Source organism: Athene noctua, chromosome 1 (genome assembly GCF_965140245.1).
Source record: "Athene noctua chromosome 1, bAthNoc1.hap1.1, whole genome shotgun sequence".
NCBI classification, from domain to species: domain Eukaryota; kingdom Metazoa; phylum Chordata; class Aves; order Strigiformes; family Strigidae; genus Athene; species Athene noctua.
This window is the reverse complement of record NC_134037.1, coordinates 60,680,099-60,968,456: the sequence shown is the minus strand read 5'-3', so window position 1 is coordinate 60,968,456 and position 288,358 is coordinate 60,680,099. Positions and strand designations below refer to the sequence as shown.

At 41.7% G+C, this 288,358-nt stretch overlaps 4 protein-coding genes, 1 long non-coding RNA gene and 1 other non-coding gene across 18 annotated transcripts; 2 read left to right on the top strand and 4 right to left on the bottom strand.

Annotated features, from left to right (window-relative positions):
• Positions 1-61,547: 61,547 nt before the first annotated feature.
• On the bottom strand, positions 61,548-91,924 carry TRMT11 (tRNA methyltransferase 11). Of its 5 annotated transcripts, XM_074896264.1 has the most exons (14): positions 91,799-91,924; positions 88,239-88,304; positions 87,431-87,504; positions 83,768-83,849; positions 83,581-83,673; positions 82,241-82,375; positions 81,741-81,743; positions 80,429-80,585; positions 76,262-76,342; positions 75,422-75,586; positions 73,954-74,026; positions 73,109-73,240; positions 69,629-69,749; positions 61,548-62,134 (listed from the first exon to the last, which is right to left on the bottom strand). In XM_074896264.1, exons 1-14 carry the CDS (start codon positions 91,871-91,873, stop codon positions 62,003-62,005), a joined length of 1,389 nt encoding a protein of 462 aa, XP_074752365.1. In that variant the 5' UTR covers positions 91,874-91,924; the 3' UTR covers positions 61,548-62,002. The 5 variants fall into 5 exon arrangements, with proteins under 5 accessions (XP_074752365.1, XP_074752364.1, XP_074752367.1 ...); XM_074896263.1 differs by lacking the exon at positions 81,741-81,743; XM_074896266.1 differs by lacking the exons at positions 81,741-81,743; positions 91,799-91,924 and adding an exon at positions 86,824-86,952 and having other exon boundaries at positions 88,239-88,296.
• Positions 91,925-92,026: 102 nt separating this feature from the next.
• On the top strand, positions 92,027-97,253 carry LOC141956155 (uncharacterized). Of its 2 annotated transcripts, none has more exons than XR_012632845.1 (3): positions 92,027-92,506; positions 94,587-94,996; positions 95,199-97,253. It is a non-coding gene; the product is annotated as an uncharacterized LOC141956155 (long non-coding RNA). The 2 variants fall into 2 exon arrangements; XR_012632846.1 differs by lacking the exon at positions 92,027-92,506 and adding an exon at positions 94,385-94,493.
• A 3,358-nt stretch (positions 97,254-100,611) lies between these two features.
• Positions 100,612-107,797, bottom strand: HINT3 (histidine triad nucleotide binding protein 3). Its single transcript, XM_074896268.1, has 5 exons — positions 107,607-107,797; positions 106,728-106,845; positions 105,345-105,414; positions 104,341-104,467; positions 100,612-102,400 (listed from the first exon to the last, which is right to left on the bottom strand). Exons 1-5 carry the CDS (start codon positions 107,748-107,750, stop codon positions 102,353-102,355), a joined length of 507 nt encoding a protein of 168 aa, XP_074752369.1. The 5' UTR covers positions 107,751-107,797; the 3' UTR covers positions 100,612-102,352.
• A 2,000-nt stretch (positions 107,798-109,797) lies between these two features.
• Positions 109,798-215,367, bottom strand: NCOA7 (nuclear receptor coactivator 7). 7 transcript variants are annotated; one of them, XM_074896254.1, is made up of 17 exons: positions 215,293-215,367; positions 212,487-212,677; positions 186,466-186,596; positions 164,374-164,627; positions 139,000-139,079; positions 138,033-138,140; positions 136,549-136,650; positions 135,390-135,515; positions 132,876-133,060; positions 130,393-131,459; positions 128,788-128,956; positions 119,897-120,044; positions 114,890-115,015; positions 114,270-114,422; positions 113,638-113,733; positions 112,905-112,978; positions 109,798-112,047 (listed from the first exon to the last, which is right to left on the bottom strand). In XM_074896254.1, exons 3-17 carry the CDS (start codon positions 186,513-186,515, stop codon positions 111,912-111,914), a joined length of 2,874 nt encoding a protein of 957 aa, XP_074752355.1. In that variant the 5' UTR covers positions 186,516-186,596; positions 212,487-212,677; positions 215,293-215,367; the 3' UTR covers positions 109,798-111,911. The 7 variants fall into 7 exon arrangements, with proteins under 7 accessions (XP_074752355.1, XP_074752357.1, XP_074752354.1 ...); XM_074896256.1 differs by lacking the exon at positions 215,293-215,367 and adding an exon at positions 215,190-215,271 and having other exon boundaries at positions 212,464-212,677; XM_074896253.1 differs by lacking the exon at positions 215,293-215,367 and adding an exon at positions 215,190-215,271.
• A 119-nt stretch (positions 215,368-215,486) lies between these two features.
• Positions 215,487-215,558, top strand: TRNAE-CUC (transfer RNA glutamic acid (anticodon CUC)). The gene has a single exon. It is a non-coding gene; the product is annotated as a tRNA-Glu (tRNA).
• Positions 215,559-228,379: 12,821 nt separating this feature from the next.
• HEY2 (hes related family bHLH transcription factor with YRPW motif 2) lies at positions 228,380-239,779 on the bottom strand. 2 transcript variants are annotated; one of them, XM_074896260.1, is made up of 5 exons: positions 239,620-239,779; positions 238,393-238,471; positions 238,199-238,282; positions 235,437-235,518; positions 228,380-230,607 (listed from the first exon to the last, which is right to left on the bottom strand). In XM_074896260.1, the coding sequence occupies exons 1-5, from the start codon at positions 239,700-239,702 to the stop codon at positions 229,925-229,927; spliced, it is 1,011 nt and encodes a 336-aa protein (XP_074752361.1). In that variant the 5' UTR covers positions 239,703-239,779; the 3' UTR covers positions 228,380-229,924. The 2 variants fall into 2 exon arrangements, with proteins under 2 accessions (XP_074752361.1, XP_074752363.1); XM_074896262.1 differs by lacking the exon at positions 238,199-238,282.
• Positions 239,780-288,358: the final 48,579 nt, after the last annotated feature.

Genomic DNA, 288,358 nt, shown 5'->3' with positions numbered 1-288,358 from the left:
CCAATGAAGCTTCAGGCTAGACTTATACCCAAACATCATCTCGCTAAACGTTTTTGGCAGGAGGGCATACCAAATGAGATCAGACTGCTAGCTTAAAGGTATCGGATATTGCTCACGTACTAAAGAGAATTGTTCTGCATGTTACAACTGTCCTCACTCACTTTCTAATGTAGAAGTGGATCCATCTTTCACAGGAGTTTCTGAAGTGAAACCTTCTTAAAAGGCTTATTTCATAGGAATATTCAATAAAAATAATTAAATACCTTACACCACATACCAGATATTGCTTCAATGGGACTTAATTGTTGTACATATGACACTGTGACTGGGGTGTCGCACAGAGCTGATGACTCCCCACTCCAGGGAAACTGAAGACTGAAAAATAATACACGATACTTCTGGTGAATCACATGCCAACAAACTGTCTCATCCGTGGCTCATTTAATATCCAGTTTCAAAGCAGATATATTTTTCTTAATGCTATTTACAGATCTCTGAAACTGCAAATACAGTTCCTTTTGTTGCTCAGACTTTTTCCCAGATGAAATATAACACTGATACAAGTCTGAGTGTTATTTTAGGATGTCTCTAATATTTTTATTTTTATCTTCCACTGCTTGTTAAAGTTTCTTTGGCTCCCTTTTAAACATCTGTGGAAAATACAAGTGGATTTACATTTCAATAAGAAACTTTCATTGATTGTTTTTTCTTCTGAATGAAATCTCTCCTCCTATTTTCATGTTTTTATGGGAGGAAATCCAGTTTTGTTCTGCAATTCCTTATTTTTGTTTGGTTCTTTCTGAAACCTTTAAATTACCTCTTATTCTTTAACTGGTTGGGAGAAAGGAATAATGATTGCTTTGCTCACCTCAAGTTTTGGCCACTCATTCTTAGCAGGACCTCAAAATTATATTGATTATTTTCTCAAGTAATATATTGTGATATTTTTTTACTCAGGTAGCAATTACTGAGACAACTCTGGATTTTTAAAACTCCATCTGTTGCTCGAGCATAAAATTCAGAGGTACTGATTGCATTGATCTATGTGAAATGCCGTGTACTCTAACCAAAGGCAACAGGAAAACAACATTTGAGATCCATGGTACATTTCAGCTGGGGTTCAGGGTCTTGATCTGAAGCTGAACCAAAGCCAAGAATAATGCTCCATTTATTTCCACGGCTTTAATTCTCATTTAGATTAAAAAGAAAAGGAAAAAAAAAAACAAACACAGAAGCGCTTTAAATCTCACAGATCAAATGTAGTCAAAACTGTAGAGTATAATCCTGCAGGTTCAAATTCAGGAACTAGAGCTTTAATTTTCAAATGCATGGGGCTTACATTTGACCATACACTTAGGATGGTCCCATCTAACACTTTACTGGATTATTTTATTTTTTACCATAAGTTAATATAAACTATGGGTCATATGCTTTTGCCTAAAACGGTGTGGTCACACAATGTTAAAATCAGAGTAAGTATTTTCAGGAGCAAGGCATTTTGGCAATTTCTGTTAGATGACATATAGAGTACAAGGAAACTGGTGAAGGGTCTGGAGCACAGGTTGTAAGGGGAGCGACTGAGGGAACTGGGGTTGTTTAGTCTGGAGAAGAGGAGGCTGAGGGGAGACCTCATCGCCCTCTACAGCTCCCTGAAAGGAGGGTGCAGAGAGCTGGGGATGAGTCTCTTTAATGAAGTAACAAGCGATAGGACAAGAGGGAATGATCTCAAGTTGCACCAGGGAAAGTTTAGACTGGATATTAGGAAGCATTTCTTTCCAGAAGGGGTTGTTAGGCAATGGGAATTGGGAATGGGCTGCCCAGGGAGGTGGTGGAGTCCCCATCCCTGGAGGTGTTTAAGAGTCGGGCTGACATAGCGCTGAGGGATAAGGTGGAGTTGGTAACTGTCAGTGTTATGTTAATGGTTGGACTGGATGACCTTCAACATCTTTTCCAACCTAGACGATTCTGTGATCTGCTACATATAGTATTGTTTTAATTCATAGCACTAACAACAGACTACTCTTTGACAGTTCTAATTTCAATTCAGTTTTGATGAATTCTCAAACCTAGACTGACCCAAAGCTACAAATTTCACAACATGAGATTAGAAATATTTTGGAAGTGGACTTTACCACCTGTTTTCTAGGACTTCACGAAGTCTGGGATTTTTAATAGCATCTCAGGACCTGTGCTTTCATTGCTGAACACAACCAGAAGAGCAAAGAAATTTTAGAAGTGCTTCATCATCATATGGCTTTATTCAGCTTCAGTTCTGGAAGTAACTTCTATTTTGCAGACAGAAGCACAGGGGAATTGGTTACACCAGACTAGTTAATCTGTCTGTGGTCTATATCACCTGACTCCAGTGCTTAATAAAAACAAGTATCTTATGTGTACTGTTAAAGTGACTTAATGCAAAATCTTATCACTTTCTGTCTGCTTGGGCTCCTGTCATCCCTCCTCTGCAAGATGAAGGCAAAGATTGCTCATCCTCCTGCTTTCTGTGTTCACCTGAAACTTTGAAAAGCATCTGTAGGACAGCACCCATTTGAATAGAGAGAATTTTGACTATCCTGATAATACAAGGCTGTAAAAATAATTCTAGCCCTAGGGAGGAGGTAAGAGAAAAACTAGATTTTTTCTTATTCTTTTTCTCCATTACTTTTCTGCCAAAGGCTAACTGCACACAGAGAAGCACACACAACCAAACTAAACCTGCAGACCCAAAAAGAAAACAAAGTTCTGGGGAATCCTGTTTGAGACAGGACTAAATGAGGACCTCTCATGTGCTTCTCATGACAGCACACTCTTTGCTTCTTCAGATTTCTTTATTTACTGTGATCTGAAACCAGAGACAAGATTTCAAGGTTTTTGCTTCATGAGTATAATATGGAAAATTTAAAAACATGGTAGATCCTTCTTGCTGTTCTGCTACTTTAAAGACTTTCACCCAATTTATTCTGTTTGTTTGACCCTTATAAATTAAGGACCAGATCTACAACACCTAGTAAATTAGTGCAGCACTGCTCACCAAGTCAACTTCATTTACAGGAGTCCAAACCTGAATCATCTGTTGCCTTGGGTTATGTCTTCTCTTTGGGTATGTCTTGCGCAGTAAGCTGCTTAATCACTTTGGAGTGTTAGGAAAAATTTGCACTCTATTAATGAGATTAACTTCATTAGATTTGTCTTAAGTTTCAAATGATGATGTAATTTTAAATTGTTAAAGCAATAAAATTGAGTTTTTTGTTTGGTTTTTTTTTTTTTTTTAAATATCCTAATAAGTTTGCCAGAAATGTAAAGTGGAAAACAGTCAGAACTGGCAAAAAAAATCGATATGGATGAGGCAGGTTATGACTGGGAAATATGGAAAATTATTTGTCCAACTGCATAATGACTTAATAAAAATATGTACTTTACACAGTGCAGGCTACTATATCACCATTTATACTTGTAAAAACAATCTCCTTTTATCTCTCCAGGCTGTGGAACATCTGGTAAGCAGCTTCCACTCTGCATTCTTCATTGCCCACTAAAACTTTAAGATTTGAGGAAAACCCATTACCCAGCTTACCCCTAAAATGTAAATATTTTAAGAGATCCACCAAAATGTCTGAGGATAATTCACTTATTTATGGTCATGCTATTAACTTTATAGTTCAAGCCAGTTCTGCCTCAAAGATTCTGCATGTGATGGTGGGAAACCTGATTTTCATGGCAGATGGATGGGAGGAAGGATAGCCCTTCTCAGAAAGAATGCTTTTAACAACTTTTGAGAACTGAGCCATACAGTGCAATTCAATCAAATGTAGTAAGCATATCTGAAGACTGGGCTTCTCAAAAATATTTCCACCATGATTGTCTTTGGAGGGGAATTTTATCACAAGTACCTTCTTTCTAGGTCTTTTTTTCTCTCTCTCATTCAAAAACCCAAACTATAAAACTTTTCCTCTCTGACCTGCCACATCAGTGTCCCTCAGGACAGTCATGCCCTTCCTCACTTCCCTCAGCTGGTGGTGCTTCCTTCAGCTTCTCTCTGGTCATACCTACAGGTGACTCAAGGAAAGCTGAGTCAACAATGGAACTGAGCTTGCAGGTCAGATTCAGAGGGTCTACTTTGGAGCTGAGCTTGAACTTGCTAAAAAGTGGAGGACACAGGAGTGGAAAAATATTATCCAGCCTGTTCTAAACCAAACTACAGATTTACTGCAGCTACAAAAACCCCCAATATTTTTACATTCCTTTTGCTTCAGAGCAGCAAGTTTTGAATCACACATATTTTTATGTGGTTTGACATTTGCCCAACTTACTTTCAACTCATGAAAGGTAGCTGGATGCCATGAGATAGTAGGAGGCAGAAAGAGCTCTGCAGTGCCTTTGCCCTCCAGGCATGCTGTCAAGGCTGTCAGTGGGGCTCAGCACCATGCCCAACAGGATCTGAGCCCAGGGACCTGTCAGGGGCTTAAGCAGCACACTACTCAGACTTATCTTTGCCCAGCCCTTCCAGAGGAACCTTATCAAGGCCATATGAGGAATCTCAATGGCTTTGGACTCTTTCCCCTTCATAAACTCCTAGGCCTGGGCCTGGCTTGACACCAGAGCAAATTTCTAGCAATAGCCTGATGAAAAGCTGTATGGGGGCAGTTGCTTTGACAGGAAAATATCAGAGCTGCTAATGATGCTGTTTTGTGTTAGGAGGCTCTGCAGGATAGTCCAAGTAATGACATGGTCCCAAGGGTGAAAGGCATGGGAGTTACATCATTTCTGGACATTGCAAAAGGACACTGAAACATGAATATGAAAAGGATTGCTTCAGATTAGCATTGAGAACATATGCACAGGTCCTAAATGAGCTCTTATGGCTCATACGATTTGTTATACTGGCACTTCCCACCCCTAGCTTTGCTTAATCTTGCCCAGATGTGCACTACTGCACTACTGCAGAGACCCAGACATAAGGCATGCACATTTACTGCTCCACCCTAGTCCTGCAAACTGTCCAACAGGTGGGATAGCTAAAGAGCAATCCTAGTGGTACCAAATGAAGACTAGGAGGGAAATGCTCTGGGTCAACAGGAAGATACAGGGCAGCGGAAAGAAGTTTTGCTTGTTTTAAAAAATAAGCAGCAGGATTCTCTGGAGGGAGCCCGTGATGCCGAAGAGAAGGCACAATCCTCTTCCATGACCTCCCTCCATTCCCCTACACCATCTCGACTGCCTCCTCCTTCCTGGTTTTGAAGAGGAGAAAGGAAGAAGATCCTTCTCTTGTTCTTATGAAACAAAACTCTCCCTCTTCCTCCTGCCCTGCACTGAGCATGAAAAGAGAGGATGAACCCACAACATCCTCTCCTCTGGGGCTCCCAGGCAGGGTAAGGAGGCACTGCTGACATGGGTTTCCTTGTTTAACTTTAGGCACACAGGATTGCATTTTTGTCCTTAGCTTTTAGCCTGTTTCTTTTTAAGAGAACATACTGGATAAAAGTCATTGCTTAGGGCAAAAAAAGACACTGGGCTTTGAGTTTCACTCAATTTATTAGTCCAAGCTGACTTGTGGTATAATTGTAATGGTGCCAGCTATCTGGTTAAATGTCCAGCTTGCTCTGGTTCTGTTTCTTCTCAGAGTAGCATGTAGCCGTACAGAAAGGGTACGAGTCTCAGCACTTGGATCAGACAAGGAAAACTATTACTGTTAAATTCACAGGTTTCAGTATTTAAAGGCTGGGGAGTTTTCACTCTGCCTATGCTGCTCTTAAAAAGTTCTCCTTTGCCATTATTCCTTCTAAATGACCTACTGGAATCCAAATATGAAAAAAAAAAAAAAAAAACCAACCCAAAACAAACCCAAAACAAAACAAAACAAAAAAACCAGCAGAGAATGGCAGCAACATCAAAACACTAACAGAGGAGTAACAATTTACCTGTAAGAAACAATCAAAACATCAGAAAATAGGATCCAGCTAAATAAATAAAGTGAAGCATTATCTTAATTTTAGCCTGCAACAGTCCTACAGACCTAGGAAAAGGACTCTTGGTCTGTTAGCGTGTCTGATGAGAAAGCGGCTGGTCCTGGGCAGCGGGAGCTGGGACATTCTGCTTCCTTTGGGAGCCAGGGTAGACCTGGCTTCTCAGCAGCACTCATCTCCCTTCCCAGATCTCCAGGAGATCTCTCTGTGAACATCAATGGTGGTGTTCAGGCATCTTTTTATTTGCAGACCCCCTAAAATATTATGCTGGAGAGGCAGAGTACATGATGCTGCTTTAAATCCTATTGATACTAGGCTTGTTTTTCTTAATTACCATTCACTTCACTGCCCTTTTCAAAGCAGTCCATGAACTGTCCAGAGGTGGAAATCACTGCCCTGGGACCCTCTCTTGTGGCAGCAAGGGAAGGCAGAGACAGTGCCAAAGCTGAGAAGGCATACATCCATCAAAAGAAAAGATCCAGGATAGGCAAAGGTTCACAGAAAGTCCTTTGAGAACTTGCTATGCCCCTGTCCAGGAAGGTTTTAGGACTGTCCTAGCAGCTGCATCAGCTGTTTTTATGCTAGGAGACACTCTCTTAAGAAGATCAAGAAGATGTTAGAGTCTATCAGAACTGCCAGAAGATGCCATACAGGGAGCCCTGTTTCTTCTGGTACTGGACTTATATGAGGTCAGAGGCTGAAAAAAACTTGTTCAGGAAATAAACCTGCTCTCTTCTGATGGTAGGGACATGGCCAATTCTGCTGTACTTCAGCCCTTCTTGAAACAGAAGAGATTTCATTACCTGCATGTACATGGGATTAAAAAGTACCCAGAAAATACAAGTGAGAAAGGGTACATTGCTCCTGAATTCAATGAAAGTTAATTCACTATTGTCAAAGAAAGCAGCATCAGCGCTCTTCAAAGCAGAACTATCCCTCCAAGTGCCCCCAAGGATGGTCTGGTGAGGTAAAAGAGGACTTTGTGATTTCAGGATGAGGCCCTTTGGGGATGAATAAAATAGAAGGTTGTGTTATGCTGATAATATTCTTCTGTATATTTCATTCTCCATAATGCTCTGGACACAAAGCATTTAATTTAATTAGGGATAGAACAAGAAGGCCATGTTATGGTTTTGGTTTTGAAGAACTACATTAGTCAGGTTGTGATTTGCACAACCCAAATAAGGAATGGTTTAAATCCAGGTTCCATTTTTAGCCAAACCACCAAAGTCCAGAGGGGATGGAGGGCCCAGATAAAAGGTTTTGAGTTCAGTCTCATGTCTATAATGGACAAACTGGAGTGGTTTGGGTTTGAATTTTGCAAAACCTCATCACTCAGGTTTTGGTTTTGCAAAAACAAAAACAACTTGGGATTGGTTTGGATGTCATTCCATTTTATCTGAATCCTTAAATCTGGGGGAGGGGATAGGGTGGTTAAAGGCTTCATTTATGCCCCATCTCCAGCTTTAACAGCATTGTTGTGATTTTTTCCTGTGATTTTTCAGGAGACAAAGAAAACCAGACAAAAAAAAAAAAAAGAAAAAAAAAAAGAAGTAGATTATGAAGTTAGTGTAGGACTCAGTTTTTTGAGATGTTAAGCAATTCAGCAAAATATCAAGCTAACACAGCTGCCAACATCTTTATAAGATGTTCAGGTCACATGGTATTTTGTAGGGGACTAAGCCGCTGGCACTTTATAGGTCAAGCCCTTCTCTAGTAGAGCTGTCACCATGCCTCTGAAGCTTAATAGTCAAGGATGTGCTCCACCGAACCAAATTTTGCTTGTAATCAAGAATGTAAGTCCCATTCATTAAGTCAGTCAACTTGGATGGAAGTAATTGGAACTCTAAAAGGTTAGAGATTTAGGAATTCAGATGACATTTGAAACTGAGAATTCTTACTCTCTGAGCTGAAAGGTTAACACTGTCCAGCACAGGACATGTGTTGGGAATTATTAGACAAAGAACATCTGATTCACAGTTATGAAACAGCTCATCTGAACAATGCTATTCATAGTGGAATTCAGTAATATTTTATTATTCTTTCTTCTTCTTCTTCTGGCTCTGTGTTGATTTTTCTCAAATGCAAATTCATATACAAAGCAAGTTGCTGAGATTTTCAGAAATCAATCCTAGTTGTGTCCTCTAGAACAATTTTCACTCCCCCTTTTCAATTGCTCTATTTTCAGCAAATGAAAAAATAACATCTATATGAAAATGTATATTTATATAAATATAGACATTGTCAGTGTTGTTAAGAATCAGAGCCAAATTGTTAAATTTAAGTACTCTTAATTTGGAATAGAACAAATGTTAATGCAAGTTTCATTACTCAAATCAACGTTGGATCAGTTCTGTAGTCAACAATCACATATCTGTAGAGTGCTATTAGATAAATCAGTGAGAAGATGTCAATGAAAAGTAAAATATTTGCCACCTTCTTATTAGCATTTGATTACTAGATCCCTCTTCCTACACTACTACATCCAAACCCTTCTTTCACACTCAAGCCCTGCCTCTTAATTTTCCCAAAACAACTGCTGCTTCTCCCGATTCCAAAACTTGATTAATGCACAGACTATGTGGTAGACCTGGGCCAGTGGAGACATCTGCTCTCCACAGTTTCCTGTCCAACATTCTCCATACATCCAAGTTTACGAAATGCCAGGATCTGTAAAGGAGCACTCTGGAAGACAGAACAGATTGGAGACACCTGTACCAATTGTCTTATTATTCATTCTTAGTCACTGTTAATGACTATGTAATGCATTAACCAATCTTATTATAAGTTGTCTTATACTTTTATGACTGCTCTGGGTCTCTGTTGTTTATACATTCTTTTCTTCTTTGTCTGATTGTCTTTTCTTTCCCCTCTTTCATTTTTTCTTTTTCACTTTCTCAACTAACTTCAGACAACGTCCTTCTCCCTTCATCTCTTACTACTGCACCCCCATAACCTTTCTCTCTCTTCCCATCCATATATCTATATCCTTAATAGCAAGTGCCCATCTCACCCCCTTCACACGGACTCATGACCATTACACTGTTGTACTATAATGACACCAAATTACCCTAAGGAGAGGCATGCCCCCTCACAGACAAATGAAGAATTGTAGCTTCCAAGATTTCTGTAATTGTTTCACACACTGCATTCATCCCTACAGTCCTCAGCTGTGTACTGGCAAAGTTTTTCACTTGAAACTGTCCTGAATGCAGTTTTCAGACTGGAAAGCCGTAGCATGATTTCACAATTTGTACATACATCTAGATATGTGTCTGAGACAGATGCATAACCTTATGTCTTTCCTGAGTGCAAATAGCATTTTATGTTGCAGTTGTAAGCTCTACAAATACCCTGGCTTTGCTACGAATACACTCCTATCGGATATGTACCCAGCCTGTAAACCACAGTTTTGAGAGTAACAGGTAATATTAGCCACCCTGCACACTTTAGACTGAGAGGCTACAATTCCTGTTGATGTTGCCTTCAAATACACAAGGAGCCTCCTAGTGCCCTTCTGAATGGAGCCTCACCTGCTGTTAAATCCTTCATTGTTATCTGTGCTGTGAAGTGAGGTCCAAGGGAGAAGCAGATTAATTTGAAAGAGCTACTCTGTCTGTCCTGTGGCCAGCTTCTGCTCCAGCAACTGTTCTCTTATCAGGAAAAAAATGACCTGTTTTCCTGGCAGTATGTGGTTGCGTGTTGTATTCAGGCCCTAGACATTATTCCTTTCCTGCTAAAAGGAGGTTAAGAGCTAATTTTAATTGGGGGGGTGAGGGAAAGTGTCAGACACTTTCCAAAAATCATTCTTAAAGAGAGAATTTCTCAGATAAACTAAACCAACATTGGGTTGTGATAACAGTAAAATCCTCTCCCATTTAATGTTCTGAGAATTGAAGAAACTCTCATAAGATACTGTTCAATCTCAGTGCATAGATAAGAGCATGAAACCTTTTAGTCATGTGCATGTTGGGGATATAATAATGGACTGTCTCACTGAACTAGAATTGGATACTGATGAATGCCAGGTGATGCGCGATAGTGGGAATGGAGAAGTGGGAGATCATGTGGAGGCAACCGGTGCTGTAAAACAGAAAATTGTGATACCTACTGGGGGTAAAATTCTCCTTTGTAATTCCCAAAACAGACCCAATGTTTACATGTGCTGGCATAACTAACTGACACAGCATGAATACTAACCTGGATTTTTCCAATTCCCTACCTCAACCTCATTCAGACTTCCAATAGCACTCTAGACTCACTGTTGAGTAGATCCAGACAAAAAAAACCCAAAAGAGTGGATAAGCTGCAGAGCTTTTTTTTACAGACAGGGAAAAAAAAAAAAAAAAAAAAGTCAGGGGAGATGCCAAAGATTGCACAAGACCAGAAATAAATCCCAGCTTTCAGGGCTCTCACTCTGTATCCTGAACAAAAATTCACCTTTCCAGAAGTCATGTTGAACAAATATAATTGAGGAAATGATAGTGGCAGGAAGGGCATTACATTTTCTCAGACCTATTCAAAAAACATTTTGTTGTCATCGTAGCAGTGAGGGATACATGAGAGATTTGTTGAAAAATAAGTCAAACACAGCTTTTAAGATGGAGGGGTGTTAGTTTGGCAAATTTTGTCACAAAGGATTGTGAGAATTATTTTTTCTGCCTTTAACTAAGGAAATGAAATGCAAACAAGTCTCCTTTATAACTCATTTGAGATTTTTAAGCACTGAGAACTCAAGAATTTCATTACTAATGTTCCCATGGCAACTGTAACTTGTACATACTGTACATGTATATGGCACCATAAAAACTAACACTCCAGACAGTAATAGAAAATTTCTGAACAATACTTTTGTACTGTGACAGTTATTGCAGAAATTAAAATGCTGATTTCCATCATACGTGTTGTATCAAAATGTCAGCCAGAAGGCTGAAGTAACACTGGATAGGTTTCACTTAACCATTAAGGCACTCTCTCAACCTCCTGGGAGAAGTTCCTTTAATATCTGCATCATCCTTGAACCTTCTCCACCTTCACCTATGAATCTTCTCCTATGTTCACACTGTCCTTGGCTATATCCACTATCATAAAGCCAGGAGATGAGAACAGCTGAAGGTTTGTTTTATGCATGGGAGGATGCAAAAGGCTGGTAGCACACCTGCTGTGATTCCATTTCACAGGAATACAAGAACAGGCCAAAACAGAAGTGACATCAGTCACATTGGCCAACTCTTTGGTTCTACCTGCAGATTTGAGGTGTTTGATCTTTCTACTACTTGAAAAATGAAGCTTCCCAACAGTCTATGGGGTGAACTTCTCTGTTATGCACAAATCCAGCATTCAAGGCAGTCAATAACAATGGAAACAGAGATTTGATGTTTTTTTCACATGGCCTCAAGGTTATGCTTGACCATCAGGCAGGAAGTCTTGCTCAGTGCATCTGCATTAAAAAAATACTAATAAACCTTCTGTGAAATGTGTAGTCTATAATGACCAAACTGTTGTCATAATGTCTTTCACCTCTGCAATAGCAGTGAGCTTGTGAAAGCCAAGCTGAGACAGGAAAAAGTTGGCTTTATCTTTGTGTCTGTCCAGGAAGCACCATCTGGCATCCCAGGCTGGAGAATTGCTGCAAAGCTTGTAGGTATCACCGTCTGCCATCTGGAGGCAGAACAACCATGTAACATGTTCAGGTGACCAACTTCCTTGAGCCGAGCAGGGATACTTGCAGGAATAAAGAATGCGAACAGCATATAGGGCTCATCCATTGACGACGGAAGGCTTGGTGTTGGAGCACAGCACTAGCAGCTGTCAGAAAGCCTGCTTTTCCTGCACTCATGTTCCCACTTCTTTTGCTCATCCTTTTTGAAACATGTCTGTTGCCTTTTCTTCTGTTCCCTCCAGCACTATTCCCAAGATGGGTTTTGCTGAGCATCTAGCTCACTCCTCTCCTCCAAAAACAGTTCTCACCAGCTAAAACGGGCAGACTGTTGGCAATCAGGACCACATGCAAAGCGAACTGAAGAGGTCTCTCCTATTTACAGCGCACCTCCTCATTCTGGCCTTCCACTGGGAAAGGAGCTGTGGAACGGGAGGAGATTGCTGCATGAGCCGAGCAGGTTATGGGGATGAGGGAGCTGGTAGTTTGAAGGGAAGCTGAAGATATTGACCAGGGAGCAAGTAGAAATATGAAAATATGGGAGACTCCTGCTTCAGCTGTGTTTTTGGCAGTTGTGGGACTGTCATTGGCTTGGAGCACAGTACATGACTGGCACAAATAGCTGTTTGGAGGAACAAGGGAAAGGGAACACTGTATATTTCACATACAATTTGACCCATCATAATCAAATTTGTTAATAATAGCCAACAAATAGCTGAGCAGTAATGAAATGATACAGAACATGTTCTGTGGAAATTTCTAGACAGCACCAAAACTCTCATGCTGAGTTCTGTAAAACACCGCCATTTCAAGGAGGAAAGAAGCCATTTGAAAAACAGCCTTCCCATCCTCCCATCAGTCAGATGCAGCAGATGGATTCAGTTATGGCAAAAACAATAGAAAGAAAAAAAGGCATTAAAAAGTAATCAGGTACTTGAGCACTAATACATCCAAACAGTAGAGTCAAGGCAGCAGAGGACATGTTGCCAGTGATTGGGAGCTGAACAGGGAAAATGTCTAAGGGAGAGGGAGAAGAGGGAGAGGAATTTGTGGGAAAGAAACAGCAAAGCAGAGCTAGAGAACTGCCAGTCCTGGAGTTTCCCCAGGCAGCTCTGTTCAACGGCACTGCACAGGCACAGTATAGTTGCTCATACTGGGGAGCAAGCTTAGTTGGTCTCAGCCACGAAACATGGTTAGGCAGATTCCCCTGTGTGTTGGGTTTGTGTGTGGTGGTTTCTGATAGCAGGGGAGGTGGCCTTAAAGCAATAACCCTTGTTAAGGAAAAATCTGAGAAAGACAAGTCCACTGAAGCCAAACAAAGATTGTAAGTAGTGAGGTAGCATGCTAGCCTGATTTTTGAATCAGATAAAACGAAGTTAAGCTCCGTGTACTGACACTCTGATTCTTATATATAAATATATATATATATATATGGTAATCCAATGACCCACATGATGGAAAAGATCAGAAAAAAAATATCATTAAGGTCTCTGCTGACCTTATGCTTTAGGAATCTCTGAAATTCTGAATTTCTTTTTGAAAATACAGTCCTCTCCCATGCCCAGCAAGATACACTGCAGCTCCAGCAGCACTTCTGTGGCGAACCAAGTGGGAATGACAAAAGGAGAGTAGTCACGAACAACCAGGCACAGGCAGTAGGGGCTACTGCAATCACTTTTTATTTAGGAAAACTCTTAAAGAATTCCCAGTATCTCTTCTGTACGTGAAAAAAATAGATGCAAGATCCAGGTCTCAGCATGGGGACGAGTATCCAGGCCTGCCTGGGAAGGTTCTGCTCTGCAGCTGGTCGTTTTGCAGTTCTTATCTCACAGCCGCCACACAGTTATGTCAGCACAGTGCTGCTTCCTGACTAGCACACTCCATGAATCTTATCTACTGTCAGAGCATCATGCAGAGAGGATTTTGTTTATATATACACATGCACATGTGACACAGAGCTCCCTGGAGCTGCACACATTATAACTTGTGCTCTGACCTTTTCCCTTTGCTGGCTTTGATCAGACTGCAAGATTTTTGTTGAGGACTTGCTAAATAGGCAAAGTAGATTTTAGGCAGTGTGATAAGGATAAAGCAGTGGGACGCTAGCTGAACAAACAAACAAACAAGCAAACAAACCCCAAACCACTTCTAAAAACTGAATTTTGCTGTCACATGATTCTACTTTGGCTTCTGTTTGCAACATTTAATAATAACCACACTGGTGTCTGACCTTCAAGAGCCCGACTGCAAGTCTTCTTCTTTAACTTTGTTGTGTTCCTCCAGGTCATCCAAAAACCCTCTTTTCTCTCCTCCATATTTTCACACATAGATCATTGCATTTGCAGTCATAATGTTTTAATTCATAGACATGGAATTGTTTGCCTGCCTGCCTGGAAACACGGCAGCCACGCCACCCGTGTGCATGTTCATCTACTGTCCTTCCATTCCACTCAAGACACTTCTGCAGCTGCGTACCGGTTGTCCTTGAGGCTGTTTAGGGAGATTGTGCCCTGCCGGAGGGGAGACTGCCCTTAGCACAGCTTGGCAAGCACGCACGTGAGCAGGGCCCCAGGGGTGCCCCAGTCCCAGGAGGCATTTCGGTCAGGGCTGGTGCCTGCTCAGCCATGGGACACAAACCATAGCTAATTAGGCTCATTCATTCCAGCCCGCGGGGAGCCAGTTGTTTTTAAAGGGAGTTACATAGATCCCAGTCCCACATGGAGCGGCTGTGGCCCTGGCTGGGGTCATTTGGGGTGTCAGCAGGGACACGGCTGTAGTTCACAAATGTGTCCCAGAATGACCCAAACGGAGAAAAGGGCTGCGGAATACCCCAGCCCTCCTCCCCGGGCACCCCCGTCCCACCAGAAAAAGCCCTGGCAAGACAGAGAAAGCTGAGATCCCTCCCTCTGTTATTGTTGTTGGCTTGTATATTGTTGTATTTGAGAGTCCTGGTCAGAAATTAGTTAAGCTCATTACATGAGATAATGTGAAAATAAAAGTGAAAGTTCTGTCCAACATTTCTGCCTTTTTGTCACTTCTCTCTGAGGTGTGTAGGTTTTCTGATGTTCTGTCTTCCTTTCCGTTGTTTTTTTGTACGATAACATGCTCAAAAGTCTTCAAAGCTCCATTTAAATATAAACAGCAACTTAAATCTACCCAGACACAACTGTCCTTATGCCTTCAAATAAATTTGCAGTTAGAAACTGAACTTGGAGATACAGTTACCTTTAAGTTTTACATTGTACATCTGAAAAAGCAGCAACCGCTCAGCTTCTATTAAATATTAAATATAATATTATTTGTCTTGTATTTAATATCAAGTTATCATACACTGAAAGCGAGGAATGAAGTTGAAAGAGTGCAAGGGAAAACCTGACTGACACTTCACTATGTGCTCTGTAGTGATCATTCCATCAGCCAAGAGGGCTGGCTTCCAGTTAGGGAATCTGACCTGTAAGGGGTTATATAATTGACAGGGATATTTCCTCTGAACTAAAATGTTGGCATAAGAGGTCTTACAGCTCACACTTAAAAGCAGTAGCTCTGAGAAGGGCAGGTACCAGAGAGTGTGTTTTTTAAAATCTCTGTTATGTTCCTAACACTTGCACAATGACTGTATCCTGAAAGGGGTGGATTTTCTGTCTTTCTCAGGCCTGATTGATTTAGATCAGAATAGTTATTTGGTTTTCAAGAAAGAGTTATTGTTCCCATGTGCAGCGATTTTTATATGGCCAACAAAGCTTTGTGATGTTTCTAGCATATGGTGTGAGTGCATTTAACGGTTGGACTTGATGATCTGAAAGGTCTTTTCCAACCTAAATGATTCTATGATTCTATGATTTACTTGACAGCTCACTTTATATTTAGTCCAGAAGCTTGGGTTAGAAGTGGGAAAACATAAGCAGTGATTAGAAACTCCTTTAGCTCTCACCTGGCTCTTCTCATTCTCACTGACTCCCTGTGTGGCTTGAGATGATGGGCTAGAGCAATTTTTAAAACCAGCATCTGAGCAGGACTGCTGAGATTCTGCTAGTGAGAGACACTGTAGGCCTTCTCCTTACATTGCTGTGAAAAAACAAATGTTTTTTTTTCTCTTGAAGTGTTCACCTAACAACTTAACCACCTAAAAGTTACTCGACATAAATGTCTATATCAGTTTCCCCATTTCTAAATGTGGTATGCTAATATTAATCTGCTGCATCAACATGGACCATGAATCAGTTATTTAAAATCTATACAAACCTTTGATGTTCACTATAAATCAGTTCATACTCAGTCTCTTTTATTTCAGTACAGAATTAAAGTCAGATTGAATCAGAATGTACAAGTGCATAAGGAGACCTTCTTTTACCAGTAATCCAGAATGGTCTGATTTCAGCCCAGTTCTAATGGCAGTTGATTGAAGCATTTACTGCAAGTCCAACAAGTCCCAGATGCAAGACTCAGGCATAAGCTGTCTCTAAATAAAGCTACATTCTGGTGATTGCTTTAGATGACCTTACTCGCACAAATCACAGGCATCAACTTTTTTTCAACCATTGTTGCTCTGCTGTGTCTGGAGAATATGGAAGAATTATGAAGGGGCTGCCCAGCTTCCTTACAGCAAAGCACTGTGGCCAGAATGACAGTATCTCAGAAAAATGTGTCATCAAAACAATCCACAACTCACAGGTGACCAGCCACATAGAAAAGTTGGTTGCTCTCAAGTATCTCAGGCACTCCCCAAGGCCTTCTTCTCTGGGTCTTTGCCTGTCAGTGCTGAGGTAAGGAACGTTTTACTGTTACCAGCATTCTCATCCTGTGCCTCAAATGGGAGGCATATGAGGAGGTCTCTGGGGCTGAGATCTCCTTACAACCTATTGTTCTGGGCTCTGCTCGTTGATTGGGTTTTTTGGTGGGCCTGTGATAAATGAAAGTCATCCCCCTCATCTGTGTCAGCATATAAAGCATACACTTTCCACAGAGAAGATACTAAAGCAAATTTAAGCAGTGCCTCTCTATATGAGATCAATCATATAATGTGGCATAAGGACCAATGCCAGATTGATCATCTGATGACAATCAACTTACTTTAGTAAGTATTGTCTTCTTACAAGCTGCCTACTATTATATTCCAAAAACTGCTAGGATCTCCTTAAATCAAACAGACATGAGTGCTTCACAAGCAATTGCCAGTTTTTCAGTAAGATTTTCAGAAGTACCTTTGTTACTAAGACCTGTTGACTTTAAGTGGTACTTAGAGATCAAACACACGGTCAGGTTACACAGAATTGTCCGGCCAGGAGTTACCAGAGGTTGCGCACAAGCTGAATGGCAATAAATGTCTGTGTGCATACAAATGCAATGTAATTTGACCTAATTTAAACTTTTCATGTTATGAGGCAAGTTCAGAGCTGCCACAGACTGAAAGCAGACACATAGTGAGGTATTGCAGCTTAGCAGACACGTGATAACCTGTAACGCTGCAGGACTTGGGTGGCTGATCTGGGATCTTAGGTTCTTAACCCCTTTCAAAAATGGAACTTAGGCACTTCAAAAAATTGTACAAAACTTGCTTGTATGTTGACAGCCTAAACTCAGCTTTGTGAGCGTCACGTAGCTTTGGAGACACTTTTAGAGATGGCTGCTACCAATAATCATAGCACTTGAGGGAAAAAGAAAACAAAGCTTTCAAAAATAAAAAGTAACTTTGACAGAGTTTCTCCTTCCCCCAAGTGAAGGGACTATGGGACCTCACAATGTCCAATGATTTCTGACTTCCATTGCAGAACACAATTCCCTCAAGTAGTCACAGTGAGGAGATAACTTGGCAGTGGAAAACTGAACTACCATGTACTTAGCTTTATTTTCAGAGAGGTTTCTAATGAACTTATCATGTAATTTCCATAACAAAGTGTGTAATTATTCCTGTTTTTTTATTGTGGAGATTTAATATTGAGTAGTAGCCTCCGGTCTATTGCTAAACCACATGCTACAATAAAGATGTTGTTTTGTTTGATTTTAATTCTTAGACCTAACAAAAGGACACCCTGGCAGAGCTTGTTTAAAGTGGAAAATTGGCTAAATCCCTTGAAGCTGAAAGAAAATATAATTTATTATACAGTCTTCTCAATGTCTTCATAAGCATTGTCCATTTTCTGGAAAACCATGTCAATATATCAGCCACTAATTGTTGTTTGAAGGTCAAGCTAAAGGTTTTGTTTTTCTTGCAGTTGACTTCTGTAGGTGAAGAAACATTTGGCTTCGTGGCTAGACATTTTTTGAATTAATTTTCCACCAGTTCTTATGCTACTGAATGTCAAATATTTCTGCCTTTGAAACTGTCACATCATTCTGAGGAGCTAAATCTAATTGTCACCTCTTTTAAATATTTCTTTGAGCATTTCTGTGGCTTTTTAATTTTTGTCTGTATTCTTTCCTCTGCCTTTGGCACTTCTTTTTTTTTTTTTTTTTTTTTTTTTTTTGTTTGGCTCCAAAGACCCTTCTGAATCTAAGTGCTTTGTTAAGAGACAGGCTAAAACCAAAAATTGCAAGTGAAAGTTCACCACTGTGTGCTGATTTCCTTAATACTTTAGGTCTCACCTGCTCCATTGGGCTGAGAAGGGGAATGTGGGTGGCTGGGTGGAGAGGCAGCCATGAGAGTTTTCTTCACAGATGCAATAGTCTGCATGGGACTAGATGTAGCAGACAACTGGAAAGACACAAGTATTGACAGGGGCTGACAAGAGGGATACAAAGGAGAGAGAAACCCTGGAAAGCTGACTGGCTGAGGGCTTCCAGGCTCTAGCTGTGGACCCTGGAAGTGCTGTGGTAAGGCCTGTCCAAGAAAGGCAAAAGGCCATGATGAGAGTCTAGCAGATGAGATGCCCTGGAGTCTGGATGCCTTGAAAAAGAGGCAAAGGTAATTACAGGGTTGCAACTCTTCCCTGATTCTATCTCATATAAGGAGCTGCTGGAGGGAACCGCTGTATGTAGGACACCATCACAATTTCTTTCCCATTATGTATGTTGACTTATCATATATCACTTGGCACCAGCCTCAGGGGACTGGCTGCACCGATGTTCATGAAGCTCTGGCTATGCAGCCCATTTCTTAGCTCCCCATGGTAAGTCACAGTGGAAGGCTGCCACACAGCTCCCTGCACAATGTGCATTGCAGCATCCTGTCTGCTACAGCCACCAAGGCTCATCTCACCTACTCTTAGATGCCAGTAGACATCTACACCTGGACTAATTGTCTAAACTCACTCTATGGTTAATGGAAAGAAACAGGCACATCTAAAATGCAGTTCACCTCTTCCTAAGGCAGACATCTTAAACAGGGCAGATTAATTGCTCTCCCAACATACCTATTTCTTTTCTTTGACTATAAAGGAAGAAGGCACTGTAAGCCTCTAAATCTAGTTTAGATGAATGCGCTCTGTGTATCTGTAAGAACTAATTCTCTTTTCACCATATTGACATAGGCAACATTTGCTGGACTTTTGCTTCTTTCTACTATTTGTTCTTTTCCAGACCACTAACTCTTTCTCATATTTTAATTTCTTTGCCTTTATTATATGTATGATGCACAATGTCTGTTGCTTCTCTGTCACCTTGTTCATTTACTAGATAGCAGCAAAGTGATTGCATGTCAGTTCCATCTCAAAATATTGACTCTGAATTCACTGACTGAGCAAAAGTAGATCTTCCAGTGTAGATGTTGGCATTTGGCCCAGTGAATCCCACCTTAGGTGAGACTTAGGTGCACAGCCTGGCAGTTGCACAATGTTTTAGAAGCAGAGAGAAATTCTACATCTTTGCCTGAAGAACTAGTCTTCCAGCTGAGAAAGGCAATCAAAATAGCAAGGACCATGCAGCAGATTGGGAACAGATTATTTCAGAGCAGAACTGAATTTTGGACAGGAGTGTTTGAATGTGTTGGATGGAAAAGAAACTCTGGGTCCATTCTTTTAAGGAAAGAAATTAAATCTTTGCACATAGACAGAAGAAAAGACTAAAATGAGAGGAAAAAAAAAGAGGATTATGAATATAAGAAATGAGTGAGGACAATTTGGGGAGGGTGTCTATAAATCTCTCTCATCTCCTCCTCTGCTACAATCAAAACCAATTTTAGAAATGCCTGACAGTGCCCTCCTTCCTCGTGCTGCCTCTTCCCGTAGGCAGCTCATGGTGTCACAGCGCTGCCCCTGCCCACGACCCTAAGGAGAGACCCTAGCCTCCAACAGCATCTGAGGTAAAGAGTGGGATGGAAGGTCTGCACAGAGAGATGTGAAGAAACTGTTCAGTTCTGTTCAGATGGGAGGGGTTTGTACCCTACTGAGATCTAGAAAAACAAGTGGAAATTGTAGTCATAAGTTTTGAATAAATAAAATAAATATTAAAAAAAAACCAGTTCTGCAGTTCTAAGGAGAAAATAATATTTGATTAAAAGACAAAACATGTATGGGGTAACTTTTTCATTTCCTGTTCATGATGAAGGTATTACTGACATTATTTAAGCTGTGTTGAAGACATATAACGAGAGTCTAAGCAGATATAAAAGTTCTTTTGGAATGTTATTTATAGTTCCTTGGTACCCAGTGCCAAACGTTAATAAGGTTTATGAGAAACCAGTGGAGACTGTAAATTGTTAGACTTCTAATTTAAATCATGTTGCTGACTCCATTTGTTTCCTACACATTGATCTGACATTCAGATAAATCTGATAAAATTCTCCAAGTTGGAGAGAGATTTGTTTTCTGTCAGTGGGAATCTAACTATTAGAAAGACAAGGAGTGAGGTTATTGGGAACAAAGCCACAGGCAGTAACATACCATACTTGAATACTTCTTTTTTATTTATTTAAATGTTACAGTATTTGATAAATTGCTTATGCAGCCATTTAACTGACTCTTCTGGAAAGTGTTTATTTGCAGTCACCTCAATGTCAGCAGTGAAATGAGCTGGGACTGAAATTTCATTAAGAAAGTCATATTTCATTATTATGGCCCCAGCGATCATCACTCTGTATACATTAAGTACAAAACGTATAGAATGTTTAAATAATAATACAGCTATGGCAAAAAATGGGCATGAGCCAGACAGGATATTCACTGTTAACGCACAGGCCATACCAACAGCTTGGGCTCTTGTGGAACAAATAGCTGAAAGAGTATGTGGGTCTTAAACTTTGAATTTCCTTTGATTTTCCCATTTCAAATTGCCGCCTTAATTTCCTTTAGTGCAAAGAAAACCTCAGGGTACCTTCTCTGTGCCAAATTGAGCCCTCCTGCTGTAAAACCTGAAGGAGAAAGCCAAAAAGGGAGGGAAAAGTTACGACGATCCTCCTTTGGATGTCTCCTTCAAATGCTTCCCTCGGAACAGAAGGTGATTTCTCTCCTGTGGAGACTGAGGTTATAGAGGTGGGTCAGTGCCACAGGAGACACTCACAGGATCTGGGCCAGGGGCTGGTACCCTCCTGCTTTTGAAACTCCCACCACCTTATTTCCAGTTTAGAGCAGCTAAATTCAGCCTGTTTCCAAAGTCCTCTGTGATGTGTGTCTAGAAACTAGCTTGCCCCAATTCAGCTAAATCAGCTTAAGCATTTTTCCTCCCAGACTACAAATCTATTTTGTATGGATTTAGCATTCCTATGGAAGGACAAGATTCAGAGCCTACGAAGCCAACAGAGGGAGGGATGGACAGACAAACAGGCAGGCAGGGCTGCAGCAACCGTGCTGGCCTGAAGCAGGTGAGAATGCATGGCACAAAGCTCAAGTCAGGGTAAGGCCCTGCTAGGAGGGAAATTTTACCCAGGTGTAGTCTTGCACCTTAATTTTTCTTCTCATCACATACCCTGTCACCTAATTTGTCTGGTGCATCCCAAGTGTCACACACTGACTCGGAAGCAAACTGCACTATTTGCATCTGACTGTGTTATGAAGGTAACTATGGGTTTAGAAGTCTGATTTTGAAAAAACAATATTTGGAATAACAGCCTCTTAAGAATAAGGACATGGAGCACTTTTATGGCTCTTTATGCCTTAGAGAGATTAATGATACGTGGAGTTTTATTCCTATTTTCTGTCAGTCAGCAAAGTCTTCAAGGGAAATAGTCTTACAGAAATGAACACAATTTAGAGTAAATAAAATAAATCATAGAAGGTAGGGTTATATTGGGATTTTTGTTTGTGCCTTTGAATAACCAGGAAGAACCAAATGAATATCAGAATATCACAGGAAAATGGGACCAAAGGGGACCTTGAAAGACAAGCAGCTCTTAGCTTATCTGCACATTCCCTCCCAACAGTATGATTCAAGCCCTGCAGAAGTCCATGTGTGTCATACGCTTTGGTGGCTTTAGATCAGCTCCTCAGGGTTTTACAGTACCTCTGGAGCAAGAGAAATCTAACTCACCTCCTCCCATACACCAAATAAAGTTTCCAAAATGGCACCTCTGCCTTGCTGACTACACTCTTTTCTTTTTTAATTGTACACGTGTATCCCTGAGAAACCTCAATCCAAGTTCAGAATAAACTCATGTTTCCTCTGCTTGCCAGAAGAAAATGAAAAGTAAAGCCCCATCCATTTTATTGCTCATAATTGTGGATAAAATGCAATATATTTGGCTCATATAAATTTGCTAGCAAATTATATTCAATAAAACCCTGGTGAGCAATTTAAAAGCATAAATCCCCCCATGCTGAAAAAAAGCTCATAAATTATACAAGAAAAAGGAGTGATTTCATCAAAGAGCCAAGCTCTGCCCATGGAATGTTTCAATAGTACTGGATTTATAGTTTTCTGGGAGACGATTTATGATCCCTAATTTTCTGCAATAAAAAGCTCAGCAGGGATTCTCTGAATGAAATATCTTTTAACAAAGAAATAAATAAAAAAAAATCCATCTGAGAGTGAACGCAAACAATGCCATTCTTGGAGAGCTGCCCCTTTCGTGTTCCTGTTCCAAAATTAATCATGGAAGACCCTAACAAAGGGTCATAGTGAAAAAGGAAAGAAAGACCATTAGACTTTGAAATAAATTCATTGCACAGTTGGAAAATGGCATTTTTAGTAATAAATTCACCTGTGATACTTCATAGCCATTGTCTTTAAGTAAGAATAAAATGATCAGACTGTTTTAAAGGAAAGGTTAAACATTTCCAAAACACACACGGATGATTACATTATATAAATAACCTAGAGGGGTTGTGTGTGAAGCCTATACACGGCATGATGTGTAATCACAACTCGATGCACAGAGAGATTCACTCACTTCCTCTAATTTTGGAGCTCTGATTCAGAGAGTCCTTGCCAAATTTAGTGGCACTGGCTGAAGAGGTTACTGTTCCCATGGGCCATCAGTCACCAGGCAGCAGGGATCATGAATCAGAGCATGCATCTGTCACAGGTCACAGACCAGGGCGCTAAGGTGAAGTAAGAACGACAAGATTTAAGTTAATATGCCAGGCTGTGAATTATGACAGCTGAGGAGGAAACTTAATGTCTCTTTGACTGCTAAAGGGATGGGATAGAAAAAATCTTCAATCGTCGTTTAAAAACTCCCATATAAATCACCAAGTTTGTGATCAAGAAATCCTGCTTCAGTAATCTGCTAGTGGGTGGTAAGAGAGAGCAGGCAATGGGCTGGATGGACATTTACTGTAGTACACCTTGATTCTTTCTCAAGATGTTATTATTTCCATTTTATTGATAAGAAGCTGAGGCATATAAAGATCTAAAGACCTGTGTGAATGACAACAAGCAGACTGACAACAATGGGATCTGAGCACATGATCCTACACGTCAGATTGAAGACTGTCCTCCCTCTCTACCTTACTTAGTCATCCATACACGGTCTGATCCTAGTGCACAGGAATAGGGATAGCCTCCAGGATAAGTGGGAGCAGTGAAGGTACCTACTGCTGAGTACCTACACCACTGGGGACAGCAGCAGACACTCCAGATCTCACCGTCCCTCCAGGTTTCCAGACTTTGAGAAACAGAGAAGGGATGAAGGTACAGTTCCCATTTCTATCCACTGTATTTTCCCTCTTTATTTCTCCTGTGTGAGGGCTTCAATCTAGGCCTCCAAACCTTCAACTTCCATGCAAAAATACAGACACAGGCAGGTAAGGGCTGATTGAATGCCCATGCAAAACTGTAAATGAAAGGAATCTATTGCCTTTGCTAAGTATTGGATTGAACCCTTGCCTAAACCCATGTAATACAAATGAGAAGAAAATGCTCGAAAACATTTTGTTTTGACAGAAAAAAATGGGCAGAGAAGGTTGGTGAAAGTATTTGACTGACCAGTCTTTTTCTTATCAAATTTTATTATGAAATAGAACAAGAATTGCTGAAAATAACCTTGGTTCAACTAACTCTTTCTTACATGGCACAGCAGACTCAATTGACAGAGCTTCAGGAAAGAGGGGTAAGAAAACTGCAGCAAGAAGGAAAATTTTTCAATAAATTAATTTAAACTCACACTGCATCTCTGAAAGACTACCAGCTAAGAGTACTGAGGCAGAATAGCTGACTGAAAGGAAGGTAGTGTGTCTTTGGAAAGGTAACTTGTAAGTCCTAAGCATGCAAGATTTGCTGTCTACCATCTATCCCTGCTCCAAAACACTTTGCGAGCACGAGGCATTTTGTTCATGTCTGTCCAGCAGGACCTGGAAATACTTCCTAGCTCCTCTACCTAGGTATTTATGCCAGCTACATCCAACACTATGTTGGGAGCAGACCCAGCTACAGAAATGGAGTGGAAACCCTGACTTATGGCCTAGGACGTAACAGCAAAGTGCCCCCTGATATGGACAAAGATTATGTGCCTGGAGCCAATTTACCCTGTACTCTTACAACATTGTGGCTGTTTTGCTGATTAAGGATATCAATTAAACTCGGACACCAGAGTGAAAAGAATAGGCATATTTTACTGAGGATAACTAAATAATGTAACAGAGTAATACAGAAAACATACAGTAAGAAAAGACAGAATGGTACCCTTAAGGAAATAAGAACATACAGAGTAATGCATCAGATCATTACTACCTGAGAGAGAATAGTGATTAAGAAAGATCCATCACCACTTGCATACGTTACCATCAGCCAGACCCGCAGTGGCTGGGGAGCCCCGGTTACAGCGAGGGTTTGCAGAGCCTATCCCAGCAAGTGGGAAATCCTACACGGTGTGTCCACCCATAGGCGAGGCTTCCAAAGTCACTGCAAGTGTGTCCAGCCTTATATACCAAAAATCAGCAAGCCAGAATAGCTGGCACCTTTGTTTTCAGCAGAAATATCTGGTTTCAATCTCACATTAGGTTCCCCCCAGAGCCTGGCCAGGGCTCAAGGGAGAAGCTAAGGGAGTTTTCCTCCTTATCTAATTGGATTATGAGCAAGGTCACACATCAGGTCACAGGGCCAGACAACTGTGTCCATGACCCTGTTATCTTATCCACACACAAAGAAACATAAAGCAACATTCAAGACAGCTACATCTTCCATGCATATTTCACTAATGATTACATAGTGAGTTAGCAGCTTCAGCTCAGGGCCTGTTGTTGAGGCTTCGATACTTCCAATGTAACAGATTAAGTGGTTTGTTATAACCTAGTATAATACCTATTAGCACAATGGTTATCAGTTATAAAATATACAGGATCTATCTATAGGTCAACTCTGACTTGGGCTGGTTGTCCAAGCCTTAGCAGTTCAGTGGCTGAAGGAGACCAGGAGAAGGCATTCATCAACACCTCATCCATTGTTAACCCTCGAAAAAAAAAATAAAACAGACTGCAGATTTTTTTTTTTTCTTTCCCTAAGGATCTGGACTGTATTTCTGATTGATAAAGAATGTGAAATAAGACCTTTTTTTTTCAGGCATAAGTGTTCTAGTTATCTGCAGATATTCCAGTAAATATATCTATATTCTTTTAATCCACTATTGACACCAGAAGTGACTTTAGAGAATGTATACCAGTAGCCATATATTAACAAGTCTACTTGGCATCCCAGTGTACCAAAAAAGTAGCATTTTCTTATGCAGACAGTGGTATCTGGCTTCCATACCAAATAGCAATAGCATTTACTCAACATAAGTAGAAACATACCTACAAAACAACAGCTCCCCACAAAATAAAGGCATTCAAAACTAGAGCTCTGCAATCCATTCAGTAGCTGACTAGATTAAATTTCAGAGACAAAATGAAATTTCTTTTTTCTAACATTTCAGTAAATGAGACTTAGTACTGATGCTGCCATGTCCTGTGTGTCCCCTGAAGTACATGAACTGGCTGACCTAGGCAGGAGCTGTTTCTGCTTAGGAATCGCTGTTCCTTAAAGGGCCTTTAAAATATTCCTCCTGTGGATCTGTCCAGGACCTTGACAGCCAGGGGAAAAAAAAAAAAGGGGGGGGGGGAAGCTATCTCTTAGCTATTTATCTTGATCCACAGAATAGATCCCAACCAACCCTCCAAACTTTTACTTTGATATCATATGGAAATGGGCCAATAAACATGGTAAATATTCATTGTGAAGCCTTTCTGCATGAGTATAGGCTCCCAATTACATGCATGAAACATTAAAAATAGTATTTTTGAACAACCTACCCATTATTAGTGCCTAAATTAGAAGAGCTAGATCCCCAAAATAGGTTATGTTCAGAGAAGTGAAGGAATCCTGCCTGAAAGCTTTCCCTTTTTCTTGTTCAGCATGATCTAACTGATCTAGAAGAGATCTTGAAGCTACTAAAAAAAGGAACAAAGCAAATAAGAAGTTGATATCTCAAATTGAAATGCATAAGAGGACATCCAAAAGGAGACAAAACAACTAAAAGACAAGTGTACAGAAGGCGTAAAAGAAGCAACCTGAGTTGGGGAACAGTATGCATGTATAGACTGGAAAGATCCAGAGACACACTGCCTGGGGAGAGGTCCATCTTGAACAATCAACCTCTCAGGCAGCATATGCAAAATGCAGGGTAACTTTTTTGCATAGTGTGTTCTAGTAAGGTGAGAGTCATAAACATCCCAGAAACAAGGCTGGAAAGGATCTCAAGAAGTCATTCACTCCATGATTTTAATGTGAGGCAGGCTAAATATAGCTGAGACTATATCTTCAATCTGTTCTTAAAAATCTCTAATAAAGGTCCAGCCACGAATATACATGGAGAGTTAGGAAAGGAACGGAATTCAAAACACACTACCTGCCTTGAAAATGGTTGGGTTCCCCAAGCTAACCCATGCTGACCAACAGTGTTATCTGCAAAGTTGCTTTACTAAAAAAATAGTTGAGTCTTTATTGTCGACACAACTAGAATTACTGAGTGTTGGGATCAGATTGCCAGTGCTCATGCTGGGTGCCCTTATTTTCTTCAGAAGAGTCAGAATAGGATAGGGAAGAAGTGGGAAATGGCCCCTTTGAAAAAGAAATCTACTGTTGTTGACACAAGACCAAGAGAAATGTCTCAGTATGACAGTGAGTTTTCAGCTGGATCCTGATGGTTCTTCAATCTATCCTGGAACTTCCCAGAGTCACAGGCAACAGCACTGACCAGCCACAAGTCATGAGTTATGATCCTGAAGTCAGCCTCATCAAGGTCAAGATGTCCCCACATCATTCAGATTTAACACAAAGGTTATTTTTGTTTACGATTTTTTCTGAGAGCTGAAGGTATAGGAAGCTTTTCCCAAACTTTGTGAAGATATGATCCGAGACCCCATACAATCAATATTCGGCAGCACCCAACCACTAAGGCTTATGAGTGGAAAATATGAAAAGGAAAAGAAAGGAATGAAATGCTCAATAGTAAAAGCATGTGCTTACTAAATAAGCCATAAATGAGCCAGGGACTTTATTCCTTTCTCCACTTAATTTCAGACATAAGAAGTCTGAAAAGGAAGACAGAGCAAGAGGGGACTGTGTGCTTCACCAGAGGTCAATTCTGGGATGTCCCTGGGAGTGAATCCATAGAAAACAAGAGAAAAAAAATACCTAGAAGGGGTGCACTAACCTGCCTATGTGCCTGCTGAGGCATTGAGATATCTCACGGTGATTCTGGGCTACAGTGAGACAAATCAGTGCTGATGTTCATGCCAAGCCACAGATACCACACTCAATTTGTTAGGGAATAACCCCAGGTCTTTCCAGCAAAATATTCACTCCTTCCATATCCTGTCAGTGAGCAATATGGAAAAATTTCCCTCTAATGATTGAGTGCTGTGTCCTAAAACAAGACTGGGAAATCATAGCTTGTACTTCGTGCATGAAAGTACTGGACAATCAGAAACTCAGATGAACCATGCAGATTGTCTGCTGATGAGGGCAGATGCTTATTAAAAAAGTGTGGAGGAATCTATTCTTTGAAGTTTACAGCTGTTGCCATTTCAGCCACAAGGCCAAGTTTTATATCCATGGCAGCCGAAAAACACATCACAGAAAAAAAGAGATCCAGCTTGCTAATTATATGACCATTTTCCACCTTTCTGAGGGAGGCTTTTATTTCTTTCTCTTTCAGTGGCTTTTTCAGGGCAAAAGATGATTTGTTTGGTACCCCAGGAAGATGAAGGCTCTTGCTTTTTCCCAAGATGGGGTAGCTGGGACAGGAGGAGTGTCTTGAAGCAGTTTCTGTCCCCTCTGGGTGGGAAGCCAGGCTGTTTCCAAGATCAGTGGGATTGCTAGTCTCTCTTCTCCATAATGCCTTCCACCCTCCACACTCTTCATAAAGCTACCTCTACCAAAACCATACTTCCCTCCCAGAGGGAAGCTGGGATGGGACTCAAATAGAGATAAAAAAGCACATTAGTATCCATGCTCATTTTCTTTTTGGGCTACCTGTTAAGATCCAACAAAGACTCTGGAGATGTGTTTTTCTTGTTACCTGGATAAAAAGCTTAAGCTCTCTAGCCACTGCAATGACATTCTGACATCATGCATGTAATGCACTCTGTCAGGCAAATGATAAAAACCTTCCACTACCTTGATGTTATATCCTTGATTAAACTGAGCTGCTGCTTATTTGTACTTCACCTCAGAGCTGGGTAATCTCTGCACTGTTGTTCCAAAATCAGTGAAACAAGATTAAGACTATCCAAGACCAAACCTTAACATTGCCACATGGCCCTAGTTCAAATCTTCATAATAAAACCTTTTCGGAAACATCCCTGAATCTGTAGGTTTCTTAGTCTCCTCAGAAGAGCACAGGTGTTGGGGCAGGCATCTCTCTGCATTCATCATGCTGTGTGACTCTAAAGGTGATGTCCTAGGAACATCTGTATATGTGATGGACAAGGAGAAGCCTATTACATATTTGGCTGGGTAGCACATGGTGTGATGGACACAGAGCTACTCTGCAATAATTTTAACAGTGTGCGTTGGCCTAATAACTGTTTATTACACAGATATTTTGGTTAAGTTTAATAGCAGACTGTAAAGGAAAACAATCAGAAAGGAAGAAAAATGGCTTGAACTCAGCCAGCCCTGCAGTTAACACAGGACAATGGGAAAGTCATGGGCTCACAGGAGTCTGGTTCAGCTTCCTGCAGGGCCTACTGAACTGGTTGGGAAAATCAGAGCCAAAAGTCTGACAACCGAGAAGCACAAATGAACTCTGGCTGCATCAGCAGGACTTTCTTTTCAGAGCCAGAGAGATCTTGGGGAGCTGTTCAGGGGCACCAGACCAAGACTCAGGCACTCACTGTAGTGTCTGCAGAAGCAAGACCTGCCTCAGTTGCCAAAGGGGCAGAGCTTTGGATAACTTGGAGGATAAGGAATAATTGCTTGTTTTATAAATGCTTTTTGGAAAAGGAAACAATACTATAGTTTTGAGAAAGTGGTTTTGACATTTTGTGGGCATCATTTGTCACACTATCCTTGAAGGAAAGTCCACAGACATCCAAACATGGCTGAACATTTTGGTGAAACCTTTCTTCCCTGTACTGCAGCCCCTGGCAACTCAAGGAGTGATGAGACCCAAGCTCTTCAAAGCATCCTCCAGCTGGCCAAGGCTCAATGCCTAAGGTGAGGTCAAGAACCAGGTGTCAGTAACAAACTCTGGTGAGACTATGGATATAGAGCCCGCCCGGTGAGCCCCACTGTCCAGACAGTTCTGGATCACCCTATTCAGACACTGGCAATTGGGCTCCTCCACGTCTGTCCTGCCAAGAAGAGCATCAGACATTGCCTGATGTCTGAGCCAAACAATTTTCTTCTCCTCTTGTGGGCTTTGCAGCCCATCAGAGTCCCAACACCAGAGGGGCAGAAGTGTTGCTAGTCCTGCAGCCAGCCTGAATGGGACAGATTGTGCTTGAATCGACGTCCAGGGCAGGCTTACACCATCGGGAGAAAGCATTGTCTGTTGGTGCTGAAGAAGGTAACACCTCTTGCTAGGACCTAGTATCCTTTTCTCCACTGCAAATAAGGAAGCTAGGCTAGTTTAAGTCACCCGAAATCATGTTTAATCTACTAGCATATTAATGATTTTGCATTACATTTGCAATGGGGTATGTACCAGGCCTGCTCAGTTCCTGCCTTCCAGCTCCAGGGCAGTAACAAGAAGTACTAATGCATGTCCTCCTTGTCATCATTTGAGCATATCCTCACAGCATTGCTTTTCCATGCTGCATTTCAGGACTAGAAGTTCTCCTCTTCCAAAACTAAACTGCTTATTTAGATGAAATTTCATTGAGACTTCTGTGGGCATTATAGATGTGCATCAGTGGAAAGGACACAGCCCTTGCTGGACAACAGCAAATGCTCACTGGCTTATGTATATGAGGACAAGTGACTGCTAGGTCATATTTAATTTGTCCTTACCACACTGACCATAATTCTGTCTAACCAAAAGAAAACATTGCATGATAGGGAAAACAGGCAGACCACAAACTAAGTATACACCACAAAATCCAGTACAGCATGTTGAGTAAGCAGATGCCACTGGAAGGAAAGTACAATACTGTAGGTACTGAAAACCTTCAACTGCCATCTGTATTTCTTTATTTCTATCTAAAGGTCTTCTTTAACAGCTAGCTTCATAATCTCATTTTTATTCTTTCAGATGTAAAATGGTGATAGCTTATATCTGCAGTTCTCTGAAAGACATTTTACTCCTGATCAGAAAATCTTCTTGTTAGAGGTGAACTAGTGTTCATCTGATAGACAATTTATGACCAACGCTGGTGGGTTACTTTATATACATGATCATAAAGAAAATGACATTTAGCTGAAGAAAAAATCGGAAGCAAAACCAAAACGTTTGTCAGTCTTAGATAACCTAAGCAGCACCTTGTCCCTTAGCAAATAGCTAGTCTTGAAAAGCAATACTAACAGGGAAGAATTGGCCCATAAGAGCAGCAATCTTTTATTTTCTGTCCACAATTGCTCATAGAAACTACAGCTCAAAATCTCAGCAGGAAGCTGGATGCTGAGTACCTCATGCTTTGGATGCACAACTTGAGAAATATTACGGAGGCCCAATTTTAAGGAGTCCTCTCAAAAATCAGGCTTTGTTTTGGATGTCATAAGCTATTCAGTATCACCAGTTAGATGCTAAGATCTTGGCCAAAAAGTATATCTTCCCATAAGCAGTATGCACATCTTCACAACAGGAACCTAGTCTGCTGTTTGTAATGCTTGGCATTCTAACCTCAAGTAAATATACCAAGTAATCTGCAGGATATGTCTCCGAGCATGCTTACATGGTAATAATGATGTTAAAGTAGAACGGCCATATGATTTATTATGCCTTGTGAAATAAAGCAAAGCCAATCTCTTCCCACCACGGGAAGTACCATCACAGTAGAAAATGGAAACAAGAAAAAATGAAATACCACCCAGGCCTGGTTCAAACATGCAAACTTTCTAATAAAATATCAGAACCAGATGCTGCTAAAGATGAGTGATAATTAAAGAAGATAAATTAAAGAAATGTTTTTCCAGGGAATGACTCTACTGCACACAAATTGTTTCAGCATGGGGAAAAAAATAAAATTACTGCTGCTGCCTGTTTTCAAAAGTTTCCATTAATGAGTCAAGGCAGGTTCCCTGCTAAATTCCCTCATATCCAGGCTCCCTCTTTGCCTCTGTTGGTTTAATCTCTGTGTGGTTTAGCAGAGTGAGCAGAGGACCGAGTGCCAGGAACTCAGTTCCAGCACTGACTCACTGTGTGGGCTCCCTTATGTCATGCTCAGGGCAGATCAGCCCTGGAAAGCACATCTCTAAAAACTGTCTTGAGGGGTCCAGAGCCTGACAGTCTCCCCACTCTCTGTGTCAGTCGTGCATAGTTCACCAGAGGTTTTCCTCTGACTGCTAGCCCAGCAAACTGATCTCAGGCTAAGCTGCTGTAATGTGATTTTTTTTCAGTTTGGTGTCTCATCACAAGAAATAAGTATACTGGAAGCCAAATTATGCAGACACCTGTGCAAACTCACAGCAGGAAACATGGCTGGAGCACTGCAGATGAAGGGCAGATTCAGCAGACCCACTAAGACCACCCTGGAGCTTTATGTGCCTGTGTCTAAATCCATCTTAGTCCAGGTTGTTGTTAAGCTTCATCTTAGCTAAACACAAGATGATGTTTAAGCCCCTCAAAGACTTTTAATTTCTTTAGATTTCTTGCACACAGAAAAGTGCCTACCCAATTGCCGTAGGCATTTTTGTAGAAAATAAAATAAGGTGCTGCACCAGGAAAGGAAAAGAATAAAATGAAACCATGTAAATACATGGCCTAGTTCCCTTTTAACCACATGTTCCCCAGGCTCATAACCTCTGCAAATGCCTATGAGGAATAATGTGGTCTGCAGTGTGCATTTAAGGTCAACAAATCTAGCCTGTTTCAGGCTGAACAAGGGCTCAGACACAAGATCGGGTTCCCCTGGCTTAATGAGCTGCCGTGCGGCAAACATCTGCGTGAACACTCTTTGCACAAGGCGAGCGCAAGGTGAACCAGCGCAGCTTCAGACAACCTCACCGAGGTTCGCACCCCTGGGCTTCTGCCTCCATTGCCCGAGAGGCTGAGAGGATGTGTACACAGAGGGTCACTGCAGTTCGGCGGCCACGTCCCCTCTCACTAAGCAGGGGTAATGCCGCTGTGTGTCTCTCACGCAAATGTCAGGAAACGTTTCCTAAGCGGCCTTCATGAAGGACACTGGACTCACAGCTCTTTCTCCTGGATAGCAAAGTCAAATCAAATGGGCAAACACAGACACAGAGTCAAGAACAGGGACAGGCCTCTTGAGCATCCAAGCTCCTAGCCATTTGCAGATGTTTTATCTGAACCAGAGAATTTGTACTCGATTCAAGAATCCATGTAAGCTAAATCTGCCCACAAGCTGTCATCTGCCCACCAATCATCTGCACCCATGTGGCACTCTGCACAGGCACGAGGGGACGAGGCATAGATGACAGTAGGTAGGGTTGCTTCCAAAACAGACACAGTCGTGGTCTGCTGGCCAGCCTTGGAGAGAGAAGAGCAGTGCCAACTACAGCTCTCATCTGATCCTCTAAAAAGTGCATTTATTAAGACCCTCTACTCCCTGCAGACCTTTGAACTTGAAATAAGAAGTATTGGTTACACATCTCACAGGGAGCCTGGTGATGTCTCCTCCATCTCTGCTTCAGGACTCAGGCTAGCAATGTCACAGGGCATCTGCCCATCTCCAACCCTTGCCTGCTGGAGAGACTTCCCTGGAGACATCCAATGTAGGACTCAGTGGGGGGGGAAGGGAGAAGGAGGGGAGGGGAGGGGAGGGGAGGGGAGGGGAGGGGAGGGGAGGGGAGGGGAGGGGAGGGGAGGGGAGGGGAGGAGAGGAGAGGAGAGGAGAGGAGAGGAGAGGAGAGGAGAGGAGAGGAGAGGAGAGGAGAGGAGAGGAGAGGAGAGGAGAGGAGAGGAGAGGAGAGGAGAGGAGAGGAGAGGAGAGGAGAGGAGAGGAGAGGAGAGGAGAGGAGAGGAGAGGAGAGGAGAGGAGGAAAAAATAAAAAAGAAAAGGGAAAAGGAGACATGAATCTGGGTGTGTAATTTATATATGAGGGAAAGTTTAAACCAGTGTGATTGGCAAGAATACAATGTTACTAAAAGCCACAGACATGCTAATGAGTGAGTCATTTAAGTAAACCCTATTGATCTTGTAAGTTTGCCAGTTTTCAATTTTCACTTCTGCTTGAAAACAGCTCAGAAAATAAGACTTAACCAGAAACTCATGATCGGTGACTTTTAAATACAAATCTTTAGCAAATGTATCTATCTTGAGGGGTGCTTTTTTTGACTAAGTGTGTTACAAAGAACTTCCCTTTACTCACCGAAGCCTCTCCCAGTGGGGCAGGCCAGGTCCTATATGCTTTTGTCCTGCAGCTGCAAACCCAGATATTCTTTCTGATGGTGATGGTTGCTACCAGCAACCAGTTTTAGGTGTATGAGGAATAACCACCAGAGACCTGTGACTCCTCACCCATGCCACTGCAGAGGTGGGGAAATCCAAAATGGTCAAGCTTGGCTCAGCAAGATTTTCTGCAGTTCTTGCAGCTGTGCCCAGCACAGGACCTCTGAGCTGCTCAGAAATTTGATTGACATCATCATCTTGCTGACAGTAAATGAAGGTGAGTGATGTCTAACAGTTCAAAGATGAGTTTAGTATGGCAATTCACATAAAAGAATAACAAAAAAAAAGCTTTTATCCCAGTATCCCATTCTTCCTTTATTATTTGGGCTGTACCTAAGCTGGGGAAGGCCTCGTCCTCCCTGAAAGAAGTCAGAGAGTGTGTCATTAAGCAGGCACAGGCTTTCCACATTCTTAAGCAAAATATTTTTATTTTGACAATTAGCATTAAAGTTGAAAGTGAAAATAAACATGCAGGGCATTATCCAGTAATCACAGGAACATAAAAGAACTGGAAAATACCCTCCTCTACTGCCATTAGGAAAGTTAGTCTGGACTAAATTACAGGCAAAATGTATAATTAAGCAAGCTATTATTATCCAGTGTCTTAGCAGATGCTGACCTCGTTTATGGTGATTTGGATAAGAATTCAACCGAGGTTTGATTTCACAGCTGTGTCCATGATGCCTTGGACCTGTCGTACTGCCCCAGAAATTCCCAGCATGCCATTAGGAAAGTTAGTCTGGACTAAATTACAGGCAAAATGTATAATTAAGCAAGCTATTATTATCCAGTGTCTTAGCAGATGCTGACCTCGTTTATGGTGATTTGGATAAGAATTCAACCGAGGTTTGATTTCACAGCTGTGTCCATGATGCCTTGGACCTGTCGTACTGCCCCAGAAATTCCCAGCATGTTAGTACTGGTGTCTAAGTGCAGCGCTTACAGTTTCCTATCCTCCTCGGCTGCTGACTGGGGAACTCTTCTTTAGCTTCTTGGGAAACAGAAAACGGTTTTACTGATCTGTCAGCCAGGCTTTATACTTGAAATCTGTGTTTAATTACTTTGAAGAAGCTTTAATATTCCACCAGTACAAGGAGGGGGGACCTTCCATTGCTGTGTTATTCTCTTATTTTTATTTTTTGCAGGTGTAGGCTTGTGGCTTAGTTACTGAAATAATAATTCTGTTGGAAATATCATTGGCATGAGAGATGAGCTGCCAAAGTGTTATGGGCTCAGTAATTTGTACATGGAAATGAGGATCCAGGGAACAACATGAGTATCAGTGGCCCAAGGAGTTTATGATTAAAACATGATGCTGAGCTTTTATGATTTCTACAGCTAATTAGCAAGATTTATAAGCTTCTAACAAAAACCAAAGCTGAATACAGTAATGATCTTTATTTTCCATTTGGAGCAGAAAACTACTGGGTTCAAAAATAGCAGGGAAAGAAAGAGAGGAACAAACACTCTTGTATCTTCATTTTCTGATGATTTAGCCTAATTGCTTCTCTCTTTTTCATAGGATGAGTGGATGTCTCTCAGGTGGCAAGCATGAAGTCTGACATATTCACATTGATGGCAATACCTCGTTGATTTAATAGAGTAAAGGTTTCCTGCTGTTTCTTTATGGCTTCAGACTAGCACTGGTTTTGTTTTCCAGCGGTGTGTCAGGGGAATGCTAAGAGGTCTGAAAGAGCCTCTTTCACCAACAGTCGATTCTGTTACCCAGAGGTGCAAAAGGAAAAGTGAGGGGGACGGAAGAAGAAATACCAAGCTTGTCCATAGAGGAATTAAGTCCTTAGTCTGCAGCTGTAGACCTGCAAGGGCCGCTGCTGTTCCCAGGAGGGCTTCTGGCCTGCAGCACCTGTGTGACCTGCCTGGGAAGTTCCCGGTGTGTGACCCCAGCCATTTCCCTATGGCTTCTGCATTTCCAGAAGCCCAAACATCCTCACATAGTCACAGACTGGAAAACTCCTGGCCAGTGTGTAAAAATCCTCTATTCTGCCTGGACAAAAGTTTCAGCCAGAAGAGGAGACATCCTCCAGAAAACTTGATTGCATAGGCATCTCATTGCATAGGATGATTGTTACTGAAGTCATTGGCAAAGGAATTGCTCCAACACAGACCCACAGCAACTGAAGTCAGATGCGATGACTGGTTTTGTGGTGACTGCAGCTAGCCCCTGTGTGCAGCACAGGTGAGATTTCACCCAGAACGCAGCTAGCTGTTTTAGTCAGGGTGCCCCTCACTCAGGTTTGCCTTTGGGAAGAGGTTTTTTTAGCCACTGTAGGCATTGCCCTTGTTCAGCATCTGCACCCGCCACCTCTCCCATTTCTAGCCAGGTCTGCAAGGACCCACAGGTGGATCTGTGCTCCTGTGGCTGGGAATTGTGCCCCATGATGGGAGACTGAGAGCCCCGCTGGGCTCTCAGCTGCCTGGGCAGCAGTGCCCACCTTGACACAGAGCTACATGGAGGGAGTTGCACTGTGTGTACAGCTATTCCAGGCAAACCTGACCTTCAGAGGGCTGTACTTCATTTTCTGTCAGTTGTAAACTTCTAGGGGCTGGCACAACATCTTCCCATGTCTATGGAAGGTTCTTTACCCATTCTGTATGTCTCCACAATGTAACAATTAAAAATACAATGTCTTATTACACAGTTAGTGTGACCACAAAAGTCCATTTATAAAGCTCCATCTATTTATACTGGAGCTGTGTTTCCTCACTTTAGAGATATACAAATACTGGTGTGCCACATTTAATAGTATCTTAGCATTTTATTATTTTTTTAATGAACCACTGTCATTACCTCCTCCAGTATTTTTTTTTCTTGTTCCTGTATTCCTAGACAGTTGGCCTAAATGGGTATAATGGGATAATTTCCACTCCAGCAATGGTTTGGCACTTATGTTAAACAGTGCCTGGTAGCTGGCGCATCCTTAAGCCACAGACTTTGCCAAAGTTTATGGTGAGACCCACACTGGAGTGATGCCATACTCTTCATTTTCACCTCCAAAACCAGTTCATTTTTTTGATGACATGGAGAGGGAAAAATTACACAGAAACATTTTTGGAGAGTTTCTGGTCTAACGTTAGACAGGGAGGTTTAGACAGCAAATTACCCCTGAAGTGGCACCTAGTATCTTGCTTTCTTGGCCAAAGGTGCTTTAGACCACAAGAATGTCACGCTGGCATCTCCAACTGTGAGAAGAACTTCAGCAGAGCTTGACCTCATCGTATAAACCCAGAGTTGTGTATGGACACAAAGCTCTCAAAACAATCCTTGTGGGTGACAGGACCTCGCCATGCTGGAAAGAGGAAAGTGGAACGAAGGCCTGGGCTTGGCCAGCATCGCCAGGATGCTGGCAGAGCTCAGGCTAGTACTAGCAGCAATGGGAGGGGAGCGGAGTGAGGGGGCATCCCACCACAGGACAGCACCCCTCACCCTTCAGCGCAGGGAGCAGGGTCCACCCAGCCTCTTTTACAGGTGTGCAGGGAAACGGGGGAGCAACGGGCTGCCGGGGTTCTCCTCCCAAGCATGTGCGCTCCAGATGTGTCAGGAGGGAAAGCTAGCCAATACAGAATATTATTTATAATAACAATAATAACAATATTAATAACATAAGAACATCTGGTAGCGGTTTTTTTCCATCTACCATTTGGCTGAAGGCAGAGCATCCGGGTGACATGACAATCAGTATTTCTGTTTCCAATTTAGCCCCAGCTCAGCTGCTGCAGTGACTCAGAGACAGGCACTCCCAGGGACATGTCCCCAGCATTTTGGCTCAGCTGGCACTGCAAGTGTCACTCCTGCAACCACCAATGACAGAAGCACCTAAAATCATCTGGGTTTGGGTTTCCTTTATCAGCTGTTTCACAGGAGATCACAAGGGGGTTTTACACTTCCATGGCTCCTTCCCATCCTATCCTGTAAGAAAGCTACCCAAGTGCAACAGTGTGTGGTTTCAGACAGAAAACAAAAGCTAACTGTTTTGAAATCAAAACAGAAGTGGCTCTATTACACGTTTCACTCTATTGAAAGTATATTTGACTAAATACATATTTAAACCATTTTGGTATTGTTTTGAATTCCAAGGCTTTCAAACGTGTCCAGTAAATATATCGCTTCCACATACGAAAATTTCTGTTTTGACATGCAACTAACATCTAGCCTAAAAAATTAATGTTGTGATTAAGTAACAGTCCTCTAGCTTTTCTTTCCTCATTATACTGACAGAAAGATAAAAGCAAAATCACCATGGAAGTCGCAGCTGCTGCTCCTAAATAGTATATAGATAGTTTTAGTAGAAATCCTTTTACGCATTCTGATCATCATTAATTTCTCCCAGCAAGTTGTAGGCTGGGGAGTTGATTTCTTCTGGATTTAGTGTACAAAAGGTGGATTCCTTAGTCATGGAACAGGCTTTCACTTCAAAGCAGAAAATGCATTGCACAGACTCTCATCTGCTATAAATTTATGCAGGTTGATTACAAATTTAAAATATGCACTATTAAAATAATGTTCATTTAAGCATTCAAATGTTCTCCCTCAAGTCATTAAAGACTGAGATTTATGTTGAGCAGATGAAGAGGCCCTCTTACACCTTTGGAAGAATGCATCCTGCTCCTGTCCTTGTGGTCAGCCAGCTCTGAACATACGCTCAAGGACAAACTAGGACCCAACACTCATTATATTTTAAATTTGCGTATGAAGCCGCTAAAGCTGCTGATAAACAGAAAATCTAGGCCTTTGGCTCAGCATTTGTCCAATTATTAAAATCAATTGCTTTAGATGGCATCTTAAGTAAATCCATTTCTCCTAATGCACTTTACACACCACTCTGTGAATAATAGGCTAGACTAAATCTAATTAAGCAGCTAGACCTCTTGGTTTATGCAGCTGAATTTATAGGGCAGTGGAAGACTGCTTCCATCACCTTTGGCTATAGTGCTGTGATTCTTAAAATACGTAAGGTGAAAATGTCAGTAGTGCAGCACTATTTGTAACTGGCAAAAGCCAGGAATTTGGGATAATTCTACCCTCAAGCCTTATTTTAATCCCCACACAGGTTTCCTGTTGTCACAAATATTATTAGCATATGAAATCTGTTAACTGCTAAGGTTTGGGGAATTCCACTAATGAAGGACTTTCCATACCCTTAAATCTGACACATTTTCTGAAGCAGATGCTCAGCTGATGTATATTACAAAGCTCCCCTGGTTGTTTCAATGTTAACTTACAGTAGCTTAGAGCCTGGAGCTCTGGCATATGAACACGGGGCCAGACTCTCATCTCTTGGCCTGGAGAGCCAGCGTCTCTCCTTCCTCTTGGGAATGCTCATGATGCCACCCAAGTGGAGACGCAACGCTCTCCTTTCTTTGGGATGTTGTGGCTGGCCCTGGGTGCAGTGATTAGGGGGCAGTACACAAACAGACTAGAAATTTGACAGCTGAGCAGCCAGAAAAGATGGAGAAGAAGCAGAGTGGGAATGAGCAGACCTGGGAAAAAGAAACTGGGAAGGAACAAAGAGAGAGCTATAATCAGAAATCATCTGAAGTAATGCTGTTAATATATTATGCATAACAACGTCCTTGATGACACTCCAGGAGTCTCATCTTGGGCCATGGAACTGTCAGCTAGAAAGGAGTAAAACATTACATAAGTTCATACTATTAATAGTGACAGCGCTCAGTAATCTTGCCTTGTGCACTGTAAACAAGTTTTTATTCCTGTGGCTCAGGACAAGTCCTTCCAAATACGGAATTTATCTGTCTCCCACACAGATCAGCAGTCCAGCTTCACAGGCAGAACTTAAACACAGCAACACTGAGCACTGCATAAGTTACATAGATTTTTTAGTATAAATAGGGATGATTAACCTTCCTCTTGCAAGATGTTGAGCCTCTCAGTTCAATTTCTCCTTCCTTTCCCACATACTACCTCTCTGAAATATGGTCTGCCCTCCATTCTACAGGGCATTCGCTAGCATACAAGTGCTTTTGCTTTACATGACCTAAAGTATCTGTGACAGCCACCTGGGAGGGTGAGAAGTGGGTTCCTGCATCAGAAAGATTTGCTGCAGTGGGAGAGTGGGATCCAGATCTCCACAGGCTCCAGAGAGGTCTTGTGGAATGGCAATACAGCCTTGCCTCTTCCAGTGCTTCCTCTGAATGCGATGATTAAATACTTGAACCCAAAGATGACAGCTTCAGTGGGAAGACTGAAGTCCCCCACCACAAAACTTTCTAAGCCTTATGTCTTAGAAGGTGGATTAACAGCCCTGTCCCCCCTGACCAAGGGAGGGTTTCAAACTGGGTGTCCCACAAACTGAGTAAACAGGTAGAGCTGGAAGAGCCTAAATCCCTTATCAGTCCTACAGGGTCTGCCTTACTTTCAGTCCTACAGGGTCTGCCTTACTTTACCATCAGAGTAAGCAGTGAGCCAGCCAGTCTTTGAATACCAAGCCTCTGTGCAACAGATGACTTGAACACCTTCAGGCAGAGGTGCTCTGCTCCCCACTCCAGGGTTTCAGTAGTCTATTACCAAGAAATCCTGAATATCAACATTGATTTTCTGGTATTATTTTTATCGTTTTTTAAAATGCAGGTGTAGAAGGCTGATGAAAGGTCCCCAGAGCAACGCGTGTTATTGTGTCAACATCAGAAAACTAGAGAAAATATAAGTGATTCACTCTCGTATTTCTGCAGGGATGTCATCTGAAAGAAAAGCTTGTTTCGTGCTGAGCATCATCCTATTACAGAAGGACAGAGAAATAAAGTAATAGGAGAGGGCACACACACTTCTGGCCACACTAAAAAACATCCTTAGGAATAAATACTGCAATGTATTTTTGTTGGTTTATGCCTTTTTCCAAAGTTTAACTTCAAGTGTCACTCACAGGCAAGACACCTTCCTCTCCTTCTGGTCATAAAAAGAAAAACATCTCACTCAAAAAAGGCCTGAAGGGGAGCAGACACAGTCTACCTGGCAACTAAATCTGGGAGTCTAGAGGAGCTTCAGGATCTTCCAAGCCTCAATGCCGACAAATTCGCTTGAACATTCAGACTTGTTCCTCAGCGGAGAAAAAATGTTGACTAGATTTACCCTTGATTTCCAAAAATAATTTATGGGCTCCCTGAGCACCCATGCATGCACTGGAATACTTGACACTTCCACCTACGTACTTCTGTTTCAGCCACGGGACCACAGATTACTCTGTCTTCTCAAAGGGTACGCTGCTAGCGGCAAAGCTCCCTCCTGACACCAGGTTAGCGTTGCTGTCAGTGAGCTGTGGACTCATGCTGTGGGGGAAGGAAGAGAAAATACTTCTTGGATTCATGAAGAGAGGACCCTGGAGCGGTCAGTAAATGGGAGAAGTGAAGATGACTAATGTCGTAGCAATTGCTGACAGCAAGAGACTCAGAGCACAGCCCCTTACAACCTCTTAATAAGGAAGGACAAAAGGCTAGTGCTGGGGAAGAGAAGAAGCCATCCAGCCCAGTGAATCAGGATGGACGGTCCATCTCTGCAATGGGTAAATGAGCTGATCCAGCTCCTACCACAAAATAGCAGAAGCTGGAGGGCTAAGACCACTTAACTTTAACCAACTTTTGCTAATGTGGGACCTTAAACCACACATTTTGGGGGATCAAGAAACAAGAGTGCTACTGGCTGCATTACAATGAACAAAATGAGCAGCAAAGTGACTGCATGTGGGTAATAAAAATAATAGCCGGTGGGAAACATGAGGAATCATTTAAATGATGCAAGAGAAATGATACACATCTGAGTATATTTTTCACAGGCAAACAGATGAAAACTGGTCCTCCAGCAATGCTGGGGACCAGCCAGGGACTTAGATGTTGCAATGTTTTAATTTGCAGATTTCCTGTTGCCTAGCAGACTCCTCAGTTAGGAATTAGACAGTCAGGATACGATTCCCAGGGAGAATTAGGTGCCTTAGAATAGTATTCCTAGAAACCAGCACAGGGAGCATGAGGTTATTTACACTGGCCTGGAGAAACCACAGAAGAACAGAACAGGACCACAGTCAGAGACAGCAAAAATATCTCTCTCTCTGCTCAGTCTTGAATCTCCCTCTGAAGGTAGGTGTTCAAGCCCAGTTAACCCTTTGTTCCAAAAAGGTATTTTGCTCTTTTCTTTGACTCCCATTTCACTCAGTATCTCAGTACTTAGATCACTCTCCACAAAGAAGGGAAATCTGCTTCAAACCTCCACGCTGCCTGATCTGTGGCAAGGATTTGGGCCTGGCTGCTGCACATCACATGCGAGAACCCACATCAAATCAGGTTCAGCTGCACCATCACCCTCCCTCAGCGACTATGCAAAGTGAAACGGCTTCAATAGGAGAAACTAAGGCTCACCTTGAAACACCAGGTGGAGTAATAAGCTGAATGCTGACAGAGGATGTCAGAGTATGCCATTCAAATTTTTGTTCCAAATCAGCTAGAGAGTGCAAGTTCACACTTCCCAGGTCTGCCTTCTGTCTACTGGGTAACGTCTCCAGGGAGACCATATAGCAGCCTTCCCGTACTCAAAGGGGGCTACAGGAAAGATGGGCAGGGACTCTTCATCAGGGAGTGTAGGGATAGGATGAGGACTAATGGTTTGAAACTGAAAGAGGGTAGCCTTAGATTAGATGTAGGGAAGAAGTTCTTCCCTGTGAGGGTGGTGAGGCACTGGCACAGGTTGCCCAGAGAAGCTGCCCCCTCCCTGGCAGTGTTCAAGGCCAGGTTGTTTGGGGCTTTGAGCAGCCTGGGGCTAGTGGAAGGTGTCCCTGCCCATGGCAGGGGAGGGGGGCAGAACTAGATGATCTTTAAGGTCCCTTCCAACCCAAACCATTCTATCATTCTATGATCTGTCCAATACATCCTGAAAAGCATAATTTATGGCTGCTTGCAAAAGGAAGACCCAGTCTGAGGATAAGTGTGAAGGCTGACCTACAGCTGTGATGGGGGACACGCTCCGTTTGAGAAGTTGCTCTGCAAGAATTTAAGAGGTAAGAGGGGCTCTGAAAAGACCAGTCATACCAAGACTGAAGCTGCGATAAGAGGTTTAAGTGGACAGCACGTCCTTTCAACTGTGCCTAGAAATCAGGATTTAGGTGCCTTGAGAAATCCACCCATCTGATACTAACACAACAATCCCATAGCTACCTGTGTTACTCACAGTGACATGATGAACTTTGTAAAATCTTAATGTGGAAGACTTTCACACAAACTGATAGACAGACTCTTGTTATCTTCCCTCATGCTTGCTACCTTGTGAAAGAAGGTTCTGCTTTCCCTGAGGAAGAGAAGTGAAGCTGTGTTTTTCTTTTATATTTGATGCAATATCTGTTGAACTCTGCCAGAAATTTACTTCTCCTTATACTCCCTTAAGTGTACAAGAGTTATATGTGAAATCAACTGAGAACTACATCCAAAAAGCAACTATCCCAAAGAACATTTATGTGATTTTATCCAGCTAACAGTAAAATGCTTCTGTGTGAGCAGAATCTATGTATGTAATATTATAATATGGACAGCTGTATACAGTTTGTGAGCAACCTCTCCACTGATTTTGGGTGGTATGCAGACCTTAAGGCACTGAAGAATCCTGCTTTAAAATAATTGAAAGTATGCTTCTCACTGTCAAATTTAGAATAATCTTGAAAGTCTAACCTTAGAAAATTGGCATTAATTATATATGCTGTAAACTTGTATGGATTTTTTGAAATTTAAGATAAATGTACACTAATTCATTTTGTAACGATGTTCGCAAAGCAGCATCAATTCCAGTCCCAGATTCAGTGGATTTCTGTCTCTGTGGCTGCCAGTGAAACTCTATTTCCTTCTGTAGGCAAGTAATTTTCTGTTGTGTCTTACCTAGCTCCTTAATACAGGCTTCTCTACTAGGTAAAACACTGCAATTTGAAACCAAAGGCAAGAAAAGTGTAAACCTCTTTGCCCAGAATGACTGTAAACATAGAAGCAAACACACTCTCAATAAACAAAAGAAACTTTGAGTTAATGACAACGCATGCCAATTTCTGCTAAGAGAATATTCTAGACTGAAAGGATTGAGATAAGCAGGACTTAAACAGTGCTGTCGATGTAGATGTTTGATTTGACCAGTTAATGAAATGCACTTCAGAAAAACATACTGAATCTGATCTAAGAGTCAAAAATCACATAATTTTTCTGACCATACGAGACCATCACCCACCTCCCGGCAATACCCCAGACTACTCCCTTCTTATAATTAAGGTTATGTGGGGGTATTATTGGTGGCAAAACTTTGTTGAATAAACAGGACCTAGTTAGCAATTGACAGGATGGAACAATAGCAAATAGACCATGAAAGCAATAACCCCATGCTGGCAGAGATGGACACTGGATGATCTAACTGACCTTCTGCATTTGAACCTTGTCATCAATCACTGGCTACAGGCTGCAGAAGAATGAAAAATGTGTAAGACTAAAAACAGGTTTAACAACAGAAAAAGAAAACACAAATGCAAATGCAGAACGCAATATGATTGCTCAAGATGCAAATTATAACCCGACTCAGGGACAGATTAAGAAATGATGAGTATACTCAGAGTGCCAGACTCTAAATAGTAGGTTACTGTAATGCCTCCTTTTTAACCCCACTCCCTCACTTAGCCAGCTGTAGACTTCCTTTGCAGGACTTGGATCTTCTCATGTTTGGGATGTAGGTAGAAATGCATATTCAAAGCTCTAATTTTACCTCTAGGTCTACAGCACATTAGAGACAACAACCTAGACTTCATTTTACACCTGGAAGAATCACAGAAAGTAGCTCATCTCATCCGAGGCAGCTGCAGGTTGGATAAAACCTGTGTCTGTGGAAGATGGTATAACTGACACATCACCTCTGAATAAAGCTCTATAAATTCTGATTTCCCAAAGTTTATACTATAGGTTATGCCAATGGTAGTGCTGCAATCAGCTGAAAAAATGCCTTGGATTTCTAGCTGCAATCAGCCTAAAAATCTTTGGTTTGTAGAACATGTTAATCTGCATCACTTCCATTACTGCTGATTTATTACCACATCGTGCACATCCTGCAGCCAGCCCCATTAGGCTAGCCATGGCCTAAGAACAACAGCATGCTAAGTGCTTCTCAACACTCTCACTCCCTCAAGATGTAACCACAGAAGGATTTTCCATCATTTTCCTCAAGCTCAGGCTCATCACCCCACTAGGCAAAATACAGGAAAAGAGACTGTTCTGCTCTAGAACTGCTCTCCCTCCTTCCTTTGGGAAACACTACATTTGCTTCCCAATTCCCGGTAAAGAAGAAACTCTAATGCATCCTCATTTTGTCCAGCTGAAGCTTAAAACCAGAATTTTTATAAAATAGGGAAAAGAAGGAAAAGTGCTTGTGAGGATCCACAGCTCTGTTCTCTCCCATCTCTGCTACTCAGCTCGAAGTCCACAGAGCACCGGGGTTTCTACAACACCAGGAGGTGGCTCATAAAATAACTATTACACCCTGCTTCAAACATATCCACAGCTTCCAAGAGGGTTTGCTGGAAAGTGTCACTGCCTGCTGGAGAAAACAGTGGGAGCCAGTCACTCAGCCATCAGTTTTTATGGGTTGGCAGGACCTACTGGCAAGACATATTTGTTATCAACACTTCTAATCAAATTTTTTGATTACAAGACTAAGCTAGGATTTTGCAAAGTGATTAGCTCAGTTGCCAAAGGTTTTCTTGCTTATTACTGACCCTTTTATCAAAAAAAAAAAAAGAGTAGGATACAGAAAGGTTCATAGACTTTTATAAGACTACATCAATCTTCAGTTAAGAAACATTCAGAAATACTACCCTTATTCAAAATATTAAAAGGCATTACAAATCCCCCTGCTCTCTGTCATATGACTTTCAAACCTAGATTAAGGAAGGAAAAATATAACCTTAAAGCAGACAGATCAACCTCTCCCAAGATCTTAGCTGAAATAGAAATGGAGCTGGAAGCATATGAGTTACCCTTGATTTTGCAGTTTTCCAATTTCTTCTCTTGTAAGTTGAATGAATAATAAGTTTAAGTTCATTCTATTCCTTAGATTCTTTAGCAAAAGTAATGTCTGTCCTTGGTCTCTAACAAAAGGTCCCCAATCTCAGCATTACCCCAACAGCTCCTAATAAAGTTATGGGTCCCCACTGAACAATTTTATTTCTAAATCAGATTGACACAGAACAATTTCCTTGGCCAGAAAAAACAAGAATTCAGCCAAAAAAGAAAAAAAAAAATCTTTCCCCTCAATTTTCAGGCAAACACACAACTGTAATAATATTTGAGTAAATTTTATCATCAAAATCAACTACTTCACTCTTAAACAACTTACACTAGCCAATCATCCAACCAAACTGCTGGTCTGTCCAAACAATTAGTCATGTTTTAAACCATTGATAACAGGAAAGATCATGGTTTCCATAGTAAATAAAGTGATCATTTCTAGCAGAAACCATACTTTGTATCTCCTTCAATATGTAAGTTATTGTATGCATATTGATGTAGCTAATATTCAGATGACAACCAATGGAGAATAGAAAAAAACCCCAAGGCTGGCGTAGATCCTACCTTATCCTGAGTTTCTGCTTCTGGAACAGGAGTCAGGAAAATGAAAGGTCTTGGAAAACTTCATTCTGTCATAAGTAATGAGTAGGAAAGAGGAAGGTGAACCCATAAAGAAACAAGAACAAGATGAGACCTTGGGGTTTCAAACTCTCTTCCAATTCACATAAACAGAGCCTATTTCCTTTGGGTTTAAATCCCTACCCCACCTTACTTATCTTTTGCACATTGTAAGTAGAGGTCCCAGCCATTTACCTGACTGAATTATCACAGTATGTTCCCTTAAGAACTGATGTCACCAGGATAACTCAGGTCGTCAGCACCCAGCCCAAGATATTGGCTGCTCTACCACCTGCAAAGGGGTGGGTGGCTTTACTAGCATGAAGAAGGCATGTTTGGAGCCAAGCACTTCACACATTTTAGTCCTTCCAAGCCCTGCACCTCAGGGCACAATGTCCTGCTTTAACAGAAAAGATATCGACAGCACAAAAATAAAGCAGCTCAACACAACAATGCTGCCTTCCCACCATCGTGGGGAGAAGGAGAGAATGGGTGTCTTTCTTGGCCTGTGACACCTGGGCACAGGTCCCTTTCCCCTCTAACAACCCATCTAGCCAGGTGCTAAGACAGGACCCGTCACTGGCTGCTGGCATGTCACCTCGAAGCTAGCCGCAGCAGGTCCCCCTTTCTCACAAGGACCAGCTGAAATAAAGACTTGGGATCGTCAGAAAACAAACCCAGTCTTGGGGGGAAGGGGGGAGGAGGCCTGGGTTTTATTGTTTGTTTGGTTGTTTTTTTCCAGGCAGAAATTTATGTAACAGGGAGCACCTGAACTAACTGAAATCTAAGTAAGAAATAGGGAAGGGAGAGGGGGAGGAACGGGGAAAGGAGTGGAAAAGCTTGGCCATCAGTAATTCCTTACCTATAATAATTTCTAAAGCTGGCTAAGCACCTAAGCATGTGCAAAACTGCATAGACTGAAGTCTTCCTCTGGATCACCTCCAAGACATTAATTAGAGCATTCAGAATTTAAAAAATAGGCATATACAGCTATAATTAATGAGATTACAGATTTCATGAGGTCCCATTTCCAGCTCAATGTAAGAACAATAATTTTGAAGGGGTTAGTTGCCCTTTCTTATCCAAAGGACTTGTGTCAATGTAAAATTACAAAGTAGAAGGAGAACTAAAGCATGTCACTCGAAATTACAATTCACGTCTCTGGAGATAGATATCTGGTTTTCCAGTTCATTCGTTGATATTCTTATCTAAAAGCCTGAAAAAGTACAAGCAATTGAATATCAGTTAAACCGTTACAGTGTCTGTAGGGCTCTTTTTCCATTAGGCTCAATAACCTAAATGAGGTGTTTCAGTTACTTCTACAGAGTTCAGATTTACAAAAACATCTCCTGTGTCGTCCCGTCCCAGTCCCCACCCCACCCACCCCCCAAGACTTTGAATGCTGCAAACCCTGGTTTATAAAATCCAATATTGAGATCAGTTCTGAGGAAACTCAGAAGAAACAGCGTAGTTGTGTATCTGATAGGACAGCCAGCAGATAAGGATAATTTTGAAGAAAGGCACTGCTTTTGTCACACTCAGAACAGCTGTTTTTTGATAGTGAGACAAAGTGAAGTATATTCAGTCATTGTAGCCACAAAGGCATCCTACAGCTGTGGCAGGAACTACAGCAAAGTTACAGCACTTGTGCTTTGAGTTATAAGTAAACCAACCTGTGGGACTGGGTGCTAAATGTCTGCAATTCAACAGATATTCTTTACTCTCTTTTTTAGAACTTACATATTAACACAACAGATTAGTTGGACACTTTAAAAACTGCCCTATCCAACTTTCCAGATGCTCAAAATCTACAAAGTAAAAGGCAGCTGGTACCAAAATAGAGTCTTTGGGTACCAAGCTTACAGACTGGCAAAACCTTAGGCCAAGAAGTGATTAGATTTCCTGCTCTCTGCTCAGACTATAAAGAGAATGTAATATTACATGGTAAAAGATTGACATGGAAGGAATTTACCTACACTTTTATTAATAAAGTCTATTTGGCAGCTATAGGGGAATGGACCATTAGGTATTTTTCCATCTCTAGCATCTATTATTCTAATTTCATCTAGGAATAGCAGTCCAGTACCCATCTGTAGCAGTGAAGGCTAGAAAGGTAGAGTTAAGCACAGACATAAAAACACAGGCTGCTGGAACAGCCAACATGATCAGTTGTCCATATCTGGTAGCCAGTAATCTGATAGTCTAGCCTCTTACATTTAAGACTGAAAATATCTATCATCATGAAGTGGGAATTAATTTCTAGAAGAACAAACAGAAAACTTTGAAAATAATCTTCTAGGCATGTGCTGGAGGTACCTCAGCACCCTGTCCTCTCTCTTTGTGCTGATGTGTTGCATCCTGTGAAGAAGGTTAAGACAGACTCTCTGAAATGTTGTGATGTTTTTCTCTTCACCTTGTCATGGCTCTGATGAATGATGGAGGAGGATCTGAATGGTCCATTCTCTCTGGAGTGAGAGAATAGTGTCAACACTGCTCTAGATTTCAGATCTGGCAAAACGTGCCTGAAGGTGACATGGAAGAACAGTAAGTCTTAAATGACATCTCCGTTCTCATATGACTCCTGTGAAGGTCTGTAAATAATAAGATAAAGCTTTCTTAAAAATTAGACGTTATTCTTGTGTCTCTCATACTGAATATCTCAGCACAACACTGAGTTAAATAAGGCAGGCACTTATTTTAGATGTGAAGTGATAAGCACCAACTACTTTATAGTTTTAATGAAATTATATGAGTACCTTTTAGTGCCAGCACTAAGGTGCTCCCAGACTAGCAATGCACCATAGATGAATCAGTCTATCTTGACATTAGCAATCACAAACATTCAGTTTTTTTCTCTGGAAACCCTAACACAGTTGTGTCTCTTGTGGAAAAAAATCTTTCAGACAAGCTTTGAAGATAACCCCTACAATAAAGGATTAATTCTCTTAGTTTCCTAGGTCTTGATCTGTTTGCTGTAGTTCAGTATAAAATAAAGAGTACCTTCCTTACAAGTCACAAGTCAGAGTAAATGAAAATGATTGAGCAGATTAGAACCTTTGAAGTTTTACTTGAAGATCATACCAACTGTCCAGAAAAAAATTATCATTGACAAATCCACTTGCATTTTTACTCATGGTACCAAGCACTTTACATAACCTGTATTTCGTTCAAGAGAATGTGCAATATATTTTGGACAAATACTTCATAGCTCACCATGAATTTACCCACTAATTTTAAAATCAGTCTTTCTTTTATGTATTTTCAGTACACTTCTATGGATCATTGGTTCTTTCCAGTTAGAAAGCACACAAATGTAAGCTCACAAGTACTAAAATATTAAATGCTACAAGAGAACCCTACAAAATACATAGGTCCAGATAACTCTACACAGATAGATCCAGATTCAGATTTACAGATCCAGAATATTTTGCTTCCCTGATCTCCTAGCACAGAAAATAGTCCCAGTGAACATACAGGGTATTGTGAGCTGGTTGTGATCAACCCTAGAAGAAAAGATGGTGGAGTAATTTAGGAGCTAGCCTGAGACTTGGGAGATGTTAATTTTCCTACTCCACTACAATGTCATGTATGACCTTGGGCAAGTAACATTTCTAAGATGGGAATAATACCTATTTCATAAGGACAAATGCATTCAAAAATGCAAGACACTCAAATCATAGAATCGTAGAGTGGTTTGTGTTGGAAGGAACCTTAAAAATCATCTATTTCCAACCCCCCTGCCAGGGGCAGGGACACCTTCCACTAGCCCAGGCTGCTCAAAGCCCCAAACAACCTGGCCTTGAACACTGCCAGGGAGGGGGCAGCTTCTCTGGGCAACCTGTTCCAGTGTCCCACCACCCTCACAGGAAAGAATTTCTTCCTTATATCTAAACTAAATCTACCCTCTTTCAGTTTAAAACTGTTACCCCTCATCCTATCCCTACACTCCCTGATAAAGAGTCCTGCCCCACCTTCCCTGTAGCCCCCTTTAGGTACTGGAAGGCCATTCTCCAGGCTGAACAACCCCAACTCTCTCAGCCTGTCCTCATAAGGGAGGTGCTCCAGCCCCCTGATCATCTTTGTGGCCTCCTCTGGACGCACTTGAGCAGGCCCATGTCTTTCTTATGCTGGGGGCCCCACAGCTGATGTTTTATATAAATACATAAAATAATTATGCAGGCTCTGTGGCTGGAAGCTTTGCAGGATAAAGAGTCTTAGGTTCCCACATATAATAATTTGTAGAACATGGCCACAGCACTAAGTAAGTCTTCACCCTGCATTCCTGAAGGCAGATGTTCCACATGAGAAGATGTTCTCAGCCTCAGAGATTAATGCCTACTTGCATTTCACATGCAGAAAACCCCTTCAGGCTTCAGGCATGATATAAAATCTGGGATACCCATTGCAGTCACAACTGCTGCTCTATCACTCTTGTACCACTTCATCATCTCAGCATATAGGGTACAAATACCCCCATGAGTACACACATAGCATCCCCTTCCAAGCACCTCCCAAAATTCCTCTGCGTGTTGCTGTTTGCTGGGTAACTGACTTAACCTGCTGCACAACACTGCTGCTCCCCTGTGCTATTCAGGGTGGGATTAACTACTCAGTGATTTCACACACTGAGTCTGGTTTATGTCCTGCTACTCAGACCTTACATCCACAGACAAGGACTGTGTCACCAAACCACACTCGGAGGGAAAAAAAACAACGCAGCACATCCTCACACCAGCTACCCAGGCATGCTCTTTAATATGCCTGAGACAAAAACTTGCAGCATCCAAGTAAAAGGAATCCCAGTCCATCTGTCAGTTGACAGACTGAGAGGAAAGAACAGATTTCTCAGTAAATATCAGTAGCCACTGAGATGCAAATCCAAATAGGACAAACACCAAATCAGAAACACATTACATTCCAAAAGAGCCAGTTTCACAGGGCTGGAAACTATTATGAGCCAAATCAGCTTGGAGAAAGAATTTTTAAAATTAAAACAGAAGTAATAATTAAGAAGATTTTAAAAAAGAGAGCACTGAACATGTAAAGATCCACAGTCACACACAAGAAAAAGAAAATTTTGCTGCTGTGACACACACTCTGGATGGACTTTTCTGCACCTTAAAACCCTCCAGAACCTAAAGAGAGGCTGCAAGTTTCCCAGGGCTGCAAATCTCTTCACACCCCTCTGAGGTGCTAAATCCCATGGACCAAAAGGCCATTTGTGGCTCCACCAATGATCTTCATGGTTCCTCTGGGTTGACTTTGGCATGCCCTGTCCCTGGATCACAACAACAAAAGAAAGATTTCAGCAGCCATAATATAGCTCTTCATTTAAAAGAAAAACCCAATAAAGCATAAGTCACAAGCGAGTAAATAACCCCCAAAGGCAATCTTCTGACTTTATCTTTTCTTTTCTCAAAGGCATGGTCAGCCTGTGTTGACAAAGGCAGCTAATGACTATTCTTCTTCAGCCTTCCACAACTGTCCGTTTAACAAAGCCCACCATTACATGAAAGACCATCAGCTGCTTTCCTTCTCCTGGAGGAGGCTCTTGGGCAATTCATCAAGGAGCTGCACAGTCTCCACAGTCAGCCTGAGGTCTAGGAGCAATGTGACAGAGACCACAGTTTCATGACCACAGCAAGCTGATCCAACAACTCACCTCCGACGGAAGAGAATTCACTCCTTTGCAGTAATATTTTTCAGCAAATATAATAGTTTTCTGATGTCAAGTCGAACTGGCACAAGAATGGCTCCAATAAGAACCAGAGCCAGTACAAGAGTGGGCAACTCTGCTGAGAACAGCGTGAGAAAAGCCAGGACTAGGGAATAGGGAAAGGCCACAAACCCCCTCTCCTTTCAGCAGCACTGAACCGTCACATTAGTTTCCCTGCTTGTGAAACCGCAGGCTGAGGACTTGCTGCGGAGCAATAACTCATCTGCAGAACCTTTCATGAAGTGTAATCTGGTACTCCCAAGCCACATTCATATCTCACCCATGAGCTCCCCAAAGCATCATACGTATAAAGTAACGATCTAGTGGAAGGGGAAGCAAAATTAGCCATACAAATATTTAGATAACTCATGAAAAAAGGAAAAGTAGGCAGCAACTCATAGAAATCATAAGCCAGAAAACCGATAAGGTGGCAAAAAAGACAAAGGGAAATCAATTCTTTGATCACCAAAGGACATTAAGAAAGGAGAGATTTTGATGTTTGGGTGTTTACTCTTCTGTGTGTTTGTTGAATTCTTGCTTTCTTTCTTTTCTTAAATTTTTTTTTTTCTGGATGCCAAAAGCAGATTGGTTCATTTTTGGATGGACAAAGTAGATGAAAATGAAGCAGCAGAACTATTTCATAAATACTCTTATCCAGCATTAGAGAAGCAGTAGCTGATATGCATATATGAAATGAAGGTGAATTAACTGGCCTCACTGTAAACAAAGAGTTTCAGTAAAAAAACAGACATTACCAATTAGAGTAATTCTTAAATGAAAAGTCTGAGTCATGCACATCCAAGAGCTATAGAAGAGCAGACTGACAAGTGCTCTGGACTTATTCCTCTCTTGACTAGAAGTAGACTAACATGACTGCTTTCGATATAGAAGCTGACATGAAAACTAGGCAAGACAAACCTCTGCCTAAATATTGATTTTCAGTGTGCTGCAAAAACTTAAGATAACTGGAATAAAGCAAAATGTTGTGACAGTTTAGTAAAAGACAAAGTACTGGCCTGCCAGTGTGACCAGCGGTACCAATCTTGCTATGAGACCCAGTTGATGAAAAAAATTAAAGGAGATGAAAACAACCAATACCACTCAAAAAGGATAGCTGGAAGGCAGGCTTTCTCAAACTTGAAGCAATTCCTGAAAGCCTGCTATTTTAAATTCTAAAAATTCAGAGTATTGTATGGTTTAAGCAGCCCAAATTTTGGAAGTGTTATTCCAAACCATGCCTAATTTCCATAAATCAAGAGAGAATGAAGTATCATGGGAAACAATAAACTATGTTGTCCCATTCATTGATAGTGAGGTAAATGGATAGCTCCTGTTAAATAGGTATATGTTTCTAAAGTACAAATCATTCTTAGTGAGATGAAAAATCAGAAGAAACATTAAAAAATCTTCCCTATCTTGCTGTTCATGTAGAGTTGAACAAATTGAAAACTTTCATCACATTAAACAAAAATTGTATAACAGTCCTCATTTGCTAGGTTACTTTGTTAAAAGCTTTAGCTTTTTTGGGGAGTTCATTTCAATCCATTATCACTGTAAGGATCACATAGGCCTTACTGTCAACAAAGAACTTACATATAATCTTTTACCTAAATTTTGTTCTTCAAATGGCAAACATTACTAGCACTGAATACAGTGGGAATTGCTCATGCAAAAACGAATGCTCCTTGTGGCTTATGTTACAAACATCTAGATTCTAACATTCCAGTTTGAGGTACCAGTTGATAGAAAATCAAAGCAGCCCATTAAAATATTCCTTTATTATTTCAAAAGTGGGATTGAAGACCTGCTGATTGTTCATAATAAGATGATTAAACAATGTTATCTTTAAAAAGAAGCGTGTCCAAATTCATGCCTTGTTTTTGTACTAATACTATAAACACGTGGATTGTGGCAGATGTTTTCAAGGGCATAATCTGAAGGCAATAGCTTTATAAATGAGAATACATTATCCTGAATAACCCTTTCTGCTCATAATAGGATGAGTAAAAAAAAAAACCCACTTGCTGTTACAGAACTCAAAATGCATTTGTAAAGGTGGCAGGCAGGAAAGAAGTATGCCTTGCACATGGGCTGTGCACATTTGGTATGGAAATATGCAAGATGATGGCTGAAAATACACTCCAGTGCTGCTTCTCCTGACTGAAAGACAGGCTGGACTTCAGCTGAAACATTTTACTTTCCTCCTTCCGCATCCTTGAGTCTACACTCGTCCCTACCTCAAGACATCCTGAGAAGGAAAGAAGAGTTTGGTCACTGTGCATTTCTCCTGTTCTTTCAAGGCAGATGGGAAGCTGAAGCAGCCTGTCAAGCATCTGCTCACACCTGCTGAACAGCTGATGGAGAAAACCAGCAGCTAATGGTGACAAGGAGCACTGCCTTTAAAAACAAAGCCCTCAGCCCACTGGAATAAGTGGAAGGGGTAAGTCTCCCACAGATCAGAGGGGCTGTGTGGCTTTTCATGTCAGCAGGCACAGCCTGAAGACAGGAGATGCTGCTGCTTACACTGTCCCCTGTAACGCTTTAGCAGTGGTCACCTCCTTCACAATCTTCAGATTTGCCAGAAATTGTAAGATGTTGATCCAGGAAAACTGCTGTTGCTCTTGTTCATAACGATTAATAGAATATGCCATAAATATAATTGGTAGTATTCATGCTCCTTCTCTGTGCAGGTGTTCCAGGCAGGTCAGCAAGGTGCGCAGAGCATTTGCAGTGAGGAGTTCCTGCCATCCCCTCCAGCAGGTGCTGGCATCTAAGCTAACATGCTCCCAAGCAGCTTTTGGATGCCCTCGTGAGCTGCAGCCTCACACCTGGTGGAGAGGGCACCCTCTGGCAAGGCCACGGGAAGAGGCTGTCAGTGTCCAAAGTCACTGCCCACGTACAGAGCACTGCCTTTTGTCTGTCTCAGCATGAAGAGAGAAACACACCAAGCAAGGTCTTAGTAAGCTGGCAAGCTTCCAGAAGAGTCTCCTGGAGAGAGGGAGGAGGGGAAGGAACACAGGGCCACCTGCCAGAGATTGATCTGTCCAATTTAAAGAAATTAATTGTTTGTGGCAGGAGCAGAGCTTGCAGCTGCTGGCTCCAGGATGCCTGGACAGTAAGAAAACATGGCGCCAACACTGCTAAAATTAAGCAAGCGAGGTGAGCACCCAGCAGCCAAGACTCGTCAGGCTCAGTGGCTTCATGTCCCTGCAGTAACAGGCTTGCACACCCACCTTTGCCATTTTGAACAGTTACTTCCCAGCATGGCAAGTCTCTCTAAAATCCACACTGGCTGTTAACAAGCAGAGTGGTTGGTATGAGATAGTGCTTTAAAAAACCCATCACCCTGCAATCGAAACCTCACCCTCCGAAAGCCAGAGGTCTGTCCTGCAAAGGGGAGCCCCAGCAGGCTGCTTGGGCGGGTGGGAGCTGCTGGCTGCATGCTCCATGCCCTGCACACAGACACCCGCTGTCCCAGCCCAGCGGGGGGAAAGGCAGGGAGAGCCCTAACAACTCTGTAGTTACAAAATTGTTTGGTGGGGGGTTATTGTTTGTTTGTTGGGTGTTTTTTTGCCTCGGAAGATAAGAACAGTTGGAGAAGTATATGCTGTGGGGCCTCAGCAAATCTACTGCCAGGATTTGCTGGCTGAGGCTTTCATCCATCAGTTTTAATCCAAATTAGTAGGAGCTTCAGAAAGGGATTCTGGCAAAGTCACAGCTGGAAAGATTTCCATCATTAATTCTGCCGAGCATATAAAAATACAACTTAAAAAAAAAAAAAAGAGCGAAAAGGGGGTGGATGCAACAGTTCTTGGCACAAACATGTTTTGGTTTGCTTTCAGAGTAAAAACAAAAAACAGAAGAAAATCTATATTTAATTAAGAAATAATCCTTATCTTTGTTGTCTTTGACATCTTTACATAAGGCTAAAAATGCTATTCTACGGTTATTATAAAATTAATCTCCTACTGAGGTAGAAATTTTCTTTGTTTTATGAAGAGGCAAGGCAGCTGGGGGTGAGAGAGGAGGTCCCGCTTCCCTGGCCCCAGCAGCACAGGCCCTGTGCAGTTTTTTGGCAGATCATTCGTGCAGCAAACAGCAGCAATTTATGGAGTTCAGCCTGCAGCTTGTCACGTCACTCCGGGGAACACCAGAATGGGGAAGCAGAACAAACGCAGGCGGTGCTTGGGCACTCGTGCATATTTGCCCAGTACACACAAGCACATTCACCACCATCCATACCAGCTGCTTTGCAACTACAGGACTGAGCAGAGGCATCCCGCTACTGAAGAAGTTGCTTTCCAGTAACCGCTATTGAAGAATCACCCATAGGGACACATGCACCTCTGTGACAGCTCCTATTACAGGCCATGGAGACTAAAACGTGACATTTTGCTAAAGTCAACTTTGACAAATATTTACTAATTTGCGAACCAGCCCCTTTTCTCATGTAATTTCATTACCTTTTTCCAGGAAATGTTGTGTTAAGGAATGAGGTTCAAGCAAAGACATGCAATTATTCTCTGCTACATCCCAGTACATAGAGCAACATAACCTGTTAATTTGAACTTTATTAGAAAAAAACTTATTAGAATGAATCTGTGAAGAACAAGTTTTAAATCAGAATTTTATACAGCAAGTGATATTTTCTTTGGAAAAAAAAAAGTAATTTCTAAATAAAATTTAGTTTTGGAGAGAATTAAAACAGTGATAATACTATGGTGTTTTGACATCTTTAGAAGGTAAGATTTTCTTTTTTCTTCACCATTTTTATGGAAAGTAACAGAAATTTTGGATTAGAATCTCAGATAATAATCGGCAGTCATCATATCTTTGTACAAAATAGTCTCTTTCTAGCATCCTAAAATTGAATTTAAAAAAAAATAACTTTGGGAAAATTTTAAATGAAGCAAAATGTCCCATTCCTACCCAGTTGCACTCAAAATACTCCTTGTCAACCCTGACATGCAGGGTCAAAGCCTCCTGTGCCCAGGTCTGCCGTGGGTTGTCAGCAATCTGTAATGCATCTCCTGGGCACCTCACTGAATGTACGGATACCTAAGATCGCAACAGTGGCAGTAAAGACAGTAGGATCTCCCTCCCATCGATGGATTTTACCTTTTAGCTGCCCATCTCATTTTAAGCAGCCTACAAGAATTAAAAAAGATCTTACTTGACAAACCTGTCTTGAGGTCCGATACCCTTAGTGTAGCCAGATAGATTGTTCTTTCTCTGTGACCCTGTGTCTGATGAGGCCTTTTAGCTAACAGAGAGATGACATCTCTTTTGAGTGGTGTTCTCCCCATCCATAGGCTCAGGAAAGCTGTAACTGACTAGAGGCACCGTAAAAACTAACAGGAGCCATGATAGAAAACTATAATGAAAACTGTTGTGAGGAGACACACACAAAGAGATTTTTACAGTCCAATAAGCCAATAAGAGAACATCAGAGAAATATATTAAAAAAGAGTAGCATGGAGGCAGGCAAGATATATTTTGCTGTTTCAAATTATGTGATCACCAAAATCAGTGACCTAAACCCCCACATTTTTTCCAAATAGCAAACAGAAGAGAAAAGCAGAGAGGGATACTGGCCTCATCATTCTCCTGGGTACCCACAACTCTCATTTTTTGAGGAGCAGGGAAGAAGTTTCCAGACTGAAAAGACAGCCTTGTTCAACTCTGGACCTCAGTTTAAAATGCAAACCAGGCTAAACAGCAAAGAAAAAATGCCTTAAATTTTTCTTCTCAGCTTCTGTGAAGGGGCAGAGAGTCAGAAAAGAGAAATGTGGTGGTAATGGGAGCTGAGCCAGCAGAGAACAACCTTTGCCTTTTGGAGACTTCTTCAGCCACCTGTCAGCTAACCTTAGAGCTGCCTGTTGTCTGACAGGCAAACACATAACCGCTGTCTATCATCTGCTCCTGTCTTGCTCAGTCCAACTGGACATTTTTGTCTCTGGAAAACCTGTGGCCAGACACTGCGAAGTCACAGGGTCACCTCTGTGACATCCTTCTCTGGCTGGTGGCCCTGAGGCTGTGGAGTTGTCCTGGGGACAGTGGAAATAACCATTAAGAAGAAATCTTAAAAGCAGTAATAGAAGAAAGATTCAGAATTATTAAGGTGCTTCCTCCCTACAACCGTCTCTACAGTTAACTAATATCAAAACAGCCTGAGAGACAGCCCATACTTTATCTTCTTAGCAGCGTTTTTCAATACTGAGAACTCACAAAAATTTGACTGCTTTCTGCCAACTGCCATGTTTATGGATAGCTATGAGCCTCTTTTAAGTCACAACTCTGAGCTAACATACTAGTCTAATGGAAAAAGAAGAGACACTGGTTAAGAACTTCTACCACAATCTTCCAGCTCCATTGAACAGGTAGAGAGGAAGGAAGGATCCACCAAAATCAAATTTCAAGAATTGCTGTTGAAGTGCCCATATGCTGTGAGTGGACATTGCTGCAGTGCATGGTACCAGCACAAAGTGCAGCAACACGTGTTGTGGAAACAAAAAGCCTACTCTACTAGAGGAGACCCAGAGTTAGATGTTGTCCCAATAACAGACACCAGTTTCTTAGGCTGGTTTAAAGGAAGGACCGCACTCTCCTTGAGATGTTCAACAAGCTGACTCCTCTCATCAGAGTGATAAGGAGAAACTACTAAGCATGAGTTTTTGTGATTTAGTCTCATACCTTGAGTAGAAGTGGAAAGTTCAGCTCAGACCTTTATGTTCCTTCTAAAAAAGCTCTTTTTATGCTTTTATTTGGGTCTTTTTGTTTTAAAGAGATGATCAAGCAGCAGCAAGACCAGCACTTGTCACAGCAACAAAAAACATTGGTTAGAGTTTGTCTCTCCAGGTCTTGCTTCCACATGAATTCCCTGATGTTTAATGAGAGTTGAATTCATATTACAACCTCTTCATTGGAACAGAATAACTAGGTCTTTTTCTTCAACACCTCTCCCTATTTCAACAAAGTTTGTAGCTCCCTGTTATCTGCGAGACCTCATCAAACCTTGACCTTCTGTCAAAATTGTTCAAATTGGCCACTAATTAAAAATATTAGATTGAGATAGCAAGTAGGGCACACAATGCAGAGAAAATCTATTTCCACTACTTTTACACTTCCTCTTCCCATAGATACATGGGAGGCTTGGCAGCTAGGGCCACCACCACCAGGTAAAGGCATTCTGTGAAAAGGGGGGGCTCTTTCCCTCTGTCGCCTCAACAAATTGCTCCCTACAGCAAGACACAGCCTCTGCCCGTATGACCTCGCAGCTGTTTTCAGCTCCTCCCTCCGTGCAATTTGCTGCAGTGCAACAAAGCACTCCAAAAATAACGTTTATTTTTCAAAACTGGAAAATGGCACAATCCACCCCAAAGGAGAGAATGACAACGGCATGAGTTCAGCGCAGGCTCGTGAACTGACCCTCCCTGCCAGGGACGGGAAACTGGAACCTCACAAAAAGAGCCTGAATGGAACCAGATCGAACGAAAGCGCCAGAAACCGCATCCATCGATGGCCAAATCCTGCCGGAAGGATAACTCACCCTCCTGTCAGTCCTTTGCTAGAGCAAGCACAAGGACTGTGTCACGGCTCTACAGCTATAAACGCCTCTGCTTTGCAAGTCTGCACGTATAATAGGCTGGAACATGCACATGAAGTAAGGTAAAATCTGAAGATCAGAAATATTTCCAAGTGATAGCTTTAGAGTTGGGGATCAGCACAGCTTGAACATCTGATTTCAATTTTAAACTATTTTTGATTAGTGGATGTTGATGCAGTACCCCAAATACACTTAAGAGTTTCTGTTCAAAATGGTATTCTTCAGTAACAATAAAGCTGTTATGCATGAACTGCTACACAGAGGCCATACCACTGCTGCTAAATGGACTAAAAGTTGGACCAGGAAGAGGAGAAATAACTAAATCACTCTCTTTGAATAGACAGAGCCAGATTTGCCACTACCTTACATCTTGTATAACCATTTAGATCATGTCTATGTAGAATAACTTTCATGAAAATGAAGTTATAAATGCATAATAAATCCATCTAGAATACCTTGCCTATGAACAGAAAGTAATTTTAATTTGTAAAGTAGTAAAAGCTGAATGCCAAATTGTAATGCTAAAATTGAAGTCAGAAAAATTATATGAAGACAGGTTTTCAGAAGCAGTAATTTTTTGATGTAATATTTGAAAACGATCAATTCAAATTCCATTTTTGAAAAATTTTCTGAGCTTTGATCTTGCTCCAAGTTTAGTCCAGAACAACTATTATATGGCTGACATTAAAAGTCCCAAAACAAAGTGATTTATAATAGACACACAGAAAATAAATCACTATTTCAGAACTTCCTAACACACCACAGATTAGATCCAGAAGGTCAAAGTTGTCATTCAGTATGTGAGATCTCCCTGCTGCAGCTGAGGACCACAACACACAGAAGAGCAAATTCAGTTAATGAACTTCATCAGATACACACAATGACTCGTGCCTTCCCAGGTATCACTGATTTTTTTGGAGAGGCACTTAAAGATTATAATCTACGAAGATTGTAACATGACCACAGTCAGTGACTTGCAGCAAGTTGAGAAGCTCAGCTTCCTCCCTCTGGCTGGAGCATGTACATACATTCACCAACGCCCTGCGGAGAAGTACTTGAACATACCTGATCACCTAAATGAGAAGGGCCATTAACATCCTGAATTAATGGGCTTAGTGGTTTTCAAATGAGATATTTTCATGATGGACATGGTGTGGATTCAGCAAAGTTTGCCCTTTAACAAATACAGCTTCAATTTCAAAGATTCGATCAGGCTTAATACCATTGGGGAACCATTACTGATTTGATGCTGTTGTTACTGCTTTAACTATCAGTTTCTGAACAAAAAATTTCAGACAGTTGGCTTGACCAAGAGTCAAGGTTTAGGAATGCAAAAGCAAATCCAAGGTACAGATGAGCTTCAGATGTGCACAGGTTTCACAGGGTTTAATAAGCTCTCCAGAGTTTCAGAGTTTCTCGTGTCACAGAGGCTTTTTGGGGGGAAGGGGGGCGGGGAGGGGTGCAGGGTGTGCACGCGTGCCATTGTTGCTTTGTGTTTTTTGTTTGTTTTAAACACTTCTGGTCTCAGGCAGATCAACTGGAATTCAAACAAGCAGTTATTGCATGCAACAATTAAAAAGAACTCACAACAATCTTTTGTTTTATTGTATACCATTTACAAAAAACAAAACAAATGAAAATGATCTTCTTAATAAGCAATCCTTGATCACCACCACGTGTTTCTAAAACAGCCAGATGTTCACAGTTTAAGAAGCCAAATAATACTACTACTTTTTTTGTAAACATTAATGGTGAAAGAACAATAATAATAGTTTTAGTCAATCATCATTAGTACTTGAAAGTACAAATATAAATTAAATAAGACTCAAAAAACTTGTACAATAAAATCTGCTATAAACAAAGCTAATTAAAAAGAACTGCTCTCAACCTGTGTTGTGGGTTTCATCTTGTTTTAAAATTAAAAGCAGTATTTATTTTTCTGAAGCATCCAAATGAATGTTCATATCCAGATGTCCTTACAAAGAAACACAATCTTCATTCTTTCCTCATTTTTTAATCTGTTTATATTATATCTTACTTCTGATTGTCTTTTTCTTCCTTCGCAATCCTCTTTGTCACACCACTGAAATACTTCTCACGAAAAGAATTGTGTCCCCTGTATGGCATGTATTGACCATCCAACAAGTGAGAATTCTGATCTTGATCCTGCATGGTATCAAAATGCAAGCATTAGATTGTACAGTGGTATGTTCAGCATGTATTGCCATTGGTTTTCCACCAGACTTTTTCAAACAATTACAAGCAAGAGTAAAGTTGTTGGGTTTTTTTACAATTTAATTGTAAACAGTTAAGTCACTAGATTAAAGAATTTCAAAATTAGAATGCTAAGGTTTCCATTAGAATTAACAAGAACATATACATCCTACTGCAAAGTCTTAACATTTAACAGAAATGAAAATCCATATGCAATGGATTTGACATTGATCAAATACAAGATGTATGCAGACAAGGATTTTTTGTTGGTGGTTTTGTTGTTTGGGTTGTTGGGTTTCTTATGTACTCATTCAAATTTTCATTATTCTACTCTGTACAGCAAAATGATGCAAGTTGTCAGTACCAGACATCTGAAGTTTTTAACAGCGTTGCATCACTGGAATATCACAGCTAACATCACCAGAATCCAACCCTTGCATGAATGAATGAGAGCACAGGTACTACACCACACAGACTTTATTTATAAAGGAAAATATAAAGCTTAGTTTCCAGAAAAAATACCATCTGGAGAATTCAATTACTCGGACGTTTGTGGAACGCAGATACAAATAGAAGGGGAACACAAATGACTAAAATGAGTTCCTACAGTTACTGAAGCACAGAGGATTTTTCTCATGCAGTATTCACATACTTCTGAAAGTTAAAGTTGACACAGTAAATCCCTACACTTAGTACCTATTTGACATCAGCGAAGAACATAGTTTAGAAAGTTGGTCCATTATCTATACAAAGGTTTAGTTCCTTGTGTACGCTGTGGCTTTATACAATTAAGATACTTGTCAACTAGTGTTATCAATACTGTAAGATAAACAACAACACATCAAACTAATCTGAGTGCTGAAGAAAACTGATGGCAACTTTTAAAAAAACCAGTTTTACACTGATGGTTGATGTCAGTTTATTATGCTCAGTAGCAAGACGGAACTGAGATAAGCAGACTCAAGTAGAACAACTGAACTGTGCAAAGAGAAAATAAGAACAAGCATATGACAGAACTCAACCTCTGTTCCACTAAATGTTTCTCCTCAAATCCTCATTGTTATAATTTCTTTTAAGCAATGTGGCAACATACAGATTGGTTCATTACTTAAGTTTACAGTTCAGAGTTATTTGTTCATATTTGAAATTAAGGTTACTGTGGAATGCTTTAGCATAAGTAGGATAGTAGGAACATGGAAATAGATTTAAATCAATATTTTCACACTACAAAAGTATTAAAATGCAAGGATGAACTGAATCCTAGTGAACAATCTCCCCCTTCAGCTATTTTGTAGCCTTTCCAGGCTTTCACCTAGCAAGATCAACACCTCGTCTTGTTCTGGAAATTCTAATATGAATTCTAATGGAGTGAGACAAAAGGTTTTTCAACACAGCAAGATGTTTGCGGGCATATACAAGTGCCCTCTTCTGGACACAATGAGATACTCCTATGAAGTAGTTCTCATCTGCTATCCTAGCAGTTACCAGTAGCATGCCACTGGCTTAAATTAACTTGTTAAATGTTAAGTGCCATGTGGATATCTAACATGTAAAGCATGTACACCAGTAGCAGCAGATTAGTTCTATTTAAATACTGCACTGTTAGAAAATGGCAGGAGAAAATGACCTCAGTTAATCCACTGTAGATGCATTACTATTTATTGTCTTTTGGTCACCTGTGACACACTGCCATCTCTTAAGACCATTCTCAGGCTAACGGGTTTTTAACATGTCCATGGAAAAAAAATACCATAGGCAGACAGGAAACAAGAAAGAATTAAGAGATGCTGCTCTCACAGCCAGCCTATACCTATTTCTCCAGGTCTCATACAGACTACTATTCTGAGGAAAAGTATTTATTCTGAATTTGCAGGTCAGAAATACTTCTTTGACCTACCCATATCATACATTTTTATACCTTTGGGATGTGTTTTAATGATAATTCTACATAATTTGCTTATTTTGATAAATGAGTGGGCTATTCGACCCGTAAGGATAATGATACATGGGTCAACACTATTTTAACATAAAAAATTAATCCCCACAACCTCGAAGCGGTCACACATCCGTACACCATTCATCTTGACTCCTTAAGTAACAAAATGCTAATTCAGAGTGAAGTGAGGAAGGAAGAAAGGAACTACCTCCTTCTACTCCCAAGATGGTTAGGGCAAAGAGAGGATATGATACGTAAGAACAAACTTCAAGTTAAACTCATGAAAAAGGTTTGGTGTGTCACTCCACAGCAGAATGTTTTTTGTAAATCCAGGCCTCATCAGAAGCTATGCAAATCACTGCTTACTAGATGAGAGGAGATCTGCAGTCTGGGAGAGCCTATAAAGGAAACTCCTGACCCACATCACAATAATTCCAGTTTAAGAGCTTCCATTCCGTACCTCTCCCCTGAACAGACATGACTGCCCAATAAAGATGGCAACTGCTTTAAAGAAAAATAACAGATTGGTAATTGCTTCTTAAAAAAGGGAAGAGAAAATAAGAAATCCTGTACTACCTGGAGATGCCACTCACTGTTGACATTTACTAGTCAAAACAGTTCTGTGGGCAGCATGAGAACTGAACAAAGTAAAAGGAATTCTCACATGTCAAAGACTAATAATTTCTGAACAAATTCTAACTTATGGTATTTTATATTTACACAGGGAGCTGAATGGGTACAAACTGAACACTAGAGAGAGGCTGCATTTAACTCTACTGAGATAAAAACCTGTCACAAATAATCTTCATGAAACAATTTGCTGTGACTATTTAGAATTTGCCTGGGCATCAGGCACCAGCTCATTTCAGTAAGGAAGCCAGTCAAGCATCCTCAGTTAAGCACTATCTTGAGTAGCATAAATTGGTAGAATATGTACTCTAAATATCTGATAGAAATGTTTTGAAGTAAGAGAAGGTTTCTTATGGAAGCAGGCAGTGTCAACTCTCCCTGAAGTGCATTAACTGTCCGGTGCAGTTAATATGGATGGTTTTGCCTTTCTCTTGTTTTTTAAAGCAAAAGGTTTAAATTCAGGGAATGGAGCTGAAGCACAGTGTCTTAAGGGAGAGACTCTCTTTCCTTCTCTTAACATGACACACTGGAAGAGGAATAAGGAGTACTGCTTGCAATATACATCTGCATCTAGGAATGACTAGCTTTTTTCACTTACTTCCTTTGAAACAACTGTACATAGTTTTCAAGGCATAAAGTTTGCAATTGGTTATTCAACACAGAACAGTGAGACTTCCCAAGTAAGAATTTCCAAGACTGATCAGCATGGATCAGCCTACTTGGCACTCAGTCAGCTGTTTCCCCAGTCTGCCAGCACTACCGAGACAAAGACTTCCTCCTTTATTTGTAAAAGTCAGAACTGAAGATGTTCATTAGTCTCTGGTCATTCTTTATCATCATCCTTGGTTCTCTCACTGAATAATATAAGTTCTCAAAACAGCAGACTAGCTGCGAACAACAGTCATCACATAAAACTTTTACTCTGAAACATTCTAAAATGACTTCCCATGGCAACTGAAAACCAGCAAAGCTCTTGTCAAAGTGCATGCTACCAAACTGCTTTTAGCTAATTTGAGTTTTCAACTCAATACTTATTTGTTCTAAAGACAACACTAAAAAAGGTGTTACAGATCTCCAATAAATAAAGAGGTAGAAGAAAGAGGAGGAAAGTTAAAGATAACAAGAAAGCTCTGTTTTTCTTTAAAACTTGGTGAATATTAGGTGATATTCTAAAAGTTTTTATGAATCTAGCATGCCTCAGTTCAGCCCCAGGGTAATTACCCACATCCAGTTTTTTGTTTTAAAAAATCTTCCTAGCCTTATCACAGCTTCCTACCACTCTACATCTGGTGCTGGACAGTAGCTATAGAAACCACTTGTACTAATGTTATACAGCTATAAACAACACAGAGCAGTTTCCAAATCAGGGACAACAGGGTCATATCCAGTAACAGACACCGTGAAATTCAGTAAGAAAAAATCTACACCAGTAATCACTCTGGAGGAGCTGTGACACATGGAAATGCTAGACCCATTCAGTGTGGTGGATTTGTATGCCCAATGCTACGGAGTCTTCTCATGGACAGCCATATGTTCAGAGTTCATCCTTCAGTTTTCTGTTTCATCTTGCTACATAATTTCTAGGTGTCTCTCTTAACCCTTGTCAAATACAGATCTCCCCTCCAATATTGTTTTTAAGAAGTCCTGATTAAAAACTTCAAAACTAGGTAGCATTGACCAGCCAAGTAGATACCATATATTTCTGTAAGATGGCCAGCAGAGGAATGAAACAGGTAATTCAGCAATAGCTGAAATAATTCGGACTGGGGAAATCAACAAGTCTCAGAAAACAGAAAGCTAGAGGTACTGTTGTAAAGAAAGGGAACACCAAACGACCCTACAGTTAAACACTGTTATTAAGTCCACCCCTCTGAAAACAGTTGATCACCAGATAGACATTCCCAAGAACCCTTGTGGTAATAATGCTGTAAGTTTTTATACTCCAATTTTCCTACTGATTTATTTCTTACTGAACCACTTACCAGTTATTTGACATTTAAATAAGAAATAATGACGACAATTCAGATCTAGGCGGCACAGATTGAGACCTTTCAGCCTTACATAACTATATTTTTAAAGGCTTTTGAAAAATAAACTGGCACAATGGAAGGTACATTTTCAGTTCACTTGATTCAGACTGGAAGAATTAGTTCAAACCTCCTCTGACCTAAAGCAGAAGACTGGGCTCCTACTAGATCACAGTCGACAGACATTACAACATGAATCTACTCGGCCAACAGCTTCTCATTCTTCCACTACCATTGTATTTCAGTTCTTTCATATGAATGCCTACATTCTTTGGAGAAGCTGAACTCGTGTTTTTACTGCTTAAAAAAATCCTCTTCCTTCACAGTTCAATGAGGTTAGACTCACACACAGTCCTACTCACTATAATATCAATTAGAAAGTTTATTTTGGTTTAGGGAGATACTGGGGAGATCCATATCCATTTAATAACAGAAAGAACACTAATGTCCATAGAAAAAAGTAACACATCAGGCTAGTAAGCTCTCACCTCGTATCACTTCTGTTTTGTTCCTCTCCTGTTCCACACTCCGGTTCTTCACCTCTCTAATTCTTCTGCATTGACAGTTTCAGAAGACTAGAAGTCGCTAGCTGGCTACTGCTATCTGCTCTCTGCAGCAACTGCCTTCATTCACTTATTATTACCATTATAAATTAAGACTGGGGAGGAGGGGAGTTACTAATGGCCACCATGGCTGTCCTAAAAAAGCCTTAAATGTTAAAAACCCAACAACTCTTCTACTTGTATTGTGAACATGCTGGAACAGTCTATTCATACCAACACTGTGTTCAGTAAGAAATCTTTTCCAGTTGGCATGATTTAATCATAAACTTAAATAGTACAGAATGAATGCTTACAAGACAGTGAGTTATATACCACCTTTTGTGTGTTTTTTAATCCAACATTTATGATCTTCATGCTTATGATTAATTATAGTAGATCAATATTTCAACTAGACCTATTCACTTTTTACATTCACTTTGGTCTCCTTTATATTACAAGCACAATCAAACTGCCCCACCAGTTTCACATTCAGCAACTGATTGAATTCATCTCCAGTTACGTGTTTAGAGTATTAATAGTGAAATCGAATTTGCTGTGAAATCTGCAATTCATTACTGGTGGCAAACACTGGGGAAACTGAAGGACTGCATAAAGATGCTACCTGATTTGTAAAACTTCTTAGCCACTCGCAAGTACTACACTGAGCTGAATTAAAAGGCATTTGTGAGTGCCTGCTACAAACCAGTTTAGTAAAGAAGACAGGAACTGTCTGGAAACACAAATGCTTGTATATTCATAAAAATTCACTCTTTCATTTGGGAAAAGAAAAACGGCCAAAGCTCCAACTATTGAATCTTATGATCATATCTGGTGAGTCAGATATATCCAATTCAAAGGTTTTTCAGGGTATTAAGACAGGAAAAAACATGTCCCAGGGAAGCAACACTGGGGTGGAGAAATCTTCAATAGTTAGAGACAAAACAAGAAGACCCTAAACCAAGCAGGCATTAGCTAAAGGAGTCAATATGTATTTTGTTATTTGGACAAGTTTTGCATGATCAGAAATATTACATGGGTTCTGGTATCTTTAAATTATCTAAAAGACATCTGGAGTCCTGAGTGTAAGCACCCGCACAGTTTTATCTAAGCAGTAAGCCTGCCAACTAGACTCAGGTGCTCAGAGCTAAGCATTTCCAGACATGAACCTGTCAAAGCATGTGCTAAAGAACAGGTGATGCACAAAACAAGAATAACAAATGATGAAAGTCTATTTGCAGAAGGGTAGATATATTGTTTAAATTAGATCATGTTATCCTACACCACTGGCAGTAATAAAACTCCTGCAGAAAATCTCCGTGAACACCCCGAGACATGCACGTCAAAAACTTTCATAATTTACCCTCCTCGCTTGCTGCTGGTGAAGCTGGCAGCTCTGGCTCTGAACACCACATACAGTGTTTTAAAAAAATTCCAGTGTTGCCTGAGAATCTCAGTCATCATTAGCAGTACTGAAACCCTGCTGTGTTATTGGTGCAAGTACCATGCAGACACTGAAGTCTGACTGTACCTCCTATCATTTAAAATAGCTCTTCCAACTGATAAGGAATATACTAAAAACACTTGCTCACCCTTTGCGTGTGTTATCATTAAGAATTTGTTTCACCTTCGTTTAGCATCTAACAGTATTAGCAGAATACTAGTTAATATTAACACCGTTAACAGAAGCAGCAAGAAGAGAAAGGAGACCTCAATGCATTATTCTCTGGTCTAAATGCCTCAGGAGAGGCACTTAGCATGTCCCAAACCAAAAAAACAGCCAATGTACTTCACTGTACTTAGGTCACAGCTACAATATTATTTCAAAAGCTATAAAGTACCACTCTAAAAATGAAGTAGCAGACCTGACTACAGTTTACGTGTAGTGCAAGACCGACAAAGACATTCAGTATTTACTTGGGCATCAAATTACACTTTGGAATCAATTGGAAGTTAGGCATCTAGGCAACTCTGCAGATGGGATTCACACAGTTCGGTTTTCCAAGAAATGCATAATGAAACTTTCACAAGTAACCTTAAGTTCAAAGACCTCTTTCAGACTATTAAGGGGCTTGCTCAGCATGAAAAGTTTATAAAAAACTGAGACAAAAGGGAAAAGACCAAAACCAGAGTGATCCCTTAAATCACTACCCAATGTATTTTAAAGAAACGTAGCAATTTTACAAAAGCTCTAACTCTCATCATAAAAAAACTCAAGTGTGATAGAAATAAGGATCAAATGCTGAATAGCACAAACTTTTCATGAATGCAATGGCTACTATTTTACACAATATAATCAAGAATTCAAGCTTACCTTGAATTCTTTCACCTTTTCCATGGTTATCAGGCGCCTTGATGTGTGGCTGGAAAGCATCTGTTCACAGTTGCTAATAAGTTCCAGGCACGGGTGGCGGGGAATGATCTCCTCTGTATATCTGGAAGGAATAAACATTCATAGAGCTGTAAGCTCATGAATTGGAAGACGTGCATCTGAAACAAAATTCACACAGATTCTTCACAAAATGGCTTACACTAGAAAGTTGATATGCACTTTCATTCAATTAAAGAAATTTAGGTGTTGGTGCTCCAGAGATTTTACATCATATATTCCAATCATCTTGTGACATAAAATGTGTAGAATAAATTAAAACATCACAGTAAAGAGACCCACACACAGACTTTTTCTACACATATTTAAATGATGTTAATGTATGTATAATAAGCCTGCCTATATAATTTCAAGTACAAAATATCTCAGCCAATCAGGAGTAAAAGTTTATCCAATCAGAGCTGTGATTTTAAAAATGTATTCCATACTCACCATATATAAAAGTTGTAGGAACAAGAGACTTAAGCCCAGCTCCCTAAAAGGAGACCACTACACTCAAATTTCATATTGTATCATATTAAACCAGCTCTTATTAGACAGTGACATTCCTGGACTTCAGAATTTTGTGTTGCAAATTTATCACACTGTAATTACTTTTTCTAAAGGGAAGAAAAAAAATCCATTATCTTTTAACATCAGATGGTAGCAACAGTGACTTGCAATTAAATTCTGTCTACAGAAGCAAGCAATTAGTGTTTTAAATGCCCCCATCTCATAAGCATGACATTTTCTATAGACTCAGTTTTCTCTAGATTGCTTTCAATCCTTCTATTTCTCCAAATGCTGAAAGAAGGATCTAAGGATTTAAGAGCTTTGCATGGGACTAAAGGAGCAAGAAGTACTGACCTAGCTAAAAAGACAAATATGAGATCAGACATTCTTCCTGTCTACTGAAATATAGCTCAGTCATTTAGTCTTAGTTTTTCTAATAAGCTTTCCTGTAATAGTTACTACAACATAATACAGAAGATGGTATACAGTATTGTCAGATTTCACATTAAATGCTTGCTCTTATGATTCCCCAATGCTTGGGGGTCAAAAGAAGTCAGACATTAAAAACAGAATTAAACAACTTTCACACTTATCACTTGAACTTAAAAGATACAAAGGAGAAGCTTTGCATTTTTCCTGTAAAAAGTGAAATTTCTGAATGCACTTTACAAAATAAATGTATTGTTCTGGGAGAATGAGAAGTCAAATGTACACAACTCAGTATAGGATCCATCTAGGTGCTGATAGAAATCTTGACATTTCTTAAAGATAATAGTGAACTGTTAAACAAGTAAGACAACATCAAATACGGACTTCTAAATTGGAAAAAAAACCCCAAACAGTACTGCCTCTTTGCATTGTTCCAAGACTTCCAGATCGCAAAACCACCTTTCAGTCACTTCTCATCTGTGGAATCAAGCCACTACTTCTGCCAGGTGAAGTCAGAACATGCTTTTGATAAAGGATAATCAAATTAATTCTCAATTTTTTTTTCTATTACACAAGACTTCTGATGCATCTAGTATCACCAAACTGCCTCTTTCTCTTACAAAGGTAGGCACTTTGCCACAACATCTTAAAAGTTTCTCTTCATAACCATATAAAAGGCTGACTGCAAAGGAATTAAAAGAATTCAGACTCAACAATGATTTCAATGTCAGATTGAAAGAGTAAACTTTGGAGTGAGATGCTATCTTGCAGAGGGAGAGATCATTATCACTTTGTTAAAAAGCCTTGTCTGTTAGCATTAATGCATATATTTCCACATTCTTTCAGGTAAAACTCAGAACATTATCTAGTAAGAAATATAGTAGCAGTGGTTATAACAGACATTCATTTTAATCCAGTTAGTTTTAATTTAAGGTAATACACAGGGATCTCAAATAACACATGACCCTGATGGCAGGTGTTGCTAAGGGATATTTGGTAACACAATGTATTAGTAGACAGTCTCTTATCTGCTTTACACATACTTGCTTTAATGTTTGTTCCTGTGTTCATCAGTAAGTTGAAAATAAAGTGACTATCAGAATATTCTGTGCTAATATAGTGACTCTATTACAATTCATAGTAGTATGTACAAATTCACTTTTTAAGAGGCAACCCAACTAGAGTGCTGGAGAGTGCTGACCTTCCCAAAAAGCAACTGAAGTAGAACCAGACTGCAGCTCAGTTATCTAAAGTCAAACACTTTATACTGCTGTACTGATGAAGTGTGCTCTTACCAATGTTCAATGAGCAGACAAAAAGCTCTGGTGCCTTGACAAGCAGAATAAACTCAGTAATTCCAAACAGAGTTTATTGACATGGAAATCTAAGAATTCACAACTACATACGGTCTGTCAGGGTTCTGTATGTACAGACAGACGTTTTGAACAATTAGCTATAATACTGTTAATGGCATTCATTGTTTTGTTTGTGAACAGTCTTACAAGAAAAAAAGCCTAAGAAAAAAAAAACACACTAGCATTAACAAGAAAAGCAAGCTACTAATGCACTCTTCTGTTACAGAAGCATGTAACAGAAATGGCTCCTTTTGACTATCAAAACAGCACTTAGTAAATATATGTAGGACTGCCACAAACCATTTTCATGGTGAAACCAGGGACAATAACCACTTATGTATCAGTATACTTTGCCTGTACATAGAAACATGTGACATTGTAGAAGCTACCTTCAGAGCACATCTACATCTGGAAGATACTTAGAAACAGCTACTGTACATCAACTCCCCACTGGACTGGGAAACAGTTTTGAAAAAGAAACAGACAAACAAAAATCCTTCAAAACCTTATGTAAGAGATGCTGATTTGCTAAGGTGCTGATCTGTTTGCTGAGGTAAGCAAACAGATGTCTTTCCTTTTAAACACAGTTCTAACCCCAGGTAGCACTACTGAGCAGACAGCATCCTGCAGTCTCTGCTGGCCTCTCTCGTCCTCAGGGCTGCTTCCCTACACTTTCTGCCTCTCACTGCCATCTCTTGGTCATTTGACTTTTGATTTCTCAGAAGAAAGCTAAATTAATAGTGCCAAATCCCAAAGAGCCAAGAATGTTCTCTTACAGGACCCTGTCATGCACCTCTATCAACTACTCCAGAAACACATATTAATAAGAGCCTTGCTCCCACTATCTTAGAACTCTATCTGCGCCTTTAATCTTCTAAGACTAAACCTCAACCTACTGGACATATGAAGGCTTTTTTCTTTTTGGTAATAGTCAGGAATTACCTCCATCCAAAAACCTTATTTCAAAATCTGCCTTCCCTCATATGAAGTTTCAAAATATGAAGTCTGAGCATTACTCTTAAGTGCTAGTACTATGGAAGTTCCAGCTGTACTATGCTCCAAAAGAAAGCACAGTGAGAACGTAGCACCCATTCTGACACACTACATACCAGAAATCAACAATACATACTCAGGCCTGTATATCGGCAGCCAGTAAACTAATCTTCCTCCCATCACCAGATACTCTGCTGCGAACTTCAACAGGTCAAAAAAGATGTCACTGAGATGATAACTGGATGAAACGAAGATGTGATTTTCTGTGCTAAACAAAAAATGTGCAAGTGTAAACATAAAAGCATAGGTTAAACCTGCATTTTTAATTTAAAAAAAAAAAAAAAGAACAATTAACACACCCACACCCCTAAACCACAAAATAGCACTATCTTAGATTTGCAAAACTGCCTAGGACAATCCAAGAATATGACTTCCCAAATTCTCCCACTGGCTCTTCAGACTATCATCTTCAGTACTTGTGAAAGTCAAAGAATCACAAGTATGTTGAGAATAGTTATTTTGCACAGCATCTTTCTTAAGGGCAACTTAGAGTGAAAGGCAGGAGACGAGGAAGGCTGGGCAGTGGAAAAGCCATGTGTTATCTCTGAAGAGAAAGGTGCAGTGGAAATCCAAGAGAGGTGGCTAAGGTAAAATAGAGGTGTTCCATTCTAGACTGATTTTGAAGCTTGCAGGAACTCAAGAGAACTTTCTGAGAACAGGAAACACAAGGTAATGGTTCACAGAGACAGATAGGATTTGAAATCTGAACACATGCAAATGATAAGCAGGGAGAACAAAACCAAGAGGATTTCAGGAAGTGTTTTGCAAACAGAACAAAAAGGGCTTTTCTTCTTTAATTATTATTACTATCATTTTTTTAAACTGCTGATAGCCAACCAAGAAATAATAAAGATTCTAAAACTGTGACTGGGATTCCATTGAGACATTTATATTCTACAACAGACGAGACAGCTTACCTACCTTCTTTCAGCTGACTTAACCGTTTCCTTTTGTGAACCTGTTCTGCGAGTAGCTTCTCTGATACCATATGGTGCTATACAAAGCAAATGCATAATGTAGAGATGAGAACCTCATCCTTTGGCCAAATAACATACAATTATATTATGCATACACAACAGTGCACAAACAGTGGCTTATACAAAGGTTAAAAAAAAATTTTACAGAGTAAAAGTTGTTAAGGGTAATTTCTTTAGGATCTGTTAAAAACTTCTTGCTCCAAAAGGTTACTTTAAAACTGTTTCAAAGAAAGCCCTTCAGCTGTAAGAGGCTTCTAGTGGTCTAGATGTTTGCTACACTACAAAGGACAATGCTTTTCTGGTTTGTTCATTAAAAGATACTCCTTACACTTCCAACATGTGACAAATAATCCCACCCTCTTTTGTTTGACAGACAAACATCTCCCCTATAGCACTTAGCAAACCTTTTTCAAAACTGAATTGTATATATCGGAATTTCTTGCCAACACATTACACAAATGTTAATTCTCACATAGACAGATAGGAAGAGCCAGAGATGGCTTTTCCTCATACATTCTTGCACGTTTCTAACAGCATAATTACTTATTTCACATTCAATACATTTGTTTTTGGAGACTTGTTTCAGCCTTATGGAAGCACCGATATCACCATTTTGAAAACGTGTAAGTCAGAACAGAGTTTGGAAATTGTCACAAGTCATATTATTAGTATATGCTGTCTTACTGACAAACAGGACAAATAAAAATTAGCAGGCAACCCACAAACGAAAGTCACACTCCCTGTTCCTAATTAATATGAATGTGTCATCGTAAGAGCCAGCACTACAGATCAAAAATTGCTGTATCAAGGTCTTTTTATTTATTCCCTTAGCCTCTACTCCCTCTCGGGCACGACAAATGGTGTTAAACACATAGGTTTCTAAAAAAAAGCAGAAGATCCTTTTAAACCACTAGTACTTCTAGTAGTTAAGTGTATCAGAAACGCATTTAAAATTTCTCTTTGGAAGCATTCCAGTAAGCACTTAACAGAAGTCCCCAGAAGTCCATCAGAGCTGCATGGCAGACTCCAGTGTGCTGCAGATGAAGTCCTAACAGCAGCACGAACCATTCTGATGAGAAGTCTCTGTGCATCAATAAAGTCATGCCTTTACTGAATGAGACTTCTTCAAAGGATGATTTTCAGCTATATTGATTTCTACTGGCAAACATAATAGTCTCTCCATGGAAGAAAGGATTATCATCATCTTTTTTACACATTTATAACTATCCTTAAAAGAAATGCAGAGATGTCAAATACAGATCCAATTTCCACAGTGCTGCTCTCAATGGTCATCTTTTGTAATATGTAAACGGCTGATCTGAGAACTCAAGACATTAAATCAATGTACATAGACACAAGCAATAATCTTTTAGTCATTGTTATTAGGCAACAAAAAGCATTAACAAACTTACGATCTGTAATGATTGCATCAAACAGCATCCCTTTTCGCCATATTGGTCTTGAAGAATCAGAAACTAGTGCATCAAGGTAGTATTTCTCTAAACCATACTGTCGGAGATTAGCTCTGATGTTTTCATCTGGCCCTCTCCATTTCTGGTTTTTTCTGCTTGCCTTGCCTGGGTTGGGAGTCGGGGGCATGGGACGGAAAAAAAAAAAGCACACTCAACAACAAACTGTTTTATAGGAAAAGCTTTCATATACTCTATCACTTATTTTAAAGGAAAATAATTAAATGTCATATACAAAACTAGAGTTTATATCCTGCCTTATTCTACTCACTTCACAAGTATTTGCAATAAACTTCACAAGTAGCATGAAATATGAAAATACATGAGAAAAGTTCTGCTGCACCACCTGCATAGGGTGTCACAGAACACATTTATAAAAACGTTCATTTGTAAGATGTTCTCACTATCCCTCAGTCATAATCCTGTCCAGTAAATCAGATATAATTTGCACTGCAGTTTTTCAGAGAAGAAAGAATGGGATTAGGTTTCCTGGGTTAGGTTACAAGAAGCTTCAACATCACAGGCTAAGAAAGCATACAGCTGTTATAATTATTATTTTGAACTTTCTTTTGGTTTTCATTATTCCTTTAATAAATATTTCCTACTTAAAAAATAAGATAACAGCTTAGCTAGGATATGTGTAAATTGGTCAATAAAACCAAGCATGACCAAATCCTGTGAAGATTAATATTGCTTTAAAATCCTCCAAGTATCCCCCATTACCATGGGTAGTCTTAAATTCCAGAGAGTTAGATTTCAGTGGCTTAGAAAAACATAACATACCTAATCCATGGATTGTGTTGTAATCTATATCAGTACCACACACATATGCTCCAAAGTGTGCCGAGGAGATTAGAAGGCCACCTATAAAGGGAAGAAAAGGAAAAAAGCATAAATTGCTGTCATAAATGTTATCTGTGTTAGGATTTTTTGCTCAGGAACTTCAGGAGTTTACACCAGTAGCACACTAGACTCAAAGCTAGACCCAAGAAGAAAAAAAGAAAGAAAGAAAAAAAAAATTAAAACTACCAACCAGTTAGAATCACTACACAACTATAATCAGAGATAACAACATTAAATCCCTTGCTGCTATACCTGATCTTCCCTATCTTGCTATGCCCTAAGTCACTCCTTGTTTCTGGAGACTGTTCTTAGGAGTTTGTTTATGGTTTTCTGTATTTCAAGATAATAAGATCCTTTAATCATTTTATGAACCAAAACTTTTAATTCTACTTTGCAAGCAGCAGAATTTCAAATTGTTGGCAAACAATTTGAAAACATCACCACCAAACAAATAACAATTCTACCATGTCTGTTCTCAGTCTCCTTAACCGTGTCTAAAATCAATCTTGTTGTATAATGTGGCCATTCTCTGAGTAAGAAGTAATGGTCAAGAACCTTGTAATTATAAGTATCTTCAGTGTAAACAGCAATATAAAAAAGTTTCTGTAATTGTTTTGTAGTGTGAAACCTATATACAGATGCATTTTTTTCTGTATGCTGCCTGTTTTGTCAGTACATTTATTAGCATGCTAATCCTGCAATAAAACGAATTTTTTTTAATCACTACTGTTGTGATCTGCTTTCCTAATTAAAAAAAAAAAAACAACCACAACTCTACCAAAAAGGCATGTGTGATTTCCCTTTGAAAGTGGGCAATGGTCAAATACCCCACAGAAGAGAGCAAATGACATTATCTCTTTAACATCTTTCAAATGAAAAAGAGGACCGACGGCAGAAGATTACCAAAGGCTGTGTTACTGAGTTGTTAGTAAGGAGGTATGTAGCTAAGAGAATGGTTTAAAACAGAACAGCGACTGAGAACAAGGCTGTGAACCCCACACTACTGATGTCAACTGCTTACGGATACAAACAGTCCTGCTAAAATAAAGGGGACAATTGCTGCAGGATGAAGAGTTGACCAGCACAGGGAACAATACGCAAGTTGGCTGTGTGGGTGACACCAGCTCTCCATTCACTGGCAGCACAGAGAGGAGCATCTCAGGAGGCTGCACTGCCCTGTGCCACCCACTCAGCACCAACAAATCCCTAACATGCCCTGCGTGCACAGGTTAAAGATCTCATCTCAGGGCACTAGAAAACTCCTGCATCATATGCTAATGAACTCTACCAAAACTGAAGGTGAGGGAGAAAGAAAAGGAAAAAAAAAAATTCCTCTGCTTTTTCTTGTGAAATGGATCAGGGAAAAACAAGGTTACTCACCCCAGAGGAGTCACCCATTTCCCTTCTTGGCTGCAATCCCTCAGAACAGATGGGCAGTACCTCCAGAGGGTCAACACAAATTTAGCTAGCCCTGACCCCAAGTATGGCATACCACCCAGTCCTATAAAAAAAGTAAGAAGAAAGTACTTTGCCCATCTAAGAAAGTTTTTAATCACAGAGAAAAAGAAGTTAGGAAAACATGAACTTACAGCTTTTAATAAATCTCAGCTGGTACTAGCTCAATTGTGTTCACACAGAAGGTGCATGAATACTTAAATATTCTAATATGGCCAGCCCTTTGACCTACTGTATCAAACAGATGCACACAAAGAGTTAATCAGAGAATTACTGTGTCCCCTGATGGCTATTAGCAGAATGATGATGGCACAGAACTTCATGCTTTCCTATCGTATACTATTTCCCCCATCTCTTCAGCACAGATGAGGGTCTGCATACAACTATCTTCCAGTATGTCAAAGAAAAAATTCATTTGCAGTTATGCAGTATCACAAATTGGTAAAGGGAAAGTGGGGACAAACATCTTCCAAAGGTACACACAATAAGCTTACTGAGATAACCAGAACAGATGGTCTATGAGGAAGTATTCAGGTAAAAGACTTATTTTTTCAGAAACCTCCAGGCTTCCTTTTGCCCAACACTGAGGAAAGAATATCTAAATAGTTTATGGAAGTTACATCTTACAACTCAAAACCAATCCTGGCCATTCCAATTCTGCTTTACAGAAAAGGGGGATCAAGTCTCCTAAACCAGCCTGGTCTAAAGCACTTTTCATTCCAAGGACAAATTCCAATTGTCGACTCTTGCAGTCGTGTGGAAGACTTATGATTTGGCTAATCCAGCAAAACCAATTTGTTTCCAAGAAGGAAGCACCATTTTGCAAGGCCGTTCTAATGTGGTACTAGTCACCTTTTCAGGAAAAAAAACAAGCCAGGTATTAAAATTGCACCAATAAAGGAATCTGAACCGCAGTTTCTTCCAAGTGCTCCTCAAATCCTGAACGTAAATTCTTTTCCAGACTCATCAGCTCAAACCCAGTGCATCACTCTCAATTCTGAGCTACGTCCCCAAAATTCCAGTGGCAGGGCACTGTTACACTGACAATCTTGAAAATCCTCTAACAGACCTCAAGAGACTATTGAAATTCCTGGGCTTTACTCACCAAAAGTAGGTGCAAAAGCCACTGTTTAGTTGTTTAGTCATAAATACACTTTACTGACAAACAGTGTGCCACCCAGCATTTCCAGTGTCCTTATGTACCTTTAATCTCCAGCCTGTATATTACAGCTGTCTAGTGAAATAAAACCACAAAAATTGCAATTCAAATTATTAGGTGATTTGGGGAAAATTTTGTATATGTTACACTTCTGAACTGAAATAAGACTTAACATTTATCTTGAATTTCCATAGCTTCACCACTTCTATGTGATTTTTCTTCCTCTACCCTTCCTTTTTTTCTTTTCTCCAACTTTCACTACCAAGAGAATGAATGCTCTGAGAGATTTTTTTGTGATTTAGGTTTAGTAGATTTTTGTAAAAAGACACAAAACCATAAACACCAAAATGAAACAAACTGCTTAGAGATGATGTAGAGGAATTTCCTCAGCCTTTCAAAGAGTACTATCCGTCTGCAAGGAACACAAGCACAAGGAGGAGGAGGAAATATCATAAGACATTATTATGCACACAAAAAATCAGGTCATACATGAAAAAAAAAATAAGACAAAAACATACAGTTCATTGAAGCCTTGTTTCTGAAAATATTATTTCCCTGGTCTGTTTTCTATTGTACAGAGAAGCCACATGCTGATAAGAATCTGTCTGACTAGCAACCCTTTAGCGTTGTCTTCTCTCACCCTAACCTCTCTGCAGTGAAAACTCTTCATCCTCCCATAATGTAATTATTTTTAATTATATCCATCTCATGCATGGTCTTCTTGATCAAAGTCTACCAAAATCCAGGTCAGAAACAGCCTTTGTTATGCTTTTGAAGAAACTAGTATAGGTAGCTTAACACAATATACTCTTGTATGATTAAATGGTACAAGCTGACACAGTAGCTCTTCTATTTCACCTACAAAACAGCTGAGTTTCCCTTAGGTAAGAAGTACTTCCATGCCACACACAGTAATATGTGGAACAAAAGCTCCCCCTCCTGGCTTAACTAAGAAAAGTTCAACTGGGGGTGAACACGTGATGTGAACAGTATTACTCTAAAGACAAGACATGACGGTACAAGGAACTGATCACTATTGGATGCTATGACTTAAAGTCTTGCTATGTCATGTTATATAGCCATAAGTGCCCTTAGCATGCCTCTAAATAGCCACCTCCAAAAATGCTGCTTCTTGTATCATTCTGAAAGCAGCTGCAGGGAGTGCTCTAGCCAAATTTCAGTTCTTAGTCACTTTGGATCTTAAGCAGTCCATGACAAACATGAACTGATGTTTAAGTCACATTACATAAAATAATACAGTGAAGGTAAGATTTATAAACAGTTTATATTACACTTCTGACATCTTCTGAAGTTGGTCTCCTTCCCTCAAAATCCCTTTCAAGTTAACAAGACATTTTATAATCACCATTTTGCTTTTCATATCATCTCAAATGTAAGTCAAGCACCAGAAGCCATTGTGCAAGGCAAAAGTGTGGTGCAAGCAGTAACACAATCTCTCAGTTTTTCCTGCCAGTAGAAAAAAAGAAAAATACCTGTTCCAACAAATGGATCGTATACAACATCATTGGGTTTTACTCTCCCATGGTTTGCCATAATGAAAGACAGGCAGGCATCCATGCTTGTATTTCCAATAAAGTGCCTCTTTTTTACACTGTAGGACTCTATCAGTTCTCTTTGGCCATCTGCAATCTGTTGAAACATTTAAAATCACTGTCAGGTCTTAGATACAAGATATAAGCAGACAGGCTAACATACTTGTACAAACAGGTAACTCTTCATTTCATAACACATCACCTTGCTTTCTGCCATCTGAAAATATGACTGACTTCTTTGCAAGCAACAGATAACTTGGCTCAACACCTAAATAAATTCTTCAACACAGAGGTCAAAACTACACAAACTATTTAGAGGGAAAATTCTTGTGAAGAAATAACAATTAGAGCGACTTTGCTATTATTCTAGTTATCAGAAAAACACTTCCTGGCAATTCAGAGTTAAAAGTATTTCAAAATTATGAATAGCAGAAATACATGTTAACATGTGCGTGCACATACACACACACATGCTTAAGGTCACACAGAACTTCTACCTTCACTGGCATTTCTGTCACACTCAAAATATAAATTTAGGATAGCAATGACCGATCAGAATTTACTGGAAAAACAAACAAAACCCAAATGCTACCACGTTTACATCAGACTTCCAAAACATGATGAAGAGGACCAAAGCAGTCTGGAAGAAAACATGCTCAAAAGCTCTTCCAACACTATCCCCCAGCTCCAGTCAACATCAGTCTTACTGGGTAAACAAAATACACCTGCCTAAATTTTAGGTTGGTTTACTCATTTTTAAACATTTCAGGAATCCAGCACAGATGGGACAACAGCTGCAGTGTTTTGCAGTATTGCCACAACCCAGGTTGCTTTCACATTAATCGCAGGCATGGAGAATATTCAGAGGTGCTAACGGAACACTTGGATCTCCAACCTCTCTGTACACAAGTTCTTGACCATAGCTGTACAACCTCAGCAGGGATTCTCCCTCCTTCCAGCTGCCCTTGACCCAGGACACTGCAAGCACATATTCCCATCAGAGGCTGGTGTCATTCTGGAAAAATGTCCTTTGGGGAGTCACTTTTTCCTCACAAAAAATAAAAGACCAGATCAGATTTCCTCAGGATATCCTACAACACAGCAGGTTTGGAGTGCATATACCCAACAAGAAAGAAAGTTTGTAGTAAAGACCTCAGATGAGAAGCTCCACATAGTTTTTGAACATGGTTCATATTGCGTAGCACTGCACTGTCATTGTCCCCTTGGGAGGGCATCTGCCGGTGGGCTGGACCTGCTGATGTCCAATACCTCAGGGATCAGTCTGGCCCTTTCTGTGGAGGTGCCCGTCATGATCACTTGAAGCACTTACACAATGCTCCAGTGGGGCTGGTGCAACTCAGCAGGGCCACAAACCATCTATACCTCCTGTAAATCTTTCTTCGTGTTTGAAACAAGCTGCTGGTGCTTCTAGCTCCATCTGGGCCCACAGTAATAATACACCACCATAGCTGTGCAGTCTTACTGCTCTCTTGTTCCCTTAACAGAGAGCAAGGTAAGGTGTGATCCCAGATACAACTTTGGTATTTTCCACCTCTAAATTACTCAATTAATCTGCTTTTTCCTAGTCACAACAAGGATGTTAAGACTTGCATCAGTGTACTATGCACTGACAGATTCAGCCATAATTATATTGTCTGCTTCCATTAAAACTCAACACAATTTTTTACACTTAAATTGACACTTTCCTGAAAATACAAGCTCATAGCAACTGAAGTAAGCGTACTTACGCACCCATCTACCAAAATACAGATGAAGGGGGTCTTCTGGAACATTATTAGGATCCATTCCATAATCTTCCAAAATCCAGAATATGTGTTCTGGATTCTTTAAATTTACTTTCCCTTTGAATGGCAGAAATTCAAGGGCCTATACAATAAACAGAGCAAAAAATAATAGGGTCAAATTTTTAAAACGCACACCCCACAACAAAATAAAAAGAAAACAATAAACTATAATTCCACTTGTGAGAAATGATAGATTACCACTAAAAGTACATTCTCAATTTTTGCTGGATTTTTGAAATGCCTTTCCTGTGAATAAAGATAGCTCAAATGATTTAGGATTAGAAATCAGAAACCATAACATTTTTTATTAACTGAACAGAACCCACAGAATCACAGAATGGTTTGGGTTGGAAGGGACCTTAAAGATCACCTAGTTCCAACCCCCCTGCCATGGGCAGGGATACCTTCCACTAGACCAGGTTGCTCAAAGCCCCATCCAACCTGGCCTTGAACACTTCCAAGTAGAGAAATCCACAACTTGTCTGGGAAGACTTTAGAGGAAATGAACTGTGCACATTAATTATGCAATTTTCAAGTTATAAAAACAACACTTATGATGAACAATGGGATTTAAAATTTCAGTGATGCACAGCTACACCAATTTACATATTCAGCATTACTTCATGTACACAAAAACTTAAAAAAGAGGAAAGGATAGCTGCTATTAATACAGATAATTTCAGTCTCTGTAAATGAAGTAAACAGGATAAATAGCTGCTAAAAACAGAATGTGGAAAAGCAAAAATTAACAGTAAGATAGCAAAATTTCCTAATTAAAATACTGATACAGTTAGGAGGAGAGCACAAGTGCAGACAAGAGCATAAGGACAGAACAGGAAATCAGCACACAATCCACAACTTGCAGCTGAAGTCACTGGGCTGGCTTGTTCCACAGTCTGCAACAATAAATGCCTAATACGGAAATCGAATAACAGATTTCCTAAAAATCTAACACTTAACTCTAGCCATCTGAATCTTATAGTTTTGAGCAATAAGCTTAAGTTTCCCCAGCACACTGGTACAAAATTGGCACTGATATTTGGTTTGTCTTTGTATATGCCTTACATGGTCTGTTTAGAAAAAAAAAAAAAAAAGTCACAAATTCTGAGGAGAATGTTAATTCAGACACAAAGATCTCATTTAGAGATAAGACATGAGCTGTAGACTGCTTTAGGATCTTCAGGAAACCCAAACTTAAATAGACTCTAGACAACACTGATAGCATGGAATAAGAACAAGGTGAATAGATTAAATTAAATGTCAAAGTTTTCTTAAACAGATACTTACATCTATCTTTTTTATTTTCTGTGCTTGGGTCAGTGTTTTATTAAATGTATGAATATGTACTTTGTAAGTAGAGTCTGACTGTAGATATGGAAGCTGAAAAAAAGGTAAAGACACTTTCATTAGTACATCTGCAGTGCTGTTCATTGGGATTAAGAAACCATATTATCCAGATTCTTTATATGCATACCATCTTGTCCATTGGATAGTCATTCAAAGATGTATAGAGTTCCCCTGCAGACCTTCCATGACCCCACAGTTCAAATACAGACCTGAAAGTATAAAGTTTTTAGAGTGCAGTCATACAGGGGAAAAAAAACAAAAACCTTGCAGATACTCCTTTTAAACTTCTTGACCAATGCGTTTAGGCTTAGTTTTATGAAGTACTTAAGTGCATTATTTAACTCTTAGCACATGCTTAAGTTTTGTTGTAAAGGGACACCAGTTTAGGAATTAAAAAAACGTGTATTTCAGTGATGCTTTTTTGTTTGGTAACATATACTAAAAGGTAAATTTCAGTCTTAGTACCCCTGAATATCACCAGACCTTTTTCTGGCACACAGTGATACTAGCGAATGGGACAAAATTTACTTGCACCTATCTATTTGATGGGGTAGACAAAGGCTAGAAAAGGTCAAGAACAGACTTTTGAAGTGTTATGCTACCTTGGAGTAAAACAAATCATGAAACCGTAACATCTTATATATGATGACATCATAAGATGTGGTTATGATATCTGTTATTTTCAGATGTTTAAAGACTATGCTGTCTTACACTTTTTTTGTTTTGTTTCCATATTGCTGGCTGTAAGAAAAGCATTGCCTTGGAAGATAACTGATGCTGCTGTAATGAAGGCACACCACCACATCAGAGACCTTTCCCCCAACATTCAAATATCCAAAGAGTAGACTTTCTGTACAAAAGAAAGAAATCTTTTTAGTACAGGAGTCCTAGTATCACTGCATATAGTGTCTGTCACTGCATGTAATGAATTCACAACACACCATAAACACAGCCTTTAGGGATTAGTAGTGCCATGTAGTACCTCTTCAAAGATGATTCCTGAAAGAAAATCTTCAAAATGTTCAAAGGTTTAGCTCACTAAAGCAATAATAAAAGGGAACTACATTTTATTAAGTGACAATAGCAGATACCAAGGCCCAGTGGTAAGCCATTTTGTTGAAGTAGTCCTTTCTTGAATAAATGATTTAAGGCTACATTTCTAACCTGCAAAAAAAAAGGCATTTTTCACAGTGTCTAATTTTTTCCTAAAGCAGCTGTTTCTATACACTGTGTCAGTCTGACCTCAGTGCCAGGGAAGGTCATGGAGTAGGTCATCTCGGGTGCCATTAAAGTCATATAATGGACAACCAGACGATCAAGCCCAGTCAGCATGGGTTTATGAAAGGCAGGTCCTGCTTGACAAACCTGATCTTCTATGACAGGGAGACCTGCTCATTGGATGAGGGAAAGCCTGTGGACGTTGTCTACCTTGAATTTAGTAAGGCCTTTGACACCGTTTCCCACATCATTCTACTGGTGAAACTGGCTGCGCGTGGCTTGGATGGTCACACACTTCACTGGGTAAAAAAATGTCTGGATGGCCGGGCCCAACGAGTTGTGGTGAATGGAGTTAAATCTGGTTGGTGGCTGGTTATGAGCGGTGTCCCCCAGAGCTCGGTTCTGGGGCCACTCTTGTTTAACATCTTTATTGATGATCTAGACAAGGGGATCGAGTGCACCCTCAGTCAGTTTGCAGATGACACCCACTTGGGTGGGAGTGTTGATCTGCTCGAGGGCAGGGAGGCTCTGCAGGGAGACCTGGACAGGCTGGAGCCATGGGCTGAGGCCAACTGGAGGAGTTACCATAAGGCCAAATGTCAGGGGCTGCCCTTGGGCCACAACAACCCCCAGCAGCGCTACAGGCTTGGGGAGGAGTGGCTGGAGAGCTGCCAGTCAGAGAGGGACCTGGGGGTGCTGATTGACAGCCGGCTGAACAGGAGCCAGCAGTGTGCCCAGGGGGCCAAGAAGGCCAATGGCATCCTGGCTTGTGTCAGCAATAGCGTGGCCAGCAGGGACAGGGAAGGGATCTCACCCCTGTACTCGGCACTGGTGAGGCTGCACCTCGATTCCTGTGTTCAGTTTTGGGCCCCTCACTCCAAAAAGGACATTGAATGACTCGAGCGTGTCCAGAGAAGGGCAACGGAGCTGGTGCAGGGTCTGGAGCACAGGTCGTACGGGGAGCGGCTGAGGGAACTGGGGGTGTTTAGTCTGGAGAAGAGGAGGCTGAGGGGAGACCTCATCGCCCTCTACAGCTACCTGAAAGGAGGGTGCAGAGAGCTGGGCATGAGTCTAATGAAGTAACAAGCGATAGGACAAGAGGGAACGGACTCAAGTTGCGCCAGGGAAGTTTTAGACTAGATATTAGGAAGCATTTCTTTACAGAAGGGGTTGTTGGGCATTGGAATAGGCTGCCCAGGGAGGTGGTAGAGTCCCCAGCCCTGGAGGTGTTTAAGAGTAGGGCTGACAGAGCACTGAGGGATATGATGTAGTTGGGAACTGTCAGTGTTAGGTTAATGGTTGGACTGGATGATCTTCAAGGTATTTTTCAACCTAGACAATTCTGTGTTTCTGTGTGAATTTAAACTGTATTTCTAGATGGAGCAATGGAAATGCTGACAGCATAGGCTGTACTAGAGAGAACCAAATATTCACATTTGAATTTTATTCAATTGTTGAAGCTCCAGAAATAATACCTTCAGGCCCACTTCTTACTTTCACACTTACATAGGTATTAAAAAAAAAAACCAAAACACTGGGGAGACTTTATTTAGATAAATTATGCTTCAGAGTTTTTAATATTCATTATCATTGCAATGGAGATGCTCCAGCAATCTTACTCTAAAACTAACATATCTCCCCACAACCAGTAGCAGACCAGGAAAAACAGTGGGCCAGTTATGCTTTCTACATAAAATAAGCATACATTAGTTGAAAGAATATGGCATATGGAACATCTGCAAGCTGTTTTGTCATGTTTTATCTCCTTAGTTGTCTACAGCTGCTTGAAGCACAGTACAGTTTATCCCCATTGGAAACATACTTATCATAAGGACAATTCTGTATACATGGGGTTTCTTTAGGCAAGAGCACACAGCCCAAGTTACTGTAGGTAAAACTGAATACCTGACACAAGAAGCACTCAAGAGGAACCATGCAACACTCTGCAGAGGTGTCCAAACTAACCTTGAACAGGACAGCACAGACAAGAGCCATTGTCAGAGAGCCATACCACAGCTAAGCTGCTTCTCATCCTGAATCGTATCTCTGGGGTATCTCTCAAGCATCACTGGAAAGTATGTTATTCAGGCACATCTAAATAGGACCAAAAAACCATTGGAATAATCACTCTGGTATATTCCTGTGCTCCTGAATTTTGTAGGACCTCTGCTGCATTGGTCTGAGGGTGACACAAAAAATCACTACTCTTCCCTTCCAAACTTGATTTTCAGCTTTTATGTATTATCTTTTTATCTTTTAATTCCATACACATTTTAAAACAAGTGACCAAATAAACATTATGCAAGATGACTAAAAAAAAAAATCAGTGACACTCCAAGACAAGCACTGGCTCTGCAGTGAAGAATGCAGTCTCAAGACCCTGTGTTGATTGCACACTAAGTAAAGAGGATGAGCACGCTACATAATCAGTCCTACAGGCTCCAGTAACACCTCCCCAAGTCTAAGGTAATCAGAGACTGTTTATTTTAAGACTCCACACAAAATTAGTATTTGCCACAATATAGCAGAACAATTTTCCACCATGTTATTATTTACATTTTTCACCTCTTACTTTGCACATACTGTCCGTTTCATTAGTCCTCTTGCCATCTCTTCTGAAGGAATATTGAGAATCCAAAATGGAGACTGAAATAAAGAGAAGATAAGTGATGCAAATACCTAGCTGGAGGAAGTCACATGAATTATATAAATACACAATTCTGTTCTATAAAAACAGAACAGGCATATTAAAGATTAAAAAAAAAATAATCTGTTAACTGTACAGAGAATATGAGGATAAAACATTCAATCTGAGGTAAATCTGTATACTCAGCTTGAATGTCTGAGAAATTTTATTAGGTATTTCGTTTTCCCACCATATCTTTGACCTGGTAAATTATTATTACTTGTTTATGCTTCTCTAGATTAATCACTCTCTAAAGACTCAAAACATCTCATTACAACACAAGTAGTAACTAAAACCCAGTAACATTCCCTGACTAAGCATTGGGACCAGAACTGTACAGCTTCCTAGTTTCACTCTTCCAGATACGCCGTCTTACCGATTTAGAAGCAAACACCAAATTTAAACTCCTGCTGAATGCTTTCACGTTTAGCTATTCTGAATAGAAAGGAGAGCCTCCCAGCAGGTGGCACTGCTCCTTTTTGCACTCTTAAACGAAGACTTCCCAGGGTGCATTTTGTGCATTACACAGTTCTGAATCTTTACTGAAATTGAGAATTGCTCATTTTTAGAAGATTCCTTATTTTCCTAAGAAACTTCAAAGTGTACTCAGCTACCCACATAAAATAAAAATACGATAAAGAACATATTTGTATACCATACGTGGACTCAAGTGAAATATTCGGTCTCCACTTACATTTACACGGATTTCCTGCTCACTGCTGAATTGTCCACCGCAAAGCGAGAGCAAAGACGTTATCTCCTAAAGTGAAAATACAAAGGTTAGGCTTTAGGAGCATTAACTAATGTTCAAAAGAAAGAAAAAAAAAAAAAAGCCAAAAAATGTGCCGTACACCATAAATTCTAATGCAGATGGTGACCTCCATAGGGATTACGACTGAAATGTTAGATATCGCGACAGAAGAAAGAATGATGTTTGTTACCAACCTACTGTGGGAACCAACAGTGAAACACTTAAGAGTTATGTGGATAGGGCAGAAGTTCACAATCAAATTCAGCCTGTACATACTATTCATGAACTGAAAAAAATTAAGACTCTCCTGCTGTAAAAGCAGCCAATTTCCTTTCTCAGAGTTCAGTTGCAAAGGAACAAGCTATGGTTAGGTTATGAAAAGCTGTACAGTATACAACATAGTAAGATCAAGTTAGGCAAATTTCAGTAATCAAATCCTATTGTTTTGCACTTTCTTCTTCATCAAAATCTTTACTGTTCTTTACTACACTCTCACAATAATATTCCTCTTACAATATTATTCTATGTATTCTTAAAATATTTTTCTGACTAATTCACATAAAAGAGATGCCTCACTGGTAACACTCTGACCCAGGGCTGGTCCCAGCACTGAGCATCAATTCCTTTTCTGTTACCTCTCTGCTTTACAGGCATCTCAACGGTTTTGTTCCATAGGTGTCTTTTCCAGAGTAAATTAAATCAAAGACCGTATGTAAATTGAAGATGCAAACTGGTAAATCTCCAAGAAACAAGCTAGTGAGTAATAATTAGAAAAACGCACCCACTGAAAAGGTTTTTGAACTGAAATGAGAGGTGAACATTGGGGATATTTCTCATGCAGCCCCTTTGCTAGAAATGACATGCTGCAGCCTCTGAAACATTACTGGCAAAACATGGAAGCAAATTTTGATGTTGGCTTAGATTTGAGCCAAGTGGGTAAATAAAAAGATTACCATGAAGTATCCCAAAAAACAGAGGAAAGAAAACCCCTACATAACACTAAGACGTGGTTTTAGTGGGACATTATCCCATTTATTTCCAGCTTTCCATTTGCATAGAAAGGACATAAGAAATGCTGGAAAAAAACAGGGATTTTGCTCCGGAATAAAAGTTTATGTGTAACGGTTTCACTGTATGGTCCTGGGACAGCAAAAGCACCTGAGATTTTACACATGAATTAGCAGCATTTCCACACGCTACCTGTAATATTATCTACAGGAAAGTGACAAAAATGAGAAGCGCAGAAAACATGGCCTATGAGGAAAGGCTTGGAAAGAAATGCAACCATGACCTCTACACATGCTAAAGGCTGCTGTGATAAAGGAAGGTGATAATCAGTTTTCAAAGTTTACTACAGGGGAGATGACAGCTCCAGGTTCAGACCACAGCAGTGTTCTGGATGAGAGGTCGGAAAGATCCTTCCAAAAGTAAAGGCCAAAGCTCTGGAATGAATCTGCATGAAGAGGCTGGCATGCATCTATCTGCCATTAGAGACACCCTGTGCTGGAAAACACAGGATGCCTGGCATTACCTCTCAGTATCTGACCTAAACAAAGAGAGATCCCTGACTACAGAGCACGCTTTTTATTGACTCAGCAATATGAAATACAGAATATTATGCTACAGACCCTTGAGAACAAATGTGGACTTCAAGAAACACCTTCAGCTATTGTGCTCTACCACCACCAGAAGAAAAGTAGTGCTCGCCCTATGTGAAGGCATGGTAGAGATGGAGATCAGGAACCTGATCTGGCTGAAAATTCTGTGCGTGTTTTGTTAAGTTTTCAGACAAATCATGTCCCTAAAGCAGCTCATCACAAAGCCAAACAGATGGCTGAGCAGACACCAGGGTACAAGAAAAGGCAAATGGAACTGCTTTCTTCAGCAGCTTTACCAAGAGTAATGTTTTGGGGGGAAATAAAAAGGAAAGCCTTCTACGTTACATATAGATAATCTTTTTATTTAATTAATCCAATGGCCTTGCCTGAAGAAAAATTGCGTTGATTATAAATATAGAATAAATTCATGTTCCAGTCCCACAAAGCAGACAGTAAACAATAAGGTATAAGAGAAAGCCTTAAAGAAAACTAGGAAAATAAATAAGATGATGCGATACTCATGAAATATTTTACAACATGTATTGATGACCTACCAATTCTAGGAAATAACTCTGCATTTCAGCACGATTTTTAAACGCTAACATACTACCCTGGGTATCATGTTACCAGCTCTTCAAGATCGTGCCCACAAGAGCAGGTCAGAATTTATTACAGTGTTATCAAAAGTTGTTACTTTGTTACTATACGCAGTAACTCTGTAAATCATCACTGGGGAAAAAATAATCACAAATAAAATTTACAAACAAAAAAGTTTTCTTAGAAATGATGAAATTGAGCGTATGCTAAGCTAGGCATTCACCAAAGACCCATAAGAAATACCAGGGAGCTTAAGGTAAGTTACAATTATATATTTTGTTATTTTGTTAACAAATTCTGTGAATACGATTCCATAAAACCAATTTAGTGACAGCGAACAAACACTGCACCCCAAATTTTGCAACCAACTAGCATAAATGTGTCGATGACAGGCAGACTGCAGTACTGGGCAGGACGTGCTGGCTCCCACACCCGACACCCCGCCATCCCACTGCTGAAGTGGGTCTACTCTCTCTGATCCGGCAGCCTGACCAGCACGGCAAAAACCCCTTCTGACCGCATGGAAACAAACGCTCAGAGCCAACAGCCGAAGGCGAGCAGTCCTCAGAGCCACCGGTGTGACACAGAGGAGGGAAGCTCACGACCAGAACACCAGCCAAGGCCTTGGAGACCCCTGTTCCATCATGGCCCCCGGCTGTAGGACTTCGGAGGGGCCTCGCCCTTGCTGCTCCCCAAGCCTTCCTCCAGAAAATGAAGAAATCCGCACCCTCCTGCCTCATGCAGCTCCATAAACCCCTGGGACAGAGAGGACCTCGCGTGTCACTGGGGCAGCACCAACCCCTTATGTACCCACACCATGATGGCGGGAGCAGCTACGTAGTTTAAACTAAAGTCTTGACTAAAAGTTATCAAAACAAGACTTCAGAAACATTTTCGTAAACCCATTTTTTCCTCCCGGTTTCGACTTCTTATCTGGAACCCCAGGTACTTTGCTGGCCATCTCTCCTAGCTCCACGGGCGGCAAGGGAAGCCTTAAAGCCACCACGAAGAGGGTCTCCACGGAGGCGGTGGAAGGAGGAGGAAGCCCACGCCCGCTGCGAGGCTGAGGGGGAACGCGGCAGCGCCCCGCCAGGAGGTCGCGGAGAGCGGTGAGTGAAGGGGTGCCGGGCGCCCCCCGGCCCCGAAAGCCGCGGGCCCTCCCCGAGCGCGCAACGGGCGAGGCCCCGCGGGGCCAAACCGCCTCCCGGGCACACCCGGGGCCGCGCCGCCCGGCGGCGCTCCCCGAGGGCAGCGCCTCGCCCCCCCCACCCCGCCGGGACCCAGGCCGCGGCCCCGCGGGGCGCTCACCGGCAGGCGGAACTCGAGGTGCTCCTGCGCCAGCAGCAGCAGGTACCGCCGGGGCGCCCGGGCCGCTAGCGCCATGTCCGGCCATGCCCCGCCTCCCCGGCCGCATGCGCCGCCGGGCGGGCCCAGCGCCGCGGCGGGAGGAGCCCGCCCGCTTCCCCCCCGCCCTCCCCGGCCTCGGCGGGGAGGCGCCGTTACCGCCCCGAGCGCGGCCACCGGTAAGGGGTGTGTGGCAGACCCCGAGCGCGGTGCCCCCCTCTCCCTGGGGCCCAGCTGGCTGAGGGGGGCGCGGCGCGGCGGCAAAGTGCTGCTCGCACCCGTCATTAATTAGCGTTTATTTCATCTCATCCTTCTTCTACTTTATCCGCGTTATTGTGCGTGCCATGTGTCAGCATAGTAGTACCTGTATATAATGTATCAATGAGTAAATATGCGTGTAGTGGGCACACGCGCCCAACAGCGTTTTGCTGGTCGGGGTGCGCCAGGGAAAGTTGAGGGGGACGCTGGGCGGGGGCAGGCGGCTGGTCTGGGCCTTGGCCTTCTGGCTGCGCAGCTGTGAGCTCTCTTTCCCCAGCAATAACCTGCCCTCCTGGCATCGGTGAAGCAGGTCCTCAAATAACATTAAGAATTAACAGACGCCAAAGGAGTCATGTTTGTTTTTCCGCGGGAAGGAGGTCAGCGCTGGCGACACGGGTGTGGGAGCAGGCAGAGGTGAGAAACATTCTCAGGAAAGGGGAGAATTGTGACTATCCGACAGGGGAAAAAAAGGCTGGTTTTGTATTGCAGCTTATATTCTGTCTTAATTTTAACATCTAGATAACTGTAATTCCGTTCTGACTGGTCTCCCTGTTATGTTGAGCTGAAAGGTTCGGCTTATCCAGATTTCGGTAAGCCTTTTGGTAGGACCAGACCAGCTCAGCACTGAACTCATGTTTTGTATTTTCTGTGCTGATTTTGGGGCAGCTTTTTTTCTAGATGATTTAAGATTTTGCTCGTGACCTGTGAGCACTGCACAGGCCACGTTCTTTACACATCTCCATAATCTCATCCTGCAGCTTCTCTAGTTATCTCTTCTTGTGTTAATCAAAACTGAGGTTTGCTATGGAGCTTTAGCCCTGTCAAGAAAAAAATCTAAATGTAACTAGCAGCTAAACGTGAACTTTCCTAGAAGTCAAAGAATAGAGGTGGATGTGGATCAGGCTTGTTCACCTCAACAGTTGAGTGCTGAGACCTAGCAAATAAACACACTGCTGAACTGCTGACAAACTCCACGAGCCTGAGATTGCTTACAAAATCTTGGAACTGCTGAAAGAGATTTAGTGGAAGAAGTCTGCTTTTATTTTTCCAATCTGTCTCACTTTAAATTTCTTAGCTGTGTAGCTTCCATTTTAGAAACACCTTGGGAGGGGTTATTGGTATTATTGTTTAAGCTTAATCTCTTTGAGACTGGCTTTTGCTTACTTTATCTGCACTACTTTATCTGCAGAGCATTGCTGTCTGTTCTCAGAAGGTGAATACCTCAATTTCCCAGTGATACCATTTTCTGCATAAAATTCTAAAGCCCTGTTTTTTCCTGCTTTTGATTTGAGGATCCATGCAAAATCACTGGCAGTCTCTATATGCTGCTCAGTATAGTTTGAAAGTGTATGTATATTAATAAGTAAGACTTACAGAGTATTTGATCCTGACATCAAAACAAAGTGCTTCTCAGATGCTGTGTTTGTAAATATGTTCCTGTACTGCCACTGAGGAGAATCAAGCAGTTTGTTAACATGAATTTGGGGAGTCATCCTACACTGACAACATTACATAACTATTTTAGGGAGGGAAAGGAAGAACAATTATCCTTTTTAGCCTTCAGGGGAATTTTAAGTACACAAAATGTAATTTATCTAGGAAGCCACAATTAAACACTCTCCTCTCACAAAAAATACAACAGGATCATATGACAATCATGAGTTCCGATTTAAAAGTGAGAGACTATGACTGAGAAGCCATTATTTAGTGTGTGCTGCTGCTTACCTCTCTCAGTTCTCTTTCACAGGCATTGTGTTGCCATATTCTGCTCACCCCGTACACTCTTCTAGACCAAAGGCAACACAAGTGGCTTTTGACTGTGACTTGCACGTTCTGCTGGGGTATCGAGGGAGCTCTGTCACTGCTCATGGGGTTCACATGCAACAATATCAATGTGTGTATATGGGCAAACACTCATGAAATCTTACTTTAAAAAATAACCAACTGTTTTTAAAATACAGAAATACCTAATCTATAATTCAGGCATTAAATTGTTCAGAATTTGCATTTCTGCCCGTTTTCCCATAGAAAAGGCAGCACTAATCCTCTGTTTCATCTCCAAACATCTGTAAGAAAAGTATCAGCTCTACTAATGTGCTATATGGGAACTCTAGTTCATGTATTTCAACAGGTGAAGGATACGATCCAGCAAAGACATGGTTATAACACAGCCAGATCTCTATAGGTATATAAAAGTCTGTCCCTAATTCATCAAAATAATTACACACCACACAGAGAGTCAATACGTAATCTCAGTACATGTCATTTCATAGCTGGCAGGCAGCCTTCGTGCTTAGAGAGGCTGGGCAGTTTCACGTCTGGAGTGCAAGCTCCCTTGCCTGCAGCCTGCCTGTAGGTTTTAGCAGGCAGACATGGCTCTGTGCAGCACAGCCTTTTAAGGGTGAACTATCTACTCTGGTTTTGTCTTCGTCACTGAATAGGGCATTGCAGACAGTGCCACGCTTGCTAACTGGATTTCTACTTCTCTTTTCAGTGCCTGATGAGGAAGATCCCCCTGCTCCCACCACATATCGGCGTTTCAGCTCCAGATAGATTTCTGTGCATAGTAACTTCCACAGTCGGTGGGAACCTGGTCGGCACAGCGTGGGTTTGTCCACCTTTAATCAGAGTGCAGGCAGGAGAAAGGCTGCCCACCCCTGTGTATGGGTTGTCGCATCCTGGGGGAATGGTTTGCTCTCTGGTCTGTCAGTAAGCCTGTGCTGAACAGGTCAGCCAGCGCTGCATCAGATTTTTGGGGAAGTCTGCAGGGCTGCTGGCTGTAAGGATAAAGTTGTTTAAAAGGCATCACTGCATGAAGAGTAAGTACTGCACTACGGGTGTGTTTCACGGAGGCTGCAGGCTATGTACAGTAACTGCGGGACCAGTGGTTCACCATGTAACCTGGTAAGCATAATTTACTGCCCTGTCTTACAAAATTACTTCCAAATTTCAGCTGAATCACCTTTACTTTACTCATTGCTGTAGAATTATGGGCGGACTTAAAAATCTTCAGATATACAATGGCTTTTTCAGCAGCCTTGCCTCTCACTCAGGCAAAATTCTTCCAAAAATTATATCAGGCTGATTTATTGTTTTTCCTTCACAGCTGACAGTGCACCCAGGAACCACAGTTACAACCAGTCATTGATTTGTTTCCTGCTCAAATGCTGTAAAACATTTTCAAGAAATGGAAGAAGATAAAGGGCAGAGTGCTAAAGCTACCAGTGCAGTGGGTGACTTGAGGAAAAGTTGGCAGACCTGGGCAGAGGATCACATTGAGTATCAGAGAAAGAACCCATTCAGCAACAATGACAGGCTTGCATCTAAACCTGTGCATACTCACAGAAGAGATCCCACCTATGGGAGACCCCCTCAAGGGTCTCAGACAGAGCAGAGAGGGAAGGATGCTCACTCACACGTGGGTAAGGAAGTAGAAGAGCTGTGCTTGATCATTAGAAGCACTGGAGAGGTGGGAGAAGATGGACATGTGAGTGTGACATTCGGGCAGCTGTTTGAAACATACGTGACTATTTCCAATAAAGTAGTGGGAATCTTGTTAAGAGCCAGAAAACATGGTCTAGTTCATTTTGAAGGTGAAATGCTTTGGCAAGGAAAGGATGATGATGTGATCATCACTTTACTAGAATAAGGCTTTGTCATCTAGTGAATTATGTTGCATGGCTCCATTTGGAAAAATGTATCTAGATACCATCTTGAAAGAGGTTTTTATTACAGAATTGCAACTCGGTTACTTACTGGGACATGAACAGGAGAGAAAATGGGTGGGAAGGATAAAAGATATTTTTGTAAAAATGGTAGACGTTTGGACAGAAATCGCAAATAATGAACTAATTCATTGTGCTGTCATTGGATTGTCCTTTCATTGTTATCATCCACTACCAAGTATACCACAGTTCTTAAAATATCTCTGCTGGCTTACTGCTTTAGGTTACTGAAAATATAAATTACTAAATTGCTACTGTACAACTGATTCTTGCAGGTTGTGAAATACTCACTGTGTGTGTGGTTTTGATTTGTAAAACATGAAATTGAAAACTGTTAGCGGAATTCATATACTTGTTCAAAGAAAGAGCCTGATATATAACAAAATATTCCATATTTTGACATATGGAATTTACTTTCATGAAGTATATGAAAATTCCCAAATTTATAGAAATACCACATCAAGGATATTTGATGGTTCCTAAATTAGTTGCATCTTGCATGTATTTTAGAGAGCTGCACTAGTGCTGGTATTTAATAGTCTGTTCTGACCATCATACCTTCTCCAGACCTTGTGTGTCTCTTTGCCTCACACTATTTTTACCTGTTCTGTTCTTCTAATGCTGTGTCATACCCTAGAAGATCACAATGCTCTGCAGCCTTCTTGGTGAATTCAGATAATATAGAAAGTAGGGTGCCACAACGTAAAAATGTGAAAGACAACTGGAACTGTATATTGAGGCACTGTGTATTTGTGAGGAAGCAAAAAAACAAGGCTTGCTCTCTTCTTTCACCAAAATGCAGCAATGTTGTTTACAACAGGAGGAGAATAGAGATCCTGTAGTGCCAAATGCATAAATAAAAGTGTAGCAGTGCAGTCCCTTAACTTGTTTATCTGAGGCAGAGCTGTGCTTTCAGAGCACACTTGTGAGTTCTCCAAAGTAGGAGAAAGAATGATCAGCTAGTTAAAATTGAGACTGAAAAGTGACTGATAACAATTTCCTTCATGGTTCTTCTGGGGGAACATTTTCTATGTAAAAAAAAAAAAAAAGGATAGTTTATATACAATAGTTGTAATAATGCTATTAAAAATAATCAGGAGCTGTATTTAAAATAGTCCCCACCAGGAAAATCATATAATTAGAAATATAAAATTCTATTTTTTACCAGTGTAAATAAAAGCTTTTCTGTGCTGCTAACTACACTACTTGATGAGTCTTTAAAGTAAGATATTCTCTTTCCTCAAAACGATATTGAAATTTAATATAGATTATGAACTTGATAAAAGTGGTATTTTATTCTATTTATAGGAAAGCATGTTTTTTTGCAAAAAGCCTAAAATAATGTGGGTTTTTTCTGTTTTGACATTTTCATCCAATAGGGATTTGCATCAAAATAAGCCTTTTGACTGAGCAAATAAAAATATGGATTTAATTACCCCTCTGCCTACTTTTCCTAGTGAAAAGACAGTAAAAATAATAGAAAGAAAAGGGAAGAAATTAATGTGCTGAAATAAGTGTATCTGGGGGACAGGGGAGTCAGATGTGGGTAGAGAATGGACAGGGAAATAAAGGGTTAGTTTTATTCACCACATAATTTCACCACGTTGGAAACTGAGGAGTATGTGCTGTACCAGGCACTGCTTCTGTGTGTTCTCTTAGCTTTCAGATCCACTTCTCCTTCCTAAACAAATCTGTCTTGCAGCTGGAAAAAGATATATAATTTGTGATCTTAACACATTTAAAATGCTTTGTTTTTTGGAAAAGCATTTCTTGCCAAAATGGTATGAACACAGGCACCTCAGTGGATTTCAGCTCCCATTGGATAAAGCCTGTACATATATTTTGATTTTGAAGAGAATCAAGCTTTTTATAATACAGCTATGGAATGCAGTTTGTTTAATTCCAGTAATTTTGAAATCGAGTCAGTTCTGCTGTAGCATTAGTTCATAGCTTGCAGGAAGCAGTATCAGGCTGTTCAAGTGTTGCCAGCTGGTTAACAGGATGGTAGTATCAAGAAAAATACTACATTACTTTTGTACAATATACATTGTACAAATAATAAAGACACACAGTTGGGGCAGTGTGTAGCCTGAGCATGCCGAGATCCAAGTCCAGCTCATGTAAACTAACTAGTTCTTAATTAAGGCTGGCTCAAATAATTAAATGTCAGGGATCCAGGCTTCCACTGCCACGTAAGTAGTTAGTGTTAGATGTTACATGGCCTCTGCTGCACTCTCTCCTGCTGCTGCTTGGTTTAAATATCACTTGAGCACTCCTACAAGAGCTTTATGCACACCTCTGATCAAAACAGACAGAAGCAGAGTAAGCCCTAATGAAACAGTCTTACCATTAGGTAAGCAACTAAAAAAAGCTTGCCCTACCATGATGTTTTGAATAAAACCAAGGATTATTATTAAAAATATTATTTAGAGATAATTTTTTAAACAATTATAGGGTCAAGTTTCCCACCTGCCAGCTTTAGATGAGCATCCTCCTAAAGAGTGACTGAAATCTATGGGCCCATGCAGTGATTATAAACACCAAGCTTGCCAAACTGGATCAGCACGCAGATTGACAAATCCAATCTCCTGCTTGCAGCAATAGCCAGTATTTCAAAACAGGTTTAAAAGATAGATAATACAATTGGTCAGCTTGTCCACTGGTACACTCCAGAATAAAAAAATTACTTCTGAAGGCTGTATAGTCACGAATGTGTCATATCTAACACACGTGATTCAGTTTAGCTACTAGTTTTCAAGTTTTACAAAATTCTTCTTCCTCATTTGTGACGTGGAGAATAGATTAGCTTCTACAGATGAAACAGGAATTTAAACTTTCCAACAGGCAACTTTTTTTCAGCAGGCTCCCATTAGAGTGAATGGAATAGAATTTATTAAATTACTTTTACAAAAGTTGTGTAGCATGTGAGGTTTTTTAGTATTAGAGTAGTGGAATAGTATTGGAGTAGTAAGTAAACTGACCTTCTAAAAGGTGTTATTGCCTGGCTAAGTTACTTTCAGCTCTTCAGATCGTTCATAAACTTTACTTCTTTGAGGCAAGCCCCCTCGGTGGTCTTTCCTCTTCTTCCACTTGAAGCCTGTGAATTCTGCATCTCTTTTGGACTGTACGCTGTACAGGGATTATCTGTGTTTTGTCTCATCAAACACTGAAAGCACTTTCAGCACTTCAATAAATGTTGCACGTCAGTTTAAAAAACAAGCAAGATTTAACACAGCATTTTATTGTTTCCAAGTTTTTCAAATTTCAAATAGAGTTTTCACTGGTTTTCTCCCATTTTTGTGCTTTTATTTGCAACTCACAGTTAAGAAGACTTCAAAATAGCTTGGGGCGCTATTACCAGTTTAATCACATTGAAAATGCTGTCCTTAGTCAAAAGACTAAACTTTTTCTCATTGTCCATTTAACACCATTGTATGTATATGTGTTCCGTCCCTCCAGAGGGGGCAGTTAGTACTTCAGCATAAAAGCATTATGCTCTGGGTTCACATTAGGTTGGGAGTTTGTGTAAAACAATTGAACAAAAGCGTACAAATAAAGCTTTGTCATTCCTAAACATGTAGTCAAAAAAGCAGCTTTTCTCAGGACTGCTAATACTGGATCAAAGAACCACAGAGCCAGGGGCAGTGGCTAAGCAACTTTCCTTTGCTTCTCCAGGCTCTTGGAGAGAAAGAGCTCCTGAGTTCACCCTCCAAGAGTATTTTATTGATCTTTGCTCAGTGGAAGGCTCTACAAGTGATTTTGGAAATTCTGAAATGATGCTGTAATGCTACTGTAGAAGAGGGTGACATAGTTAATGGGGTCTGCCGACTGCCTCTTCCAGGGGCTTGCCAGTAATTCTGAAATGTATTCAAAGCATTAGGATAGGCTTTTCAGAAAATATTTCTTAGCCTAATTAAAAAAATTATCTGAAGAGTCCAAGAATGCTTGTAAATATAAAAGGAAAATGGAACACGGTTCTATGCTGAAAAACACTAATGAGGTACTGAGCATTCATCTCAGTAATTATACGGTTCTGTTTAATGCTTTGTGGTTTGAGATGGTTTGAGGCCTGTCTGCTGCTGTCAAGTTGAATTCCCCATTGTGCTCATCAGCAAAAGCTTGGGAGTTAGTTATACCCTGATTTTTACCTTTCCAGTTTCACTGTCATTCATGTGACCCTTCTGAAATGTAAGATACAAAGCTGACCTTTGTGCTTCCGTGTACATTTGACAACTTCCTGAGTCTGGCTCGGACAGAGATAAAATTCCTTCAGAGCAGCCCCTATGGTGCCACATTTTGCATTTGTGACTGAAACAGCATTGATAACACACCAGTGTTCTGGCCACTGCTGAGCAGTGAGTGCTTGCACGGTGTCAAGGCCACCTCTTTTTCCTGCTCTGCCCCTCCAGTGAGCAAAAAGCTGGGAGGGGGCACAACCTGCACAACTGGCACCAAGTGACTAGGGGGGATATTCCACGCCACAGAATGTCACGATCTGCAATAAAAGCTGAGGAGAGGGCTTTGTTTGGTTTGGGGAAGGGGGGGCAGCCATTGCTACTGGCCTGCTGGGGAGAAGCCATGAGTGATAAACTTTGCACCTTGGGTTTTTTTTTTTTTCCTCTTTCCTTCATTTATTAAACTGTCTTTATCGCGACCCATGAGATTTCTCATTTCTCCTACTCCTATTTGCTCTCCCATCCCTCTGACGTCGGGGGTGAAGAGCAAGCAAAGGGCTATCCAGGGTTACACCACCCCACACCACCCCCCCAAGAACTATTCCATTGTGCTGGAAGATCATTCCAAAATTAGCATTTATTCTGTTTATTAATCCTTTTTAGCAACAGTTCATGTTGGTACTTTAAAATTACATGTCACAGTTAAGTACAGTTACATAAATTAACTACAAATCAGAACACATACACAGTATTAACTCTGGAAAGATCTTAATGTTCAGGTATTTCACAAAGTTAGGAGACAGATCTATTGCACAGAAGTAAAGTTCGGTGGCTTTAATTCACACTCCTCCTACCTACTGCTACAAATTAAAACCCTAAAGGGCTGCAAATGACATGTGAGTGCCCACTAATAAGAATAACAAGATACTAGAAACAAGGTGTTAAAGAAAAGAGAGGTGTAAACTCTTCTGGGCAGAAAATGTTCTTCTGAAGGGTGTGAACCTTCTGAAGTATTACATATAGTTTACTGTAAGAATATTAGAATACACTGTACCACTAAGACAACAGGCACTGGATCAGTGGGAAACACCGAAAAGATTACATTTAGGGAAGCTTGCAGGTGCAACAGACCATCATCACCTCAGCTGCATCTAAATGCATCAGCCAAGGACACTTGTTTAGTTAGGCACCAGGAGATAGACTCTGAGAACAAAGCAAATCCACTCCATGTTTTCTGAAGTTTTAAATTTTCAACCAGTCTGCCTTAATATGGTATTGAGAAAGAGAGCGTTACCATTACTGGTTAAGGTCGTACAGCAAAGGCAAACGTTCAGCAGATTCCTTAAGCAACACGACATTCCAATTTTGGGCCAAGTCCCTGCTATCCCAAATTCAAATCAGATTGGTATTACGCAAGCCTGCCACATACTCACTGCACCAAAGACCTGTTTCGCTTATGACTTCACTTAGAAATCAAATTCAGCCAAGGCATTAATGATCTTCAATCTTGCAGTGAGAACAATATTAGAACCAACTAAAAATTTAGATTTTTTTTTTCTACCATCATGCAGAAGCACAGTATATTAAATCAATTCCTCAGAACTCTTCGTATTTTTTTTAAACATACAATAATTTAAAATATTGGGCACATAAGAGGGAAACAATCTTTAAGTCCAACATACAGACACACATTTAAACTACATTCTGTGTTATACAGCATTATCACATCTTGGGCACCTATTGTATTAACATTTACTATGTCACAGTCATGAAAATAAGACAGGCAGTATATTAAAGCAGCTTAACACCAGACAGCTAGTAGTGTACTTTCAGCAATGTACCTAATAATAACTAGGCTTAAGTAACATGTCATACAAATACAGATGGAAATTTAAATATTTTAAATGTTACTTGCAATGCCAGAACAATACATCTTTGAAATAAAAGCTTGATTCTGCAGCAAATACTCCCTTTGGTACCACATCGTGTTGTTAGTATTAACTTGTTGCCTTAGCTGCAATACATTCTGCTGCTATACCCTGCCTTTTACTAGGAAAAGTTCTCTGCATGTGTACATATGCGTGCGTATATGTTATGTGTATATATATATATATATACACACACAAATACTAAATTAACTAAATTATAATTAAAACACCTCACCTTATTGTCAGAGAAACATACAGACTTAAGTATCCAAATGGGAGAATTAGGTTGGCAGCCACAGATTCTGTGTGTATTTCCTCATAAGGAACTAAAGCTTTTTTTATCCTGGTATATTACTGGCAACATTGAACTGTACAACCTTAAATCAGAGTTCAAAGAACAAACCAGCTAGTGACACAAGGCTAAGAGTGCTTTCAGCTGGCAGCATTTTCAGTTTGCAGTCGCTCAATCAGTTGTTCAGCCTATGAAAGAGAAAAAGCAATGCACTAACTTCACTGTGGACCTTCGGTTTACTGAAAATTCCATTTTAAAAATAGTGACACTGACAGAGCATTTGCTTTTCATTTTTACAGACAAAGCACAGAACAGAAGCAGAATACAATGATTGCTTCAAACAGCAGACTCCTTTTCACCATTTCCATCAAATTCCCATTAGGTGATCAGAAAAGGAAACAGAACCTACAAAAGTCAGAGGATGTCTGAGCAAATAAATAGCAGATAAAGCAGTGTGGTTTTACAGACCTCAGAATGCAGCAGTGCTCAGAACAACAAAGCTGTTGAGACCTGGAACTCTTTGGGAGTTGCTCCAGAATGGAGCCTCTCCTCACCCAACCAGCTGCACAGCAGCCATTTGGGGAGCGCATTCACACGTCTGGTTCTCGTCACGAGATATAACATCCCTTCTTCAGCTACGTCACTATGCTCACACATACTTTTCTCATCATACGGCTACTTATCTAGCTACATCTAGGACGTAACTGGGACAGCTGTACTTTGTACGTGTAACAGCACCAGCTCACAGAGCCCTCAGAGGGGCTCACTGGGGGCAGAAGGCAGCCTGCCAGTGCTGTTCTAGCAGGCCTAACTGGGCACATGGAGACTAACATGGGCACTTCTGAAACAAATTGGTTTACTCTCAGCTTTTTTTTCCCCAGTCCCACAACAATCTTTTGGTTTGAACTGGTGCTTGAGGTTTTATTAAGATCTCCAAAAGAACCATGTTAAATGGTGAAAAGCTTAAGTTTGGCAGGTTTTACATACACATGGTAAAAATGCATCAGCTACTCAGGGTCAGAACAACTTAACAGGAGTTAAGTATCTCTTGCAGTTTATTTGCAAATAAAGAAGGCATGGAGCAGCTGAAAACAAAATTACCTGAACCTTGGTTTACATTCTTAAACAAGTTTTAAATAATTTAAAACCCAAACAAACCCATTGTTCTTGAGTTCAAGAACAATGTCCAACTTGACAACAGGGCAAAATATCTTTTTGAAGTGCATTCCTATTGGATAACAAACTTGGTACAGATCTCCCTGAGCTAATCCAAGATAGCAAGCAGTAAAACTACACAGCTATACTTATATGAAGGCCAAGTATCTGTGTGAAGCTCTGCAATACAGCAGAGACACATCTGCTTTTTTCAAGCTGTGTGAGATCTCCAGCAAGGCAGCACTGTGAAGGAGCTGAGTTTTTTCTGTTTGAGTAAGAGGCTATCTATATTCTTTAGATGAGACAGACCTTTTTCAGCATCTTTGTTTGGGGGCTGCACAAGGACACCAGGATGCTGTGGCTACATTGCAAGGTTAAGCTCTTTGCTACATCAAAGCAGTGAGAGTAAGCTTTAGTCCTCGAGGGATTTTCAGTGAGTGATTTAGTCAGTGCCAGGTCAGTCTGATTGCTTATCTCTACTGACATAAATCAGTACAAACAACGTTTTTGTAAAGCAGATGTTTGTTTTAGTCTAAAGATGACACAATGGGAAAGAACATGTAAAATGATACAATCATCAGGTGGACATGTCTTCCACTCAAATTGGACAAACCAGGGTATGTACAATACAGTCCATCACATTTGAATATATCCTTTTAAATTAAAGGACAAATCCTTACAAAGTGTCCTCAAAAACACATCACGTTAACCTAAGCTACACGTTAGATCCAGAACTACTGTATTGTTTGCTGCTTATGTTAATGGCACTCCAATCCCTTTAATAAGCATAAAAATTTAGGCTTTTACCGTTATATTTTCTCGGTTAACGCAAAATATACATAATTAATAATTCCAGTAATGACAAAAATAATTGTTCAAAGAATTTTTGGACATAGTTAAAACATTAGAAAGACAGCACACTTTCAGCTTGCAATTGAAAACCTACCAAAAAACTCATCTGCATTACACTTACCGTGATAAACCAGTAGGAATTGATTCTGTAAACAAGTCTGGATAAGAATCCTAGCTGACTGGCTGGGGCCAGGACGTGAAGATGCAAGTGTGATATCGAGCAGAACGGAGGCCAGTGAAAACCCATTCTTCAGAAAAGGAGAACAAGTGAAAATTACTGGTGACGTTAATTCAGGAGGAAGTGGAACATCACAAGATACTTAACATGATCAACTGAATTAACAACTCATTGCATTTTCCTTGTACATAAAGGCAGGAACAAATATACGCCCTTTCCTTTCATTATGCTCTCAGGGAACCTTTTCAACATCAGAGGTTCAGGGAACCTCCTTCACATCTCTGTATTTAAGACACATTTTGTTAAAAAGGAGGGTTTAAAAAATAAAATGTATCTTACATGTAGTATATCTAGTTTTCAGCTGGAAAGCCAACTGTCACTAGATGAATGTAGTTTCTATGTATTTTAATCATGAAGGCCCAGCTCCCTGTTCTCTACACTATTTAAATGGTGTTACAATTTACTTCAGCTATCAATGGCACTGGCTTAAACTAAAGGGTGCAGCACTTAAATCAGCTGAATGCAGCTATGACTGAAACACAATGCAGTGCCCTGCTTAAATAGGACAAAGTTTATCTCTCTTCTGGAATCTAGGATTTAGAGCATATTTTCATCACATAATTAAAGGAAAGTCTTTTAGAGAAGTTGTTTGAAGTGCCCTCCCTACCCCAATATGTGGCCAAGAAAGCAACTCAAGAGCTGGAACACAATCTGCATTGGAAATTAATCAGAAAAAAAGAATTTATATTCAATGCCAGCACATTCTACTTCAAAAGTTATGGGATAAGCAAATGCAGACCCATTTTCTTCAATAAATCATGCTGCAGTTGTTGCCATCATCTCTAAAATAGCATTCTGAAAAGTAAAAATCATATTCTGTAATGCTGTAAAAATCATGTTCTGTAATGTAATCATAATTCTGTAAACAGAAGGTTTCTGTTACATACCTTACATTATTCAAGTCACTAAAATTATTCTTCTGGAGAACAGCTTTTCCAACTTCCATCATTCTCTTCACTATTAAAACCAAATAGATTTCATTTAACATTTAAGGAATATTCTACACATCATATATCATCAAGTAATATAAAAGATATTCTTCAGAATATTAACTCCAATTAAGTAATTACACTGAGATCACAAACGTGGGTTTTTCAAAATATAAATACAGTTAACTACTCAAAATCAAAGATTGTCAAGAAAGTGTTGTGCAATGATCGACATGGAAATTACCACTGCTACCAACTTCCACACTAATGATGCTTTGAAGTGTGGTATTATTCCAAGAACTCTGGCCAAAGCTGTGATATCACCACATCCTTAAAAAACCCCAACATATACTGACTGGTCAGAATGATGACATTTACACTAATTTCAATGTTGTATCTCTACACAGCTACAGGGCTTTCATCTCCAGGTCCTGTGCAGCCTGGCATAAGTTAGGAAGCTTCAGAGATGGTACACAAATTTAAATCAAAATAAACTAAAACTGTGAGTCCTACTTATTACCAGGACAAGTTTCATTACTGTATGACTGAGAAAAGAAGCAACCCTAATACAAAAACTCAAAGCTAAGGAATTGTCTTGAAACCAAACGCATATATAATTGTTTCTGGAAAAAACTACCCTATGTTTAGAAGAAAAACACAGTGATGCAAGACATATAACACATGACTGAACTCTTTTCTTGCATCACCTGTAAATTTCCCAAAGGTGGAATCTATTAATGTATGCATGGCTGTAGCTTCTTCTGTTACTCAACACACTTAGCTAGGCATTTCTTCTGAAACAAATTCCAGGACAATGGTTTCTTGAGGAAAAAAAAAAAATCCTATCAACAACAAATTCAATATTTTTGATTTTTTTTCAAGAATCATTGAAATTTATTGGAACACCATTTCCCTCTTTCTTCTCACTCCCTTTTTTCCTGAAAAACAATGTAGCACTTGTATTTTAAAATACACATTTAATAAAATTCTTCTATAACTTTTCATATAATGTAAAATTGCATATTCATCTAAGAAAACACAATGAAGCAGCACATAAACTCTTTAAAAATAAAGCTGCACTTCAAACAAAGTGCAAAGGCAGCTATTGTCCACGCAAACAAAACAGATTTCATGCACTGGTGCAATGCTTTTCTAGAACTGCACAAAAAAAAAAGTGCTATCCTAGAACAGGATGTGGAAGTTCCCAGGACGGGTAAGTCCCTGCCTGCACTCACTCATACCACCTATTTACATGTTTACATTCTCAACCAAATGGTGCTCAAAGGTGTAATTTACTTTACATTGTTTTCCTTTAGGTTAAACACACACTTACAGCCTTACCTACAGGTATGTGTTCTGTCTTCAGTGTTTTGCAGTTTCCCATGTGCTCCACCGGCACCACCAGATAGTGGTGGGGAGCGTTAGGTCTGATATCTCTAAAGCAAACCAGGTCTTCATACTAAAAAAGGATGCAGACGTATTAAATTGATTAGGACGAGGATACTGGCAAAGAGTAGGAGACAAAGCTCACCTTCCCCACACCGATGTGATAACTTTATGTCCTATTTGAATTAACTAGCAAAAATCTTAAGATTTTTGGAGCCAGCCCACAGAAAGACTTCTAAGCATGATTTGTGTCCTCAGCTGACCTTCGGCAGTCAGGATTCCTCGGCGTCACCTTTAAAGTTTCTAGCCGTTGTGTCAACGTTTAAGGCCGGCAAGGTATTTCCCTTCTGATCGATGTTTCGCTCGTACCTCCGTGAAAGAGCTGAAGGCCCTCAAGGCTATCCCAAGCCGGCCAAGCCTCTCAAATCGACATCCCCGGCGATCCGGCTGCCCAGGCACCGCCTTAACGGGAGGGAGAGCTGGCACCAGGCGGCCGACACACGCCTGGCTCCAGGGTTTGACCTTTCATCCTCAGATTAACTCCCCCCGCCGCTCTCCCCTGCTCCCCCGAGCCCTGCCCTCTCTGCAGCCCGCGAGGCCGAGCCGCTCGGGCACCGGCGCCCGCCCGGCAGCTCCCACGCCGGCACGGCCACAGACACAATTCGCCTCTTCCTTAAACACCGGCAGCGAACAACCACCACCGCCCGGGCCGAGAGAAGCCCCTCCGTTACAGCGTGGAGGTGGCCGGGCCCGCACCTGCGGGGGAGACGGCGGCGAAGGGCGGGAGCTCCGCCGGCGGGACACCGGGGGCGGCCACCGCCGCCCCTCACCCACCTCACAGGGGAGCAGCGCCGTGCCCGGCTCCTCCCGGCGGGCGATCCTGCAGAACACGCACTTGCCGTCGTAAGCGCCGCCGTTCCCGGCTTCTCTCCCCTCAGCAGCGGCGGCCGCGGCAGCCGCCGCCTCCTCCCCCGCCATGGCCGCCGCTGCCCCACGGCCGCCGCCCGACCCGCGCGCGCACCCTGCCGGCGCCTGGCAGCGGGGGCGGGGCAGCGCCCTCACGCGCCCGCCGCCATCAACCAATGGGCAGGGAGGGGCCGGGCCGCGCGCCGCCGCGTCACGCCCCGCCCCCTGTGCCGCCAGGGGGCGCGCGCGGGCCGCCGGAGTGCCTCCGCCCCCCCCCTACACACACCGGCCGGGCGGGGCGCGTAAAGCAGCGCGGCCGCGGGTCCGCCGGGTAAGGGACCAGCTCCGACACAAACCCCCTCTTGATAGTGAAGAGTGACACGGCTCCTGCCGGAACGTCAGTAGCCCGAGATCCGCCCCTGACAGGGCCCGGCTCTTCTCAGCAGGTGAAATTTCCTCGGTGTGTTCAAGCAAAGGTGTAGCCGCACCCCGAGCTACACCCCGGAAACATCCATTAAAAAAAAAGGTACAAACTGGGAATAAAATTATATGACTGCATTCTGAGGTCATTCAAATCACGGAATCACCGAACAGTTTGGGTCCGAAGGGACCTTTACAGGTCAGCCGGTCCCACCCCCCTGCAGCGAGCCGGACATCTTCAGCTAGATCAGGTCGCTCAGAGTTGGCCTTGAATGTTTCCAGGGACAAGGCAGCTACCACCTCTCTGGGCAACCCGTTTCACCACCTTTCTTGTATTGTATTGACTACTTCCAAAGCTAACATAAGGTATGTCCAAGTCGTAGCTAACCTTCCATTTCCAAAGATGTTTTCTTAGTAATTTGTATTTTAAAATCGCTTGCACCATTCATTAGACTGGAGTTGCAGAGCTGCAGCGTCCCTGGCCGCAGAATCGCAATGTTTATGTTCTTCCTGCGGCCCAAATGGCACCAAGTACTAGTCCCACAGATGACAGGCCACAGCTCTTAAAGAGGTAATGAGTCACAAAAATTTAGAATGAGATTTTTCAAAAAAGTATGTCTTTCAGAGCAAGCTGTGCTTGTACAAATAGGACACAGCCATTCTGCCTGAAGCAGCTCATTTGCCAGCATCTGCTGGCTTGCAGAGCACGAGGCAATCCCTTTGCAATGAGCTAACCTGCTCCTTTTCTCTGCTACAAACAGGCAAGTGAAATCTTGAAATGTTTACACATGAGGATTATTCTGAAAGTAACTGGGTTTTACTTTGCCCTAAAGCCAACTTTGTACAAAACATCCAGTGCAAAACTGCACTGAAACCATGACCAAATCAAACATCTGCACTAGTTGGGTACTTACAAGCCTTACTGTGAATAAGCATTTCAACACTGTCTTGAATCAAAAATCTTTATCCAAGCACCACTAAAGTACCTATGCTTCATGTTGCAACAACAAACTTTTGTTCTCCAAGAGAAAAATTACTAGCGACTGTAATTTTTCCTCTTACTTTACATTAAGAAAATCCTTACCGCCATTTCACTCAAAGCAAGGTTCATCAACAGCATACTTGTTCCATTTCACATGTAGTTGGGTTTTTTTCTTAATGCCACCTCTGTATACCATAAACTCAACAGAAGCCAAGAACCACACACTTTTAAGGCATTGCATGCCTTTGTCTTGCTTGAACAGAAAGAAAAACACATGAACACTAGCAATATATAAAGGGTGTATACAAAAATGATGTACATGGACTTTTGACTTCTGAGAACAGGTTGGTCAAAAAAGATGAGGGAATACATGTCATTCACTACAGCTGAGAGAAGCAAAGAGAACTACTAGGTCAACTGTTTAACTGTTTACTGTTATTTCTTAGCCCTTTGTCACAGCCTGTCTTTGAGTAAACTCAAAATACAGCTCTGTTTTAGGAGATAGAATACCACACACAAAAAAAAAAACAAAACCCCACCAACCCCCAGAACTGCCATCTCCTTAGCCATGTTTCTAAAATACAATATTGCTAGAATTATCATTTTGAGGGGAGACGTAGGTATTTGTCAGCATAACATATAATTTAAGATGCATCTTTTAATCTTTAAAATGTACTAAAGTTTGTGAATAGAACACATCTGTAACAAGTTTCTGAATGCATAAATTCCTTTATTGAAAATATTGTGATAGCACTGCATTACATATATTCAATATTCATAGTTTCAAGGGTCACAGAATTTTGATTGAACAACACTGTTTTGAATATAGACCACAGCGTTTAGATATGCTCTGACAAGGATAATATAATGGAGTAAGTTGAAGGCAGCAATAGTGAAATGTACGTAAAATGTTGAACTTGGCTGGTTTGGTTTGGGGTTTTTTTTAAACTATTAAGTGGTCTGCCACCATTTAAAAGAGCAAACAGTATTAGATATTCCTGGTATCTTCAAAGCATTATGCTGTTAGCGACTTCTAAAATATTTTACAGCATTACCAATAAGAACATTATTTATGGCTGTAGTAGACCACATAGAAGGGAAGTGTGAAAAGCTCACGTGCAGCGTGTTACAGGCTTACTGTATATAGCACTGGTTTTAGACTGTGAAATTTCTGTGCAGGATTAAGATTTAGTAATACTTTTGAAAGAAAAACATTTGGCTTTTTCAAGAGCTTAAAACAAAAGGGAAGAGTGGTAACTAAATTGAGTTGTGTTACTCAGTTTCTCATGTTCCAAAACTAGACTGTACTGTTTTAGTGCATGGAAGAACACTACCGTTTCTAAAACCTGCCTTTCTCAGGACAATGACACGTTCAAGTCTAAGGGCAGGACAGCATCCTAATATTGGGTCAGGCCTGGATTGTGTAAACAAAACCACAGCTTAATGGGAAAGCAGAATTTCAGCAAAGAGTGAAGATTTCCAGTTCTGTGTCACACTCTCCTTATTTACTGAAACTTCCATTTTGTAACATGCACTCTTTTCTTTTCATCATTGTGGGGGAAGGAGGGGAAGTATCTGATTATTTCACGAAAAACAAAGAAGAATATTTAGTTGCCTGTCAAGTCCAAAACCAGCCTGTTGCTTCAAGTCTTTTTTGGGAAGGAAATCATATATATAATTACTAAGAAGCAAGTATTACACTAACATGACCTGGCCTGTTAGGGAAATAGCATTCTTCTCTAAATCTCAATTGCATTTTCTCCTTAACAAATTCTTCAATTTGTAGAGAAATGCTCATAAAAGCACAGTGGGTGGCTTATTTTGAATCAGTTGGTGGTGATACAGAAAAACAATCCTCTCTTAGAAATGTCCTTCGTAAACAGTCAAATAATACTAGGGCAGATACTCAGAGCATGCTGTCCCAATTCTGTTGACTGCAACAGAGCTGATAAAAGTCTATACCAGGTGGCAGTTTGCCCAGTGTCTCCATGCACTGCCAAAATAATAATCTATTCACAGGAATGTGGCAGCAGAGTTAGTAAGAAGCCCTATCCACCTTCTCCCTCATCTCAGAGAAAACCAAACCAGAATTATGCACTCAAGTGTTTCTGGCAGAAAACAAACCCTCTAATTAGGGTAAAATGAAAACCAAATCTCATTTACAAAATAAAAATATAAAAATTAACTTCAGAAATCAAATAAATTGATCCAGAATAAACACCAATGCATAAGAAACCTACCTGAACAGTTATTATTTATCAAACTGAGATTTGAAACATTAAAAAGAAAAAACTCATAGCTAATACATTTACAAAAAAAATCTGCTATACAATAACAATAAATAAAAAGATTTTAAAAACATGTTCCCTTAAGTGCTGTGTACACCTATTTCCGATTCTTTTCCATGGCAAACAGTATGCTGTAGATTTTGGTAAAGTAACCTTTTATTTTTGGTTCGTATTTGTACGTTGAACATAAATACACATGGAATGTACTAGATAGTTATAGTTTTCCCACAGGATCTTTTTCACAGTTACAGAAAAAATTTTCAATTTATACACCATGAATGTTTTCATAAGCATTGTATCTTCAGTGGAGAAATGTTGGAGGAGCAAGTAAAAAACACTTCAGACTGATTTCTTACTGTTCTGTCTCTTGCTGCCTCTCAAAACCAGCTCTGTTTTTTCTTGGGTTGGTTGGTTGGGATTTTTTTGCGTAGTCATGCTCCGGTACAAACTTGAGGAAAAAGCGTGTAACGTTGTGAGGCAGCCTGCACCTTCTAGTTAGCTTTTAAGTGCCTAATGGATCCAGTCCTTAAGGCAGTCAGTATTTCATTCAAATGTCCATACTTCTACATCTTGTATTATGAAATCTTCTTTCTTAGATAAGATGTCATTATTGAAGGTGCTGCAGGAGTTGCTTCGCCCATGATACAAATCTGCATCTAACCATAAACCAAACCGGCCACTAAAAAAAAAGGAAATACACCACATATTTCAGGTTAATAGTAAAAATACTGGAAGCTGTAGAATCAGCCAGGAGCAGTGATATAGAGGAATCTAGGTAATTCTGAGGCCCTTTTTCTTAGATGAAATGTGAAGGGCTCAATCCTGGCAAAGCACTTGCCAGGAAGTTCTTGGAGCAGTCCCTTCGCTTTTGTTTGCGCCAGCGAGTGGGGCAGAGCGCAGGACCGAGCGTGCATCCACGGCCCCCCACGCCACTTGGCTGGTTCACACCACCAGCTGTGGCTGGCACCAACACCAGGGCACAGACAGCAGGCGGAGGAGGGGTGTTTATACACCCATGATGCAAACCATGCCCAGGTGTCCTGCAGTGTGGCCTGCAGTTAGCTTTGGTTAGTTGTACAGCCTTAGCCCTTGATTTGATAACCACTGACCTTTGAAACTTAGGACCTGATTAAGCATTGTCTGTATCCTTGCTCTGTGTACCAACAGAGCAATGACAATTTAATAAGGACCGTCTAAGAACCCTTAGAAGCTCATGGCAAAACTGCCATTAGGGATTATCTTCCAGTGGCAAACTTCTTCAGCAATGAGACATGTATCTACCCAAAACATCTGGGTTTTTCCTAGTTAAAAAACCCAACAAACCTGACTTGCCTAACATCAGTCACTCTCTTTAAGTGATAGAACTTGCTCTGGGTCTGTAACAGAAATCAAATTGCTGAGGTATCTGCCCTAAACAGTTTACTAAAAGTAAGTTCAGCCATTTTACTGATTAGTTATGCTTGCAACTACCATTGTTCATATTCTCATTTTTAAAAAAAGTTAACTACATGATTTGAAAACCAGACACTCACTCACCCTCCACCTCCGAGCTCAAGAGAGCTGGTGTCTCCATTGATGAAGTAAGTGTTCTCTCCGCTCCATTTGAATACCTGAGGAGTGGAAAAAAAACCCAAATATATTTGGACTGTGAGGATTCTTCTACTCTAAAACTGCTGGGGACTGACTCTCAACAGGTATTTTTGGTGTAGTCATATTTTATTTTTTCTTGAAGGGGGAAGAGTTAACAGGTAGAAAGTAAAGAAACAATGCGTATTTAAAACTATGAACAAGGCACCCTAATAATTTTTAAAATCCTGCTTGGATCTCTATATCAACAGACATTCTGTTAAAAAGGAACAATGTGTTCAATATTGAAAAATGCATAAGCCATGAACAATAAGGGGTATTTCAACAGAACCCATCTCTGGTTTGTCGTCACTGTGATCCTAAGCATGTGTGAAATTATACCCTATTCTTGATATCACTGCCTTCCAAGGTGAGTCTTTGACAGTCTACTCCTTATTCCTTCTTGTTTCCCCCTTCAATCCACTTGAAACCCTCTTCTCACCCTTACAGACTGTCCCCTTGGCACTTCAGATAATTACAGCTAATTTTGCTTGAAGTATTGCATTGAAGCAATGAGTGAACTGCACTCATCAACAGCCAGCACATCTTCTAAACTCAAATATTGCTGTCTTCATAAAAATCTCATAAATGTTTCAGAAGTGGAACCCAAAAATCTTATTTGAGAAAGTGAACACCCACTTACCTTGAAATTTGGACTGAATGTGTAGAGGAATGTTTCACCAGTGCCATAGTAATGGTCACTAAACCTGAAGGGATGTGTAGCATATGCTCCAAATATCTGTCAGAATAAAATGATTAAACTTTTGATGACAGTGCAAAATTCAAGAGAAAAAACCCCAAACATTTCAAAACACTTTCTAAAGAACAACTGAGCTGGTGTTTCATGTTAGGAGAACCAACTAGTGAAGTACATCAGATGAGCAAGTACTCCCTCAAATCTTGTGTGTCCTGCAAGTTAAAAGCCAGATGACAACAATGGCAACAGGAATGCCGACTCTAGGAGCTACTGAAGTACCAGACCTCCACAGAGGCCTGATCTGTGACAGCTCCTTAACTGAGAAACTTAAGGAAGATAATTGCTATAGTGCCCATGGAAGTATGAAGTGGGGGGGGGGGGGAAGTATTTCTACTAGTGCTGATGTACTTGTACTTTCCTGCCTGTAAGTTTAGCTTAAGCAGTAGAAAATACGAAAGAAAACACCCGTGTCTTATTTTGGTATGATGTCACTTCACAGTAGGACTAGCACTTCATAACGATCACTTTTTATAATGTTGCCCTTTCAGTCCAACCCCTGCAGAACAAGGACTCCTTACCTGGTTGTCCATATCCTTGATGACAAGGAGAACAGGACTGTCGAGAGATGCCGATTTACGGTACAGAGTCTTCAGGCTAGTCCCGTGCTCCAGTGTACTGTATGCAAGCCGCCAGGGATATCCCTGCACTCGTGCGGGCAAGCGCCGGGCAAGCTGGGTAAAGAACAGGGGGAAACAGTTACATATTCAACAGGTTGGGTCAGAGATGGTGCTCCAGACTGTTCCCTTTCTGCAGGGAATTCTGAGCCAAAAAATGGCTGTCAAGGGAGCAGCTGATGCCAGCAGCTTAAGATCTCCACCACGTACATGTATCCTTGTACTCAGAACCCAACTGTCTGCATTCACATCACCTGTGAAAGGATTTCAAAACTGGCACCTCCCCTCTGAGCACTGAAAGACTTGCCAGTCATCAATATCACAACTCAAACACCATAGTTGCAAAACATAAAAATAAGCTTTCCAGGTGAGCTGCAGCAAACAGGACCTTGCACAAGGACATTCCAACATACTGACTCCAAACTCTTAAAAAGCATTGGCATTGCCTCCAGAAGGCAGAATGTCCCACACTCGGCAGAGACAGCACCACAGCTGACAAGGAAACGAGGTTTTTCTAACCATACCTGCTCTATGTGCATATTCTCCAGGAGAGCGCTGTGATGCTTTAAGACAGGCAAAGTATCATCATCTTCTTCTTCATAGTAACTGCAAACGCTCTTTCGTCGTTTTGCTTCTTCTACAGTAATGATCTGAGGCAAGAGAACAAGTGTCCAACCTAAAGCACAGCTCTTATACAGTCAATCATGTGCTGAAGCAAATTAATTTAAAGCTACTCCCCTTGGCTGTCGCACTGCATAGAGAAAAAACACTGTATGGGATGGTTATAGCACAGGCAGCCTTATTCAAATGGGGACAATCTGAACTGGCAAAGTGTCTTTGAGACAGCACAGCCAGATTTTCTTCATGCCCTGGTGACCTCCCACGGCTGTAGAGTTCTTTGTGATTAATAAACATTGAGGTAACCAGGTGAAATCATGTGCTCAGTCTGAGACATACCTGGTCCCAAGTCAGAAGGCTAAAGTGCACCTAATTCTGAGGCACACTACATGCCTCTGAACTAGATGTCTTGTGGGAATCTAAATTTAGAGGAGGACTTAGAAGCTTCTTTGTTTTCTCTCATGCAGCTAGTTGAGTACATTAATTGTTTTCTCAAGTGCTAATGCATGAGAATATGAAAAAATTTTAAATTTCACTTTTTATTAAAACAGCAGCTTTTTCCTGGTTTTCTTTACTGACTCAGACATGGTTTTCTGTATACAAACTGAAACAGAATTAATATAGCAAGGAAGTAAAAATGTTAGTCAACTTGAACAGGTATTTTGAAGTTGTCTTGTAGGAAATGCACTAAGTAAGATTTTGAGCATCCAGATTTGTCCTGGTTCAGTTAGAATAGGGTGAAGTTTCCCCAGCAGAGAAGGCGGAAGGGATCTCCAGCTGAGTTATTCATACCATGGTGACATCAGATCTGGGCGCTGGAGCGCGGGAAATTTTTCCTTTGTGGCTTTGGTGAGGGGGAGCACCGGGCTGTCTGTAACCATTGCGGTATTTCTCTGTATATCTTTTGTCTTGTTTACTGTTATTACTGATTATTGCTGTTATCATTGCTACTGTTGTTGTTCAGATTGCTTATTACACTGTTGTATTACATCTCTTCTTATTTTAACCCAGGGTTTGTGCCTCACTGCCAGCCTGACCGGTTGAGGGTTGGGGAGGGGCAACGGCAACGTGGTCTCCGGTCCCGGCAGGGCTTAAACCACCACAAGATTACATAAGTTCTTCAAAAATACTCATTCTGAGAGTCAAGGTCTTCATAAAATATATTCTTTGATCATTCTTGAAAATGATCAAACAGCTCTTAGGAGACCTATTTATTCCTTTGCTTAAGACTTTATAAAGAGCACACTGTAGTATTTTAAAAGGTGAGTCCATATTTCTGACATCCATTTTGAATTATAAAATGAAACACAGACCTCTCTCCAGCAACTACAGGTAAGTTATACTAACTTTTCCCAAAAAGCTGGAAACAAAACGAGAATGAGAGTCCATACACTTAATGCTTGTCCATAAAAGGACTCAACAGCCTACAAGGTGCTGGGAGAGACAGGGGACAAACTCTGAACCCCACAGGGCACATGCAGCAAACAGGAGCCCAAATGTGACACAGGGCAGGAGGTCCCAAGGCTGGCAACACCCATGGTGCCTGGAGCTCACCACAGAGGGGAGGACACTGCCTCACCCCTCGGCAGCAGCAGTCCGGGTGTCCTGGCTCCTGACAAGCTGCTGCTGGGGTTCTCAACCTCCTGGCTGGCAGAGAGCATCATCTGGCATAGCTGGAAAGCTGCTAACCCTTCAATGCCACTCTGGGTGCTCAGCAAGTGACAAGAGCCTCAGCTCCACACAGCAGTGGGAGGTGAGATGAGGCACACTCTGTCTGCAGCAGGGCTTTAGCTGGGGTTTGGTGCCACCATGGCAAACAGGATGCATCAGCTAGAGCTCAGAGATGGGCTGCTGAGAAAGAAAAAGGAAGCAAGGGGGCCTAACTACAAAATAAATGGGAAACCTTAAACCGCCATCCTTCCATAAGCATATCACCACAGAGGTCTTATCTTGGATCAGGAACCTCCAGATGTGGCTGCAGACCACACTGTGCTGCTGCCACACACCTCCCTGCAAATACAGCTTGCAAACAATTTTCATGTTACACATGGATAAAGTTTTGCGTAACTCCTCCGTGCCTTCATGATCACTGCTTGAACTTGCAGAAGCTGTCAACAGTCGACACAATTGCCAAGAAGTGCCTGGAGGTCCTACACACACCTGGCCCACAGGTGAGAAAGCAAATGGACTGGACTGACTCCAAGTGCAGATTTAACCACCCCAGAAAGCACAGGAGACTCTTTTCATGAAGACCAGGAGTTCACTGTGGGCAGGACAAAGCCCTAATACCGTCAGTCACACCTAACATCTCCAGTGGGATGCAAGCAACATGTCCGCTGCCCATGCTCATGTCCAGCTCGCGTTGACCTGCAGCTGCCTGGAGCTGAGCCCAGGGCAGCCGCCCCGAGCAGGGCACCCAGGCGCTGGCACTCCAACACATACAACAAGGTTAGGAAAAGAGGGCAGGACCACAGGGCAAAACAAAGCCTGCAGAACTGACGTTGTTACATGCCCCTGCACACCCAGGCAGTACAGGCATTCCTGTCGGTGATACTGGAAAAGCTGTACAGCTGCATCCTGCCCCTCCAGCCAAGGACCAGCGGGATCTAGTCCTGGGTCTTCTGAGACTGGAGAGAATCCTGTGCTGGAAAAATTTTTCATATGGCCAATTTCAGGGAAGGTTTGCACTGCAAATTAAGATCAATTTTTTAAAAACTAACAAACTGTTAAAGGAAAATGTTCTTTCTGCTTTTATCCTTGTTCTTTTTCCACCTCCTGAATGGTTTTCCTTCTCTCCTCATCTCCCAGGCCATTATTTTACACTTTTTTTTTTTTAAAATGAACACCTTTTTCATCCTAAATCAGAAATACCCAACTCCTCTTTTGAAGACTGTTTTCTAGGAATAGTCACCCCCCAGGATGGGGGCTAAAGTATCACAGTAAATCAATCAGCAACAGATAGTCGTAGCAAAATGCAACCAAAAATCACAGACATAGGCAACCACAGAAAATGTTAATGCAGCTGTACATTGCAAACCGACTCCAAAGACAGACAGGCCTCCCTCTTCACTGCATAGATACCTCTTCAGTCTGTAACTGAAGCGCACATCTGAATGAAGTTCAGAGCCAACAACTGCAAGAAAAGGGATCTGCAGGATCAGATATTTACAGACTGTGCAAAAGCAGAAACAGATGAAAAGTATCAGCCACTACAGAAACCAGATCTACAAAATCTTTTAAAGATTTTATGAGACTGAGAAAGCAAGCTACCTAGGGTGGAAATACCCAGTTAAAATTCATCTCAGTAGGGAGCACATTTTTTCACTAGGACAGAAGTGCTGTATCAGATCCATGCTGTTCAAACAGGGACACAGTACAACATACCTCCACAAAAGGTTCCTCCTGGTCCGGTCTGGCACAGTACAGAATTCGAATATTCAAAGGCATTTGTTTCCCTTTCATCATTTACCAGTTTATTTTACAGTATCCACTACACTTCCCTGCTCTAGTGGCAAGAGCTCCTGCCCACAAGCATGACATACAGCTACTCCCTGTGGCAAGATGTGATAAAACTCTTTATATGCTTCTCTACAATCACTTTCTGTTTCCCCACAAGGGAGAGTAAAAGTTTCACAGTAATCATGCCCAAATTTGGACTTTAAATAGAGACTTCCTGGCAGACCTACTTTAAATTTGTAGAATATATTACAAATAAATATGAGACACACCTTTAGAAGCAGTTTCCAGCTAATTCTTCTCTCAATACATATTTAAATAAAACAGTGAGACACAAGGTCCCTCCCAGTGTGGTCAGATTTCTCCCACCTCTGTTCTTCCGATCAGTGGCCCTCCTCCTTCATTTTCATTTCATGAAAATGACATGCAAATAACAACTGAACAGTGAAATCTAGTGCAATATATGACTGCACTCAGCTCTGAGCAAAACAAGGAATGAATACTCCTTTTTCTATCTTGCAGCTCACAAAGCACCAACATTAAGAAACTACAAAACTTTAAAAATAAAAGCTGTTTGGGATTAGAGGTGATGCTACATTTCAAATGACAAGCTCCCAAGCTTCACTTTTGAACAGGACAATGCACTTTGAAGATGGAAATGCTTAAAAAAAAGCAAAAAAAAAAAGAGGGCAGTAGAATTTTAAAAACAAAATTATGCTCAAGACAAATAATCAGATCACTTTTTGAATCACCATCAAGATATTTCCCATTTAGGGATTTATCTGCTTTTAAATTTATCCCGTATATCCTTAGCACAGCAAATGCTTCAGCGTTCAGAAATATCATTAAAAATGAGCTTATTTCCCTTAGAAACTAGGCTTTGTATGCACAAGAGGCAGACAGGTAACAAACACAGCCATGTCAGGTAGTTAATATAGATTGCAAAAGTCCCCATATAAAAAAGACAAAGCCCAAGGATACAACTCATCCACCTTACAAGCAATATTTGAACAGTATTGCTGCATACACCTGAGAAGCAAGGGTCTGGCACATCACCACATACCAATCCATTTCAACCAGCACACAGGAGCCTGTGTTGGAGCTTACATGTACATACACATTTTGGAGATTTTTATCTGTAGCATATAAATACAATACAAATTTAGTAATGCTGATGACACGCACCTATATAGTTTTGCAAAACGCTAACATCACGTAATCAAAATATTTATGTAGCTTCTGCTGGTTGCACATCAGATTGCTCCCAGTTGTTTGTCTACTCTTTCTAGGGAGAGAAGAAGGGAGGCTGATACCAGCCTTGAGGAAACTTCTGTATGAAGCAGCAGGCGTTATAAAGAAACACCATAAAAATAATTAAAAGAACAAGTGTTGAAACTCTTAACAGAGGATGCACATTTGATACATACATGCTTCATGTAAAGGCAGAAAGCACTCACCTCCCAGCTTTTAGTAGTGGGCTCACTGAAGAAGTTGTCTATCATGTCAAGCTCCTCCTTTTCTACCACAACAAAACCTTGCTCTTTGGCATCTTTCCCATATATTTCTGGTGACCACTGAACAAAAAATGTGTACAAGTGATCCACCCTGTAAACAGAAGATGAGGAGACAACTGTTCAGTGCTCTATGAACTCAGCATTGTCATGTAATACAGAGGTTTTGTCCAGTGACAAAGAAGGGACAACCACACAAATAGGATACCTGTGTACTTCCACCCTCACATACCATACAAGGCAATAGCTCCCTCCACCTGGCATCCTGAAGCACTGCAAGGTTTCCCTGCTTTCACTCCCTACAATGTATTTTTCTCCTCCCTTTGCTATACACATAGCTAAAGCATCATAATAAAATTAAATGGCTTGTCCAGTTGCACACAATTCATATTAAGAAGTCAAACTGACTGGTCATACTCACGAAAGTTAAGTCCATAAAAAATTCACTTTAGTTTGACCTTCTGCCTAAAACAAAAGCCATAAGAGATCACCACATTTCTAGCTGCCCTCAAAAAGTTACAGACAACCACAGAACAACTCTTCATTCTGTTAGCATAATGAAAATAAGCAGTTGTTGACAGCTTTGCTAATGATATATACAGTACTAGCAGAGTATACGCAGCATTAACATACTCCGTTCTCAATCACTGTCTTTAAAGAGATGTTCTTTAACAACATCCATAACCAATTTCTGAAGAAGGAATTTATGTAGTATATTAAAATTAAAATGAACACATAACATTTCAAACAGGAAGCTATAGTGGATCCACTATACAAGGAGCTGAATTGCCAGGGGGAAAAAAAAAAATAATAAAAATCAAACCCTAATAAAAGAGGAGAGATAGAAAGATAGTAAGTACTTATGACACTGGATCTTTCTCCAGTTATTCGCGAGAAAGTTTTGTCCAGCAATTCCTTGATTAATGTAACCAAGAAAAATACTAGAGAAATTCAGATAGTTCCTCCTCTATATTTCAAATTACTTGGACTTGTATGTATATACAAATAATCTTAAAACACCATTTCAGCACTGTTAATTCTGTTCAGGTTGACTAGTATAATTCCAGAGAGTTTTCCAATCGACTCTACTTTTTTTTCTTCTACACTCCTACCAGTGAGGGCTAGAGTCTGATGTCAGTTCTAACTGCTTAAACTGACAGCCCTTAAATTGTTGCCCATTCATGACAGCTACACTAGTTCAAAGTGAGATATTTGGAGGGGCTTGACTCACTTTAGCCTCAAGAAATTTGGATCCAGTTTCCACTATCCCCAGAAAGAATAATGGATAGACTTTGCTTCATCATGGAAATGTCCTCTTAATCATGAAAAAGGAACAAATTAGCATTGCCATCGGTTCTTCCTCTTTTCCTTTGCATATTCACAAATATTGCTTCTGTGGTGAATGACTAACAGATGTTCTAGTAGTTTAAATTTTTGTTATCAAATAAGACCTATATCTGTGAAACATTTTCAATATATACCACCAAATACAGTTCTAGTACAATTGTCCTAAATTTGTGAACATCCAGTGCTAGCTCCTGAGGCACCAGCAGCCTCCCTTCATCAAGAACAAGTAAGGTAGCTAATGTTGGTATCAAAGTAAAAATTTTAGCTGCTGTTCATTCCTCTGCAGCAACACACACACACGAGATCAAGGTATTGCTGGGCAAACAATCAGTCTTTGGGATAGTTCTCACCAATAATTGCCTGGTAAAGGCTAAAAGGGGGTCATACTCCCATTGCCAAGGGTTCCCCCCTTCTCTGTGAGAAGCCATGTGACTGCTTACAAATCTGCACAGATCTAAAACCAGCAAACGACGGAAGGCACTTTAAAAGCTGTATCATCTCATTTTAGTCAAGACCTTTCTTCTAACTGCAGAAGTTTTCCCACATCAATAGGTACCATTCAGCATGCCCCGTTCCTCTTCACTTGCTCACAGAGGCTTCGGAAAGAGCAGTATGATCATCTCTTTTCTAACTAATGTGAGTTTTAACTGAAAGAAACATTTGAGTACTGTGTATTTTATGTGCAGCAGTCCTAGTCTGGAAAGTTAACTACTTAATTACTACAAATCCCCATGGAAGAACAATAAAGCCAGTGGTTGCTCATCATACTCTCATCTCAGGATTACAGAACATATTTAGATTGTAAGGCACCTCTGGAGATATTTAGGCCAACTTCTGTTTATAGCACAGCTAAATTCCACATTAGAGAGGTTGCACAGTCTTGTCCATTTGCACCTGTGAAAATCTCTAACACAGACTCCATCATCTATCTCTCCATACAACCTGTTCCATGCATAACCAGACTCACATTTATTTTCCTCTTCCATCTAATCACACTTTCCTCTGATGCATGCAGCATATGATCAGAGAGAGGTCTGGCACCATCCTACTTCCTCCTCCTCCTCCTTCCCCCTGCCTTTTATTAACCTAGTATCCAAAAGGAAGAGGGGAATAGCCACTTTCTGCAAACTGTTGGCTATGTTCTTCCTTACCTGGGCCAGCAAGAAGTGAGGCTTTCAGTACTGTAAAGACACACCACTGACTTCTGTTCAGTTTGCTCTCAACTTCCCCAGCTCCTTTTCTGCAAAGCTGCTTTACAGGTCACCTGTCCCCAGAGCACAGAACTGCAGGGGCTGCTCCACCCCAGGTGCACAACTTTGCATTTGCCTTTTCTGAACTTCCTGACATTTCTGTCAGCCATTCCTCTGTGTTGAGGTCCCTCTGAATGCAGCCCTGCCCTCCAGTGTATGAAAACTCCCCCAATTTAGTGTCATTCCTCAAGATTACAAAAGTACATTCTGTCCCATTGTCCACATCCTTGATAAAGACACTCAACAGTATCAGTCCCCAAGGAATACCACTTGCACCTGGCTGCCACTCGGACCCTTTGAGCCTGATGGTCCAGTCAGTTCTTCACCCACCTTGTAGTCTACCTGTCCATCTCTTCAATTTAGCTCAAAGGATACTGTGGGAGATTCTGCTGAAAGCCTTACTAAGGTCATGGTAAAACAACATCCCTTGCTCTCTCCTTGTTGACAGAGCTATCCATCTCAAACAGAAAAGTTATCTGGTTGGTAGAAAAACAATTTGCCCTTGGTAAAACTACAATTGCTGTTACAGATCACTTCTTGCCCTCCGTATGCCTGAAAACAGCATCCACAAGAACTTGCTTCATAATCTTCCCAGGGACTGTGGTGAAGCTGACTACCCTGTGTGCCCACAGATCCTCCTCAGTTTTTCTGAAGATAGTCATAGCGTTTTTCTTTCCAATTATTAAGGACCTCTCCCAATGACTATAACCTTTCAAAGGATGATAGAAAGCAGCCTTGCAATAGCGTCGACCAGCTTCCTTTGTACACTCAGAGTATTTCCTGTCAGGCCCCATGGACCTGCGCATGCTCAGTTTATCTAAGTAGTCCATAACTAAGTTTTCCTGTACTGTGGACAGATGCTAAATAAATGCAGATGGTCCAGATTTAAGCAGCAGCAGCATAAAATGAGAAATAGGTGACTGTAGAAGTCATTCTGACAGGAGATGCAGAGCAGCCCTTCTCTGTTAATAAAATTATAACATCATGTTATAGTGGTATTTCCAAGCTACCAAATTGAAAAGAAATTGAGACAATTTTAAAATTGAAAAACCACTGCTTGAGGAACTCTCTTACAGCCAACTTGACAGCTGCAAGGAAATTTATCCAAGAACTCAATAGCTGTTTTGGTGATCACATGCTTATGAATGTGTCATGAACTAACAGAGAAACATCAATAAAACATAAAGTACTTGGAAAGGAACAACTTCAGAAACCTGAAGTTAATCACTCAAGAAAGAAATTATTCAAAAGGAAAAGATGATAACAGGAAACTTTTTTTAAAAAAACAACAAACCCCCCAAAACCTAACCTAGGAATCACAAATCAAAAATGAAAGATGGAACACTGATTAAAGAGGGAACTGCCCCCAGCTGTAGCCAGATTAAAAGCAAAGTGAATATGCTTACAAATGCATCCATAGTAACACACACACAGAGGGCACATAACAAATGTAAAAAGAAAAGTTTATAGTGAAGGATATAAATTAAATAGAAAACTAATTTTGGAAAGTAACATGACTTAAAGATCATGACAGCAAAGCAATAAAATTAGGTAAGGCAAAAGCTTAGTGGAGTATTATGCCACTGCATTGCTTAGTAAACTGGGCACAATCAGCTGTGTGTGTGAATGCATCTGAACAGAGGAGCACAGTGAGCAGAGGGGGAGCAGAGGCTGTGCTTCTGGCATGGTATTTTACCCTTGGCAGAAGGGCCTTAGAGACCTGGCATAATGGCTTTGAATTTTGGAGCAAGAGCTCCGCACCAGCACTCTGATGACAATACTTGGTGCAATCCTTAAACGGACTAAGAAAGTAACACTCAGCGGAAGGAATGAGATTGTGTTTAGTTTGGTGTTTGACACTGTGGTGACCACTGCTGGAATACTCTGCCCGCCTCTGGTGCACCATTCCCAAGTCATGCTCCAGTGTGGCAGCTCAGACATGCAAAAGCAACTGCCATACACCAAGAGGCAAAAAGAGTTATTTAGCTTCCAGGGGCGATACTCTGTGATAGCCTACATTAAGAGGAACGGAATCCTGCTAATACAGATACAACTTCAACCAGGGACTGTAAGCCAGAAAAAATGAAGTAGGTATATAATGAATGCACTGAAAAAGAGCAAAGGCTATTAGCAATAACACATACCAGACAGCTTGTCAAGTTCCAGTTGATTCTCAAGGGGGAACTGTAAATTATTTTTGTTCTAAAGGATATACTTTAATTTAGGAGATCTCAAACTGACATCATCACCACCACCATTTCTGTTGATATGGCAACAAGATCTGACTTCTTTGAGGGCAGAAGCAAACCAGTTTTCCATAAATGCATGTCTTCAGGTCAGTCACAGGTGGAAGGGGGGGGGCTAATTCCAAATTTGTGTGTTTGAGTGGTGGGGGAGAATTTATGCATCCTGTAATACATGTACAAAGGCTCTAAGTCCAACCACAGCTCCTGGCCTAGAAACAGGAATTAATTCAGAGGAGTCCTATGACTTTGTTATAAACATACCTGACTAGATGATGATCCTTCATGAATCTTATGAGGGCTAAGGTATTGTAAACCCTCATATGCTTATATGAGCTTATGTAATCTTATACGAGCCCTCATTACAAGATATTAAGCTATAGATACAAACAAGATCGCATAGGTTTCATCTGTATAGCTTGAGATCTTAATTTATCAGGAGTCTAGGAGTACTCTATTTATAGAAGGCTAATTCAAAAGGAGCCTAAATCTAAGCTTTACCCTGCCTATTCCACTCCATTAACAGGAACATGGAATAGTAAACCTCAGCATCAGGACCATCTTAATCATTGTCCCTTTATGCAAAGCCCTGTCTAAGTGCACAAGAAGCATCATGTAAGTATTGACTCCAGCTAGTTGTGCTGCAGGTTCTTCCAGATCTCACCTTCAACCATATTAACTACAGGGTGTTATGCACTAGATACTAACAGGATAAGAAACATCATGCTCTACAAAAGGAAACCCCACAGAAACAGTAACTAAACTCAAACCAAACCTCATCCAACTCTCCAGACTAAACCAAAAAGACCAATGGGGCAGGAAGCTAAGACTGAAAAAAAGAAGCAAGGCTCAACTCCTGTTACTTCTTGAAAATCTGCCTGCTCTCAAAAAAGAAACCTTGAAAAAAGCAGATGCCCTCTCAGCAACATGATCTCAGTCCTATGTCTCTTACATCCACAACAATGCAAACTATACATTCATAAACCCAACCTGTCTGCCAAATTTATATTATAGATAATCAATGAGATTTACTTCTGGACTGAGGAACTGACTAGACAATGTTAAAATCAGTAAATTATTTGTTAGGACACATGTTTATAAACAAAGAAATTTTGCGTTACTCTATCTGTCCCAGTGCACAGCATTTTCCTCTGCAAGACCTTGATGAAATCTGTGACATAATCACTGACCTACTGCTACTCAAAATCCACTAGGGTGGAAAACCTACATACTGTTTAAACATAAATCCATGTAGTAAGAGCACGCACAGACTTACCCTCTAATACTGTAAGCTATGCCCATTGCAAGACTTCTCAGCAAAAGAATCAATCTATTTGTGTCCAAAAGTATGCATGCGCCCTCTGCTCAGCTGAACCCCGCAAGAAGCTGCCCTAGACTGAGTAATCTGTATATAAGGCAACTCAAGAAGCCCACCTCCCCTGTTACGTGCTAAGGCAACAGCTGCTGTGATCAAACAGGCAGCGCAAACCAGCTCTATAGTCACTGATTAACACAGCCATGCTGTGCAGGTCATAGGGTGATGCACGCCAGGACACTCTCAGCACTCAGGAAGCCACGTAGGAAAAAAGAAAACTTAAAACAGCCACAAAAAGCAAATGATACTTAAGACATATTGACAGCCTTTATAAAAAATATCAGCCTAACAGTCTTCTCTGTGTATTAATAATATTTCCAGAGGGTTCCAATTAAAAAAAAAAAAAAAAAAAAAAAAAGGAAAAAAATGAAGAATCTTAAAAGGTAAGTACACTTCTCCTTCAGTGTAGCTTTCCCACAACCTGCCAAAACTAGGAAAGCAGCAGCAGCCTGCAGATGGAGGAGCAGCTCTGCAGGGAGCAGCAGGCTACAGGGCCCTGGCTGAAAATAGAGCCATTTTCACAACTGATGACAGAAGCTATTTTAACAGCAAACACTCAGAGACCATGGAAAAATGTAATTAAATGCAAATCAGAGGAAGATTTAGCTTACACAGTGATTATAGACACGCACATGAATTTCTTCACAGTCTCAATCCAGGTTTGGGTTGTGTTTTGTTTGTTTTTTTTTTTTTTAATTACTATGAAACATTAAGATACTGCACAAGCCACTGTGACTGCACTGGACACAGTGTTTTATTTATGCTGGTTTATGGCCAAGGAGATGAGAGTGGTATTCTTGGTATTTTCATACATTAATATAAATTGCATTCTAAATGTTTTTGAACTTGGTAAATTATTCTGATACACTGTATCAAAAATACACTGCAAAACTATCCTAAATGACCCATTGTTCATGGCACTCTCAAGATACAACACAGATAACTACATACTAGGTAATACTGGTTCAAGAATATCACCAGCCATTAGGAAACGTTGTGTTTTGCTTTGGAAAGGCATCCGAGAGTTTAGAGAAAACACTGACTTGTTAGGCAAAGACACGTCTTGCATTAATATGACAGAGTGGGTTGTGTTTAATTTTTTCCCTGAGTTCTACATGATCCTTTATGCACCTCTGTGGTGTTAAAACAGGCATGCATGAATAGCACCAAAATGACCCAATCTTACACTACATCACCACTAATTTTGATCAAGATCTGAACAGCAGCCCTGACAGTAAAGATCTGTCAGCCGGAACAGCTGAGTGCTCCTGCAACAGCACACACTGCAGAAATTACTTTTTCCTCATTCTAAAAACTGAAATATAAACCAGCTGTCAATACTTTGGTTTATATATGGGTTAGTTTCCCTCGCTATTCAGGAAATTTCTGCTCGTAAAGACACAAGCAGAGAAGCTGTTTTCCAAGTTTGTGGCAAGAAGCTTAATAGACTTATCTGTTGCACAGAGGAACAATTAGAGACAACCTCAGTTCAGCTCAGCAGCTTTATTCAACATTAAGATACACTATCCCCAAAGCAATAACTGACCTTGTGTTATATTACAGCATCATTCCAACTCCTTGAAGTATTTACTCACACTTTAACCTAGAATTTTCTGAACCCTCCCTTTTGCAATCCTTGTGGAGCCAAGGACTGGTTCAGCTGATAGCAAGCAAATCAAAAGCTATCTTCAGCTACACTCCCGATGGCCACATTCCAGCTGGATTAAACCTCTCCCCCTCCTCCCCTGCGTCAGTAACTTCCACACTCTGGTCTGCTCGAAACACTCATTTCTAAACTACAAGAAATAAATACTTAGATCTACATGTTACAAATTTGAAAGTTAAATATTCTGAAAGATTATTTTAAAAAAGGAAAAAAATTGACTGTATCTTAAAGAGACACCTCTGAGATGGACCACAAGTTCAGATTCTTCCTTCCTAATTCACCAGATGTGTGATCACCAATTTCTCTATTTTGGTTCATCAACAGACCAGAGAATTGGTCTAGCTGCCTTCTATCAAGAGAAAGACCAGGGATTTGATTCCTCTCAGCCAGTAAAAATTCCTGTGTGATTTACGTGGCAAATCACAGGCCCTCACTCTTTTGGGTTTTTTTGCTATAGTACTGTTTATGCATACATACACACCTACAGGCACTAAAAATTTAAAGGGACGAAGGGATAAAGAAAGGGACTTTTTTTGTGGGCCTGAAGGCAGAAATAGTTGCACCCATAGAGGTAGGAGTAGTCTCCCTTTTCCACATGTTGCCCTTTGCTCATGTGAAATACCTATTTTTTTAGCACTACAGTCAAAACCCAGATCATCCCCCAGTGCTTTTATCATGTTAGCTGCATGTAGATCCCTCTTTATTTTTCAAGGGGCACCTGATCTCTTCTTCTTTCCCACTGGGAGCCATATTAGATGAGCAAACAAACACCGCTTTATCTCCCTGGCATGCAATGAAACGAGGGCACCCCTCTGCTCATCTCAGCATCCTCGCTGCATTTCACACCTTGGACAACATAGGAAAAGTCAGATCGAAATCTAGAAAGCACTACACATTTTTTTTTTAAAAAAAAAAAAAAAGACAAACATGTTTTTGTGCTGTGCACTGCAGCTTACCTTTCCCTAGGAACAGCAAACCAGTACTCTGGTTGCTTTATCTTTTTACTGTACTGTTGAGACATGGTGGTGCTCTGAGACGCAAAGGACTTTCTCATGGGCTTGCCTACTTTAATGCACAGAAACATTGGAGGAGTCTTGCTCTTCTCCTCTTTTGAAGGAAGCATATCTGAATGAGAGACAAAAGAAATGGGCTGCTTACAGGAAAGTACAAATACTGCAGCTGATCAAACACTGTCAAAGATTAATAATCTTGTGCAAAGGAATACTCAGAGGTGCTGTACACAATTACACCTGATATGTCATTTAATAGCAAAAGTGGTTTAATAAATCTTCATGCATCCTAAACTGTGGCCATTCATTCCCATTTCATCACAGCCTGTATTCCCCTCAGCTGTATAGCTAGGCAAAGAACAGCCCTGTAAAGCAAATCAGTAAGATGATCAGGCAGGGTGCAAACTGCAACACAAAGCAGGCAAGTAAAGGCGACACCGATTGAGGGTCCAGAAAACCCATCCAGTCAAAGGGTAACCCTGCACACACACACACAAAGCCTGATCAGTTCCTCAACTCTGATGGTCAGACAGCCATACAAAACACCTTTTGTCTGTCAAGACAGGGTCACACATGCAAGCAATTTGATTTCCTTAAATTGCTAGTGTGGCAATAATAGTCTAAATCAAGCTGAAGTTGCCTCATTCATTTCAGGAGTACACATACAGCCTTTTTTTTTTGCTTTCCCAATGAGAACAAACACCAAATACAACTGGTAAGATGCCAACCCTTCCAAAAGAAAGAAAGGAAACATTTTAAGAACAACATTTTTTACAATAAAGACTTGCACTCTAATCATCCCCCCGCCCGGATATGAATCGAGGGTTTAATGTTCATTAAACTATCACAAGAGGAGCATCAGCGCTCCAGGATGGACTAGCGCTTAGAGGCACTGGGCTGTAGTAGAAATAGTAATATGTGTACATGCTACCTAAACTAAGATTTCATTTTGTTATATGCTTTCCAGTAAAAGCCTGAATTTCATTTATGATAACTCAGTGAGCAATCAGGACAAAATGATCAGTCAGTAAGACTATATATATTCCTATGTATCACTTCTTTAAGGGCTTCCATAGCATGAAAGACACAAGACAGATGCAAATAGCATCAAGAATACTTTTGTACCCTGCCCTTTCACAGCAATGCACTACTGCTTTGGACACTGCACTGGTAGACTTCACTGAAGCAACAGAAGTTACCAATAAGGAGTGACAATTCCTAGGCCATGCAATGTCCCTGTCAATACTGCACCTGGAAGACATTTCACTGTCCTCAAGCCAAACAGAGGTGAAGATTATATAAACAGTAATCACTGAATATGGAAAAAGCACAAAAGCTACTTATCAAACTGGAAGCTTAGGGAATCTGAAGTGTGGGGTTTTTTTCTTCTAAATAGCAGTTAATATAAAAATATAATATACATGAATAAAAGAAAAAAAAGAACAGGTATTATAGAAGGAGGAATTTTAGAGCAGAAGGCTATTGATTCAAAGGTTACCGTCATTAATGCTGTCCAAGTCTCAGAGGTAACAAGGATAACTAGAGACCTACCTTCAATTGGCACTTGAATTTTCTGCAGCAGCCACAGTCTGATTTCTGATTGATTGTCTAACTGTGTTTCTTGACAGGTCTTGTCTATAGCTGGTACTAATGAAGAGTCCACAGACTCTTTCAGATCCTTCTCCTCTGCTGCTGCTGAGCTGATTTCTAATGAAGGTGCTTTCCTTTCAACACAGCAGGAATCAAGCTCCATACTTTTAACTGTATGGACTTCATTAGCTTGGGACTTTGAACAGCTAAGTGTGAGGTCTATGCCAATTGCTTTATTGTTTTCACCTTTATGGATTTCAGCCTTGTGTAAGTCTTCAGATGACTGAGACCCATTCCCATCTTTATTGAGGTAAAATTCAATAAGTTTATCTTTCTCTAGCTCTTTCTTAGTGTCCAGTGCAGTCTCCACCTTACCTGTTGGGGAACTGACACATTTGTTTACTTCTGGAATAACATCTTGCTTTTCACACAGCTCTAAGTCTAAGTCAGCTTTAGGTTCAACACTGTCCTTTTTTTCCAAGGAATCAACTGTCAAGTGCTCCTGGACTTCTGTAGTGGGTTTGGTTACCTGCTGCTTTGTTCTCCCCAACTCCCTGGGGTCAGCCAGCAAGCCTTCCATTACTGAGATTTTCCTGTCCAACCCTCTATCCATATGAGATGATGTCTTTTCCAGCTCAAAGAAGTCATCCTCTCCTTCTCCCAAATGGGATTTTTCTTTGGTTTTGATATCTGAAGCATTTTTTTCCCCAGAAGGCTCCTTGGCACATGGATCTGCAGCAAACTTTTCCAAATGTTCAGTGGCAGTGATGTTGTTGGGAAACTCCAGTGACTTTGATTTAATTGAGCCTGTACTCTCAGATGACTGAAGAACTTCAAAATCAGCAGACTTTTCCTTATCTAAAGGCTTTATCTGTTTGGCACCCAGAGCAATAGATGGATCCCCATTCTGCTGCCTCTTTTCCTTGCTATGGGACTTGAATTTGCTGAAAGGATTGATATCTTTCTCAGAGGACAGGTCTTCCCATTCTCCTGGCCTGTACAGAGGACAAAGATCCTTTGGTATGTCACTGTCAGGGAAAATGATGGATGTACATAGGATGTTAAAAGCAAAATGGAAACAGAAAAAAAAAAAACAACGGAAAAACTAAATAATAAACCAACTTAACTTAAGCTCTGAAACACAACAAAAAATTACTTTCTCCAAAATAAACATACATCAGTGGAAGTAAGTGACTTTAAAGAAAATGGAGAAAAAAGTGGAACAGATAATACCAAAATAAAATGAGTAAGCCACTTGGCAGAATATGCCACATGGGTGAAGAAATGGTATGCATGTAATAACAATGTACAAGTCATCAAAAGTTCAGTAACCAAAAAAACCACAGGACATGTATTTAGCTGCTGGAATTTAATTCATACCATATTAATATCGTTATTTCCCACACCTGACAATGAGTCAACCTCTACAACCATCCATGCTTCCCTAGTACAAATGTATTTGAGAAGAAAGCAAATCAGAGATAAGCTGTACCCTGTTTGAACGTGTTTACTGCAAAACAGTAGCAGGCAACAGAGTTGGGTTTTCCTCCTTTTATTTTTCTCCATTACTCAAATATACTGTTTGAATGCAGACTTCCCCAAAGATTTATTTTTAAAGCAGGACAATCATAAAATGTTTCAGAGTAGAAAATTCTTGAAAACAGCATACAACTTGAGTTCTTCACTGCTTCTAAAAAGTCTGCAGTGAATGGGAATACAGGATTTTCATCACTTAAAAGTTACTAAGAAGTTACTAAACACTCTAGTAATGAGCATAACAAATATCTGGAAAATTTTTCTTGAAATAGGAAAACAGAGTGAAGGAGATGAATTTGACTGATCAAACAGGTGTTGCCTATAAGGACAAAACCTTCCTGAGAACAAATACTTAAGCAATGCCTGGATTACGCATAAATGAAAGCAGCCCATCCCAGAAAGCCTATTGTGTGTTATAAACGGTAACTATCAATGCATTTCTGGTTCTGAAGTGGAAGTATTCCACAGACTGGTATTTCTGTAAGTCCTGAAGATGGCAATTAAGGTGCTGTTATCTTCAAAAGTTTTAAATACTCAGAACAGTCCTGATAACACAACAAATGGTCCAAATTTAACCCTCTTCAATTCCACTGAAATAACCCTGGAGATGGGTCAGTGCAAGAGCCCAACTATGGCATGCTACCAGTGCTTTTAATTACTGGTTTTTACTGGTCACCTTTACACTTTCGTTCTCATATTCACGACCCATTTCTCTTTACTGCCGCTGAAGTACTCTAAAAAGAAAGTGGAAGAACAACACAAGTGAACCATTCCTTTGCTGGCACTTTTGTCCCGTGATTTGTTTTATTCTACTTCATTAAAACTCTTCCCCTCCATTCCTTCCCCTTCTTTTCCATGACCCTTATGAAAAATCTGTAAACATAAATTCAGGGAAGAACACTCCTTACGATGGTAATGCGTCTTTAATCTTCATGTGAGAGATGTCGTTGTAGAGGGCTATTGAGACAACCTCCTCCATGGGGCAGATGAGCCCGTATTCTTCACAGCCATTCTCAATTACAAGAGGATCAGACTTATGTGGGTCAAACATGATATTGTTTGGAGTTACTATCATGACTCCTCCAACTACGCCCTAAAACAGGAGAAGGAAGAGTTAGCACATCACATGTAATTCACTTATCATTTGGTACCGGATTTTTGGCTACCATCCTAAAAAAGAAAAACCCGTCTCCTGCCTCTTATACCCCGTCATGCAATGTTTGCTAACAAAACATTTTGGTTTCCAACTGCATCAAGCCAGACATTATAAGGAGAGCAAAGAAAAAAATTGCTTAGTAACGCCTAAGTTCTTGGCTGATAAAGAAGAACATCTGACTATTCAACTTTCAGCGCTGGCTGACACAAGCTAAAACTACAGATGTTAAATCAATCTCAGCCAAAATAGATTAGTAGATTTAAGAAAAAAAAAGTACTATTTTATTCTAGATGCAGCCACCTTCATTTGATACATGAATTTATATGCAACCAGCACACCTGAAGGCAGTCTTTTGTGGAAATGTCAAGGTTACTATGCTAAGCCACATATAGGTCCCCTTGATCTACTCTCCCAGAGGTACATGCAAAACGCTTCTCCCTGACCTAGAAGCAGCTTCTACCACTGATTCAAGCATATTTTGCACAGCTCTATAAGACACATTCAATTAACTCTTCAGAATGTGCTCTAGCCATGGATTCAACAAGAGGCTGCATGAGCCATTATTCAGCATCCAACCCATGGCAACTTGATGATTTTACAAGGTTTACAAAGGAGATTTCCAATGTCTTGCTCCTGCACCCTTTCTTCCAGATGAGCTACAAAATTCACCAGATCAGCTCAGAAGCTGTGCTTAAATCATGACACCTGACAAACAGAAGCCACAAATCAACAGAAATTACCTACACTGTTGATACTATTAAATTATCCAAGGTCATCTTCAAGACAAGCCCGAAGGCTAACAAATAGGCAGCTAAAGGACCACAAGCTTGGTTTTTTTGGTTTGTTGTTTGTTGTTTGTTTTTTTTTAAATCAGAGAGATGCTAAACTGATGGCTTGGCACTGGCAAGTGAGTACATGTGTGCCTGTTCCCTTGTAAAGCAAAGTCTGCATTTATTTCCCAATTGTTTCTCCTGCATGACTCACATACACATGCCTGGTGTGTGTCTGGGTGAAAGAATCAAAATCAAGTGCAGAGGCTTCTCCCACAGGTAAGTAACTCTAGTTAGCCAGAAGAGCAAAACATCAGTAGGCTGTACTTCCTACCTAGCCACTGCAGGAAGCAAGGCAACAAGGGATTTTAGTTACACTGGCAAAGAAGCCATCCCACTTTCAATTGTGACTGCAAATTACTTTTTCAGACCTGCAGCGATAAAATTGGCAATCTGTACCCACTGCATCTAGCAAGCATCACATAACAAAGCAACGGTATTGCCCTAATTTACATGCAAGCCATCAAGTAGCCATCTAGTACTTTCTACAAAATAGCAGACTGAAAAATTGCAAAGTGGTTAAATACAGTCTACATTCACTCAATGTGAAAAGAAGCCAAAAATTCTAGGTGTAAACACATCCATCTTACAAAAGTCAACACTAAGGGAAAACATACGTTTAAATTACAATGGTTAACATCTCCAGTGTTATAAATTCCAGAGAACTTCAAAACCGAAACATGCAGACATCTAACTGAAACCAGAGTCAACAAGAGTAGATATATCAAACTACACAGTTCAAGCCGACAGTGTCTTGCAACCTTGAGAAGAAGAGAGGGTTAAAATACTTTCCAATCTTTGTGCCTTCTCTTCTAGAACAGATGCTGTAAAATTTAGGGTGCAGTCTCAGTGGGAGCACATATGTTACAACAACGCTTGCAAGAAAAAGAAAGAAAAGGTTGTATCATGCAATATTTATCTTTTTATTAGGGTTTGCATGACATTCATTAGCAAGTGCAGAAGTGACACAGGCATATTTGGAAACACTGCTCTGGAAACAGTTAAAATTTAGCTTAGTCATAAATGAAATAGATAGGTATGTGCTCATTTTATAAAGCTGTTTCACAACTTGGTGGAACTTGACAACTAATCCTGACATGTTCTAACTCTAAAGTGCAGTTTCTCTGTGTATCTAGCAATACACTCTTAAACAGGTAATTCTGGTATGACATGGTAAGGGAATGAAGAAGGTTAGAAAAGCTATTCTTTCATAAAGCAATTATCATAACAGATTAAACAACTGAAAGAACAAAATGATACAACATACTACCACAGTACCAACAAACACAGCAGTGATAGTTAAAGCTGCCAGGACATTTACATTCTTTACAAACATGAAGCACATTTGACTCTCCCAGTATTCATCTCTCACTTATCCAAATAGATTTTTGTTTTAAAGAATCTCAGACAATGCCCAAAAGCCAGGTTCCACCTACCTTACCATCTGTGAAGTAACGACAATTCATTTTTAAAAATTTGACAACCACAGGCTCATCCTCTTCTGAAGTAGAGGACAGAACTCTCTCAACTGGTTTGAAGGCCTTTCTTGCCAAATCAGCATCCTTAAAAAAAATAAGTTCAATGCAGAGCAGAATCATGTACTTTTAGATTTTGGGCAACTAAAAGGCAAGGTTCAACCAACTATTTTCTTTTTGCTTAAGGAAGAGAAGTGGTGGTCATGTATGTATGTATGTACATATGTATGTATGCTTCCCACTGTATCCTGTATGGAAGAAAAACCTTGTAACATTACAAAAAAACCTCCATACAAATAACAGGCAAGAAATTTCAATGAGGTACTCTCATTAAGAGTGGGCCAGTCCTGTCCCCTCACAGCCCTGAAGACCTCTGCACACAGTGCACTGGTGTGATTCCCCATATAGGTGGCACAGAGGTGTAAGGCTAAGGTTAAACACAGTTACTCACTCCAGGGTTCTCTCCACTTTACTTTTCATTAGTTATGGATTTGAAATGTCTAATTGCTTTAACATCAGCAGGTGGAAAGCTAAACTCCCTAAAACTACTATCTAACATCATCATGGCCCATCACCCTTCTAAGGAAAATGAAAGATCAGCTATGCCAAGGCCTTTCACAAAGATTAAATCCAGCAGTCTTGTCTATGTAAGACATGTCTACATATGGGTACCGCCATAATACACTTAACTAGAAAGAAACTGAAAGCTCAGACTAAACTAACAGCTTCTGGATGAAGGATTTCAATGCAGGATCAAGGCTCTGGACTGCAGGGCAGCATAAAAATCTCCAGAGTGATACACTAAATAATTTTTCATATTTAACTTCCTGTTCTTTAAAAACTATACACCACACCATTTTCAATTGCTTTGATAGACTCTGGGCCCAACTGAACCTGCACTGGGTTTCTCTGCTCGGACAGAATTCCCTTAATTTGGAATATTTTGAAGAGATGGTAAATTTTGTAGTACAACAAATGAAAATTAATGTTACTGAATACACTACACACGAGGTCTGAACTGTAAATTCAAAAAACTGCCATTTACACAGCCTTGAATCTCAGCTTCAGAATCAGAAATGACTTTGTGAGTTTAAGGCCAGTGAACCAATATTTGACTTACAGGGAGTTTATCATATTCGGCATCTGATGATGAAGGAGATACAGGAGCACCAGGACTGAAAGAAGACAGCCTCACAGCACTGGTTTCTGGCACAAAGAGAATCTAAATACAAATACGTATGTCAAAAGAAGTAAGACACAAGCTTAAAAAAGTTATTCGCTATCAATACTATGTTCTGCTAGAAAGACAAACCAATACTGATCACTTGTGATTGCAATGTACTCCTTAACAATTACTTATTCTAGAGGCCTTCTTCATAGATAGTGATGGCAGGGCACAGGCAGATCTGATTAAGTACAGGATCTTGCTCTACATTTTGTTTTGCACCACAGGCAAGAAAATGAAACATCTGCCACAGAATGAGAACGTCCTTTTTCTCCTCAAATTTACAATCCTAGGTGTCTTGCAACTGCCGCAAATACAAAAGAAGTAACTGTAAAATGACTATTAGTAGTCATTAACTTCTAACATCAAACTCTGGTCCAAAGAGAAAGCCACTGCTGAAGATGGGGGAATTTTCAGTGCTAGAAGTTTATAACAACACTTCACTAAGTTGTCTGTTTCCAAAAACATACTTGCATCTCCAAATTTAAGAAAATATTCTTTACATGTACGTGATGATAAAATGCCAGTTCTACATTTATAAGAAAAAACCTTATACTAATACAAGCGTATATAAAAACATAATGCTTTGTTTGAATTTTAATTCTCTCAAAATGAACATCCCAAATTTTTAGTACAGCACTATTAAAATTACAGTACAGCGCTCCACCCCAAATAAAAACAGAGTAATTTGTTGAGCAAAGGAAGATACTTCTAAAGTTTAAAAAGTATTCACAGTTTAGTTTTAAACTAAAAATGTTCAGAAAAATGAAATCGTTTTCATTGTTCCAGCTTTTGTCTGCTGGGTATTCTTAGGCAAGTCACACCATCTCCTTGTGTCTCAGTTTCCCCATCTGCAGTCAGGACACTTCTATCTCTTCATGTCTGTGAGGCAGTAGAGATCTGCTCTTCATGAACCAGGTGTGAATCTTCACATTTGCATTTCCATTATTTGACTTTCCCAAAACCAGTTAATCTCCAATTATTTCTCATTTTACAGGAGACTGACTCATCCCCAACATAATGGCAAAGAGTCATTTCAATTACTGTATCTAGCTCTTTAATTCTTGAAAGTATTATATACAGCATTTATCTAGGCTTCCCAAGAATTCAACTCTCTTACAACGGCTACATTAGCCTCTTAAGCTTCAGAGTCATCTTTAAGCTTTAGTGACAGCAAATAAATAACAGAAGTCAGATATGACAATTTCAAAGCTATGCCCCCAACTCCACATAAGTATCTAGTGTGTTCTCCTTTGAGGGATTTAAATTATTGTCCATTATCCTTGTATCCAAGTACCTAAAAGATATGTTAAAGTAGTAAAAAGCTTTTAAATACGTAGTAAATAATCAGGTTTAAGTTATAAAAAAAACATATTTACCTGGCCTGGCACAATCGTCTGCGTGAAAAGCTTATTGAGCTCCACAAGCTTGTTTGGTGTGATGTTAAACTTTAATGCTATGCTGTTTATGGTGTCCTGATTTCCAGCCTGAAGAAAGAGTTGAAGCTTAAGATACCATAGTGAACACATTCAGCACACCAGCTGAACTAAAACCATCTAACAGACTGTTTGCAGGAAATAGATTTGATGATCTCAACACACCCTCTGTTTAATAGCTTATGTGATAATCGGCCAGTACCAATAAAAAGAAAAAAAAAATTCTCTCATAGTATACAGAAGATAAAACAGAGGGGTGTTACAGATGTGCTTGTTCTTTTCACAAAGCTTTAAAGCAGCACTACCATATTTAGAACTGGTCTGGCAAGTAGGGAAAGGACACACACTGGAAAGTTCATTACAGCTTCAGCAGTCGCAGCACTGGGGCACTCGCCTTTCCATCATGCAGCGTGACTGTGGGCGTGGGGTGCAGCCCCCGTTCAGGGACCTGGCTGGCTCACGCACAGACTTTCTGGGCAGAAGTAGTCCTCTGAGCTGCCGTGGCAGTACACCGCTACCTTGCTCCAGCTTAGAGAAAGAGGTCTCGCATCATCTCAGGATCAAGCATAGGCCAACCACTTGATGACCTAAGCAACTGTGGAATGGAAGTATTTTTCAGAATAACGAAACTAATTGCTCCATTAAAGAGCCATGGTGCAGAATTAAAAATAGGAGTGGCAGCTGTGAGAAGAGGCAGAGGACCTGGGTTGAGAAGTGGTTCAGGACGTGAGCCTAGCTCTCCCCACCCAACAATATTTGGAGCAATCCCTATTGAGATAGGTACAAACTGCAGCCAGTATCCACTTAGTGCTTTCAGCTTTGTGTCACTGGCTTCCTTTCAATCTCAACAGCTCCACTTTTAAAAAGCAGTCATGAACAAATCATGTACCAGTCATGTACCAATACTTACAGTGTATTCTATGGTACCATGGGGTTTCTGAGAAACCATTTTTTTCTCTTTCTTTTCATTGGTTTTGTTTTGATTGTCATCTAAAGAGAAAAAAAATAATCAAGTAATTGACCTTCCAGATGTTTGCCTATCAACACATTTTGAAAGAGATCTACAGGATGTGCAAATTGCAGCTGTGAACATGAACAAGAGGCCACATCAAAAATATCTATTAGGCCTTAAAATTGCATTACAAGGCAAGCAAAACTTCAAGTACAGCAGGTTTAGTAATCATTCAGGAACACTACAGGAGTAATGTATACATGATACCATATCAATACAGAACTGCTCCCATGTTTTCCTCTGATTCCTACACAATTCAGCTGTTGGATACAAGCATTGTGTGTGATAAACTGCTCTCAAGGCTGAGGTAGAAACCAGCAGGTGAACACACACACTGATACATCAGTATGACCACAACAAATGCTGGTTAACCACCACTTCACCACCAGCATGTCAGATTTAAATACTATTTTAAACCCTGAAGGTAAAAGTATGCCAGGAGTCCTGCAAAACATGCATAACATGCAGTATATAGTCAAGCATCAGAAAGCACAAAGGTTGTTCAGAAAACATCTACCATTAGCAGCAGTACCCAAAACTCATCGCACTTACAGAAACCCTCGCAGGACCCGAAAGGCACGGGTGAGCTCTCAGCAGCATGAGCAGGGTAGCTATTTCCAACACTTACCATGGCAGAGGGTGAGTGAAGCCAAGGATCAGGGAGGCTGCCAGCTGCCCAGCCAGCCCCAGCCCCACAGGGCTCACCCTCCACACCCAGAGCCCGGGCCCGCGTACCTGGGGGCGGCGAGGCCAGCGCGCAGCCCCAGCTCCAGGAGTGGGGTCTGGGAGCAGAGAGGTTGTGCATGGCTGCCCAGCTCGACCAGCCTGCTCACCCCTGGCTCCTCGGAAAGGTCCTGCTGCCTCCGGCACAGTGCCACAGTCCAGCCAAGACAGAGAGAGGCGAGAAGGCAAGGCAGCGCTGGGCCCAGCAAAACCAGCAGCTGGGGCCAGGAGCGGGGAGATGCTGCCCTCCTGGGGGGACTGTTCCCGCAGTCCAAGCTGGCAGCTCTGGAGGGAGATCAGGGAGGAAAGGGTGGGGAATGGCAGTGCAGGGCGTCTGGCTTGCATTCAGGCTCTGCTGCAACCTTTGCTATTTCCAGACAACAAGAGGCAGATAGTAGAAAGAAGGGCAAGGACTCTCCTGCTCCACTGTAATGTACACAAGAGAGGAGGGGCCCAGAAGCGTGCTGTACCTGACCCTTCTGTTGGCCCATTTCCACAGCGAAGGTAATGCTGGGGGCTGCCTCAGCATGTTCCAGAGGCTGCACGGTCAGAGACTATCTCCTTCAGTGAAGAGAGGCTCACACGATCCCTGAACATACATCCAGGCGTTACTGCAGGCATACCCCACCCATTACCTGCCAGGGATGCACTCAAGAGAAGCGCCATGGCTCGCAATACAGCAGACAGCAAAGCCACTTTTTCCACAACCGGACAGAAGTGGAAAGCATGCAGGGACTAAACACACACAATTTAAGTACATGCAGATAGTACACATGGCATGAGGGGCAGAGTTAGGAAGAGGAAGATCAGAACAATGCTGGCTTTTCCCTGATAGCATTTTGGAACAGAGCATCACTCAGTGATCTTGAACATTTCATCTCCGAGACTGAAGACCCACAGTAAAACTGTTTAAATTAGCATTCTTGCTGCCTTTTTCCGACCATCTGCATTTCCACCATTATCACACCACTTTCCTCTGATTAAAGTCAAAGCAGTCTATAGATGGAAAAATGAGTAATGACAACATTAGCAGGGCACAATATTAAAACTATCAGAAACACAACACCAATATGACAGAGACATGGCAAATAATGGATGCTTCCTTAATCCATTATTTATGTAAAACTGCTGATATACACACAATCATGCCTGAAGAAACTCCCCCAATTAACAATGAATGAGTTCACACTATTTTGTGCTACTCTGGAGATACCATTTCAATTACTCCAGAATCACTAGAACTATGTATGATACCCATGCAGGCAAATGACCTAAGCTGCCTGTGACCCATTACTGGAGAAAAACAAGAAAGGTTTATAGGTAGACTTCATCTTCCAATAAATCATTTGGTCTATCTGGAAAAAGCAGACAAGTTTTCAGATATACTAACTCTCACTTTGCTCTGAAACAGCACACAAAGTAGGCAACAGTTGGGAACAATTTCTGCTAACTAGAAGTGCATCTGTAAGACCTTGGGGTGGGGGCAGGAATAAAAATAAAGCAGCCCAGAGAGATGTAGAGAGAGAGGGAGAGATTTTGTACCTGCTGAATGTGAAAAAGTTTAAGTCTGTGTGTGGATGGGAAGAATAACAATACACAGTAAAAGCAGTTTCTCTGTAGAGCTTGCAATGCTTGGTATTAGCTAAACATTTTCATTCCAAAGCTTTGTCTTTCAAAGTGGGATGGTGACTGAGATGACTATGACAGCAACCACTATGCCACTACGTCACAACACCACCACAAAATACTCTGGCAATACAGAAAACTTTCTCCTCTACAGCTTTCTATCTGGAAAGGGATGTTCCTTTCTCTCCCTCTGTAAAATACACTCTTTTTCAGGTCCTCCTAAGTGCATTGGCTGCAAAGTTTGGAGATTAAAAGTTATTTGCCAGTGTAAAGTTATAACCTGAAGTACTGTGTTGCAAGGAGACGTATAATGTGCTCTAGTTCTTCACTGACAGGACTGTTGGTCTGTTAGTTTATTAGGGTCCCCAACACAACCACGGTGCAATACAGAGGAGTGAGCTAGATACTCACCCATAGTTGAAAACCTGAAACTGTACAGACAAGTAAAACAGAAAAAAGGTCAGGAAGCAAGCCGAGTTTAAACTAAACACAACACAGTCCTTCTTTTGCCAATAAAGGTTAATAAATCCTAAATAAGCCCAACAACTAGATGGCTTGGTGGTTTTTTTCCACACCTATATGAAGGATGTATGTTGTATTGCCTGTTTAGCTACAGCTAGAAGAAGCAGTCACAGTCTGTGAACCCACCTGTCTTCTGAAATCAAAATCTCTTGTTTGGATACTTTTTTAGTTTTCTCTTCCTCCCTGCCCATCCCCCCCCCCCCCCCCCCCCCCCCTTTTTTTTTTTTTAAATCCCACAAAGGGGTTCTGGACACTGTCTTGTAGTAGAATAGCTACTTGCCAGGCTTCGGTGATTCTAAATTACGTCATATTAATTTGACTAGTGGAAAGTCTTAATTAGTCTATGTTTTTAAATTGTACATATAAAGGTTTAAAATCATAAATTAAAAAATTCAGACCTTCAGAGAAAAAAAGTTCCAACGAATCCATTAAATCTGTCAGGCACTGCTAGCCCCACTTACTGTACACATAGCAAGGCCAAGGTCACAAATTACACTCTACATGAATGGTTAGTGAAGGGGGTGGAAAGCCTGGCAAAGTAAGTAAAACACAATATACTATTTCTCCAGTTCCCTTATCCTTTCTCATTTCTCCTTCAGAAAGCCAAATGTTTTCTGACATGATGTGAAGGCAGCTAGCTCTAGTAGTAGTCCCAAAGGCACGCAGAGCACACACAGGCGTGATGGAGTCCTCAGTAACCACATTTCTCTCAGACAGAGCTAGATGGAAGAGCTGTACCTCTCCACAGGCTTTAAAATAAATGCTACTTTGAACTTGGACATTTACTTAGTGGTGAAGTGATTCACGGTTCTGCCTCCCAAGTTTTCCTGCACTGCACGTACACTGAAGATAGGATCGTACAACCCCGAGAGCTGACTAGGTGTTAATGCAAATTTGATCACACTGCATTTTTAGGAAAAGGGCAGAGTGGGTGGACTGAACCCTTCTGATTTCAGGAAACATGTAAAATAAGAATTATGTAAAAATAGTAAAATTAATGAGCAATGCAAAGAAGAATGCCAAGTGAGAACAGGCAAAAAATACAGGCCTACTGAAAATGGAAAGGTCTAGAATGGAAATTTTTCTGCCCTTATTGATATATTTATACCTAACTCAGTTTCCTAACAGACTGTTCATATTTCATTTTGCAGTGCTGTAGGAAACCTTAAAAAAGTTACCTTGGAATAATCTAGAAAACAATTAGGAACGAATACGACAAAGAGGTCAATTAGTTTATCATCCAAAAGACCTTGACACGATAGGAGAATTATACCTCTGCAGCTATGTAAACAGCTGTATAAGTAGATAGACTAGGTCAAGAAGCATCAAGAGAATCCCGGGCTGCTCACACTGACATACAATGTGCCACTGAAAGACGATACCATCACCACCAACATTACAGACTAACCTGCTGCCGGCTGAAATCAGTGTGAGGTCTTGCAGTGCTGGCTCCGACAGCTGAGCCTGCCAGACAGTTCCTGAGCCATCAGTTAAGCTGACATCTGGTAATGCTAGCAGGAATGACGAAGTAAACAAGGGGCCAAAGGACTGACCACTTCCCACACTGGGTAAACAAACTCAGTAGCCTGCGAGAATAGATACAATGGTATACTTGGACCAAAAGTCCATTTTACTCATTAATCTCTATCTTACCAAACACTTAGGCAGCATGTAAATAGAGAAATTTTTCCCCTCACTAGCCCCCTTGGCTTCTAGAAATCATGGATTTCCCAAGGTAGAGAAGCAGCATCCACAACTGCCCAGTCTGCTCAAGACCTCCACACTGGTCCTATGTCAGTGAACCCCCAGCACCGTCATGTGTTACACAAAGTAGTGCCTCCTTTCTTACACTTTATACTCGATTAATTTCACTGAGCATCCTAATTAATGTTAAGGGTGAAAAAATAAATAGTCCTCATTCACCTTCTGCATACCATTCACGATGTCACAGATTTCCAACACCTTCCCTTAGTTATTTCACTTTTTCATGTTGACATACTATCATGCTTTAGACTTTCTCTGATTTCTTTCTGATTTCTCTGTGTGATTTCTCTGATCACACAGGCTGTCCTCATTAGTTCTTCACCTACTGCATCCTTTTTGAGATGGAAGAAGGAAAATCAAATGCAAATTTTAAGATGAGAAAAAAACATTGATTTGTGCAATGACATAATGAGGGTTTCCTTAAAACTATAAGATAATAGTCATATTTTTCCACATTGCTGAGTACATCACTGCTGTTTTAGGATATTCCAGTCCTACATCTCTATGAAGGATTTGTTAGAAGAAATAAAACTGTATCACTACAGATTAGCCAAGCACCAGGACCAAGGAGTGAAAACTTGAAGGCAGCAATAAATTCAGGGGAGAACAGTTATCACTTCTAATCAGAGTACTGATTAGATATTAAGCAAACAAGGCTTCCTGAGGTAGTTCCTTTATCAGTGAATGAGGCCTGATACCTACTATCTTGACAGAGATAGAGTACAATAAGTATCACTTAAGTCCTTTTAGAGACACACAAAGACCTCAAGAATATGAAAGTCCTGCTTGGGCTGCTAGAGGGGGAAAGAGGAAGACAAATCAGTTTATCTGAACAATTTTTTGCCTTTCTGCTTGCTAGACTGACATTTTAATAACTTCCAGCAATGCTGTTATGTGCAGACTTGTGTATAGGATGATTTAATTGTGTCTCCACAAGCACCTTTATGGCTCTTTTGATAGCTCTCAAAGTGAACTGAACAGCATTCACATTAAAATTACTACCTTTAAATAAAAAGTCTTTCTTTCACCCCCTGTCAGGTGCAGGTGAACCCCACCACCACAGGGGCTAGATACCTGTTTTGGGACACCCTCCACTCACTCTAACATTACAGTACTTCCCAGAGGCCACAGCAGCCTTCTAGAAAGAGACATTATCCCAGCCCCATTCCCTCCTTTAGCCAGCTGCAGCAGCTGGGGTGCACATCCATACAAAGGAGTTTTTTGCCATCTGATCAGACCCATCTCCCTGAGGAAAAGGCAGCAAGTTAGAAACATTTCCTGCTCAGATTTGGGTAGTGGTCTGCTACCATGATAAAAGAGGAGAAGAAAAAAAACCCCAAACCAAACAAAACCACCCCCACATCCCACTATCTCAGGTATCTGGTTTTCTGTTCTGCTTCCCACTCTTCTCAGTCTCCTGCCAAACCCTCACCTTTCCTTCTGCATATTTTACCTCTACTGAATCATATTATCCTTTGGCTTCCTCCTCCTCTACTGCTGAAGTCACTTGAAGCAAAAAGGCAGCTGTCACCCATCACAAGCACACTTGTGCTCCTTCATTAGTGAAACTTCTCCTGTCATAGGAGAATAGCAATTCCCTGATCAATACAAATTCAGGCACACAATACCAAAATATCTATACCTTGAACAACTCTCGTCTGTTCTCAATAAAAATTGATTGTGATTCTCCACTAGTTGTTTTCCAAACAAGTCTTTCAAAGGAATAAAGAGATCACCAGAAAATACAGGGCCCCAACAAAAATGACAAGCAGTTCAAAGAACTGATGTAAAAAAGGTAGTAACTCCTTCTGCTATAAATGGAGAAAGTATTTTAAGGCACATTTAAATAAGAATTTGTCTATTGATATTCATGCAATATTCATATATTGCAGCTTCTATATGAAAAACTGCAAGTATTTCCTAGGAACTTAAATTCCCTCTTTATTTACTCTTCCTTCTCCAAAACGTGGCTTTAGCTCCTTTGCAGAGGCATGAAGCGATGCTACACATTACATGTTTAACCATTTATTACCACCTGAATATGCTGCACTAAAACATGAAGCAACCCTTCCCCCAACAGTCAAAGCATCAGAGGACCCACTGCCATCCTTCCCCTGCAGCTGTGCACAGGGCTGGAGGACAGACAGCACCCATCCTTGGGCAATGGGGTATTTTTGGGCAAGGGGACATGCACACCCAGGAAGCCCTTCAGCTAAGTGAGGATGAAGGGCCTCCTGCAACGGGGTTCCTCTCAACAAGAGCCTTGAAAGGAGACATTGTCCAGAGCAGTATCACTGCCACTTTTTTGCTGGCATTTGAACAAGGTAGACACCGAGCAGGAGACAAGCCCTTCAGGGACAGCACAAATAAGATGAGCACTCACCAAGAGTGCCAAGCTCCAGGCAGCTAAGCAGCTCTCGTTTAAGATGGCAAGACGCATGTCACTGCGTTCAAAGTTTCCTTTGTGAGGATCTGCTTGAAAAGTGAGAGGAGGAAAGGTCTAATTTAAAAGGTCACTGAGGTTTAGGAGAATAGAAAAAAAACCAAACCAAACACACCCCACCACTCAATTTCAGAGGGAGGCAGTTCATGCACTCCAACTGTCAAGAGGAAAATTTGACACATTATTGTAAAAAAACAGTGAGATGCAGCCAACAGCCCAGTGCTTTAGCTCTAAATCTCAGCTGGAAAAAAATACAGCACAGCAGTTGATATTTACTCAAACTAGAGTATTGCTAAAGTGGCATGTCGCTGGGCACCCAGAAAGAAGCACTGAAGAGGGGTGACAACTAGAGGACACTTTATATTGAATGCTACAGTCAGAAGGGAAGTTTAAAGAAGAGGATGCGCAGTGTTGTGAGCAGAGAAGATGTGCAGAGGATGGCTAGTAAAGGCAGAAGCAGAAGGTTCCTGGAATTTGCTCTAGGTCCTGTCTGAAGACACAGGAAGTATTCAAATCAACCGATAACCTCTTATACTTCTGTGGGTAGAGACGGGTACTTAAGAAATAGGTCATGGTGATGCTTGTCAAAGTGCAGCAAGCCTGTAGAGAAAGCCATTCTAGCTGCACATGCCTTGTTGATGGAGACTGCGCAACCAATCCTCTGCTAACAGGGATGCTGATGGACAGGATAGCCTCTGCCTCCCACTCCTGTGGAACTTAACCTGGTGACTCCCAGGGAGCTCTCCCACCTTTTTCCAGGTGCAAAGCAGTCCATTTGTAATCCGAATTATTTGGAGTCATGAGGAAGAATGAAGGAGAGAACATGAAGATAGCAGGTGGAGAGGTCCTTGTAGCCAAAAACACGCAAGACAAGGCTATTGTGAGAGCTGAGAGGTTTCTGATAGAGCAGTGAGTATATGTGGAAAAGTCAGATAAGTCTTTGGGACTATGAACACGCTTTCCAGGTCTGACAAAGACCAGGCTTTGCTGTTAAATACGCATTAGAAACAAGATAAAATATGTATCAGCTGGACAGGAGAATAGCTCCCAGCTGCAGTGATCATATCTGTCTTTCTTTACCCTTAAGTAAACTGGTTACACATGCTTTTCTTTTGTGCTGGGGAAGACGTCCTATGTGGTACAAATGGTTTGTGCCCTAAGCCTCTCTGAGATAGAGTGGGTGCATGAGCAAACATCATCTTCAGCTGTCTGTGGATCAAAACAAAGATCACATTCCCTTTTGGGTTTAAGGCAGAACAGTAACACGCTGAGACTGTTTTTAAACAGCTGGTTAGATTTCAATAAATAATTTTGTATGTCCCTAGGGAATGTAATGCACAGAAATGTAATCCTGAGCATCTCTCCAAATGAGAGAGTGGTTCATGTTTCAAGATGCAAAAAGAAAACAGGTAAGAGAAAACAATCTCATTTCTGCTACTCACATTTTGGGGAACACTTCATACAAGTTTTAAACTAAGTCCTCAGGATGCAACTGAAATGCTTCTGTAAGCAAAGTTTTTGCAGACACAACTGAACACCTCCCTGCACAAGAGTGAAATACATATCGAGACTGAGCAAAAAACCTAACAGCTGTTAACTGCATTATTAAACCACACATGGCCTTGGTCTTGGAGGAGCTGTAACTGATGTTGAGATACCAGGCACTGCTTCATTCTGGGTAGGATTTGCATAAGTGCCTGGGTCAGGTTTTCCAAGAGCAATTTAGGGCTCTGAAGTAACTGCATTCCTCTTGAAGATTTTACACTAGAGCATTCTGAGGCTTTATTCCTTAATTTATTGGAATTGACAGTTCATACTGACATATAATAGTAGAAAGCATTTGTCAAAACACCAAACACAGCTAAAGAATACAGTCAAAACCAAAAGGGGCTGCTTAGACACTTGAAAGTTCAACACAAGCTGTACATCTGTAGACCTCTGTGACTTGTCCAAGACTGTACAATGGCAGCTGAGAAAAGAACTTCACTGCAGAGGTAGTTTTACTTCCTATTATAAATCAGGTTAGTATTTTTAAATTTGTAGGAGATATATCATTCCCAAATTTATATTTGTTCAAGACAGTTATACAAATGAAAGGCAGAAATGAAAGTGGTACAGGAATTAAAAAAAATAAACTGAGTAATTTTCCTTATACAAAAGAAGAATACGTCAGAGAACAGGGAAAAAAATATGAACGGCTCTTAAGTTAGGGCACATTTAGAGCTCAAGCTCTGAACTCTTCATAAGCCAAATTAATAGCTCCTAAGAGGAGAAGAGCTGTTCTCTTTCCATCTTGGACTCTAGCTCTCCTCTGATTCCACAGCGAGACTACTCAACTGATTAAAGTAATCAATTATCTCAATTTTTTTCTTTGTTGGTCTAGTGAATTAACTCATCTTACCTTGTGGTGAGATAAATGCCAGTGCCAGTTCAGAGGGAGGGGAAAAACTGTAGTTCTGAGCAGGAGAAGGAAGCACAAGGTCTCCCTGTTCAGTGGCAGCGTTAATTCACACTGTGGAACATCAAGCTCTTCATAGCACTAAGCTGTACTTTGAAACTACTGCCTAAAGAAAACTATAGTCACCAGACATATGGACGTAGCCTAAATCTAGCCTAGGCCACTTTAAGGAATAAATTTTAAAAAGGAAACCATTTTAGACATATGAAGCCTATTTATTACTCTTAAAGATTGCAAGAGACAACCAGAAAGATTCAGATGGCATAAAATCAGTAAGTTCTAGCAACAAGTAAGTTGGCTGACAAGAGAGCAGTAAGGAGGAGTAACAGACCTAAGAGGTAAGGAAGCCTTTATTAGTTTTAAAATGGAGTTTGACCATTTTAGTCTTTATAAGGAATTAAACAACAATTACTATCTCTAAGGAATTATATGACTGTTACTATAGCAGAGAATAAGATCCAAGGTACAAGCAGCTCCTCTAGTACCATGAATAAACCACTAATAAAAGCAACATGGAATTACAAGTTCTAAATCCAAACAGAAGAGTTAATCTTGTTCCTATTACCTTTTCACACATTTTATAGAGTGCTCTTCACCATGAATCATATTAACATGTGAAGTTTTAGTCTGAGCAACACTATTTCAAAATGTAACAGCGAACAATTTGAATCTATCCATATTATCGTATAAAAAGTTTTCAGTTCCTTACTTCTGGGGACCTTAATTTTTGGGATTATGCTTTAACACAGTAGTTTACTAGCTTTAGTTTCTGCTCGTCCTACACCAATCTGCTAAACTCTCACTCCATCGCAACCTGCCAAATCCTCCCAGGACAAGGTGGCATTTAACCAAGCTTGGTTGTCAGCACTGAGGATCTGAGGATGAGAGAGGGAAGGGAGGGATGGGGCAGGGAGAGAATAAGGGGATGGGAATGGAGAAGAGTAGGAGTGTCTGAAAAAATACAGCCCCATCAGAGCTGAAGTGGTAGATCTAAGTCCTAACTCTATTCTTTCCTTTAGAAAAGGACAATTATTTGTTTTCTCTCTTCATTATCAGTCTTATGTTTGATATATGTGATCACAGTTCTTTTTCTGAAGGTTGTCTATGGGTCCCACAGATGCTGTCTGGATACAAAGGCACATGTTAATTTTCGCCTTCCTTTACACAGCCAGGTGTCCTCCTGCACACTCCTGCATATAGACAAAGCAGTGGTGAAACAAAAGGAGATCTTGTTACACAAAGCTTTAAGTGTGACATTCAAAAGGAAATCCACAGGAAACTCCAGATGCTGTCCTGCATTTTGTATACATGATCTAACTATACTTAACTGTGAAAATACTTGTAACCACATATTTATTCCAGCCCTGGATAGCTGCAGTGAAATACTGATAGGCCTGTAACAATGGGAAGTTATCACCATCATTTCTGTGATGGAAGCTTGTTTCCACGAGCTCTGGATAACTACTTTGTGGTGTCATGAAAACTGTGGACTCTTCCTGACCTACTCTGCATTTACCACTAATAATTGTCTCTCCCCACTCCTATTTCACTAACCTTCAACAGCCTACTTAAAATGGATTTGGAAGCACGTTTGTTCACCTGAGCTATCCACAAAACAGATCAAAATCCTACTTCACATCAACATCACCTCAGATTAACCACAGTCAGCAGCCAAATGCCACATCTTCAGTTAAGTGCTTTTGCTTCAGAGCAAAAGTTTATGAGCCACATTTATCAGTCACATAAAAGACAGCCTCAAAACAATGGATATTTACCACCTAAGAGCAGATTAAATAGCTACCATCCATGAGGTCTACAGCTATCAGGGAAGTAATTACACAATGTGCAGGTACACATGCTATCTTCAACCTAAGAAGTGTGAATAACAGCCAAAGCTAACATGCAGCAATAGAAACTAGAAACTTCAGCATGAGCTGCTGCCACGCTGCTGGGTATACAGCAAGAACCCCAGAACTGTATTATTACATCCTCCAGACTGTTTGGCAACAGCATGGTTTAGTTCGCCACTAGCATGGTTAGCATTATACAAATGCACAATGTTAAGTCAACCTTCCACAGAAATACTGACTTCTGTAAGATAAGTCAGACTCAGCATCCAGAAATCTTGTCCCCATCCAGAGTTCAGTTTTACTCATATAAAATAAATTAGCAGACTCAGGATTAGAAGCTGTTCATACCATCCATCGTTACTTCTTCCAGTTTCTAGTTCAAACCATTCAATCTACCCCAAGATTCTCGCGTTTGACAGTCTACCTCTAAAATATCCTGCTCTCCCTGTGTGTTTGTGTAAGAAGAAAGGCCCTCTTAGGTGCTCTGATAAAGCCAGGTGGAGCTGCAGGACAAAACTAATTTTGTGCTTTGCCAGATTTATCAGCCAGTAGGGTCTTAGCTGTCTTACCATATTGCAACAGTGACCACAGGCATCTATACCCCAAAAAACAGCCAGGTGAATTGCATGAAAAAAACAGAACAAATTACTTTCCCTGGTTTTCTTTAAAAGCAGGGGGGGGAAACCTTTACATTTTCAGTTTGATAGAGACAGTAATAAAGTATCTGGTAAGTGCTCCCTTGGATACCATTTTCCCCCATTATTCACTGCATGGGAAAGAGCTTTTCTGGATAAGTTGGTCACCTGCAGATGTAGTACATGCCAGTGTTTGTGCTACCAACATAGACACTGGTTCAAACTACACAGCATAGCTGCAGTATGTCAATCTTTGAACGCACTATGGAAATATTCTGCATTACTGGGAACCACAAGAAGAAAGCCACACATATCCTTAGATCAGACAGAGAAGGTCATTCTTATTGTCTGTCACTTGCCCAGCTGAGCTGTTCAGATACTTGGTATCTAACTGTGTGGTCAGGAACCCCATTCTTACGCAAGTTCTACATCCTGTTTTCAGTTACTGAAGAAAATCCAGGTACAGGAAGGAAAGCTTTCACCCTGCCTTTCTCAGGCCTCTGCTGAATGGAGTTCATTCAGGTTAAATTAAGAAACAAAATGGTGGGAATGAGAAAAAGCAAAGACTTCCATTAGGAAACACTAAAAATCCCCAACATATACTTTAAACTGCATATTGTTTTAAGCTTTTTTTTGTTTGGATAGGTTTTTTTGGTTTGGGTTGTTTGTTTTTTTTTTTTTTTTTTTAAATAGAAAAAATACCAGATACACTTCTCAGACTAAGCAATGCTTAAAAATCAACCCTTTCACCCATCTAACTGATTTCTTCAACGAATTTACCTTGACAGGGACAAAGGCTTAATGCACGACTTTGTACAGCTCCCCCTGAAAACAGACCAAACAGACACAACATTAGTCCCTCTAGAGCATTACTGGATATGGGCACAGCTCCAGAAACAGCTTAAAGAAACCTACGATGAAGCAGTTGTGAAGAGGGGCAACTCCACCAACCACCTTCTTCCATGCGATCCTGCCACCAGCCTCACCCTGACCAAGGTCACTAGATGCCAGCCTAGGGAAAGCAGCTCCTGACTCTCTTGGCTGGTGATGGCTGAAGACGAGGACTTGAACCACCCAGCTGGGCTCAGGAGGAGGACGGGCAACATGTCCTCTTTTAACAGCACTGTGGACACCCTGGATTGGCTTGAACTGCTTATGAAAGCACATCCTGGGATGGACATGGTGACAATCAGAGCTAGTTACAGATTTCTTAAAGGTGGAGGTAAAAAGAGTTGGTCATTATTTCAAGAGATAGGGGCATGCAGAAAAAGAAGGTTCAGTGAATTTTTACTTTGGGTGTAAGTAGGATCAGGAGCATTTCGGATATGGGTGGAAAAGAAGCTGCCCACAGGTCTTTCTGTGGTCTGACAGAGAGCACTACCTGTGAATCCCGTTCACGTAACTGTCAGTACCTGAATGCACCTATCACAAAAGCACCACCAGAAAATTTCTGACTGTCCACTACATCAGGAACTCAAAGACAATACAGAGTGAGGAAAATCAGCCTGTTAACAGAGCAGAGCTGAAGGAAGGAATACTTAGACATCACAAAAGACGACACATGTGTTTTAGAAAACTGTTAACAGTACACATGCTGTTTTCCTTCATTCATTTTGCTGCTTGAACACACAGCAGCTTGCCTGGGAAGGCGACCAGGACATCTCTTCAAATCACATGCTGTACTGCCTTGTCTACTGGTTGGTGATTACAAGGTCATAAGTTAAAAATGTAGACAAAAATCACAAAGACTCTACAGATATGGGACACATGCCCTATTTTCATCTATGGAGGTGACATCAACATCTGATGTGTTGCTGACTGCCAGCACTTCATCACACAGCTCCTCAAGAGCCATAGAAAAGAGCAACTCAGTTTATACATGCTACTGATCCCAAGCCCGATGTGACGAGTCATATCACAGACATCATGACAGACTGAGGAGACATGATGAAGCATCAGTGTGGAAAGCTGGAAGCAAGAGTGTTACAAAATAAGAGATCTCCCTTAACTTTGTATTATTATTTAAATGCAGGTGGAAGGAGTTCTGCTTTTCAGAGCATTGAGGTTAACTTCCAAGTGTACTTCAAGCATGGTATGGGAACTTGAAGAAGAGAAATTAAAAGCCTGTCTTGAGGATAGCAGGCAGGATATGTAGACTCCCTGAGAATGACTCCCTCACGTCTCTGCTTGGAGGCCAAAAGATTTGCAATATGATTCCAAATACACTATCTCTTGCTTCTCATGTACGTGGTTTATGAATATTGCTGCGTTAAAGAGATAAAAATCTTACAAATGTAAACCTTATCGTTACTGATCTGTTATTAATTTGAGTTGATGATTTTTGGAGATTTTGATAAGGAATGATTAGGAGTAATCAATTAAATGGAATCTCACAAAAATAGCAGGTTTTATAGAAGATAGTGGTATAATGATTTAAGTAGTCACTGAGATGTTGTGTTTAGTTTAAAGTAACCATACAACCAGTTATGTTGCTAGACAAGGTACCATTGTTAGACTGTTTAGTAAGGATGATTTATAGTCCTGGAGACTAGATGTTTTAAAAGCTGTATTGTGAAAGGGCCTCGAAGCATGTAAAAATTGCAATGTGAGCCAAAGTCCTTGAGTCAAGGGCATTGGAGGGTCTTTCTTTTAGGTCAGTAGTCCGTGGTGGTCTCAAAAGCAGCCCCCAACTCATTTCAGGACTCAAGCGGGCATGATCAGAAAGAGGTGGGAATATGAAAATGACTTACAGGAATTAGCATGTTTATGTATGAGAACTTAATTAATATGTATTACTGTATCCAACATAATCAGCACACTACATGAGTTAGGTATGCATTGTTGGTGAGACAACTCCCCTGCACACCCGGCCGTTAATAAAGGAGTGTCTGCTTATCTACAACAAATTGGTGTCGATAAATTCTTTTATCCCGTTTTGGTGACATTATGTCTGAAACTACAAAGAGACTATTTTGCCTCTTCCCTGTGCACACAGATCCCCAGAGAGCTACAGGGAGTCAGTGAGCAGGGGATACAGACTACGACACAGATGTACCTGCATGGTGCAGAGGAGGGCTTTGCAGGCACTCTGTGCACCGGTCCTGGAAGCATGGGTGGGAGAAGAGGCAAAGGATGCGGTCTGCCTGGTCAACAGCCCTCCCAGGAAACACTGAAGGGAAAAACCTCTTAATAGTCCAACCCTTTCTCCCAAAATCACCTCCAACGAGCTGCACCTCCCCTGCAGGCACGCAGAGTAACTTCACAGGGCACCAGCACCCAGCAAGCACAAGACCCAACAGGCAGCTGGCACGACCTGGGGAAGTTCAGACGACCCCAAACAGGATGAGCCAGTAGATCAGGGAAGTGAAGGACTTGCTAACCACACACACATATTTCCCTTCATTATCCCCATCAGAAATATGACAACTCTCTTCATTAATTCTCCTAACATGCTTCCCTTTCCCCTCCTGCACACGCTTACCTGCCACAGCCTCCCTGTGCTTTGTGACCAATTGCTCCACAGCTTTCCTCCCTTCCTCCAGGGGACACTTTTCAGAGATGTTAAGTGCATCTGCACTTAAATATAATTAAGAATGTAAATGCTCACTCGTTCCTGAAAATTCAGGCCCTGGGAAAACAGCCCTTTGAAACACATCTGCTTCTTTCAGCAGTGAGATCAGTTTTAGCTGACTGAACGCCAGTCATATCATTCCCCGATCTGACTTTTGTAGAACAGACCACATCTATTTTGAATCTTACTTTGAGTAACTGTTGTAGTAGAATACAATTTTTAGAAAATATCAAATCCTGGTGTTTTTTCACCAATGAAAATTCTATGGAAAATGAAAATTTCAATGGAAATTCTACTGTAACCCTTATAAATTTCCTGACTCAGTAACTACTGCCACTGTTATGAAGGTATCCCTTAATATCTAATCGCCACTTGTTTCTCTTCATCTCCTAACCCATTCAGCCTGTCAAAACTCTTTGCTATGATATTTCAATTACTTACACAAGTAATTTCAGATAAGGCTCTGGGGTTTTCTCCCTCAAGAACAGTTATAACTAAAAGAGTGTCTCACAACTCCTTCTAGTTCCCAAAAATTAGCTTCCTCCCTGGGTTGTGCTAAACACAGCTCACAGTATATCAGTTCAGAGAGTCTGAGTTAAGGGCAAAAATAGCCCCTGGTGCTGGGTTCTGGAGATTCAGAGAAGGATTACAAGGACAAGTAAAGCCATGAAACAGCCTCCATGTAAGAAATGCAGAAGTTCTCCTGAAAAGGAAATAATGGAAGTGGGATATTTTGTAGAGAGAATAATAATTATTAAAAAAAAAAAATCATAGGAGGCTTGAAGACAGTGAGTAGGGTTTGACTGTTAGTTTCTTCTACAAGAACTTGTGGCCACCAAACAAAGCCAGCATGAGAAAGACTGTTCTTCATGCAACTGGTAGCAAACCTGCGCACTCTTTACCAAAAGATATAGAAATCTGCACAGGCCCAGGGAGAGACAAGGTACACATATGGAAGAACACTCTCTAAATGCACAAGCTAGAAGCATCTCATAAGATCCCCAACAGCTGAAAATCATCAGAGGATAAGTGAACATTAGTGCAGATAATTTTACAAAATTCACTGTGTTCTTAATCTTCCCCAGACATCCAAGTGTGGCTTTTGTAGGAGAACAAATGCTGCACTAAAAAGGCCCTGGTCTGAAACAGCATGGCCATTTCTATGGTCCCTCTAGCACCACTTCTCCCTACAATTATGAACACCAGGCTTGGACACAGTGGTTCAGCAGCTGTACTTTATTTAATTACTGTACTGTAATTACCATTACTCCCTTGCATAAAACTTCCAAGTACCTATACTTTTTTTTTCCTCCAAAGTGATGTTCTGAAAGTTTATGCTCAAGTAAATATGCGCATCAAGTATGCCTAGTAATTTTTCAGGGTTAATAAGGCCCCTCATCCTGAAAATCTTTGGTTTGCAACCTCCTTTTAAAACATGTCATTTGCCTGTGCTCAAATCACCAATAAATTCACATAACTTAGCACTGGTAACGTGCACTGCTTACAAGTTTTACAACTTTGTACAAATGTAATGAGTACTTTTTTCCCCACTACAAAAGCATGAAATCACACACAGCAAGCAACTAATCCTTCAGAGGTAAAGACACTTGCTCAGTCATCCTACCGGAGGGAGATAACTGTCCAAATTTAAAACTCATGTTCTAGAATATAAACTCAAGGGCCTCACAAAATACTAGTTCATGAGATCAGCAACATAATTCTTACAAATGCAACTGGCCTTGTGTGACTATTTGAAAATTAAAGGAAGGAATACAAAAATCTTGTTATCAACCCTTTTTAATGGCTTACTGAAGAAAAGCCACATCAGTGATCAAGAAGGCCCATCAATAAACTCTTACGACTCCTACATGAAAAGCAGTTCTGCCAATTAAAAAAAGATATCACATCTATTAAGCTAATGTTTACCTTCATTTCTAACTGTTTGACTGAGGAAAAAGAATTACACCATGGGATACAAATACATCTATTCTCCTACGTCCTTTCCTCCTCCCTGCTGCCCAGAAGCACACTGAAAAATTCAATTGCTAGCATCACATCATGAGCTATAATTATTGTTAGTTTCTCTGTTGTTCTTCACACAGTTAAGAAATCTCTTTATTTTTATGTTATTGGACACAGTTTTCATGTTCTGTCCTTTACATTTCCATTTCAATTCCATCACTTCCCACCTGAAGCATATATGTTTACTATCAACAGCCAAGTTTACAATTTGGTTTTATATATCCATACAGCTTCACTTCCAGCCTTAAAACAGCAGACTTAAACAGCAGACTTAAAACCAGCTCAATCTTCTGTATTAACTATAGGTTTTGAGGCAACTTGTCATGTGTTGATAAGCAATACCTACGAATTACATACAAAACACCAACTTCCACTTATTTGTGTCGTTTACTTAGTTTTACAACAAAGAGGAGCTTATCCATCAAGATGAGAATTAGAAGACGATTCCATACACGGGGAGCTAAAGCAGCATTAAAGTGTTTCCAGCCACATTTTCGTAAGTGCTAGCAGCATTATTTCTGGTACTTACTGCTCAGATCAAATTCTCCTGCTGGAGGACAAGGCATCCCTTCTGTGTGTGACAGTTTCCAGCAAACACCAATTAACAACCCAGCTTGAATATAACCTGGTGGCCTTAACACTGATCCACAAGGATTCGAGATAATTTGTTCTTATTCCAAAATAAGTTATGTGAAACTGACTGCCATTCAGTTATTTGTCTACCTCATTCTTTCCACATGGTTTCAGCAACCGATGCTACTACACCAACTGTCTGAAGCTTCCCAACCAGCCACTGCCCACTACATTCAGTTTACACTCTTGTGTAAATTATTCCAAACCCCTTGTTTTTCTATGCAGACAATTACAACCAAATAAACTTCTTCCTATGCTGCTTTAATTTTATTTGAGATCGTGATTCTAGAAAAAACAAATTATTTCTCTTTTCAGCCCATACCTACTCTCATTTTTGCTGTCTGAAGCCAACCTGAAACAGAAAGGCTAAAGCAAGGTCTCAGAACTTGAGAAAGTTCAGATCCTGTTCGTCTTACTGTTGTATTAAGCAACTTAACAAAACATTGAGTAGCCCAGTTTGTAAATAACTTGGATTACATGGAATACAAAGTACTTTACTACACGAATAGGACTGACCAAATCAAGTCTCCAGAGATTAGGGTTGATTACAGTTAGCTGATTACCAGCAAAAATTCATATGGATTTTCTTATTTTTTTAAATGCACTCTACCTTTTTATGATTAGCACCTTAATTAAGTCCTCAACTGCATCCTACTGTAGAATAACTGTACCAGCTAGTATAAAAGACAAAACCAGGTCTCATTAGCAGAAGTTCCAATTTTCAACTCTCTATATACTGAAAAGTCCATTTCCGATTAAGTCTATTTAGCAAATGTCCTAACTATTAGAAATTATTATGCAAAGTGGGTTCAGTAAGTGCCCCACCTTTTCATTAAATTTAAATTTTCTATAAATTTTTACTGCATTGCAAGCAACTTTCAACTTTGAAACAGAGTAAGTACTACTGGTATCATGGGATCTGTCTCTGCTGGTTCTGCGCCAGTCAGGGCGAACATTATGAGTGATGCAAATTACTACGGCCTCTCTGTTGTTGTTTTTTTTTTTTTAATTAACATTTGTTCTTGGCCAGCTACCCAGAACACTGAGAGGCTTGGTAACTGCACCCATGCTGTTTTGCTCCTGTATTGCCCCCTGCCTGAGCGATGGCAGGGAGGACAAGTCAAAAAGGCATCCATTTTCTTCTTCCAGACTCTGAGGAGATACTCTGGCACCTCCTTTTCAACATACAATATACTATCTCATTAAATGGGCACATACCATTTTCCCTCTCATGGTATTTAGGACTCCTGCTTGTTTTGGACAGAAATCAGAGCTACAGTAAGAGAAAGTTTTCTTAGTCTCAGCTCCCACTTGTTTGTTGCTGAAAGTGAACATCATACAGTGAACAAGAAAGAATGGCTTTATGTTTAGAGAGCAGAACAATAAGATATATCAACTGGATTTTATTGGGCTGGTAAGATAAAAGTAACTGTGTGATGTGGGACAAATCACCTAAACCAAAGGTTTCTTTATGATGCATTCTTTAAGAGAGACTAATTTCTCACATATGCTGACCACTTATGTTTTCAAGCATAATCAGGGGAATCTAGGAATATTCTGCACATCTGGTAGAAAGACACATTATATTGTGCTGGAATAAATATATGGATGAAAGTCAGAGCATGATGCTTGACCCTAATTTACACCACTGTTAAACTGACTGCTTTCAGAAGGTCACATTTTTTCCTGTTTCAGTGTCTTCAGTGGCAAAACACAAATGATCATTTTCATCCAGTTTAGCAATCCTGGTTTCCTAATCTCACAGCAGTCCACCTAACAGGTCTATCCCAAAGATGTGCATCCTGCCCTACAGCCAATAAATCAGTGCTTCCAGGCAGTTACAGTTCACTGCTGGATTCCTGCAACTCACAGAATCATCAAGGTTGGAAAAGACCTTGAAGATCACCTAGTCCAACCATTAACCTAACACTGACAGTTCCCAACTACACCATATCCTTAAGTGCTAAGTCAACCCAACTCTTAAACACCTCCAGGGATGGGGACTCCACCACCTCCCTGGGCAGCCCATTCCAACACCTAACAACCCCTTCTGGAAAGAAATGATTCCTAATATCTAGTCTAAACTTTCCTGGGTGCAACTTGAGGCCATTCCTTCTTGTCCTATCACTTGTTACTTCATTAAAGAGGCTCATCCCCAGCTCTCTGCAGCCTCCTTTCAGGGAGCTGCAGAGGGCGATGAGGTCTCCCCTCAGCCTCCTCTTATCCAGACTAAACACCCCCAGTTCCCTCAGCCGCTCCCCGTACGACCTGTGCTCCAGACCCTGCACCAGCTCCGTTGCCCTTCTCTGGACACGCTCGAGTCATTCAATGTCCTTTTTTGGAGTGAGGGGCCCAAAACTGAACACAGGAATCGAGGTGCGGCCTCACCAGTGCCGAGGACAGGGGTGAGATCCCTTCCCTGTCCCTGCTGGCCACGCTATTGCTGACACAAGCCAGGATACCATTGGCCTTCTTGGCCACCTGGGCACACTGCTGGCTCCTGTTCAGCCGGCTGTCAATCAACACCCCCAGGTCCCTCTCTGACTGGCAGCTCTCCAGCCACTCCTCCCCAAGCCTGTAGCGCTGCTGGGGGTTGTTGTGGCCCAAGGGCAGCCCCCGGCATTTGGCCTTATTGAAACTCCTCCAGTTGGGCTCAGCCCATGGCTCCAGCCTGTCCAGGTCTCTCTGCAGAGCCTCCCTGCCCTTGAGCAGATCAACACTCCACCCAACTGGGTGTCATCTGCAAACTGACTGAGGGTGCACACGATCCCCTCGTCTAGATCATCAATAAAGATGTTAAACAGGAGTGGCCCCAAAACCGAGCCCCGGGGGACACCACTCATGACCGGCCACCAACTGGATTCACCACAATTCTTTGGGCCCGACCATCCAGCCAGATTTTTACCCAGCAAAGCGTGTGCCCATCCAAGCCATGAGCAGCCAGTTTTGCCAAGAGAATGCTGTAGGAAACAGTATCAAAGGCCTTACTAAACTCACCTAGTGTTTGTGAAAGTGTTTTAGAGCCCATGACAACTGGGGGGGAAAAAAGCAAAACAATAAGAGAGAGAAGAAAAATATCATAGCTTAGCAAGTCAACATCTTCCACAAAAACAGGCTTCCCACAGAAAGTGCATCTGAATCAAGCTGCCAAGCTGCAGAAGTAGGTCAACTAGGTTATCCCAGGAAGAAGGGGAAAGTATCCTGGGCACTATGTATAGTGGCCAGGGTGCCCGTGCAACCATTGCACCATGCCAGACAGACACATCCTTGGAGGTCTGAAAACAGATTACTGCAGCAACAACAGAAAGCGTACGAAAGTTAAGAAGCCGATTACCACATAAGCCAAGAGATGAGGCAAAAATAAGGTGAGAGGAGTGTTATTTCCATTGTTCCTCAGGAAAGAACTAGCAGTATCGGTGCCTCTGTTTCTTTAAGGCAAGAAAACAAGGACTCTATCTGCAAAGCAATGTCTTACAGGGTGAGATTTGGAGTCTGAATGGTACAAATTATTCTGGAATTATAGAGCCACTGAAGAACAATACAAGTGCTAAGAGAAAAGGGAAATATGAGGCTACACTGGGGAAACCTATTGTCAGTGGGACCTGTTCAGCCATTTAGCAGTGCCTCAAGAGAAATTATAAATACCTCATACCATTAGGTTATTTCTAACAGTGCCACCACAGTGCTAGCAGATATGCTGTACAGAACAATCTTGGCTGGGGAGATACCTCCAGTCGCAAGTCCTCCTCCTCCTTGGCTCAGCGATGCCACCCACCGGCCGCAGGCATTAACGCAACACGGCACTCGGATACCAGGCCAGGAGCTCCTCACTCCATCCCTGTGCTTCCATCTTCATCAAGAAAAGTCTTTTAACCACTCTCTTTCCTGCAAAGTGAGGCAGGGACCTCCAGTTCTCTGCAGCCTTCAGAAACTCCGTTATGGTCTTTCCACTGGAGAAGAAGGATTTACTGAGTCAACAAAATCCTTCTGACAGAGTATCAGCCCTTGCATAAATCTATTAAAAGACATGACATTCAAAGTGAAAGAGTAAGGATGTCACTGTCAGCACTTACAAAGTCATAAAGGCAAACACATTGCCAAACTTCTCATGACAGGTCATTGTCTGCAAGGAACAAATTGCAGTGAGATGTGATGTTCCTTCCCTAATCCCTTAGAACAATAAATAAAGAAGGATTTACAGCCCTGTAAAACATGAAAGGGAGATTATTCAGAGGACAGGGGTCTTCATTCTGTTAGGCTGACAGACACGACCCTTCTAGGCTCAAAGCATCTTATGACAAGACCTCCATTAAGGCACAAAGTATATATGCATCATCATACCAACACAGATGAGATTATGCAAGACTGTTGCTACATCTAATGCATTTTTCTTTTGACTAGAAAAAAACTTAAGCATGTTGGCAAGGTGCAGAAAGCATTCAAAAAAAGAATTAATAATTCCCGTATCAGATTTTTGTAAAGTTCCAGACATTAAGTCAAAGCTAGGTAATTGAGAAGAAACAACCATCAAACAAAACCTCCAGGCCCTTGTGCAAACTCACCTAAAAAAATGGTTAACCATGAGTAAGAGAGACTATTTTATTTGGAGCACCTAAGATACATCAACAAAGAGACAACTCAGAGTGGAAATAATCAAGTGAAAGAAAAAAAAATTGAAATATATGCATCCATGTTGTATAATGAAGATAGATGTGTATGCATGGATAATCCCTCTCAGCCAGTTTCATATGAAAGCATATCAACAATTAAAAAATAAAGTCTTTACAAGTTTGGCAGTACCTTCCCACCAGTGCAGCTAACACATCTTCCATCAGGGAAAGGGCTGAACACACACCTTCTGGAAGAATTCAACGCAGTGACTACCGCAAGCAGGTAAAGGCTAACTATTTAAACAAGTTCAGTTTTTATGGCTGCTATGGGTATAGGAAGTGCTCTCAGAAACTGCTCAGGATGTTAGTGAATGCAGTAGCTTTCAGGAGAGCAGCAGTAAAAACGGCTACACAGGTAACCACTGCCAACTACAGGTGCAGTGGAGGAAGGCAGGTGTAAGACATGCAGACCATTGCTACCAGGTGATTCCACTGAAATTACTTCCTTTAGAGAGCTGCATAGGGAACGTGGAGCTATTGCACTGGTTTCACAATCAACTGTTTTCCATCTCTCTTTAAAGTTTCACTTCCACAATTTTGATGCTCCAGTTGGGTAAAAGTCTGTATTTAGGAATAACCAAAAGCAGGCATTCAAACAACAAAGAGGTTTCTCTCTGTGGATTTTGTCAGTTGGGTCTGAGCTCAGCTCAGCCGCAGCATTAGATTATTGTATTTCACAACAGAAATTCTGTATTTCTACAGAACCCAGAGCCTTTGCACACCTGCATGACGACCAGTAGCATTTCAAGTCATCCCTGCAATGATGCTAGTTCACACAAAACACGGAAACACTTAAGAAACAAACATTAGTAAAGCCTGGATTTGTATTGACCATTGGATCACATGTCAAAAAAAGACCTGGACAGCTTTATATTCTACCTTGCCAGCCCTGCTACACTCTTCAGTGAGACAGAGAGATGTCATCGTCCCCCTTCTCCCCCATCTTGCCACAAGAAGTGCAACCGCCACAGCGTTTTTCACAAAACTACTGAAACACTAGAGAAACAAAATTCAGCTACCTCACAAAACCCCAAATTCGTCTGGGACAAACCAACAATAAGTCACTGCTTTTAGCAGAAGTACTTTACTAGGAATGCCACAGAAGTTTATATTTTGTTGTGTTTGTGTTTTTTTAAATTAGCATACTAGCAAAACCAGAAGAGTTCACAGGCTCATTCATTAACAATTCTCCGGTTTTCCTTCCACAGATTTTATTTCAAGAGCAGTGTGGTCAGAACTTCAGACGAAGAGAAGCATGTTTTCTTTCAGTCTCCAAATTATTAATCTCATCAGATTCAAACCTAACAAAAATTATAGACTGATCAATAAATCACTGTGAACTCTTGAGTTTGCCAGGAAACACTACTCCAAGATTTATCATCTTTTTGGCAAGGCCTGTGCTGTCTTATGAAAGACAATCTTCAGGTGTGGACTAGTCTGCATGTATCAGTCAATGCATAACAACGTTTTTATTGCAGATTCATTTCTTTCTTCTAGAGGACTCCTCCTTAGGAGTCAGCCATTCATGTACACACAGTGTGAGCAGGAACGGTCTGCTTTGAGGATAGCTAGAATTTTCTGTCCCCTTCCTTCTCTTTAAAAAGAGGATTCCTTACAAGATGAAACCAGAATTCTCTTAATCTAAGAGTTCATTCCTACAAAATACCAAGAGAAAATTTAGAAGTATTTCATAAGTCATATCTAAAATTACTTAGAGTATCTAACAAATTAAAATCCAGAACTGCAAACAGATGTGTATGACTCATCCCATATTTATGCACAAACTAAATTTTCTCTTAATTACTTGCAAGAATAAATCTGAAAAAGGTATTTATGATTAACTGAGGTACTGATATAGTTGGAGGAGTGAGGGGGAAAGAAGCTTTCCAGCACACAACCCCTTTGACATCTTGTTTAAAAATATGTAGATAATTTACTTGTTCATGCTTCAACAGACAAACTAAATATGAATTGAAAGTGAAGTCTGAAACAGTACTAATGAATTTATGAAACAAATAACCTCACCAAAAAAATGGAACCCCAATGCCAAAAATCAAAAAGAAAACAAATTTAAAATAATTAAAATAAAATGAAATAAACTTAACTGTTGCCTATAACAACACTGAATTTTAGAACTGAGAAATGAGAAATACGGGGTTTTTTTTGAGAACTGCAAGTTTAAAATTAGAAGCAGATGATATTCAGAACTACGTAATTTTGTTTGTTTTTAACAGCTTAAAAGCTTTATTTTGCAGTCAGTTATCCTTTTAAGGAAAACGTACAGCATATGAGAAAAGTATATTATGACATCAAAGCAAACATATTTCAAAATACTACAGCATTAACATAACTCACCAGTATTATAGTATCTTTTAAGTTCCGTGCGTCTGATGTCTTTCAGTTGATTGTATTTTTTCTTTTTCTTTTCTTTGTCTGGAGCAGTTTCCTTTTCCCCAGCAAATTTACAGTTATCTTCAGAGGAACTGATTTGCTCCAAAATAACTTTACTTTCATAATCTTTCTCAGGAGGTGTTTTGGAAACAGGAGATCCAGGAGAACTGGCAGAGACACTCTCGATGTTTTGTTTGGCTTGCCTTTTCTTTTTCAAACTATGCATAAAGAAAAAAAACCACAACATTAAGATGTAGCCAACTTTTACAGACAAGTTAACTCACTTGCTAACTTGATTTTTAAAAAATGAATTAAATATCAGAATTCCTTGCAATTCAGTAAAAAACACACACTTTGCATTAGTGACTTGGTAACTAAGATTATCCTACAGCATACTCTTCAATGATATCATCATCTTAATGATATCTTCTCAAGAATATCAAAGAAGATAATAAAGTTTTTACTGTTGTTTACTGAGGAGGAGGAACAGGGAAAACGAAACAAAAAATACCGAAAAGTTGTTTTGTTTTAAACCATCATATATCCAAATGTAGATACAAGATACTGAATCATGTTTTCAAGATGAGGCTTCGAATGAAATAAAACCTCAGATTATAATGTATTATAATGCAACAACTAACATAATTTCACAGTCAACTGCTCCTGCTTTATAAAGCTACTTGTTTTGATATAAACTTGTTATTTCTTTCCATTTTGTCCAAGGTCATCTCCCAGTGGCCACCTACGCTACTTCACATCTGTTCTTGCACAACCCACACCAGCTGGTACTCCATGTGCCACCCAGCAGCTCCTTCCACAACACAACGGATGTAGCCACAAACTGCTTGTGCAGGAACATTTTCCAGCTGCTATAGCTCTTCTGAGAGAAATCTTAATGAGCTGCCTATAAATCTTTCAACTTATCACTATAGCAACAAGAGTATTTTCTTTTAGAAGACTCCTTAAAGCACAGCACAAGTGAGAAAGAAACTTTAGGAATCCTAACATGGAATTTTCTGCTAAATCACCATCTCTGGCACTGCCTTTGCTTAGTAAGAGCTAAGGCTGACTTTACAGGTTGAGGGTCAGTGTCACTAAAATAGTCCTCAATTAAGAATCACTGACACATACCACATAAAATGAAAAACTAATCTATCTAATGGTCCTCCTCTCCAGTACATTAACTTCTTAGCTACAAGGTACCTAAGGGAGGGAGTAGTATATTAATCTTCTGGATGCTAACAACTCTGTTATGTGCACAGGAAGAATTATGCATAGAAAATACAGGCAATCAATGACTCACCACAAATGGGAAAAGGTTACATGATCTCACAGCAGTAGTTTATGTTAGGGAAAAGGTAATGCATTAAGTTATTAATATAATGCAGGAAATTCAAAGATTCTTCTTTCTTTTACATTTATATGCTATCAATATATCTTTTCAGGCTACAACATAAAAATAAATACACAGAGCATTGAAAATTATAGTAAGACATTTCAGGCTACACTTTTTTTTTAAAAAAAAAAGAAACATCAGAAACAGTTCCCAAGTTTAGAATACCCAGCTTGGGATCTCTGAAAAGAGTCAGTTTCTCAGACCACATGTGACCAACACTTTGCAGTGAAACATTTCAAAAGATTGTCTTGCAAAAGCTCTATCACACATGTGTGTATACGTATTTCTCAAATTCTTCCCAAAATATGATAGCAGATTCACATTCTGCAGCCAATTTAGTGAGTAGTAGTTCATACTCTGCACAGGCAAAATAAATTTAGTATGTCAAGTTTAGAAACTTTACAGATCAGGTCCTGACTACACATGAGAACAACTGACAGATATTTAAAAGGTAAAAGTGAATATACCTATATAACAAAGTGTTTTGTTTAGACTAATGAAAATTTGTGTATGCAAAGGAAGCTTATTTTTTGACTAATAAGCCACAGTCCTGATCAAAGGCTGCTGTAGCAACCACAAAACATTACAGACACATTGCATATACAATGTCTATATTTAGCCCTGGTAGAAATCTTTGCAAAGCAGCCCTCTACACTGAAATGGCATATCCTTACCATGGTTGTACTTGATTCCAGACTTGTAAATAAGACACATCCCTGACTTTTTACTCTAGTGACTTAACGACCTTCCTGTATGTGCGCTTATCACAGGGTACCCAAATCATGTGCTTCAGTAGACAAGAACTGGCAAGCACCCACTGGCAGCTCCATTTCTACTCACACCGCATGAGAGACTTCTGTCCTTAGATTCCTAGTCTATTTGTTTTGATCACAAACTCTGTTAAGTAAGCTTTCTGTAGTATAAATGTAGTATCTCAAAACAACAAAAAAAGCTGCTAATGGAAACATAGAACCCTTTTTTTGAGAGAGAAAAAAAAAAAGAATAAATGAGAAAAACCTCTCTAGAGGTCAACAGTCCTCAAGACGATACTAACAGCACTTTCCTTAAAACATACTCATTTGAACTAGAGTTTTCAAAGTTGCCCCTGGCAACCTTAAGAATAAAGAGCTAAACCAGAACTGGTCCATTAGTGATAGAAAGAAGGAAAGCATAAAGGACAACCTGCACTGACTGACTGCAACTTAACTGACTGATGCTTCTCCCTGCAGTATTTAATCTTGCCCGATTCCCACATACTGCAGCCCACCAAGAGCTCATCACACAACATCCCCAGCACACAGCTGTTGCTGTGGACAGTGCCACAGGCACTTTTTAAGTAAGAGTGACCAAGAATCTGGGCAACTCTATAATTTCTATTCTGTCCTCAGGGGAGGCATCAGATTTTCAGATAGGGCCAAGCCTACTTCTCCTGCCCACTGCTCTGTTTCAAGGCAATGACTATCCAACTCTGAAAACAGCAACCTTGGCGCTACAAAAAGTACCAGATGAGGACCAAGTATCCACAACATTCACCACAGGACTCAGAGTTACTGCAACTCTGCCTAGGGTGCAAGGAACTGAAGGAATTAATGCCTCATTCATTGACACAGAAAGCCTCAAGGACAAATTGTGGCCTCTGTGGTTAGTCTAAGGAATTAATTGTCTGCCTAGGGAAGTGCAGACTGTATTGAAAGGTGCATGGCTCTGCTCCCTTGCAGTTGTATAGGCAAATTCCTTAGATAAGCCTCAAAGTAGGGAGACTGAGTAAAACCGTATGTTCAGGTTAATGCCTACACCTTAATTTATTACTATAGCCTTGAAGAAGAGCTAAAAAACTGGTAATAGATAAATAACCAGCACCAGATGGACCTAAGCAAAAACTGAGAAAAAAAATAAAGGTGAGGCGAGCACAGCCACCGAACTCATGGTTCACCTTTTTTCTCACAGAAATAAGTTCACGGAATACCTGCCTCTCTTGGTCTAATATGCTAATCAGCTGATAAGATGAACTTAAAAGGCCACAGAAAACTGCCGGGTGTGTACCCACAACCCAAGATTACCAGACCTGAGACAATGCTGGAACCTAGGGGTGGTGATCCAGACTTGACTCTCTTTCATTTCTTTTTCTTTCCTTTCCTTTCTTCTCTTTCTCACAGATTTATAGGACACCACATTGCTTATTATCCTTTTCCAAGTTGAAGTTGTTTCTACTGTAAGTAAAACATTTTAGCCAGTCGTTTGGTGTCATTTCACCGTAATCTAACCCAAGGGGATCACAGAACCTTTACGACTCTCTGGGCTCCCAGTCTGGGTCATAACATAGGGTTATGATCTCTGCTGTGAAGATGCTGCTTTTAGAGGTCTCTAAGGCCTGGCCAAAACTAGCCCAAATCCTCCACTTCACTCACACTCGATAAACCTCAATTATAATATCCCAGGAAACCTAAACAAGCCTTCAACAGCATTTTAAACCATAAAGCAGCCTCAAATTTACTAAGATTTTTGACATTATGTGCCTGCTCTTAGTAAAGCAAATACAGAGTCCTGTATACATACAAGGCAACTCATTATTAACACACACAGGAATAGTGCAGCAGAGACTGGGCTGCAGAGGACACAGCTAGAGGGTTTACTGCATGTTAAACAAAACTCCATTCCATTGAGGCACCCCGTTCAGCCTCCACTCACCCATCTGTCATACTGACCTGCACATCCCAGCAAGGCAGACTGGGCACCCACACAAGCTGCCAGCCCCTCTCCTGCTCAGATTTCAAGCCCATCACCTCCTGAAGAAGCTGAAGGCTGAAGGGTCTCATCAGCTCTTTTCCCAGGTCTCAGGTACTTCCCACCCTTCATGGCAAGAGCTGCCATGGAAGATGGATTTAAGAATACCATTTCTCAAATTATTTCCTTTTTCAACTACTTTGGAAGATTTTGAGTGGTTTTGTTCAGTTTTAAAGGAGATTTCTCTGAATAAAACCATTAGGACAAGACTGAATGTTGGTTATGTGAGCAAAAGGGAGCTGAAGGCCAAATAAATAAATAAACAAACACCCTCAGTTTGACCAGTGTCAGATTTTGCCATTAAATCAACCTTTCAGAGAAAACAATGTGCATCTTCTCCAGTAAATGGAGAAGGTGTTATTGCAGTTGATGTTTGGTTTTCAGTATCAGAGTCAATGGATATATTGTGTCTCACTAGGAGAGTTGCTGGGAGAAGGAAGAGGGAAAGAGAAAAAGGGAGGGTAGGAGAAACAAACAGCTTATCTGCAAAACCACTCTGGTTTCTGAAGTCCTATACATCTGTAAATTCATTTGGACTCCAGATAACATTTTTCAAGCTAATTTGTTCTGACAGGCAAAACATTTCTTCTGAATTTATATTCAGAATTTATATATTATATGAAGAGGCATCCTTCTACAGCTCCTCAAAGTGTTTTCTGAGCAACAACTGATAAGCCATTTTCTAAATCCGTCCAAATACAGAGTTTCCCAGTAAAAGTTTTCAGTCTGTTACTGTGCACAGGAGATGGCATGGGGGCTTTTCCATTGAGTCCCATGAGAATCAGAGAAACTCGTTCTTAATGGGCACTGTGAGCTGACTGCAGGGACCTTTTGGGCATCTACCCTACAGAAGGAACAGGGAGCAGAAACGGTCTGCAACACAAAGACCATTCTCATGCCATTTAATAAAGACTAATGATCTGAAATGGACATAATCTCAGAGTAGGCAGGTAAAAACACAAGGTTAGCAGTGCTCACGTAAATTAATTTGCAACTGACTGCTTAATAGCTTGGGCACTGACTTACAGGAAAAGAGCCAGGAAAGATTTCAAGAAATGACCTACTTCATCTTCCAGATCCAAGTCTATTTGACTGCCTACAGAAGGCAAATAAATCTGCATTTTCAGAACAGAATTGCCTGAATTTCCCATTATACTAACAAGGTTGGTGGTTAGAGTAAAAAGAAAACTGATTAGAGAAAGAAGGGGTGATGTTATCTGAACAACTTTCATTAGAAGGCTGCAAGCAACTAGTAAAGCTATGCAACTCTGACACTGAGACAATAGAGAAATGTAAAACTGACAGGTTTTTTTCTAGAAATTCCATTTGGTTTGGTTAACACTTATTCAACAGAGTTGCCTAACAAAACAATTGAATAGGACCTCATTTGATAAATAATAAATCAACCATAAACAAAGAGCACTAGGTCCACATTGAAGGATGTTCTAAAAAACTCCTAGGATAGTAAGACATGATTTTTATGATGTATTACATCAGTGAAAATCATACAGCATGGACAACTCTTGCTTTAGAAAAAAAAAGCATCTAACAAAGTGGTCTTCCAAAAAAATGTAAAAAAAAAAAGAAGGGGGAAGGGAGAAGAAATCTTCATTTTATCTTGAAGCTGACACAGTTTTCCTTTTGGGAAATTTTCCACAATGTGCATCCTCTAAAATGTGCCTTGATATCTGGCATACAATCAGCTTAACATCCTGCACAGCACAAACAGATCATGTTCTACAAATGGCTGACTTTTTTTAATCCGTTTATGCATATATGCAAGAAGATTAACAGATCTTGTAAAAAAGAACTTTAAAACACTTCAAACATCTTAATCTCTTTTGTTCTCATCAAGATTCTTGTTATTTTACTTTGTATACAAATTGATATACACCCCAGTTATTTCATTCAGAATTAACCATTTTCATCTTAATTAAATCTCTGCACTCAATATAACATGTACTAATTTCTTTGTACCCTACAGGCCTTTCTCCACCCATCCAAAACAGCTAAATAAATCAAAATTTTGACATTTAAAACAAACTATGTACAGAAACCTTACAGTAAAAATCCCCATTACACACCCACTGGTCTGATCCTACTCAGCTATTCTATTCCAGCCCACACAGACCATCCATCTCCGCTTCACCCAGTTCAGCGCCAGCACGACTTGGCCAGCTCTGGGCACGGCTGTGCTCTCATCCCATCTGATGTAAACTGACAAATAAGCAATTTCAGATAAAATAAATCATTACTGTTTGCAAAGCCAAAGGAAGTAAGACTGCTTGCCGGACCGTAACACTTTGCTCCTGACCTCCTGAGTGCAACTTTAACTTCACAACAGAACGGAATACAAAACCCTTCATCCTTAGAAAGAAATCTTCCTAAACCTAAACAGCATCCACCCCACAAGAAAGCATGCTCCATGAAACACTGAACATGCTGGTATGCATCCTGTTTTGGAAATGAGCAAGCCATAAGGCTTACTATTAAAACAAGATTGCCTATTAAGGCAAAAATAAGGGATGGCACACTTTTTTAATCAGAGATTTAAACAATTAACTGCAGGGGGGGAAAAAACTACATAAAAAGTAACTGAAACAGTTATCAAGGACAACAGCGTGGTTGCAGTATGGTGGTTGCGGACACTGAGAAGCATCCATCTTCTGGATCTTCTGTCCAAATGACACTCAGCAACTGCAGAAAGCTCTGATATTAGTAGCACAGGTCAAAGCTGGAAATTTCACTTTTACTGGAACTCCTGTTACTAATTTACAACAAATACCAGCACCAGGTTTCACACATGATCAGTCATCAGCAATGCTCAAGAACGAAGTTGGCATGTTCCAAAGAGTAAAGTGCTGTACTGACAATCAGGGTATGCCCATTTTCTTCCTGGTACTGCCATTAGCTTACAAAAACAAGTCACTCTACCTCTGCTTCATCATCTGTAATGAGGAGGGAAGTATTCGTAGTAAAGCTGTTCTGGAATTTTAAAGACATTGTACCTTCTGATAGAAAAAAATTCTCAGATTAAATTAAAAAGTTAACTTTTCCTCCAGTCTTCTGACTGATACCAGGTTGGGGGAGGGGAAATAAACACAATTTCCCAGGGTAAAACTCAATAATTTTGAGCTGTCAAAATTTTTATTTTCTTACTTTTAAGAATACAATGTTCCCATGAATCTTATTTTTCAAAGGCAAAAAGTATCCCCATCTTTCCTGTTTACTTAGCAAGAGAGGTTATGATGTATTCATCACTCCATTACCATGACAGCAATTTAATAAAATCTTTTCCATAGGGAAAGGATTTTGGAAAGCTGTTTTGTTTGATTTAGACATCTATTTAATTCTTTCTCTTATAACCTCAATTACTGCAGGCTCTCAAAGAACAGCTTTAGGCAGAAAGAAAAATGAAGAAATCCTTCACTTCGGATGACTCCTTTAACTTTGCCTGAAGTTCACTTATCAGGCTTGTTCAATTGAACAGGCACCACAGATCTATTTTGTCACAAATACCAACTTGACTCTTACCACACTCCCATCCTGCTCCTCCTCCTCTGCTAACAATGCCAGATAGTTTCTCCTACCGTGGTGTTCATTAATCACCCCAAACCGCTCCTACACATGCAACAAATTCTTCCCCAAGTGGCTCAGCAAGACTCTCCCTTCACCAAAGCCCGGGCCAGGGAGGACCGGCCTTATCCTGTCACCTCCACCCAGTGCTAGGCTCCAGCTGCTCTCCCACCCTCAGTGCCAGCTCCAGGAGCCACCGCTCCCCCAGACATCTGCTGGCTGAAACTGTAAGAAGGGACCTGCAGTTACACAGCAAAGGAGGATATTACTGAGAAGCTGCACGGATTCTGCACGGGAGAGTCACACCATATTAAAACTATTAAGATTATCTGACGAGAACAATAAACACATGGTGATGTGGCTGGCTGAAACACATCGATTCTCCCTGAAACTTTGATAAACTCCTTCCCTGACTCAGCTGAACACTCTTCAAGAAACTCAACTTCCATGAAACAAAGAGGAAGGCCTTTTTAAATTAGGAATTGATTAACACATGGAGACAAAATGCAGGAATTGAGAATGACAGACAATGACAGGGTACATGGAGAGCTGTGGGGGATGTGTATCCCTCCATGCAGTCATCGCTGCACACCTACTTTCTCAGATCAGGTTAAGTGCCAAACTTTTCCTGATGATACAGAGCCAGATTCAGTATTGATTAAACTGACTGCAAACAGTCAGAAGGGAATTTAGTGCGCAATAAATGGCAATAAATATTTACAACGAATTGATGAAACAGTAGATGAAAATCATCTTTTCAGTTAAAAGCAAATTTAAATTTAAAAATAATTTAAAGCAAAAATCCATGGGAAATGTGTAATACATGATCCAACAGTAATATAGCTGGAACCCACCTCCAGGAAAAAAAAATCTCAGGGAATGGTATTCTAGTATTTCTTATATGAGAAGTACCAAGGGCACCACGATAAATTCTTTTAAGAAATACTTTCAGGTTAAGTGAAATGCAGCTAAAAATAAATAATTTAGGCATGATGTGTTTGCCAAAGATCTAAACAGGTACAAAAAGCAACTATGAAAATTCATCATGGCAGGGCCTATGAAGGATTACGGAGAACAGAGTCACAGAGATACAGCACTTTTTTTTTTTCTCCTCATTGGGTACCTACACTGCAAATTGCTAGAAGCCTGTACACCTGTGGGTGTACTCATGAAAACACCTGCATTCACTCACTTTTTTTTTCCTCTTTCTCTCCATTTTTAAGCATCCCCAACTGGCCCATCAGCAATAAAGCACAGTGAGTGCAGTGGTAATGGTGCAAAAAGCACAGCAAAGGAGGAGCACAGTACTACCCAAGGAAAAGAAAACTCAGCTCAAAGCTTGCAGCTCAAAGAAGTGTTTTAAGCTGCTTCCATCAACAAAAGAAACTGCCTCTCTCTGCTCACCATTGATACTGTCCCCAGGAGTTGTCCCCATTCTTGCACACAAGCATTTATTGCAGCTCCATAGGGACCAGATCTGGAAAGTTCAAGTGCCAATATATAAATTAATTTTTTCAAAATCAAATCACTCCCCCACTAGATCCCACTTGCCTGTGCTACCATTTGTATCAACATAAAGGAGAAGGCCAAAAGAGGAGACGAGACTGCTCCTCCAAGCAGCAGTGCCAGTTCAAAGACACTTTGCCTAGACCGAAGGGCTTGTTCAAGCTACAGCCTTGTTTGTTCTCTGTAACATTAGGCTGAGATCAGCAAAAAGAGTGAGCCAGAAAGCCACACCAGACACAGGCCACACCATGCCCAACAGACCTCTGGACAGGAACACTGAGGCGGTTGTGGTGTTACAGATTGCCATTGATTTGTTACTGATTTAAGTGGATGATTTTGGACCTTATGATGAGAAATAATCATGATTAAATAATCAAATAGAATTTTATAAGAATATTAGTTTTATAAAACTCAGAGAATAATTGCATATTGTTTTAAGTAACTATGGCACACTGTGCAACCATGTAACCATCTATGCTGCTATTAGCTCATCTGTAAAATCTCAGACCAAGACCACATGGGCCACATAGTTCAATAATCTTGAAATAATACTTCATTGTTTTGCATGTCAAAAGGTAGAACCTTAGGTAAGGTTAATAGAAATTAGAGAAAATGAACTGTAACAACCTGCCTATCTCTGCCAAGTTATAAAGAAACTAGGTAAAAGGTAATTCCAAAGGGGAGATTGCAATAACCGACCCATGGACCACTGACTCTTATTACACCCCAGACCCATTTCAGGACTTCCGTGAGCATAACCAGAAAGAGGCGTGGATATTAAAATGATTTACAGGAATTAACATGTTTATGTATGAGCACTTGATTAATATGTATTACTGTATTCTATATAACCAGCATGTTATATGAATTAGGTGTGCATTCTTGGCAAGACAATTCCCCTACACACCCAGCGCTGCTAATAAAGCAGCGTCTGCTTGTCTACATCACATTGGTGTTGATAAGTTCTCTACACCAGTTTTGGTAAGTGGCAGCTTCTTCCCACTTATCCAGAAAAGGTGCTTTGATGATGGGAAATTTTCATTAAGGTTTCCCAAGGGCTGGGAGACAGGCAGCTTCCCCTGCTGCAAAAAGCAAGAAAACAGTAACTGCTTCTCCAACAGCACCAGGAAAAGAAGAAATAATTGTTTTTTTCATAAAGATCATCTTAATGTTGAATAAGTTGACTCAACTCAATAAGTGAATTTACCTGGCAAACTTTGCTGACTGCCAAGGTTGAGGGGATCCAAAAGTAACCATGACAAAAGTAAAAAATTCAATTATTTCTTTATTTAAATGACCACTAAAAAGGGTATCTTAGAGAGGCAGGGGAGTTAAAGCACCTATCTCCATTAGTTTTTACTTTTATTTACAAAGTTACTTTGAAATTTAATGTTTAAATGTCAAGGCTCTCTGCATCACTGCACCATTCTGTATGGCATGAAAATACACATTTAACACACATAAAAAAAGAAAAAAGTAGTTTAAAAACAAAAAAACATACAACTTTTTTTATTATTATAACAACAGAGAAGACCAGAATGAGAAAAAAAGGCACTAAAAAGGAAGTCAAACTAATGGTTTTAAATGCTAACTTTCATGATGACCCAAGAATGCCACCATGTATTTCTCAGGGATTCTGCATCTTGTAAGAGATGCCGTGCACATGCTTACGAACAGGTGGCAAACTCATCTGTTCAGGAACAAATTTACAGCAAGATTCACCATGACACAAATGGAGAAAGATTCTGTTTAGAGTATTTCGGAGTAATTGTTAAAAAGAAATCTCAACCAACCCACCTCATGTCTCAGTTCTATGTTTGTATTCATCATTCCCAAACAACTTGTAACCTACTCTGCATGTTGAGCAGTTTAATGGGCTTTCTGAATAGAGTTCTCATTTACTGACACTCACTCAGTAAAGAGGAAATACCCAAGTGTACTGAAGATCCTCTTACATTGATTAAAGTTCAAAGAAACACGCAGAAATGTTGATAATGGGTGGGGGAAAAAAAAGGAACCTGTAGTTTTATGTTTGGAATAATGAGTGATGTTGTCACATACAATAGACACTTCATATGTGAGAATGATAATCCCCCTCCACCCAGAGGAGGTATTTCCATCAAAGTTTCTATACAAAATAATATGGCACCACCTTTTCAATACTATGGTCAAAAGATCATTAACCATAAGTATAAAAATGACACGACAGGGTAGGGCTTGTCTACGTGGGACAGTCAGATGGCATGCATGTACTAGTGCAACTTCTCATATGTGTATACCTTATGCTAAAATGAGTATTTGGCATGGTCTGATACTTTTCAGTAGCCATACCATTATACTAGTGTAGCAGGTCCTTCATTATATTTACTGTAAGAGACAAAATGTGTGTTAATTACTATATTAAAACCTCTGAGAAACTCTAAGACATAAAATATTATTTATGCTCTTATTCTTGACTGAAAAAATAGTTTGGATTTTCTCAGTTACTTTTCACTTTAAACATACAATCAAAATGTTTATGAAGCGGAAGAAGCAATTACCAAAGGGGAGAAACAAAGGCAAAAAGTAAATCTTGCCCTCTGTCAGCACGCTGAAAGAGGCAAAAGAAGGACATGAGGTTGTGCTTCATCTCCATGTTCTTAGGACTTTGAGTCCAGAAGGTTCCACCCCACTTCAGGCAGACATTGAACTAGAATAATAAGCTAAGGAAACCAGAAACTTACAGTGCTCTTGAATTTAATCTTATAAAGCAGCCCTTCTGCTTAACCCTGAGTGGCCTTGCTCCCAGCAGCAACCACATGCACCCAGGCTGCAGTATGACTGGGAAGTTAAGCGCTGCCTCCTCCCCACAGAAGCAGAGCAGGAGGGCGGCAGGGAGAAGCAGGCCAGCTATCATCAATCCCCTGCCTGCGTTCAAGGACAACGGCTTCCCAGCAAACTCGGCTGGCTAGTTGGAGGCTGATAAGTCTGGTGCTCTGCGACACCCTGTCCTACCGGTTATCACTGTCCAGCCTTGCCCATTCCCTTCTGGGCTGGGAAGGAAAGCTTCCTCCAACACGGGCTCCTACCTCAGCTACCGCAGGTAGGTGGGGAGCAGCTGGCCTCCCTCCCTTTTCCCTTGCCCCGGCATTTCACCCTGCAGCAACAGTGCCTTGGACTGGCTCCCACCACCCTTGCTACAGCTCTGTTTCACTGTTCTGTTCTTAACAGTATGAGTCTTCATATGCATAAAATTGCTTAAATGAGTCCGCTCACGGGACTAGAGTCATATGCTGTAGTTTTAAGCCTCTGTAGGACTGAAAAAAAAAAAAAAAAGGCAGGGGCGTGGGGTGTTTGGCAGCATTTGTAACACAAACCACTTCTATAATAACAAAAAAACCCCCAACCATCCCAACCTCGGGCAAGCAGAACTGCTACATGCAGCACCTGCTGTGGTCCACGTGAAAAGAGGAGCATCATCTTTTTAACACAGATATTGAACATACAGATAAATCTTCTGCTTAAGGAGATCTGATTTTCAGATTGTCTGATTGAAATGTGATTAACATCTTGAAGCCATATAGAAGCATTACTGAAAGCAAAAAGCCAGCAACTGAGAGAAATGCACCGTTATGTCAAAAATATAAAATATAAACTAAGTTTACCTGTGACTGGCTAAGTGTTAAGTCTATGCCCACGGAAATAAAAGCAGCCACTCCAGTAAAACAGTGGTAGAAAACTGGAGTTATTATCAGTGTATATTAAGTGCTATACAAGACAAGTTCTCTGTGCCAGAGACTGCTGTCTGACAGAAAAATATTCAGTGCATTAAGACATTCAGAGCTGATTTATGGCTCATTTACATTACAAAGGTTTTCCAGTATAAGGACAATTCTCTCCCTTCTCCCCAAATTCCTAAACCGTTCTGCTGCTCTCCTTGGGATTTTCTCTCACACAAATCAAGACGACAAATCCCACAGGCCTCAATGGAGCATGAGACAGAGCATAGCTAACATTAAATTTCAGATGATCCTAGGAAACACTTGCCTGCTCAGACTACAGAGTAGGACAGAAAAAACAAAACAAAACAAAAAAACCACCACAAACCAACACTTACAACCCACTTCCCCATAATCAGGCTGGCAGGAATGGGGTGGGGAGAAATGCCTTCTAACATTCAGGCTGGAAGCTGGATTAATGCTGAGGGCATGAGAAGTACAAGCCTGGCACCACAGGGTTTCTAATGCTATCAAGAATATCCACACAGCCTCCTACCCCTGCCCAGGGCTCCAGAGAAGAGGGGAAAAAAGCTTCATTTCCTGGGGGAAGCAGGAGTGGGGGAGTCCAGCGCCCACAAGCACACAGCAGAAACTGCAGAATATGCACCCAATAGTCCAAATACAGTGCAAGCAGACAGTCACCCACTGTCCCCATGCAGGATCCAAAGCATTTCTTCACTAAGCGACAGATTTCCCTTAGTTCGCTATATAATGCTTTCCAATCTGTCAGACAGAGGGGAAAAAAACGCCTCTCTCCAAAAGCACATTCCTGCAGTTATTCACGTCTTTACCTTTAAAAATGCAGCACTATTAACAGAAATAGACCAACCCACCAGCCAAATCAACAATCCAATGTAGCATGGCACGTGACAGAAAAACAGGCAAAAGTCTTGAATCATGGCAGCAGACACAAGGCAGACAATTTCATCCGTGGACCAGAAACACCAGCAACTTTCCCTGAAGGGGCATCTCTAGCTTCTTATCAACCCAGGTGAAGTCCAACAAACTCTTAACATATCTCATGATGCTGACTCTTCTCAAAATACAGTACACCCCACTCCCTACTACTATGTGATACAAAGCACAGGAGAGCTGACCAGGACTGCTGCCACAGGGTGGTAATGCAGCTGGGATTTCTCAGAGCACGAGCAAGAGATGTTTAACAGCACCACCAAGAAGTCAGTACCATTATGTGCGTGCCTCCATGTCACTTAAACAAAACTGTGGCTGCTTCTGTAAGAGGCCTTCAGGCCACAGCTGCTCCTTGATGGCAGCTCTGCCATCCATAAGAGACATGGCAAAACCAGAAGGCTGAGTGGGACCACCTCTTTTGGTGGCATCTTACATGGCTTTGCTTTAAAATTGACCGTGGAACCACATATCTGCCAAGTGTTAATGATAAATTTCCACCAGCATTTAAACTAGGCTTAATCTTAAAACTGAGATTAAGCAGAGTATTATGCAGTAGGTGCTAAGAGCGAAAGAGAAGACATGTCTGGGAGGCTGAAGGGACCACACCTGCAGACACTATAGAAATGCCATGCAATTTAAAAAGGTAATTATATCAGTTTCCTACAGACAATAGTAAAAATCTGTCTCACCTATTCAGAAAGCCATCTTTTGAAGTCCCCAAATTTTACAGACTTTAAGATACAACATTTTTAAATCCCTCCAAGAGCAAAAAGGTAAATAGCACAGCCCCCTATGAGCCTCCAGCACACCCCTTCTGTCCAGCATACACAGCTTCAGGCCACAGGGAAGAGAAGACAAAATACATTACAACTATGTTAATATCAACTCTTATCAAAACTGTACAGACTCTGACGTCAAAAGACCTAACGTGTAACTATTTATGTTCTAAAAAGGAGGCTAAATAAATCTTTTTTTGCAGTTTTTTTTTAAAGGCTGATAAGAGACACCCAAAGGTCCCTTCGGGAAAAGCAAATACAAGGTCATTGTATGCTTGCTGCCTAACAAGCCAGCCTTACACCTTTCTTGCAAGGTGATTAGTGAAAATTCTGAAATTGCTGGTGTGAGGCAGCATGTTTGAAGATTAAACAAACAAAGTCTTTTCTCTGTATATTTTGTGATATAGGCAGCCCTCAAAGAAATCAAGAACATCATGAAACTGCCTTTCTTCTCTTTCCTAAAAAAAGCCTCTTTATACAGAGCCCACACTGTTACCCAGTCTCACTTCACATGCAGAGGGAAGTGAACGGGTGAGGAGATTAACCATGCTTCCTGTCTTATGCAAGCTTTGTATCTCCATAAATAGCATTTCTGGTACTGGAAAATTTTAAAAACTCTGAAGAAAGCCTCAGGGCCCCATCAGATACTTTCACTAACTCTGATATCCAATAACAAAATTCTTCTTCAATCCTAAATGACTCCACTACTCTTGAGGATGAAAGCACTGGAAAGAACCTAAGCTGCAAAAACCACTGCCTTGTTTATGCTTCCCAGGGAAGCACTCACATTGGGAATAACCGTGATTCACAGGCTAAGTAGAGGACATGCTCTTCTGCTGACTCTCATTCTGCACCACAGAATTACAATACCACCAATATAAAAAACTCAGTCCAGAAAGCAACAGCTATGTGAGATGAAGAAACAGTCCCTGAGATAAGCAACTGTTTACATACTTTTCCCCTGCACTGGCAACACTTGTCAGAAAAAGAAGATTCAATTTTCCATCCAACTCTCACTCTCCAGGTTTATATCTAAGATTAAAAGAAAACTTATTTTTAATATATACAACAGCAAGTTGATGAGCAATGAATAGGAAGTGTCTCAAGCAACTGAAGGACATGACCAATCTCCCAAAGTTCTACTCAAAAGCTCCTCAAGCTGCTGTCTGTGAAATTCTAGACATTCTTCAATGTCTGAGAATTACAATGGTTACAAAGGACAGCTGAAATACTAACCTACAAAGCAGCAGGCAGAAAGTCTGCTAAAAAACATTGAAAACTTCCATTTTAAGTAACTGGAAGGCAAATCACCATACAGTATGTTTCAGAAATTGTTTTATGGCTTCTCTTGGCATCCAACGCAGCAAATCAACTATCCTGCACATATACCCCTAAATAACAGTAAATAATATCCATTGCACCCCATATCTGAAGTAGTGATATCTTAATCTTCTTTCTTAGAAAATAAAATGCCCCAGGCATACATGTTACTGGTCAAAACAATGTAAGCAAAATGCATTACTGTTTTTTAGTTTCAATAACAGGATTATGAAGTAATGTTTATATGTCTGGAAGCCGAGCTTAGAAATTTCCATTATACAGATGAGCTGAAATGATGTATTATTTCCTAGAGTCATTTAAAAAAATGTAAGCATCTCCAGGATCTTGGCTTGACTATTCTTCACACCCAAGATAAACCTCCACAGTGGTTTGTTTTAAAAACAATGTGTGGAAACTTTTCCTTCTAAAAGTAAAAAATAAATTATGGGTGCTACAGGAAACCTGAATAAACATCAACATTTTGGCTCAGCAGAGCAAGAACAATTGCAGAGAGATGACTGCTGGAGAAACAGTGATCTGAGGAGCACCCAACATTTGAAGCCTGTTGTGTGGATATAATGAGTCTGGCCAACAAGAAAAGCACATAACAAAAACCTATGACAAAGCCCCACATACGGGAGATGCCCTCAAGTAAGTATGTTTGTGCATATATTCCTTATCTGGGTTTCCCTCCTTCCTAGTCATCACTGATATCCTCTCTTTCCACACATTCCCTCTGTGTTCACTGCATTTTTCTCATTTCTTCATCTCCTATGTTTTAATAGACACAGGAATAAAAAATATGAAGCATACTCAATATTGAAATAAACCAGAACAAAGCTATAAAAATTCCAAATGTGATGCTTATAAACCTGTTAGTTTGTATAATGCAAAAGACTGACTAAAGGAGTGACCATAGTGCGTCAGACCAAGGGTCTGTGCAAGCCAACATCCTACCTCCAACAGCAGCCAAGAGCAAGGACCAGGGAAAGACCATAACAATATTAGGAGTATATATGACTCCTTCTTCAGCTAAGCTTTCCAGACTCTAGTTCAGCAACTATGCATTAATGATTCCTACTGTCATGGGTTGTGACTGTTTAAAAGGAAAGATAAGGTTACGTCATAAACAGCTAATGTGATTGGAATGCTGAATATGGTTTGTTTTACGTATTATTAGGTATTAAAGAATAATCAGGAGAAGAAAAGAAGCTGTAAATTAGAGCCTGGTAACAAGTAAATAACTTTACTAAGCATTCATATATATCCTTGCAAATCTTGGTTTTAACGTACAAATCTTCATTGGTATGAATGTAAATTTAGGTATCTAAGCAAAGAATCTAAATTAAAACATGCTGTAAATGCCTTTATTTCCCTTAAATATTCATATCACAAGGCAACACGAGGTGAACATCACGTTGTACAACTGGCTTCAGGTTCTGACAGTGTATTAGCAATCTGGAGCTAAAGGGAGTCTCTGCCTACTCAAATGGGCTTTGGAGCATATCCCAGACATTTATGTAGGTTTTTTGAAAAGAATGATGGTAACAAGACCAATGTAAATTCAATAAACACAAAAGCAGCCAAATCCCAGTGAGAATATTTTCCCTAATACAAGCACTTCGTCTTTGACTTAAGAAATCTGGCTTTCAGTGGTGACCAAAAAGAGAAACTTAGAACTAAAATTCATAATTCCCCTGGAAACTTAAAAAAAAAGTCATTCAAGCATCAGTTTTATGGTTCATCTCTATAAAACATTCTTCAGATTAAAGTCACCAAAAGTTGGAAACATAACTATTAATCAAATGTGAGCTCTTGGTCACCTTGTTGAAAAGTAACATTTTTTCAAATAAAGCACTACTTATTTGTTCTCTGCTAAGAAAGTAGTAGAGAGCTACTTGACATAGATCAGATAGATCATAAAGCATGGAAAATGCTGAATAACTTAAGAGCAAGGAAGGTTAAGAGACAAAAAACTTGAAACTAAAAGGACCCCTTTTGTCATTCTTTCAGAAAACCACTCAAACAGTTCCCTTACGTTTTCTCATCTCCTAGAACTTGTACAAATATATCCAGTAACACACAATAGCACATGTAAAGCAATTCCAGTTTCAAGCTGTACATTCAGTGTTCCAGAGTACCAATTTATATCCAAGGCAATTCTTTCCATGTGACACATGTCACTCATTTTGGTAATTTCTTTTTAAATTAAGTTAAAATTTTAATAGCTATTCATTTCACAGGGTGAAGTACATCTAACTTGATCCTATGTAATGGGCAGGGGAAAACTGAGAGGCTCTCCATTCTGTAAGGAGAGAGGAAAGATAAAGGAAGCAGAGGCAGAGGGAAATGACAAGTTGTACCAGGATTCAAGGGCACATAACCATAGTAAAAGACACCAAATGTCACAGTAGGGTCAGGGACCCAATACACACAGATGTGCCATTGTACATCTATATTACACTGTACCATTTATTTTTGGACTTGCTAGATACCAGGAGAGACTTCACAGCAAGAGGAGACAGTTCTTTGCAAAAGCTGGAGTAATACTGGTCCATTCGGGAGCTAATGACACAGAAAAGCCTAAAAACAAGGTCTGAAGAACTAGGCAAGAAAACTTAACTACATGGTCTTTAAGTAGGAGTAGCAGTCTTAAATAAGGACCTATTGCATAAGAGAAATTTATGCTTTCATGTTACTCTTATACTTTTACTTCTTGACTGTTAAACTCCCACGAGCTGTAACATCTTATCTGCATAAGGAATCTAAATTAATCTTTAAAAAGTTTTGTAGAGATTTCTATTTTGTTTGAAAAGTTACTTGTTTCATTTCTTGCCAAACAAGGCAAAAAATAAGCCCTTTACCACAAAACACAGTGGGCAAAGCAGCATTTGGCAAGAAGCAAAAACGGATGGTGAGGGGTTTATTTCAGCTTTACTTGCCATAGGGAGGGGAAGAGACCTGGGAAAACTAAGGCACTCGGGTCATGAAGATCTGTAGTGGAAAGAGACAATGACTGGGTGCCTCTCTTCTATAGAGAAATTTTAAATATTTAAGGATAAATATTTAAACTAGCTTATTTGCAACACTAAATTTGGGAGACAGAGATACAGACAGTTATTTCATGCTAATCTTGCTTCCTCTCTAGCAGTTCAGGAGCAGCTTTGTCAGCAGATAACTACCACCATGCTAATCACTTCAAGTATTTTAGGGTTTTCAAGCTAACCTTTCCAACGATTGTGAGTATAACCACTGAGACACTGAGCGATACCTCTACCAAAAACTGTCCAGGAGAGGCCAAGATTACACTAGCCTGAAGGCCAAAAGCCACCTTCTGATGGGAAGTCAGACACTTCGGGATGCTAGCAGGGCAGTGAGGCTGCTTCCTATCCCACTGTTCATGTCCATGTGTCATGTCTCTTACTCTGCCAACAGAGAACTTGGGTTTCTGTTAGCAGGAGCTTCAGAGAAAGAACTATCATCTCCCATTTTCAGTTAATGTCTTTGTTAATACCCCAATAACCTTTCCCCTCACATTAAAAGGTGAAGTTTTCTATTAAAATGTGTATGTTTTCATTAATATAGTCCACAAGGTAGCTATAAAACATTTTATTTCATCCACATTGAATATATAAATTTTCTCCTTTCTAACCAGGATATAAGCAGAACTCTTCTTCTTAGCCCTGGGTAGAGCAGAGCCCTTTTCCCCACTCTCCTGACATGGAGCACAGTTTTCCCTCCTGCTAGCAAAAAGTCTAACCCATTTCCTATTCTCTTCCTTGGTAAGCAGCAGAGTCTCTCCCATGAACATCTGATCATAGGCAAAAATAACAAGATTCAGATAAAGGTGAGAGGGAAAGTCCTTGTCTCCTAGGAATGTTTACTATACATAAATTCAGATTTTGTAAATACTATTATCATCTCAGGCTTGGGGCAGGGGAGGAACAGTAATGGAAGTAGAGGCATGCATGTGTTGGGGAAGCAGCTGAAGTTGCTCTTCACTTAGGAGCAAATATGAGCCCAAGCTGGCAGGAAAAGCAGAACACTTGAAGTAGCACACAAAACAGTATGAGGGCCAAAATTTATTAAGCTTGGGTGTTTTAAATCTAAGACAGAACAGGTGTCTACAGATTCTATAATACAAATCAACCAAAACTGACAGCAACATCAAAGCACACACCCAATTAAATAATCTGTGTCCCAATATGAGGCACCTAAACTGGGAACTTCTGTCTACATCAAGTTAAAAAGTATAGAAAAAACATTGTTAGAACTGCCTTTGTACTGAAGGAAATATAAGTACCTGAAAATAATAACCAGCTTATATGACATTTACATGGGTCATCATGTAAAGCATTCAAACCATTCATCTGCAAGATGCTGGGACACCTGTCTAGTAGAGGAAACATGCTAGACTTAAGATGCTCGACTAAAATCAAGGACATGTAAATTCAGTTCTGCTTCTGTCCCTGACTGCACATGCAGACAATGTATGTCAAGGTAAGTTGGGCATACCACCTTCTGACCTACTTCAGCTTCTATTACATGATTTGTGGGTCTGCAAGAACATTCCTGTAGAAATCATACATAGGTTTGCTTAGAGTGGGAACTTCATTTAAGGGCCTGCAACCCACACAAAGAAAAAAGATGCAAGTCAGAAGGGAAAGAGACAGATGACCTCCCCAAAGTTACACAGCAGGTAAGGGCTAGAGCTAAGAATTGATTTCAGGTCTTTTTGACCCTTGTCTATAATGTCCTGTGCCCATACAAGACAGAATGGCCCTGTGAATTTTTAAAAAGAGAATAGCTAGAGATGACACAGGAAAGCTGCAAAACAGATTAAACAAAACGTCAAGGACTTGGCTGAAAGCCTCTTCAGGCTTTCAATTTCATTCATTAGACAACATTTAGAAAAGACTCAAAACTGTCCCTTCAATACTAAAGCATCTTGCTCAGACAGCCCTCTCAAAGCCTGAGCTTTAACAAGAAATTACTTGTTCCTTCGTACAATCTCTTTAGCTGCTTCAGCTTTATCCCTCTTGATACCTTCTCTGCCATTGTTTATTCCCCCTTCTCAAAACCCAAAATTGCGCTATTCCTTTCTGTCAATATCAACACAATTGCACTTCTCCAAATGGAAAGCAATTTACCTGGCATGAACAGATGTGCTTCATCACAAAACTTCAAGTCTTTAGCCACCACTACATACCACCTGAACAGCAATAAAGAAGTGCAGCAACTTTTCCCCCAGCTACTATTTCTAAGTGGGGCAACAGGCATGTCTCTAGATGTCTGTAATGCACTGGCTATTGTTTTAGTGCAGCTTCAATAATAGTTTTTTAGTAGTGAATGGAGATCAACAGTGCAGAAAGTATCTTTGAGTCAAAGATGTTTTTTATACTGATTTCTCCTCCCTCCTACCCCCCCAAGAGTAAGTGAGCTTTGTTTCTTCTTGTACACTGGAGCTCAGAGATGATTACAGACGTGCTAAATTAACAAAGACAAGTTATTAGGAAATCAACGTGAATTATTTCTTAAAAATTACAAATCATGAATTCCAAATGATAAAAACAATTGACGAAAAAAACATTGCTTTATAAATAAAAGAGGATACAGTCTAGGCATCTTATCCTTTCTTAGCTGATCTTATCCTATGAGATAATACTACTTAGTCTGTTATATTTGAAATCAGAAAAACTTTAGGTTTAGACATGCTTATGTTTTAGATGCACTTGTTTTTATAAACACTCATCAAAAGCGGGATGCTGGAAGCTCAAATGCAATGCAATTTGCAGCTGAGTACCCAAGAACAGTTTTGTGTTATAAATAAAAATTACAATTCAAGTCTATCTCCACTACCCAAACTGAAAAAATATTAGGGACACAGCAAGGAAAGCACTTTCTGGATACATAATGCAGCATGCGTTTCATTTTTATACCAACTTGAAAAATCATAATGCCTTCTGAAAAAGGCAGAATGAGGAGTTCCATATTTTAATCAACATTGAAATAAACTCTGTAATCTTACCGGGCAAAATAGCCTTGTCTTCGTTCCTTCTTCTCTTCCTTGGTCTCCATTATGTACAGTCCAATGGGCAAGGTGAACAACCAAGTGAGATGCTCTTTTTCCCTTCAGTATCTCATATCCAGACAGAGTCCCTGTATATAAAATTTAAAAACAGGAAGTTCATAAATCAACATGTCAACAACACCTACAAAAACCAACACACTTGTGGAAGTGCAACTGACTCAGTGACAAAGCTAAGTGAAACTTTAACCAGTCAATGCTTGCCATGTGATAATCCATTTAGATTACAATGAGACAAAAACCAATAAACACAGAATCATCTACGTTGGAAAAGACCTTGAAGATCATCCAGTCCAACCATTAACCTAACACTGACAGTTCCCAACTACACCATATCCCTCAGCACTATGTCAACCCGACTCTTAAACATCTCCAGGGATGGGGACTCCACCACCTCCCTGGGCAGCCCATTCCAAAACCTAACAACCCCTTCTGGAAAGAAATGCTTCCTAATATCTAGTCTAAACGTTCCCTGGTGCAACTTGAGGCCATTCCCTCTTGTCCTATCGCTTGTTACTTGGTAACACTCATCCCCATCTCTCTGCAACCTCCTTTCAGGTAGCTGTAGAGGGCGATGAGGTCTCCCCTCAGCCTCCTCTTATCCAGACTAAACACCCCCATTCCCTCAGCCGCTCCCCGTACGACCTGTGCTCCAGACCCTGCACCAGCTTCGTTGCCCTTCTCTGGACACGCTCGAGTCATTCAATGTCCTTTTTGGAGTGAGGGGCCCAAAACTGAACACAGGAATCAAGGGGCGGCCTCACCAGTGCCGAGTACAGGGGTGAGATCCCTTCCCTGTCCCTGCTGGCCACGCTATTGCTGACACAAGCCAGGATGCCATTGGCCTTCTTGGCCCCCTGGGCACACTGCTGGCTCCTGTTCAGCCGGCTGTCAATCAGCACCCCCAGGTCCCTCTCTGACTGGCAGCTCTCCAGCCACTCCTCCCCAAGCCTGTAGCGCTGCTGGGGGTTGTTGTGGCCCAAGGGCAGCCCCTGACATTTGGCCTTATTGAAACTCCTCCAGTTGGCCTCAGCCCATGGCTCCAGCCTGTCCAGGTCTCTCTGCAGAGCCTCCCTGCCCTCGAGCAGATCAACACTCCCACCCAACTGGGTGTCATCTGCAAACTGACTGAGGGTGCACTCGATCCCCTCGTCTAGATCATCAATAAAGATGTTAAACAGGAGTGGCCCCAAAACCGAGCCCTGGGGGACACCACTCGTGACCGGCCACCAACTGTATTTAACTCTGTTCACCACAACTCTCTGGGCCCGGCCATCCAGACAGTTTTTTACCCAGCAAAGCGTGTGCCCATCCAAGCCACGAGCAGCCAGTTTTGCCAGGAGAATGATGTGGGAAACGGTGTCAAAGGCCTTACTAAATTCAAGGTAGACAACGTCCACAGGCTTTCCCTCATCCAATGAGCAGGTCTCCCTGTCATAGAAGATCAGGTTTGTCAAGCAGGACCTGCCTTTCATAAACCCATGCTGACTGGGCCTGAGCATCTGGTTGTCCCGCACATGTATGATAGTACTCAGGATGAGCTGCTCCATCAGCTTCCCAGGCACTGAAGTCAAGCTGACAGGCCTGTGATTTCCCTGATCATCCTTCCTTCTTATATATGGGCGTCACATTGGCCAATTTCCAATCTGTCAGGACCTCACTGGTCAGCCAGGACTGCTGGTAAATGATAGGAAGCAACTTGGCAAGCACCCCAGCCAGCTCCTTCAGCACCCTCAGATGTATCCCAGCCAGTCCCATAGACCTGTGTATGTCTGTGTGATGCAGTAGGTCATTGACTGTCTCCTCCTGGATTGTGGAGGGGTCAGACTCCCAGTCTCTGTCTTCTGGCTGAGGAGGCTGGATTCCCTCAGTACAACTAGTCGTGTTATTAATGACTGAGGCAAAGAAGGCATTAAGCACCTCAGCCTTTTCCTCATCACTCGTTGCCCTGTGTCCTCTTCTAATCTCCCTCATCTCTTAGATCCCATCCTTCTGCTTGACAGCAAGAAGATGAGGGATCATCTGCCTCTTTTGGAGCCTCCATTTGCTCCTTTTGCTTCATGGGTACTAAGGTGCTACTCCACCAATTAATTTCCTTTTCACATTTCCTAATACTTTCTTTTCTTTGAGTTCCGCCACCAGGCTGAGCAGGTCATCCAGCTGATCGCAGTGCAGACAGGTGCTGTCACTGCTGCCCTCTGACAGGATTGACAGGCTCAACCGCTCCCAGCAGCCTGGGACCTGGACCACTGCATATTTGCGTGGCAGCTCCATCAGGGTCGGCACATTCTTTTTGGTGTTGGTTTTGATTCGAGTGGAGACCGTAGCTCAGTCTATTTGTGGAGGACAATGAGATGACTACTAGCTAAGATAAGCTCTAGAGCCAGGAGAGGGACTGTGCTCTGTCCACACACCCTGCCTGTGCAAACTGCCGCACCACATCCTGTTTGACACCACCACACCACGCCATATTTATAAAAACTCTGTAAAATAATGAGAAATAAGACAGTTTTAAAACAACGTAAAGAAAAAAAAAGAATTACCTACATTCTTTACACGTTTGACTGTTGTGAATAATACACCAGTTCAAACGAGAATACAAGGAGAAGCAGGTGATCTTGAAAAGGAGACCAGTAACACTGGCTTTTGACATGGAAAACACCACCCCTTCGCAAATGGGGTACTGAGGCACCTGGCAAACAGGAGTTGGAAATTTCAGAACTGGTTGGTAATTACTGCAACCAACAATATGCCACATCAATTGCTGTCCAAGATTCCTGCCAAAATGTTTTACACTCTTCCCCTCTCCAACACACATTCAACCTACCAATGGCTTGTGCACATGCACAAAATAAGTTAACAAGCTTTGTTTAATTAACAAACAAAATAAGAATTCTTTATCAGTATTTCAGATTAAAGTTCAAACTAGAAGTTACTACTAAACATGTTAGTCTAATGGGCTGTATAATAAAGAAATGGAAGACACATAGATTACAATTAGTAGTAAAAGAAGAAAAATTCCTCCAGGACCTGATCAGTTTCCATTATTTTCCCCTGCATCAAAAGATCATAAGCTACTGTCCTGGGTTCAGCTGGGATAGAGTTAATTTTCTTCCTAGTAGCTGGTACAGTGCTGTGTTTTGGATTTAGTATGAGAATAATGTTGGTATCACACTGATGTTTTGGCTGTTGCTAAGTAGTGCTTATCCTAAGTCAAGGACTTTTTGGTTTCCCATGCTCTGCCAGAGAGGAGGTGCACAAGAAGCTGTAAGGGAGCACGGCCAGGACAGCTGATCCAAACTAGCCAAAGGGCTATCCCATACCACAGGACGTCATGCTCAGTATAAAAACTGGGGGGGAGTTGGAGGGGAAGGGCAGATCGCTGCTGGTGTCAGCAGGTGGTAAGCAGTTGCACTGTGCATCACTTGTCTTTTGGGTTTTATTTCTCACTCTCTTTTTGTTATCATAACAATCATTACAAATTATTATATTTTATTTCAGTTAAAGTGTTCTTATCTCAAAGCACAGGTTTTACTTTCTTTTTCTGACTCTCCTCCCCATCCCACCAGCTGGCAGAGGGGAAGGAGAGCGAGAGCAGCTGCACGGTGCTTAGTTGCCAGCTGGGGTTAAACTACAACAGCAACAAACTGCCAGATGTCAACAAAAGAGATAACGTAGCAAAAATAATCTACTTGAAAAGCCCAAGAACATATCATGTTAGATTCTCTCAGAAATACTTGCCATAATTTTCTCTCCATATTTGTGAAGCATCAGTCCACAGCAATTAAAGTCCATTGCTTCAAAATGCACTTTTTCTTACTCATTAATTTTGAATACATATAGTGCATCAGAAAGAATCTATTCTCTCTGATCTTTATGTATCAGGTAGAGTCTTACAGTAATGCTCACTCTTTAAATGGCAAATTTGCCTACAACAGCTTTGGCTTTATAAAGAGAATATCATCTCTGCAAGTTAATGCAAGTCCCAGTCTTCAGCCGGACACAGAAACCTACATGATAGTAGCATAAGAATAGCATCAAAACAAATTGTCCTGCTCAGATGTCCAGTCTGTATGATGATAGCATATACTTCCTGAGAATTCTGATGTATCCTTATCTTCCCTGTTGGGGCAGGTCCTTACATTTTCAAAGGATCAAAACTAGTGGCTTTGTTAGCACTGCATTTAGAGTTACAATAAATATTTCAAAGCCTACAACTACAACCTCTATAGCAAACTACAAAGAGTTTGAAGAAAGAGGAACCACTCTTTCTTTCTCCTTTGCCTGCTTGGCCTTCACTACACTCTGCAGTGTGCGCTCAAGGGCACTGACAGGCCGGAGTTGAGTCTCACATTGACACCAGGAACTATCAAATAACCATGGAGCACTCAGATAACATCAAACCCATGACCACGAGGACAGCAAAACCCATAGGAATGAGAAGAGGGAAGTGGGAAGAGCCCTTCTCACCTCACTGAAACATGATCAGCTGGGAGGAATGGAGGGAAGTGAGATCTGGCCTCAGGGCCTCACCCTGTGTAAGAGGCAGCAGTATGCTCCTTCCACTCATTCTCTTTCTCTGCCATGATCTACCGATCCCATCCAGGGGAATACCAGCCCTGGTCTGGCACAGTGCTGAGATGAACAAAGTGCCACTGCCCAGGGAGCCAGGAGGAAAAAAACCTTGCCTGCCCACAGTCCTGTCTTGCTCAGCGCTGGAGCAGCCACCGCCTGCTTCAGCGAAGAGGGGCATAAAGAAAGAGGAGGTAGGGCTTAAGCCCAGACCTAACCACAGACGCTGCAGGAGGTGCCAGCACCAAATCAGCGTGGCACTGCTCAGCTCACCAAATGTAAGGTTTGCTGTTTGCCTTCATCAATGCTAAACAAAACTAGCAATGACAACACGGGTATGGAGCTTGTTCCACCCTTATCAACTAAATGCAACTCCAAGTCTTTCACACAGCGATGAGACATAAATCAAGAATTTAAAAGAACCCCACAACATTCAGAACAGATAGACACTCAGAAAATTGGAATGTTATCCATAGACCAGAAGTAACAAAGGCATTCAGGTGATTTTTTTTTTTTTCTAATAAAAATACACAGGGATCTTGTATCCAGTCACCAATTAATGAAAATTTTCCAAATTAATTTAACACAGGTCCCACTCCGCTGACTTAAAACTTTAGCTCACCTTCCTAGAATAAACAAAGGTGGTGTTCTAGGAAGGCATATTTAAGTCTGAAAACTATACTTTGAAAATATACTACTAGGAAAAGCAAACTGATTAGGAGTGCTGACTCCATAATTTGAGTCAACTTCTGCTGTTGGGAACTTTTCATGTACTAGTTGGCTTTAAGGAAGAAAAAAAGCCTGAAAGCTAGGAGAATTACAACATAACTTGTAGTAATTGCCATTGAAAACTATTATTTCTAAAAGGTCTTTTCAATTTTATAATTCTTTCAGCAGTAACAGTACAAAAATCACATTTATTTTATAGGTTGTCACCAACATTTTAAAGTTACATCAAAAAAACCAAACACTACTACTACTCTACACTTCCACCCTACCTGTCCTTTGTTATCTTCCAAGAAAGAAATCCCAGGTATTCTTTATTAACGGCTTAAAACACTAAGGATATATGATTAAAATGAATCTTGGTTTCCTAGTAGCTCCCTTCTGGTAGAGACAAAGACTGAATCAGACAGACTATTAAAAATGTACATATTTGAGAGATATTTATACTCTGGGAGACAGACATCTTACTCATATATCATGAGTACAGTTCAAACTCAAATGATGACAAAGCTTCTTTTACAGAAATTTCAGGCTCAGTTTAACCCTTTCTACACTGAAATGAAGATAGTGAAAAGCTTGTCTACATGTCTACAATAATGCTAATTCTTTTATTAGGTAATTTCCAGACAAAAGATATTCCTGATGGACATACAATGCATTTAAGTAAGGATTCTGTTAAAAATTTGCCATTCTCCAGATTTAGCTAATATCAGCACCTGGTAATTATATGAAGAAAAGAACAAAATTCATAAAAATATACTGTACTTTTTGCTGCTAATCCTACTCTTCTGATTTTTTTCATTTATATTAGCATATTTTTGGATACTTGCTTTGTCTGTTTAGGCTTGCTGCCAGGAAGTTTTGGGGATGCTACTGGAAGTTTGTAATGAGAGTGGGAACGCTCCAGAAAGGTCACCAAAAAAAAAAAAAAAAAAAAATATTTAAAACCACAGGAACAGACTGAACTCCTGACTGTGGGTACTCACACCACTGCAACTGTTACCACACTCCCAAGACCTCAAGAAATGCTGTTTCCAGCTCCTGCTGCCTGCTTGACACCTGGCACTGCAGGACAGCAGCACCCTGTTAAGGTACATTCAAAGCAGCAGAAGAGGAAGATGCTCTAAGTATGAGGATAAACAAAGGGGAAGGGAACTGTATTTTGAAGGGATCACTAAAAACAAGTAAGTATGTGAAAAGAGCATCCTAAGACCTCTAAAGACTTTATCAATTTTTAAAAACTATTTTTCCTTTCTTTTCCCTCCCTTCTCAGACATGAAGAATAATATACCTTGCTACCTGCAGTTGCTTGCTGCACTCAGGGGTAAGCACCTGTCTGCTGTCTCTACAGCATCAGTGATCAATTGTCAATTTGTGAGCTTTAATTTCCAAAACTGTGCACATGAACAAGAGCATGTCCAACAGCACTAGCAATGAAGAAGCCAATGAAGTATCTGATTATTTTTAGAACATTCAACAGACTTGATAGCTTGTCTCTGGCCATCTGTGCCCACTGCAAGTCCTAGAAAGACATACAGAGAAAAAAGTTCGCAATCATGCATTTCTCTAGATATATTTTCACGACCCTCTAGAGTCATTATCTCTCAATCTTTCATGAGGTAGGAAAATGCTGCAATTCCCTACTTTGCAAATATGTAACAGAACTACATGAAATACCTCCACACACTCAAATGAGAGCAGAACAATGTGTGCATGTAACCTCCTATTAGCTTTAACCCAGCCAGCCTCAATAACCAGCAGCAGTGAGAACAAGGGAGTGGACTACTCTGACAAGAAGCCAGTTATTATTTTCTGTGTAAAATTTAAATTGACAAACTTTGGAGGCCGATAGCACAGTCTCACTTTTATCTGGCTCTGTGGGCATATGCACTGAAATTAAAGCTCAGATCCACAAAAAGAAATAAAAAGCCTAGCTCCTCTGAGGATCTAGATTTAAACAGTGCTTTCAGTTCCTTCAGAAAATATGCAAACAAGCAATGAGTTGACTTCAGGGAAAACAAGTCAAGGGTAGTAACCCAGAACTTAGCAGGTGCCCCAGAAGGCAATCAATGGTGGCAGCAATCATACTGTGAGAAACATGCACAGAAGGTGAGAGGCCCAAGCACAAATTTTCCACTGTTAGGAAGACGGAACAGATTAAGGCAGAAGACTCCCAGTGAGACAGCCAAGTGGACATGGTCACACCAAGGATGTAACAGGGAGACCCTGCCGTGCTGAGGGAACAGGATGCTGCCCAGACATACCACACAGCTCTCACCTGCTCTCTGGTGCAGCATCACACACATTAGTTTTTTAGTTTTGCTTCTCTATTTTACCTCTGCCTCTGAAACTACAGGCATCTGCTCATACCACCACACACTTCTGTACTATCATCTGCTGTAATATGAACATTCAAATGTTGCCACGTGCCAAATGACATGAAGATGTCATTTTTGGACATGAAGCATTAACTAACGATTCCGCTTAAGTCTGCAACTCTGCAGCAGAGTGTCTTCTTACAAATAAGAAGTCTTCTGGGTACATGTGCCAATTCTGACCCCTAAAAAAAAAGCACCATGAGGGATGACAAGGATTACATCAACAAGTCAATATTAAGACCAAAAAAAGGAAGATATGTATGTAGTACTTCAAGAGCAATATTAAAAATGTCTATCAAGCTAGCAGAATAAGAAATTGTAGAACAAGTCACAGATAGAGGTGAAGCATTTTCAGTGTTATTAGATCTGAAACTGAACCCTTAAGGACTGCTACCTGCACCTCTGGTGAGACAAAAGCCGTTTCCAGGGCACTGTGTAGCTGCAAACAGATACAAACACATACCAACAAGGTTGCAAACGGGGTCACACACAACACCTTTAAGCAAAAGGCAACAGAAACATGTTAACACAGAAGGGGAGACAGGCTATAATTTGCTACTGGGTCATATAAATGCATACGATTAAACTTCACAAGCCAAAGCACCCATACCAACTCCAGCATTCATTTCAACAGACAACACATTTTTAAAAACAGGACAGTGAAAGCACATTAGCACCTTATGATTAATGCTAAAGTCTACAGTATTTCATTAATGCCTACTGACTGGACTAACCAGGTTGAGTTCTACTGCTTTTATATTCTGTTAGTGTATTTCATTCAGTATAAAGATAAAAGTTTCAGAATAAACACTGCAGCATCTCAAGATGAAAAGTAACAGAAATTCACAGCCAGCAAAGAGAAGAGTAAGCTACAACTTACTTTTTTTCAGGCAGAACGACCTAAGTGTGAGGTTGGAAACTTTCAGGAAAGCACTAGCATGCCAGTAAAACTCAGCACAGTATAATTACATTAAGTTAGAGTCAGTAGAATGGACAAAAAATTGTTTATTCTAAAGCTATCTTAAGATGAATATGGAATTATTTTAATACCATTATACAGTTACTTTATACTTACCATGTAAAGTGTAATGTTATTTCTAAAACAATAAGTTCTATAAAGAGGTTCCAGTCCATTATATGTAACTGAAAGGCACTAAACTAACCTAGGAGAGCTTCTCCACCTCAGTGAAGTTGAGGCTCAATGACTCAACCCTTGCTTAGGTGAATAACCCTTATTTAGGCACACAACTCCACTGATCTTTAAAGTATTATATTAAGCCTGTCATGTTTCTTGTAACAAGGGTGCAATCTTAATATCCCCAAATAATTAAGATGCAAAAATTAAGAGATTGAAAATAAATTTGTATGCAGAAGCAATTTCTGGACTTCTTGTTCAGACTGAAACCAATAGTATGACAATTTCTCTACCTCCAAGTGGAGAGAAATAGAGATTCAATGTGGCTATTGCACTCTGTGGATTCTCAAGGACAGTGAAGATATGAAGATAGGTAAAGGAAACAAACACTCTTGCTCTTGAGGAACTGGGTGAAATTTTTAGAAGGTTATTATCCCCACTACAGAGATGTGGTAAGGTAACAGTCCAAGCATTTTTATTCTCTACTAATGCAGTAACAACAGGTTAAACTGAGATCACCTTCAACTCACCAGCTAGATCTGCAACAGCCTGTCCACATGAACAAAGTTCAAATAAAATAAATGAGAATCAATGTAACAGAAATATTTCTGATTCAGAAACTGAACAACAGTAACAAAAATTGATTCAGCTCCAGTGGACTCCCAGATGAATTACTCCTACCTATTCTCCTATTGGGAGGCGACTTTTGCTCACTAACTCAGGCTGCCATGTTTCACCAAGAATTAAGGGAAAGTAAAACAGGTACCAGAAATTCCACATCACCTGTGAGGGTTGTCAAGAAAAAAACATGCAGATTTAATCTTCCCTCACTGGCAGCTGAACATCACCAGACACATTTTTCCATAAGGAACAATGTCTTTTACTGTGTAATTCAGCTGTACTTGCTAGACAGAAATGGGTTACAAAACACAATGCAAACTATTAACAGGTAGAGCATTATGCCATACCAAATGTAAAAGTGCAGTGCTGTTTGAAGTCAGGCCACTTGGGAAGAATTTCAGTTTTAAGTTAACAAGAACACTGCTGCAGAAGTTTTAAAATAATCAACACTTTAATTTTCTTATATCCCCTGTTTCAATCCACCCCTGTTCAACTAAGTGTCAAGCCCAAGCCTTCTGAACCCTGCTGTCTTTCATGCTGACATTGTACAGGTACACGCAGTATGCAGAGTTTAAATGCCAAATCCTGCATCTTCACGGAATGTTGACAGAAAACACTGGTCTCTGCCTACCAAATACTGTAATAAAAGGCAGCAGAAAAACATTAGCATTTGGATAAACAGAACAAATTCTGTAGCCACTGAAATACAGAAAACCACATACATGTAAACAAACAACAGAAACACCCAAGAATTTGCAGGGTGCTGGTTCCAGTAAATTTTAGTTACTGTTGGTTAAAAAGGCTAAGCCTTTCAAACATTCTTCATCAAGAACACTGCTTTCATTTTACAGGTGAGAGACTGAGATCCAGAAGGACCTTGTGGTCATTCTACAAAACCACAGATCTTGTAACTGCAAGGCAAATGGCTTACCCTCTGTGCCTTTCTTTCCTGGGACACTTGCTGAATGAAATCAAGTCTGTGCTTACACCACATACTAAGGCATTTCTTTTGCAGTTTATGTTGCATTTCTGAGCCAGACCCTAAACTGATGTACAGCATCATAGTTCCACCACCACAGCACAAGATGAGGATGTAGTTTACCATATCCAGAGAGGATAAAACAGATGTCACTGTTCCCTTACCTCTCCCAGGAGCATGCAGGCACATACATAAAAGTCCTTTGTGTGTGTGTATGTGCTTAGCAGTGTTCAACTAAAACACCAAGTATTTGCAGCTTTCTAAAAAATAAAAATTGAGGAACATTCAACACATCAAGTAGCATTTAGACAATCCCCTTAGAACTACCTTGCTGATTTGGCAGTTCACACCAGCCATGTTCCTTGCTGGTAACAATTGCTACAATTTGTACCAGTTTGCTTTAGAAACATTTCAAAGAAAGCCTGCACCTCTGTTTGGACAAGGTCAAAACATACACATACAGATAACCACATCAGTCCCAGAGCCAATGAGTTACAGGTTCTCTATCAGGTTTGAGGGACATGACTAAGTCCTCCTTAGATGCCCCTCTCTGAACCAAGCAAAGGAACAGAAGCAGTGAACAGAAAGTCATTCTATCCTCAGCACTCCTACACGGCAGTGTGTTATGAGAGCAAGTCGGGTAGCAAACAAAATGAGGCAACTGCCTAGTGCCACCTGCAAGCCAGGTGAGCTGCCAGAACAACTGTCCTACGTTCCATACTAGACATGAATGATGGGCCACTGGATCCACAGTGTCACATAACCCAGGCCTGGCCATACACTAGAGTTGCTTCTATGAATTATCTTACACAGGGCTCAAGCAGGATTTGCACTGGCAAAACAGCAGCACCACTGCAGATGAATGGACAGCACAGGTCCTTTGGTGATCAAGGAAACCTTGGCCAGGCAAAGTGCCAAGCCAAAGAAATTGGAATTTCACTCACCTCTCTCAGGCTATTAAAATACATCCATGCAGCAAGCAGCTGCCAGATTAAAGTTATACTGCCCTTTGCCTTCCTCCCTTTCACCTACATCAGCTGTTTGCTACCACTCCCCTACCAAAATTACCACACAAATCACCTGCAGCAGAGCCAGCAGAAGCAGCTCTGTATCTGCCGTTCAGTTTATATCCCTCCATGTCAGCTCACACCCACTTCCAGTGGGCTTTGCGGCACACAGCTGAACTGCAAGCACACTCTTACTTCTGCTACAGAAGGCAGACCTGCAGCAGAAAGCCTGGGCAAATAACCATCGATGTAACCCCTTGAGCAGCGACTTCATTCAGTGGGCCCCAGCAATGGCACAGTTTGAAAGATGAGTGCTGCTGAGACCTACGGCTGGCATTCATGAGATAACAGACTACGGCAGACAAATGCATGTTCTCAGTTACACAGCAAACTTGGTTTCTCGCTTCTCAGCTCTTTCCTCACCAACCCAATAAAAGCATTATACTAATGGTAGATAAAGTAGAGGTAGAGCAGAGAGACAGGTGTTTGAAGAGTCACTTAAACCACAAATATACGACTTGATGCTTGGCACATTTAAATACCTGTACCGTAAATCACAGATACCATAAATCATCTTTTACTTACAATTAGTTTAGATCCCAAAATGCTTAAGTATAAAGTTTGATCTGTATTTGTAAATATTCCTGCTGTACTCACTGAGACTTGGTTAAAACATTCCCAATGCTTTACAGAATAAGGCCAGGCAACAAGAAAGTGTTAAAATATGAATAAACCCATCAATCTAACAGAAAGTATTAGAACTGGTCACTGGTTTTCAGATCAAGTACATATCCAACAACATTCATAATCATCCTGTGAAAATTACTGGAAACTTCTCTGTAGAAAGGACTCATCATTTTCAAATTTTTAGACAAAGACCCTCAAATTAACAGCCCACTAACACTACACTGTGAAAGATTAATATTTAAATACTTCCTCACTTCAAAAAGCAACTCAAGACACAAGAGCTACTTGAAGGTAAAATTAGAATTTTAAAGTTTCAGCTCAACATCCCTTTTTTCAACTGACCATGACTCATGCAAATTCCAGGCCATGGCTTTTTCTCTGTCACCCTCCTCTCAACCAAGAAGCAAAGGAGTTGAGGAGTGGGGGTAGAAAGGAGTCTCACAGTAATGCAATGCAAATGTTTTCCTGCCTGAAACACCGTTAACAGAACCAAAATGCCAAGTTTCCATAGCAACCTTAACTGTGTCACATTGCACACACTGTACATTAAGCAACATATTGAACAGTTTAGTTGTAACAGAAAATCCTGTACATTTGTAATGTACAAAATTAACACTGGAAACCTTCATTGTTTATTTTTCAATTCTTTAACCTGAAACATTTATTGCATTACAGTCTGCTGAGTGTGACCTTGTATTACACCAGCATACACAGCTTCACAGGTGCTCAAATGTTGGCAGCATTAGGTGCATTAAAATTACAACAATCGACAGTAAATCATACCCTCTACCCACTGCATAGTCTGAAGCCAGTTTTAAAAGCAGCATTGTCTCTAATTATTTCCTTCCTCCTTGCAAAATTCCTTTAGGTATTGTGTAACTGAGAATGAATTAGTTCTCTTGCTCTTCTGAAACAGCCTTAAAACCTTTATCATCTTACCATTTTTCCTTCCTCCATCTGCAGATTCTTGTACAATACTACACACAGTTTCTGGTCTTGCCCTGCGAACCACCCTGCACTACATACGAAGCAAAAACTCCCCTCTCAAACTGAATTCCCCTTGCTATGCACCATAGCACAGTTACATTTACCAACCTAATTAGAGAGTGTCTCTGAATAGCTGCCTGCTTCTTTCCAGAAACAGAAAGGTAAGTGTTCTCTACTTCTCTGTGTTCTAATCACTGATGCACAGCTAAGTGTCTACTCAAAATTATTCTGGTAAATAAAGTTAGCAACCTATTTCTATGCATGTAGAAAAGACAGAAAAACAGAATGGTTCATACAAAACACCTATATGCTCTCCTTTTTTCAGCATATCTAATCTGCACTTTATTTGCTCAACTCTGGATGTGTTCAGTCTGTGGGATGGTTCACAGCTTAGAAAAAAATAACAGAAGGTTAAAATACACTTGAATTAAGGTTGAGTACTGTTTCATAAAAAACAGAAGTGTAGAAATTTTCTGGTAAAACAACAGCAGTATATATTTTACTTTCAGATTACTGAAGTGTTTTTTAAACATCATTATTGAACTGAGGTGCTCCTGTTGAACAGAACAGGCTGATTTTGAAACTAAAATTCAAACATCTTACACTGACAGTATCAACAAAGTAACTCAGCATTTCTGAACCTAGATACTCCTTTTTGCTGAGGAAAAAAAAAAAAACTTCACAAAATTCGACCTAATTTCAGGAATAGCTTCAATTCCTCCAGTACTGCATTTTCATGGACGTCATCTCAGCCACATCACCTAGTACTGCAACACTGCTGAGCTCTCTACTCATGTACCGAGTGCATTCAGAAAGACAACTCACTCACACAAGTTATGCTTGTAATAGCTAAGCACACATTTGCAGAATTGGGGCTCAAAGATGAAAGCTGCTAACTTTCCATTTGCCACAAGTTATGTCTGACATATAGCTGGTAACGGCCAGAGTTTCAGATTGCGCAACATGTTTCAAACAAAACCTTGTCTTCGCTTTTTTACAGCTACATCAAAGTAATTGCTTGCCCTTCCTCAGGTTGAAAGCAGTCAAAACAGTTAATGTATTAACGAGTTTTGGAGGAGGTTTTTGGTCCATGTTAAGGCCTCTTTATTTTTTTGAGGGGCTACAGTGCTTCCAGTTTTGGTGCTAAAAACTTAAAATTTGGCAAAGAGGAATTCAGACCTTTTCACAGTTACTCTGAAAAATCTGTCGAAACTGAGAAGAGACCTACACCTAAAAAAAGGGAAAAAGCAAAAAAAAAGTTGCTTTTCCTAAAATAAAAACAAAAAAAGAAGAAAGAAAAAGCATCTTACACCTACCCCATCTGAGCACATTTATGATTTGTAGTTAGAAAGGACTGACATGTTACCTGTGGGAAGTATATTACCCCAGAGCTAGATTGATGTTCTTATCAATAACTATTACAAGGCCTAGGATTAAAATGCACACTTCCAATCTCAGATACATGGCTGGGTTAACCTAAAGAACAAGTAATACCTGGCAGTAGCTTCCACAAGTCAAAATTGCTTTTCTGAGCTATCTGCTTGCTGGACTTGGTGAAGCAAAAAGAAAAAAAGTGAAGAGAAGCAGGAAGAAAGATATGTTTCAAGGCCAGCTAAACTAAGTTTCAATTTATAACGCAGTATGCTGTCATCCTAGAGCCTTTCCGTGAGAAAATAATCATCCACAGCTCTTTCATCACAGAATTCACAACAGATAATATGTGAGATGAAGAAACCAAAACTGAAAACAACAGTTACAAAACACAGTACCAGGTGAAACTTTTACTTTAAATGCAATATAATGCTGACTGCAAAGCAGTTAAGAGTTGAAAACTGTACTCAGTACTGAAAGCGAAGTCCTGATTTCGGTGACATCCACGGAAGTTTGTTTATAAAGCTTCTAGATACTAAAAAAACCCAACCACACCTCAAAAAATACAGCCAGAAGAGTGGCTTATAAAGGCCTGTTACTATTTACTGAGGGATGAAAACACTTTTGCACAAGAAATACATTTTGTAACTTGAACTCCTTGTATCCCGAATCCTACGCTGGTCCATGTGACAAAACAAACACATTACAGTTCCCAAGTACAAAGAAATACACATTTCCTCAGAAACACCGTAAAATCAGGTCTGGTGCTACAGGTGGCCCCTTCAGCTCTGCAGCTTTCATTTTGCAAACCTCCCCAGCTTTCTGCTAGCATTTGTGCAGGCCACTATGGCACTCTTCAGTCATGGCTCATTCCTAGCAGAGCAGAGCCCCACTCTGTGACGAGCAGCATGTCCCTGCTCACAAGTTTAATCCAAAGAACACTCAGAGTTGAACAGAAGGGCAAGGAACCACTCTCCTGGGTGCAGCATTTTTTCCACAGCTCACCATTCCTGGAGCCCAGGAGAACTCTCCAACTCATGCCACTGCATAAGGTCTGATTGTGTCCTGGGGTTCATGTTACTTGCTCTTCTCACCTTCCCTGTAGAAGATTCTGAGATTCTTGTACTTGCTATACCATTTTGGTCTCAAGACCAGTCTCTAGTCCCCTTTCCATAAAACCTGCCTGTTACCTGTCAGGGTCAGTCTGGGACCGGGAACTACCAGACCAGGGCTCAGGAAAGGACACAACTAGTTGACAAAACACTGAAACTTACTACTCACACAATAGGGTCAAGTGCACAGTGTCAACAGAGCAGGAGAAAAGAAAACTAATCTTCAGCTCCTTGACTGTCATGAAAAAAGATTAATGTGTTAATTATTCTAACAGAAATTATGCATTACAAAAGGAAATCCAATTTTCAACAATATTCATCAAGTGATCAGTTAGCAGTAGGGCTCAATTTTAAGGAATCCAGAACTCCTGTATACAAGGAAACAAATGTGCCCCAGTGAGCAATCACATCAGCACTAGCCCAACACAGAAGATTTTACTTTCCATCCTGTAAGCATGCCTGTAGCAGGACACAAATGTAGATGCCACCGCAAGTTCTTTCCTAGTCTCTGTAGTGCCAGCCACCTCCCACCATCTACTCAGCCTGAACAACAAGGCATACCTAACCAATACAGCTCAACATCATACACTAAAAAAAAAAAAAACAAACAACCACCCCACCTAAACCAAAAAAAAAGTTACTTGCAAATCAAATTCAATTCCTTCAGCTGATACCTAAGCACAAGGACTGGAGAACAACTTGCCACACTGGCAGAAAGCCACCCCTGTCCCCGTCACTCCTTTGTGGTTCTCAGTTCAACTCCTGACTGCTCTGATGACTACTCAGACTGATTGCTACTTGATCCCAGCACATCTGGGTGGCAAGGGGGCTTTCATGCTCATCAGCTGTGGCATAGCTGTTAGTCATTTGGGCTATATCTGTGACTGGCCTACAGCAGGCAAAGTCAATCTTTCACCACATACCTGAACACACTTCAGCATGCTGTTCCATAACAAAGCAAGAATCAAAGCTTTATCTCCTTGCTTCTCCACTCATTGTCACCAGGATGTCACCACTCACACCACGCATTTACCAGACAACACCTGCATTTCAGAAACTTTGAGCTGGGACAGATAGAACTGCTTGGATTTTATGTCATGGGTTATCACAGCTGATACCTTTAGCCATGCGTCTTCAGCAGCTTCACTGCAAAAGGTCTGATTGGCAACCAGGATGATAAAAAAGGGAGTACAAAAAGTCAAACATTGCTTATATATTACAAGTGAAGAATTTCTTTTTAATATATATTCAGAATACCATACAAATAATATTAATGTGTAAAAATACTTTGTTATAGTCTTCAATGCTTCTCTGAATTATCTGAACGTATGAAGGAAAAACCCAAGCCACTTACCAGCCTACAAAACTTTGCAGAGCTTGTTACAGCTACCAGAACCTGCACACAGAACTATACCCAGCTTTATCAGAAGTACCCAGGTCTTTGGCATCAATACAGCTACTCTAAAAACGTTACAGAAATGCTATTTCTTAGGCTGACAGTAAAACAAAGCCCTTGTCACCAGACTGGAGTATTACTTGACCACGAGACAGTTAACTACAGCAACAGACTAGTGCTACCGACTACGTTATTTGTGCACAGTGACTACTGACACAGCATGCAAGCACTGCTGTGCCACTGGGGATCTTTGTAGCATCCCCTTCAAGTAATAACCTAGGCAGATCCCAATTAGTTTCTGCAATCACAGCATCACCTGACCTGGCAGGAAGCCATCCACACCTCTTTCCCTCAGAAGGAAGGTGGCAGTGATGGTTCATAAATATTCATACTTCTTTTCTATCTGCTGCATTAGCTTAGAGTATTTAAAAAGAAAATAAGCCAGAAAATAAGACAGATGGCACGTGGGACAGAAAGCAGAAAAAAACCAGACAGGAGTAGTGGCAGATAGAGAGAGCACTGTTACAAAAGGTTACATGTATTTGAAAAATGAGTCAGGGAATAAACTACCTTTTCTTAAGATAAGGCTGAGTTCAAGGAAGTAGTAGCTCTCACCATGAACTTCTGTAAAACAAAGCTGTGATTTCCTTTAACTGGTGCACTGGGACAGCTCTTTGTCTACCTGGGGAGTCTTAGATTTCAGGGAAATGACTCTCAGATGTGTACAGAAACATCATGGAAAGATCCCCAAATCAGTCACTAATGGGTAAGACCACTGTTAAGAAAATTTCCTTCCTAGAAATTGGTTGCTATTAATAAAAAACTTTTAAATCCCGTTAAGTGAATACAGAATGAAACATAAACAATCCCAATTTGACACTGTAAACAAAAGCTAAACGTACTTCTTGTCTGTATAAACAGGTATAACTTCCCTGCTCAGCTTAGTCATAGAGCCTGCATTTCAAAAAGGATGTTGAAAAAACCCCTTGTATAAAAGTAGTCATAATAAAGGCAACAAAAGAAGAAAAAGCAGCACCTCAGTGGGACCTACATGTAGAATATCAAAGAGGAGGTCCAATGCTTAATTAAAAGTATGAGTAATACCGGAGAGCAGGGAACAGCTTCATGTAGCTGGCAAGGCCATAAGACCACACAGCACATGGAATCCGAGACATGCAACTGAAAGCACAACTCACATCTTAAAACCAAGATTAACAATCAGAAAGTCTTATTAAGATTACGATGAGTATACTATCATTGAGAGCTCCAAGTCTAAGCCAGAAGCCTTCCTAAAGGACAAACTGTGGTTCCATGACGAGTCATTAAGTCACACATAAGTACAGCCATGTCACTAGGGTGTTACACGGTACAAAGCTGAAATACTGGTACTATTTCTCCAAGCTTGGTCAGAGACTGGGAGCAGCACAGGTGCGAGAGCAAAGCACTGCTCCTGGAGTAACTCACCCTTCTTGTCACTTACTACTACCTTATGCATTGCAACCCCTTAGGAAGTACTGACAGACCCCACGAAGCCTGCCTGCACCCTGCCCTTGCAGGCAAGCAGTGGAGAGGCAGCAGATACACAATCACAGCCCCCTGCCCCACGCTACCCACCCCAAAACTGAACAAACAGTTCATAAGAGATACCTTCCAGCTGCCGCACAGCTGCTCATGCCTGCCTGACATTTTCATCAAGAACAAAGAAGTATAGCTTTCCACCTACAGTCAGAGGGTTTGCAAAGAAAAGGAAGGGGGGGTGGGGGGGTGGGGGTGGAAGAATACTCCCATGTATGTGTTTAATGTACCAATCTGAAACATTATGTTTGCGGGGAGAATGTAATTCCTCCAGCTTGCTGTGAATTTTGTCACTGTCTCACTGTTTCATGAATCTGAGACTAGGGAAAAATAACACAGCAATAAGGAAACCTGTCAGATTGAAAATAAAATTTAAAAATCTGAAAACCTATTTCTCCTGTCCTGGTCAAAGGAGGCCACCCAAGTGAGTGCTCTTAATGCTGACTTCACTCCTCAACTGTAGCTTTATGTTTCCTCTTTTTGGGAAAGGGATCTTAATGCCCAGGACAAATGTGTAGCAGCAGCATGACTTGTTCATTTTCCTCCATAAGGGCACAGATCCCGAGACCCAGCTGCCTTGCAGCAGGGAGTGAGAAACCACCAACTTTGGGCAGTTGGCCATCCCCACTGTCAATAACGACACCAGCAAGTGGATACCTCACTACAACAAGGGCTGGCCTGTAAGGTCTTAGTCTTTTTTGGCTTATTGATCACAAGAAGAAAGAGATTTGTCAGTCTGCTGCTGCTTGGGTGATGACACTAGATTCACCCCGCCAGCAGAGCTGAGGACCACAACTGCCTGCTGCTGTGTTGGGCACCTGCTCAGACAGAGAGGGCACAAGCCAGGTGTCAGACAGGGCAGCTTTATCATTCTTCTCAACACTGGTTATGTTCCAGCTTTCATTCAATGCTGACTGGAAAGCGAAAGGAAATTTAGTCCCTTTGCCCCCTATTTCCATCATAATTATCATTTGTAAACATCTCCAGCTGTCTGGAGCAGCAATTTCTTGTGTCAAATCATGCTGCAGAGGCTCACACTAATTTCCCACCTCTGAAACACTCACCCAGATGGGTGACTGCAGGGAGCCACTCTGGCTGCAGTATCCATCTACAGGATTCTCACCATTTTCTTAATAACCTTTCTGAAGAAATGTTGTTCTCCAACCAAAATCACTCTCCAATGAATTCACCTCTATTCAAATAGAAGGATTCATCCCCTAACACTGTAAGAGATTCGCAAGCTGTCCACTGAAGTCAGGACCATAAGTTAATCAAATATTTACTAGAGCGAATCCCTAGACAATTTTACTCTTCTCTTTCAAAATACTAAATACACAAAGCAACAAAGCTGTATTCCTATACAACAAGACAAGGACTGTTCCAATCATTTCCAAGTCACTTCAAGTCCAAATGGAATCACAGTTTCATCAGTAGATACAACAAATCCAAATGGGAGTGTGGCCGCTGGTACGTGAGAAAAGGACACTGGCCAAAGGCGAGGACCAAGACTCAGAGACTGCATCACAACTGACTTGGGCAAATTAGGTTTTCTGTAAGTGTTTTCTTTTTATAACATAACACACACACACAAAAGTACCTAATTTAACTGAAGCACCGATTTTCCTTCTAAACCCAAGATTTTGATCTATATTTAAAGATAAGAAAGAAAGAACGGAAGAAGGGGAAAGCCATCAGACAGCATTTTGTCTACAAGCAGTCCCATCAGCTTCAACAAAACTCTTTACAAGACCAACATTATTTGCCTCTTTAGATCCTTAAAGTATTTTTAATGTATTTATGGACATTTTCTAGGTAAAAGAGAAAGCAGCCTAAAATGCACTAAGACTTACATATTTTTAACCATGACTTACTTTTAAAGCCATATATTCCTCATAAAGTGATTTTCATTCAAAAAGTATACACGCACACATTCTTTTCTTGGCATTTTCTACTGCCTTCTCCATTCATTTTCTGAAGTCTGCATGTGTATAAATACACATCCAAAAGAACAATATTAGCAATATGATTTCCACACTACGTAAACACTTGCTGCTACAATATGCTGAGAGAGTTCATCAATATGCATTTTAAGTATCATCCAACCCCAGGCCCTTAGTCTAGGTCACTGCATTTGAGGCAAAACATAATCGATTAATGGGCACCTACCCACCTTAAAAGCCCATCATTCCGCATTAATACAAGAAATATATGACTACTTAATGGGACAGTGATAACTGTGGCGTGTAAACACATGGTAAAAGCCTGTTATTGAGTCTAAGTGTTCATCATCTTATTTCATCACCTAGAGGGCAAACAGTTACCGCATCCTTTGGCACCATAATACTGCACACACCTCACCAACACACGGGTAAGGCCCTCCAGCCAAAAAACAACTCTGAAGTAGTGCATGATGAAGTATTTACAGAGAGGAAAGTCCGTTGCACGGACTAAAGAGACAAAAATCTGTTACTAAGACACCTTTGGCACTTGGCAGCACTTCCTAATCATGACAACCTGAGAGACTACAAATTATTACAGCGCGAGCCTGGAACATTCCAGTAAATCATCCAAGATCTGGGGACGGAGGAAATAAATGAGTTTTGAAGCCGTGAACGCCAACAAAGCAATCCACTCAGCTGTATCGGCTGGTTAAAGGCGGCGGCAGAGGCGAGAGCCGGGGCTCGGAGGAGCGGCACCGCCTGGGCCGGCAGCCGGGCCCGCGCCGCCCCGGTCGGTCGGTCGCCGCAGCCGGCCCGGGCCTCCCGGCCACACACGGACCAGGAGAAACACACCGGGGGCGCGGGGCCGGTTCTCGCCCCCCGCGCTGCGATGCCGGGCTGGCTCCGAAACCAGCGAGCGGGCAAACAGCTCCGCCACCTCCGCCGCCGCCCCGGCCGCGACGAACCCTGCCCGCCGCCGCCGCCACCCCGCCGGGGCTCAGTCCCCGGCCCCGCCGCCCCCTGCCAGGGAGCAAGGCCGTGGCCGAGCAGACCCGCCGTCCCCCCCAGCCCCGTCCCCCCGCGGGGCGCACCTGCAGGGCGGGCGGGCGGGCGGGCAGCATGGCGGCCCCGCGGCGCTGCGCCCAGGCCCCGCTCCCGGCGGCGGCAGGACCTCGCTGCGGGACCGCCGGCTGCAGCGCTCGGCCGGAGCTGCGCCAGCCCCGCCACTCCGCTCTGCTTTGCTCGGCCTCGGCCTCGGCCCCGGCCCGCGGCTCCGCCCCGGCGATCCCGCCTCCCTCCCTCCCGCCCGCCCCGCCCCGCCCCGCTCCGGCCCCAGCGGACCCCGGTAGCCCCGCGGCCGGCGGCCTGCGGCGGGGCGCACCGCGCCAGGAGCGGGCCCGTAGTGGAGCGGCGAGAGAAGGGCGCGCGTTTGCCGAGCCGCCGCACAGGGCCCTGCACCCGCCCGCCCCCCGTCCTGGGGAAAGGGGGCTGGCTTCGGGGCCAAAAGTAGCCGAGCGGGGCGTATTTCTTCATAAAGCCCAAGCACCGGGCTCTGCCCCTGCAGACTCCGCTTTTCTGAAGGGAAGTACTAAAACAAAACAACCGATTCTGGAAATTGAGATGAAGCAAAGCCTTTAGATCCCTGGGAAACTGGAAACCCTGTAAACTCAATCCGCTCTTTGCAGACTGCCGGCACGCAGGCTGCGGCATCCAACCCCCAAACCTGCTCCAGGCACCAGAAACTCAGTTCCCTGACCTGAGATGACTCCAGGTAACCCTTCCAGACCTTTGTGGCTAACCTAAACATCTAGCTTCCTATTCCCTCCTTTGGTCAGTAACCAGCTCTGGAAGACTGGAAAGCTTAGGAAAAGGCCTACGGTATTGTAACACCATTAAACCCCCAATTCTGCAGTTCAAACGCCTGAAGATAAGCAGGCACCTGCAAAAATGAAAACTTAGCACAAAGTGTATGCATACACATACAGATGATGAAAGAATGTGCAAAAATAAAATAGCAAGTGCTGCACAGGTGTCTCAAGATAAGAATCATTTTTCTCGGTTAAAATGTTACAAATCCAAACAGTTTTAATTTTAAGTAAGAGGTATCTCAGCCTATTTTTTTAAGGTAACAGCTGCTTAAAGATCCATTTCAAAATCACATGTGTCAATGATTTCAGGACTGAATGCAACTGTACTGTGGACACGCAGCCATCTCCCACCACTACCATTATCCTACCCGCAGCAAATGCTTTCTACCACGCAGTGTCAGTACCGGGACGATAACCGTATCGACTCCTCCCCTAAACTCGCTGCTGTTACCTCCAGATAAAATTGAAGTTTGCCTCTGGTTTATTTTTTTCCTCCAAAACCGTTTATTTTACAAGATACAGACTACAAGATACTTTAAAACATAGTATCCTGCTTAGAGGATAAATTTCGATAGCATGCTGCAGTTACTATGTCTTGTATCTATATTATTACCCAGGTAAAGGATGGCCAAACCCAAAGTTACATTGGTTAAAATCTGAAAGACCTCACTGGCATATCGGTTTTCTAACACAGCACAGAAGAACGCGGTCCTGCTCTCAGTTACTCCTCCAGCACTGCTTAGGTAACAAAATTGGGAAAAAGGAAGAAAACCAAAGACCTAAAATAGTACCGCTTAGTTGACTTCTTTCAGATTTGCCAAACTGCAGTAGAAGATAGGCGGCCCTATCCATCAAAGTGGTGGAAAACCTACTTATCTCTTAGCTGAACCTGCACAACAATGACAAACACCTTATTTTAGCTCCAGGAAAAATTGTCTCTGTCCTAATGTACCAGTTCACTGTCCATCATCCTTCCAAGCACCTCTACTGTATTGTGTAGAAAGTTTTATGAGGACAACGCATAGATTCCGTATAGCAGACAAAAAAACTACACATTTCCACGTATTTACGTGGCCCAGAGCATTTCAAATACATATTCTAACCTACTGGCATGGGGAAGAAATCACTCAAACCTCTGTCAGAGCAGCAGAATAAGCAGGCTAGGACTGGAACAGAAGCTTCGTACAAGTTCTGGCTACAGGGCTGTGGGTTAGTGCCTGGAGCTCCACCCACAGACTGCATGTCATTGGAAGAAACTGTGAGTAGGATCTAATACACTGTTTTATATTACTGAGTCTGGAAGCAAGAGGTAATGCCTCACTATCTGTTAAAATGCTTAACGTGATATATATACACATACACACACTCCCAACACCTTTGAAATGAAATTCTGTTTTGGTGTCTCTATAGCACAGAGGATAGAAGATGGTCTGAATGTTTTGCTCTTTCCTGTGGCAATATGTGCCATGGCAACTGATTTGAATACAAATGATCTAACGGGCAAATTTGTTTTATCATGGATTGCACTATTTTCGTGGAGATAAAATGCAAGTTTGCTTTTTCAATCACTCGAAAATTGTGAATTTTTATCCTAGAAAATTTCTCACACAAACTCACATGCATAATAACACATGGAAGACAGAATAGACTTAGGATACATAAGTAGAATGTTTGAATGGGGTTTGACCTCCCACAATATGCACTTCAGCTTATATTTATAGAGCTGCATACATTACAGAGAAAATAATTGTCACAAGTACAGTATGTTTATGGCCTGCACTCAGGTCAGCTAACACTGATATCAGAAAAACATACTGTATTTTTCATGTGTGGTTAAAAAAAATATTTACATGAACATCTGCAACTGCTATCTTATGGCTCATTTATTTAAGGAAGGCAACCTGCCATAAAGAATTACACTGATGAGTTCGAATACAATAGTCCAGTTTTGAAAAGGTATAAAGGTGACACCAATCTTTTCTTTTTCCATTAACAGTCATCCTGTTTTTCCCGATTACTCTTACAATTATTCATCATGAAGTAGTCAAAAAACAGGTTTCACACTTTTATAGGTTTCAGACCTCTATGCATAATTGAGGCTCTGCTTGATCCTACCATGCACTGGGGCTGACTTCTGTAATAATACGTTGCTATTTTTAGCCTAGTTTCTTTGGTTTATGTAATGATGAATTTTCTAAATGTCCCCAAGTAACCCTGTAACTTTCAATTGATTGTCTAGATATAACTCAGTTTGACAGAGGTATTGAAAATTTCTAAAGTTTCACAAAATGAAAGAGATCAGAGCTTAAAACTTTTATAAGAAGTTCTTCCCTAATAACTGATTCTATGCACTTGTTTCTACTGTCTAGTAGAGCAAAACAGAAGTTGCTTCCAAAATGTTCCGCAGAACAAAGACTGTAAAAGAAAAGGAATTTGCTGAGACACATGAGGAGATGATAAAAAAGTCATACTCATTTCTGCTAAGGTATTTTTCTGAGCTAAGTGGACACTGGATGAAGCACCTCGCTGCCATACCTTATCCCAAACCCCAGAATCACGTGCATTTTAACACGGGCTGAGAGAAAAAAAGCTAACACAGGTTTTCCTGGATCAATTACGGTGTTGGGGAATAACATAAGATCAAGAAAAACAATACAAGAACTTGTAAAAGTATTTATAAAAACATTGCTGGTGAGTTACTTCCCCATTTTTCTTCAGGATCTTTACAATATTATGTAAATAGTATAAATGGCTAGTCTGCACAGTATTAAGACATGACACTGCAAATTCTCGCATACCGCCCCCTAGCCCCACCGAAATTAAACTACAAGAAGATAGAGCAAGTCACTGCACAGCTGGGGAGATGATCCTGGAGCCAGGAGATTTAGAACTGCTGTAACATTTTGACAATGCCTTTTGAGATCTTCCTTAGATTATTTCCATAAAAACACTATTATGGTGAAAATAGGTAGAATAAATATAAACTGCAATAGCATTTTTTCCCCCAGAAAATCATTGTAATCTAACAGTAGAGTAACCATTCTGACCATACATGGAAATTAAACATAAAATAGCAAAAAACTGTGCATCATCTTTTCCTTCCCTCTCCTCTCCACCTCCCTGAAACTGGGATGATGTACATTTTAAACCAGGCTAACAAGAAGAAAAGCTGATGCCAAGACTTTCCAGATCAAATACACAGCTGAGGAAAGAGAGGAGTGATAAATGCACACATTACACATAGTTATAAAAATCATTTACAGCTTCTATGCAAATTCACTACTGCTGAAGCATGTACCCCAGGTACTAAAGACAATTCTGTACTTAACATTATATAGCAGAAATATACCCAAATAATATACTTCCAGTAAATTAGCACATAACTCTGATGTTATTCTTACTCATTTTTACAAAGTAAGCCTACTGTCACACAACAATTAACATGGCAAATTAAAGAATAATAATATGTAATAAATTCATACGGAACAGAAAAGTTAATCACATGCATTTAAAGTAATTGCTCTGATTTTTAGGTGCCAAAATTCAGCTTTGCATACCAAACTCGGAAAGCTGGGGTACAGTACCTCTCACATTGAACGTTACTCACTTGGTTTTACTGACACACTGTCATTCTGTTGCGTGAAGCAAAAAGAAGCATCGGCCTCTGACATTCCTTCCCTGGCGCTTTCAGGAAGATCATTCTTCTCCAACTAGCATCACAGAGATGCAGGCACAGGCATCGGCTGCTTCTGCGCTGGCAGGAGGCTGAATCGCTGACAGTTTCACTGATGCGTTTCTCTATCGGATATAGGAAGCCAGACAAGAGGCATAATCTTTTGTCACTGCACATGACATGAAAACTATTTCTAAAAATAATTAGACAGCATGTGACTCTCGGTGCTACTCTCTTGGTGGTCAGTCCCCCGCCCCCTACAACCTGGATTCACATCCAGAAAAAAGATTTATTTCAGTGAAACTCTTCTAGTACATACATTAGAGTTTTCACTACTCTTACAGCTGTAATCAACGACCCTTTCACTGGTCAATAGAAATTTATTATGATGCTTTACACATCTTGAGAAGTATGTCAAGCATAGTGATAGGACAAGGGGTAATGATTTTAAACTAAAAGAGGGTAGATTTAGATTAAATATAACGAAGACATTTTTTACGATGAGGGTGGTGAAACACTGGAACAGGTTGTCCAGAGAGGCGGTAGATCCCTGGAAACATTCAAGGTTAGGTTGGACAGGGCTCTGAGCAACCTGATCTACTTGAAGATGTCCCCGCTCACTGCAGGGGGTTTAGACTGGCTAACCTGTAAAGGTCCCTTCCAACACAAACGATTCTATGATAACAGAGCAAGAATTTTTTTTTCTACATCTAACGGTTTCCTAAGACATGGACAAAACACATTTGCCTGCCCTGCCATCAGCCATGAGATCCCATTGGGTCAGCTACTTTTTTGAAATTGTCAGAGAAAATATTTTGTCTCTATTACTCAGGCAGTTTAAGGATTGGGAGGCTCAACCCTGCCTTCCTCTGAAGTGTCGCACAACAGAGGCACTCTAAGAACAAACAGCGGCGGTGATCCTTCTGTAACACACATCTCCAACTCTGCAAATAGAGCTGATGTGGACCTACCCTAGTTTTAACTTAGCTGTCTCAGGTGCTGCCAGCATCCCAGCCATGGAAGCACAGAAATTAGTACCCTTCCAAAACCCACCTGAGAAGCACCCAGGGTGTGGAAGCCTATGCTTTTAACCATGAGACCGTGGAGCTACTGAAGCATACAAACCCCTTTAAAGCTAGCTTGGCTTCTGTGGTATAGAACCACTCTAATACTTGGTTGGTGTACCTTGCAGGTTCTGGGGCCAAAATCATCACTATACTTACACTGGCAAATTTCCCCTTGGCTCAGAGTTACAGGAAACCAGGTAACCCTTTGCCTTGCTCTTCAACAAGGGGCACAGATTACCTGCTGGGACCAGGTGACCTCTCTCACCTAACCACATCCCCCTCTTTGCAATGGCCTCAGGCCCTGGTGGTGCCTCAGTTTGAGCTGTCCTCTGCCTCCAGCTCTCCACAGCTTTGTCTCAAGGACTGAAATGCCCCAGTTTTACCAAAGAAGCCCCTATTGCTATACAGACGTCCAGTACAGTTCTTGCAGTATGTAAGATATCTGACTGTATCTAATAGGGCCTGATTGCAGCCTCACATTTTATGAGTTACCTACATCATTGCACAGTAAAATTGCTCACATTGGAGAAAAGAAAGCTCCATCGCAATTGTTCAGGCCTGCTACTGTGAACGGTTTGGGATGAAATGAACCACTGGCTGAAGAGGGCGAGACAGAACTCAGGTGAGATGGAAACCAAACACCCAAACCTCCCGAGTAAATCCCTGAGGAAAGAGGTCTCCTTAAATTTGCTTTCAGACTTTAAAGCTTTTACAGATAAGCTAAGGAGTATTTGCAGAGTCCACAGGCATGAAGTCTGAAGCTTATCTATCTTAACTTGGAAATGGTTCCTTATATAATGCATTTCAGAGGCAGAGGGTTTGAGAACTAGAGAAATTTCCTTGTGTAGAGCAAGCCCTCTTATATTACAGCCACTGCTTAAACAGGGAAAATTACTTTAGCTAATACAGCTCACAGATCTACTTTGCTCTTGAAATCAACATGCCAAAGGAAGAAGCACTTATGATGTCATCTGCATCGATGGCAGAGTTTTCACTCCTCTCACAGAAACCCTACCAAACAAAGCAAAGTCACAGATCCCAGTCTATCATGCAAGAGGGCGCTGACAGCCCCAGGCAAGCGAACCGCCAATCTGGCTTCCCCCTGTGGAGCACCGGGCTTCCTTCCACCCGCAGTAGGCCTTTTGATCGGCTCTCCCCTGCAGACCGAACACCGAAAACGGGAGAAACTGTGGCCTTTGTTCCCACGGCCTGACTAAAAAACGATGAAGACGGAGCGGAGGAAATAGCCACCAGCACGCCGGGCCCTCCCCTCCCGGGAGCCGCCGGCCGGGATTTCCAGCGCAGAGCCCTTGGCTGAGGAGGCCCCGCCCGGAGCCGTTACAGCAACACCCCGCACAGACACTGTCGCGTAAGGAACCGCGTGAACAGCAACACGAAACGAGCAAAACCAACCCGGCTCCTGCCGGGGGCTGCCCCCGCCCAGCGGCCCGGAGCGGCGGGAGGGCCCCGGCGGGCGGAGAGAGACCCGTCCCGCCCCGCCCCGTCCGCCTTCCGCCCGGCGACCCGCCCGCTGCCTCGGCTCCCGCCGGTCGCGCTGCGCGGGGCCCACCTGCAGCCGCTCCCGCACCGCCGGGCTGGGGCAGGGCCCGGGGCTGTGTCCCGCCCGGCGCCCACCGCCATCCCGCCTCCCGCCCACGGCGAAGGCCCCTCACCAGCCCCGCCTGAGGCGGCCCCTCTCCTCCCCACCCCGCCGTTCCGTGGGGTGCAGTGGAGCGTCGCTCCCTACCACGGCTGCCTCCGGGACTCGGTACCGCCCGGCGGTGGGGGCGCAGCGGCGCGGGCAGCGCGCGGCCGGGCGCGGGCACGGCGCGCTCTTGGGCACGGAGATACAGCCACTGTGCACGGATCCCTGGTGGTCTAGTGGTTAGGATTCGGCGCTCTCACCGCCGCGGCCCGGGTTCGATTCCCGGTCAGGGAATATGATTTTTCTCGCCCTATTCTCTTTCTCTGACACACTTGCATTTTAGAGTTCTCATCGAGTCTCTGCTTTTGCTGTTACAGTTCAGGGAGCGTTCGGCCGGCTGCTGCGCGAGCCCGAGGCGTCGGCGTTGCTGCCCGGTGCGGTGTTGTAGGAGGCACTTGGCAGTTTGGAGGAGTCAGGTTTGCAGGGAGCGAGCAGTCTCAGCACCCTGCGCAGTGCGGGCAGGCAGGGGAAGCCTGCCCAGGTGTAGCATCTGTAAATCTTCCCTTCACAAAACTGCCTGTGGACACCCCTGGCTCACCCGCAGGGTTTCTAGAACTCAGCAGAAGGCTGCTGAGCAGCGTCTGCCTAGAGGGGCACTGGCAGGCCTGTTGGCCAGCACTTAGAAACACCATATTTAACGGTTTTTTTGGCTGCTCTGACAGGTAAGGGTGTTGCCACACCTTTCCCCCCACAGATGGAATGACCACCTGGTGCCGTCATGAATCTCTGAGCCATGGCCGTGGGGACCCCCGTAGCTGTCACTGGTGTGTGCATGCCTCTCTGACCGAGTGTTGTTTCCCTCAGAGAAGGTGGGAAGGGTTTGTCCCTTGCATCTCTGTCTTGGCAGGAGGGGGGACTGCAATTCCCCATAGTGTTTGCTCACCTGAGGAGCAAACACTATCTCTTTGCAGGGTATTTGCACAGCTCCCACCATCAGGGTTGCTGGGTATGTGGTTAGGGGGGGCAAAGAGAGATCCCAGATATTCGTTAGGAGGTGGAAGTAATAGAGAGGGCGAAGGGAGTTGTAATACCTCCCTGTCATTAGCATCTGTCTCACTGCCTCCTGTAATGAAGCCCTCACTGTAAGAGGTAACATCGTCACACCTTCTCAGCTCCTTAAAAACAGTATAGGTGCCCTGGCAGGTGGGGAGGAGAGAGATGATGAGAATAGGGTAAAGCCTCTTCCAGTCCTGTGGCAGCAGTGTGCCTCCCCTCCTCCTCTGGGAGCTCCCAGCTCTGTCCTGTAGCACATTATATCACCTGCGCATCCAAACCCACACCCAGGGCTCCAACAAGAGATGCTTTTCTTCGATGTTGGATCAGTGCCTGCCTGTGGTGGGCTGACCTTGGTTGGCCACCAGGTGCCCAGCCAGCCGCTATCTCACAGCCCCGTCCTCAGCAGGATGGAGAGAAAATAAGATTATAAAGTCCTGGGTTAAGATAAGGGCAGTTTAATGAAAGAAAGTAAAGGCCATGTGTGGATGCAAAGCAAAAAAAAAAAAAAGAAAAAAAGATATTCTCTACTTTGCATCAGCAAGTGATGCCTGATTACTTTCTGGGAAACAAGGCCCCTGTACACATAGCAGTTGCTTTGGAAGACAAACGCCTTAAAATTAATCCTTCCTCCGACCCTTCTCTTAGCTTTCATTGCTGAGCATGACAGTCACGGTAGGGAACATCCCCTTTGGTCAGTTTGGATCAGCTGTCCAGGCTGTGTCCCCTCCCAAACTCTCTCCACCTGCTCCCCAGCCTACTGACCTTGGGGGGAGGAGTGTTGGAGAGAGAGCCTTGATGCTGTGGGCACACTGCTCAGCAGTAACCAAAATACTGGTGTGTCATCAACACCCTTCTAGCTACAGATACAAAGCACAGCACTATGAGGGCTGCTACATGGAAAATTAACTCCATCCCAGCCAAGACTCATTACACTGCTGCAGATAAAACAAGAAATACCTATAATAAATGAATATAATAGTTAGCTTAGACAGACTGCAAAACAGAAACTAGCACACCTGGTGGATTATGCTTTAGCAGGGATCCTCCTTTCTGCCAGGACCCAGCTATGGCCCTTGCATCACTCATATAACTCCTTAATACTAGCAGGCCACACTTCATGCAGGAATACTTTGCCCTGATGTGAAAACACCACTGGAAATAATGGCTTTGGCTGCCTTTCCCAGGGTGTGCCGGAGGCGTACTGCAGTCTGGGCTGCCCTCCAATGCAGATACAAGTGTCTCTCGAGAAAACCCAAGGTCCTCCACTATATTTTTATGAGAGAAGCTGCGAGGGGGTGCAAAGGGATGGGAATACCTTTGCTAAGGCAGAAAGAACACAATCAAAAGGGATGTCATCACCCTTTAGATAGTAAGAAAAGCTTCCAAATAATAGTTAAACGCAAGGACCAAAGTATGCAACCTAAAGAATTACTGCATTCCTATGGCTGGAGGTTGTTAACCGTGGCTGGGCAAGCATCTCATCAACAGTCTCAAACTGGGCCAATGGAATAGCTCAGTGGGCCTCCTAAGATCCTGGAAGTCCTAATTTTATTATTTTGTCTTGGACTTCCCACTATAATTATCAGTTTACATGCATTGCACTGAGATAGCTCTGTAGGGCTCTCAGACTTCCCTGTCTCTCTTCAGTCTCAATGAAATGCCTTACCAAACTGGTGGAAGAAGTTGCTGTTTTCTACCTCAGAAAATGATGGGTCATTCTAGAAGCAGCTGAAGTGAATCTGAGGTGTTGATTAGTTTTCCATAAAATGTATAGGAATGGTTTGACAGAAAGGAACAGAAGAAGCATTTCCTTTGGTTTTAGCTCATTTTGTAGCAGCATGTTTGCCTGCTCTTAGCACCATGAGTCCAGCTTTGGAGTCATCTGAGAAAGGATAATCATATCTAAGATTTTAAAAACATGGCAGAAGTCACCAGAATAGCTCTTGCACACAAAGAAAGAGTACCATTTCCAGTAAACTGCTAGGTACAGAAGCATAGCCTCTGAAGAGGCTACCTAATGGCTTTCCCAATCCCTTTTCAGTCTGATGCCAGACCTGAAACTTGCCCTCACGCTGAGGACAAATATCCACTCGGCAAGGAGTGAGAACCAGTCTTCTTGCTGGTGTCCTACCACTTCAGGTCCCAATGTAATTAAAGGTTTGGGGTGCAAAGGCTCCAGAGTCAGTGTTCACTTTCAGCATGGGTTTAACAGTTACATCAGTTTCTGACTTGCTGTTTCCTGGGCCTTAGACTAATGTGAAAGAGGGGAAGGAACAGGGTACTTGTTTTTAAAAGGTGGAAGAAGCATCTTTCCTGGAGTCTTTGTTGATGTTTTTGTTTTAAAGAAGAAGTAACTCATGACACTGGCATGCTGAGGCCCCAGAAAAGGTAGGCTATTTTGCAGAGGACTGGCAGCACAATCAAAAGCACATTATAAAAGCAATCTGGCACATGGCTGCACAGGCTAGAACAGAGGTATTTGAAACAAATATAAGATCAATGTGATTTTATTATTAGTATTATTATAATTTGAAGCATCACATTCTCAAAATGTAGCTGAATTTTCTTCTAACTGATATATTCTGAGATACTGGATCACAAATATTTTTACTTTCATTTCTGTTCTTCCTCAAAAGCTTGACCAATTGCATTCCATCTCACAGCAAAGGTTGATGGGAATGCACTGCAGTAGAAATAAGGAAGGTAGACAATACTGTCGATCAATTTAAACCAGCAGCAGAGTTTCTGGGTAAGAATGTTAACTGTCGCTTTTTATCCTTTATTGGAAAATTTGGGAACAGGAGCTTTCGCATCCAAACTTTATCTTTTATCTCTGGCATTAACTTTTCTTTCTGGCTACCACTTTTAATTTATAGCCCTACTTTAATTCTGCTTCGAAAGTTTTTCCCAATCTTATATGAAATACCTTGCCTGTGAGTGAACATAAAATTTTGCATGACTTTTACAACCAGTAGACTCTTTAGAAAATGAAAGCTCTCAGTTTTTTTCTAAAGGCATCTTTTCTACTTGCCCTCATACTTCACTTCTATCTGAAGGACATACAGTCATGCAGTCATTGGATTTACTCTGTTCCCAGGACATTCTGGTGGCCACTTAGCCCCTCATTTTTTGTTTTGTTGTGGACGTAAACAAGTACAACTTCGTGCTATCCTCTACAGGGCAACACCTCTGCTCATTGATAAAAATACCGTTTGAACATGCCACGAGGTGGCACCCCGGTCCCGTGTCTGCAACCACCCGTCCGCACCCCCCCAGGCATGGTCCCTGCTCTGAAGGTTTCAGATTTAATTCCATAGGTTAACAATGTGCCCGTTTCATTCCGATGAGCTATACAGTAATGAAGGCTTTGTATTTGCTGATAAAGCCAGCTTTATGTAGAGATGAAGCTGTTATCAAGCCAAATCATATGCAAGGTGTTAATCCTTGAGTCTAAGGCTGTACATGGAAGTTTTAGAAGCTGCCTTTTAAACAGCCTTAATATGACATTTAAAAAAAGATAAATTACAAAGGATTATCGGGACTGTGACTCAGATTCTTTAACACCTTCGTCTACGTGTGGCATTTATACATTGATGATATATGCCATTACCAGAGTGACAAAGAACACTGTTGCCCTGGACATCTTCACAGCTGCTCCCTCAGGGGCCAGCAGCATCTCTGCTTTTTACCTGTAGATTTTGAACTGAAGACCATGCAGCAAGTCTGTGCCAAGGCAAAGAAGGGAAACAGAATTTCTGCGTTGCAGGGCATCAGCTGCCTGGGGAGACAAGAAGGGTCTGGTTTTGTTCCCTCCTGCACAGATTCACAAGGCTGGTGAACCATGGGAGCAGTCTGTAGTATGACTTTAGTGCTGTTATCACCATGGCAGTCAAAGGACACAAACAAGTCGAAGTGTTTACTAAACTGCTTGAGATGGGGGGGGAAAAAAAAAAAAAAAAAAAAAGGAAGATGCTTTCAGGCACACAATCCCTTCTCCAGACCTTTTTTTCACTCCTCCTATTAGCTCTCCCCAAGATCCTTTCTGTAAAATACTGTCTTAAAACATAACTGTGAATCTCTTTCCTAGGTACAGATTAATTATGCAACACCTCCCGGACAGTAAGATAAACTAAAAATCCACAACTACCTCATTTAAAATCCTGCTAGGACTGTCCCTCCAGAACTACAGTTGGAAAATCTATTCTGAATCGTATTTTAAGAGAAATCATTTTATCCAAACCAAGGTTTTTTGTTTAAGGTGATGGTAATGAAAGCCCAATGAAGATTTAATTACCACACGCAGATCTAGATAATACTATCCAAGGACGATTTTCCAAAAAAGTCCTTTTACAGGAGCAATCGCCATGTCCTATTATGAAGTGCTCTGATCATGAAATTATGAAAGCTCTGATCCTTTTAAAAGCCTCAGCTTTTTCACTTACGTGCTGAAAATCTGCTTTCTAGACCCTTTTTATTACTGCCCTGTGGCTACAGTCAATCATTACCTTCTGCTTTTCCATGCTTTGTTTCCCATGTGCTCTTTTGATTAATCCCATTTTAGTAAACTATATTGACAACGTTATTATGCTGTGCCTAATCTTTGTCTTGCTGGCAGGAAAATGGAGCTGGGAGGTGCCAGCTTCCCCCGAAAGCAGGAAAATAATAACAGACTATAAATTGATATTACAACACATGCTCTGGCTGGTGGTGCTGCCCGCTGCGTGTAACAGGGAATAGCAGTGACCCAGGCAAGGCCAAGACAGCTGATGGAGTGTGGCCTCGGCAGGGTGCCTTCTGCAGCTCTGCCGCCAAGCAGCTATGCACCCAAACTGGCCCTGCATCCTTTGCAAGGGATTTTTTGACATAAACGACAACTCTGTTCCATAAATGGATTAATTGGTATTGTGTAAGCTGCAGTTCTGTGCAAGAGATCCAGCAAAATAAATAAAAGAAACAGAAATTACCTTCTCCTCTGTTCAGATAAGAGACTGCCTGTCTGATTCTATCAGGATGAAGTTTTGCAGTATATAATCTTCAGTTTGTTTTTTCTCGACCCCATGTTGGGTGGAAAGTCTCAGCTTCAGATTTGTTTGCACTATGGCCTTGGGTCAATCGAAATGGAGCGTCTTGCTGTAGCCTGCTGTGCGGCTTTCATCCCTCCCACCATACTGCACTCATCTCCCCTTAAGCAAGCAAGCTGAAATTGAGTGTGAAGCACATGAGATGATGAGCCCGAGCTCCATCACTGTGACTCCCCTGCCTGCTGCAAGGCTCACAGGGAGTCCTTGTGTGCATGCCAGGCCTGGTTCTGAAGTGCTCACCTTTGGGCTCTCCACAACAACCTCCCCAAGTCTGGGTTTGGTGAGAAACAACGGACAAGAGCTGCTGGTGGCTCTGGCTGTGAATGCAGGCAATATGCAGCAGCTCTCTGTGACACGCTGTACTGCCACACTTCTTCAGAAGCACAGAAGTTTAGAAGAGGTGCCCGCCCCCCCACACCTGTCTGCTTTCTTGGTGACCACACTCCGTTGCTTGGCTGCTTGGAGTGGGTAACTCACAGCAGCGTGAGATAAACACACAGCAGGCAGTGGGAGCGATGCCTACAGGCAGGCAAGAATTACCTCACCCCAAGCATGGCAGCAATCCCCTTGTGACAGCTCGGAACAGCAATACCCAGAAGTAGTGTCCTCTGCTTGTTCCCATCGTGTTGATATCCTTACAGTTGCTTCAGCAATTTTGAAAACCATATATCTTAAAATCTTTTGTACCTAGTATTCATTACAGTTTGCTGGTCCCGCTTTAAGAGTAAAAAAATGTATGGTTAAAAGTAATTTAATAAATTCTCCTTCTCTTCTGGTCATACAATTTGAAGGGGATTTTTCTTCCGTATCATCCCTTATGCCATCAGAAATTTGCCACCCTCAGTAGCATCTGGGCTTCAGGACAGCTACTATCTTCTATTAACTGGAGGTTTATGGGAAGGGCTAGAAACCCTGCTTAAGGGTGCTGACAAGATGATCATGGGTTTGGAGATAGTATTTCCTCTGGAGTCTGAGGTCTAATGAGACAAGATCAAGGACAAGAAACTAAATAACAGTATTCCAACTTTACAGGTGGGTAGCCAAGAAGCAGACTAACAAACAGTTGTATTTCTGATGTATTTAAACACTCAAAGGGAGCTTGACACTAAATATTTTTACAAATCAGACAAATGAGAATACATCCTCTAAAGTTGTGGTCCTGCAGGGGCTTAAAAGCATGAGTAACTTCATTTATATGAATAGCCCCACTGAAGAGGAATAGTTTCTCTGTGCCCCTCAGAGGAACATTTTTAGTCCCTCTGCAGGCTCAGTCCTTAAGGGCATATTGGTGAACTATCAGACTGATTTTGAAAAGCAACAGGGAAAACACCCCCCTTAGCTGAAAAAGTTGTACACATCAACGGTAGCTAAAAAATCTCTGTAATGTGCCCAGCTTTTCTTCCCTTAAAAAGTTGTATACAGAAAAAAAGGTATTTCACTTTTTTGTCTCCAGTTTCAACCACAGGCACAGAAATACCCCACCGCTAAAGCTAGGCATATGGGCAAGCAGGTTTTACATATTTATATTGAATTATTACTTCTCTATTGTTTTGTTGGTGGCTACTGCTATTGGGCATCCTTGGGTTTTGACGGTCACATCAAAGGAGCTGCTCTGGCGTGAGAACCGGTCAAAGTGAGCCAGATAATTCATGGATTTATTACTGAGGTCGGTTCCCATGATTGTCAGTGGGCAGCAGCCACTGCTGTGTCGTAATCCTTATTCTCTCGGTAAGGCACATACTGCCTTAAAAAGGTTTAATGATCCAATAGTGATTTACTAATGGGAATCTTTCTTCTGGGTTTAGCAGGCCTTGAAGGAGGACAGGGTGGCACATGAAGGTCAGTTTTCCGCAGTATCGGGAAACGTTTTTATTTGTTTTGTTTTGAGATTCCTGTTTGTAGCATTTTATCTGCTAACTGCAATAATAAATTGAAGGGACAAAGTCACTGTAGCTGGGCAGGTATCGGACCTGTGATAGGAGGGAAGGGAAGGAAGCAGACATGGATGATGGCAGGTCACGAATGAAGGAAGACCTGAGGTAACTATCAAAAAATGCAACACTTTAGCCTTTATGATCGACAAAAGGAAGAGAACATAGCAAGAGAGACAGGGACAGCCTGGTGAAACAGCAGACTTTTGCAGTTGTTGCAAACCATTTGGCTTGTCTTTGTGTCGGGAAAGGAGGGAGGGGCCTGCCCGGTGAGATGGCTGCCCAAAAACAGAGGGAAGAGGTGAGGAAGTAGCCTTGCCTACCTAGAGGAAAGGAGATGCTCCTCGCACCCAAAGAGTAGGCATGCCCCACCATCGCTCCCCCCTTGCCACCCTGGTGCCTCTTCAGAAAAACAACCCTAAGAAAACCTAAACAAAATAAACTCCCTTATCTTCCACCAATGTACATTTAGAAAGCAACAGAGAGAGAGCGGGGTGGGGAGAAAAACAATGTTATTTTAAGGCTTGTATATGAAACCCAACTGTTGTGCTGGGAAGTGTCATTAAAAATTATTTGAACTATCCACACACCAGACCTTAGCTTGTTAATCTAGTTGCAGAAGTGTATCTTAAATGCATAACACTTTGTTTTAAACTCCCCAAAGAACAGTCCTTCTCCTAAAGAAAAATAAAGTTACTTGGCTCACTGATAAATGAAAAAAATTACAGCATTCAGAGTTAAATCAAAACTAAGGAGAAAAAAAGTGTAGGCCTTTAAGTGTAATTTTGTCCCCTTGAGTTTATGGATTGCATTGTAGTAATTTATTAGATTTTTGACCTACCACACAGTAATACTGAATACTTTTTATGGGTACTCTTTACAGGTAAAACACTTTTCTTTACATCTTCCAGTAATATATAATATAATAATAAATTCCAGTTTCCTGAATAGTGTGCTGATTTCATAGAAGGAGGTCTTGCAGTGTAACATACATGAAGACATGGGCAGAGTTAGAAATTTCCCAGCTGTTAGGAGATTGCAATCACAATTTCGGTGTAGCATCAAGGTGGGGTTTTTTCACCCTGAAGACTTTCTTTTGTAGAAGAGAAAAATTGTAAATATGGACTATGTGGAAAGCAAAATGACGTCAATGCCTCAGAAGGACTTACCTGTAGAATAAGTCATAGCACTGTTCAGATAAACATTGTCTAAAACATTTAGCTTTGCTTGAATTCAGTATTGGCAGCTGTAACTGTAAAAAAGGAGTCTGCGTCTCCAGACCATGAAAGTAATTCAGCCAGACACATTGCCTTTTTTTTCCTGTATTAATGTCCTTTTGCCTCTGATTTTTTGATTTCTAGGGCACAACACTAATTCATGTGTCCCAGCTTTGCACTGCTACCATGAATGTAGAAAAATACCCCTTTAAAAAGAAATTATATTGACATCATCTTATAATCACCGCCACTGCTGCAGCCAGACCATTAAGAGAAATTCTGAAGTTAGTGTCGAATGAAGAGCTGACTGGTCTTATTTTGCAAGATCGATAGATGATAGCAACACATCATCATCAAATCATTTTGATACTTTTCTGTTGTTTCTTCAGGTGAGAAGGAGGCTGATTTTAAAATCGGGTCACATGTGAAAATACTATTAAGCTTCAAATCCTGTCTCTCCAGAGATGATGCAAGATCGAGAAAGGAGAAATTCAGTTGCCTGGCCATATGCATTTAAGTGCCACTTAAACAACCTTGCGTTTTCCAGGCGTCTGCACAGGTCTGGCAGAGGTGACAGGACAGAAGGGAGATCTGCACCTTCCAGAGTGATAGTTGGAGCCCATCTTAGGGCATGGCAAATATTTACGCAACTGAATGCTAAGTGATTGTTTTTCGACATTAATAGCACTTTACAACTTCCAGTAGTAGCAATTACCAGAAGAAAAAACAAAACCCAAAACAAAGCCAAAACACCTATTTTCAGATAATTATCTGTTAAAATGTTGTTTCATTTGTAAATTAGGAAAGATTTGGTTTAAGATCCCAGCATTTCTGTTACCTGCCTGGGGCTCCTCTGCTTACCATTTCTGGTCATGGTCAGATGTGTTGCTGCAGACATCCCTTTTGAGACCTTTACACACTAGCTTCCAAAACACAAGTCTTTGCTGTGTAAAATGGTGAAGCGGAGGAACAAAGCATAAATAAAAATTTCAGCGTGGAGTAAAATTACACTCAGGTGCAAGAGCTTCACACAAATGAGTCTGAGCACATGAAGCTTGCAAACAAAGCTATACCGATCACTTCATCTTTTCTCCAAGTTAGACAAAACTCCCTGTGACTATTAAATCAGGCAGGTCCCCATGCATATGACCTCAGGCTATCTGTGCCTAAAGAAGCGGCTGACTAATGAACTGTTGAGCTGGTAACAGTCCACACTTCAGTAGTATGTTCTGATGTAGTATCTTCTGATGAAAAGATGCTTGTGACCTTTTTCTGTTATGAAGAAGAACTTTCTCATTTACAATAGCCCTAAGAATTTCCCAATATCTGTGTCCTAGGCATCTGCAAATGCCCTTATCTTATGACATCCTGATTGAAGTATCATCTTTCAGAATAGCTGCAAACAAACATTTTGAAGGATCACACTAAGGAGGGAGGCAGCAGCATGAACTGGCACCTCCTGGCAGTTGTTCAGGCAGATGTAGTCACAGCCAGGATACGATTATTCTGCTCTGAATATATGCATTCAGCCCACGGCCTCAGTAGCCGGTTTTTCTTCTGGGGCAGTACCTAATGCCGGATTTCCTCCACTTGCAGAGCACAGGGAGCACAGGCAGCACCTCCTCCCAATTCTCCATCTCCTCTCTGGTAATAATCTTCCCTCGGTGCTGTGTGGCGCAGTCCCACAGCTACAACAGCCTAAGTGCTTTTTATTTGCACTGCTGAGGGCTAAGGTTTCGAGCCTTCTAATGCTGAGTGACAGAATTGTTTTTTAGCTTTTTCCTCTTAAGAAAAACATTCTAGGAAATTGCATAACCTCCTTTGATCGTCTTGATAACGGAATATAAGGTTGCAAACTCGCCCCTTGAAAAGTTAGTCAAAGCCAGATATACTGTTGAGTAAGCAGAACGATTTGCTTTCTTGTGCTATGTGCTATGATCCTAAATTAAATGAATTACAAACTTTTTTCATCCTCCAGGTTCATTCATCATTGAATGAAGAATAAAGGTAGAAAAGGGCTGAAGTAAGGTTGTGTGTGTACAGCCACTAGTCCTACCTTTTGGATCTTGCTTATGCCAAGGAGACAACGTTCCCTTGATCTGTTTTAAAAATTGCATAGACTCCTTCAGCTCTGACCTGTTAGCACAACTACAACCAAAGCCATCAGAAGCTATTACCCTCTGATGTTTTTCCAACAGCACATGTGAAGTATGCTTCTTTTCCATTAATTTCGCACTTGGAAAATCTTCATCTGCCCTCCCAGAGGTAACATTCCCAACAGAGGCTCAGGGCTGAACTGGCATGAAGGCAGAGCTCCTGCCTCATGTGCTGGTCCGTTCAGGTGTTTCACATTAAACCAAAACCAAAACCAACCAACCAAAAACCAAACCAAAAGAGAGGGCACATCAAGAACTCATCCAGCGTCCATGAATTTGGTCTGTTTTGGGAGAGTGAAAATGGGATAAGCCCAAACACACAGGCTGCACAAATCCATCTGTGATGCATTGTTTCAGGGTGCTAAAGTAATTATGCTTTTATCTAAACAGTCTCTTGGAAATATTTATTCAAATTCTTTTTTTTTTTTTTTAAGAATACGGCAAAATGTCACATTTGGGGAAACAAATGGTAATGTTCTGGGACACATCAATTAGTTTGAAGTCCTTCCGTGTAACCAAATCAATGGCCGCCCATTTTTTAACCCGATATGATGCGTGGGAGACCACCTACCAGACACTCAGAGGGCCGGTTAATAGTTAACAGCTTAAAGTCAAGTAGGGTTGCAATTACTCTTTTTCATGTAAATAAAGCCCACTTTTTATCTACTTGCCAGTTAGCTAATGTAATCTTAATTCTTGAAAGCGCTCATATGGAAAGTGAATGGCACCTGAACCAGATGCTGCTGAACATGCCGGTATAGCAGTGCAGCATTTGTGTCCTGAGTCAAAAAATGTTTAACAAACAACAAAACTTCAAAGAAGTTCAAGCATGATTTACAGCTCAGGGTTAGAGAGTCTTCCTCCCCATCTTTTGTCCGTTTTCTCCGTGGGACAGCATGCTGTTCAGGCAAAATCACTATCCCTCCCTGCCTTCGTGCCAGAGACAGGCTGAAGCAGGAGGGGATGGGTTACATGTTTAACATTTGGGAGAAAGGGATGATGGGGAGTGAGCCACTGAGCTGAGGCTGCATTTTGGTGAGGGATGAAGTCTCTGTCTGGATATAGGGTGGTCACCCGTTTCTGTGCTTCAGTTTTATCAGATGTAATTTGAGCATAATAATCTTTTAGTGCCTTTTGGACATGTGAAAACTTGTGCTTATCCTTATAGACAGAGCTTTGCACAACTTCTGTGGATGGCCTTTGCAGATCTAAGATGAAATAATAAGCCCTTGCCTCAGAGAGAACTGGTAAATGAGAAGACCAGAACTGGAAGGAAAAACTACCCTCTCACAATCACAGATATTTAATGATGTCAATGGGTTAAAATTTTCCCCTTCTAAACAGAGGCCCTTAGTGAGTATCTGAAGGAAAGCTTAACCTAGAAACCCCAATGATTTTTGGGTCTCTCCTGGATGGACGGATGGGTTTGTATTATTAAGCGTATTGTCAGTGCAGAACCAGTTTACAAGACTGAAAGCTGATGATGCTTTACTGTTTTTTTCTGCCTATTTCAGAGCATGGTGTACAAGACGGGCTTCCTGGCTGAGCGAGGGGAGCAGAAGAGAATGGAGCAGCTGAGAGGCTTGTTATCAGTGGCAGAGACTAAATTTGAGCCCACGAGTATTCCTCAAGAGCAAACAAAAACTGCAACAAATCATCCATAAAACGCAGTCAAAAAGGACTTCGTTTAATTAGTGATATGTAAAGACTTTTGCATAGAAAAAAGGTTAACAAAGTAATGCATAAAAGACCAACTAGGTACAGTATTTTTAAAACAAATATTTTAAAGTACATTTTGCATAATGTTTAACATTCTCAATGCTTATTGCTTTCTCCACACAGCAGAGAAATCAAGTGCATAATAATACATGCTGTGTTTTATTTTTTTTTTTTTTACATAAAATCTCTAGTTCTTGAATGGATGTATTAAAATACTTAGGTTATTTTAAGTCACTGTAATAAAAAATGAAAGCAAACCATTTTATGCAGCACTAGTTGTCTGGGTATTGACAAAATAATTTACTCACATCCATCCCCTTTAATACATTCATTTTGGTTTGGAATCAAACCCACATTACAATGTTGGCGTGTTAATAGCCAATTTAAAAATTGTCCCTACCATAACTTCATTCATACCCAGAGTGATCGTTCTCCCAGAAGTTGACAGTGAAAAGAAGAGGGATCTTGCACAGAATCGGCTGAAAGTAAATGTCCAAATACAGCTAAATAAGTTAATTTGAACTCTTACAACACTGAGTCTCTTGTATTGGCATGAATTGACTGTATCCAAGTGTGCACACTTTAAATAGGTGGTTACTTCTGGGTGCATGACAAATTCACTGTTTGTGCAGATAGAGCTAGCACCATATTTAAGCCATGAAAAAGGGTGCCTCAAGGCTCACAGGCAGCGCTGAAATGTTCATTAATCCCAGCACTGATAAGATAATTGCTTTTACCAGTGCTATGCTAGATGTCACAATTTGGCAAGTCTGTACAAAGAAAGTGAACTAAGGAAGTCAGAACTAGGCCTGTCAAATCGAACATTCTTCCTCGGCAATCTTTTGGCTAAAAAACCTCTCCCCTTCAAGAGCACGCTCTTCCCTGGAAAGGTCTCCCAGTTCTTAAGTTGAATGCAGGATTTTGCCTCTCTCCCATACCATTCCATACCATACCTGTGCAATGTTATTTGTTTTAGCAGAACACACATATACATAATTTTATTTTTATTTATTATTTTTTCAATGTCAGGCACTTATGAAACTCGCACTCTTTTTCTATCCTGGGGAGAGCTGGTAGGTGCGATCCCTCACCTCTCTGCCAAACAAGGATGCATAGCTGGAGAATTATTAGTTCTAATGTCTACGTTTTTCCCAGGAAACCTCTACAGGCCGATATGGTCACACTGTTATGAAAGCCATTGCTGCTCCCTCAAGGTACCTCCAGCAAAACAAACTGAGAAGAAGAAGAAGAAATCACCCGGTGTCCTCTCCGACACCTGAAACGAGGAGGATAGCTGTGCCGCTCCTCGGCGGGCTTGCCGGCGCCTCTCAGGCCCTTTGGGTGAAGGCGGCCTCTCGGCCGGGCTGAGCAGGAAGGACATGCCGAGTCCCAGAGGCTCGGGTGTGGGTGCGGGTGTGTGTGGGCACGTGGGGGTGTGTGTGCACGTGTGCGTGTGCTGAGGGAGAGGAGGGAGCCAGACCGGGAAGGGAGAGGGCAGACTTAAAAGGCTCCAACTTCCGTCCCCCAGGGTCGGTATGGTTTAGTGCTACCCCCGCTGCCAGCCTGCTGAGGGCTGGCAGTGGCGGATACGGCCAATGGAGGTGTGATGGCTGTTGCCGCAGCCACGGCGGCGGCGGCGGCCGCACTGGGAGGAAGCATGGGGAAGGCGCCGGTGAAGGAGAGAGGGAAGCTCTGGGCAGCAGCCGTAGCTGCCGCCGCTGCGGCGTGAACGGTAGCAGAGAGGGATAAGAGGGAGGTAGAGAGAGGAGGGACGCAGGGAGCGACACTGCCAGCGGAGGGGACTCTGAGGGCGGCATCGGTGTGGGCAAAGGTGGCCGTAAGCAGGGCAGAGCCATGGGGGGGCACCTCCGAGGAGAGTCTGCACGGGGCGGCATCAGAGGCGTGAAGTCCGTTCGGCTGCAGCAAAGCGGCCGGGATGTGGTGAAAGGCGGCTGCCCAGTGGTGAGGGTGCAAGGGGTGGTGGTGGTGGGCCATGGAGGAGGTCATGGCGGCAGCTTCCCTCTGAGAAGCACAGGTGCTCAGGTGAGACACGAGTCTAACGCGCAGGGGGTCAGATGTGTCGAGACCTTCCACTGAAGTCAGGTACCTCGCGACTTCTGTCAAGCACTCCCGGAAGCCAATGCTCATGAAATCCATGGCCAGGGAATGAGCGTCAAAATAGCCTGCAAGGGGAGGGAAAAAGATATCTTGAGTGTCAAGCCAGCTTCCCAGCCGACATTAGGTGACACAGCTAACCCAGTTCTTACTCAGCTGGGCTAAGATTTGTGGGTTAAGATTTACAGGTTAAGATTATGGGTTGATCCATTTATGGGTTATGATTTGCAATGCGAAGTTTGTTCTCTGATCCACAAATGATTTGTGTGACCATCCCTGTAATGCAATAGGCTGCAGTTGCTTTTCCAGACAATATACAAATGAAAAGAATTAAGTCCATAAGTACTCGTGATACTTGAAAAGATATACAATGCCTCTCCCGATATTCCTCAGCAAACTGCTGCAGTGCAGTGTTGATCCTGCACGCGTGTGTGAACGAGACGTTTATCTACACAACGAAAAAGGCTGGAGATCAGAGAGCCTGCATGTACTACCCTGCCTTTTCTTCCCTGCACTGGCATTCATCATAATGCTCTCAAACTGTTTCTTGACATTGTGAGATAGTTGTTGCAACTGCTGCCGGGGTCTCATCTACTTCACAGAGTCATTAAGACAATATGACATACGGTGTTACTTAACTACAAACTAAAAACATCTTGTCATGACTCTGCACACACACAATAAAAAGCTTTAGTGAGAAAACGTTTTATGTAATGCCATTGCTAATTTGGAGATGGAAGACTGACAGTCATATGGCCCATGAGGTATTTCAACAAACAGCAACTGGAACTCCACAGGCATTACAAAAAAGCATTTGAAAAATAAATTGTCTTATTAAATGCACATGAAAAGATACTCCCTTTCTAAAAGGGTCTAGCATCAAATCTAGTGCTGAAGTTGCAGCTCTTTAACCACAAAAACCTACTCCAGTTTTTGAAATTTTCCTATTTTAGTTTAAAAGTAGTCTCCTCAGGGAAATATCGTCCTATCCACTCCCAAGCTAGCACAGTGTTTTTTCCTCTTGCTTTCAGTGAAAATTTTTAGGTATGCATGACTAAGATGTGTATTAGTATATAAAAATCAAGTGCCCTTATTATGGAGGAATACAGCAGCAATACCTGCATTAGGTCTTGTACTCTCTGGCATGAAATAATCTCTGTCTTTCTGAAAAATGCTAGCACCTTCTTTCACTTTTATCAACTTTCAAGCTAGAAAGGAGTGTTTCTGTCACTGCTCTCCTGCATTATAAAATTAATCTGCACACATTTATATGTGTCTCCTCAAATCCCCTGCCCGCGTTACACCCCTTCTTGCCAAATTAGAATGGTGCTTTTGCTTCAGGCTACCTTGCTCATCTGAGGCTGTACCAAACCCAAGAGAAACACTGGCTTGGCCAGCAGATCAACGAATATGAGGAGTCAAGGACTCGTGTCAGCAAGCACTGATTCCTCCCAGCATTTCTTCTGCCAGGTCCACTGCAACCAAGCAATCTGTGGAAAAGCCATGGTTTGAGTGAACTCCTGAGAAGCAGATGCCAGGCAGGCCAGCAGCAGCAGACTAGCAGGGTACCTGCTCAGGTTCCAGCCAGCCTGGCATGGGGACTGCCTCCACACCAGATGCTCCAGGACCTCTGGCAGCTTCAGAAGGGTTGACATGCAGCCAAAATCACCTCCCGGCTCTAGCCACGAGTCAGCCAGCCTGGGAATCCTGAGAGCTCATGGCTCAAACCAGGGCTTCCCAGCCTTCCTCCCTCCAGACAGGAGCAGACAGGGGATGTGGTTGTCACCAGTTTCCCCTGAGTCTGATTTTGATGGATATCTTTCCCAGGTTTCCCCTTTGCTGGCTTCCCCTTTCTGAGAGAGACTTAGAAATGTTGTTTCTTGTTTCTTTCCAAAACCCAAGAACATCCTCCACCACCACTCACACGCATACACACCAGCATTTTGTAATGAATGGGAAGTCTCAGGTTTACTTCAGCTATCCTGGTAACCCATCTGCTCTGCACGAAGGACACTAAGTCATTTGAGCTGTATTAACTGATGTTGCTGACCCAGGTGTCAGTCACTCAAGCTAAATTTGCAGTGAAGCTGCAATAAAACCACACCGAGGTCCCAGAAAGTGACTCGCTGTTGACAAATTACTTCTCTCCTGTGCTTGCTTGCACCGTCAGCCAAAAGCCCTGGCCACAGGCCAAAATAATAACTCAATGCGAACAGCACACCATTGCCTGCACCTGTGTCTGGGTGGCAGAAACATGGAGTCCACAGAGGACGTCAGAAGTGGCAGCCTGCCTGCCCCGAGCAGCTCCAAAAAGCAGAGAAGGGACAGGAGCCACGTGTCTCATGCCCACATTGGGTTCAGCACGCTAAGGAGTGGTGGATTCCACGCCAGCTTGCCTAGCCCCAAGCATTCCCCATCGTGGGTACCCACCATTTCTTCATGAGGAGGAAGAGGACGAGCTCTCCTCAGCCCATGATGCAGGGGAGCATAAGGGTATCAGGACCCATTTCACCCTGCTGCAATAACAGCTTGTGTCCATAGGAAAAAAGATGGAACTAATTTTTTTGCTGATCCAAAAAAGTTTCTGGCTCAGAAGATGAGTTACAAACTGGGAATAACTACACTTGCAAATAAAACAAAAATCTGCCTTAAAAACACCCTCAGAAATTATATTTAAAACTATTATTAGGTTGCAAAGTGAAACATTAAGGAATAAGGAGATGCAAACTTAAATTTTGCCCGGTACTAACTCACAAATTTCAAGTTTCTTCATCCATGCAGTGAGATTACTTGTATATCTGGGTCAGAAGGAAAAGACAAAGTCATAGTATTTGTGAAACGATTGGGTATTATATTGATGTGTCACCCACTACGGACCATGGTGTGGGAGGTGGTTGTGAGCATAAACCGGGATTGCCTCTCCCGGCACCCCAACACTTCGTCTTTCCCTGTGCTGCTGCCCCCCGGCAACCGTGGCAGGGAGAGGCATGGCGGTGGTGGCAGACCAGGGAAGAGACGCCAGGACCTGGGACTGCTGGCAGAATCCATCTTGTCCAGCCACAGCCGGAGGTTGGGCCTCTCTCAAAACCCCTCTCCGCCCAGGAGCAACAATCCCAGGCACTTCATCCCCTGCCTCACTAGCTGGGCCACCTGACCTGACCCAGTTATAAAATAATCACCCACATAATTTTTTTGGGTGGGGAGGCAGGGGAAGGAGGGTTCCTATTAAATTAGGCCTCTGATCAGGTTCACCTCCTGGCCCTCCCACTGTCAGTGCAGACATCGGAGGGGTGGGAGCTGCTGCAGCTTTTCAGAGGAACAACGTGCAGCGTGAATCAGGGGTCAGGTTGGGATAGTTGAGCTGCACGTCACGCGGGGAGGGTGAAGCAAAACAGCCACCGCTTCTCTCAGCAGCAGAGCGTTGTTCGCCCCGTGCACCAAGCGAGACGGAGCCTGTGGAAAGCCAGCATGCAACCACGCAATTAAAGCCAGCACCATCACGCACACGCACAGAGGATCTGATTTCAGATTGCACAAGCACGATCAATTCTGGCATTTCGCAACTTTCAAGAGCGTAGCCTTACCGACTAAACAGTATTTTTTAAAGGATATTTTTAGATATAAAAAAGAACTTTTTAAAATTTTGCACATTTTCTGAGGAATCAAGAGGCATGTCTGCTATATGAAGGGCAATAAAATTCCTTTCACCTCTTCTAGAACAAGTTACCCATAAATTTTATGCTTAAATGGACTCGCAGCAAAAGCCTCTTAACACCTAGAAAACATGTATGTCAGCTTGGTGTTAATTTTCACAAATAACAGAATACCAGTCTTTCCTATCACCACTTGATTTAAGCATGCACTGATTATAAGCTGAATTCGGAATGTCTGGGAGGTACAGAGAGGAGCAGTATTTCAGTCACGGGCTAAAAACTTTTGAGTTTAATCAAAAAAGGAAGAGAGAGAGCAACAGATGCCTCTGTTCTAGCCTTTACGTATATGGCAGAATGTGTCAACAAAAAATCGGCTGGTTTCCATTGCACCAATTTGAACCATAACCCCAGTTGATAGCACAGGACACAGGACTGTGCTTACAGGAGGCCAGCAAGTTTTTACTCCAAATAAGTTCCAAAATCATGACTATACAGAATACCTCGTGGGTGGCTGAAACCATTTGGCCTCCAGCCTCGAGGCTGTCAGCTTGCACAAGCGAGGTACGCTCGACTCCCAGCAGCTGGCTGATCTAATGGGTCAGCCAGTGCAGTCCCTGTGTCATGCCAGCACCCACTACCCAGGCAGCTTCCCAGACCTCTGACACACAAACACAGCATATGAATACGAGTGCAGAGAGCACTGCTAGCCGTCTGCCTGTCTGCTTTATCAGATACCTGGGGCTGCACAGAGCAGGACTGGGCTTTGTTCTGGTGAATGAGACGGTCTAACCTGGCATTTAAAAGTCTTTCCAGAACAAAGAAAAATACATAAACAATAAAGAAAGTTCCTCTCCATCCACTTCCTTTGGTATAGCTGCTGGATAGAGAGGTTTAGCAGCAGTTTTGTGCCACACAATTGTTGCCACAAACCTCCTGTTTATGTTTGGTGTTTGTGTATTTGTTTTGTCTCCTTGTGCAGATTTCAGTGCTCTTTGGAAGCCCCAAACAAATCTCTGACTGGGCTGCCTGTGAATGAAGCCTTTACTCCCACAGTGTTATGAAAGCAAACACAAGCCCAGGGTCAAGTGCTTCTTTTGTCCCAGTAGTTCTTTCCCACGAGTTCAATCCTGCCATTAGCATTGATTTCCACTCCTTTAATCTGGAAACGCCTATCACAGCTCCCCAAAGCACTTTTTTTGCTGAGATTTCCCCAAATATTAGAAAAGAAACTATCAGCTCCTTACCTTTACCTCCCGTTGCCTGCAGCATCTTCAGATGATCTACTGTCATTTGCAGTATTTCCGCTTTCTCTAATTTGGCAGATCCCTTTGAGATAAGAGACTCATATAAATAAAGGCTTACAAGTACTAGAAACTTTAATTTGATATACTTTCCACTGAGCTCAGCCTTATGGTTTCAATTTCCCCTATCATTAGGACAATCTCAGCTTAATTCTTCCATGAGCATCTGCCTCCCAGACTTTGTCTAAGGACTAATGCTGTCTCCTCTCTAGCAGCACCAGCACAATTTTGCTTTATTAAGGCTATAGCTTAGCGTAGCTCTGGCCTTGAAGATGGTGTAGAGATGACATCTTCATGAAATGAGAGAAATATGTAACTTTCTGGACTTTCTTTTTAACAACAAACACAAACGGAGGGCAGGCAGGACAGGTCTGCACAGTTGTCGACGAAGACCCTGCTGCAACATTTTTTTTCTGCTTTTACCAGTAGGTGTCCCTGTGGGCACACACCCAGAAGTACCCTCTTTTTTAATCGCCTGTTAATTTTCGACATGTCATTTGGCTGCTGAATATTCTATTCTCATTCTGGACTGAAAAAGCAACCTCACCATCCACAGTATTTTAAGTTAGGCCTAGTTTGCAGGGACATGAAACTAAAATAAAGAGTTTAGCTCCTCTGTCAGTAAAAATCTTTTCTGTTGCTGAGGGTGGCTGACAGAACTACAGTAGGTGCTGGAAAACTATAAAATACAACTCAAGAGGTAGTATTAATATTAATCCCTATAAAACTATTTTGCATGGTAGCATTCCCTTCAAATATCTGTAGCACACCCAGAAGACTAAGTTTATCGGCAAATGTTACTCCAGTGCAAGAAGTCATCACTTGGCATCAGATAAAACCAGGGCTGCGCAAGCTGGAGCCACCAGTGGATTGCATCCTGCAAGCCAAATTTTTCTCCTAGTTATCATCTGGGCCACCTCACTGCTGTCAGCCATCCTGCAGCCTCAACCAGCTTCGCCCAGGTTGCACCCGTGGAAGTTAGATAAGGCTTGCACACCCTCCTCCACTGCCCTGCTTTGCCAGCGCCGATCTCTGCGAGGGGCTCTGGAGAGCAGAGCTGTGATTTGGACAGGGAGGGAGGGAGCGAGGCGGAAGCGAAACTAAACCTCCAACTTGGAAACTTCAGTGAGCTGAATGTCAAGGAGCTGGAAAGGGACTCATGACTTTGTCCTTGGCATATTGCAGAAAAATGGTGGGGCTTTCTGAACAAAACACAGCGCGCACTCATTTTTACACCAATGCATTTCTTTCAATCCTCTTACTGCTTTCGACGTTTTCCTCATACGCAGGTTGGTGCGTGTGTGCATTTTTGGTCAGAAATCACCATTTTATATGCGACTACATCCTGTATTTTTCTCAGACTTCATCTTTTCCATAGACACAGTACAAGCCGTCTCAGTGAGAGTGACTAATAGCTAAAAACTGCATGGCGCTGGGTAATTTCCAAAGGCTCTGTAGGACTTGTTTTATAATGTTTGCGGTTTTCAAGAAGTAAACAATAAAATGGGACAAACAAACGTTGTCTCTTGCCCCTGTTTATCTAGCTCAAAATACCTCTGTCATTCCATTTTGACAGAACCTACGGAAGGGCACAGTTACAACCACTAGTTATTAGAAGCGTACTGCAGGTGACACAAGTGATGCTCTCACCACAATTACAGTATTTAAAATTTCTTCCTAGCTTTTGTTCAGACCAGGGATGTAACAGGCCTAATATGGTGCGCTGCTTGCCACGCACTTACCACTGACGTTCAGCAGTGGTAACTTGCAATCCAGCTCTCAAATTTTATTTTCTGTTTTTTATTTTACAATTACAAGGAAGTCAAGTTCTTTATTTTCAGTCGGTTCCGTTTTATTGAAACGTGGTGTCAGTTGCACATATCCATAGATCTTCACATACCTCCAGTAAAACAGGAACAAGGCTAAATATTAAATCAAAGCCCAAAAACTAAAAATCAAGGTATGGAAAAGTAAATAAAAATTTAAATTGAATATCATAAACAAAATGCCTTTTTCTGCAGGATAGATTGTATTCTAAGCTTTTGGTCTGTAATTTCATGACCAGGGAGCTGAACCAAAATTAGCTGGATCCTTACAGCCTTCCCACTGAATACTTTCTCACTGAAAGTCTTTGAACGTATCACTGACTTCACCAGCTCACATGACGTGGGCCTATTCCCTCTCCTAATGACCTGGTTCTAAAGAGTAATTTTAAAACGTGGATAATCCAGACTGTCTGTTCCTTTTTCAGGAAACTGGTTTGATTACTTTGCAACTGAAATTATAGATTAAAAAAAATGAAGGTTTCTTAAAGTGGGGGCAAAGGAGATTATATTTAAAGATTTAGACAGAAGGCTAATTGACATAAAGGTTTGGGGGAGTTGTGCTGGGTTTGTTTTTTTTTTTTTTTTTAATACGGAGTAAAGCACATTTTTAACAAAACCACTACTGGAATTCATCGAAAGAACAGAGGCAACATGAACACAGTTACCCTTAAGGGAAAAACAAGCCAAAGAATGGAAATGTTTTTCAGCCTTATAATGAATTATGTTTCTAATAGTTTTGCCACAAGAAAGCATTTTATTGAAATGCCTGCTTTGTGCCAGATCAGGACACATATAATATTATTTTAATGAGTTTTACAAGAGAACTAACATTGCCAGATGAGATACAAAATTTAAAAAAAAAAAAAAAAAAGGGCTTACTTGTTTTTCAAAAGCAGTTGGCACAAGCCGCCTCAGCTCTGATAAACTGTTATTTATACGATCACGGCGCCTTTTCTCTATAATCTATTCCCAAAAAAACAGAACACATTAAGTTTATAAAAAATGTTGAAGGGCAAAATCACAGCACACATGCAAACTGTCACACGGGAAGAAGAGAATTAAACGCAACGTACCCCTCTTCTTTTCTTTCTGGCCATGATCTGAGATGTTGTTGTTGGGGAATTCGATCGAATGACAGAGCTATTACTTTGCCTGTGAAACAATAAAAGTCTGTCAGGTGTTGCACAACTTGACACTGCTCTTTGAAGACACCTTAGGTCACTGTATTAAGTATGCATAATCCCTCTCATGCCATTTTCAATGCCTAGAAGATGCGCTTTACACTGCACGGTATTTTTAAAGTGAGGGAGAGACATTTCATTTTTGATTGCCCCAGCATACATTTTGAATTGACTGAACACTCTGTCGGAAATAAAGCCCCTTTCTGGAGACAGTTCACTGTCCAGTACAGTAGATTTCGTTTCCCTCACATATAAAGCCCTGCCTACCAAATACAGGCTGGAGAACCGAGTCCAAAACGATGTCAACCATCTCTATATGCTGTCAGCGGTGGCAAGTACATGTGTCCGATGGCACAACGTCTGCCTGGCCTGCCAGGTTTTGACATTCCTGCCCACCGCTACACCAGTCAATAGATGCTCAAGCACAAAACCAGTTGCCCAGCCCGGGTCTGTTGCAGCGTCCTGCATCAGGGAGCAGAATTCGAAATCCATTTTTAAAACGACACCAGCCACGAGTAGGAAAAGGCTTTTAATTCGTCGTGAGCGAGCAAAAACATCCAGTAGCTTTTAACACTCATTTAGCCACTGATGTGGAAGATACGGGGCTCCAGTGTGTGTGCCTCTAAACCGGCAAGACCAGCTCTGAAGACCAGCACTGACGCCGCGGCGGTCCCGCTGACCCACGCACCTCGGCCCACCCTCGGCTCCCACGCGGGGTCTGCTGAAGTTCAACTACTGTGGATCCCACAGCTCGGTTCCCACTGGCACCGATTCCCTTCGGTTGTTCGGCCTGCTCAGGAGCTATTTTGGGAAAGATCTGATTGGAAATGGCAAATTAAGCGGAGCTAATGAACTGCAGCCTGGTGGCTCACAGGCTACTTGAGTGCTCCGCACAATTTCGAGGCTCGGGCAGCTAGACCGCGGGGCAAATTCATGGGGGACTATCAACAAGCTGTGAGTTGACCTAGAGGAGGGAGAAACCGTATGCCCCCCTCCGCCCCACCCCCCGAAGGGGCGGCCGGGTTTCCCCCTCGCTCTGCCCCATCTCGGGGCGCATCCCGGTCCCCGCCTCCGCCCGCCGAGACGGCGGCCCCAGGGGGCTAGGGGTGCCTCACTCACCCCGAGTAGTTGTTCTCACTCCCCACGTCTATTGTCTCGTCCATGTCGCTGTCTGAGGTAGTTTCCTCGCAAGGTCGCTTCATCGTGGGCACAGGACGCGGCGCCGCTTCTAGCCGGGGTGGGGGCAGAGATAAATAAATCCGGGGGGGCTCCGGCTCGGCTCGGCTCGGCTCGGCTCCGCACCGCCAGCAGAGCAAACCCTCTCTGAGGCGCTTTCCCACGCCGCGGCACAGCCTCAAGCCCGACGGCCCGCCCCCGGCACGGCCCGCCCCGCCGGGGGTGACGGGGCGGGGGGGCCGCCCACCGCGGAGCGGCGCGGAGGAGCGGGCGGCAGCCCCGCGGGGGGCCCGGCCGCCCTCGGCCCACGGCAGGCGGGGAGCGGAGCGGGGCGGGGGGGGCGGGCGCGGGGCTCCGGGGCAGCCTCGGGGCTCACCCTTCGCGGGGAAGAAGCGGCGTCTGGCTCCCAGCCCTCCCATGTCACCGAGGGGGGGCAGGGGGCGGCTCCGCTATCCCGGCCCGCATCTGGGGGGGCCGTGCTGCCCCTGGCCCGTAATCCCCGAGCCGGACCAGCCCCCCCGCCCCGTCCTGCAAAGCTGCCGGCGGTGGCGGGCGACCCCGGGGTGCCGCGGGGTGTCTTGGAGGGCACATGACCGCGGGCTTGAGGGTTGTGTAAATCCCGGGGAAAGTATAAATTCCGGGAAAGGTATAAATCCCGGGAGAGGTGTAAAGCCCGGCCCGGCCGGGCGAGTGGCCCCGTTCGCCCCGTCCCGCAGGGCTCCCACGGGCGCGCCGAGGGGTAGCGGGCACTTGCAGGGGACGGGAGGCAAGCACGGCGATAATCCTGGCTGGAAAGGACTTGGAAGACGTTTAGCGGCTCGGTGACCGGAGGGTCTGCAGCAGGCGGGTTTTATTTTGATTTTGTTTGGGATCACCCCCCCACCCCGCCCCGCCGCCCCCGTTTGTTTGTGTCCTCTAAATCCGTCTTCCTGACAAAATCCATTCGGAGTGGCATGTTCTCCGCAGAAATTTAATCTTCCACCCTGGGTGACTGTCCCCCTCTCCTGTCCCCTTTGCCACCTTCCTGGGGACATTTTTCTGCCGCCCCTGCCGCCGGGACGCGGGCCAAGGGGAGGCCGGGGGCGGTCGGCGCTGCGGCGCCGGGCACCAGCCGGGGCACCGCCGTGTCCTCCCGTCCCTCGGGCCGCGAGTGTCTCAGCAGCCCGGAGGACTTCGAGCCGGGCGGGGCGGCGAGGGGGTGCGGGGCGGTCCCGCTGGGTACCCCGCGGCCGCCCGGGGCTGCGGTTGCCCGGCCGGGGCTCCGGGGAGCGCGGCGGCAGCACCTGCCGACGAGAGGAGGGGGCCATGGCTCAGTGTTCCACGCCGTTAAATCCTGCTGAAGGTACAGGTGGTTTTGGTTCCTTTGCGGGTCTTCGTGCGGGGAAGGGCCGTGGCGAAAGAGAAACTGGCGCCAGCTTTTTTTTTTTTTTTTTCTCTAATACCCTCCATCTACGCAATGATATTTGGTGGCACGTCGGCCGTTTGCGCTTGCATGTGGATGTTGTTACTATGTAAAGGAACAGCGGGATTTCATGCCTCATTGCCCCACCGGGACATCCTTTTCACGCCCGTGTTTGCAGAGTTACTAAAAGCCTCGCGGCTGCTTAGAAACAACAGAAGCGAGCGCCCGCGGGAAAGGCAAAGGCAGTTCCCGAGAGCTTGGGACACATTGCCCTCAATGATCCCTTTGATGGGATCTGACCAAAAAAAAGAAAAAAAAAAAAAGAGGAAAAAAAAAAGAAAACAAAAACCAAAACCAAACCAAAACCCCCCAAAAGTATCCGGACCTATTGGGAGAAGCGGAATAGCAGGAGCAGCCTGCGGCTCCCGGCTGCAATTTGAAGTACAAGCGCTTTAGAAATCTGGGAGCAGACTCAGCAGTTTTACTGCTCGGCGTGGGGTTTTCTTGATTTAAAAAAAAAAAACAAAAAAAAAACAAAAAAAAAAAACAAACAAACAAACAAAAAATCTTCCCTTCGTTCCCTGTGCTGTAGGGAGGCGGGGGGGGGGGCCTGCGAGGGCCAGGGCCAGGGCCAGGGCCGGGCCCGCTCCTGCCGCCGCCCAGGACCCTCGGGCCGGGCCTCCACGGGAGCGGCCGGGGGACGATGCCCGGCAGCAGAAATCGTCTTTCAGAAGCGGGGGGGGGGGGGGGATTTGTCTGAGTTAAAAAATCCGTGTTACCTCGCCTGGGTTGCAGCTGCGCTAGATGCGCCTGCAAACACTTCCGAAACGGAGCAACAGGCTCCAGGGTGGGTGTTGGAATCCCCGCTAAAATATTTTGATCACCCGGGGATATTGGTGCGTTTCCGAGCTGTCTCGGGGTTTTGCACAGAAATCTTGAATGTCACGCGTCGGTGCCTCTGGATTTGTAACTTCTGCTCACTCTGGAAGTAGTTTGTGCTGCCTTACGGTATTTTTTTTTTGTTTCCCTGGGGCGCAAGTCTCCCATGCTTTTCTTCTACAGAAACCTGAGCTATCCTATGTTTACATCCCCGAGCAGAGCTTATGTCAGCGTTGTTTGTTGCGGATCTGGCTACTAAATCTTCCTGGCAGCCTTGCTGAAGTCCCTCCTTCGGGAAGCTCCTAATGTTAGCAGGCAACTACTGTTTTCATTTTGCCCAGATATTTTTTTTTTTTTTTTTTTAAAGATCTACCTGCGCCTGGGGGGAGGAATTACGGGCTTTCCCGGGACGCAGCTGGGCAGGCAGGCCGGTGCACCCCCGCCAGATCCCGGGCTCGCCCGCCACGGCAGGTGCGGGCTCCGTGGGGGCTCCACGGCCCCCGCGGGCAGGGCCAGCACCGCGACCCACGGGGCGGGCAGGGGCTCGGCGGTGGGCCCGCCGCGCCCGGGGAACCGCCGCTGAGGGGCGAAGCCCCTTGTTTTGCTTAGATCCCGGGTGGAAATACGTCCTCTGACTCGCGTGTCTCTTTCTCCAGTGGTCCCGTCAAGCGTGGCTCCCCGGAGCGTTTGCTGCGGAGGCTTTACTTGGCAGCAAGCAGCGTTGGCGGGCAGGCGTCTGAAGCCCGGAGAAGGGCGTTTCTCTCCCTTCCCCGGTGCTTTTTCCCTCCGAAGGCTCCCTGCCTCCCACCAGCAAGCCGCCGGCCCGGGGCAGCCCCCGCCCTCACCCTCCGCCGCCGGGAGGGAGCCGGGCGGAGCCCCTCGGTCCTCGCAGGCCCCCGAGGAACTTTTCCCGCGGTGGAGGCAGCCCCCGGGAGGCATCTTAAAAAGGAGCGTGACCCCCTGAAGGGTTTCCCGAGTTTCTTTACTGGACAGAGAAGGCGCTCAGACTTCTAGTCTTAGAGCTGGTTTTTATCCTTTACCACCTCCCTTTTACACAAGTTTGTTATCCCGTTTCCTTCACCCAGTAAGCAGCCTCTTAGGGAGAACGGATCTATTACTTTTAAGTTACTTTCTCCTGTTAGGAAGCTCTAAGAACAGTAGAGAAAGACAATCCGCATTCATGCACTGCAGAAATGACGCTGTATTTTCTTTTCTTTTCTTTTCTTTTCTTTTCTTTTCTTTTCTTTTCTTTTCTTTTCTTTTCTTTTCTTTTCTTTTCTTTTCTTTTCTTTTCTGTGATGGACTCATCATTAACTGCCAGGAACAGCTGAAAAACGAGAGAAATTTCCTTCTTGCTTTTTTTTTTTTTTCCCCTGATGTGATTGTAAGTAAAAGGTTAAGATATTTTCTGATTAAATTCATACCAAGCTGGGATTGACAGACTGAAGAAAGAGCAGAGAACTGAGGAAACCATGTGCTACGAAGCTGATGGAAATAATGCTCAAAAAAGGTGGCGAGACCTTAAAACACGTGGCTTTGCTTAGACAGTGGCTGCACATGGGTGGGAGTGGATGCACGGCGTCCCACGCACTTTTGCATCGTGGAGGAGTATTTGACTATTAGCAGGGCTGTAGGACTCTTGCCAGTGGGACAAAGTAGGGGATGATCCATAGGTGGTTGCTCAGCACTACAGTAACGATGTAGATGCTGACAGAATCGCACTGCCCTGAGGTGGATGTGGTCATCCAGTAGATCGCTTCAGCTTACTTCAGTTTTGGGAAGTATAAAAATTGCACAGAGACTTGCTATAAGAAACTACAATTTCAAGCTGAATATGATTAAAAAGCGAAAACAAAAAGTAGGAAGGAAGGAAGGAAGATGCGGTGGGTATTTATAGATCTTTCTCAGTGACATCTTTTAATGTTTATTATTGAGTTGCACCTCTGCAAATGTGATCTTGGCGAAGCAGTGAAGCTGACTCTCGGGTTTTTAGGCTGACTGCTGAAAGCGTAACTCCGCGTCCCCTGTGATGTGTCACGCTACTTCGCTGCTTCTGGTGCCTACAGAGGTCAATGAACGCACCCTCGGGGTCGAGTGCTTCCTCCTGGGCCCTACTCAGTAGGTGCTGCATGTTTGTCCGGTCCTCCCATTAAATGCATGAAATGCTCTCCCTGAGAGCTGTCACTACCTCGTAGGTGTCAGGGCAAGACAAGGAAACCTCCTCTGGCTCCCACATAATAAAGGACCCAGGGCTGGGCCCTCTGGTGATAACAAGGGGGGCTGAGCAGCCCCCCAAGGAAGGGCTGCTGGAGAGGACAAACCCTGCAGTCGGAGAGCCTCATCCTTAACTATTTGCACGCTTCCTATGAGAGCTCAGGCACTCAGGACAATTAATTAAATTAACAAAAGGTGTAAATTAAAAGTGACTGTGAACTGTATTGAACCTCAATTTGCATGCTTTTATTCACAACAGAACTGACTGCAATTTGATTTAAATTAATTCACTTTCAGAATAAAATAACAGTGAATAGAATAAAAGCAGCTTTAGTTTTGAATGGATGTCTACACAGAATTGTTTGTGGTTTAACTAATCCACTCTAAAAATTAACTCTATTAATTTTCCTGGGCATTTCCATATAGCCTAGCTTGCTTTGTCTCTCTATTTTTGCCTCCTATCAGTAAAATGGAAATAGTAATTGCCTGCTAACGTTTTAAAGTCATTGTGTCAAAGGGTCTTGGTAACTGCGGCATTTTGCCTGATACTCGGGCTATATGTTCTGCAAAAGCCAGGTCTTGATTTCCTACACATGTGCAGAATTCTTGCCTGGTAGTGTTTTACGAGGACTGTACCCAGCTGTACATGACCACAGGAGACATGCAGCAGTGGAGAGTTAGGGCCTCATTGTGCATTTTAAACTTTCACTGAACATCTCCTTGGCTTTGGCTCTGTGTTTTCTTCAAAGACTATGGGCCAAGATTTAGGAACTAACTTTAGTCATCTTAATGAACGGCTTCAATGGTGTTAATGGGAACTAGGGCACTTTCTTTATTAATGGAAATCAGGCCACTTAATTACATCACAAAAATACACAGAACCTAGTCTCAGGGTTTTCTGCACAACACAAATTATGAACCTTAATCTATTTTAGAGGTGACTACTAAAATCAGTAGAGCTGTAGCAAGAATAAAATTATCTTATTATAATGGAAATAGAGTACTTGTAAAAACGAGCATATAAGCACAGCTTTCTCATTGAAACTCATTTCTGTTAAAATAAATTTTCACAGTGGTGAAGCATGGTTTGACTCGCTAGTAACTGGCAAGGATAGATAAACACATCCTGTATTGAAAATGGGGACCTTCTTGGATTTTTTTTTAATCAAAGCATGGTGGGGTTTGGACTAAAGGAACTCTGTCTTTTTTAGTTCCTTCTTCCCAGTCAATGTCCTTCAGCATTTTCCTTTCCTTCTTGAATGTTCTCACTCCAAATGGGACTTATTTTGTGCTTTTTGGTTGCCAAAACCTGGGGAATTGTCACTGTTTGAGTTTTGTTGTTGGTTAAATTTTAGAATAAAAACCAAGATGTTTTCCAGAGAGTTAGGAAGGAACCAATTTTCGGGGAATGCTAAGGAAGCAGTGGTAGCATTAGCCGAGTTTTCTTGATGAGAGAAAATAGTGTATCACCTTCAGGCTTCAAACCTAGCTGTTAATAATAAAGCACATCACCTAATGCTCTAAAAATACTCCTGTATATAGAGTATGCATATAATAAAAATAAGCAACCCCAGCTATTCTGGCTAGTTCCATGGTATTTTAACTATCTTCCTCAGTAACAGTAGTCATTGTTGGCACCTGGAGGTGACTGTGAAACTACAGATCCTGTAAAACTAGGTAAGTAAACGGACACACTAAACAGCTGCTTGTCAGTAGAAGAAGTTATGATCTCTGGAAAAAGCAAATTATTAATTAAAGCATCTTCTAAGTCTCTGCAATAAAACATGTAGGGTCAAAATGAATATTAAACTGATAAAATTTGTACCCAGATTAAGCAGGCATAAATCCAGTCAAGAGCCAGAGTCTTCCCCCACAGAAGAGTTTGGATCAAGATCTTAAACCAAAGAAAGAAACCAGTTTTCCCCAAACTGTAAGTTTTAAATACTGCCATGAATGTGTGTCCATGCAGAGAATAGTTATTCAAAATTGCAGGAAGTTCCCTTTTGTCAACCACTCTCATTTTCCAAGGGAGAGAAATTGCCTCTGTCTTGGTTGTGCTCAGCCTTGTGTCTTACGGCTGCCTGTGCTTAAACAAGTATTTTTGTGATTCTTTAGTTAATATCGCATTTGATCCTGCTGAGCTTAATCAGGAAAACCTGTGTTGACTGAATATGACTTTTGCTTCAATAAAGAAATTGAAGAACTCTCTGTAGGAACTGGGCCTAATTCCAATTTTCTTCTCACTTCTCAAAGAAAAGGATACTGTCAAAGTTTTTTTGATTTCTGGTGATAAACATTTTTTTCTCCTTCAAGATATTATATTACTTTGGTAGTATTTTAGTTTAACATGTTCTGATTAATTTTATTCTGTGTATCTTTTTTATTTATACACAGTTGAAAATAAATATGTCATATTACAGGAAAAAGACATCAGACTTTCTCTGTGAGAGGAAAGCTCTGCAGCTCTGAGGACATGTCAGGCTAATTGTCAGTGACTTAAAAAGTGTTCACTGTTCTTTGTGGTGCAAGAGATGAAAAAATCTGTGCAGACTGAAAGCTTTCCAAAATGCTAAATGCTTTCATTTGCTTGGTAAGTCATTTTCCTGTGTTTTATTTTTTATGGCAGATGTTAACCAAAGAACATTTACAATTGCTGTGAAGGAGCACTTTGCTTTTGGTGCTTGCTGGTTCCACATGGGTGTTGGTGCTTACCTTTTCAAGGAGCAGAGGTTTCATTTTTGGACCCATGCTGTTCCCATTTGGGCTCCATCGCAGGACCTGAGGCAGCTGACACCACTTCCTCAGGCCTGTGACCCTTCTGGAACCACAGCACATGGATACTCCCCCTGCCAAAACACCATGAGGTCCCCAGGTGTTTTTTTCCTGGTGTTAAGGACAAAACAGATGCTGTTATTTCATGTTTCTTCCCTCCAGCCCCCACCTTAGATGCTGTTGCATTGTTTTTGACCATGGAATGCTTTTTTAAGTGAATATTTTAGCTTCCTTTTCTGAGCCAAATCTCAGGTCTGTGAAACTTTCTTTTCTTTCAGGCCATCACTGCCTCTTGGAAAGCTGCCCTGCCTGGCCTTCCACAAGCCCTGCTCCTTAGCTTCTTTTCCCACTTCGGATTGTCCATTTATCTTCATGAGACATGCTCACGTCTCCCCTTCTGCTCCCTTCTTTTTTGCCAACTCCATCTCTAGGAACAGCCTGAGGACGTCTTATGGACCACAGCTCACAGAAGTCAATTTCTAGCAATGATTTCTCCCCATCACAGAAGTGACTTTTACATCGTGTCTTTTTTCAATAGGCTCTCCCTCTTCCTACATCTCTATCCTGTCTTTGTCCTTTACACAGCCAGCGTTGAACCTCTCTTCTTCCTTCCTGAATCTTTCCTCTCCTCTGACAGCGCTGAGGGCATCACTTCTTCCAGTCTTGGTGATAAAGGCTTATAATGCTGGTGCCTCCTCTGCCCTCTTGTTTGCTTAGAGGTGAAGGTTGTCTCCAAGTGTAGCTATCAGGTCTTCCTACAGAAGCAGAGAATAATCTGACTTTTCTGCTAGATAGACTAAACTATGTTCAGGCTTCTGCCTGGCTTCCCAAACACGTCTCTTCTTTCTGCTTCTGGACTGTTAGAAAAGATGTTCAGTTCATCCTGGCTAATAGCTCTGGCCACATAGCTCCTGTCACTCCTTCTGGCTCCCTTGTTCCTACTCTGCCTGAAATACCCTGCATTCACCATCTTGGCCCTTCCCCAGCCCTCCCTCTCCCCTGCCTTTTTTCTTACCATATTCTCTCCTCCCTTCTTCTACTAGTCCAATCAAGTTAGATTTACCTGCCTTCCCTGTTCCTGTGCATGCAGAATCTCTGAAACATTTTGGTGGATTTTCCAGACATACTCAGAGTTAGCGGCGGTTGTGCACTGCTCCCAAACATGAGGACTCTGACGGTTGTCTGTGACACCTGCTCAGACTCACTATACTGATTTTCCAGGCTCAGTAGATGCTCCTCAGTGCAGACTAGCTCCAGTGTTTTCCAGGTTATATTACAATAGCACTGCTAGTTTATCTCTGGTATTATCTTTTTATTGTTTCTGGCCCAAAGTATAGGCTCTGTAAACACTAGGTGCCCCCAGGGCTATTAGGTATGTCCATGTCCCTAAGCCTCCAAAATGTTCCCGTCAACATTGGAGCTCCGGCTGTCTGGGAAACCCACATCGAGGTACTTGGCACGCATGACTTATTTTGTAGTGACATGTCAGAGCAGCGGCGCTTGGGACTCCATGACCCATTCACCTCTGTGGGTGATGTGGTTCCTGCAGTCAGGGGGGAATTTGCTTCTCTGATAGGGGAATTCCAAGCTGGAGCTGCAGCCCACTAGCTCTGTTAGGGGGGAGGAAGGAGAGAGGGACAAGCTCCAGAAAGCTCCCTGCTGCTGGTGGGGAGGCGGCTCCCAGCAGATGGGGCTGGGGAGGGCAAAGGGAGGTAGGACATTTCCTCTTGAGCGAGTAGAACATTTCCTCAGGTAGAGTCTGTGTTGAGGAAATGTGCTGGACAAACCTTCCTGCTCTGAGAGGGAGTCTGACAATAAGGAGAAGAAGGGAAAAACTTCTTGCTGGTATTGAGTAAGGAGGGGGGATTGTCACAGAGAGGCAGTGCCCTGCTGGAGGCAGTTTCCAATGGGTACATGTCACTCATGCTCTGCTTCCAAAGCCAGGTACCCTGCGGGGCTCAGGGCACAGTTTCATCGGGAGTGTGGCTTTTGCTGTGATTTCAGAAAGACCCAAGTCCTTACGCTCTTTGAGTCCATGGGCTCATCTGAAGTCCATTACTTCTGTTATTGACGAACCAATTTTTCATTTGTTCCATATAGCAAAACTTAAAATAGCACAAGTAATATGTATTTAGATTTTCAGAACAATTATTCCAGAGTTTCTCCAGGAATCTTAACTTTCTGCTAGTTAAAATTACCTTAGATAAAACCACTGCTATAAAGAGAGGAAGACAGCTGACAGACCAGATGCAAAGAGGAGATGCCAGCAGTGCTTTACGGTCTAGAGAGAAGTGCCTGAGGGAATTTTGTTTGGTCCATTGATTTCTTCTGTATTGATCTTAAATGGGAAGTAAGCAGACTACCCGAGTGATACTAAAGAGATTTAGAAGACCTGATAATAGCAGTGAGGACATGGGCATGACAGAAAGCAACTCTGGAGAGCTCAGGAAACACAGCCCAAGGCACAAGGTGAATCATGAGAAACGGGGATGCATTCCAGTGAATGGAGGGCACAGAGTATTTATAAGATAGCAAGTCTATAAAGTGACCATCATAGCTCAGCTCAGCTGGTCAAATGGCTGCACTTGTGGGGCAAGCCTGCACAGGTGCCAGAGGAGTGCATCCTCACAGTACAGCCAGTCGCTGTCCCGTCAGTGACAGAAGCAGGCCATGTAGCCCGCTCTGACAGGTCAGAAAGAAAGGGGACGGCACGCGTTGCCTTCTGTTGCGTGTTTCACGCTGTTCTTACCTTCTTGTTCAATTTGCAGTTTTTCGATTCAGAACATGCCTTGTACAGGGATCAGAGTAAAACCAGAAAACGTTTAGATAGGATGGTAACTCTGTAGAAAGAGAACAGAATTTCGTTGCTAGGGGCAGAGGTAGTACAAAGTGCATGTGTCCACACATCTTTATCCACACACTTGCTCCTTGCCTTCCCCTTCACCGTGGGCATAGACAGCGTTTGCTTTCACGTCACCACCCCACTCCTTTTTCATGTGTGCCTGCCCAGGTTCAGACTCTTTAGTGGGGGAGAATTTAAGCCGTTCAAAACCAATGGAAGAACCTGTTGAGTTAATGTTCAGTGGAGGCAGTTTTGAAGTCTTGGGTTGGCTGGACTTCTGATGTTTTGCTGGGGTTTCATGGTTTCTGGCAAAATGACTAGGGAAGTATTTCACAGAGTCATCTAAGGGAGAAAATAAAACATCCTAACAGAACACATTCCAGCAGATGACTAACTTTTAAAAATACGTTTTGATATTTGCTCGTATAACTCTACATCATACACAAAATTGTAACGGATGAGAAAATGCACCACTGACATCTCTTCTTAGGTCGTTAAGTATCTTGTCCAGTAAAGACATGTTTAAATATCTCTTGTGAGAGATAATATAACTCTAAGAGCATAGAGAATGATAAACACTTGTTCTGAAATAATGGTGTAACTGATTTATACTATTATATAGTATACTTACTTAAGTATATTTATACTATACTATTTTATACTTCAGTAGGTTTGAATAGTCAACACATTTCCTTATCCAGAGACCTCCGATGTTCTAGTAACAGGAACTTTGTAATTGACTTCTGTAGTAGCACCATTGCATAGCCAGTTATTAATCACTTCATTAACCATTAATTAACTAAATTAGTAACTGGTGCTTAAAAATCTATATCATGTTAATATATGGTAAGTCAGTTTTTGAGTATGGTAGCAATTCATGTTGTATTTTTTAAAATATTGAGTGCTCTTCCTAGACTCAAAATACCCAGACTTAGTGGCTCCCACATAAAAAATAAAATTGTTCAATGGCAAAGCTGCAGAACTCCAGTTCAAAGGGTGAAAGTTTTGCAAAGTGTTCCAGTAATAATAAATGTAAATTTTTCTATGACCACTTGGTGTCATCGAGTCAGAGTTAACTAGTTAGCTTCTTGTTGTAGACTTGGTTTTAGTGTTAAAAAAATCACATTTAATATTGATTAAAACCTGTGGGACTAATCTTAGCTCTTACGCTTTCCAGGTGAGCTCCTCAGAGACAGCATTGCAGGGTCACCAGAAGACCATCAGCCTTAACAACTGTATTCCCTCTCAGAGAGCCTGCTTTGGGGGCAGACCTAGGCATGTGAGTGAGACTTTTTGCCCTGATTACAAAATTATTTTACTGCCAGTGCTCCTGGAGAGCAGTCAAGGTGAGTACATCCTGCTTGCTATACCTGAGATTGAGTGCAATGGTCCAGTGTCTGGCAGACAGCACTATTAGGTGACACAAGTGGAGCCCTCAGGAGCTCCTATGTAAATCCAGTGTCAGCTCAGGACAGCTCTTCACTCACTCTGCGGCATGAGCCCTCCACCTCTTTGCCAGTCTGCTAGTGAGAGGAAAATACTCAGCCCTTGAATAAGACAAACAACTACAGGTCTCTGGGGGGAAGCACATTCTTCAAGAATTCCTTGTGAGGTGAAACACTTGGAATATTTTTATTTTTCTTTGTAAAGAGCCTTCTCTGTTCTGCTCTCCAGTTGGGCGACCCTGCAGTGAGTTACACCCAGCAAATGGGTAATTGCTTGGAACTTGGAACCAAGGCTTGGAAAATCTTTTTGTGTTTAAATCTGTACCTAATCAAGTATCTCCTCACTCTGTGAGGAGAAAGAACATAGAGTAGAGAGGGGGGATATTTCACATTGGCAGAAATGAAAGATGATTAGGTTGCTTTGCTTCCACTTAAATTCAGTTTACCAGGAGACAGGTTTTGAAAGGGTTTAATTGTGCCATACATCAGAGTTTGTTGTGTTTAAAATATCTACGGTGATTACCTTTGCTGCTGACAGAGTAAGGAAGCCATTTGTGTCTGGTGCTGCTTACCACAAAAAGTGTAATATGGACAGTGTAACGGAACTGGGTAAAAACAGAGGTAGAATTAAGAGCCATTAGTAAAATGCAACAAATGAGTAGTTGGTTGCTTACCAAAAAGAAAATGGTCACACCTTGTCAGCGCTGTGACATCCAGTTATTCAAAGACCAGAACATTGCAGATTGATGTTGACAAACTGGAGGCAATTCCCATAGAATAACTCAAACCACTGTTGGACTTCAAGGACTGGTTTATGGGAAAGATTAAAACAGCTAGATAATGCCTGTCTGTCTAGGTACTTGCATAACAGTAATGAATGTGATATATTATGCTGCGTGGTGAAGGGCTTGGTGGAAGCTGAGGGATCCAGTAACCACTTACACAGTTGTAGTCTGTAAGCACAAAGAAAGGAAAGAAGTGGGTAAGGATTGCTGAAGGAGCACAAGTGCTAAGATGAAAAGGGGGAAAGCTCATGCCAAACACTAGGAAATATTACCTCCTGTGAGAACTGTTAGGCTGTGGTCAAAAGTTATACAAAACCCCTCAGCTGAGTCATTTAAACTGAATTGTAAAAAACACTCTAGAAAATATGCTGTATTGGCACAGGGCGAGCCTAGATGGGGGAACAACCAGCTTACTCCCTGGTTTCCTTTTTCCCAAGGGCTCTTTACTGCTAGTATGGTAGATATTAATTGAGTTAGCAAGAAGCAGAACAGGGATGGCTGGAGGCAAAGAGGGAAAATTCAGTACATGAGTTTTGTACATCGTGGGAGCTCAGTGTGGCTGCTCTTACGCAGATGCAGTAGCCCCATGGACATGGCATGTCACGCTGACAGGCAGGACACAAACACGCCTTGTCCCTCAATGAGCTATTGTATCAGCTCAGATCTAATCTTCCCTGTATCGCTGATCAAAGGGGTCTGCTCCTAGACGAACTGCTAGAAGACATAATGGGGCAAACCAGGGGATTTGCAACAGTGGCTCCTATTGCATCTGTGTTCATGGCTAGTTGTGCCTGTGGAAGGGGAGCAGGAGGCAGGAGGCTTCCAAAGACACGTCACCTTGCTGCACTGATGTGTTTTCACTTCTTTCTCCTACCACCACTGATTTCCTGCATTTTCAGTTAAGAAGAAAAACAGCTGAACCTCTCACTTTGAATATTTTATGTTTCCTTCCTTTCTCGTATTGATAAGGCAGGAGTTACAAGGATTTTGGGGGAAGCTCTGTGGCGGTTAGAAAGAGTCTGGAAAAAAGAATTACTTTCTCGGGACCCTCAGGAGAAAGCTGCAAGGTGACATAAATGGCTCTTTGCTGCATGGAAAATGCTGGGTCTACTTACTCATCCTGCTGAGATCACCACGAAGGCTTGGTGGTGCCCAGCTGCACCCATCGTGCACATCCAGCTACCATTACTTGCTTCTCCAGGAGCCTTCTCCCCATGGCTTTGCCACATCATGGCCAGCACTGTGTTTACCTGACCAAAATTAATTTAAAACACAGTCATCAGCATAAATACTTCATTGTTAGAAAATATTTGTCATTGTATAAAGTCTCAGTTCTCAGTCCATATTTGCCGGAGAGTCTTATTTTACATTTTGTTTACAAAGGCCACCTCAGATTATGCTGTGAATGTGATGAGCAGGGGTGCTCATTTCCCTCCATTGTAGCAAAATGACCCTAAAGATACACAGAATTAAGCTCCTTATGGACTTTAATGTTTTTTATACTCACAGTACTCCTCCAAGCTGCAGAAGGTTCATAATATGTAGATGGGCATGAGATGGGCTAAGGAATAGATTCACAGCAGACACTGAAGTTCTGTCTCTCAGCATTGGCTGGCGAAACCCATGCCTTTTTAGAGGGGCTCCCAAGGACATACGGGCATGTCATGGGGAGAGTGAAGTACCTCTAAACAGCAGTCCACTCTGGGATGTGTAGAGGCATGTGTAGTAGGTGTAAATTATGTTTACATGTTGCTTAGCAAACTAGTAGGAGTCACTGTGGGTATGTCAAAGCCCCAGGCCTTTCTGCATCTCTGATACTGATGCAGGGCTGCTGTGAGACACAGCCTGAAGCTCTCCCCTGGAGGTAGACCCCAAAGCATCCCATGCTTGAGGTTCTCAACAACACAGCCACTCTGGTCTGAGGTGAGCAATGGAGAGACTGGACTTGCCCTGGAGAGAGAAAGGGGAGAAGGAAAGGGCAAATCTGAGGCAGAGAGCTGGGGGAGAGCCCAGCCTGCTGCTCTTGGGTGCATAGCTGGTGAAAGAAGGAGGGAGGATCCCACCAGCAGGAGGTGGTCGTGTAAGGTCAAGCAGCAAACTCAGTTTCTCAGGCCTGTGCCACCAGCAGAGCAGACCACAGGACTGCTATCCTCAGCAGGCTATGGCCCTCCTCAGCTGCCTACACCCAGTCCCAGCTCTGTGCTACAGCCAGTTCTTTGTAAAACAGCCAGGCTTATCTCTTTCTTTCAAAATCTACTTGGAGATGCAGAGCTTGTTCCTTCCATGCCTCAAAATTGGTGAATGTGGAAGGAGATAATTGCCTTCACTTCCACTGAAGTCACGGCCTTTTGGGATGACCATTAAAAAACAAAATGAATGAGTGGACCTGCTCTTTGCATGGACAGTACTCTGAACAAGACCTGTCACCAGCCTCCTGACATCCTGGCGTGGAGGAGAAAAGTTTCATGGATTAGTGACACATGTCCTTGTGCCAAACAAGCACAACCATTCTTCTCTAAGTATTTAGAGAGTAATACTAATAACTCTTAATTATAGTACTTAATATCTATTTTTCAAGTCTTGAGATTTTTTGGCATTTTGACCTAGTGATCTCGTTTCTTATGATGTATTACAGCAGGGGAGGGCAGGGTCAGCTGGAGAATTTTTGCTCATATACTTGTGTGAGTTGAGAGATGGCAGGGTGCTCTGCAGCAGATGTCCTCTGGCAGAACCTTTTGTCTCCATACCTGAGTGTTTTAAATTCTGGCTGAACTGCAAAGGACCAACCTTTCTCTCTCTGTCAGACTTACAGGCTGGGTAGCAAAAAGTGGACTTGGCAACATTTAAACTTCGGTGGGGTCTGTGATCTGTTTGTTTGATAATGTATTTTTAGCAGAATATAATAGGTATCCTTTTCTGGGAGAGAAATGCAGTAAAAACTCCAGTAAATAAATACAAGTTTTTGTTTTCAACACTGTCCTCCTGGACTCCTGCTGTCAAGTGACTGCAAAATTCAAAGAGATTATTTTGGTGGTTCCAAAAATCTGTCATACAGATCTGAGTTTTTTCCCTTGTATTTGTCAATGTGTGACTAAGCACAAGTATTACAGGAAACATGGAAATGTTTGGGCTTTAAAGAATGGCTGTGGAAAAAGACCTCCTACTGATTAACAACTGCTGTTTAATAAAATAATTTTCGGATGTCCAAATTGCTGATTGTTCCAGTGAGGGTTACGTTCTGACCAGAAGGGATCCCACCAGTCCCATGTCATCAGCCCGGGTGCGCTGAGAAGAGGCTTTTCTGCAGCCATTTCCTGCTTCAAAACAATGGAGAATGAGAGATGCCCATCTTTGCTCCCTGAGGTGTTGGGATCTGTTTAGCACAATCTCTAGGGTGGCATCAAAATTGCCAGAGAAGGAGCTAGGATTGGAGCTGGAGCACAAGAAAGTGTCTTTGTTTCAGAGATGCAACCCACTGAATGATTGGGAAGGCCCAGCTAGGATGGGAAAAGAGATGTCTCATGCTTGCTGAAATGTTGAGGGCCAGTGTGGGTGTACTGGGAGCTAGCAGGAAGGAGAGTGGGGGGAGCCATGAAGCTCAGCCAGGAGTTTCTTTATGCTGAAGTTCTCCCTCTGTGACAGGGTCCCAGCTTGGCTGCTCTCACACTGTGCTCCGCAGGGCTGGCACTCGGGCTGCCTGCCGCACACCAAAGCCATGGTTGGCACTTGGACTGTTATAATTGTGTCTATTCAAGTGCTCACACACACACTTTTATCTCTGTTAGGTTTTGTGCTGTGAGGCTTTGGCTGTACTGTGACACCCTGGCGAAGTGCTGCTGGGTGGGCTTTCACAGGTGATGTGCACAGTGCTGCAGCCAAACTCTTCACCTGGAACCAGGGCCTCATTCATGGCAGGTCGGGCACGCTCCTGGCAATGCATGTTCCCTCTGCCAGTTTCTCACTGGGTGCAATACACATCTTCAGCTCCATGTAGTTATCTATCTATTCTTAGCCTAAATGTGGCTGAAGGCAGCAAATTGATGTGGTTGCTTTTTTTTTTTTTTTTTTTTTTTTTTACAGGCAGCCAGCAGATGCCAGGAAGGGCTGCTTACTGACATTAATCATTATGCTGTTGATAGCCCTGGGCAGGCTCCTTTAATTGACCAGAACTGAATCCAGTAATCATATCATGGAAAATATACATCACATTTATTTCAGTAGCACATCTGAATTACAGTAGTATGAGTTCATGGCAAAATTCTCAGTGACTACATCAGAAGTAGGAGCAGAGCCATTGTCTACTAGCACAGATGTAACTGAGCTGTGCCCCACAGTTGGCTGTGCTTAGGCAGCACAGTGAGGCTATGTCAAAAAAGTAATAAAATTATCCTCCCGGATCCTGCAGCCGAAACCCTATTCAGACAAGTAAAGAGGAGTCTGTGCATGGCAGTTGTAGAATGGTTTGACATTGTTTTCTTCAAGCATAGCCCTTCAATAGGAGGGATAGCCATAGTCCCTTCAAACAGCAGAAATGCTCTAATAAGAATACATAAAAGGGACCATCCAAAAAGACAATAATTACAGAAGCATTTCCTTTTATCCAGTTATCTACAGAAAATGATAGTAAAAAAACCCGCTGAGAGAGTAAAGCAACAAGAAAAAAAACACCTGAGATTTAGTTTGATCAATTTATGCCTGGGAAAAAGAACAAGAAGTTATTAATCAAACAGTATTTGTATATTGACTAATGTGTTAATGAATTGAATTTTTATTAAATAGCATCAGCATGTTAGGTATTACATTGATAAGAAACGAGAATGAATAGCTGGCCAACATAGTCAATTTATCCTTTTTTCCTTGGTGAATGCAAAGTCAGTGACCTTTGTTCAACAGAATGGTTGAGAGATGAAGCTTGGGACTATATTAAGTTACCCTAAATGGCAGAATCCAGGGGAAACAAATGTGATTAGTTGTCTAAACTTGACTCTGGATATATTCCTGTGGACCTTTTCTCATCCCCTTCCCTGCAGCATACAGCCCAACAGCTAAATATTAACTACAATTAAATTAAACTGTGGATTAAGATGCTGATTTGCCAAAATTAATAGCTTGAGGAGGAGGAGACTCCTTACCCCTTGAGGTCCATGAGTATGAGTATGTTATACCTACTTCACTTTGTGCGTTAACTATATGTATTTGTGGCTGTTATAGTGGTTCACTGACATTAACGCTCCGAATAGGCAAAATGTCACTTTTGGAATGCTACCTTATAAACCAGTAGGATTGTGTACATTATGCTAAATATAACACGTGTAACTTTCGTTCAGATTTTTTATATAAAATTACGACCTTATTTTACATGGGAAAAATAAAGTACAAAATGCCTTACGGTGAGAGTTGTACATTTGTTTCAGACATTGAAGTTGTTTGTTACTATAGGTTTTTAAAGCAATGCTGATGTATTTCTAGGTAACACCCACCCCTTTAAACTTTGCTGTTTCTGAGAAAGGAGCTAGAATACACTGAAAAGCAGAGAACACAGATGTAGTAAGATATACAATGCACATATATGTGTGCACTTAAAATATAAGTAGCCTTTGATTAGATCATTGCCTCCTTTCTTCCAGGAAAGGTGGGTTTTAAATCATCAGGAGAGATCTGCGAGGGTTTCAAAGGGGAAACCTGTGGGGACATTGGTGAGATGGATCAGAACAGTCTGCCACTAGCAGTCCAGGGGGGTTTCAAGGAGAGGTAGAGCCCAGAATTAGTATATGTTCCTTTATATTGCAGTGGCTCAGTATGAAATTCTTTAAATACAACTTACTTGGTAGGGAAGACACAGCCTCTTCATAGTAATGAGGAAACATCTAGAGATAGATTGGTGTTTGTAGCTGCCTTGCCTTCAGTAGTAGATCCACTTTTGGGGTGCTTTAAAATTCTCCATTTCTTTCATGTTTTCATCTTTCTTTTAAGCCATCATGATAATGCATAAAAACTAGACAACACTCAGAATTTAACCTTTTCATTTCAGTTCTCCAGTAATAGAAATATTGCAGCATATAAACAAAAATAATTCTTACAAATTACAAAGCTACAAATTAAATTGACTTCTGCCTCTTATCCATCCAGCCATGCACTACAGATTTTGGAATCCATGAAAATTTTAATGGAGAATCCCAGTTTTCTAACCTTATTATTAGTAGCCAGAGAGAAATTATAATAACAGTTTCAATTATTCTCTAACTTGATCTGCATGGGATCTCCTTAGAAAAACTTGCTGTCTGTAGATTAGGCACATCCTTGAGTAATTTATTGTCTCAGGACCTCTCAGCCCAGGGGATCATGTGATTTCCTTGTTGCAAACCTTTGCTAATGAAATCAGGAACACAGTAAAGTTGGAACCCATCTTTCCATGACTTTATCCTCAACTCTCTTCTCTGTCTAGACCTGTACTTTAAGGTACTGGTGAGAAAATTCACAGTCCTGCTGCCTTTCTTGCATTCTAGAAGTGACTGTCAGGTCAGTAAGTTATGTCTCAAGAGAAAAAATTAAAAGAATTAAGCTATCAAGACTGAATTTCATTTTGTTCTACTTCCAGAAAGGATTGAATTACATTAATGATGGTTTTGTGTTTGGTTTTTCCCTGGCAGAGTTGTAGGGACAACATGTGCAGGACTTCTTGGTAATGAAATGCTCACCTAACTGACTGGGCTTCCAAATTTTCCTCTGTTAGTGTTCAATAAATGTGCAGACTGATTAAAATTCACCCCCTTCTATTTAGATGCTTGGCTCGCCCCAGCTGTTTTTCTGAGTGCCAAAACTTTGCTAGGAAAAAAAGAAGACCCAAAAGAATGTGATGCTACTTTACGGAGGAGAAATCTTCTCTACCGTGACATTAAACTCTTAAAGGTGAACAAAGAGGGAAACGTGTCTAGAAATGCACAAAGGAGCTGAGCTAATTAAGAGAGCTCCCACTGCCCTCCTTCATGAAAGCTGCTATGCTTTTGAAACCCTGGAGATGGTTTCACTGTGAATTTGTGAGGTTAGGAATACAGCTGGGATGTTGAGACTGTGGGTTGGGAGGTATGTATAGAATGTGTTTGATCAGTTTCCCTGGTTGTATTAGAAAGAGATGGCATAAAACAAATGGGGTGGAAACAGGCAGAAATGATGAGCAGCTCCCTCTGGGATAAGTCTGAACTGATTTAGATTGTGGGAAATAATTCTTTTGTGTTGAATGTATTTTTTCCTGGAGATTTCAGGAAGAAGGATTGGTTGTGTTTTTTCTCTTAATCTTTATCAGTGTCACAGAAAACATTTTTTGAGCCTTCAAAAACATAAGGCTCAAACCTCGCAGTTCATTACTCCAAGTATTAGCATGCTATGCTACAGCCCAGCTTTCTGTATATTGACATGCAAATATCTTACCAATCTCTTCTTGCCCATGGCATTTTTCACAATTACTTGATTTCCTACTTGGTTTTTACCACATTTTGATATTCAACCCAGAAAAAATATTTTTCTTGCCTGAAACATCTCCACTAAAGGGGTACTTGAACACTGCTATCTCTGGGCTCAGTGTATGTAATGGCAGCATGTTGGACAAACAGAACCTGGCTGATGCAGGACACAGTGTGTCTCTTTACAAGCCACTGAAAATAAATTATGAACCTTCACCGCACCCCATTACATCCACCAACATTAAGGTTGCCCAGGAGATCACAGCACACTGGTGAAGAGTTTCATATGCACTCAGTCCTTCCAGTCATATTCACAGGCAATAGCTCCTTCACTCCTCTTCTTCAGTGAGAAGAGTATCAACAAGCCCTTTACACTATCCTGAAATGTGTCAGAAACCTTGTGTCTCCTCTTCCCTGTTGAGCTCAGCTCTGATCATCTGATTCCTATACCAGCGAGGAGGGATTTCCTCACTCAACAGGACCATGGATAAAACTTGGCAGAAAGTAAAGAGCATTAATAATAACAGATGTTGTAATATTTTTCTATGTTTACAAGACCCCCGTGTGCTCCATGTATCACTTGAAATTATATTGAAATGATTGATTTTAATTTAATTAATATAAGATAAAATATTTGCAGAACAGCTCAAGGCTTGTGGAAGACAAATAAAGAACTCAGAGTCTGTCTGAGGAATTCTGTATTTGGACCTGACTCCACCCATTAAAGTACTCAGTTAAATGGAAAACTGTAATTTTGTTTCAGTTTTCTTTCTTTTTTGTTATAAAAATGAGAACTGCCCTGAGATTCTACTGGGAAAGCAATATCAATTCGGGAAAAGTAAGGCATCAGAATTAAAGGGAAAACAATTGTAAAGTTTGTTTGGAAACTTTATGCAATCATTTTTGACTGCCTAGACTTTTCTTTCAACGTCTCTTCCCTTTAGCTTTTATTCAGCAAGCTGCTTAAGCCTATAGCTTGCCTAAAGTAGGCAACAGATTAAAATCCTTGTTGAACTGGAGTAGGCACAGTTACATGTTAGTTCAGCTAATGATAAATATTTGTTTGTATTAGTGCTATGCAAAACTTAATCTTTAACCTCATGAAAACTCTGTGACATGAGCAAAGGCCTTGGAGCCTTGCATAAGCCTCTTGAGGAGAAGTTCCCCGTGTACATGGTGCATGAAGGGCACCTTTATTCAGAAGCAGCTATAGATCTGTAGATCTGTGATGATTCACCGAGCAACTTCTGGTGATCCTGGAAACCTGAGTTTCCTGGGGCAGCTGGAGCACTAACACATTTGACAGAGGAAATGGACTAACTTTGCTTTTTCTGCCAACTGGGGGACATCACATTCTCTCTCAGGGTGTCAAGAAAGGGACTAGCAGTCAACCTGTGTAGGTTCATTCCTGCTTTCCCACGTGATGGTTTGCAGTACAGGAGTGATTGAGGCACTGGGGCAAGTAACATCCACAACAAGCCGTGCTGGGTTTGTGTGTGTGGGTTTGGTAGCTGGGGAGGGAGCTACAGTGGTGGTCCCTGTGAGAAGCTTCTTGTAAGCTCCCCCAGCTCCAAATTGGAACTGCCTCTGGCCAAGGCTGAACCAATTAGTAATGGTGACTGTGCCTCTGTGATAACATATTTAAGTAGGGAAACCTTGAGAGGCAGTTTGAGGACTTGTGAGGAGGCATTATGAGAAGGACACCTATGTGAACACTCAGGTCAGTGGAAGGAAGGAGGGGAGGTGTGCTGGAGCAGACACCCTCCCTGTATCCCATGGTGAGACAGCAGGGCCAACCCCCCCTGCCACTCATGGAGTTGCCAGAGGAGCAGAGATTCGCCTGTGGCCTGTGGGAAAGAATCTCCCGCTGTTGAAGGACTACACTGGGAGGACTGCAACATGTGGAGGTGACCTGTGTCGGAGCATCTCGAGGAGAATGCATCCTGTGGGGAAGACTCACAACAGAGAAAGTTTGTGAACTGTCTCCTGTGAGAGGGAGGCCACGTGGAACAGGGGTAAGGATGCAGAATACTTTCCCCACCTTGCAGGAAGAAGTGGCAGCCTGACTGCACCCCATCATCCCCTGCCCCATGCGACTAGGGGAGGACATAGAGATATTGGGAACAAAACTGAGCCCATGAAGAAGGGAGGGGTGGGACGAGGTGTTTTTAAGATATGGTAATGCTTCTCACTGTCCCATTCTGTCTGTTAAGTTGTTATTGTTAGTGTTTTGAATTAAAGTGACGTCCACTAACGAGTCTGTCTTTTGCCTGTGACCATATGGTTGAAGGATCCCTCTCTGTCCTTATCTTGATTCCTGAGCCTTTTGATTAATTTTTTTCCTTCCCAACACTGGGGGGAAGGGGTGAGTGAATAGCTGCGTGGTGCTCATTTTTCCTCTGGGCTCAAACCATGACACAAGCAAAAGTCGGTTGAGTTTGCAGTTTGCATGAAGTTATTCAACCCATTTCATCCTAAATTGTAATAGAAAGTTGAAACATGCTAAAACAATAGTTTGCATATTCACTGAAAGTGCTGGCTAAACCAACCCAGAGCTCTTAAAACATTTTTAATCTGAACACTACACAGAATGTAGCAAGGAGAAAAGGCAACAGATTACTTACTAGTAACCAATACTCTTTGAAATAAACAGTCCCTATGTACAAGCACTCAGTGGGTGAAAGTAGATACACTGGTTCATATCTGAGCCTCCCTCTATCTCCTCAGACTTGCCAAATGCACATGAACATGGCAGCATCTTGATCACCATGTCCCCAAAGAGGCAGATTAAAAGGCCTCTGATGGAGAGGGAAATGAATGTAACATAGATTCAGACCACACATGGTGAAACATTCCCAATGCTGTTGTTCCTATCTTTTAGGCCACATGCACCTTCACTGTGTGAGTCCCTCTAAGCTGTAATGCCATGCGTTCACAGTTATCTATGAATGGCTTTCAGAAAGTAGGACTTGGGCTCCAGGAAGGTGCTCAGCAGATGTCGTGGACATTATCAGTCCTCAGCAAAGCCACTGAGATTGCTTGGGACTATTGCTGAACACCTTGCTGTAAGTGGTAACCAGTAAAGGGCTGTGTAAAGGAGATCAGCCATTACATCTCCCCTCCTCTGCAAACAGACTGCCCTTTTATGAACCATTCCCATGACAAATCAGGAGGTTGATTTGGGCTCAGAGGGCTGTCCTAGCTGAGTGCTGTTACATTCACATTGTTCTGAAGATCACTGGAAGATGGGAGCAGGCTAAACAGTCTGTGGAGGAAGCATCTAGCACCTTACACAAGGCTGGTGTTCAAAAATAGCATGTAGGTACATCAAGAAAGAGAACAAAACAGATTCCTTTGGTTGTAAAAGACCAAAGAAAACCCCAACCCAAAAATCTGATCAAAATGCATTGCTCAGGAGCACTTTATGGCATTGTTGGTCTTGCAGATCTGGCCTCAGTGAGCTATTCCCTTAAGACGCAGAGCCTCTCATCACCTACCCTGTGGGAAGCTGGAGTGCCTGGGTCCCCTGTGTCATGCCTGGGGAGCCTGGGCAATGGCAGCACCATCCCTGTGCTGGGACAGTGAGGGCCACAACTACTTGGTTGCCACTCTTAGCAAAAGGCCAGGAAATTCAACCCAGTGAGCAACGGAATTCTGTGCCCTGCAGTCCCTCTCAGAGGAATAGCCTCTTCCAGGTAGGGAGCTACTCTGTGTGTCCCTTTTTAAGCACTTCCACCCAAAAGGAAGAAATCTTCTCTCTCCTCTTTAGCAGCTGGAAGATTTAAGAAAATGCTTTCCTTAAATCAGGCACGGACCAGACTCAAATTGTTTGAACCACACTTCTCATAGTGCAAGAAAGGCTGTTTTGGTTCTTCACAATATACCAAAGCCCCTCTTTCTTTGTTCTCCCTATCCTATACCCATTCTACCACCGTTTCCAAAACTGCATTTTGCCTACACTGCTGAGAAGTCTCTAGCTGGCTTTACATTAAAAAATACTGAAGTCAGCTGAGTTCTTAAGAATGTGGAGGCTGAGGAAAATTTGAGTCATAAGCAACTGTTTTATATGAGTGAGATTCTTTGTCTGCCTTTGAAAGAAATATTCTGACATTTTAGGTACGGAGTAATTCTAAAAGTTTTTTTTTTACACTTCAATCCCTAGGTTGCAATTTTAAAGTTTAGTCTCTGTATCTCCCCAAATCCATACGCTGGTTTGTCTTCCATAGCTCACTGTTGCAGCTTTTACAAGTGGCTGGGCTCTATGTATAGGTGGTTCAGCAGTCTGAGGTGTGCTGATACAAACCTTGGCTATGGCAACAACACTGAGGTGAAGCTGTGCTGGCAGGTTTGGGGTCTGTTGTATTGCTACTCTAAGCTTTGTGGGAATCTGAGACACAATTGTGGTATTTTGGAGTAAACATCTTAAAGAGAAGGAACAATTTTCGGTAAACTGTAGGGAGGGTGGGAGAGCAGCTTTGCTGTTAGAAGAGGAAGATAGAAATAAAGGCTTTTGTTTCTTCCTGCGTGGAGAGGTCACTCAGTGTCTCTGAACTTCCAGTTACTGCCTATAAAAAATATTACAGCTGTTAATGTGAACCATTGTATGCCCAAGTACTAAACCATACAAACTGAATGGCAGAGCTGGTCTTTGTTTTTTGGTTGGGTTTTTTTGTTTTGTTTTGTTTTGTTTTTCCCCTCTGGAAAGAAGAAAAAGAGAAGCAGAATAAAATGGGTGCAAATTGTAAAGTCTTTTCTTTCCATTTTAAATTGCTGTAATAAAAAGGGCCAATATATAACAGCCACATAGAGAATAACACAGAGGGGGAAAGGAATGGTAAGGTGGACTTAGAGCTTAAGAAACAGAGCTCATTAGGCTGGGTGCAGTATTGCATTAAGGCAGGATTAATCTCCCCTGCCTGCAATAGCTCATTTAGAAGTGATTTGAGGATTTCTGCAGGGTGTTACCTGCTCTGTGCCTGGGGTATATGTGTTTGCAGTGGATGCATGCCTGGTCCTGGGAGGTGCCCAGCCAGGACCAGCTCCTCTCCCACCACAGGTCTGCAGCTGGGGGCACAAGCAGCCCAGCCGACCTAGTCCTTCCCCCCGGATCCCTGGGGTTGAAAGATGATGGCCAAGGAAATGTATGTGCTCCTGAAACAATTCTGGCCGCCTGTTCCTGATTGCCCTCCTTTTCCAAGGGACTGCTGGCTGCAGGCATGGGACTGTCTGTCCCCCAGCCTGGGTGAGAAGCTCAGCTGTGGGGTTACAGGGAAGGAAAGGAGACAGCAGGACAACCCTTCTGGACAACGCAGCCAGGTTACATCTGCTCCTAAGGGCCTCCTGGGAAACGTGGGAAATGGAGGAGTTAATTCACTTGTTTTCTGCACACCCAGTGTCTCTGCACAAACACTCACACCTCTGTCAGTCATGCCTCTGATAACTCCTCTGGGGTCCTCTCTAATTCTGTGGCAGAGAAGCTGGCATTGGTGTGGCTTTTGCTGACAGCCAGCTGTATCCTACTTGGAAAGCAGCACTTTGCTTCTGCTTCCTGGCTTCCCAGTCTGTCCCAGCTGCAGAAGAATCCTGTGGAAAAAGGTTGAATATCGGGTTTGTATCAGAATAAATGTATACGAGGGTCTCAAATTTACCTCATGCCAGGAACCTTATTTTTATACTTCCTAAACGTTAACTGCTTGACTTTGCACCTTATCAACGTTCATCGGGTTTTTTCTTCTTATACGATTTCTTATTGTTATGGGAAGCTCTGACTGCCCGTTAAGTACTATGAGCAGTCCTGAAGAAACCCACATGTTATTGGGAAATACATTAATTTGTTCCAGATCTCATTTTACTTATCACCATTGGTTTTGGAAGCCAGCAACTTTAAAACAGAGTTGCAAATCATTTCAGCATGTTAAAAGCCACAGTGGTGTGTAAGCTCATCTGTGTATGCTGTGTGTCTTAAACAGAGATGTGCATTTTATGTCAAACATTCAAAATGACCACTTAAGAACATGGGAATTTATTTAAATTTTGGCTGCCCAGTAAGTGTTTGACTACATTTCCACTAATAATGACATCAAGAGCTTTGTTAAATTAACCACAAGACCAGTATGTATTTCCTATGGCTTTCTCAGGGGACGTCCAGTACACTAACCCTGCCAAAAGGCAACATATTAAAATATTGCAGGGACTGAGTACATGTGGAGCAAGACTGCAGCTGACAAATGACTGTCAGGCTCTAAAGTCCAGTGTAGACCTACGTGATTTAGGATTATTGTTGCTATTCTGGGATGTGAAATAAATCCAACATCAGTTTGATGTCAGCCCCCCTGGGGTGGACTGATCACTGGAATATGTAGCTGATGATGCCCTACCGATACGGGGAACTTCATGTCACATCTGCTTTCCTATCTCTTGTGTACCACTGGGTTTCAGCACTGAAAACTGCTGCCCAAGGCCATGCACACAAGCAAATATTGGCTGCTGAATTTTATATGTGTGTGTGTAAGTCTGTCTTTGCTCAAAGATTCAACTAGAAATGACTGTTTCAGTTCCACTGTCTATTGATGAAAGGTTTCAGAGAGTTGATATGGCAAGAGAAGTAATATCATGTGAGTTAGGTATAACATGAATAACATATACTTCAATAAAGATTTGCAGTTAATTTCCTACAAGTAAACCAAATTGATAAAACTCAGAGCTTAAAAAATAGTTTATGAATGGGAAAAAAAGGCTGGATCTGTTATGTTGTTGATTACAAACAGTTTACTTAGCTCTGGTGCTGAATCAGCCAGATAGCTACACTAGTGTCCAAACGGTGTCCAGCTCCAGGAGCTACAGAAGTTGTGCCGAAGGCAATGGAGGTCTGTGTAGAGCGTGGCATCTCCTCTGGCACCTATCTCCCTGCATCCTTGGGCACTGTTGGGTGCTGCTGCACGCTCACAGCTTTGCTGTGCGGGTTAGGGATGCTGAGCTGCTTCTGCTTTTTGATAGAAACTCCCCTGCCCATAAAATATGAAACACTAGAGATGTCCTTGTGAATAGTCATGCTTCATGCTCTGGAGCCAAATACCTGCTGCTCCAGAAAAAACAGGGGCAGCTGTTAGAGTATTTGGAAGTGGTACTTTGCTGGGAGTGGGAGGAGAAGAAAATGGACAAAATTCTGTGCCTCAGTTCAGATACTCGGACAAGGGAAAATGGGAGCTGAATGAAGAGAAAGGGAGGGAAAACACTGTAGGCACAGAAAGGGGAACTTCAGTGGCTGAATGTTTCTGGCTTTCTTTCTCATCCATGTTGATCTGATCCTCTCCTATCATGTCTATTCTCTTCATACCCAGACTGATAATAGTGATCTAAAGGGAGAACAAGAACTGAATCTCACTAGAACATTGCTATTTTTTTTTTTTTATTCCATATAGCCAGAAATAATGCTGACATACACACACAATGATAAGACACCTGAAAGCACCCATAACATGGGTGCAGGATGCGGAAAAGCTAAGTTTTTGCACTGTACATGTTTAGTATATCAGTTAGGTTCTCAGGGTTCACTTTTTGGCATTTTTTTTATGGGCATATGTCTTTTATCTTGGTAATAACCACTAGAGTTCAACTAAGTTTTGTGGTAATACTTAAAACTGAAATAACTGTACTTCCATCAAGTCATTTATTCAGTGTGTTTCGAAGCATTTATCAGTGGCACAGCATCAAAACTGTGGTGAGTTCCTAGCTGACAAAATGGAATAGTCAAACCTTGCGCTCAACTAGAAGCATTTTAAAAGATGACTTTTGGCAGGGGAAAAAAGGACATTATCATAATGATGTCACCAAGTGCATGTTTTTTTGACACAAGAGCTTTTTAGGTGTTATGCACTCTATGATAATGTGGTCATCTGAAAAAATAATGAAAGCCAGTCTTAAGGAATTACCTGATATGATGTACAAATTGTGACTGATATATCTGTATAAAAAAACCTTTAGCAAATCAGTTTGTGGTTGTAGGATGTGTGGATGCCACCGTAAATGATACTAAAAGAGATAATTATCACTGACAGCAGCAATAGCAACAGCTGGCTCCATAGTTGGCTCTTGACAGGTAAGAGATATATATATTCCTTTCTTCCTTTTCCTACCGTTTTGCACCCTCTCCTCCACCAAATGCATACCGGTTGACCTATTTTCCTTCCATACCTCCCATACCCCACAAGGCAGTTGTTGGATTGCCATTACTTAGCTGTCTGAGTTAATTGAGCATGCAAAAGTAGTAATTGTCTATGTAGAGTTACCTACTGCTATGGCAATCATTTACACCAGGGATAATCAGCAGCTGCTAACGATCCCCTTGATAGAGTGCTTGATTCATCCATCAGGTAGGTGTAGCGCAGGTTGGGAATCACAGCTGAAGGGTAAGGCCTTGACATATATTAAATCTGACTCCACACGCACTTGTCAAACATCCGAGTCAGTTGTGTGGCCCACTGTAGAAACCACTCTGGTTATGTATTTATTATAACTTTTAGGGCATGGCAGTATCAGCAAAGTTATAACTTCTTTGTGGTATTGGAAATGCAAGACAATAAATCTGTATGCCCAAGTGACTCCTTGTGGTATAATGTTCAGTGGTAGCAAGATGTGCTCATTCTTGAGGTCTTAGGGGATTGGCCAGGGCAACTGTTCTGTAACACAAGACTACGATAAAGATATTTTGGGACATGTTTTTTCGTATTGCCTGTTTTAGCCATGAAATATCAGTCCACTCAGAAAGTGAACAATTGCAAGTAACAGGAGACCACATTTTTACTGACTAGTGACTGTTTCTGGTATTTGCCCACTAGATGGCTGCAATTGTTGTAGGTAAGTACCTTAGACACTTGGAAGGGGCTTCAGATGACAAAATCTACTTTCCATTCTCTCCTGAACTGTTGTCCTTACTTTCAGAGATCACAAAGAACTGAGAGGTAGCGGAGGACTGGAATTCCTCAAATAAAAGGTGTAAAATCTACCTCTAGGTGTAAAAGGTGTAAAATCTACCTCAAAGGTGTAAAATCTATTTCATCTTTGTCAAGGAAAAACTTGCAGAAAGGGGTCCACTTGTGGCCTAATGAACTGTTACATCAAACAAGAATTTATGAATTAAACTTGAAGACTACAATGAATAGAAAAAGGACTTATTAAGAAATAAACCTTTTCCTGGATCTTAGAAAATGTAGGGACAAAGAATTTCCAGAAATCAAGCTCTTAAGTTAGAAAAAGAAATTACAGCAAATAACAGCAGGTAATGCAAAAATTGTAAAGGAATAAAGAAAAAGTAGGGTGTCTGCTGTGCCACAAGGATATTACAGGGTTTAAAGATTATCTACGTATTGTGTAAAAGCTAAACAAACACTTTGCCTCAGCTTTCAATAATGATGATGTTGGCCACGAGTTAAAAAGTCAGAAATAATGGGAGTAGGTATGTTAGAATGAGTGTGGTGGAAATGAGACTCAGATAAGCTACTTAAATAAGATATGACAGATTACATAAATATATGAGTCAATTCACTGTGTTAGACTGAAAATCCATCTCACCATGCTTCCCAATTCAGGATTAGCTTCTGAGCCTCCAGTAGTTTGTGGCCCAGGGACTTACATACCCTGAGTAAATGTGGGGAGTGTTGTAGTTATTATCCTCTGATTCCTTCCTCTTTCATTGACTCATTCATGTGCCCCCTCATCTATTTTTAATGTTAATCATCCACAACATCTCAGGGCAGGAAATTCCAGAGGTTAGCTGCAGCTTGATTGAAGAGCAACCTCCCTGTGTTTGCTTTGAATGTGTCTCCTGCTTCTTGGCTTGGAAGAGACAGTGAAGAACATATAGTCTCCATGCCCGCTCCATGTACTCAAGTCAGGGCACTGAACAATCTTCACCTGTGAGACCAGTCAGAGAAGTGTAGTTCTAGCAGCAAGGATTTTTAGCACAGCTTACTGCTGATATACAGAATAATTAAGGATATGGAAGTAAATAGAAAACAGGGCAAAACCTTGCCTTGGTTGCATAAAGCATTCCATATTGATATAAAATTTCTCTTCGAGAAAAATAAGTTATTTTCAAGTTAAAGGAAATATAGTATGTCCAATATTCCTGGTCTCTAGTGAAGTGTTTGATATTGTACTGCTTGAGATACTGTCAGATTGGAGAAGACGGAGATTAATATGAGATACCCAAGTGGCACATAAAAGGGAAGGGACAACATGCTGTGCTGAAAAGAAACCTGTCATTCTGCAAGGAGATGCCTTGAGACCCTGTCTTGGCACTGGTGCCACTTAGTATGTTTGTTTCACGATCTTGGTGTAGAAAATAGGAATAAGCTGATGAAAACCACCAGTGATAAATAAAAAGAGAAGTATGTCAATACAGATGAAGATCAGACTATAGCATAAAGATGACTTTGAAGATAATTTGAAGATGACTGCAGTGGAAATGGTATGGAATTGAATAGTATAAATAGAAAATCATTGCATTTAGGAAGTGATTGGAACATCTGTTATAAACTGGGTCTCTATAAGAGGTACAAGGGATTTAGAAACATCAGTGTGATTTGGGAGCAAAACGCTTTTTTACCCTCAGATGTTTTGTCAGGTCTGGCATCTTAGATGGAGGTAAAGAGGTATTATTTTTCAAGGCTTGAGAGCTTGTATTTGAAATTTAATTTTTGCTGTTTACCCCACTTCGAGAGAAACTAGTTTGGACCAGAGTAGATGCAGAAGTGGAAAAGGAGAGTGATCATGGAATCAAAGATCTGATTTACAAAAAGAAAATTGCAGAGGTTGGTGTGTTAACTTAGTGTGTGTGTGGGTATAATTACTCTCTATAAACACATGGGATGGTATTATTACTCTCTATAAACACATGGGGGGAGAAGATAAGCTAAGTAAAGCTAATTTAGAAAGAAAGTAAATGCCAACGTAAGCACAAGAACAAATAGCTATAAACTGACTGTGAGTAGGTAGATTTTTTTTTTTTTTTTGATGGAGTTAGATAAGTACATAAAACTTCTATCAGTTCCTCTGGCGATAAGAGAGAGTCCAGGAAGATCTTCATTTTACCATTTTCTGTCACTGTCTGATGAGCCATTTGCCTCTGGTCCCTCAGGAGTTTGTACTGGCAATGCATATCCCAGCAAAGGGCACTGCCTACTTGGTGATACCTTTCCTGGTACGGATTACATGCCAGCCTTGAGCAACTGCCAACAAAATGTACAAGAGCCTTGGCACAATCGTCTGTGGTTGGTTGCACCAGTTTCCAGAACACAGTGTCCTTCCCACTCTTTTGGAGAGCGCTGTCTCATGCTGCCTATTTTTAGCTCCTTTTTTGCCCACTGTCCATGGTGGGGGCTTTGCCTCCAACCTCTTAAAATGCTCTTCATGTTCTCCTTCCATTTCCTTCATTTCTTTTTTTCACAATCCTCTCTTTCCCTTGCTAATTGTAAAGCCTGCACAAGGCTGTCTTTGAGATATTTCAAAAGGACACAACACTCCCTAAACAGAAGGTTTTCAAATGCCTTCCTCTCCTGTCCAGGGCCATACTATCTGGTACATTTACATTTTGTCGGATCAACTTGGTTGTTTTCTAGTCTTCCTATTAAGAGTCTGAGGAAGCAGCACTAATCTAATGCCTGTCATGTAAAACACACCTGGGCAGATCTGTATTAATTGCTTGGAAAGTATTGCTCCTAGTGAGCCTAAATTTCAAGAGTTCACAGAACCTTTTTTTGCATGTGATTGTAGGGTTGGTTTTGTGGTTTCTTTTACATTACCATTGAAGAGAGGGAAGCCTGAGTAGAGTCCTCCCCCTCGCTGTCCTCGTCTGTTAGTTCATCAGACTTGGGATCTGTTGGAAAATGCTGGAGCTGCTTCCAGCTGATGCATTTGGCTTTCCTACCTTTGGGACTGAGGGCATGAGGGACAGTGGGAGGGAGGCTGTATATCTGGGTCTTGTTTTGACTTCCCCCACAGTCAGATTAAGGCGTATGGGCCTGCCTCAGGTATGGACCTGGACTGGGGAGTTGGCCACACAGCATAGCCTGGTGGTATCTAGGCTCTCACCTGTGAGTAGTATCAATTAATCTTGTGGTAATTTAGGTCTGTAAAGTTCATTTTAAGGGAGGAGCATGAGGAGCATGGAGAAAACACCTGTTTTGCCCAAAGCTGTGGCAAATCTGGTGACAGACTTTAGAAAACCTTATCCCCAGACCCAGAAATAAAGTCAGATAAGCAATGAACTCATCAACATCATATGTGATATCGAGATTTTTTTTCCATATTTTTCCCTTTGTGTGACCAAGCACATAGTTTCCAGACTCTTAATTTCACAGAATCACAGAACTGTCTAGGTTGGAAAAGACCTTGAAGATCATCCAGTCCAACCATCAACCCAACATTAACAATTCCCAACTACACCATATCCCTCAGCGCTATGTCAACTTGACTCTTAAACACCTCCAGGGATGGGGACTCCACCACCTCCCTGGGCAGCCCAACGCCTAACAACCCACTCTGTAAAGAAATGCTTCCTAATATCCAGTCTAAACCTTCCCTGGCACAACTTGAGGCCATTACGTCTTGTCCTATCACTTGTTACTTGGTTAAAGAGACTCATCCCCAACTCTCTGCAACCTCCTTTCAGGTAGCTGTAGAGGGCGATGAGGTCTCCCCTCAGCCTCCTCTTCTCCAGACTGAAATTTATATGCACTTATATGCATTGCCTACCACAAGATGAAAACCCACTCATGGATTTCAGAAACAGAAAGGCTTACCATGATTAGAGAGGCATATGAAGAGATGCCTTGGGTTACGTCACACTGATTAGCTAATGTGGTGTTCCAGCAGTGCAAGTGATGAAGTGTAGGTGTGTAAAGCAATAGATGACAAGCTGGTTCACGTCACTGTTATGTTACTCTTATGCGACTTTCTTTGCACCTTGCACTTTAAATGACAAACAGTAACTCTGTACCACATTATTCCATTTTCCATCCAAGATACACAAATAGAAATCAAAGTAGTCTTTGGGAAGCTACCTCTTATTTTCTTCTTTTCTTGCAAGAAAGGACTTGTCTCAGATGTCTGTGGGACACCTATTCCAATACAAATACTCCACAGTTAATGCTTGATTTGAAATCCATCATAGACATCTGAGACAAGAGGACACCCATCGTTTACTTCTTACTTTTTGTGCTGGTTTGCTAAAAACCCTCCCAAGAGTTTCTATAATAATATCTTTCTTTTTCTTTTGTATGTCTGTTGAAGGAAGCATTCTGAGAACAAGGTGGGTTTTTTTCTGAGCTTCCAACTACATTGCAGGGTGCAGGATGCAGAGGGACACCTCGAGGTGTTTCAGTTTTACTGATCTTTGTGAGGTAATTTTTGTAAAAATTGATAAACAATGCTGATATTACAAATAAGAACACTTGTGGGGAGCTGGGAAAGGAGCATGTGGACAGGCACTGGCTTAAGCTGTCATTCAATATCTTCAAAATGCAGAGATCAGGGAAATATTTATTGAACTATTTAAAGGAATGTAGGGACATTTTGAAGATATGCCACCAGTCTGTACTGAGCGGATGACCCTGGGCCACAGTGACAATGTTAACATGAGAGAGTAGTAATGGATACCAGGGAGAAACCGTTAAGGAGGACTGTTCTGCTTAGGCATTGCTGGTGGTTTTTCCCCGTAATGAGAAGATAGCCTTGAACAGCCTTTCTGAAACTCTGTGTTGATACTTGATATTCTCCAAAATAGGTCAATGGCTGTTCTGAGATTGATTTCTTGGACTGAACATCCTGCATGACTTCTCCCAGCAAAGCTCCCCCAGTGACTCAGAATGCTGGCTGGTGCAATACTGGGCTCATGGCAAGGAAAATACCACTCCCTTTTTGTGACTGAGTCCTTTCAGGCTCCCCTTAGTGCATCTCCTGGCAATGATTAGGAACATCTACTTATTTTTTTAAAGGCTACTCCCCCTCCCATAGACTCCAGTCCTGTGAAGTCCTTAGGAAACATACCAAGATCTGAAAAGCTATTGTTTGGTATTTCAAATCCTGGTCCCTTTATGTCCAGCTGGTGGGAAAAGAGGAGAGAGAGACAGAAAGAAAATAGGAAGGCGGCAGCAGGGAATGAGGGGAGGGTTCGAAATGTAACGCAAAATGGATAGAATGAGGGATAAATGGATCCAAAGGACGGAGAAAAGTGGGACAAAAGTAGAGCAAGGTATGCTTAGTCTTGGTCTGCTGGATGTTTCACTAGGGACTTTGTGCAATCATGGGGAGGTTTTCTCTTAAGAAATAGCCTGTAGAGAGAAGTAATTAAAAATACAGGTACCTTGATAAACAAAGCAAAGAGTACAAAAAAAAAATCAAACAGAATACCAGCAAGAACGAGAAAGAAAAAATATCAGAAAATTATCTGGAATATAAAGGCAGGAGAAAAAAAAAAAACAACAAACGAAAAGCAAGTATTCTGTAAGTGGCTTCCTGCCAAGGACAGATGATTTTATCTCTCTGTGTCGTGGTGCTTCCCACTGCAGAATGGGGCCGTGGATGCTCTTTCAATTTTTCAGAAATATTTGAAGTCTAGGAATTGTTTGGACTGTTATTAACAGTGGATAATGTAGAATGAGAGAGGCTTGCTACAGAGATGGAGTCATTCTGGGAATATCAAGGCAAAGATAATAACAGCCACCAATAAGTAATAGTGCTACTGGGACCTTGTGGGAGAAAACAAGGAAATAGTTGATGAAGATGAAGAAGGCATTAACACATATTAAAAAGAATCAGCAATATTATTATGCAAATAGTTGACTTGACATGTCATAACTTTAGTATTTATTTTCCCCTCCTATAGTTAAAGAATCTTCTTTTTTTTTTTTTTTTTTTTTTTTACTGTTTGAAATTTAATACAAACTTTTAATTTGGTTTGAAATGACCCCTCCCATTCCCATCTCCAAGCTGGAGGTCATCAGATTTGTTTAATGTCTATGATGGAAAAATCTTCAGAATAAACCCTTATCTTTGGTTGTCTGAGCCAAACACACAGCATATTTACAGAGTGATATTCTGTGTCAAATGCAATTATTTGTCTGGTAATCCGATGTTGTGCTTCTGATAGACATGCATAAATGTACAGGCTACATGGGAAGCTTTGTATGGCATTATTTGGGTCCTTTTTTTTTGGCTGAAATGAGTTTGTGAAAAGGCTTGCAGTAGTAACAGATGAAAATTATAATAACCTCTTTCATCTTTAACATCACTAAAAAACACATGGCTCCTCTCTATTGCAAAATCTTGATGGTCTTTGTCAGTTTCTTGAAACTTTGGCTATGGATGTAACTTCCTTACCAATCCCTGCAGTATCTAATTTCATCTCTATCTCATGTATAGTTACATTATGCAGACTGTTGGATGATGCTTTATTTTTGTTCAGCACCTCTATGCCTTAAACTTTACTTGAGTCATGGCAAAGTTTGGGCCATGTTCAGAAAAACAATGTCAGAAGAAGTTTGGATGGGCTTCAGATCTCTCATATTTCAAACGGTATTTGGCTGCAATAAAGACAAAGGATTGTGAACAAAGGATAGTATTTTCAGTGCTTAGGAATCTAAAAAAGATATGATAGATAAGAAGTATAAAAGCATAAGGTTATAGTTGCATTTGTACGTGAGCAGCAAGGCATTGAAACACACTTTTTTTGAGGAATGCAGATCTGTTTCTCTGTCTCAGATAAGTGTGTGCAGAACACTCAGCTGTAATTAAGGATGGAATCTCTTCTGAACTCCACTCTTTTAGCTGCATGGGGAGACCTGCTGGTAGTTTCTTTTAATGAAGATATCCCCACAGATATTCTGTCTTCAAAATTCTGATATTAAGAAATAAAGAATACAAAAGCTGTGAATACTGAGGAAGCTAACATTTTTCTTATTCCACTGATTTACAAACCAAGTGTGGACTCCTTGTTGTCTGGAGTTGGTCTGTGGAACTATTTCACTCATATAATGCTTTGAATTATAGACTTGATGACAAGATTTCCTGATGGTCTGCAGGCTGTCAGTGATCTGTGGCTGCCTGGATTCAGGATCCACTCATTGGATTGACATAGATTTTTACCTATCACTCTTGGTGAGAGACACCCAAGTGATGCCTTAAGCATTAACTATAGAGCTGCAACATATGTCTCATTCTTTCTCTCATTCTTCTTTTCCAGTGCTCCATCTTAGGAGGACTGAATGCAGGATGCTACACAATTCTAATGGATAAAGGCAAGGATGAAGTTCTTTTCTCCGGGAGCAGAAGGAGCTTCTAGAAGTTAAAGTGTACTTCTACCTACAGGCTGACATTGTAGCTACCACATGATTTTAAGTATCACTGCTGCCATAATGGAGAAATTGGGTCACACTCCATGAGCTATGTTGTGAAAGGCTGAGCACATCTGACTGCTTTTATGAATATTGGGTTCCCTCCACAAGTCTTAGTTCTGGATTTGCAATCCTTGTGATCCTTACAACCAAGCCAGAAAAGAAACAATTGTCAAGATGCACAATATAAGATAATAATTTCAGGTTTGACTGAGACTTCAACATCTGTCTTTAAATTGTGGTGTTAGGGATTGCTGTAATGTTACTGCAGTAAAGTACCTGCAAACCCATGGCCAGAAGCTTTTGGGAGGAAAAAGCTATCTACTCCCTCTATTGATAAAAAGGAAAAAGTGCTGTCATGCAGAACTTAATTTGCAAAAAAAAGAAATTCAAGAGGCAGTTTATCATAGTTTCACTTGCGCTTTGGGAGTTTAACAAAGTTGTAACAAAGACTTTATTTCCACGTTGTTAAGGCTTTCTGCTCAAAGTTGCTGCGGAAGTCCCCTTTTCTGGGGTCTCTGTTGCAATGGACTGAACACTAGTGTGGGTGGTCGTAGGAGGACCTGACAGTGGGAGGTGGCACACAGGACAGCAGGACCTTCCTCACCTCTTATTCCCCTCAGGGAGGCTAGAACACTGAGTAAGGGAGTGATGCTCCCACGGTAGTCTAAACAAGCTGGATCCCCGAGAATTAGAGGCAGACCTGCCAAGAGAAACCTGGGCTACTGCTCTGCATTGACGTGGTCTGTGAGAAGTGGTGGAGCTGTAGGACAGTCTTCATCACTAGGGAAAGGGAGTTAGAGAGAGACCTCTACCAAGGGCATTGGTACTCTATTTACCTTATCCACAGTATTTCAGTGGTTTGTTGGTTTTGTTGGTTGGTTGGTTGGTTGGGTTTTTTTCCACCAAAGTTCATGATTGCATTTTCCACCCTCTTCTGAACACTTTGTTGCTGCAGCCTTGGTGTACTTGAATGTGAAAAGTAATGTGGGGAATAGTCCAATGGAAGGAACAATGAATTTCCCCATATTTCTGTATCAGTCTTGAACCAGTCCTGGTATGTATTACAAGACAACCTCACAGATGCTAATGTCTAAAAGATGTGAGACCCAGAGGGTGGCCAGCCACAGGCTGGTGGCAGTGCAGCTGGGGGACGCTCAGGCAGCCCTTCCCTTTACAGGCTGTTCAGTGCGGTGTGCTCCCAGGACAGCTTCCCAGGGCTTATCTCAGGGACTGGTGACACCAGCTGCAGGGCAGCATATTTGCCCTTCTAAATCATTGCCTTCTGTTGGGATGAAACTTCATGAACTATCTAAAGACCAGGAGTGTAAAGCGGCAGCATTTCAGAAAATACACTGATTCAATTTTTTTCTCTCCCTTCCTTCCTCGCAGCAGCTCAGGCAGGACTCACCAACTACTTTCTGCTGCCTCCATGGAGCGAGAGTGCTCTCTGTGCCACAGTAAACTTTGTCTCTGTTAAATCAACCCTAGAGGCTTAAAATACACTTCTAAAGGCCCTTTTGTCTGGCTGGTGTGATGTCCTGTATTCCTGGTGCCGATCACATTATGTTGGTTTTACTTGCCACTTTTGAGGTATTTTTACAGCATTTTTTTTTCTGAAGTCCTCTGCCAACAATCCAGTTGCACTGCGGTGGCCCTATCAGAATTTGAAAAATACATTTAAAAATTATTATTAATCTGTGTTTAAACCCATGCATTTCTGCAGCACTTTCAGGAATGGAAGAAACTAGTAAACTGGGAAGATCTAGTCATTTTAGAGAAGAACCTGCAGCTTTCACTGGAGATTCAAGTAGGCAGGAAGCTCGTGGGATACAAACGTGCATTATCTCTATAAGCACTGATTTTTCCATCAAAGTACAGGAAAGGATGTTGTGAGGGTTTGTCTGGAATGTAGAAGTACAGAGTACTTCCCCAATGATGGCAAGGTACTAAAGTAGAACTCTAAAATTAGATATAAGATGCATACAAAATTATAAACACACATCTATATTTGCTCATATACTTATTTTTCAACTTGATCACTTTCTGGGAAAGAAAAAAGGAAAAGCTTGGTTTCTGCTAGGAAAAACTCACAGCTAATAGAAAAATTTATCCTTCTAATTCTTCAGTGTATAATGAGATGTAATAATGCTTCCCCACCACCTTTAAGTTTACAAAAACTTCCTTGTTTCTATAATCATGTGGAAAAACACTGCTGGCTCTGTACCTAAGAACTGCAGAAGTGATGTTGTATTTCACTGTCCTCTTCCCTGTTCATTCTTGTATCTATTATAATGATCTATCTTTGAAGTCCAAGGTGTCATACATTCAAAATGAATGCTGGAGGTATAGCCATAGGTCGGTGTGTGCTGCTCCTGGCTTTAACTGTAATCTATGCCTTGGTTTCTCCAGGGAATGTTTGACCTGACACTGCACTGAATTTATGGAAGTGAAATCCCTTCACAAGGGCAAGTGCTGAAAATTTATTACATCTGTATCACCTTGTGGGAAAATTATGTGGTTTACAGAAAATCTAAAAAATGAAATTAAACACCTAGCATCCGGGAAGCAGGTCATTTCTACTGTACTTGGGAGTGTTTTCTTCTGGCACCTTGCAAACTGCACAGCAGCATGACTGGCCAGAATACAATCCTATGACTGAAAATACAAGAAACTGGAAAGTACAGGCAAAAGGAACAGAAAGGTGATTTAAGTTCCAAAGTTAGTGCTGAAATAAGAGCATCAAACAAAGCCAGACACTGATTTAATCTAACGTTGGTGCCATTTTAACACATCCATGACAGTGTAAGTCATCATTATATGTGTCCTCTGTGAGAGCACCAAGGACCCTACATGGCACAGTACTTTGGCGTATATTTGTGTTTAGGTATCTCTGTAAAACTAGTCATTTCTATTTCGTCCTCACTATGATTAAGGAAAACCCTAACCTAAAGTTAGAGAGATGCTCATGTGTTCTGCCCCATCTGAGTGCTATGAAGGCAATAAAAGTTTGTTCTGTTCACTGCAGATGGTACACTGTAAAGACCTGGTAACATGGTCCATCACACCTTGTCTATGGGAAAACCATGCGTTCAGCCCAATGCAGTTTAACTGTTGGTTAAAGGACAAATTACAGTTCTGCATGTTGCCATCATTGTCATTCCTGTTGTTGGTTTGGTTTTGCTTTCATGATTATTACTGAGACAGCTAGAAGGGGAGAAAAAGATGTATGGGAGGGTGGAGCTGGAAACCCCTGCATAACCTAAAATGCATCTTATCAGTTGTATTTTGTCTCTCTGGAAGGCAGGCAGAGTCAGTGAGGATGACCCATTTGCTTCAGTAAATGGCAACATTGCCTCCCCATCCGAGATAACTGACTCACTGTTTTCACTGCACTTGTGCCTCTGAGCTTGACATGGACAAGCACCCCACATACTAGGTGCTGTACAGCACAAAAAGATTCTCAGAACATGCTGTTTCCTGAATTGCCTTCTGGTGCTTGATGGCTGCCATGCGGGGAGCCTGCAGAACAGCTGAGTCTAGGAGATGTTGCCTTAATTAACTAGAATTATTTGTGCTAATGTTGCGTGTGTATTAGCCAGCATACTGTTCTGCTCTCAATTCTTTCCTCATCACTACTTCTAAATCTAGAGACTCAGGGAACATTCACCTTGTGGGAATGGAAACACCCAAGCTGTGTCAGCTGAACCAGGGCCCGGTGTGAAGTATTTTATTTACAGAGACCCTGAGTGCAGAGACCTCGACCTGTGAAAGCTGACAGGTCCAGAACCAGTGCCCATATGGTCATTCAGTACCAATAAGACACGTTTGCAAATAATTATTTTCACAGTTCCATGCAATTCTATAAATTACTTTTTCCACATCTAGATATTCAGAGGAGGCTGCATGGGATTGCTGTGCTGTTCTGAGAGCACACTATGCTAGGTGCACCCTTGCTCTGGGTTTTGTGTGTTCTTGTGCTCTGCTTCACAGCAGAGGGATGATCCTCAGTCCTCACAGGGAGGGCTGTGATATAGGAACACAAAGGAACAGAAATCAAAGTCAAGCAGCCTGAGAAAATGTTAATTACAGTAATTAGGCTGAAAATACATCAGGGGTCAGGCAATCAACTCATCTCAAACAGCCAAGCATCTGACTCTATATTTAAATTTATTTTGGTACTACATTATTCTAAACAAGAGCAGTAGCAATGTGATGGTAGTTTAAAACATAGGTATTTGTACATATTTATTTTATTTCAACCACATCTCTTTACAAGTAATTTTATAATTGCCTTTGAAACATTTGCACCATTATCTGTTTTTATTGTGTGTGGGATAGCTAACCAAAGACATTTACTTGTAAGGCAGCTGCATAGGACTCTCATACAGAGGCTGCTGGAGGCCAAAAGTACCTAAATTCCTAAGGAATCTGCATTCCTACCAGCAAAATTCCCCCAGCACCTGCAATTCCGCATGGTCCAGGTGTGGAGAGCCGTGTGTGACTTTACTGCCTGGCACATGCTGCAGGGCCTGCCCTGGTGGATGCTTCCTGCAGCAGACGTACACAGTAGTCTGCATCTCACACACCTGACCTGCCAGAAGACGCGGTGATGGATCAGGACCAGACGAGCAGTTGCTCAAAGGTGGCTTCAGTAGGTACCACATCAAAGGACTAAGAAGAGGAGAACAATTATGGGCATTCCCTGCAAGCTATAGCTTACGAAAGGTCTGAATAAGAGACAGTATGCTTGCTGTGTAAAAAAGGTTTTCCTGCGACACCACTTTCATGCTCTTCTCTGGCAGAAGCATCACTTTTCTCACCCCTTGTATCAGCTCTCAGTGGCCTCGCCCCATCTACTGCTCTGCCTCAGCTCTTTCTCATGGTGGCCAAACAGTAAGTTTCTGTGGCCAAAGTGCACAGGGAGGGGTGTGTGTGTGCAATAGAGCTGGCTGCCTAATCTGTGTGGCTATTTGAGAGGAGGCGTTAGACCACTGGCACTGTCCTCCCTCCAGCTAGTCACTGCTCTCTCTGCCCCTAACCTCTGATGTGTGGCACTGCAGTGACCGGGGAGACTGCCCAGGCAGGCACCAGGGAGTCCCTGGGTGCCAAAGGGGCTCCCAGAACATTCAGCCGTTGTTGCTATCCGTTCACAAATTGAAACTTAGAGCACATGGGGAATACAGTTTTTAGCCTCTTACTACAGATGCACTATGAAATACTGGGATGGACTGATACAACCCACCCCACAGCAGCCTGTTCCCAGTAGCCACAGTGCTCTCCAGGAAGGCTTGAAATACAGAGGCTTTGACAAATCCATGTTGACAGTACTCTTTTCCTTGTTATCTTGCAGTGAATCACAAAGAATTTATTTGGTTCTTCATTCTACTATTTTTCCTACATTAAAGATAACATGTCTGCCTTACAATTCCATAACTTCATTTTCTGAAAATGTAAGTGCAGTGCAGCCTACATGATGTGAGATGTTGTAGCATTAGATGTCCCATTTGAAATAGTTTTCAAGGTTCCTTCTGTAATTGTGGGAGAGAAATGGGTGCCCCAAGAGAGTCATTTTAGGAACCATTTTAGGATGAGAAAATTACCTTCTGGAGAAGACACTCGTCTCCGACAACTGTGCAATGTGGGTTATCAATGATGCCTGACTGTCAGATGATCCGTTCTGGGTTGAATGAATGTCCGTTCTGCGTTTGTCCATCTGAGTTCTGTGAACCTCCAAGATGGTTTCAGCTGTTTCTTTAAAGACCCCCCAAGATAAAATTAATCAGGAAGATGATTTGGGAAACAACACAACTCAACAACTAACTTTTCTAAATATACTCTGTCTTCCTCTTAGCCTGAGAACTGAGTTCTGATGTAGGTTGTGGTAATTGTGTGATTGCGCATGATCTTTGTATTGAAGGCAGAGGTTTAGTGTTTTGCCTTCATCTGTGTGATCAAGTGGTGTCATTCTACACTACATGGTAGTCCATCTCTTTTCCCATCCTCTTGCTACTAGTGTATTTGGAGTATGTTTCTTTGTTACCTTTCATGTCTATTGGTATGTGTACGCTGTAGATTGATAATTTCAGCCATGTAGTAATCTATTTTGAATGGTTACTGCATAGCTGCCTTGTGAATTCTGACTTGTCAAGTGTTGTAAGAACACAGACTGGGATTAATTCGCATCACAGACTAATCTGCTGCAAATGTCCTTTTAAAAAGTCTTTTATATCACTCCTCAAAGAGGGCATCAAGCAATAGAAAAAAAACAACCGAGACAAAACTGAGAGGAAATGAGGTTCTTCTTAACTTTAAATGGTGTTAACCGTTTTGTTGGTTTCTTTTTTCTTTTTTTTTTTTTTTTTTTCATATTTATATACTGACCCTGTTTGTAGTATGTGATCCAGAACCAATTTTTGTTGTAATTATGCAAGCAGGTTGTTTTGAACCAAAAATCTAAGACACTTTTTTTTTTTACTTTTTTTTTTTTTTTTTTTTTACTGTAATATGGTGGTGGTTAACAAAGTGAATTTAAAGAAAAAGCATGAATGTTCTGGTACAGGATCTACTGTAAATATAGTTAAGCAGTATACATGTGGTTGACATCATTATATCCTAGTCACATAGGGAAGAGCTATACTGCTAAAAATACTTCTTTGGCTAATGGAGCTGTATTTGGAGGTTTTACAACAGGTAAAGCATGGCAGTCTGTGTGCGCAGGCAGGGCAGCACAGTGCATGACCTTAGCTCTGTCAGTGCTCCTTACTTTCCTCTGAACCTCTCACGTTCATCAGGTTGTGTTTCTGTGCAGCTGCTACATGTGCTGCTGAAAGCAGATGAGACAGGCTACGTGCAAGGTAAAGCACATAGTCGTGAAACGTTATGTGCTATCAGTTTTTAAGCACTATTGAAGAAGTGATGGCACAGAGTGATTTTCAGAGATAAATGCAAAAGATTGTGTCCTAAATGGAAGGCAACAACAGCAGCAAAAACCAGTGACAAAACTTTGTATGACATTTTCTAAACCACTAAGCAGCCTTTTCCCTATGCCCACAACAGCCAGGCTGTGACATTCTTGCAAGCTAAATGTGGCTTTGGGATGGGACAACTTGCAGGAAGACTAAACACTGTGCAAGGGATAACCCTCTCCTGGTAGTTCGTTAAGGAAGAGGTCATTCTTCCCTGGGAGTAAGGAATGAATCAGTGTCCCAGCATGAAGCTAAGGGCTTCAGACCTCCATGCTCAATGTCAGAGCTCCAGTAAGGCTTTTTGTAACAGTTAGTATATCCACTAAATTTCAAGCTGAGAAATTATGTTCTGGTTGTCTGTTTTCCTACAGTGGTTTTATTTGGGCATGATATTGTCTGTAGCTGTTTGTTCTCATAGCACACAAAATGTTCCACCTTAGAAGCAGCCGCTTTTCAGGGATAAATAACGCCAGCATATGCAGCACATAAAGTCCTTTAAAATTCCACACAATGAAACGTCTTATATTTTGGAGAATTGTGTCGTTCTTTTAGGCCTCAAACAGGAAATATTTAAGCACATTTTCAATTAAGTTGCATTGAAATTAATATAATTGAAGTCCATATTTTTAGCATGTGTTTCTAATTAAAAGCATCCATAAATGCTTTCCTGATCAGAGGTCTTCAAGCCTGCAAAAGAGCAGAAGCTGAAGCGTTCTTTTGAGACTACTCTGGGTGCTTGTTTGAGGGCATATGTTTGAAAGCAATCATCATATTCTCCCCTTCCTCAGTGCTAAGTCTCAGGCCTGAACTGGGAACTACAGGAGTACCTATAGAGTCCCAGCCTCAAGGCTATGGGTTGCTTAAAGCAGTACTGGAAGATATGGTGCTTGTAAGTTACACAGAAAACAGTCAAACACACACATAAAAAACATAACTAAATAAGCATTGAAGTTGAAGGTTTCACAAATTAATTTAATCTTTCTGACATGTTGGTTTGAAGGGATACACCATGTTCTAGTCCTCTCCAGGACAAAGATAGAGAGCCTGGTTCAAGCCATCACTAGTTTGATCTGACTGGAAAAGGAGAAAAAAAATCAGTAAAGCACTGATTTGGGCTGAGCAATAGTAATCATATTTTTGCAGCATAAAAATCAGGTGCTTTAAGCTAACCATTCAAAACTACACTAGGAAGGAGCAGAGCAGTGTGCTCACAAGTTAGGCACTGGTTTCAGCTATCTGTTCACTGGAGTGTTGGGACTTCATTATAGTCCTTTTGCATGAAGGAGGTGTTTGGACTTTTACAGCTTGAGATCACTGAAATAAAAATTGAATAAAGACTAGATCCATTAAGGTATATACTACAAAGTATCTGGCTGGTTGGATACAAATATTTGTAAGTGCAAGTTGCATGCCTTTATGATGAAAATTAATTGCGTTTTAATATTTTCTGTATTATGTCAAGTAAGGAACATGACACTTTTTTAACCTTTCTTCCTAGGTTTGCAGTTAAAAACAGAAATGAACAGATTTACTTCATCATCTATAGGTAATGACAGCAGCAATTCTTCTTCAAAAAGAAAGACAGAATCTGGTTGTGATTTTGTGATAATAACCTGACAGTCATTTGTTGGCTTCTACTGTGCTCATCAACTTGTAAAAAAAAACCAAGAACAGGAGATTTCTGCATCTTTACCTTCCATTTTTGAGAGAAAATTTCTCGTGTGTTTTTAATTCTGAGCGCTAAGTGGATGGAGGATTAATGGTACACTCTATTTCTACATTCCCTTTTCAGAGGCTGTGAATGTTGATATCTGAGTCTTCCTGCTGTCTTTGCTGAGAATGTGCTGCAGCTGAAGGCTGGCTGCTGCAGAGCCCCTGCCAGACGGGCACAAGGCTTGGACTTGTAGATCTTGACAGCTCCATTGTCCCCAGGAATCAAGCTGTCATGGCAAGCCGTTGTCCTCTAGGCTTGGCCCACAGGTAACTTTGGTAGGTCTGACAGAGGATTTTGACACAGAGGACAAAACCTAGGGGCTGTTGAAGGATGTGCCCATAAAGCATCAAAGAACAGATTGTAAAATGTGATAATAGCACTAGAGGACATTCAGCCAAATGTTTGCACAATGATTGAGAAAATCAAACACTAACTCAGTGATTTTGACTCCACAAAATGGAATACGATGTGCGTCACCATTAGTACTGGAGTATGGGTGCACTGCAGGATCCCAACACCTTTTGGTTTCTGATCATTTAGAGTACCACACTGTCTTCGCAAAAGCCCTTGTGCTGGTTTCTTGAGGTGGTAGCAGCCTTAGCTTATGTATCTACTCTAGGTCCAGGCACACCCCTGCGGGAGCTCCCACTTATCCCTCTGCTTATTTTCCCATAACAACAGGCTGAGATGCCAAACACTCTCTCACCGGCATTTGACACTTCCTCGTGCCACCCTTTAGCACCTTTCACCTTCCATCCTCAACTCCCTGGAGACTGGTTCCATGACTTTAACCTCTCATTTTCTTTGCTACCCACTGTGGACTTCAGCTATTTTTCCTTTTCTCCATGGCTCTGGACAACCAGGCTAAAGCATTGTGTAGATAGCTAACCATAAACAAACTCTTGGGAATACTCCAGTGTTTGTGATCTTGTTTGCAGCAGGAGGAACATATTTGTTATGCCTCGGCTTCAGTGAAGCTTGCTCAGCTTCCAGTGACTATTACATGGCCTTAAGCCTTGTAGGAGTTATTTAATATTATATTTTCCTTGCTAACACATGCCACAAAGCTGTACTTACTATTTAAACCTTTTCTGCTAAAAAAAAAAAAGTTGTTCATTGATTAGTTTGATAAGGCTTCTATAAATACAGATTTGTGACTTTACATGTGAACTATTTAGCCTTTTTCATAAGAAATAATTCCCAATGTTAAAGTCTCCACACACACACACAAATCAATTTTTTTCAGTAGTTCCTCACCAGTGAAGATGCCCCAAGCAATATCAGCTTGTTGGCTAAGGGCGTTTCAAGTATTTGTACTTTTTGAACACATGAAGTGACAAATCCTTGACAAGCAGAAATATTATTGCTTATTTTTGCCCTCTTCCTCCTCCCCCAAAAGTTTGTGACATTAGTCCCAAGTCTGGGAGCCCCAAATAATCTACTGAAAGGTTGTATAAACGTGCTTTGTATGGTTTTACACTTCTAAGAGGTGATATTTACAGATCTAGCCTTAAGTGGCTAGATACTCCATATTAGACATGTCAGAGATGATCAGGTTTCCTTATGTATTTGTGATAGGGTAAGGTCAAGCTTACAGCATGGGTCCAAAGTCCATCCAGGGCCAGAGACAGGACTGGAGACAAGCTGCGGTGTACATCCAGGATACAGGCTTTCTGTGGCATAGGTCCAGTCCATTCAGAAGATAGGGCTGGAAACCAGGATTGCTATGGTGCCAGTGGGGTAGGGACTGCCCCAGGCTGAGCTGAAATGGGGTCCTGGGCTGTGGGCAGGGTAGAGGTAGTGTCAGGGGAGGCTGGTTTGGGACAGAAGGCCTGTGGTGCCCTCAGCACCACGACAGGTAAGGGGACTGCTGACACTACTGCCAGTGACATTACTTGTGGTTTTGTTTTACCTCCTAGCTGGGTTTTCTAGGAAATAAAGCTCCCAACACACCACTCAATGTGGTATGCATGTGTTTGTTCATATTCACATCTCTCAGTATCTTTCAAACTGGGTGGCAATTGGCCAGCTAGAGTTGGTAGGGATCACCAAAGTATTAATGATATTCCTGCAAGCTTCATGAAAACACACAGGCCTATTGTATCATCTCAGCTGAGAGAAACGCTGTTGAGGGTGCACAACTCTAGTAGACACCTGAGAATTCACTGGAGACAAAGCTTTCCAAAGGCGAAACTTTACTCCTCTCTGGACACCAGCTTTGAAACACAAGTCTGTGGGAAACCACGTGCCCTTTGAGCTGGCATTCAGAATGACGCATTTGGCGGGCACTTCAGTTTTCCCCCCTTGTACCTTGTTTGGCCGCAGCTGACTGGGAGCAGCCGGCTGGTCTGGTTAGCCCACATTGTTCTTGCTTTTCCCTCGAACATAAAGGTACATTCATTAATGTTCGCAGTTAGTACTTTTTGTACATTTGTAAGGAAAGGAATAAGTGGCAGCAATAGCGACAGGTTTTACTGAGCTATCAGAAAGAGGAAGCAATCTACACAAGCAACACAGGACTCCAAAGGAGCAGCTACAGAATGTCACATTCAAACTGGTGTTTGGCAAGGAAATTAACCCTTACCCAGTGCAGTTCCTCTCCTGAACTAGGCACAAAATACTCTATCCCCTCACCACAGGAGTGTAAAGAGCATTATTGATAGTTTTTTTTAAAAATCCAAGTCATTAGGGCTGTACATGCAGAAACACAAGAGATAGCAGTGCCCCAGTGTACAGGAGGAGTGAAAAAAGCAATGCTGTCCTCTTTTCTGTGGGCTCCCATGAGGCTGGGTTTGTATCATGGAGAACAATCCATTCGGTGTCCAGCTGGAATCTCAAATAACCATCTTATTTTTCTTTTCCAGTAATGGGGCCAGTTTTGTGCAAAGAAGTAGACATGGAGGTCCAGAAACAGCAGAACTGTTAAACCCATGTGTAAGTGCAATTGCAGTTGGCAGAAAATTAGAATGAGGCTTCTTGAAGTAGGAGGATACTTGGATATAGAAATTGTAGCCTGAAGGTGTTTCCAAGGACAATTCTGTACCTCCTTCCCACTGGTATCATTATGCTTTGTTGAATATGTCTCACAGTGGACAAACATGAGGTTTGAAGAGTGCAGGCAAATATTTTGCAAGTGTGCCCTAAAAGCCTGTGACTGATGTGGTACAGTTTGGCTTGTCCTCAAAATGAGATTTTATGCACTCTACCATCAGTTTATAATTGAGATGATTTGCGCCTGTGAGGACATCTTCTCTATAGTTTTTAATACCTAATAATAGGCAAAAAAATCATTACTAGCCCTGGTACAGTGCCCTTTCCTACTCCTTGTCACTCAGCTGCTGAGCTTTGGGAAGCCTGCCAAGTCCCTGACAACAGCTTCTTCTCATGGGAGCAGAACTGCACAGTTTGGTCCAAGAAGAGAGACAGAGTTTTCATATTTTATTCTGATGTCAGCAACAGAAAACTTCAAAGCGGAGGAATACTCCCCAGCTGTGAGCTGAGTTGCTCAGGAGGTACCACTCCTGTCGCTTTGTCAAGCCGATTAGGGTAGGAAAGAGCTCTTCTAGGCTGGGTGCACTGAAGAGGCGCCAGGGCCTCCCACCCACAGTCTTCATTAAAGAAAAATAACAACAGCACAAAGCCCAAGGATTGTTTACTTATTTGTAGTATCTCAGCAACGGCTACTCTCTATCATCTGTTTTTGCTTTGGTGATTTCTTTTTTTATTAAGAAGAAATGCCACATGCTGCCACACAAGTAGCTAACCTCCTGCTGCCGGTCAGAGGCTGCCCATTATGCCCAGGCGGGACAG

What these genes read in the sequence shown, in the direction of transcription:
- TRMT11 (XM_074896264.1), bottom strand. Translation starts at nt 91,873, where the DNA reads ATGGCGCTAGCGGCCCGGGCGCCCCGGCGGTACCTGCTGCTGCTGGCG. An exon ending in AGAAAATAAAAAAGATAGAT is followed by an intron (nt 82,376 to 83,580) that starts GTAAGTATCTGT and finishes TTTATTGTATAG; the next exon opens with GCCCTTGAATTTCTGCCATT. An exon ending in CAACACAATCCATGGATTAG is followed by an intron (nt 75,587 to 76,261) that starts GTATGTTATGTT and finishes CTCCCAACCCAG; the next exon opens with GCAAGGCAAGCAGAAAAAAC.
- HINT3 (XM_074896268.1), bottom strand. Translation starts at nt 107,750, where the DNA reads ATGGCGGGGGAGGAGGCGGCGGCTGCCGCGGCCGCCGCTGCTGAGGGG. An exon ending in CGGCGCTGCTCCCCTGTGAG is followed by an intron (nt 106,846 to 107,606) that starts GTGGGTGAGGGG and finishes ATCCTTTTTTAG; the next exon opens with TATGAAGACCTGGTTTGCTT. An exon ending in GACAGAACACATACCTGTAG is followed by an intron (nt 105,415 to 106,727) that starts GTAAGGCTGTAA and finishes TGGTTTTAATAG; the next exon opens with TGAAGAGAATGATGGAAGTT.
- NCOA7 (XM_074896254.1), bottom strand. Translation starts at nt 186,515, where the DNA reads ATGGAGACCAAGGAAGAGAAGAAGGAACGAAGACAAGGCTATTTTGCC. An exon ending in TAAAAGATACTATAATACTG is followed by an intron (nt 139,080 to 164,373) that starts GTGAGTTATGTT and finishes TTTTCTCTTTAG; the next exon opens with ATGACAATCAAAACAAAACC. An exon ending in CCACTACTAAAAGCTGGGAG is followed by an intron (nt 115,016 to 119,896) that starts GTGAGTGCTTTC and finishes CTCTTGCCTCAG; the next exon opens with ATCATTACTGTAGAAGAAGC.
- HEY2 (XM_074896260.1), bottom strand. Translation starts at nt 239,702, where the DNA reads ATGAAGCGACCTTGCGAGGAAACTACCTCAGACAGCGACATGGACGAG. An exon ending in CCAGAAAGAAAAGAAGAGGG is followed by an intron (nt 238,283 to 238,392) that starts GTACGTTGCGTT and finishes TTTTGGGAATAG; the next exon opens with ATTATAGAGAAAAGGCGCCG. An exon ending in CAACTGCTTTTGAAAAACAA is followed by an intron (nt 235,519 to 238,198) that starts GTAAGCCCTTTT and finishes CTTATCTCAAAG; the next exon opens with GGATCTGCCAAATTAGAGAA.